The 283,375-nt window shown below is 50.8% G+C and overlaps 4 protein-coding genes across 10 annotated transcripts; 2 read left to right on the forward strand and 2 right to left on the reverse strand.

Moving 5' to 3' along the window:
* The first annotated feature begins 7,329 nt into the window (after nt 1-7,329).
* PLCG1 (phospholipase C gamma 1) lies at nt 7,330-95,164 on the forward strand. Of its 4 annotated transcripts, none has more exons than XM_075011479.1 (32): nt 7,330-7,962; nt 42,967-43,119; nt 44,274-44,367; nt 44,801-44,848; nt 55,334-55,418; nt 55,619-55,702; nt 57,256-57,278; nt 58,411-58,483; nt 59,940-60,041; nt 60,646-60,764; nt 61,231-61,316; nt 66,495-66,615; nt 69,432-69,600; nt 71,212-71,331; nt 72,385-72,486; nt 73,673-73,860; nt 74,292-74,492; nt 74,783-74,902; nt 76,729-76,909; nt 77,275-77,352; nt 79,502-79,605; nt 80,296-80,392; nt 80,783-80,855; nt 81,322-81,479; nt 82,174-82,270; nt 83,220-83,444; nt 84,355-84,503; nt 87,315-87,429; nt 89,363-89,524; nt 90,957-91,045; nt 92,740-92,933; nt 94,551-95,164. In XM_075011479.1, the coding sequence occupies exons 1-32, from the start codon at nt 7,761-7,763 to the stop codon at nt 94,591-94,593; spliced, it is 3,855 nt and encodes a 1,284-aa protein (XP_074867580.1). In that variant the 5' UTR covers nt 7,330-7,760; the 3' UTR covers nt 94,594-95,164. The 4 variants fall into 4 exon arrangements, with proteins under 4 accessions (XP_074867580.1, XP_074867582.1, XP_074867581.1 ...); XM_075011481.1 differs by having other exon boundaries at nt 92,743-92,933; XM_075011480.1 differs by having other exon boundaries at nt 80,786-80,855.
* A 5,922-nt stretch (nt 95,165-101,086) lies between these two features.
* ZHX3 (zinc fingers and homeoboxes 3) lies at nt 101,087-166,475 on the reverse strand. Of its 2 annotated transcripts, none has more exons than XM_075012227.1 (4): nt 166,342-166,475; nt 131,208-131,316; nt 105,377-108,327; nt 101,087-102,238 (listed from the first exon to the last, which is right to left on the reverse strand). In XM_075012227.1, exons 3-4 carry the CDS (start codon nt 108,180-108,182, stop codon nt 102,228-102,230), a joined length of 2,817 nt encoding a protein of 938 aa, XP_074868328.1. In that variant the 5' UTR covers nt 108,183-108,327; nt 131,208-131,316; nt 166,342-166,475; the 3' UTR covers nt 101,087-102,227. The 2 variants fall into 2 exon arrangements, with proteins under 2 accessions (XP_074868328.1, XP_074868329.1); XM_075012228.1 differs by lacking the exon at nt 166,342-166,475 and adding an exon at nt 131,417-131,620.
* On the forward strand, nt 165,384-212,738 carry LPIN3 (lipin 3). Of its 3 annotated transcripts, none has more exons than XM_075012229.1 (20): nt 165,384-165,401; nt 191,651-191,851; nt 192,654-192,749; nt 194,341-194,603; nt 195,949-196,056; nt 196,821-196,938; nt 199,456-199,942; nt 201,150-201,249; nt 202,544-202,725; nt 203,189-203,282; nt 204,442-204,511; nt 205,193-205,285; nt 206,118-206,164; nt 206,541-206,661; nt 208,208-208,356; nt 208,532-208,618; nt 210,043-210,195; nt 211,095-211,209; nt 211,299-211,402; nt 212,093-212,738. In XM_075012229.1, the coding sequence occupies exons 1-20, from the start codon at nt 165,387-165,389 to the stop codon at nt 212,235-212,237; spliced, it is 2,748 nt and encodes a 915-aa protein (XP_074868330.1). In that variant the 5' UTR covers nt 165,384-165,386; the 3' UTR covers nt 212,238-212,738. The 3 variants fall into 3 exon arrangements, with proteins under 3 accessions (XP_074868330.1, XP_074868331.1, XP_074868332.1); XM_075012230.1 differs by having other exon boundaries at nt 199,456-199,933; XM_075012231.1 differs by lacking the exon at nt 165,384-165,401 and adding an exon at nt 181,419-181,542.
* Nucleotides 212,739-215,361: 2,623 nt separating this feature from the next.
* EMILIN3 (elastin microfibril interfacer 3) lies at nt 215,362-231,438 on the reverse strand. Its single transcript, XM_075011764.1, has 4 exons — nt 231,203-231,438; nt 227,097-227,219; nt 219,546-219,793; nt 215,362-218,009 (listed from the first exon to the last, which is right to left on the reverse strand). The coding sequence occupies exons 1-4, from the start codon at nt 231,379-231,381 to the stop codon at nt 216,115-216,117; spliced, it is 2,445 nt and encodes an 814-aa protein (XP_074867865.1). The 5' UTR covers nt 231,382-231,438; the 3' UTR covers nt 215,362-216,114.
* Between the last annotated feature and the right edge of the window lie 51,937 nt (nt 231,439-283,375).

Genomic DNA, 283,375 nt, shown 5'->3' on the forward strand with positions numbered 1-283,375 from the left:
GGATTTACACAGTGATCAAGCACATGGATTCATTTTGTCATACTTGTCAGACAAGATAAAATTGCAAATGCAGATGAGGCAAAGCCAGTGTAGAACGGCGAAAGGGAACCACAGAGCACCACAGACGTAAAGAGCTCCAGTCTGCACCGATGGCATTTTCCACATATTTGGGAAGCTGGCCTGGTACCAAGTGTCAGAGGGGTAGCTGTGTTAGTCTGTATCCGCAAAAACAATGAGAAGTCCTGTGGCACCTTGTAGACTAACAGCTATTTTGGAGCATAAGCTTTCGTGGGCAAAGACCCGCTTTGTCAGATGCATCGTCTGTAGTGTATAGATGCATCTGAAGAAGTGGGTGTTTACACATGAAAGTTTATGGTCCAAAAAATCAATTTGTCTATGATGTGCCCCAGGACTTCTCATAGTTCTGGCTTGGTCCAACGCTGCCAAAAGTTTTCTGTGGCTCTTGTTTCTAAGGCGTCATGCGTGTCCTGATGATCTTTAAATCGAGCAGGAAGGTGAGCATCGAGATTGCTCTTAGCTAAGAGTGCGCGGGAGGAATTTCCAGCGTCTTTCTCTCTCAGCCGGACCATTCCTCTGCAGCTGAAACTTTTTTTTCCCCCCCAAGTGACGGCAGCAGCGTGCCCCAGAAATGTCCCAGATTTTGTGGAGTGAGCTCATTGGTTGTCATGGGAGGCACCTCCAGCCTCCTTTGTGTTGGGCGTCTATTTTCCATTGAAGCTGTTCTGTTGTCCTCCCCAGGTACAGTCCTTTCTGCTAGTTAGTTATCCCTACTGCCTTTGGCTGAACAGCTCAGCCCCTGAGTGCCCAGCTCCCTTGCAGGAGGCGGGGTCAGGGCTTGATCAGTGAGGAAAACCCCAAGAGAGGGACATCTCAGAGCTGTTTCTAACAGTGGCCAGGTGGAGGCTTAATTGTAGCTCTGCAGCTCACGTCTGCCTAAGCTGTGAGCCTGAGGAGAGGAGATGTTGGTCGAGCATGCTCATACATACGACGCGTGCACACGCTTCTTACCATGGAAAGCACAAGTCAACCTTAACACAGCCCCCTGCACCTGTAGTGTGCACCCAGCTGGCTGACTTGCACGACAGGGCCCATTTCCACTTCTCTGGGTGTATCCAGCCACAGACAGCCCAGTCTGTTAGCAGTGTGCATGGGGAGAGCCTGCCAGAAGGGCCTCTTGCCACTGGAGGGCAGTGTTCGCCCCGCAGCTGAGCCCAGGACAGAGGTTCTGCAAGCATCACACAGCTGCTGGCCAGAGCTGGGTGCATCCCTGGCCCTCCTGCCCTTCCCAGGCCACAAGGTCTCTCTACATGTGAAAATGGCCCCAGGTAGCCCTAGTTCCCCGTCTATGCAACGGCACTGTTAACACTGCCCCGCAGTGCAGGAGGGCTGTGAGATATGCAGTCAGGATTCTGATGGAGGTAAATGAAACAACCACCAGCCCCCAACATGTCCTCCACCTTACCACAGCCTCTGTGCAATGCTCGCTTTTGACATGTGCGGCAATAACTGTGAGCTCCCCCATCACCTCTGGGGGCCATCTCGTCTTGTGTGCTCACAGCTGGGCAGGAGCAGCATGGAGTGTGAGGTACTAGAGGTGATACAGCAATGGCTGGAGACATTTGAACTTTAGTTACATACCCTGCCGGCCTCCACAAGGTGAAATTAGTATAACTCAACTTCTGCCCTGCAATGATGCCTGTTTCACAAGTGCAGTATGTCATCGTAAGAGAGGGGTCTTTCCTCTTTTAAGTCAGTGATAGCAATAGCCACCATGGGTCCGTGGGCAAGGTGGGAGTGTGGCTGGCTCCCTGGGGTGGGGCCAAGGTCAGGGCTTAGGGCAGTCAGCCCTGTCATAGAATCCTAGGGCTGGAAGGGATCTCAGGAGGTCGTCCAGTCCAGCCCCCTATTTCAGGCAGGATCAACCCCCACTAAGTCATCCCAACCAGGACTTTGTCAAGCCAGGGCTTAAAAACTCTCGGGATGGAGCTTCCGCCACTTCTCTAGGTAACACATTCCAGTGCTTCACCACCCTCCTGGTAAATAGTTTTTCCTAATATCCAATCTACGCTCTCCCTCTGTAACTTCAGACCATCGCTCCTTGTTCTGCCCTCTGTCACCACTGAGAACAATTTCTCTCCATCCTCTTTAGAGCTCCCCTTCAGGAAGCTGAAGGCTGCTATTAAATCACCCCTCAGTCTTGATTTCTGTAAAATAAACAAGCCCAAATCCCTCAGCCTCTCCTCATAGGTCATGTGCTCCAGCCCCTTCATCATTTTCGTTGCCCTCCGCTGAACCTGCTCCCGCAAATCCACATCCTTTTTATACTGGGGGCCCCAAAACTGGACATAGTACTCCAGATGTGGCCTCACCTATTGCCCCCCCTTCCCCCATTACCACCACACACTCCCTCAGAGCTGGAGCTCTGGGCCCTTTTGAAGGGTCGGGCCCTTTTGAAGTGTCAGGCCCAGGGGCAACTTCCTCCTTTGCACCCCCCCACCTCCTCCATCAGCAGGTCTGTTAGAAATACTGGAAACATTCATGTCCCTCCAATTTGGCTCCCCTTACCACTTGGTGCCCCAGGCCCGGGGGAGCAAACTTTTTAGGTTGGGCCCTACTTTTTGTCCCTGCAATTAGAACCCCACCGCCACCTGTCTAATGTAACCCGAAATGACAGAAAGGTGGGCTGTGTTCATATGAGGATAAAACCCCTTTCAGTGCATGTAAGAAAACCTGTGTAGAATGTAAAGTCTTCAGTGTATCAGTGTGAATACACATCCCTAAAACCAGCAACATTTCAACATTTTAAATGAGGTGGATTAACCTCAGACCCATCTCCACTTCTGCTGTGCCCTCATTAAATTTCTCACCCCACTGCTTGGTCACCCCGTCCTAGGCGACCACTTAGTTTGCCCATATGGACTGAGCCAATGTAAATACAAAGCATGCAAAGAACCCCTGGAGAGCACTTTGGATTTCTTTTATACCTATGGAGGCAGCAAAAGCAATGGCTGCCGTTTGCAGAGGGCTCTCTGCTGCTGCTCTTCTCAGGCTGGGTATTGCCCTCTGACCACTACAGGGCCCAGTCTTGCAGTACGGATGTAAGTAGCATCATTGCAGACACATCTCCTCTGAGCCCTGCCTGCTTGTGGAGTTGCAGGTTTAGGGCCCTAAGAGAGGAGATAAGCGCATTTATCATTTCTGCTGCAAGTGAGCTGAGATCTCAAAGTGCATTACAAACTGTCATTACCCCTCCGGGACCCCGGTGTGGTAGAGAAGGAGGGTTTACTAAGCGCACACTGGGCAGTCTGCAAGGAGTCAGCCCAGAGCAAAGGGAGGAGACAAGTAGTGTTCCCTCTTTTTTTTTTCTGTCCATATGTGGAAAAGAAAGTTATGTGCACCAAGGCATGTATGGCCATGCACCACCAGTGGAAACAGAGGCTGTGGGGGATCTGCTGATCAGCTGGGTGGCACCGGAATCTCTCCTGGGTGCCACCCAAGCACTCAGCATAGAGGGAACAGTGGGGACTAGGGTCTCTCTGCCGCAAGAAGCTGTCTGATCTCTCTTTGATTTTGCTGCTTGTGTTCAGGTTCTGGAATTTGAGAACTAAAGTTTGTTCAGTTGCAACCACCCAGAAAGAGTGATTGAGGTTTTTGATCGAGCTTCGCTGTCTTGATGTTGTGATGGTAACTGGCCAAATAAGATCAGAATGAGTCAATTACTGCTGCCAGCTGAAGGGATTTTTGTCATTTAATACAAGAACTAGCAGGCTGTGCTTTGAGTGGATAAAGTCATGGGGCCAAACCCTGCCTGTGACCCTTCTGGGGCCAGTTACACAAGCATCCATCTGGCCTGAACTCCAAATGGTGTCCTGTAAGACCACTTTCAAGAGCTGTACAAAGCACCTCTGTTTTACTGGACAGCTTGCTCATTTTCTGGGTTGATCCCCTTACCCCCACCAGTGCAGGTAATTTCCTGTCACTTCTGACTTTGGGATTGTAAATAGCAGCTCTTTGCTTTGCCATGGACAGCTCGTATGTTTAAAGAATGCAGACTACCTGACAGCTGTGTGAGCAAAGTAGATTCCTAACTGCATGTGAAAATACCTCACTCGCCCATGGAAACAGGGTCCTTTTATGCATGCAGATGTTCTATATAATGCAAGTTCGGCTGCCTTTCGTTCACCTGCTCTGCTATCCCAGCTAGAAGAAGGAGTAATGCATGTGGGCTGGTAGGGAAAAGGATCTGCCCTTAGGGCATGGAGTAGCAGTACTGCTGTTCCGCAGTCACCTCTGCAGTTCCAGGGCTGTGGTAGCTCAAGCACATGCTGCTGGCATAGCGGAGCAGTTGTGGTTCGTAGTCAGTTTCTGTGGCATTGTGCTTCACAACCACAGGCAGCTGGGACTTGGTGCACAAACGGGTGCTTGCTCTGCCCCAGCAGAGCCACACCTGTTCTACTGGGCCAGGACCGTCCTGACCCACCAAAATGGGAAAGGCAGAATTTGCCCCAATTGTGCTAGAGAAGGGTTGGGAGAGAGCCAGGAAGGACAAGCTCCAGAGTCCAGTACTGAAACTATTCTCTCCCCCATTAGAGTGCTGGGCACAGGTGTGCGCCAGGGAGCCCAGGAGTTTTAAACCTGGAATGGGAAGGAATCCCTCCCTCATCTCGGGCACATCATAACGAGCCTTAATTTTATTTGCAGTGCAACAAAAGGCAACATTTCTGACTCACTTTGAGTAGTGGCAGGACCTTAACCTCATTGGCCTTTTCTTCCCTGTGGCTGTCATGCAGAGGAACTGGATGCCATCTGATAGTCCCCTCGGTTTGGGTTCTGGGTTTCCCACAGTCGCAACAGCCACATGTACATAGCTAGGCTTGGCCTTTGGCATCTGTTGAGTTGACAGGGTGGTGTGCCCATTCTGTCCATTTTCATGTGCAAGGAGCAAAGGACAGACCAGCCTTTAAAACAGGGCCCTGGTTCTTAAGTGTGATTTATTATTGGTTTTCCCTGTTCTGGACAAGCACATGCTGTTAGGAATCAATACGAGGGTCTAGAACCTCTTGGGGCCTGCGGTGTGTTTGCACCACTGTGAGGGACTATTGGCCACTTTAGTAAGAGCAAAAAGCTGAATATATACTTAACAGCCCCTCCCCCCCATGTCCCCCAAGGCTGATGAGAACTCAGCCCACCCCGCCCCAGTGTCACTGTTGTGTCCTGCTGCTGTGGAGGTGGGGAAGAGAAGGGAAGTCAGGGCCTTCCAAAGAAGGAAAAGCAGCAAACAGCCCTTCAATACTCTCCAGTGCAACTGCTTATCCCCCACTAAGCCTCTCTTTGTTTAATTTCCTGCCGCTGGCCTGAATGAGGATGTAGCGCTGCACAATTGGCCTGGCGTGCTGGGCTGTGAACAGAAACCTGGCACGAAGAGGCCAGCTGCTCGCCGCCTCGGCACAAACTGTTAGCAGCGTGGAGCAGTCCAGCCACGTAGGCTCCGGCTGGGTTGGAGTTCGTGGCTGCACTGCAGGGAGAGAGCAGACAGGTAGGATGCGCTCTTGGGGAAGAGACCTGCCTGGGCTTCAGAAGAGCTGTGTTCAAGCCCTGCTCTGCCACAAGCTCTCTGTGCCTGAGGCCCCATCACTGAGACCCAGTGCTCACAGCTGTGTAGGTGCCTCCCTCCTGCTGAATCAATGGGAGTCAGGCACCTAACTAGCGTGGTGTGTGCAGGCCTCGTTTTCTGTCTCTCTGCCCTATGGGTCAAATGGGGCTGGTATCCACCTTCCTCCCACCTTATGTCTTGCTTTGGGAGCTCCTCAGGGCAGAGACTGCCCCTTACCATGGGTTTGTGCAGCTCCTACCACAGGGGGCTCCCAGGCTGGGGTAGGACGACATCTAAGTGCTACTGTAAACCAAACAGTGTCACCTCAGGTCTCCTGACTCCTTGGTTAGTCCCCTCCCAAGGGCCCAGGGGAGGCAGTGCAGTTGGATCTATTCCTGCCCCGGTCCCACAAGCTGGGTGAGGTCAGGCCTTTCCCTTCTCTGCCCATCCACCCTCTGTCTGCCTGACTCCTGGGGCCCCTGCCTCAAAACTTGTCAGAACCGCACATCTTACCTCCGCCCTGCTCGCAGCCTCGTGCAAAAGTGGCCCCTTGTTCAGCCCAGAGGGATTACTTGGTGATGACATCATCGCCTTCCCCAAGAGCGGAAGAACACAGGGGTGTGAGCAGTGTGAATGTCACAATATAGGGAGAAGCCCTGGCAGGGGACATTCTGGTGCACCAGCCCTAGAAGCTGCTGCTTGTGTGGGTATCTTGCAGGGGTGTGGGGGGACTGTGCTTGGGTATCCCTGCCCAGGGCCCTGGCAGTGTGTCCTGAGCTAAATTGTGCCCTTCTAAACTCCTGGTCCTCCTCCAGAGCTGGCGGGTGAGTGGTGGAGACGAGCGAGATGACTTCGCCGGAGGAGATGGCCTTGTTCCGCAGCTGGTGGCACAGAGCCGGCCTAAGAGCCTAGCCATGGGGCTGGCCTGAGCAGAGAAGGAAGGATGCACCAGCTGGGCCAGACTGCCACTTGCCTTAAGCAGCACGGCCGGCTGGAAACCACCTCGGCTGGCTGTGTATGTGGCTGGAGGGGGCACTGGGGGGGCTTTTCCTAGCACCCATTTGCACTGGGGGAGGAAGAAGGCTGCCCCCTCTCCCTTTCTAGCAAACAACCAACAGTCCTGGGGCATGGCCCAGACTACCACTTTAATTAGGTCATGAGCTGCCCTGGGTCAGGGGCTCTTAGCTGGCGCCGTAGTCTCTAAGGTGCTACCAAGCTGCCTGTTGTCTGCGAAGCTGCAGGCTGCCAGGGCTCCCGCTCCGAGGCCCAGTCCCACTGGGGGTTCCTGTCTCCCTTGCAGGCCCCCTTGTGCCCCCTCCCCAAACAGCAAGCAGTCCCCTGCCACCTCGGAGACCGACAAATGTATTGGGTCGGGTGCTCGCATGGGTAAAAGCCCTTCTGCAGCTGAGAAGCGGAGAGGAGGGTGCCCCCTGCCCCCCATGTCTGCCCTGCGCCCCTTGCGTCCCTTGCCCCTCCATGCACCCCCCTCTCCCCAGGGCGCGGCGCGTGCTCGCTGGTACCCCCAGGCCGGGCCTGCCAGGAGAGCAGCCCCGCTGGGCCCGGGGGCAGGGACGCTCCAGCGGGTCTGGGGTCCCTTTAAGAGGCGGCTCGGCTCGGCTCGGCTCGGCTTTGTTTCACACGAAGGCGAGGAGGGGCCGGGCCGGGCCCAGGCGGGGGAGTGGCCGCAGCCTCCGCCAGCTGGCCCGTCCCCGCGGGGAGCAGCACTCGCCGGCGCCGCCGAGACAGGGGGAGCCCCGGCCAGGCAGGGGGAGGGGGGTTCCGCGTGCACGTGCCGGGCGGTCGGGCCCCGCGGGCGAAACTGAGGCAGCCCCGGCGGGGCGGGGCGCGGCGCTGCGGGGGCCCGGCCAGCGGAGGAGCCGGGCCCCGCGGGAAGGCGGCGGCGGCGGCGGGGGAGCCGCCATGGGGCCTGACTCCCGCCGGCAGCGGGGCGGGTGGCGGCGGCCGCGGCGGGCGGCCTGAGGCGCGCATGGCCGGCGGGGCGAGCGATCGGCTGGCGCCGCGGCCCTGCTAGCGCGCCGCGCCCGGGGCCATGCGCTGAGCCGCCGCCCGGGCCGGGGGTGTGTTGCAGCCGGGCCCCGCGCCCCCCGCCGCCTTTGTCTGCCGCCGCGGGGAAGGAGGCGGCGCGATGGCGTCCGGCTTGTGCAACGGGCCGTGCGCGCCCAGCGAGGCGGAGGTGGTGCAGCTCTGCCGCAGCCTGGAGGTCGGCACCGTCATGACCCTCTTCTACGGCAAGAAGTCGCAGCGGCCGGAGCGGAAAACCTTCCAGGTGAAGCTGGAGACGCGGCAGGTCACCTGGAGCCGGGGCTCGGAGAAGACCGAAGGCGCCGGTAAGTGCCCGGGCGGGGGCCCGGGGAGCCGCTCTGGCGCGGGACGGCCCGAGCTGAAGCGCGCCAGGGCGGTTCCGCCCGGGGGCAGCCCGGCCTGGGCAGCGCCCGCCGGCCGCCGCGCTGTGGGGCCGCGTTAGGGGGCGCGCAGACCAGACCTCCCCCGGGACGCCCGGCCCGGCGCAGCGCCGGGTCTCCGGAGTGCTCCGCGCCTGCCAGCCCGTCTGCGGCCAGAGCAGCCCGCGGCCGCCGCCTCCGCCTTACTCCTGCCCCCCAGCCCGGACCCCCGGGGCGCGCCCAGCCCAGCCCCGCGCGGCCCCTCGCCCGTCCGGCATCGCCGCGCTCCACTGGAGGAGGGACTCGCCGTTCGCTCGGACCGGGTTTGGCCCCGTTTTATTTGCCTCCCCCCTCCCTGAAACTTCAACAGAATTGCGGGAGAAGAGCCGCTTTGCTGTTTCCCTGGGGTTTCAGGCCGAGGGTTCTGCATCCCTGCTTGCTGCTGTGCGGTGGTGTGGTTGGAGGACCCGGGAAGGTGTGTGAGGGGAGGAAGGGCAGGAGGGAAATTAAAGTGAAGTTTAGATTAGTTGTGTTTTACTTGCCAGAGCGGGTGATCCAGAGAGACTGAATCTCTAGCACTTAGTGGGCTTTTTACACTCCTGCCCCCCTTTTAGCCAGTTGGATTCTCTCTCCTTCCCCACACTCCGTAAGCCCCTGATTTGTGTGTGAGTTGTGCGGGAACAGCACCACTGGTAGATACAAACTCCTTTTGTTACCACTGCCTGCTGAAGGGGACCGCAGTCTAGCCAGTTAAATGGAAGTTCTTAACTGTCTGCAGACCTCATTTTTATCTTCAAGCCATTAAGTGGTTGGCTGCTTTTTTTTCTCTGGCATTTAACGTTATGGACAGGGTTTGAAAGGTCCACTCCTGGTTTTGATCATTGCGGTGAGGTCATACCTGAAGCAGTGAATGGCTGGAGAGGTGGATTTTAGGCCAAATACAGCTGAACCATTAACATTGTGGGTAGTCACTCTGCTGCTTTTCCATTTGCCTTGAGCTTGATGAGAATCTGCAAAACAAAAAAGCGTGTCTGTCGGTTAAGCTATTAGTGCCTAATTTCTCACTCTTGCAGGTACATAAGCAGATGTTGTCATAGCTGGGTGATGGATTGATGAGTTATAATCCTCTCATAAGCCACACTGGCTAAACTGTAACGTACCAATGTAATTATATGGCTGGCACTCTGATGTGCATTAGCTACTAGGCACTGTCCTCTGGTATGATGTCTGTTCCAGTAGGACTGGTGCCTGTAGGTTAGCTCTAAATCTGAGGTCCAGGGAGCCTCCTTTGTATCTTTATCCTGGAGTAGTTTGACCTGATGGTCAGTATTGAATTCTAAAGCAGAGCAGGTCTCACCTAGCTCCTTTGTGAAACAGAGCATGATAATGGATAAGGTATCTCACATTTGCTTCCATTACACATTTCTGTCAATAAGCTAACAAACCGTTATGTGATCAGTTTGCATGGGTGGTAACTGAAGCATGATGGTGAGGGGGTGTGCTGATGTTCTTACACAGCGCTCCAGAGAGCTGGATATTATTTAACTTCCATCGTGGTGACTGCAAGAAGTTAGGATAAGATTGAAACCATGATTTCACCCACCCCGATATTTTTGCCACAGAATCTCTGTATCAGCTCTGCAAAAACCTTTATGGAATACAATCTAAGAATTTGAACTCCTCTTCTGTTTTTACACGTAGCACCTGAGGCAGAACACTTGGGTTTTTTTTCCATTTGCTTCCTTTGTGTATAGTGTGTGTCAGGGTTTCCAGCATAGTCAGGCCATGATCCTGTAAGCTGCTCTGTGTAAGCAGACCCATAAGACCGTTTGACACAGATGCTTATACTGCCCTCATCGCCATATCTGTGCACATCTTGCAATTGCAGGTTCAGTGTCATGACTAAGGCGTGCAATGAGTCTGTGACAGAGCCTGGAATTGTCCCTTTCCTACATTGCCCCAGTAGGGCACAGCTTCTCCTCACAGTACAGCGGGATTCTGGCTTGACGCCCAAAACGCAGAAGTTCGAAACACTTCACATTGCCAAGGGAGACTTCAGTCGAGCTGCAGGACCAATGGAGGCCAAGGGGAGCCTATTTCCATTTGTTAGGGTTCAGGACAGCCTCCTTGCATCAGAACCATTAGCAGTGTAGGTGAAATTTAAGCAAAACATTAGCTCTGTGGTGGGGAGAGCCGCATTTTACTATTCCCTTGCGCCAGTGCTGCCTCTTTTTTCCATCCTGTGCAGAATAAATAGTATGTGTATCGCGGCCTGTGCGGACGTGCACTACCAGCGGAAACCCACTGTGTGCACTCTGCTAATCCACTGGGCGGCCTTTGACGCTCTCCGGGGTGGTCACTCGAGGCCTTAGCTTACAGCGTGGTGCTGTAAAGGGAGTTGGGCAATAGGTATGTCCCCGTCTCCTCTGTCACATCCAACGTGAGCTGCTGCTCTTCACTTTCAAGGCCCTTTGCAGCGTATCCCTGCCCTACTCCTCATTGCTCATTAGCTTTCTGGCTGTTGGTGCTTGGTGCTAGTTGGCCCAGGATGCCAGCCTCTAGTTACACTTGCAGACAGATGCATCTGTGCTTTCTCCTTCACTGCCCCATGCACTTGGGAGGTGAATCCCAGTAAATGGCACAAAGTTCTCTCGTTATCCACCATCACAACCTTCCTCAAAACTCCCCTTCGACATGATACCACCCACCAGAACTCATTAGCCTGTCATGCTGACTGGTATTGCCTCCTCATTTCCTTGTACCCCCCAGCTGGTGGTACCCAACTGTCTCTTGTCTTGCACTGAGACTGTGACCTCTTTGGGGCAGGGCCTTCTGTGATTGTACAGCCTCCATCACTGGGATCCCATGGCCGGTGCTCCCCCTGCAATACACATAATAAATGTTTGGGGGGTCAGGTTGGTTGATAGAGGTGGTGGAAGGCTGATGGTGGCAGGCAACTTCCCACTTCAGGGAGAAGATTAGAAAGGGAGGTGATTTGACTTAAGCCTTTGTACTCTGGGGTGGGGTATAGGTCATCAACAAGCCTCCTCCACTTCACTCTCTCTTGAGACAAAACTTTAGCTGGCTTCAGGAGGACCCCATTTGTTGTCCTTTGATCTCAGTAGATCTTACCCATGTTGTCGGAGGTTTTCCTGTTTTGTGTGTTCGTTGCGGGTTCCATGTGAGAGCCTGACGGACTATGTTGGATGATGGTTTTCTGAGCGTGTGGCCTAACCACCCCGACTTTCTTCTCTTGATTTGAACATCAAGTGGTTCTTGTCCTGCTGTGTTCCAAAGGTCCTCATTTGTGACAGTCTTGTCATTTGATGTGAAGGATGTACCTCAGGCATCTGTTTGTAGCTTGTTATTTCAAGACTTTTTAAGTACGGCCAAGTCTCACATCCATACAAGAGCATGCTCTTCACATTTGTGTTGAAGATCCACGGTTTTGTCTTCACAGATATTTGTGAACTCCGTATGGGATGGAGAGTCTTGAATACAGCTGTTACGTTGATATCCTTGTCTGTTTCTCTGTCTCTGCCCATAGTTAAGTTAGCTAAACCTGTGAACCCCAAGTGGGGCATAGGTCATCCACAAGGCTCCTCCACCTGGCTCTATCGTGGGCAATGGCTTCAATCTGGCCCCATGAATATCCCAGTTCTTATTCGGGGTCTTTGTAGCTCTGGGTGAGAGAAGGGTCATCTGCGATGCAGCCTCCTCTCGGCTTTTGCTGCCCTGCTTCACAATCGTTCCGGCTGGATTTCCTGCTCTTCCCCAGACATGACAAGTTAAGGTTTTCCTTGTGGATGTTTCTTTTTATGGGCAGGGTTGTTAGCCCTGCGCCAACCCCTTATCCTCGAGGAGAGGTTGGATCACTCTCTTTGTCTGGTCTCTACCCGTTGACCTGCCTGACAAGGGAGACCCTACCAGGAGTGCAAAGCTCCAGGTCATTGAGACACACAAGCCCCCCAGCCACAACAAGGTGATGATCCATCTGAAGGGCGCTCTGCCCATACTGCTCCACATCTTCCAGGTCATCCCCTCCCAGTGGGATGGTGGTCGTGTTGAGCTGGTTGATCGTCATTGTCTTGGTCTTTCCCTTGTTAATGCTCAGTCCAGTGACTGAGGCAGTTTTGTCTAGTGTTGACCTTTCTCTTCCATGCTTTCATGTCGGTGTGAAAGGAGGGCGACATCGTCCACAAAATCGATGTCCTCTAGCTGTTTGGAAAATGTCCACTGATTGCCCCATTGATGGCCACCTGTTGTGCTGCTGATAATCCAGTACATTGTGATCAAGAACAGGAAAGGTGATTATAGGCACCCTTGTCACACTCCTGAGAGTACGCTGAAGGATTCTCTCAAGATACCATTGTGAGCAACTTGATGTGTTGGGGGTTCATATGTTGAAATAATTAAGTTAATAGTTTTGGATGGTATGCGACAGTGTTGCAGCATTTTCTACAAAGAGAGATATTGGGTGGCAGTAGACCTGAGTTTCCCCTGTCATGGCAGGACTGAGTTGTTGCGTGTGTGCATGCCAGGACGCTGCAGAGACAGTCCAGATGGCTGATACAACTTGTAAATGAGAGCTGGATGGCATCTTGTTTTTGTCAGGTGCACCACAGAAAGATGTCTGGACTCTGCACATCCAGGGATCTCTGCAGTCACCCCAGACATGCAGCTTTGTCTGGGATAGAGTATGCCAGCCTTTCTGTCGCAAACAGTCAGGGCACTTTAGGGGTTCATTGATATAGTTTGGTGCTGGGGATCCTTACCCAATCTTAGGCGGGAATTTGAAAAGGGGCCCAAGGATGTCCAAATGCACAGCTCCTCTTGACTATAAATTTATTACTTTTTCTTAACTGTAGCAGATGAATTTTTAGTTCATTGTCTTAGTCCAGGTGGCAGGTTTGTTTGCTATGAACAAGTAAGAGTGACTGATGAGATTTCTTCCCCTTCTAATGACATGTTTGAAGAACAAACTATTTAAGTTAAAGTTTCCTTGATTTTTCAGAGGTCCCAGTCTTGCAAAGACCCAGGCTGGGTCTGCACTGGCTGTGGAAGATTGAATGCTTAGGTTCGATCTTCCAGGATGCTGTTTCGCACGTGCGTGAACATAAGAACATAAGAATGGCCATACTGGGTCAGACCAAAGGTCCATCCAGCCCAGCATCCCATCTGCCGACGGTGGCCAATGCCAGGTGCCCCAGAGAAGGAGAACAGAAGACAATGATCAAGTGATTTATCTCCTGCCATCCATCTCCTGCCCTTGTTCTGAAGGCTAGGGCACCATACTTTATCCCTGGCTAATAGCCATTTATGGACCTAACCTGCAAAAATTTATCAAGCTCTTTTTTAAACCCTAATAGAGTCCTGGCCTTCACAGCCTCCTCGGGCAAGGAGTTCCACAGGTTGACTGTGCGCTGTGTGAAGAAAAATTTCCTTTTATTAGTTTTGAACCTACTACCCATCAATTTCATTTGGTGTCCCCTAGTTCTTGTATTATGGGAAAAGGTAAATAATTTTTCTATATTCACTTTCTCCACACCATTCATGATTTTATATACCTCTATCATATCGCCCCTCAATCGCCTCTTTTCCAAACTGAATAGTCCCAGTCTCTCTAGCCTCTCCCCGTATGGGACCTGTTCCAAGCCCCTAATCATCTTAGTCGCCCTTTTCTGAACCTTTTCTAATGCCAATATATCTTTTTTGAGGTGAGGAGACCACATCTGCACGCAGTACTCAAGATGTGGGCGTACCATAGTTTTATATAGGGGAAGTATGATATCTTTTGTCTTATTATCGATCCCTTTTTTAATAATTCCTGACATCCTATTTGCCTTACTAACTGCCGCTGCACACTGCGTGGATGTCTTCAGAGAACTATCCACTATAACTCCAAGATCCCTTTCCTGATCTGTCGTAGCTAAATTTGACCACATCATGTAGTACGTGTAATTTGGGTTATTTTTTCCAACATGCATTACCTTACACTTACCCACATTAAATTTCATTTGCCATTTTGCTGCCCAATCACTCAGTTTGCTGAGATCTTTTTGTAGTTCTTCACAATCCCTTTTGGTTTTGACTGTCCTGAACAACTTGGTGTCATCTGCAAGTGAAATGGCACTTTCTGGGATCAGTGTCAACTCTGGAACTCCTTGCAAGCTGCAAGTATTAAGGAATGTCAGCAGGAGGAGAGCTCCCATCGATCCACGTTCTGCAGTGAGGTCAGGGACAAAAGTTGATGGCTGTGTAAGATTGATTTTTGGTACGCAATTGGCATACCTAAAGTTCCCGTAGCAGCTGTCGACATTCCTGCTATGTACAGATGTAGCCTTAGGCACCTACTTAAATGTCTACAGAGAAGTAATGCCACAGACTTTGAAGTGACCATTCCAATATGAATTTAACTGAGGGTACAATACATCGCTGCAGGATCAGGGTTGCTGTTTGACAGCGAGCTTCCTTCAGCTTCTTTGGGAAATCAAGAATTTTTGATGGGTTAGGCACTTAAATAAGAGCACCTTGATATTTTTTTCAGAGTGGCTAAGCACCTGCAGCTCCCACTGTGCTCAGTGGCCTCTGAGATTTAAGGCACTTATATTGGGGTACCTAACTATGGAATTAGGTGCCTGCCTTTACAAACCCCGTCTCCTGCTCCCACCCTAAGAAAAGAGACCTGTCTGCTTAAAAGTATTTCCTCTCAGATTCTGTTTGCTGCTTTTCCGTCATGTCCTCCTCCTGCTGCTGTTGTCCTCCATAGAGTCTACCTGGAAGAACAGGCTAGATAAGCCTTGTTTTCCAATAGTAAATACCCTTCAAAACCACCATCCTTCTCCCTCCCACCCATCTTTCAGGGTTTCTCTAGATACCGCTGAGAGGCCAAGACAGGCCCCAGGCTTGCTTTCAGTGGATTGCCTTTCAGTGGTGAACCAGTGGGAAGAGAGACCTTTCCTACATGTGCCACCAGGCTGGTGACTCTCCTCACTGCATGCTTGTCCTCCAAGTCTTCTCACTTGCTCTTGTCTGATTGAGTGGGAACGTAGCACTTTTCATGTTTGTGGTTTGCTGGGTGAGGAGTGTTCCAGTGGGCCCCTTGCAGCTGGGATTGAAGAGTGCTGACTGGTGGCTGTCACTTTCCTCTCAGGTTTCAGGGGCAGATCCATTTGTCCGAGTCTGCCTTGGACACTTGCCTGCCAGATGTGGGACGTTTGTAGGGCGTAGCCTAAGTGACCTGGTTTTGAAGGGCTGATTTGCTGGTCTTTCTCTTCTGCCCTAAGTGTTTGGGTAGCTTCTGTCTCGCTCTGGATTTTTGCAATAGATTTAGTTTTTACCTACTTCTGAGCTCTTCACCAGTCATCTGAGTCGCTGTGTGACATCTTCACTGCTTTGTGCCTTAACTTCTTCATGTGGGATGTGAACAGGAACTCTCTAGCTATACCAACAGGCCGGCATGGTTACCAAATAACTCTGAAGTGCTTTGAGAACTACAGAGTGAAGGACCGAGTATTCTAATGCCAGGTACTTGGTGGTGGTGTTTCTTAGCCTTCGTCTGAAGCCTGACTGGTATTTTCCAGCTGGGAGATGGATGTAGAGAGAGGGGTGACTGGTCGTCCCCCAGTCTGTGGCCTGGGTCAGTCTGGAACCCAGAGTAATGAGTTGGAGAGCAAAACCTTGACCAATGGGCTGTTCTCAGAGTGGCATGGAATTGATGGAATGCCCAGAATTCTGATTCTGTGAGCTTGGAGATGAACGTCCAGCATTCCCTGTCAGCTGAGTGCTTGGGCAGCCACCCAGGAGACACAGATGCTGGCCAGTTGATTAGCAGCATGCCCGCAACTGGCAGCCTGTGTTTCTGTTGGTAGTGCACATAACAAAATTTATTCTGATCACAGTTGTGTGGAAAATGAGAGGGAACACTGCCTGGAGCTCCACAGAAGTTTTCCAGTCCATGCAGATCATGTAGCCAGTCCTTTGCCTTGTCCATGTCTCTCACTGTGATAGCTTTGTGCAATGAAATTAACTGGTGGGCAGGGAGATGAGGTGGGAAGGGGACATCCTTTGTGTGGGTGCTGTAGCCTTTGGGCTCTCCTGAAACTGCCGGCAAGCGAGACCTTAATTCTTTTCTGTACACCAGAGAGAAACTGTATCGGCAGTCGTAAAATGGAGTGTTTATTAAAAAAAAAAAAAAAAGAAAAGAAAGAAAAAGAAAAAAAGCTCTGGTTTGGCCACATTTTGGTTGTGTTCACAGTTGTGTTGGTTTGTGCTATGGTCGTGTCTGTCCGTGCTAAGCAGGATCTGGATAGATGAGCATCTGGAAGGGAGACCACTAATTCTCAGCTCGGAGCAAATAGCAGTCTTGTCTCTGATCCACAGCCCCCACACCCTGCTGCTGTGGCAGTGCTGCTGCAGGCACCATCTTGTAGCTGAGATGGAGAACTTGAAATCCTGACCACTTGCGGGTGTGTCAGATCACCTGGCAGAACAGGTACGTTGTTAGGGTGCTGGCTTTCCAGTATCCAGGGGATGCGCTTGTGCTTTTCCATTGGCATTTCTCTTTCTCTCTGAACAGGTGCCGTGTGTTTTCCCCTCCTCCCCAAGCTGCTCCGTGCCCCCAGCACTCATGCCCAAGCAGCACTGATCACCCACTGCGGGGTGATTGCAGTTGGCCACATGGGATTTTCTTTGAGTACACTGAAAAAGTTTGTAACAATGTGGGGCACAGGTGATTGATGTGAGCATGTAACTGAAGCTCCCTGCAGCCAAGGAAGACAGCACTATGGCTCACACTGGGGCATTGTAAATCCTGGGTGATCACATCATCCGGTCCATAAAACGCTGCTGAAGAGAGCCAGGAAACCTGCCTGCCAGATGAACGATCTATTGCCATTCCCCAGACTGCATGGTAACAAGCTCAGGATGTAGCATAGCCTCTCAGTCCAAGGGAGCATCACAAACCATCCGCTAGCAGAAGGCTGGATTTAATTACAGGTCACGCAAAGCTGCACTGGGGACGTGAGGGACACAATAAAGTGCTCACTTGAGACTGTGGGTTTGCCTGTAGGACATAAGCTTAATGCACTTGTCGCAGTGCATTTTCATATCTTGGCTCTTTAGAGAATCGGGCAGGAGCAACTGCACAGCTCAGAGTGGGGAGGGGCCCATGGGAGCATGTCACATCTGTTAGAGAAAGTGTCTGTGTGTCCTGCTGCTGCTGTCAGTGAGCCGACCAAGCCCCCACACGGGTTGTGAAAGAGAAGGGAAGCTTTATGTGGGGAATGTGCTGCAGTTTAATATCGAATATGTCCTTTATCTAGTAACTGCATCCTGCCCTGCACACAGAGGAAGCAAATAGCTCGTAAGTTTTCCTCTGCTGCTTCCTAACTTCTGCTCCATGAACGTGTTTCCCACAGCCAAATTGGCAAGCGGAGCAGGTGCATTGTTGTAACTGGTTGTTACCAAGTTGTGCAGACTAGCTCACTTGCTCTGCAAAGTGCAGGATAGAGGGCCTCAGAGATGTGCAGTGGGTTTGGCCAGTCTTTTTTTAAAAAAAGAAAAAAAAAAAGTGCATAAGTAGGATTGGTCAATAACTTTCCATCCTATGTTTTTGATGGAAAAAAATAGGTTTTTGAGTGAACATCTTGTTCTGAGACAAGCGTCTGCTTTCTGGAGAAAGCCTTAGGTTTTTTGTGGCAAATGTCTTTAGATTGTCAACAAAAATTAGAAATTTTCTGCCGGGGAAAAAACGGTCTTCTGGCCAGTTCTAAGTAGGATCTCAGTCTTTCTGCACTGGATGCCAATAGCTGAGCTTCATCTGTATGTCTCTTCTCTCTCCTCTTCTGCCCTTCCACGTGGCTCTTCAGCTTTGGAGTGCCAACTTGGCACCCTTTTATCTTGCTGTAGTTCATACTGTATGTCAAAATAGGGGCGTTCCATTGCCTGAATTTCGGTGGAATGAACTGGTCAGTCCACAGTGTAAGGTGGCTTTGAAAGAGAGATCCACTTCTAAAACAGTTGTAGGGTCAGTTGAGGTAAACTGGAACCGCACTGCTGAGGTCAAGAGAGCTGTGCAAAGAATAGGGCCATTATGTTAATATAAATAGTCTTATCTGTGAACAAGAGAAGTCTACTGTGAGTATAAATTACCTCTCATATCTGCAGAATTTGTGGTTGGCTAACCTTTGGATGGACCAGGATGAGTCTTCCAAGTGGACAGAGGTTTGTGTAGAACTTCCCCCCCTCCCTTGCCTAAGTTTCCTTAGGCTTGTTGACAAGGTTTTTGAGGGTGCCATTATCCCTTCATTAAGTGCAGCCTTCCCCTGAAATGTGGTTGGCACGATACAGGTGAAAAGGCACACCTGTGACCCACAGGGCTTATTATCCAAGCCTGCAACGGAGCTTATGTTCAGATAGATCTGACTGGTGGAACTGGGGCCTTGGTGGACAACCCATCCATGGAGGAGAGGGTGGCGCGGGAAATAGCTTGTATGTGGTTTGCTGAGACCTTCCCCTCCCCTGCACTCCAGGCACTTCTGTTTACAAATAGGTGTGTGGTTTGTTTTTTTTTTAAAAGTGATTTTGATGTTGTATGGGCACGTTGGGGGACCCTTGTTAACAAAGAGCTCCGGCAATGCCTGGACCCAAAGCTGTCCAGACCAGCACTGGTCTAGTTATCCACAGAACAGACAAATACATCTTCCTTGCTGGGTTGATCCTCCTTAAGTATGTCACCCTCATCTTCCTATCCCTCCTCTGGCTCCCAGCCCATGAGTGTTCCAGATCAAGGTCTTGGTCCCAAGCTTCAAAGCTATTAGCAGGTTGAGGAGCTGGTTACAGTTGTGACCACATCTTCATCCACTGCCTCTTGCAACGGCTGTGCTTATCCTGGGCAATCCAGCACACAGCCCCTGGGATGGGAGCCCAAGGAAGGTGCACATAAAAGTGTTCTCAGGCAAGGAGAATCAGTTGTGGGTGAAGCACAACTGACCATTGCACCAAGGTCCTGTCCTGACCTACTGCTTCCTGTTTAGTGCCCTGTTTCCAGCTCTATCAGTGGCTTTTGCAGTCCTGATCTGTGTCATCATCCAGTCCTGGGCGTCTCCTGGTAGCTGTGCCAGAATCTGTGGTGACTTTTGTGTCCTGTATCTTTGTCCACTAGGGGCTCGACTCACTTGAGAGAGAGAGAGATCCTCAGTTGAGGTCTGAGCAGGGTTGGAGTTCTGGCTGTGGGGGCTGGAGAGGGGTCACTTGGGCCCTGCTCACAGGAATTTGGGGGAGAAGCCCCTTTACGTTCAGTTTCGGCACAGCAGCTGTTTGTGTAAGGGCAGAAAGAAACAAAAGTCTTTCATGACTTTAAAATCTACGCCGACCAGCATCTTACAGTGCACCCTTCAGATTAGTGGCTGCTTCAGTTCCATTTCAAGAAATCAGTACTCTTCCACTGGGAGGGATAAAACGTTACACACACTGCTGTGGCACCTACCTCCCACTCTTTGTGCCCACGCTGCACAGAGACCAACCGCCAGTCCACTCCCCTGCTCTCTACTCGTCCATGTGCCCTGATTTCCAAGCTGGGGCTGGAAGGTTTGGTTCCTGTTAATGGCTTTTTAACTTCCCTGCATTTCTCCTCCCTGAAAGGATTTCTCTTGCACTGGGATTGGCAAGACGTTAAGGAAGATTCCTGGGTCAGTCTGATCTCAGTGGGAAGGTACTGGATAGGGGCTGTAGTCTGAGAGGCTTTTTCCTGTTTACATTCTGAGAGAGATGCCGTATGATGACCAGTTGCCCTGCATGTGGTTGTCATGTTCTTTCTCTTCCACCCACTTCGGTGCCCTGGTCCTTTGGTTTTCTTGGGCAATATCTAGTAAGGGTTCAGTTCATCAGTGATCCTGTTTGGGTTGTGCCTGCTAATTTCTGCTCCTCTTCTGTCTCCTGTGAATACTCTCTCTGCTCTGCTTCTGATCTGACCTCTGCCACGATCTTTGACCTGGAGCAAGTCACGCAACTTTTTGTGTCTTGTCTCCCTCCCAGTACAAATGGATAGGATGCTGTGAGCTTACAAGAATGAGGGGAAGGCTTTGTTTGCGAGGCCGGGGCTACAGTATCTAGGACAAGCTTCAGTTGCTCTAGGATGCCGTGGATCAACCCTTCGTGGTCTGCCCTTGGAGCTTGGTGGCTACTGTGCAGGCACGTTTGAGAGAAGAAATAGTCTCTAAATTAGTTTTTTTGGGACCAGTTTCTGTTTCACAGGGTTGCTTTGAAATTTCAGGACCATTCCATGTATTGGCTGCCATGGGGTCAACATGGGGCCAGGCCATCTCCAAACTCCTGGAAGGGACGGGGCCGTGGGTGGAAGGGGAGGAGCCAGGGCTGAGGCAGCCAGCCCTCAGTGGCACTCTGGTGGCTATTCAAGCCAAGAGTGCTGGGCCCCTTTCAATCACCATGCTCTGGGGCAGATGCCCTCTCCTTCTTGCCCTCTTGCTGGGCGTCTGATTGATTGACTCCCATGCTGGTGCAGGCTAGGCTAGGGGCTCTCAAACCTAGTCTGCCTGGGACTTGGAAAACACCCATGGGTTCTTGTTAACCGCCACCTCAATTCCACAAGCCTCTGTGGCTGCAAAGGACGGTGGAATTGGGGGTGACAAGGAAGCAGGAAGCAGCGGTTTGGTGTTGGCATGTTGCCTGGGCTTCTCAGCAGCACATAGTCCCTCCCACCCCACCCTGCCCTGCTCTGCCCCTGACTCTGGGGACACGGCTACATCCAGGGGTTGCCCAGCCTCTTGGAGTGCTGCTTCCCTCCCTTTGTCCACTGCTGAGTACTCCACAGGCCCAGGGGCAGTGACATGCCTAAGAGCTGGGCTCACATTGGGGCGGATGGTGAGGGATGGGGCGTCAGCAGAAAGACCGGGGGGTTTGGGGGAAGCCCATTGGCTCCTGTTGGTGTAGCCTGGCATCTCAAGAAGCCCTGGCCAGCAGGCAGGGGCTGGGAGTCTGTCCCCAGCTCTGCCCTGCTTTGCTGCGTGACCTGGGAGAGTCAAGGAGAGGGGCCCATCCGTCCCAAAACAAGTAGTATCAGATTCTACCCCTTTCCTGGCGCCTGTTCTGATTGCAAACCCGCAGTAGCATTGGGCTTGGCTCAGTTGCTTGATGTGGCTTGGCAAGAGGCCTGTTAAGTGTCAGTATGTATTGCTGTTATTGACTGACTTTCCTTCTTCCCTGCCCTCCTCGGAACCATCTTCCCTTTCCTAAAGGCGATATGATAAAGGGCTATGAAATCATGACTGGTGTGGAAAAAATGAGGAAAGAAGAGTTGTTCACCCCTTTTGTAACGCAAGAACTCAGGGTCGCCAGATGAAATCCCAGGGGCCGCAGGTGTAAAACAAACAAAAGAAGCATTTCTTCCCACGTTGCACAGTCAACCCGTGGGACTCCTCGCCGGAGGATGTTGTGAAGGCCAAGACTAGAACAGGGTTCACAAAAGAGCCAGGTAAATTTGGAGAGTGGGCAGGAATGGTGGCCCTAGCCTCTGTTTGCCAGAAGCTGGGGATGAGCAACAGGGAATGGACTGCTTGATGCTTACCTGTTCATTCCCTCTGGGGCACCTGTCCCTGGCAGACAGGAGACTGGGCTAGTTGGACCTCTGGTCTGACTCGGTGTGGCCGTTCTGATGGTTCTTGACCGCCTCACTTTTCTTTCTTGTGTAAGGCCGACAGGCCTGGGTTGTTAGCAGGAGGGATTACACCTGCAACCTTAAGGGCTGAAGGCCAGTTGGCGCTCAGCCAAGGCTGTAGAGCAAGACTTCACTCTCCCTAGTACGTGGCGTCTACACGTATCACTGATATTCCTGTGTTCAGAGATCTGACCTGCTTCTTCCCCTGCAATATCTGCCCTGGAAGCAGAGGGATTCATTTTCCAGGCCTGTCAAGCCACCATCTCTTCCCACGCTAAATTAGTCCCACCCTGAACCTCCAAAAGAAGCTAACCAAAATCCTGCCAACCTGCTTTCAAAGGCCCTGGTGCGCGAGCTGCTGTCACAGCTTCCTAGTTAGAATCACCAAGGTCCCAACATTGACTCCTTTCCCATGCTTTCCACTAGCCCTGAAGCATTTCTGCAGAGGTGTAGCTGGTACATGGCGGTCTCTCCTCCCAGCTGTCAGAGAGTGGCAGGGCCCCATCCCCTGCCACCTAACCCTGAGTGCTGTTAGTGGGTGGTGCCCCTGGAGCTGGCTGGTGGGGTTAAATCTGCACTCTGGTTTCCAGGTGACTGGGCAGAGCTTTGCTGCTCTTTGGCAATGGTCAGTGAATAGAACTGAATGGGGTAAGCGGGTTTCTTTTCCCTCCCTGCCCCTTGGATGCTGAGATGAAGAGCAGCGTCAGTTGCTCTATTGATCCGTCTTTGTCCTCTGCGGCACCTTTCAGGTCTTGTTACCACCACTCACTCCCCCCGGCGAGTGATACGGGCTGCGGGATTGTGCTACTCCCACAGCCCCCGCTGCTGCGCTCCCTGGGCTTATCTATCTCCCAGGTGGTGATAGTGTTTCTGGGAAAGGAGGAGGGGAGGGAACGAAGGCTTTGGGGACAGCCTGGAAGAGGTCACCTTGGCAGGTTCACCAACTCTTCTGCTGCCCCCAGGATTTACGCTGGGGCCCACTTCCATTTGAGTCAGTGACAGGGCTTGTGGCTGATGTGAGTGGCAGTCAGGTCAAACCTTTGCTGCTCACTTGGCGTGCCAGAGGGGCAGTCCCAGATGGCCGAGGTTCTCTGTGTTGCCACAGGACAGCGGGTCCCAGTGCCTTAAACCCAGCCTGGACGGCCCCCTCCAAGTCCATGTCTGTGCTGGTGAGATCCAGCCCCCTCTTTCACAACTGGGGCAGCTCCTCTCGTGGCAGGAGTGATGGCTGCCGGAGTATAGACAGGGCTGTGGCCCGGTGCTTTGACCAGCCCTGCAAATCTAGCTGCCATGGTGGCACGAATGGCCCCTCTGCACTAAGCTTCTGCCGTGGCTGAGCTCAGGAGAGCCGTACCAGGGGAGGACTGCGATGTGTTTCTTACGTTCTTAATGGATTTACTCACATTGCCATACAAGTACCAGAAACAAAAGAGTAACCATCAAGGATATGCCTGGAAGGGCTGGGAGGGGGACACACCCTTCCCGATAGCTGGCAGTGGCACACAACTCCCCAGGGAGCCGTGCACAGAATAGGGCCCTTCAGAAGCAGACAGAGTTAAATTCCTGTGCACACCTCTGGTGGCCACTATCTCCAGGAGCTTTTGAGCGTTGTACAGGAATGCTGCCATCGGGTGTTACCAGGATGTTAGCGTATTGTACCCATCCTGTTTGTAGTGACTTTATCAAAATGAGCAAAGTTATTGATTGCGTCTCTTAAATGGTCTTATTTAAAAAAAAAAAAAAAAAAAAAAAGGCAGGTGTGCCTTTTTCCCTCCTTGTTTCTGGATTCGCTCATTTCTAAGCACCAGCCCTTTGTGCTGACCCCTCCTCATGTTCACCTGCCGTGGCTCTTCTGGCTGGAACGGCTATGGCGATGTCAAATCTGAAGTGAGCACTGAAGAGTGTTTGTGGGAGACACATTCCTGCTTGCTCCAGAACCTTCCCTTGTACTAGCTCATGCAATCAGAGGACAGAGCCATGGCCTGTACCTTGTAAGGTGACCATGTCTAGAGCAGCATTTTTTCAGCTGTGTTCCATGGAACACTGGTGTTCTGTGAACAACACATAGGTGTGCCACAAGTGTTTGGAAAAAAATGCACAATATGCGTTTTCTGTTGTTAAAACCAGATACAATGTTACTTCGTATCTATGATACAAGATCAAATTACTTCATTTTGTTTTTGCTATATATGTTGCTGGGTTTTTTTGGTTTTTGGAGTTTGAATAAAAATTTTTATAGGCATTTCACATAAAAATATTACTTGTTTTGGTGTTCTGTGGTCTCAAAGTTTTTAAGAAACAAAGAAACACTGGTCTAGAGGACTCTCCATCATATGCCTCCAAGCAAGGCTGAGAACTGATCCCAGAGTAACTCAAAGGAACAAATCAGAGACAAGCACCATCACCACTGAATAAATTGTCACAAACTTCCTATAAGCTCAACTGTTCAGTCTGCCAATAAGCCACAATCCTGGTGGTGGGTTTTGTGTGGTCTCACTTCACACACGTGTCATGTAAATGGAAGAAAATACACCTGTTTGCAAGTACATTAATATTTCCTGTAGCTCTTCTGCAGCATTTCACCTTTTCAAAGTGCTTTTACCCATCTAATGCAGATAAGTGAGTGTTGTCCCGGATGGGAACGTGAGCCAGGGGAGTGTGTTCAGGTGATTAAGGGCACCAGGTTTCGGTGGAGAAGCCAGGCTTTAGAGCTCTGAGGTCCTGGCTCCCAGTCTGGATGTCTAGCGCAGCTGTATCAGACTTCAGCCTGTGAGAATCTGGGACCAAGCACTTGTTGCTTGTGTGTGTTTTTGTTTTTTTTTTTAAAGCAAGGGGTTTTAGGGCACTTAGAATCATAGAACACTAGGACCGGAAGGGGCCTCGAGAGGCCATCGAGTCCAGTCCCCTGCCCCGACGGCAGGACCGACCACTATCTGCACCATCCCTGATAGAGATCTATCTAATCTGTTCTTAAATACCTCCAGCGAGGAAGATTCCACAACCTCCCTTGGCATCTTATTCCAGTACTTGACCACCCTGACCGTTAGGAACTTTTTCCTAATGTCCAACCTAAACTTCCCTTGCTGCAGCTTAAGTCCATTGCCTCTTGTTCTCTCCTCAGAGGCCAAGAAGAACGAGTTTTCTCCCTCCTCCTTATGACACCCTTTAAGATATCTGAAAACCGCTATCATGTCCCCCCTCAATCTTCTTTTTTCCAAGCTAAACAAGCCCAATTCTTTCAGCATTTCTTTGTAAGTCATGTTCTCCAGACCTTTTATCATTCTAGTTGCTCTTCTCTGGACCTTCTCTAATTTCTCCACATCTTTCTTGAATTGGGGTGCCCAGAACTGGACACAATATTCCAGCTGAGGCCTAACCAGCGCAGAGTAGAGCGGTAGAATGATTTCTCGTGTCTTGTTCACAACACACCTGCTAATGCATCCCAGAATCATGTTTGCTTTTTTTGCAACAGCATCACACTGTTGACTCATACTTAACTTGTGATCTACTAGAACCCCTAGATCCCTTTCTGCTGTACTCTTTCCTAGACAGTCTTTTCCCAAACTTCCTGGTTTGCTGCTTTTTGGTGACATTTTTCTATTCCATTAGTACTTAAATGCTCCAGCAGAGACTGAGGCACATTGTGCTTGGTGCTGTACGTACACAATCCCCACTTGCTAGGGCTGCCATTGTAAAATAGACAGGACAGCTGGAGGCAGGCAGGGGATAGTTATGCAGCACGTTAGTGGCAGAGCCAGGACTTCAAGCCCAGGTCTACTGATTCCACTGCTGGCACCATGTCCACCAGCTCATAGTGTCTCCCAGCCATTTGGCCCTGCTCTCTGAATCTGCGCTGAAGAGCTACAGCAGCCAGGACCTGGAGACAGTTACGCACAGATATTTCTGCTTTGCCACTGCTGCCCGGGTGGATCTGCCAGCTGGTCTCTCCTGAGCTTTGTGAAGGCATGCATCAGGGAAAGCTGATCTCTATGTAAAACAGGTCCAGTCAGGGCTCATCTGCAGCTGTGCCCCTGTAATGCTGCTCTGGAGACAGCGCCCACCCCGGCAGGGGGGCTTTTCCCATCTGCCTTCCTGGGAGGTCAGTGGAAGAATTCTTCGGCCTGCCTAGCACAGTTGGCATGGGGACGGATGTCCATCAACTTATCTTCTCTGCTCAGGGCTATGGCTTTTGATGCTGGCTTTATTTCCTAGCCCAGACCAGGTCACAGTTTGGGCCCTCTGAGCCTGCAGCCGGTGTGGGGAAATCCCCCAGCTCTCCTCAGAGTAGCTGCCTGTGTGCACAGCCCCTATGGCTTTACTGCTTTGTTTGGGGCATCGCCTGGGCTCACAGAAAGCTTGTCAGCGATGAGGTCCTTGATCAGCTCGTTGTCAAGAGCAGCCCGAGGAGCTGTGCCCATTCACCCAGCAGAAAGAGCAGCTCGTTAGGAAATGAGTGGTGCAGATTTCCCTGCAGGAAAGGAGTGATCACTGTGCTGCCTCCCACCTGCTCCTGGGCGCTTGGCACACGTGGGCTGCTCAAGCCAGTTCATAGGGGAATGCGTGGAACTTGGCTGTGAGACGTTCCTGTCTCCCGAGTGGCCTGTGCCCCTTTCTCTCCCTTTGCACCATGTTGTAAACTGGAATAAAAAAAGGTCCCTCTGCACTGAGGTCCTGGGGTTTGGAATGAGTGGCTAGCGCAATCAGACCTTTCCTGGTCTGTGCAGCTAACTGGGAACGTTGTCTCCAGAGCGGGCTGTACGCTGGGGAAGGCAGGGTGGGGATGGGGGGAAATGGGAAGGGGAGCATAGGGTGCCTGGAGGAAACGCTCCTGCCAAGCCAGAGAGGAAGACCCTTTTCTGAGCACTGTCTGCTCCCACTCAGGGCCTGCTCTAGATGCCTGTTGAGATGTGAGCCTGCCGCCTGGCTTTGGTTAGCAGGGGTCGCCATCAGTCAATCCTTGCATCGTGTGTGTCATTGTGATAATGAGGGAGGAACCAGGTGCTGGAGTGAACAAGACACAGAGCATGTGAGCTGGAGATAAAGCTGAGGCAGCAACATCTAGAGATTAAGGCAGGAAATAGCAGCGCCCACAGTGAAACCACGCGGAGCATCATAAGCGCTTGCAGGCCCAGGGAGCATACCCTACATGCTGCCTACATGGCTCTTCTCACAGCTGGCCTGCACCGCACTTGGCAGAGGTTGGCAACAGAGGGCTGGTTCCCAGGCGCAGCGTCTCTGCTAAGTGACGCTGCCACCTCCTGGGCCAACAAAACTGTAGGAGATGGAAAGTCAAGACCCTGCCCTTGTAGACTTCTTTTGGCAGACACTGATCAGTGAGGTGCTCGCACCTCTGTGTTCTCCTGCAGATCCAGACTGGGGTGGTCCCCGAGCTCAGGAGAACTTGGATGTTCCAGGCTAGTTCCTGCTCTCGTATTTTATGATAGTTGCATAGCAGCGTCCATCCCTTATGGGTATACAAGCGCACACAGTACGTGCACATGCAGGTGGGAATACAACGGCCCTCTAACCTCCAGGCATCTGCCAAATATGCTGATTTGTTTTCTGTGGGCTCCATTAATAGGACTTCCGTTGAGTACAAATCTGCCAGCTTTGTTCATGTTGCTATGCAAGAATTCCAGGTAATCTATTTCTGTCCATAGCATCCATCACAGTAGACTCTCTGAGGATTAATGTATTCATCTTCACAATACCCATGTGAGCTAGGGCAGGGGTTTCCAACCTTTTTCATTTTCAGACCCCTGAAACATTTCCGGCAGAGGTGCAGACTCCTTTGGCAATCTGAGACACTTGTTGGGAGTTCCTGGAAGCCTCAGGACTGCAGGTGGAAAACTACAAAGCTAGAGAAATATTGTTATCCCCATTTTTACAGTCTGAGAACGGAGGCCCAGAGAGATTACAACCTGCCCACGATCATACAGGAATCCTGGGACAGAGGTAGCAATTGAACGTGGGTTTCCGGAGTCCCAAAGCAAATGTCTTAATCTTCATCTGTGCTGCTACTTGTCCGTTCAGTTAGAGTGGCAGAATCTTGCCTTACGTTTGAGAGCACTGGCGTTATTGGGAACTGTGCTGGGCTGGTTATTCAGCTGCAGATCCCAAGGGGTAGCTTGTCTGTTGCATTGCAGTAAAATAGCAGCTTTCCTATGCTGATCTTTATTCCTCCTGGAAGAAGGAAGGGCTTCTGGGTTTGGGGCTTTGCGGGCACTAGAATCCAAAGGTAGTTTCCCCTTAGCAGCATCTCTCACCTGGGAAGAACAATGCAGGTCAAATTTGGGGTCTTGTCTGAATTACTGCTCCCCCTCTTTAATAAATCGAACAGCTAATACCAGCGGTGCTGGAATAATTTGTATAGCAGGGCTGCTGAGAGCCATGGAGCCATGCTGTTAAACCCCATATGTAATGGACACCCATTAAGCCGGAGGGACGCCTCTGGCTAACAGCATGGGCATGCATTTCCTCAAGACACCCCAGGTTACTGGCGCACCAAAGTGCTGAAGATTGGTACAGGATTAGGCGTGGTGGTGAGGAAGCAGAGGCAGTAAGCCTAGTGCTATCTAATCCTCCATCTGCAGGCTGGGGCTGGCTTGTTTTTTGAATTAGATCTCCGTTATCCGGGCACCATCTGACATACGGTGGAGGAACGTGTGCAGAGTTGGGAGGTGGAGCTGTTTTAGCTTTTCAAACCATGCAAATGCTAGCGGAAGAGATGCAATCCCGATCTGTAAGACCCTGCCTGACTGAAACCGGCCCCACTCTGGTTTATCTGTGCTGAGGAGGTTATCTTGTTCGTTGTTTTGAGTGAGATGGAACAGGTCTGTCCTGGTGCCTCATGCAGCACTTTTCTGAAGAGCACCGATGTAGGGGGTCAAACTTGCTGAGCCCCTGGGCCAGTTGGGGTGTGGGAGAGGAGGAGCTGGCTCTGTGCTCCCAGACGGGGCAGGGCCTTGATCAGAAGGGGTGAAGCTTCCCCTGCCAGTCCTTCAATACCGCCCCATGCCATGTCCTTTGATGGCCCCCTCCCTGTCAGCATGCCTGGCATTAATCACCGCATTCTAGCCAAAGTCAGAAGCATGTCCCCGCCTACCTAAATCGCCCGTTCAGTTGGCTGCGGTATTCTTTACTTCCTGTCATGAGCTGCTGGTCAGTGGTGCTGTGCACTGTTTAACACCTGCTTCTGAGGTGGCTTCATTTCAGGGGTGATGTCCTTGTGCACTGGCAGCACAAGGGCTGCAAAGCTCCTGGGGACCTTTGCAGAGGGAAGGGGAGGTGGTAGTGTAGGGCTCTGTACCGCCAGGTGCTCAGCATTGTCAGTCAGTCTAGCAAAACACGTAAGCGCATGCGTGACTTCATGTAAGTGGTTCCACAGAAATAACGTGTGGGGTTGTTTTCCAGGAGGTGAGCGGTTTATGTCTAATGTACTTACCAGCATAAGCTAACTTCTTACAGGAACAGAAATGATCTATTGTGTCTCCATACAGAGCTTTGCTCCTTTACCATGGTGCTCTCTGAGTTCAGCTTTTTAAGGTCACATGTCTGACATGTCAGACTTCTAATGAGCGAGCACAAAGAACATTGCAACATTCCCTTTTCCACGCAGACCCATGTTATGCTAACGGAGGAGAAACTTACCACTCGGTCATTAATTTAATTTTTTTCCAAAATCTATTTAAAACCTGACCACATTTTTATCATCTTTCTAACTTCATGGTCCTTCCCAGAGGATTGTCTGTCTTTCAAATCAACTCCTCACGCTATGGAGAAACTTTCAAATGTACATGCAGTCAGCAGTTGGTTGAATGTAGGATGTCCTAAAAGGTTCAGATGTTGTGTACATGGAAAGTTTTGTATCAAGGGTGATTTATGTGCTGGTTGGGTAAGTGTTTTTTATTTGAAGCAAGTTTATGAACTGGTATAGTTTTCTTGCAACCAGAGATGGTCTTTATAAGGGGTACAGGAAAAAGCTTTTGCTAAACTTCTAACTAAACTGCTTATTTTATTTAATATTTCCTGGGAATTTGTCAGGGTTTATTACAGGTTGAACCTCTCTAATCCAGAACACTCTCATCTGGCAACATCCATAATTCAGCGTGATTCTAGTTAGCCAGATGATCACTTATCGTGGATGTGGCCAAGTTTCCTGCGGTCCCATAATGTTAGTTGACAGCCACCAGTCCTGGGTCTCAGTATTCTGTGCTGTTATTTAGCTGTAATTTGCCCCTAAGTGTCTTCTCAGAGCCTAGTAAGCAGTGGAAGTGTTGGTAATGTGCTGGAGAATATTGACCTCCGTGATCAGCAAATTCTCTCATCTGGCACCGGTCAGGTCCTGAGGATGCTGGACAAAAGAGGTTGAACTTGTACTACAACAACAACAAAAGGTGAAAATTGGTATAAGAATCTATTTTTCTAGGTAAACATTGGGGTTCCTTTTGGTGGATGGAAAGATAGGGAGGAAAAGCATACAGCAGATTAATGCTTCAATGAATGTAATTCAGTGTGGTTTACTGAAGAACTCAAAGTAGAGTTCAAAACATAAGGCCACCTCTGATTTTAAAAATAAATAAACAAATAAATCTCTAGTCCCCAAAAAACTTTTATTTTAATAAACCATTTACTACTGCACACTTAGAACTTTAGCCCATAAATGTTTGCATTTAATTGAGCCATGGCATTTGCAGTGCATACACTCAACTTCATCCTCTTCTCCTGTTTGTTTTGTTTTCATACTTTTGACTGCTTGTGTGCTGAGAGCTATTCTGAGACAGATTTTGGTTTTCTTCCTGGCATAGTGTGTCAAATATGCTAATAGTTTGAAATATGTCAGTGGCGGGTGTGAGATTCATCAGTACTTTCGGATGTGTACACACTTCAAAGCGTGTGTGCTTCTCTGTATCCTTACTTCAACAGGCATCTTTCCGTGTACTCCCAGAGTAGTGTATTATCATGACGTAACACATATGCCTCACATAATGTGTTGTAGTTTCCTAATAAAACAAGTTATTTCTCATAACTAGAATGATGCAAAAGTAGGGTGAAAATTGGGAGGGTGTGGGAGAATAATACTTTTTTTTTTTTTTTTTTTTTTTTTTTTTTAAGATTTTTGACTGAAAATAATCCCAGGTAAACTAAAAACAAGGGGTTCATTCATGGGTGATGAACTTTTGGTTGGGGGCGGGGGGCGGTTAAGCCAGCTCACAATGATGTAACGAGCTTGGCTGGGTAGTCCAACCATTCAGTTTTGATTTGGGGCTTGTGACTGGACTGTAAGAATCTTTTAATTACTTTTTAAAATGTCTTAAAAGTAGAGTAATGGCCTATTGTAAATGACCCAAAAACGATCCTAAACCTGTGTCATTTGGGCTAAGGATTCGTGTCTAAATGTTTGACCATGTAATGGGCTTAGGCAAAGCTCATTTCTCTGGGAGGTCAAAGGTTGATTACTTTATCCAGTACTTGCCTGCCTCTGAAAAGTCAGTCAGTGTAATTGCATTTGTGGTTTAAAGGTTAACATCATCCGGCTCTTATGACTTAGCGGCAGGAAATCAGTAATTGTGCTCTCAGGAGCTGCCCTTGTGGGGAGGGCAACCACAGTGCGCACAGCACAAATTGCACACAAGACTAAGGCTGTAGGAAAGTCCAGGAGACTGGCAGAGGCTGACATTAAGCATCCTTGTGTCTTGATGTAACCTGACGACTTCAAAGAAACCTTCTTCACCAGTACACAGACCCCAAATCTGGCCTTTCCTCAGGTGAGATTCTGCCCTGTGAGGTGGCAGCACAAAATGGTATTGTGGGACTCCCTGCATGTTGGATTGGCTCAGGAGACAAAGTGTCTGTTTTCATATCAAGCAGGACTCTTTCCCTCTCACAAGTGCCAGGAAGATGATCTGAGCAGGGTCACACCTGTGCAGCTCCCGGAGTGCTAATGGTGTTGAGCTGAGGCACAGATTGCAAGGCAGTGGACGGCACGCAGAGATGAACGCTATGGTTACGTCTACACTACCAGATAAAGTTGATTTTGTAAGGCTGGGTTTTGTAAATTGGATTTCAAGTATCCTCGCTTCCCACAAAGGCGAGTTAGTGCTGCCACAGTGAGTGGCCAAACATCGACTGTTGCAGCAGTGCATTGTGGGAACTTATCCCACAGTTCCCTCAGCCACGCATTCTACGCCCTCCCACTGGGCCCTGCAGCACTCCCACTGCTGGCAGTGCTCAGCCTGCTGCTGGTTCCTAAGTCCCTGCGGCTTGGGGGAGCCGGGAAGCTTACCTGCGCTGCTGCACCTGGCTCACAGGAGCAAGGTGCAGCAGGGCGCCAGGTGCTGTGCTAGTCAGTTTCCCAGCTCCTGTGCGTGACAAGCAGCTGGAGCCAGGTGCCACAGCACCAGTTAGCCTCTGGAGGCTAATGAATGCGATTTAAAGACATACATGGCACTTCCACACTAGCTTTTATTTGAACTTGACACTACGCTCGCCCACTTCCGACGATGTTATGCTGTCGCTATTAATGCTCCCTAAATTGAGCTAATAGTATTTACCATGAAGAGGGTCACTTGGTACAATCGCGTGAGCTACCTTTGATTAGTATTTATCTCGTAGTCTAAACGTAGCTGATATGTTGGGGAAGAACTTGCCTGTTAAACTGAATGTAGGAAGGCCCAGACTGGGCCAGACCAGTGGTCTGTCTAGTACAGCCGTCCGTCTTCTAACAGGCCACTGCGAGGTGCTTCAGTGGCATGAACTGTATTGGGCAGTTATCAAGTGATCCAGTCCCAGCACCCAACCACCAAAGGTTATGGGACCCCCAGAGCCTGTGGTTGCATCCCTGACTCTCTGGGCCATCAATGGACCGAGCCACTGTGAACGTACCTAGCTCCTTTTGGAATCCAGTTAAACTTTTGGCCGCAGGCTGACAGGGCATTATGTAAAGAATGTTCCTTTTAAATCTTCTGCCTGCTACTGTGATTGGGTGGCCTTTGGTTCAGGTGGTCTGTGGAAAAAGTGAAGAATGCTTTCCTGTGCACCTTGTCCACACCATTCCTGGTTTTATAGACTGCTCTCGTGTCCCCGCTTCGCCAGATCTTTTCTAAGATAAACTGTCCCAGTCTTGTTTTTCGTGCCTTGCTGTGTGGTTTTTTTTGACTAATAGTCTTTTCTGAGATGAGGGGCCCAGTGCTGCATGAAGCATTCGAGGTATGGACAGACCATGGATTCCTTTAGTGACATTCTGACATTTCTAGTCTGTCTTTTTCCTAATGGTTCCTAAAGTTCTGCTTGCTTTTTCAGTTGACTCTGTGCACAGAGCAGCTGTTTTGAGGACACTGGCCATGGTGGCACCGTGATCTTTCTTGAGTGGTAACAGCTAAATTAGACCCTCTCATTTTCTGTGGATAGTTGGGATTATATTTTCCAGTGTTCATTGCTTTGCATATGTCAGGGTTGTATGCCATCAGCCATTTGTTGCCCGGTCACCCAGTTTTGCATCTGACAAAGTGGGTCTTAGCCCATGGAAATTTATGCTCCAATATGTCTGTTAATCTGTTAGGTTCCCCAGGATTTCTTGTTGTTTTTGTGGGTGCAGGCTAACACAGCTACCCCTCTGATACCAGTTTTGTCAGAGCTCTTTGTACGGATCACTCAGCTATGGACTTTGTTATTTTGAATAACTTGTATCATCTGCAAATTTTACCACCTCACTGTTTGCTCTCTTTCCACATAATTTATGACGATGTTGAATATCTCTCATCCCAGTACAGATTCCCAGGACCCCGCAAGTTACCTCTCTCCGTTGTGAAAACTGACCCTTCATTTGTACACAGTAACCAGTTACTGAGTCAGGAGAAGACCCAAGGCTACTTAGTTTAAGTGCCTTTGCTGTGGGACCTTGTCCGAGGCTTTCTGAATGTCCAGTGGATCCCCCTTGCCCATGTGTTTCCTGACCCCGCCTTCAAAGAATTCTTACAGGTGGCTGAAGCCTGATTTTTTCCTTCCCAAAGCCATGTTGGCCCTTCCCTGGTATGGAGTGTTCATCTCTGTGCGCACAATCGTTCAGTTCTTTCCCGCAGTTCGAGCCATAAGGAAGGTGCCAGTGAGCTGGGAATAGGCTTGTCATTTGGACGCAGCACCAGAGAGGCTAAGCAGAGTAGTTGGTGGATTAACGTTAGGCTTTCCATCCTGGAGTGGGCTCCCGTGGGTTGGTGCCCGTTCCGGAATCGCCTGTCTACCTTCTCTTTTCTGTAGTCTCCCCCGCTAGCAGTCCAACTCTGTGCTGCTGCAAGGGGCACAATCCCCCAACCCAGCTGCCATCTTCCCGTGCATAGCACTTCTGGACTCACGCTGCCCATCCCAAGAAGGCAGGGGCTCACCGGGCTTATTGAAAGTGTAAACAAACCCAAGAGTGAAGGGTTCATAACCTCTGGCCCTGCCTGGGGCGCCCCTTGTGGAGAGCAAGGCCAGGTGTAATCGTAGAGGCCGTGGTGACTGCAGGGGGAGGTGGGGCACCTGTTCCCCTGCGGGGCCAGGGCTGCTGTGCTGAGTTGTCCGTGTTTGTTTTGTAGCTCTTGTGAGCCAAGGTGGTGGGAGCGTTTTGGCCTTTTGTTTTAGAGACCAGAGGGTAGAGGGGCGGGAGGGGCAGAGAGGGGGACAAAACCCAGCCGCTGGAGGAGTCTCCTGGACACACGGTTTGGGGGGAGAACCAAGCCATGAAACAAGGGGGCCTGGGGAAGCACTCAGCCTTCTTGTACTCTCTGTTGCCACGCTCGGCAGCTGAGGCTTGGATACGAACAGGGAAGTAACCCCTGAGGCACGTTGGATCTCCCTGCAATGGGAGGGTACAGTAGTTTTGGGGGACGGGTGCTCACCGAATCAAAAACGGGACCGAACCGTTCAGGAAAGCATCTTGGCTGTTCCCGTGTCTGATCAGGGCCTTGGCATGTGCTGGGGCTCTCTGAGGGGTCTCTTCCTCGCAGCGTGGGAAGGGGCTGTGGAGCTCCTTGAGGTGTGAGGAGAGCGCTAAATAACGGCTGTGCTGCTGCAGCGTGGTACAAAAGAAGCTGCTGGGAAGGGAGGAAGCGTGTGCAACTTCTCAAACCCCAGCAGCTCCTATCACATCCTCTCCCAGATGCACGTACAGCTGTCTGCACTGCTGAGAGGGGGCAGAGCAGGCAGCGGGAACCTGCCACATGCGCTGTGGGCAAGCACTGGGCACGCTGCTCCCTTGTGTGCGCCGTCTCCAGGGAGAGGCGCTCGTGCTGTGAAATCACTTGCTCTCGGAGGGGGCTTGGAGGTTTCTGTTTGGGTTTGGCATATCTGCAAAAGCGAGATATTTGCATGAATGCGAGTGTAACTGCTCACAGGTAACTCGAACTTTCAGGCAAACCGTATCTGCGCTGCTGCTCTTCAAGGCAGGGAGGCCCTCTTGTGTGCAGGCAGAGGCCAGACAGGAATTCCCCTTGTATCTCTGACAGGGGGGTGGTAACGACATTGCTAGGTAGATGCATGGAAACTGTTCAGAAGAATTATTTTTGGATCTGTTAGTCCCTCTTATTTATAAAACAAAAGCCGTAAAATTGATGCGCTTTGCTGACTCAGCTGACAGTGCTGTCAGGATCCTTGTGAGATGTTGGATGTACTCGGGCTGTGGTGGCGATGGGAAGAGATGGATTACAAAGAGTTGTACGATCCTGAAGGGGAGAACTGGAGCTGGTCTCTTTGCCCAGGTCTACTCTAGACCTAAAAGTCCATTTCAGATACGGAACTCCACATAATGCCACTTGCGTCGCTAGAACTGACATATCAAATCGGTTTTTGTGACCGTCTTCACCACTAAGGAAGGTCGATGGGAGCGTTTCTCCCATTGGCCTCCCTCACTCCTTGTGATAGCCAGGAGTACAGGAGTCAGCTGCCGACCCCAGACAGATCAATTTCACGTGTCTTTACCAGACCGGGTCCATCTTCACAGAAGCGTAGACAAGCCCTTGTCCCCACCTGGTGATGACTGGCCAGGGATTGAAGGCTGTGCTTGGGGAGTCATTAGTGGTTCTTCCTTGTTAGAGCTGATGGGTGGAGGGCTTGTCCATTTCAGAAATAAATGTAGTTATGGCACTACAGGAGACTTGGCAAGTGGTGTTGGATGGGTTGTCTCAGGAAGGTTGCCTCATACATGCTTGTATAATTATATTCTGTGTTGGACCACAGACTATAGTAGCCTTACCCTATTGAGGACTGACAATGCGGGCTGGCATAGATGTGGGCTCCCAGCCCAGCAGCAGCCCCAGATAAGGCTTCTGCTTCTGCTTCATCCCCCTCTCCTCGCTGCTTGTGGGACCAGGAAACTCAGATGAGATGGGGGAACTGGGAACCAAGTGGCAGCCTGGTTCTCAGCTCGTCTGCGCTGGCAGGACCCAGGAACCTGACATGAGGGGCTCAGTTTCCCAGTCCCAGCAAGGGTCAAGGAGACTGGAACCACTTTGGGAGCCAGGAAACTGATCAGCCCTGATTCCCATCTCCCCTCGACTTGCGCAAAATTTTGAGTTATGTCGCGGTTGCAGGAACGCAACCCCCGCATAACAAGTGTTTGACTGTGAAGGGGTTCTTCCGAGACATCCATGCAGGTGGCAACTTGACATAGTTAGAACAGTATTTGGGGGATCAGCTGCACGCTTGTACCTTGGAGTACTACAGCGAAGTTTATTTGCGTGAATATGTCTCTGCATGCCATGCCAAATGGATCCAAGCGACGGCGGCTGTTTTCAGGGCTGTTCCAACAGTGTTTGTAATCCACCCGCAGGTAACAGTTGACAAGGTGCTCCAGCAGCAAGTCCCAGGTGACTTGAGTTGCAGTTCGCAATGTGTTCTCCGCCATGGTTTGATACGTGGTCAGGAGAGAACATGCTTGTTTGCTGTCCTGCCTAGAGTCTTCTGCCTGCGCTGCTGTGGCTGGCATGTCGGATTTCCTCCCAGCCAAACAAGAGGAAAATGAAAGGCCATGTTTCTTCCTAGTGTGTGCAGCTAGTGGAGCTACACCGAGGTTGGATTACAGCTCACGTTTGCTGTAAGCGGTGTTTTAAGTAGCATGGAAACATCGGGTGTCCAGAAAATGTGACTCACAAATGTGATTATTCGGTTCCCCGGAGGATTAAAGAAACTCTTTTCCAGGAAGCAAGTGGTTCTTGTTTTCTGAGAGCAATCAAAATCCTTTCCCAGAATCTGCTCTGGGGAGGGCTGACAGTCAGGTGCTCCCTTGCCCTCCTGCGTTTTCAGACCCATCCAGTCTAGCTCCATTTACAGGGAGCCCATCGTGCTCCTGTCTTGGACAACTTATAAGAGGTCCCGTTGTATTCAAAACCTCGCCAGCCTGTCCCTTGTTCTAGATGCTGCTGTAAAGCAAGATCATTTGGCTGGGTGTGTCCAGAGGACCTGAGCTGGGATGTTCTTGAGCTTCATTCTGCCTGGCACTGTGTCCCAGCAGCATGATGCTGGAGGAGCCGGCTCTGAGATGGTGAGGATTTCCACAGCTGTAAGCCTGTTCCTGTGCTACAGTTCATCAGATCCTGCAGGCTGTTGTCATGCATCATAGCTGTATGCTGCCTTCCAGCTGGTACAGTGTGAGCACTCAGTTTCCGACTGGGTCTGCCTGAAGTTTCACTTGCCCCATTCAGCCACTGGTGAACCCGCTGTTCTTAATGTCTCCTGAATCACGAGTGTAAAATCTGCACCTGCGGTTCCTGGTGTAAGCCCTGACCTGGGTATAGCACACAAAGCCCACCTCCCATCTCCACTCCAGCTACAGCCAGGGGGATTCCACTACATTACCCAAGGCGGGTAGGAATGAGTTCCCAGTTGGCAGAAATAGCTGCTATTAGTCATGCTGGTGACTGATGATGATGTGGGAATCCGTCACCTTGTCAACAGGCAGTAAGAGGGATGGGATTTTTTTTTTTTTTTTTCAGATCACTGCCACCTAGATCGAGGGTTGTTGCTTCCTTCTTAGAATTGTCCTGTTGTGCAGTCGTCTCCCTGTCTCATAGTGATACTCTTGTGTCTGTCCCAGAGTAAAGCTGGGATTCTCTGTATGTGCCGGATCCAAAGCCTGTTGAACTCACGGAGCAAGCGAAGGTTATTCCCTATAAACGTTGGGGCAGGTGGCCACCAGTTTTTCCTGTAAGCTGAGTGCTTGTGCAGCCACCCAGCAGACATTCAGATGCTGCCCAGCTGATTAGCTGAGTGCCCACAGCCAGCAGCATGTGTTCTAATGGTGGTGTTCGTTTATATATGCCTCAATTCACATAAAATTTATTCCACACATGGATGGAAGAAATTAGAGGGAACTCTGTATCCTTCTTCCATGTCTTTCCCCACGTATCCCATCCCAATTCTACCCAGGAGATTGTACTTTAAATACTTCCAAGGATTCCAGTTAGGGGTTTGCTTTTTGTAGTGGAAACAATCCCTTGAGATTTTCCCTTTCATACCTTTTAAAAATATTTGCTCTCCGGTAGCAGGGGAGCAGAAACATACAAGAGACTTCCTGTTGGGTTCTGGGGAGGGTTCCTTTCTGGAAGCAGGGCAGGCCTTGGATTCAGTGAAACCTCTCTGCTCCTGCAGGGAATAAGCCACAATTAGAATGCGGAAGGGTTTGTTTTGTTGGTTCCCGCGTGGTGCTTTTCCTGTGGCCTGTTGAGCACTGCTCAGATGTGTTTGGGAGTCACCCCTGTCTGGCTGCAGGCAGCCCAAGGATGTTACATCAACGTAGACAGTGGCTCCAGCAGGCCAGGCTAGCAGCTCTGTTGATGTATACAAGCATGGAGCCTGGACTTCAGGGAGCAGTGTTTCCTCTAACTTTTTTTCATCTGATGTGGAATACATTTTGTAATCTGCACCAAAACATGTGATGATGTGAACCACCAGTAGAAACCACATGATGCCAGCTGTGGGTGCTCTGCTAATCAGCTGAGCAGCACCTGAATCTCTCCTGGGAAGCCATCCAACCACTCAGCTGATGGGGAATGCTGTCAGGGAGGCAGAGGCCAATGTAATGCCTACTCATAACTGGACTTGGTAGGAATCTGTGTTAGGTATGTAAACATGTAAGCATGATGCTGATTGGGATGCTTACCACTAAACTTCAGCTTTGGGTGTGGTGGAACCTAGTGTACAGCAGTTAACCTGTCAGGCGCAGATAAGAGAGGCTTACAATCAGGATGGCAATTTGACTAGACTTTGCATTGTTTGTGGATTGGACACAAACAGTGTTGTCTTTCACCGAGGGAAACGCCAGGCATTGTGGGCCACGTTCATTTGTCTCTCTCGGGAAGAGGCAAGGTGCTTGTGTGTCCCGTGTGGCTTGTTTAATAAGATGCTTGCAGTTAGGGTTGTGGTTAGTGTTGGTAGAGTGGATGGGATCAAAGTGGTTGCCTAAGGAAGCTGGGCTATATGATTTACGGTGTTAATTACCCTCGCCACCTGTCACGTGTGGATTCTCAAATGGCAGGGTGGGGGTCGGTCACATTATGAGCACGCTCCCCTTTCTTGTGGCCAGGCTAAAGGAGGAGGGTTCCCCAACACTTTTCTGTTGTAACTGAAGGTAATTTTTCTGAGATCTTTGTATAAAAAGGTTAAGAAGTGTGCAGACTAGCAATACTGAGAGTTGATGGAGATGGCAAGAAATGTGGCTTTTCAGCTTCCGTCGAATTGATGGAGGGCACTGGTATGTGCATTATTGTGATGAGATCTTGTGATAAGATCTTGACTCTATATGGCAGGCTTTTGGGGTGGATGTGCGGGGTAAGTGTTGAATTATTAACAGAGCGATCCTGGGAAGGGACTTTGACCCAGTAGGAATTGCATGTAGCAATCAATGAGTGCATAGTATGGGAAGTCAGGTACCCAGATGGTGTAGCACAGTGTTTCTCAATCTTCATTTTTATAAAGCACCCCTTCCCCACCCCCACCCCCCAAAAAAAGTACCCCCAGACTTCTCTCCCATACCCCTAAGGGTATGCATACCACCGGTTGAGAAATGTGACCCTAAAGTACTTTAAGGTGTTGAAACAAGTGCCATTCAACCTTTCCAGATCACTGTACCCTTTTCAGGAGTCAGATCTGTTTTGCAGGCCACCAATTTACATCTCACTCAAAAACTACTTACTTACAAAAAGATGCAAACATGTCTCAGAAGATGACTACTGAATACTTGCTGACTTTCTACCATCTTATTATCAAATACATGAATTGCAATAGAAATATTGTATTTACATTTCAGCGTAAGGCATAGGAAGCAGTAGAAACAAGTCATTGTCTGAATGAACTTGTAGATTGTTCTGGCTTTACAAGTGTTTTTTTTCTTTTCTTTTTCTTTTTACTGCAGCTTGTTGTAAAACTAGGCAAGTATCTAGATGAGTTGATGTACCCCCAGAAGACCTTGGAGTACACCCAATGGTACTTCTACTCCTGGTTGAAAAACACTGTTGGAGCAGAAAGGTGTAGCTTTCACCATCGTGGCAGGGCGTGTACAGTGTACCAGGGTGGACTGCCATACATTTTAGTCAGGGATTAAGGCTCAGTTGCAGTAATCTGCCCTTGCATTTCCCTCCAAATATAACTTTAAAAATAAACTTCAGCCTTGCTTTCAAAAAGGAGTCTAAAAAGTTCCCACTCACTGTTAATTGTAGATTTAAACTTTAAAACTGCAGCTTAACTCAGTTGGGAGGGGTGGGATGGGAGTTTCCTGAGAATTTTGTCCATGTGGTGAGTGTAATCTGTGGTCATGACAGTTTGGTTATGTGTTTTGATCTGCCCGGATTTGGATGGTAGTATTATAGTATAGTATTATACTATGTCCAGTTTCTACCTTTTCTGAGCCTCTTGTACACTGTTGGCAGGCAGGCAGGCTGGCTTGTTAAAGTTCGCAGGTGTGTGATAAGCTCTAACAGCCGGGGTGGATAGACTTGGTGGCTGTTAGAAAGTGTTGTCCTAACTGTCCAAAGCTAACTCCACAGAAACAGCCAAAGGCCCCTGTCCTGGTAGATGTCCATGCAGTAAGCACAGTTCAGGGATTCTAGGCCAAATCATATTTGAAGGATGCTCTTGATGATGGGCGAGGCTGTGAGGGTACGGGAGTGGGGAAAATATTAAAATGTGCACCCTTGAGCAGGTCCTGTAGGAATGGAATTGGTAGATTTCAATCCAGTAAAACAGGATCTCACCACAGAAATTTCTACTGCAAGAGCTTCACATCCAGTGTCTCCCAGCTGAGAAACCAAGGACTGAGCAAGTCCTGGAGCCAGACATGCCCTCCTTGCTTGGGTGAGAGGAAGCTTGCATTCACACATGGGGGACTGGCTGTGCCAGGGGCTTTGAAGCCTGCATCAGTAATAAGGAGGGGAGAGGCAGGCCAGGATAAGAACAGCGAAGGGGTCGAAACAACTAGGGGCTGAAGGCTCCCCGTGTGATGCAGGCTTGGAGCAGGAGTTAATGCAGCAGTTGTTGAGAGAAGTCGGGCCAGTCCCTTCCTGTCCCTCCCCCGAGCCCTCTGGGCTGTGGAGCAGCAGTGGAGTTGCTCTGTTGCTCCTGACAGTGGTGATACTGCCCTGGGGCCAGCTGCTGCTGCCCCTGGCTCTGCAGGGAGCTGTGCTGGTGGAGTCCCCGATTCCCCACCTCACCCTGTCGAGATGTGGGAGAAAACGAGTTCCTGTGCGTGTGGGGGAAAAAAAAAAACCTGCTGCTGCAGCTGCACAAAGTCCCTGACTTGTCTCCATAGCATCCTTCCTGGGTTCCCTGTCCTTCTCCAGCAGGGAGCAGGATTGACTGCTGGGGAAGCAATGCTGAATGGAACCTTCCCCTCCCTGCCCCCCACCTTAGCCAAGCAAATGCATTGTCCAGCACCAGGCACATGTAATGGCTGCTCACATCATCTGTATCCCTGGACCCTTGGATAATGGCAGTCACTTTGGCTGGGCCCTTGACTGTGTCTTCTCTAGTGATTAGAGCTGCCTAAGTGGTGTCCAGCATCCATTAAGCCAATGAAAGGTCAAGCCGCAAGGTGCCCTAGCTGCACAGGCCTAGGGGAGCGTGTGTCTGTAGAGCACTTGTAGAAGGTTGAGCGACCGTTTACTAATGAATGCTACAAATCTCCTACAACACGGGTCAGCAGCCAAAATAGCAAGAAAAGCCACTTTTTGTTTTCAAATTAGGTAAAAAGCTGAATAATTCCAGAGCTGCAATGCGTGTGAATGCGAGATGGTCCTTAGTAAATAACGGCAAACCATCCTTTTGGTAACCTCTATTTTAAGAACAGTGCGCACACAATGATTTGTGATGCGATGCGTTTACTACAGGATGTTCACAAACTTTTTACGGAGTCTATTTCTTCACACTTCATGTGTGTTCATACCACTGTCTTCCTGACTTTCATGCCTGAACCCACTTTAATTCTGCCAGTTTTGCTTCACATTTAATTTTTCTTTCGTAAAATGCATGTTGCCCTTCCCAGTAGGAATGCTGCAAGCTTCCTTTTTTTCTGTTTCAAAATCAAGACTTTATTAGCAACACAATCAAAACACAGAGGCAGTATCTTATCCCAGAATGCACTGCAACATTAAAGGGGGCGTTATCCAACATTTCAAGATTGCATATTGTTTGCTATTTAGACAAAAAGCAGTCAAGTAGCACTTTAAAGACTAGCAAAATAGTTTATTAGGTGAGCTTTCGTGGGACAGACCCACTTCTGTGGGTCTGTCCCACGAAAGCTCACCTAATAAACTATTTTGCTAGTCTTTAAAGTGCTACTTGACTGCTTTTTGTTTTGATAGTGTGTAGACTAGCATGGCTTCCTCTCTGTTACTATTTGCTATTTAGGTATGAGTTGGGCTCTTTGGGCTTTTAGATGTTCACCATTAACTGAAAATAATCAGGAAGGTTTGTTTTTAAATTTTTTTAGTTTGCAGTTATAGTGGTGGGGTCCTCAAAGAGCCACGTGCAGCTCCAGAGCCACAGGTTGCAGACCCCTGGCCTAAGACAAATCACGGCTGGTTTTGCCAAAGGGAAAGCTGAGGTGAAGTGATTTGGCTGAGGCCATGCGGGAACCTGGAAGTGCAGAGAAGTCACCCTCTCAAGTCCTAGGCTAGTGACTAACCGCTGGGTCCTGTTCTCCTCTCCCCCGGTCTCTCCTGCATCGGTGTGTTTGAGAACTCAGATACCCTCCAGCTGTTCTGCCGCGCGTTCAGTCCTCTCATTTCTATTGCTGTCCCTTTTTCCTGCAGTTGATATTCGTGAAATTCAAGAGATTCGTCCAGGAAATAATTCCCGGGACTTTGACCGCTACCAGGAGGATCCGTCTTTCCGACCAGACCCGAAACATTGCTTCGTCGTCCTCTATGGAATGGAGTTCAGGCTGAAAACGCTCAGCTTGCAAGGTGGGCAGCCCTCTCCAGAAGCAATGTTCCCTGTAAGCCGAGCGGTTGGGTGGTCACTCTGGAGAGGTTCAGGTGCCACTCAGCTCCTTGGCAGAACACCCACAGCCGGCTGCATTTGTTTCTGCTGGTGGTGCACATCACACATGACTCAATGTAAATAACATTTATGCTGCATGTGGATGGAAAACTAGAGGAAAGGTTGTGTGTTCGCGTTGGATTTGCGTAGTTATTAAAATAGTCCATGTCCTGAGGCACATCCAGTGCTTACCTTTGTGTCTTAGCAGGACCAGTTCTGCCCATCTGTCAGCACAGTATTCAAGCCTTGATCATACTTAAATGTTAAATGAGGATGATGAGGGTGCTTGAATGCTGCTAACTTGAAGTATTCTTTGCCCCTTTCCTTTGCTTGTTTACTGGAGGTGGTTGCACAAGTTTAACTTCAGCTCAGTGCCAGGGGCTGTGTAGACATTCCCATTTCAGTTTAAGGGTGGGTTGTTTCAGTTTAGGTGTGGTCAGGAACAGATTTAAACTGGAACTGAGACAAGCTGCTCTAAACAGCCTTTGGCCCGGATTTCCCTATCACAGTTTGCAAACCAATTTAAGTAAAAGTCAGTGCTTCTTTCAGCCTTGCTGGCTTGTAAATATGCAGGGCAAGTGTGTATTCTGCACTAAGATTGCCAGGACACAGAGAGAGAGAGAGAGAGAGAGAGAGAGAGAGAGAGGTTATTTTCTCGCTTCCAAGAGGATACAGCAAACAATGGGCAGGTTCAAAAGAAGTCCACACACTCTCTAAAAATAGCCGTCACGTGTGTCTCCAGAGCAGCTTGCGTGTCTCTCCTTCCAAACAGGCCTGAAAAGCCCCAGGGCCTCTACCGCAAGGTGGCCTAGAACTCTGGGTATGGAGGTGAATAGGGGCTGACTTGTCAGGAGGATTGAGAGGGGTGTGGGTTGGAGCGTAGCAGGGAGGGCTCTGTTAGGCAGTGCCGGATGAAGGAGGGGGTGACGCGGCTCCACCGTGTGCTGGTGTTTAGGCCCCTGGCCCTGCTGGATCCACTTTCTCCTCCCATGCTGCCACTGTGCTGAGGTTCCTCTGCAGATGGCAGGGTCAGTGCGTCCATCTTGTTCCTTCATCAGCCTGTCCTTTGTTTTCCCAGCCACGTCTGAAGACGAAGTCAACATGTGGATCAAAGGGTTAAACTGGCTGGTGGCGGATACGCTCAACGCTCCCACTCCCCTGCAGATCGAAAGGTAAAGCTAGCCTGGGGTGTGTCTGAGGCTGAGCACACCAAGGCGAGCCCAGGGCGAGCAGCCGCTTGGCTTGGGTTGAGAGAGTCCACCTCATTGACTTGTGAACCACGTGGGGTGTGAGCTGAAGGCGCTCTCATTGAAAGAGTTCATTGTCTTGAGTTGCTCTGATAGCTAATCCTCCTCTCGCTCCATGGTCAGGATGTGCCTGATTCCAGCTGCCAGCAAGTGTTCTCAGGGGTATAAAATATGTGAGTACACAAGTCTGCAGCGAGATACTAAGCTGCTTGATGGCCAGGCATTCGTCTGGAAGCGGGGGGCTGACCCCAACAGATGCCGAGTTCAGTCCCTGGCAGAGTTAGGCCTGGAGGGAATACATTTGATAGTGAGCAGCCAAGAATTATGTGGTAAAACTGCCGTGTGTGTTTCCTTTCAGGTGGCTCCGGAAACAGTTCTACTCACTGGATCGCAACCGAGAAGACAGGTAAAGAGGGAGGTGCGCTCGTTCACGTAGACGGAGGTTTTTGGAAAAGTTGGGTCCATTTTATGCAGTGCTGAGGTCTCAGAATTCTAGACATCTCGGGCACAACCCACAAAACCTATTTAAAAACCAAATATGCAAAAATGGCATTTGCGCACCTCCGGCTGGTGCTGCCCCTCCTCCGAAAGATCAGAAGCAGGGGCGGGGCTGCACAAATGCGTCGTTCATGTCGGGCTGGGGTGTAAATCTGCCTTGTACTAACTTGCTGTGCATTAACTGTCTGGGTGGATCCTTTCGTGAGCTTTCTTCCACCTGCTTTGGCCTGGGACTAGACTAGAGCTCGCTAAGGAATGTACAGCCATCAGCAGGGTCCACCAGGACCATCAGTTACAAATCAAGCTAGTGTGTGGTGGAGTCACAGCCCCCCCCCGCCCCCCAGCCCATTGCATTGTACGGACGTGCCCTAAGACGCCATCTGGCAGCTCTTACCTGGGTGAGTGCTTCTGCTCAAGTTCACGAGGCTTGCAAATCTGAATGATGCTTGCTCATCTGAGCTCTGCCTGTAGAATCGGACCTCTGCTGTGTGACACTGATAGCATGGCAGCATAGTCCATTGGGGTTTCCCTCTGACTTTTAAAGAGCTTTGTCCGTTTTAGCTCAAATCCGCAGCATGGGTTGTGGTGGAGGTGTTTAGAAGCTTCTGTAGACACTGCCCAGAATCTCTCCTCCTGGCTATTCAAAATACTCCTTGTGTGCAGTTTTGGTTTTCTGTTGACCATTCCCAGCAGTTAGGAATGCAGAACACCAGGGCATTGGGGTCTCCTGGTGACCAGCAAGGGAAACTAACACATGGAGCCCTAATTGTCCGTGCTCAGGTAACTGCACCATGCAAATCAGTATACAGCAGCAACAACCCAACTGGTGCTGAAACGCTTTGTTTTTGTTACTCTGCCCCTGCCCCACTGGCCCCCTTGCTTCTCACTCACCAGTGTTGTCTTTGGGGCCTGGGCTTCCCCCATTGTGCATTTGTGCTCGTCTCCCCATGGGTCTCCCTTCCTGTGAGGTGTGCTGGTATGAGGTCAGGGTCCCATGCAAACCCTGTTGGGATTTCGGTGGTGTGGGATGTTTGCATGAAGGGGGAGTTCACCCAGCCAGAAAAGCTTTGCCCTCTGAACCGCCACTACTGAAGTGGGCCTGGCTTTCTCTCTCATCTGCCCTCTACACCAGAGTCAGCTGCCTTTCTCTTAGTTCCCTGTCTCCTTGCATCTTCCGTGGCATGGCTCTCCTCAGTGGTGTTAGCAGAGCACGTTAACCTTCGAGTATTGATTCTTTTAAGCGCCTTTCCCCTAGGGATGTGAAACTTTCAGCCACTACTGCTGAACAGTGAGAAAGGGGGGGCCCCGAGGCGCGGCATTGCTCATCCCGATATGTGGGCATCACCTGCAATGAGAAACCTGATGGACTCCATCTGCCAAAGGGCTGTATCCACCCTGTTTGTGTATCTAGCCGTTAATGCCATTCTGATTGCCATGGGGATGGAGCACCTGATGGGATTAAATATTCCAAAGGCTCTTCTGCTCGTCCTTGTGCTGTTCTGCTGAGGGTGCTGTGTTGAGGGAAGGCTACTGAGTCCCACCTTCCCTCCTGGGGCTTGATAGGCTCATCTCTGTGGGAAGCCCCTTTTACCTTTATGGCACAACAGCCCCGGAGCATCTCTCCCTGTCCTTCGTGTTGTGCTTCTCGTGGCCTGGAGCGACCCTGAAGATGTCACCGGTGAAGCATCATTGGCCGTTTTCATGGAGGACATCGAATACCACACCAAACCCTTGCCGCAACTTAGCAGGCAACCAGGGGTCCAAATAGGTCCCTGGGGGCATCCTCTGCGTTGCACCCCCTGCTGTCCTGGGCCGTGCCGCAGGAGTTTCTGCCAGTGCTGTCTGCTCTCCGTTCAGCAAGTTGTGCGCCTCTTTTGCAGCAGTAGCTTGCTCTGGGCAGAACCTGGCCTCCCAGCTCGTGTAGCACAGGCGTCATTGAAGCCAGCTGAAATTCGGGGCAGAGCATGATGGGGGTGCGCTGGGGGAGTGTTTCATGCTGCTGGGATCCAGGCGGACATGTCTGTGTCGTGGTGGCAGGGGGAGAGTATTGTCTTGTGTGTGTGCTGAACGTGCTGCTCGGAGGAGAGAAGAGGAGACTAAGGGCTTGTGCAGCAGAGAGGAACAGGAGTGTCATCTTCAACGTATTCCAGCAGTCTTAATGCATTTAACGGGTCTCTGTAATGACTTGCTTTTTCGATATTTACAAACTGGCTTCCTGCTTCCTCTGTGTGTGTGTGTGTGTGTGTGTGTGTGTGTGTGTGTGTGTGTGTGTGTGTGTGTGTGTGTGTGTGTGTGTGTGTGTGTGTGTGTGTGTGTGTGTGTGTGTGTGTGTGTGTGTGAGAGATGAGGGAGGGGCAGTCATGCTACTGATTGGCTCATTTAAACAGAATCCTTGTCAAAGTGGGGGCTCGTTGCGTTTCTCCTTGTAGAAGACAATAAGAGCCAAATTATTAGCTGGCTCGAAGTCTGCACGCCAGCAATATCATTTGCATGTGCAGTTGGCCCCCTGAGTAGGATAATGATGTGCTTGGGTGCTCAGTTCAATCTGTAGATGCAAAGCAGGTGCAGAAATGGAGACCCAGATTTGGAGGTCAGATTAGAGAGATGAAAAGGTGGCCCTAGTCAGCAGAATCAGTCCTTCACGCAGCTGCTTTAAAGAGACCATGGGAGCACGTCGCCTAAAATTTAGATCTTGTGGTTGTGCGCACACCCTCTTGACCCTTCCCTCCAATGAGAAAGCACCTAAATTGCACATGAATTCTTTTCTGTCTTTCTAAACATCTGTCGTCTGTGGCCTGTGAAATGAAGGGTAGAAAAGAAACTTTATCCTGCCATGTTTGCCATCAATATCAGGCAAGTCAATAGAGCTTTCGAGTGAAATTGACTGAAAGCAAAATGTGAAAGTGACTCCTCTTTTTGCTGGACAAGTGGCGAGAGGTGCTAAATGTTAAGCCAAGAGCACAAAGAGGGGAAGTCAATGAGATTTTAGTTCCTTCTGTTTTAGAACAATCTCAAGTGTCTGTGGTGAAATAGTTGCAGAGGTTGTGGGGAGTTGAGGTGACATCCTGGCGCCAGTGGAGAACTGTAGCATTGGTTTTGGTGGAGCCGGGTTTTATCTATGGTTTTGCATCCAGAAATGGCTTTTAGAGAGGGAGCTGTGAGCTGTGGTTTTAAAATAATCTTCTTTAAAGATCAGCAACAACTAACCGTCCATGGTTGCACGTTCTTGGAATTGGGATAACAATACCCTTGTCACCCCCACCTTCTCCAGCCCTCATGTGTCAGTCAGGTTTGTAGTTACCCACATACACATGGGTAGGCCTGTCAGCTTCAGAGGGGCTACTGTTCGGCAGGTGTGCTACCAGCTGCACATGCAGGACCGGGTTTTACACGGACAGTTTCAAAACCAATTGTGTGTGTCTGTGATTCTCTCCCCCTCCCTCAGCCCTCTGATGCAGGTGCTGTAGGGCAGACTCCTGAGTCTTGCCCGTGGGAGGGCTTTTGTGCATCCCGCAAATATGCATATACGCAATGGCTCTTCAGCGGTTGATGGGTTACTGGTTTGGGGGAATGTTTTTTAGGGGTTTTTTCCCTTTCCCTAAATATAGGTTGAACCTCTCATCTGGCAACATCCCTAATCTGGCGTGATTTTAGTTAGCTGGATGACCATGTATTATGGGTGTGGCAGTGTTTCCCATAGCCCTATAAGGTTTATTTACATTCACCAGTCCTGGCTCTGTTTTCTGTGCTGTTGTTTAGCTGTAATTTACCCTGACTGTTGTCTCAGAGCCTAGTAACACTGGAAATGTTGGCAGTGTGCTAGACAATATTAACCTCCTGTAGTCTAGCAAATTCTCTTGTTCAGCGCTGGTTGGATCCCCAGGTGGCATGTTTAGAGAGCGTCAACCTGTCTACTCCTCAAAACATCACTCCACCTGTGGTTATGAGAAATTGTTCACCCTTTCGGGTGAAATTACAGCCTCAGGAACTCTGGTTCCAGGGGAGTTTGGGTTGGGAGTTGAAAGCTTTGCTCCGATTGCACCTCAGTAAATACCACAAAATCTAAAATCCCTGGTTGCGTTATTCTCTGTGCATGGAGATTTAAAACAATAAAAAGACCCCCATCCACGGCGTTGGGCATCTTCAGGTTATTCATAGTGCCGTAGGTAAAAGGTATAGCTAAGCTGTTTCCTCCTGCTGGAAGGACTGAGGAGAAAGCCAGGCCCCTCCTCCATCATTGTAGTTTGGTTTGGGCCTTTGTTAGCATCACAGCTGGGCTGAAGACCTTCGGGCTACGCACTCCCACCCCAGGTCTGTGCTGCAATCCCCTTCCTCTCTTCTTGTCTGCTTCTGCCAATGCTCCGTTGGAACGCTGTCGTCTCAATGCTCGACAAGGGAGCAGAACACTGCACCGAACTGGTGGAACAGAAGCCCAGTGTGGAACTCGCCTCTCTTGGTGGTACCCAGGCAGGCATCCCTCCGCCCAGCAGTCGTGTCCTTCCTCTTGTTTTCCCTCCATGCGGCAGAGCAGTAACCTGGCAGACACGGGGCTCTTGGCTCATCGACTCAGGCCTGAAAATAATAAATGGATAATGACTGGGTTCCATTTCCTGGCCTAATCACTGGAGCTTGAGGACCCACACCGTAGGCCCTTAAAACTGGCCGTGAAATCCGTCCTTTCCTGGTACCCTGTCGAGGGACTCAGCGGGGCCCCTCCCTGGTGAGGGGACCAGCGCCTGTCTGGAGACTACAGTTTCTCTGCCGGCAAGTCGTCATCTGAACCTGACTTGCTTGGGCTTTGTGAGTCAGCGCTGGGGTGATCATACATCTGAGAGAAGTATTAGACGGGGCTTTCCCTCGGACTGTCAGTCGATGGCGGTGGCTGCGCATGGAGACTGTGTGGGCCTCGCAGCTAATTAGCAGGGTGGCTGAACTCGGTGAGCGGGGCAGGCTGCGTATCACATGCCTGTCTCCGGAGTCTTGTGCTTTGTGTGCCTCGACTAGCTATCACCCGCTCCACAGACCTGCCGAAGAAACTGTGCGTGATACACGGGCGGGCCAGGCACCTCTGGGTGGCTGCTTCCTCCTGACTCTGAAATCGCAGTGCCCTGGGCTGCTCCAGCTGCAGTCACTGCAGCCCTAGTCATTGCCTTTGTGAGTAGGAGGGTGCTGCAGATCCCCAGCTCTGAGGAGCCAGGGCGGGCCGGTCCTGTCCTGTGGCATCACTTCCGCCTTTCCCTCGGACCTTCTGCGAGGCTGCTGGGGTGTGAGGAGGTCCTGAGTCAGTATGAAGTTTGGGGCACCCCCTGCCGTGCTCTGACAGCTCTTCCCCTTCCCGTCCCTTTCAGGGCAGAGTGCTGGGAATGTACCGTGCCTTGGAGCGGGTGGGGGTCGGGGAGTGGGAAGGGGCTGCCCGGGAGCAGGTGAGGAAGCAGGGACTGCGCAAGGCTGGCTGTCTGGGCGGTGTGGTTTTGTCCTCTCTGCATGCAGGGGAGTAACGCAAATGAAACCTCCTGACGTTCCCCACCCCTGCCCGGGCTGTTCCCAGCAGTGGGCGTGATCTGGGCCACCAAGAGTCATGTGAGAGCTGTGAGTCCAGGCCCTGTGTGAGGAGTCCCTGCCAAGTCCCCGGGGTTGCAGGAGGTGGGTGGGCAGGCAGGGGCCAGACATGGCTTCCAAACCCTTGAGTTAAAGGGGAGCCAGTCTGACTGTCTGCAGGTGGGCTCAGGCTTTTGGCTTCTTACCCAGACCTGGCAGCCTTTGCTGCCAAGGACCCCACAGAGACTGGTGTGCACGGGGTTCTGTGAGTGATGCCTGTGTCAGAACACCAAGACCGCCTGTGATGCAGTGACTCAAGCTAGTGGGAGTGAGGTGGATGTAAGTATCTTGTGACACGGTCTTTGCCCTCCCTGTTTGCTGTCTCTGTCTGGTGGGTCAACACAGTGGGGGGCTTTCCCGAGCTCCTAGACCGGCCGGCTCGCAGACGTGGTGTGTGCTGCCATGGGTTGGAACAGGCTGGGATTCATGCTGCGTGCGCAGTGTCTCTTGTCCTTCCCCTCTTCCTGAGCGCTCTGCGAGCCTCTGGCTAGGCAGAGGGCCCTTGTGGCAGGGCGGGATTTCTGCCAAGTTCTTCATTGACGGAGTTCCCGGCGGAGGTGTGTGAAATGGCTGTATGTCTCCGGTGGGGAGGCAATGGAAAGCAACGTATACAACCATCATCTGTTTCTCATGCATGCCTCACGGGAACGGAGAGCGGCCGGGGCGGTCTGGAAAATGGCAGACTGTGCCAGGAAGAGCAAATATTTGAAGCTAAATGACAAGCTTGTTTCTGCCTCTGACTGGTGGGTTTCAGATCTTCTCTCTCTCCACGTAGGAGAGCTGCTTGGCCCAGTGCCAGTGGTACAGTAATTGGGTAACCTTTAGTCTTTCCCACGTGGGTGTATTTATTGCATGTGAAAGCGAAGATGTAAGAGCCCCAGCCAGAGTCCCATGGTAGGGGCTGGAGCTCTGAAAACTTCCCCAGAACAGCTCTGCCAATGTACCCTCCAGTCCCAGAACACCACCTGCTCGCTCCAGCCCCCCAGTGCTCCACCAACGCATCTCCCTTCTGGCCACAGCACTGCCAGGTGCTCCAGCCCAGGAGGCCTCTTCTCTTGTTTCTACCCCTGAAACTTCATCCTCAATTTCTGTGTCCCTTTCTGGTCCAGTCCTGGGTCTCTCAAGCCCAGATCTGCCCCTTGTTCCTGACCCATTAAATCCCAGGCTGTTCTATACCTTTGCCATGTCTTAGAGAGGAGGTGGTGGCTTGATGGAAGATAGACCCCCACCCCTCTCCGCTTCCACCTCCCATAAGCGAGAACCAGATTCATGGCCCCTTGTGAGCTGGGCCTAGACATGAAGGCTAATGCCATAGTCTGGTGTGCCACTGCTACCTAGAGGAGGAGTGAGCAAAGTGGGAGGCATGCCTGGGTGTGAAATTTTCATGGGCGGGGGGGGCGCAGCGATTGGCTCCCATTGCCAAGGGAGTGCAGTGCATCTCTTGGCACAGGGCCGCCGCATTAGTAGCAGCGCAGGTGTCAGAGGGGGAGACGTCACCAGGGTCCGGCGACGTGTCGCTTCTGGGAGACTGCCCTCGCCTCCAGACCCATTTGGTGGGGCTCCGTGCTAATTGCAAGGGTGAAAAGTGGGGCCCAGCATGAAAAGCTTGGTTCCCCGCCCCCCCCAGCCTCGGGATCAATTTTCTCTTACAGCTTCCCCGTCCCCTGCCCACCGCTCGCCGCCAGCTGCAGGGCGCAGGCGTGAGTACTGAATGCAGGCAGTGCCCAAGCGAGTGTTGACGCTAGTGAGGAGTGTCCGGCTGGGGCCCACCTTCCTGGTAGCCTGTGATTTGACGGCTTCCGGCCAGGACTTTCATGTGTGACACCTGCTTCCGGTCACCTTCACCCTCAGGCGTCCTGCTAGCTGCACGTGGTGGACCAGTTCTTCCTCTTGCTGTCCTGAGCCAGCGGATTGAACCTGTGCTGTCGGGGGGTGGGCAGGGCGTCCCCGGCGAGGGGCTGTGTTGCTTGTGCAGGAAGCCGTGCAGGGAAAGTCACTCCCCGGCTGTGGCAAGGTGGTTCTCCCCTTGTACCAGCTGTGCCCGGCGCTGCACAGGGCAGGCAGACCAGGAGGGTGGCCTCGTCTTGCTCAACAGTGACCCCTTCTGGGCACTTGAAGGATCTACGTCACCAGGTTCTCCTGACTAGCCCTCGCCACAATGCAGGGCCTGGACGCGCGGGGGTTCCCCAGGTGGGACCAGAGGAGCCACTGCTTCCTGGAGAAGGCAGGGAAGGTAAAAGCAGCTGACAGATGAGGTGATGTTCCTGTGTTGTCATCTCCCTGCCCTCCCCACCCCCTGCACCCTGCCCTGTGGCTCCTCTATTGTGATTCATTTCCTGTGGCCGATACTAAAATAGGAGTCCCACGTGGCATTGTTCCAGCCACTGTACGTGCTCTGTCCTCCAGCATTTGGCATTGCAGTCCCTTGGAACCCTTCAACATCCGCCCTCCTGGTTACCCTGTCGGCTGTGTGCTGAATCCAGTGCTCCTGAGGCCCGGGTGGCTGTGTGGGGTGTGTGCACTCCTTCCTCTAGGTCGCACAAGAGCCCACTTTCTTTCCCCAGCTTTGCTGTGTCCTCTTCCCAGAGGAAGCTGTTTGTGCCATTGCTAGTGCTTAATTTGTGGCGGGAGTTGCCAGGTCTCTGTCTGGATATATGGTGCTTAGATGGGATTAAAATTCTTTGAAAGGAAAAATTTCATTCTTTGCAGACAGGCCAAAGATACAAATAAATGGTTTACGTCCTTGAAACTACGTGCATACATCATGGAAAAGGTGACGTTTTGATTCCTTGGGCTCTGCTTTGTTTAATTGGTGGGGATTTGCAGGCCCTAGGCAGGAGAAGAGCTGGCAGTGGTGCTGCGAGAATGAGGCCCTAGCTACTGGTTGCACATTCTGCTCCTTTTGCTGCTGCTGTTCAGCAGGTATCGGTTTCTATCAGGGCATGCCCCCATCCCGGGTATAAAATTGTGTGAGCGCCAGGCTGTGATCAAGGAACATTATTTGGGGGGCCAGGGAGAGGGGGGTTGGTACCGTGGCATCTACGTGTACCAGTGGTGTAGCCTAGTACCCTGTCTTCAGACAGTAGCCTGTTCTGGGTGTCCCAGAGGGAATGAACAGAACAGGTCGTCACTGAGGGACCCCTCCCTGGTCGTCTGTTTCCAGTCTGTGACAGACAGGCTAGGGACACCATCCATCCCTACCATCCTGGCCAATAACCATTCACAGACCTAACCTGCATGAATTTACATAACCCTTTTTGAACCCTGTTATGAAGTCTCAGCCTTCACAACGTCCTCTGGCAAGGAGTTCCACGATTTGACTGTGCGCTCTGTGAAGAAATACTTGGTTTTGTTTGTTTTAAATCCGCTACATAAACCACTTCATCTGGTGAGCTCTAGTTCTTGTGTTATAAGAGGAGCAAATAACCGTTCCTTATTTACATTCTCCATACCAGTCATGATTTTATACATCTCTGTCATCTCCCCTTTAGTTGTCTCTCTTTTACAAGCTGAAAAGTGCCAGTTGTATTCATCTTTCCTTGTATGGAAGCTCTTCCATATGTCTGATTGTTTTTTGTTTTCTTTTTCGGAACCATGTCCAATACCAAGATGTCTTTTTGAGGTGAGGAGACCATGTCTGTATGCAGTATTCAAGATGGGGGCAGGGGAGGGGCATACCATGGATCTAGATAGAGGCAATACAACATTTTCTGTCTTCTCTCTCCCTTTCTTAATGAATCCCAATATTCTGTTAGCTTTTCTGAGAGCTGCTGTGCCCTGAAAGGATGCGTTCAGAGATCTGTCCATGATGACTCCATAATCTCTTTCGTGACTGGTTAATAGCCGATTTAGACCCCATCATTTATATATGTAAACTTGTTTTGAGAGTAAATGGAGGAGATGGTGCGATGAGATTGTGCACAGTGGTCTATCCATGACTGCTGTAAGCAAAACTCTCCGAGGGCCAGAGGTGAGACGCTGTTCAAGGAGGCCTTTGAGGTACGAGAGAGAATTCTTTGCCAGGTGTCTGGCTGTTGGGTCTCGCCAGCTGCTCTAGGACTGTGTGGGGTTGGGAGTGAAATCCCCTGCAGGTCAGATGGACAGAGACTCTGGGGGGATCATTTGCCCTATTTTGCAGTCTGGGGCCTGAGTCACTTGCTGGTTTAAATTTGAGTAACTGGCCAATTCTCTGCAACTAGCAGCCTTTAAAATAAGGTGTGAGGATTTCAGTGTAATGGCCAGAAAGAGATCCTGGGCCCATAGCAGTAAGCCCCCGCTATGCGCAATTTCGATTTGCGCTTAACTCGCAGTAACACAAGTTAAGTGCAAATTGAAAGCGTTCTATCCCCTGGCTCCCCCAGCTGGGGGGGCCCAGTGAGCAGAGAGCTGCTGTGACAGCTGGGAGAAACCGCGATGCCGTGTCTGTCTGCCTGCCTGGCTGTCCCGTGTTACATGGGAAATTGGACTTACGCGGTGGGTTGTGAGACCACAACCCCCGTGTCAGCCAGGGCTCTACTGTACAGTGTTAGGTGCTCGCTGCGCAGGCATGAAAGCTCGTTCTGGCTGAGGAACACCTCATTAATCTACCCTGAGAATTGTCCCCGGCGCGCAAGGCGAGGTGCTCGTCTGTTCTGTGCTCCAGGCCAGCTTGGGGTGCTCTGGCTGAGGACTTCTTGCCTCCCAGTGGAGATGTGCTGCTTTCTGGGCGGAGCACTGAGGTTTGGGGGAAAGGCTCTTCAGGCTGTTAAAGGTGAGTTTCTAACGACATTTGTTGTCCCTTCCTCTGCTGAGCTAGGATTTCGCCGAAGGACTTGAAAAACATGCTGTCCCAGGTCAACTACCGAGTGCCCAACATGCGGTTCCTGCGGGAGAGACTGACGGTGAGTGCCGCTGGCCACAGTGCATGTGCATTGAGGGGGGGAGCACTGGCATTGCTCTCCTCTTCTGCCCCCCGCCTTCCCTACTGGGGCCATGTGCCTCTGCCCCAAGCCCTGGAGAGGGGAGGGCTTTCCAGGCCTGGACTGTGTGGTCTCTTGGGCCATGCCAGCGGCTGTCATGTCTTTGCTCCCCTTGGCTACAGGATATGGAGCAGCGGAATGGGGACATAACGTACAGCCAGTTCGTCCAGCTTTACCGCAGCCTCATGTACGACGCCCAGAAAACGGTGAGGTGGCTCCAGCGCTCTGCAGGCGCATCCCTTTGCTTACCTTCCTGCAGCCCCTGGCCACAGCTACAAAGAGGAACTGGTTCTGTTCCCATGGTTACCTGCCCCAGGGGTGTTCCCATCACACCTTTGCCCAGCTGCACTCTCCTCTCTACTGTGTATAATGGGATTATCCCTCTGGCCCTGCCTGCCGATGTTCCTTTGTGTCCACCAGCCACAGTGACGTGGCTGCGACCCACAGAGAGCCCTGGGGGTTCTGGCTGTGCCAGCGTGCGGAGGTAGTGCAGAGGGGAGCTTGCATGTTTGGAGGTTAGCTTTCAGTGACCCCACTCCCTCCCACTTTGAGTGCTGGTTGAGGGGTTGCCCTGGATTGCCAGCCCATTGGTCAGTCTGGGATTTCACTATGTAGCTTGCACCTGCTGCACATCCAGGTTATTCCCTAGAGTGCAGTTAACCAACGTGATGTGCCCAGAGCTCTGGGCTTTGCCCATTTTGGAGGTTCTGCCCTTCTCCCAGCATCTTTTTTCTTCCTGCGGTTCCATTCAAATGTGAACAGGATGATCAGATCCGTGCCTGGCCCTTCCAGAGCTTAGAGGTTGAGAACTTGTCACTCAAGTGTGATTAGCATGTAGGTTCCTAGTCATTCTCCTGTCAATGAGCGCTAAGCGTTGGGGATTCATCTGCGTGCCGTGGCTGTGTCAGAAGTAACAAGCAGTCACATAGCACCTTAGATACAAATAAATCGATTAGGTAACGAGCTTTCATGGGTAAAACCTGCTGCTTCAGATGATGGAAGTGGGAAAAAATAGAATCCAGGATTTATATAGCAAGGTGGGAAGAGAAGAGAAGGGGGAAGGGTTACCTGTCACTAGTAGGACCTGTTCATGAAGCAAATCAAGTGTATGACGACCCAGGTCCATGAGTTTTCAAAGGTGGGGAAATTGCCTTGTAATGCATAAGGAAGTTGAAATCCCTATTGAGGCTGAGGTTAAAGGTGTCAGATTTGCAAATGACTTTCAGTTCAGGTGGGTCCCTGAATTCTGGCTACTTTTAAATCCATTATCCAATCTTCAGGGAGGTTAGTGTTCCCCCACAGGTTTGTGTGTTCCCATTCCTGATGTCTGATCTGGGTCCATTCATCCTTTGGTGTAGGGACTATGCGGTTTGCCCCATGTACATATATCACATGAGTGGATGTGCAGGTGGATGAGCCGCTGATGGAGTGACAGATGTGTTTAGGTCCAGTGATGGTGTTGTTTGTGATGGAGATGATGGTTTGTCCAATGATACTGCTGGAAAGAGGTTAAATGAAGCTGGGCAGAAGTTAGTGAAAGATCAGACCCAGCAGCCCCACCTAAACATTGTGCTTGGTTCCAATGGTAGGGTGGAGCAAGGAAGGCCATTTTTTTTGCCTGCCATCTCCTAAGATGGGAGTCAATATAGAGAGCAGAGGACCCCAGTTTCCCACAGTATTACCCCTGCTGCAGTTAGGGTCTAGACTTGTAAAGAAGGTCTGTCCAGGGAAAGGCTGACGTGTGTTTCTTCTGTTGCAGATGGAGCTCCCGTTCCTGGACAGGTAAGTGCCTCTTTCGCTTTGGGGCATGGAGGGGTAGATATCTGTGACCTTACACTGAAGTGCACCAGAGCGTTGGTAGCTGTGTGTGGGACCATGTGCTTTCTTGGGTGCACCTTATTCAGCAGAGAGGATTCTGCTTGGATGTTTAGATCACTGGGCTTAGGCAGGGTTCCCTGTAAGGCAAGTGCGTGGGCAGCCACCCAGGAGAGAATCAAATTTGACTGATACAAAAGTAGGGTGAAAATCCAACAACAACAAAAGAAAAGAATAATATTTTTTGTTTTGTAAAGCCAAGGATTTTCTTCCCAATAAAAATCGGTTTAAACAGAATATGAGGGGGCCCAACTATTGATACTGATGCCCTCCTGTCCAGGTGAATGTCCAGGTACATTGGCAAACCGTGCCTTCACTTGTCCTTGTGCAGGGGCTGACCAGAAGTTCCATGGAATTGTGCAAGTTGGAGCTGGAGAGACCTGCTTGCTTGGCCAGCCGGTCTCCTAGGAGCCAGTGCAGGGTGTCTCATGTCTTGTCTAGTCTAGTTCTGCTAGTCCCACGTACTCTTCTGACGGCTGTCGTGTGTTTCACTCATAGGAAGTTTTTGATAGTTAGCCAACTCTCTTTTCTTGACTTCATCATGTCACCCCTTGTTCTGCCCCTTACCTCTCCCTCCTCAATGTTTATAGTCTTCATCTACTTGTAGGCTTTCACCAGGCTTTGTCCTTTAGTTATTCTCTTGGCCAGGCTCTTCAAATCTTTTCTTACAAGCCCATCCCTCTAGCTCCCTGATGCTTTCTGCCACTCTTCCCTGGACTGTCTCTCTCTGGATATGCTGCATTTCTGGAAGCCTGGGGCTCCAGGCAAACGCAGTATCTGGGTGCAGGTAGCACAGGCTGTGGCAAGAAGCACTTGCCTCTTTTGCTCCCTGGCTTTGGTGTATGTGCCACCAAACGTTTGTTTCTCTCTCTCTCTCACCTTGGTGCTGGGGCAGGACATTGCTGTGTTGCACTTTAAGGGATCTTGTGTGTAACTTGCATCCTCATCTATAATGGCTTCCTGTCTCCTGCAGACCCCAGAAACCATCTGGTGACATGATGGGACCACTGATTGTGGATTCTCTGTGTCTTCCCCCCAGGTGTGGTGAGAGTTTTGAGCACTCCAAGGTCTCTCTGCTGGAGTTCCAGAAGTTCCTGCTGGAGTATCAGATGGTGAGCGCCCCAAAGGGCAGTGGGGAGAGGAGAAGGGGGACCCCACTGTTCTCTGAGCTGGGCTATAGGGAGGGAGCCTGTGTCCAAAGGGTGACTCAGATCTGATGGGCCTGAGTGCATGGGTAATAAGTGCTCTTTGCCACTGACGTAGCCCTGGGAGTACAGTGCGTCCTGTTGGGAACAGGCAGCTGAGTAAGGCAGAGCACTGACCATCTCAGGAAGGTGCTTTTATCCTAGATACATTCATGGAGGTCCGGCTGATCAATGGCTCTTAACCAGGATGGGCAGGAATGGTGTCTCTAGCCTGTTTGTTAGAGATGGAAATGGATGACGGGAGAAGGGTCACTCAGTGATGACCTGTTCGGTTCACTGCCTCTGAGGCACCTGGTGTTGGCCAGTGTCAGAAGACAGGATGGGCCTTTGGTCTGACCCAGTGCAGCTGTTCTTCTGGTCTCATCTGGCTGTCCTAATCTGGGAGCAGGGAGAACCCATGAGAGGAGATCCCAGTCAAAACCCACAGTTGTACAAAGGCTGCGTGGAGGAGGGAGACGGGGTGGGAAGAAGAGGTTTTGCTCCAGGCCCATAGGTCATGACTACAAGCTAAGTCAAAAGGGCCAAGGTAGCAGGAGCACACCTTGTCTCCACCTGTCTGCTCAGGAGAGCCGTGGGTGGTGCCAGCCAACCAAGTCTGCCAGGCAACTGACTGACTGACTTTTTTTTCATCGCTCACTTTTCCTTTCAAGTGCAGCTTCTCCAGCATTATGGGAGCACACGTGCCGCATTCCTTACAGACTGCACAAACTCCAGCAAGGCTCAGAAATGGCACTACTGGTGTGCCATTGCCCTTGTGCAAATTGAAGTCCCTGCTTAGGGGCCCTGGCAGTCGGAGCGCATCCTGGAGAGCCTGGCAGGCTGCAGTAACCATGTGCCTGCATGGTTGAGACAGGTTGTAACTACAGCAAAACTACTTTAGTTCATAGCACAGAGCTCCCACCTTGCAGTGACCCATGTGTGCCTGTCTGGCTGCTGCTCTGCAGCCAGCAGCTAGCTAACCAGGGGAGGCCTGATCTCCCCAGCTGGCCTAATGGAAGGTGCTGATGTGCTGGGAGCGAAAAGGGCAACAAGGAACCAGGTTGGCCTCTGTTGCCTTAGGCCCGGGGCATGGCAGGAGGTGAGTCTGGCTGGGCAGAGTTTTTCAGTAGCAGAGGAGAGCACGAGCAGGGAAATAGACCTGAAATCACAAAAACGGAAAGATCTTATTAACAAGGAGGGTGGGGGGCAGCTCTTAGGTTGAGCTCACTGTTGGCTTACTGCTCGTTCACTTGATTTGTGCTCACAGTTAATTTCCCGGTCCCAAGTCCTCTTCCGATGAGCACCTCCCATTTTTTTTTTAAATGGAGGCTTCTGAACACGTTCATCTCACACAAAGCACAACTTTGCCTCCCTGTGTTTGCAGGAGCACTGGGCTACAGACCTCCTCCAGGTTCAGGAGTTCATGTTTAACTTCCTGAGAGACCCTCTGAGGGAGATCGAAGAGCCTTACTTCACCCTGGACGAGGTGAGCCTCGGAGGGTGCCACAGGTGCCACAGTGGGCTGAAAAGGGGCGCAGGGCTCAGCAGACAGTACAGCAGGGTCAGGCTCTTGGTCTCCTGCTCTTTGTAGCATGGGAGCCCCTTCGGTGAGGTCTTTAGTTCTACCATGGGGTAGTGCTGCGGGAAGGGGCCAAGCCCCTCTCACATGGCATTGCCGCAGGTGAATAGCCAGCGTCACCGCAATGCACGAGAGAAATTACACTCCTCCTGGTTGGGACAAGACATTTGGCATTTGCTCTCCCTAGCAGAATACTCTAGGCTGATCTCGTGGGTTAGGGAGAATCATGTCAAGTAATGTAGTGGGTTAGCTGGGTGCCATATCCCTTGCTGCATGTCCGCAGCGCTAAGGCGTAAACAACCAGCGCCCTTCCCAGTGTCCCCCTGACATCACTGGGGTTGGTCACTTCGCTGCCATTGGAGTCACTGTGCAGACTGCCTCAGGCCGCACTGGGCTGAGTGTGGTGTGTGGCACTCAGGGCCGTCCTGCCCCTCGTGACGGCAGGTGTCCGTTACACCCCACCCAGTGAACCCCTGATTGTCACTGGTGCTGTTTTGTTCCTTCTGGGCAGATTCTCACCTTCCTCTTCTCGAAAGAGAACAGCATCTGGAACTCGCAGCTGGACACGGTGTGTGCGGAGAACATGAACAGCCCCCTCTCCCATTATTGGATCTCCTCCTCGCATAACACGTAAGGCCGGCCGAGTGGGGTCCAGCTCCTGCCCTCGCAGGCCTCTGGCTCTATTTATTGCAACACTCCCTTTTGGGTCAGCTCCTGTGGCACAGCGATTCCCCAGGCCTCATCAACCTCCCCAGCTCTGCCAACTGAGTTTGCAGCCCAGCCAGGGCTGGGAGCAGTGCTCCCTCAAATTTACTTTCCTTCCATGTGCGGAATAAAAGTTGCTATGCACATGGAGCGCGGCTGTGCACCAGCCATAGAAACACAGGCTGCTGGCCTGGGGAGCTCTGCTTATCAGTTGGGCCACATTTGAACCTCTCCTGGGTGGTTGCCCAAGCTGTCAGCTTGGGGAGATCCCTGGCTGGAAGGGGGTGGATCTGCTGGAAGAGGAGGCAGGTAGCGGCTTGCCCCAGACGTGCGCAGAGCTCTCTGGCTTCCCTGCCGTAGCTTTTGATAGCGTTTTTCTTTTGCCTGGAAGGTACCTGACAGGGGATCAGTTCTCCAGCGAGTCCTCCTTGGAAGCCTACGCGCGCTGCTTGCGCATGGGGTGCCGCTGCATTGAGTGTGAGTACCTGGCAGGGCTGACTCCTGTTCATTAGCAATGGCCATGTATTGTGTGCTGCCCTTTGCATTACTTTCCTGGTGTGGGGGGCCTACAATGCCATCCCCTTTAGCAAGAGAGTGCCCAGGGGGCTGTCCCCTGGGCTGTGTTCAGAGGCACTGTTCCAACTTTCCATGCTGCACCATGCCGTGCCTGGCCTGCGGCTCTCAGCCCAGTCATCTCCTTCCTGGGACCAAACAGTGCTGGGATAGAGCTGCCAACCATTTCAGCCTTGTCTCAATGCCATGGAACTACAGCCTGGCACTCTCGGACAGATTTTTTTTAAAGATATATGGGTTCCTAACTCCCTTCAGCAATCAGTGGGAGTTAGGCACCTTCTTGCTTTTCATCGCCTTAAGTGTTTATGTTGCATGGCAGGAGGCAGCCTCCTACAGTGGTGAGAACAAGGGAGTGGGATCCCTGGGGGGCAGAGTTCATTTTAAAGAAGCCAATTGTATTTCCACAACAAATGTTACTGAAACTGTTTCATTGGGAGTTTTTCCCAGAAAATTCTGATTTTGTTTTTCTAAACTGGGTGGGGGGGTGGCGAAAAAAATTCTAAATGCAACCATTTTCATTTAAAACAAAGAGCAGTCAAGTAGCACTTTAAAGACTAGCAAAATAGTTTATTAGGTGAGCTTTTGTGGGACAGACCCACTTCTTCAGACCATAGCCAGACCAGAACAGACTCAATATTTAAGACACAGAGAACCAAAAACAGTAAGCAAGGAGGACAAATCAGAACAACATAATCAAGGTGAGCAAATCAGAGAGTGGAGGGGTGGGGGGGAAGGTCAAGAATTAGATTGAGCCAAATATGCGGACGAGCCCCTATAGTGACTCAGAAAGTTCCCATCACGATTTAAACCATGTGTTAATGTGCCGAATTTGAATATAAAAGCCAGCTCAGATGTTTCTCTTTCCAAAACAGAGCAATAATTCCTTTTCTGTAACACACATACCTTTAGGTCACTGACAGAATGCCCCATTCCATTAAAATGTTGACTATCTGGTTTGTGGATCTGGAGTGTTTTGATGTCTGTTTTGTGCCCGTTGACCCTTTGTCTAAGGGAGTTAGAAGTCTGTCCAATATACAAAGCATCTGGACATTGTTGGCACATGATGGCATATATGATGTTAGTAGAGGAGCATGAGAAAGTGCCCGTGATTCTGTGAGTAACCTGGTTGGGTCCAGTGATGGTATTTCCAGAGAAGATATGTGGACAAAGCTGGCAGCAGGCTTTGTTGCAGGGAAAGGTTCCAGGACTGGTATTCCTGGGGTATAGACTGTGGCTGTTAGTAAGGATCCTCATGAGGCTGGGAGGTTGTCTGTAGGAGAGAACAGGCATGTCACCCAGGGCCTTCTGGAGTGTAGCATCCTGATTAAGAATAGGTTGTAGGTCTTTAATAATTCGTTGCAGTGGTCTGAGTTGGGGGCTGTAGGTGATGACCAGTGGTGTTCTGTTCTTGGCTTTTTTGGGCCGATCTTGGAGTAGCTGGTCTCTGGGTATTCGTCTGGCCCTGTCGATTTGTTTTTTTACTTCTCCTGGTGGGTAATTCAGGTTTATGAATATTTGGTAAATTCTTCTAGTTTTTGGTCTCTGTCAGTAGGATCAGAGCAAATGTGATTGTACCTAAGAGCTTGACTGTAAACAATGGCTCTAGTCACGTGTGCATGATGGAAGCTAGAAGGGTGTAGATAAGTATAGCGATCTGTAGGTTTTCAGTACAGTGTGGTACCGATCAGGCCATCCTTGATTAGTACTGTAGTGTCCAGGAAATGTATCTCCTGCATGTTGTAATCGAGGCATAAGTTGATGGTGGGGTGTAGATTGTTAAAGTCTCTGTGGAATTCCTCTAGAGCCTCTGTACCATGGGTCCAAATCATAAAGATGTCATCAATGTATCTTAAGTAGAGGAGTGGTAATAGGGGACGAGAGCTGAGGAATCGTTGTTCCAGGTCAGCCATAAATATATTAGCATATTGTGGGGCCATGCGGGTGCCCATAGCAGTTCCACTAATCTGGAGGTATAAATTGTCCCCAAAACGGAAATAATTGTGTGTGAGAACAAAGTTACAGAGGTCAGACACCAGATTGGCCGTGGTGGCATCAGGGATGGTATTCCTGATTGCTTGTAATCCGTCTTTATGTGGAATATTAGTGTACAGAGCCTCTACATCCATTGTGGCAAGGATGGCGTTATCAGGAATTTTTCCGATGTTTTGTAATTTCCTCAGGAAGTTAGTGGTATCTCCGATATAGCTGGGAGCGTTGATGGCATAGGGTTTGAGGAGGGAGTCCACGTAACTGGATAGTCCGGTGGTAAGGGTGCCAATATCTGAAATGATAGGGCGTCCAGGGTTTCCAGGTTTGTGGATTTTGGCGAGTAAATAGAATAATCCAGGCTGCGGCACAGATGGTGTGTCTGAGTTAATGAGGTCCTGAGTAGCAGCAGGGAGTTCCTTCAGTAGTTGTTGTAATTTCCTTTGGAATTCCAAAGTGGGATCAGCTGAGAGACAGCCCAGACAGGTAGCCAGACAACTCTCCAACACCACATTTTACAGACCTCTCTCTGCTGATCCCACTTTGGAATTCCAAAGGAAATTACAACAACTACTGAAGGAACTCCCTGCTGCTACTCAGGACCTCATTAACTCAGACACACCATCTGTGCCGCAGCCTGGATTATTCTATTTACTCGCCAAAATCCACAAACCTGGAAACCCTGGACGCCCTATCATTTCAGATATTGGCACCCTTACCACCGGACTATCCAGTTACGTGGACTCCCTCCTCAAACCCTATGCCATCAACGCTCCCAGCTATATCGGAGATACCACTAACTTCCTGAGGAAATTACAAAACATCGGAAAAATTCCTGATAACGCCATCCTTGCCACAATGGATGTAGAGGCTCTGTACACTAATATTCCACATAAAGACGGATTACAAGCAATCAGGAATACCATCCCTGATGCCACCACGGCCAATCTGGTGTCTGACCTCTGTAACTTTGTTCTCACACACAATTATTTCCGTTTTGGGGACAATTTATACCTCCAGATTAGTGGAACTGCTATGGGCACCCACATGGCCCCACAATATGCTAATATATTTATGGCTGACCTGGAACAACGATTCCTCAGCTCTCGTCCCCTATTACCACTCCTCTACTTAAGATACATTGATGACATCTTTATGATTTGGACCCATGGTACAGAGGCTCTAGAGGAATTCCACAGAGACTTTAACAATCTACACCCCACCATCAACTTATGCCTCGATTACAACATGCAGGAGATACATTTCCTGGACACTACAGTACTAATCAAGGATGGCCTGATCGGTACCACACTGTACTGAAAACCTACAGATCGCTATACTTATCTACACCCTTCTAGCTTCCATCATGCACACGTGACTAGAGCCATTGTTTACAGTCAAGCTCTTAGGTACAATCACATTTGCTCTGATCCTACTGACAGAGACCAAAAACTAGAAGAACTTTACCAAATATTCATAAACCTGAATTACCCACCAGGAGAAGTAAAAAAACAAATCGACAGGGCCAGACGAATACCCAGAGACCAGCTACTCCAAGATCGGCCCAAAAAAGCCAAGAACAGAACACCATTGGTCATCACCTACAGCCCCCAACTCAGACCACTGCAACGAATTATTAAAGACCTACAACCTATTCTTAATCAGGATGCTACACTCCAGAAGGCCCTGGGTGACATGCCTGTTCTCTCCTACAGACAACCTCCCAACCTCATGGGGATCCTTACTAACAGCCACAGTCTATACCCCAGGAATACCAGTCCTGGAATCTTTCCCTGCAACAAAGCCCGCTGCCAGCTTTGTCCACATATCTTCTCTGGAAATACCATCACTGGACCTAACCAGGTTACTCACAGAATCACGGGCACTTTCTCATGCTCCTCTACTAACATCATATATGCCATCATGTGCCAACAATGTCCAGATGCTTTGTATATTGGACAGACTTCTAACTCCCTTAGACAAAGGGTCAACGGGCACAAAACAGACATCAAAACACTCCAGATCCACAAACCAGTTAGTCAACATTTTAATGGAATGGGGCATTCTGTCAATGGCCTAAAGGTATGTGTGTTACAGAAAAGGAATTATTGCTCTGTTTTGGAAAGAGAAACATCTGAGCTGGCTTTTATATTCAAATTCGGCACATTAACACATGGTTTAAATCGTGATGGGAACTTTCTGAGTCACTATAGGGGCTCGTCCGCATATTTGGCTCAATCTAATTCTTGACCTTCCCCCCCACCCCTCCACTCTCTGATTTGCTCACCTTGATTATGTTGTTCTGATTTGTCCTCCTTGCTTACTGTTTTTGGTTCTCTGTGCCTTAAATATTGAGTCTGTTCTGGTCTGGCTATGGTCTGAAGAAGTGGGTCTGTCCCACGAAAGTTCACCTAATAAACCATTTTGCTAGTCTTTAAAGTGCTACTTGGCTGCTTTTTGTTTTGATAGTGTATAGACTAGCACGGCTTACTCTTTGTTACTATTTTCATTTAAGATCTTGTTTGTCAACATTTAGTGAAAATTTAGTTGTTTTTGTGGAATATATTTTCATTTCAATCAAATCATTTTTTAACTGAAAGATCGCCAGTCACAAAATTTCAACCAGTTCCATCAGGACACCTGAAGTCTAATCTCTCTCTGACACTGACTGTGTGACCTGGATCTCCATGCCTTGGTTTTCTCATCTGTAAAATGAAAGATTCACTTTGATGGTTGTTCTGAGACTGAGTCCTTTAACGTAGCTAGAGGTCCATGAGATCCTTGCATGGAAGATGGCCTGAATCTTTGTTAGCACTGTTATTTGTCTCCTCATGCTGCATTTTGACATTTTGGAGTACCCAGTATAATGCTGTGGTTGCATGAGCCCTTGCACTGAAATGGTTAAGGAGACTGTTTGTTTGTTGAACCATTAAAGTAATTGTTTGTTCAGAAAGATCCTTGATTTTTTTCACTTCTCCCTTTTTCCCCATCTAACATGGATTCCCATGCAGAGCTAGCTCAGTTTGACCCATTTTGTGTTGACGTCCTGTTTGCAGTGCTGAGTTTGGTTACGTTTCTCACTGGGTTTTGTTGTAGTGGATTGCTGGGATGGCCCTGATGGCATGCCTGTGATTTACCATGGACACACCTTAACCACCAAGATCAAATTCTTTGACGTTTTGACCACCATCAAGGAACATGCCTTTGTGACGTCTGAGTAAGTAGGCCAAGTGTACAAAAGGCAGGATCCTCCTGGGTCTGATCCTCCTTCAGCTAGGGTGAAAATCCTGTTTGTGCAAAGGACACACCCAAAGCCCCCAGGGCTAGCTGAAGAGGAAGGAAAGTGGCCCGTCCAGGCCTTTTGCTTGCCCCCTAGTGTTCAGTTTGTTAGATGCTCGGGGTCAAGCAATTTATTTTTTCACTGTCATAATTGATGCAGCAAACCTGGGGGTGTCTGGGCGCTGAACTGCCAAACCTGGAGGTCTGTGGGGCTCAGCTGAGCAAACCCTTGCACAGATGGAATACTGTTCTCATTGTTGCACAAGGATGATTTAACCTGTGAAGACTGTCTTCATTCAGTCATGAGCTCAGTTCCTTCCCTGGCTCTTCCATGGGTTCACTTTGCAGTGCAGAGCCTGCTGTTTATGCCTATGTATTCAAATAGCCCTTAATTTGGGGGCCCAACTGAAGATGTTTTTGATCCAGATGTTCACAGGAGCTGCATGTCCCCAGCTCTGGGCAGAGTCCCTAGGCTAGTAAGTGCTTGGCACACTCTAAATCTGGCTGGGCGTGTCCATGCTGTACCCAGAATTAGTAATGTTTTTGAAAGTTCATGGACGAACCTCTCTCTAGGTTTAAACTTGATGATGACGACGTGATAAGTCTGACTTGGGGCCTTGAAAATGAACAGGGATCGTGGAAATCCCTTTGCTGCAGAAAAACATGGAATTTGCGTGTTTTACAAAGATGCTTTCTTTTTTATGTTTTGTGAAACAATTAAAACAGTAACTAGTAACTAAATGGTCCTGACAGTACCAGCATCACTTATTCAATGCACGGAGCCCACCCGTTGGTGGTTGATTTTTTTTTTTAATGCACTTTAAATTTACATAACTAAACCTATGCCGATAAAGTCCTTCCAGCTTACAGGGATTTGCCTAGAAATTAAGGTTATGGAAAGATGTCAAAAACATATCGTGTTGGTTGTAATGTGCTGTTTGTACTGTGTGCAGCAAGGCTGCAGATTACATTTGAAGGTGAACTATTGTAGAACACCTGGAAAGCACTAAATGTAAACTGTATGAAAAGAAACAAAAAAAGCGGCTGAAGAAGCAGGGCCATAGGAAATGGCAAGGAAATGATGCATTGCAACGGTCATTCTGTTAATTTTATTATATGGATTTGATGATACTGGTAGGTTTCACACTGGCTTAAAAATTGTAAATGTGGCAAGAAAACATATGCAACTGGTACGTGTACATATTGTGTCTAGAGAAACTTAAAGTTCAGTGTTCCATTTTAATCATGGAAAAATGGATTTTTGTGGGTTTTTTATCTGAGAATTTTTTTTAACCCAATGAAAAGTAGGATTCCTGCTGATAAATGTATCTGTCTTGGATTTTCTGGGACAAATGATGCTTCTAGCCTGCATGTCCTCTGATATTGCAACTAAGGGCTTGTTCTCCTCTTGAAACTTGCATACAACTTTGTGCCATGGTAGGTTGTAGGGTACCGCCCAGGTGTGCATGAGGGTCCCATGATATCCAAGCTCCTCTTCTCAAACTGGTATGGCAACAAAGAGATAACACGTGACTGTGTGTTCCTGTCCTGTCCAAGGTGCAGATGAGAGTGCTTCTCCACAACAGGGTCATGGTCAACAGGGCCTATTTTGTGGTGTTCCTGTTAGTGCTGTATTATAAATACATATGCCACATGTGTAGCCTGTTTGGGTCTACCTGGAAGTGGTCCTTTTCTGTGGTGATGGAGAGACAAATTTTTTTTCGGCTAAATGAGTGTTTGTCAGTATTATTTGGCCATGGGAATTTTTAAATTGGAAAGAATTTTGTGAAACCCCATTCCCAGGCTTCACCCCTCTGGGCCACCAAACCCACCTTCCGTTCCCAAACTTTATCCCTCCATCCTGCAAACGCCACCCCCAATCCCCAGGATTAAATCACCTCAGCCCCAGACCAGTCCCAGGGACTAACCTGTGTGTGGCGCTGGCTGGGGAGCCTATGCTGAGTGGCCAGGTGCGCCCAGCGGAAGGAAGGCTGGTGTGCAGGTGTTCTGCTGGCAGAGGTGAGCCGAGCCACGCCCACCGGAGGGGTGTGACTGCTCAGGTAGCTGGGCAAGTGAGCAGCTTTCTGCAGCTCCTTGCCCTGCAGCTGCTAAAATAATGGAACTAAATTCAGTTGGTTTAACAGCAGGATCCCTCCTGCCGCCCGGCTGACCATTAAACCAGTTATTTTTAGTTCTACTGTTTCAGTGGTGGCAGGACAGGGAGCCGCAGAGGAATCAGCTATTTAATGGAATTTTCTCACAGAACCGTTATTCTCACTTCATGGAAGCCTGGGTTCTGCGGAACATCATTTGTGAAACACTGGGCTAAACTCCAGTGGACAGCACCAGCTGTTTTTCAATAGGTGCATCTGTTCCCCCTCTAGGCCGTTTGTGCATGGGAAGGTACAGATGGATTCTTCTGATCCATGGTAGAAAACGTGTTCACGTTGGTGGGGTTGAGCATGAAATCTGAAATGCCTGGGGCTTGCAAAGTACTCTGTGTAGAGTAACTTGTCGAGTTCTCTGGTTGGCGGCTGTGCAATTCCTGCCAGCTGGTGCTAGTAATTAATGCCTTCAAGATTTTTGTGGGGCACTCGGACATGATGGTAATGTAGTCGCTTTAATACTGCAGATCGACTAACAGGAGGGACGATAATTGCAAACTAGTGTGGCAGGGCCATGTCACATCCAGTTACAGAAATGTTGACGCTCTCGCAGTCACCCTTCATTCCCTCTGACGTCTCCATCTCCCAGGTACCCTGTCATCCTGTCCATTGAAGATCATTGTAGTATTGCCCAGCAGAGGAGCATGGCTCAGAATTTTAAGAAGGTTTTTGGGGAGATGCTCTTGACCAAGCCGGTGGATACATCCACTGATGGGCTCCCCGCACCAAGCCAGCTGAAAAAGAAGATTCTTATTAAGGTAAGTTTCTCTTGAGTCTTGCGTCTGATGCAAAAGAAAGTTAGTTCACCTACTCGTTGGAAGGGCTCATCAGTGGATTTGAACCTTAAAGGGACATTGCATGTTGATTTTACTTGGGCCCATTGCTCAGAAAGGTTGGATTAGGTTAGTTTTTCCTAGAGGTGCTAGAAAAGGTCAGGTAGAGGTTGAATCTCTGTAATCCAACTTTCTCTTATCCAACAACATACGTAGTCTGGCATGATTTTAGTTAGCCGGATGTCCGCTTATGATGGGTGTGGCCAAGTTTCTCACAGTCCCATAAAGTTTGTTTCCAGCCACTGGTCCTGGCTCTGTGTTCTGGGCTGTTATTTAGCTGTAATTTACCCCTAAATGTCTTCTAAGAGCCCAGTAAGCAGTGAAAGTGTTGGTAATGTGCTAGACAATACAGACGCCCTGTAGTTCGTCACCAGTCGGGTCCTGAGGGCGCGTGACCTAGAGAGTTCCCAACCAGTACTAATTTCCCCAAAGTTCCGGGTGCTTTGGATCCGGGATCCATCTTTTGGTTTTTTTTTTCCTTTGTCTCCAAAGATCCGGTATTTGTATTGTGGGTTTCTTTGATCTGCTTTGCTGTCTGTACACTTGCACCCTCTGGTTACCATGGCTCCTTGCCCTGGCAGAGAATACTTTCTACGCTGCTGGAAATGCAGGACGCCTGGAGGGAAGGGGAGGATGGAACCTCAGCAGCCCTGAGGAGAGCCTCCAAGTCTTGTGTCTTCTTGCCCCTTGGAGGATCCCCGGGGAAGCATATAGAGACTGATTGCTGGTGTTTTTAAGTATCCGGTGGGACTGAATTGGGGAGTTCAAGTCCCTGCTCTGAAATTCAAGCAGTCTCCATGAACAGCTCACAGGTGTGCTGTGAGTGTTTGGAAAAATAATTCAAAGTTTTACAATAAATAACCATTTTACAATGATAACGGCAATGGAAGACACTGAAACATCATTTTATTTCTGCATCTTGTGGGAGTAGTTTGGAAACACAGCAAGCTTGACTAACGTTGTCCCAGCCTGTCCTCTCCACTAATCTTCTTCACCAGTCTATATGGTGGCATAACAGTTATCAACGACGTGCGGCACCTGTGTATATTTTGCGTGATTAAAACCAGAGACAATGTTACTTCTGGAGAAGGTCCAGAGAAGAGCAACAAGAATGAGTACAGATCTACAGAATGTGAGCTGTGAGGGAAGACTGAAAGAATTGGGCTTGTTTAGTTTATAAAAGAGAAGACGGAGAGAGGACATGATAGTGGTTTGCAGGTGCCTAAAAGAGGGTTACAAGGAGGAGGGAGAAAAATTGTTCTCCTGGGCCTCTGAGGACAGGACAAGGAGCAATGGGCTTCAACTGCAGCAAGGGCGGTTTAGGTTGGACATTAGGAAAAACTTCCTGTCAGGGTGATTAAACATTAGAATAACCTGCCTAGGGAGGTTGTGGAATCTCCATCACTGGAGATATTTAAGAGGAGGATGGATAAACATCTACCAGGGATGGTGTAGATGGTGCTTGTTGTTCTGGGGTCTCACAAAGTTTCAGAAACCCCGCTGTAGGGTTTTTGATCTGGGCGTTTCATTCTGCAGCACAAGAAGCTGGCAGAGGGCAGTGCTTATGAAGAGTTGCCGACGTCAGGAATGTCAGAGAACGATATCAGCAACTCCATCAAGAATGGGATCCTCTACCTGGAAGATCCCATCAATCATGTATGTTTCCTTCTGCTACTGCTTCCCCCTCCGCTTCCTTCAGGTTACCTAGAGATCATTCCTCCAGTCTGATCTTGCAAACTAATATTAACTTTGCTAGGCAAATAACTAATGTGCATGGTAAGGAGGCAGCAATGTAAACTACCTAGGGGCCTTCTCACTCCTTTGTGTACGTGACACCAAGTGGGCCTTGTTTCCTAGCTCTGCCTCTGTTAGTGCAGCAAGCTATAACTTTAAGTCCATAGTTTTCAGAGCTAGGTGCTTCTAAATCCATATTTGGGCACCTGACTAAGCAGCTTGATTTTTGTAGGTGTGAATGCTTCTGGGTTTGTTTCAGTTTTCCCAGGTGCTTTTAATGGAATTTCATCCACAATCAGGTTCCTTGGTTATTCCTTAAGGACCTTTCACATGCATGTTTTGGGAGGAAGAAAAGTGCAAGACTAAAATAACAAATTGCCTGAGCAATGCCACTGAGTCTAGTGTATTTTTAACTAGATTTCAAGTTGATAGTATCCCTTTAAAGTGTGTTGGAGAATTCTCAGGCTAATTCCATATATAAGTGTCAGTTTGCATCATGTAGCTGCCCCATGTTTTGATGCTCTTGAAAGTCTCTGCTCAAGCGTATCTGTAGAGATGAATTAGCAGTGTCTTACTGAGCTGATGGCATCTTGGAAGCTTGCCTGGCTTGTGGCTCTTATCAGTGCCATTCAGTGTTCCCTCTCTAATTTTAACCATGCCTGGGTAGAATAAACTTTTTGTGCTCCAAGGCATGTGCAGATGTGTACCATGAATAGAAATGCACGCTGCCAGCTGTGAGTGCTCTGTTAATCAGCTGGGCTGCCCCTTTGTCTCTCCTGGGTGGCCGCCCAAACGCTCAGCTTACAGGGAACACTGGTGCCATTGACCGTTGTCTTACATGACCCTAAAAATGCACTAGTCAACTTCCCTCGCTGCCCCCAAACACAGAGCTGAAAAGGCACCCGCAGGTACAAGGTCTGCTGGGTGGTGTTTGGATGAGTTCCCTTTTACAGCTGGTTTGGTTTCTCCTTACAGGAATGGAACCCACATTACTTTGTCCTGACCAGCAGCAAAATCTATTACTCTGAGGAGACGACCAGCCACCAGGGAAATGAGGACGAGGAGGAGCAAAAGGAGGTGAGAGCAGCGCTTTCCAAGGGGGCCACCTATTGTCGGGGCCCCTTGAAAACCTCGATTTCATGGACTGCCCGGAAGCCATGAAATTTAGCCCATTACTGTGACTCTTCTCCAGCAACAGCAGGAAGTGGAAGCAGGCAGCCATGCACGCTGGCCTTGCGCTCGGTGTGGCTGGGGCGGCACAGCCGCATTGTGTCAGAGCAGCTGTGTGAGGAAGGGCTGGTGGTGTGAGGAGCACGGTTGCCAATGCCAGCGCTGCTTGGAACATGAAGCGCCTTTGGTCTCCGCTGGCACTTGCACATGTCAGTCCCGTGCTTGGTGCAGCACGTAGCTTGTGTTCCCCGCCCCAGCTAGGACCAGCCGCAGAGTCCCCCAGCCTCGAAACCACTACTCTGACGTAACACGGCCACGCGCTCTGAGCGACCCCAAGAGATCGGTGTGTCTAGCCCGGGGTCAGCATCCTTTCCAAGGCGCAGTGACAGATGTGACCTGTTGACCTTCGTGGACAGTCCGAGCGCCAGAGATGGTCACTAATAGTCCAACTTACAACAGCGTCATTAATAAATAAATTAAGCTGTGGAGCTCTACCGTTTCGGTCATTAAATCTCCATCTGGCCGGGTGTTTAGATATTTACAGTGTCTGGGATTTTAATTCAGGTTGAACTTCTCTCACCCCAGATTCTCTGGTCTGGTAAAATCTGTGGTCTGGCACCAGGGTTGGCACCAACTCAGTGGGTGCTTTGGGACTGGAGCACCCACAGGGAAAACTTAGTAGGGGTTCAGCAGCCAAGCTCCTCCCCACTCGCCTTCCCCCCCTGCTCCCCACAGCACCTCTAACCTGCTAGAAGCCCCGCTGAAAACTGAGACAAAGGGGGGGTAAAGCAACAGCTCAGCACCTCTGAAAATCCGGCCCTGACTTTACCCGATTGGGCCTCAGTTTCCCTATCCATAAAACGTGGGTAATGACACTTACGCCGTCCTACGGTTGGTCTGGGCCTTGGGACGTTCTGTGCCTAACACTAAGGGGTGTGCTTCTTCTGGAGTCCTGTGGGATTCTGCATTAGTGGGGAGGAGAATGGAATTCAGGCCCTTGTGATCTGTAGCTAGAGGCCCTCTGAGAGGAGCAGGCCCCTTCCACCTGCAGCTCACTCAGTGATGTGGGAGATATGTCTGTGTCCCTTGCCAGGTGAGCAACAGCACTGAGCTCCACTCCACTGAGAAGTGGTTCCATGGCAAGCTGGGAGCTGGGCGTGATGGGCGCCATATAGCAGAGAGGCTGCTGACGGAGTACTGCATAGAGACGGGTGCTCCCGACGGGTCTTTCCTAGTACGTGAGAGTGAAACCTTCGTGGGAGACTACACCCTCTCTTTCTGGTAAGGACTGCAGGCCCTGTCACCAGCTCAGAACCTCCTTATCAATTCCTTCTTCCACGTGTGGATGATAAAAGGGAGAGGGAATGTCGGTTACCAGGTGGGAATGACATGGCCTGGAAGATGCCTCTTCCAAAGTCAGGTGGAAGGTCGGCGGTGTGTCTTAAGCATGTTGGGTTTGTTCCACCACGGAGCGCTGCTGTGAGCGTACACTGGTCCCGCTTTCTTCCCGCTTAACGCGCTCCCGAGGGGCGCCATGCATCCCACGTTTCTTCACTGCTGGTGCCCAGTGTAGCTGGGCCATAGTCCTTCCGAGAGAGCCAGCTGGCAGTGACCTTGAGCAAGTCCTGCGGTGGCACCTTGTCCAACCATCTGCATGAGGCAGTGGCTCTCACCATGAGCATTTCTCCATCTCTCTCTTTGCTCTGACCCAGGCGCAATGGGAAGGTGCAGCACTGCCGCATCCATTCCCGGCAGGACGCCGGCAGCCCCAAGTTCTTCCTCACTGACAACCTGGTGTTCGACAGCCTCTATGACCTCATCACCCATTACCAGCAGGTGCCCCTGCGGTGCAATGAGTTTGAGATGAAGCTGACTGAGCCCGTGCCGCAGACCAACGCCCACGAGAGCAAAGAGTAAGTGTGGGCTGGGGCGTCTGTAATCCCCTGGCTCACGCTGCTCTGTCCCACGTGGGCACGCTGTTCGCCGAGGCGGGGAGATGACTGGGAACTGCTGCCGTCCCTTCCTCTGCCTCCCGGCCAGGTCACACACACTCCTCTGGCTCTAGAAATGCAGAGAAACTGCCACCGCGGGTTGGGTTACATTGTGTCATGAGAGGGACTTGACCCCGAACTGAGTCTGGGGCTGGGCTGGGCCGGGCCTGTCTCGGATAGGCTTGCTCATCTCGTGGTGTCTTTACCCACAGGTGGTACCATGCCAACTTGACCCGACCCCAGGCCGAGCACATGCTGATGCGGGTGTCACGGGACGGAGCCTTCCTGGTGCGCAAGAGAAGCGAGGCCAACTCCTACGCCATCTCCTTCCGGTAATCTGCTGGGCACTGTGTGCGGATCCTGCCACGCGTGCCCGTGTCTGTACCGCAGGGAGGGGTTGGTTTACGCACTAGCCTTCAGCACTGAGGGCTGATGCTGCGACTAAGGGGTCAGGTTGCTTTGGGATTGCTTTGTGGATCTCTGCCAGGAGCCACCATTTGCTCTCTGAAGTACCTTCACTGTTCCTCTGAGTGGCCCTTCCTTGCGCCACTCCCGCTGCATGTACCAGGGGCAGGCAGGTTCTCACCTGCTCATGCTCAGCACGTGAGTTTGCCAGGCAGGTGCGGTGCGTCTGGTCGAGGATGTCTTCATGCTGAAGCTAAGCCCAGGCAGATCCTCCAAGGCAGTCGGTGGATTTCAGTGGAGACAGGCGCCCTTTGAGGTGCTGCACCTTTGTCTCCCTGTGTTACATGACGTGGGGGTGTGCTGGAAGGCCTTTCAGAGCTGTGCTGGGTCAGAGGGACGGGGCCTGCTGGATTCAGCCATGACAAGAAGGGGAGGCCGGATCCCTCCCCTCATGCCAACAGCCATGCATGTTCAGTCTGGCCTTGTGGGGAAGGAGCTGGCAGCTGGGCCAGAGAGGGTCTGACCTGTCAGGAGCGCTGTCTCCTCCCACCCCATAGACAGGAGCCCTGGCACTGCACTTCATTCCTGGCCCCTCCGATGCTTTTGCAGAGAGTTCGGAGGGAGAGGGAGCGGGGACGTGATGGAAGTCTATAAAATTCTAAGCGGTGTAAAGAGGGTGAATAAGAAAAGTTATTTACTTGTTCCCATAGTACCAGAACTAGAGGACACCAAATGAAGTTAATGGGCGGCAGGTTTAAAACTAAAAGGTTTTTCACACAGTGCACAGTCAGCCTGTGGAGCTCCTGGCCAGAGGAGGCTGTGAAAGCCAGGACTATAAGAGTTCAGAGAAGAGCTAGAGAAGTTCCGGGAGGTTGGGTCCATAAAAAGTTATTAGCCAGGGAGTGGGAACGGTGTCCCTGGCCTCTGTCAGAGGCTGGAGATGGACGGCAGGCGACAAGTCACTTGATCACTGTCTTTGGTCCATCCCCTCTGGGGCACCTGGCACTGGCCACTGTCAGCAGACGGGAGGCTGAGCTAGATGGACCTTTGGTCTGACCCAGTCATGGCTGTTCTTATGAGAACGTGCCTGCTGGGACAGCATTAGGCTTGGGTGGCTCGTGAAGCTGCCCTGCTGCGTCCCAGTTGCCTGCCGTGCTGGGGGTCTCCCCAGCTCTTGTCCCTGATACAGCCTTCAGGAGCCGAGGGCCCCTGCTTTCATAGCAGCTCGGCTTCGTGGCAACCTTCGGCCCCTCCCTGAGTTTGTGTTGCCTTCTTCTGACCTGTGCTGCCACAGCGCGATCCCTCCCACTGCTTCGCTCACAGCTTGGCCGGCGCTCAGGGCGTTGGGCTCTGGCGATGGGCCTCTGGCGCCACAGAGACTAGAACTGGCAGGGACCTTGAGAGGTCATCGAGTCCAGTCCCTTGCCCTCACAGCAGGCCCAAGCACCTTCTGTATCATCCCGGTGGGAGGTGTATCCAGCCTGCTCTTAGATGTCTCCAGTGATGGAGACTCTGCAGCGTCCCCAGGTGATTCATCCCAGTGCTTAACCACCCTGAGAGGAAACTTTTCCTGATGTCCAACCTAAACCTCCCTTGCTGCAGTTTAAGCCTGTTGCTCCTTGGCCTGCCCTCCGAGGCTAGCACCATGTGCGCTTTGGGGTGGCTGCAGATAGAGTGGGAAGGCGCCCGGGGCAGGGAGAGGGTTTCTCTGGCCGTTTGCCAAGCAGCGTTTCTGGTTGTCCTGGCCTGGCAGGGCGGAAGGGAAGATCAAGCACTGCCGAGTGCAGCAGGAGGGCCAGACCGTGCTCCTGGGCAACTCCGAGTTTGACAGCCTGGTGGATCTGATCAGCTACTACGAGAAGCACCCGCTCTACCGCAAGATGAAGCTGAGGTACCCCATCAACGAGGAGACGCTGGAGAAGATTGGGACCGCGGTGAGTGCAGGGCAGGGAGCTGTCGGGAGGAGGGGGAGTCTGCCCGCTTGGAGCAAGGGCGCGGCTGAGCTGGCCTTGTCTGAAGGCCCTTCCCTGCCCCCACCATGTGGAGGTGGCGGGAGTGCGTGGTACCTGCACAGCTAGGTTTGCAAGAGGGCCTGGGAGCCCCAGCAGAGTTTGTGGGTGCTCTGTACTGCAGAGGCCCAGGCCAGCAGTGAACCTAGCCGGCAGGGTCTGTGTCCTACGTGATAAAGCCCTCTGCACCACTAGCTTCAGTGGCTCTTCCCCACCGGCAGCAGCAGTGAGGAAAAGGGACCAGTTCTCCTGGCCAGAAATACGACCGTGGATGGGCTTTTGTTTTGCAGGAGCCAGACTATGGAGCCCTTTATGAAGGACGCCACCCGGGGTTCTACGTGGAGGCCAATCCCATGCCAACGCTGAAGGTATTCTCCTGCTCTCTGCCTAACACAGGCTGATTTTTAATGGCCTGCTTGTCCAGTTTGTTGCCCCCTGGGCTTCCCCCACCATCCCACTATGCTTTGGGGCTCCCCTTCCACCCTGCCATCCAGGTCTGCCCTCCATCTGCCGCTACCTCACTCCACTTGCCCCAGGGCTGGCCCCACCACCACGGGCCGGACCCCTGCAGAGGAGAAAAGGGGGGCGTCTAGTAGTTGGCAGCTGGGCCAGAGAGGGTCTGACCTGTCAGAAACACCATCTGCTCCCACCCCAATGCCTGCTGGCTGCACAGGAGCCCTGGCCCCTCTGTTGCTCTTGCAGAGTTCAGAGGGGGAGAGAAGGTTTCTGGCTTCACCCCTGCCCAGCACTAGGGTGTGAGTGCGTTCGTTCGGTTCGAGGTAGGGTCTGCCGCGGTATCCCGGGGCTGAGAAAGTCGCCCAAGCGCGGTTCCTCAGCTCGCGTCCCCGCAGCGGTTCGTGGGTCGGGTCGTGCGTTCCGCAGCCTTGGTACAATAGCGCAGGGTGTTCCCACGGCGCCGGCAGAACAGCACAGCGGGGGCTGTCTGAGATCCCCAGGAGTTCGCAGGCCAGGGAGCAATCTGCCCTCCCCCTGAGGATCAGAACAAGGTGCTGGGGCTCCACTGGTGTCTTCTGACTGCCCTGCTGGCAGGCTGCCCGGGGGCGTGACCTCCCGCTCGCTGCCCCCGGAAGTTGGTGTGTACAGGAGATGCTGCTTCGTTACGATCCTGATGTTAGCAACTCCCGCTTAAGGGGGGGCGGGGGGGGGGGCGTGTTGCTGGGCAGCCAACCCACCCTGCTGACGTCAGCGTTCATGGGGTGCGGATGCTGGCAGCTGGCGTGCCACTGATTAGCAGCTGTGTTTATTTTCAGAGGAGCCTGGGCTGCAGCTGGGCACCAGTCCTGGGATGCACCTGCCCTGGCTGTGGCCCAGCTGAGCTGCCCAGGAAGCGAGGGGCTGCAGCAGGAAGGGCGGGTGCAGTCCAGGGGCTGGGACTGCGCAGTCTCTCTGCACCCCGGGGTGCATCTTGTGGGGGGAAAGCACCGGAGTGAGCAGAGCCTCAGCCTGGGAGAGCTCGGGAATTGACATGGCGCAGGCCAGGGAGCCCTGGCAGCCCCCCCTTCCTGCTGCTGGCCAGGGAGTTCGCAGGGCTGCAGCCAAGAAAGATGCTTCCCGGCACTTCCTTCCCCGGCTGGCGCTCACGCTCCTGCCTTCCGCCACTTAGCAGCGGTCAGGTAGTGAGTGCCGGGGGCAGCCATCTCTGTTAGTCTGTACGGTGCCACAGGACTTCCTTGTTTTTGTGAGGTAGTGACAGCTTTGTGCCGGCAGCCCAGGGGTTGCTAAGAAACAGCCTTTCCTCTCTGCCTTTCCTGGGTTCCCAGGGGTTGGAGACCGGAAACACCTCACACTGGGGTCCTGATTTGTTTTTCTTTTGGTAGCATCTGCCTGTCAGTTTTTCACTTGTGTCTCCTCTGCAAAGCCCAGCCTGAGCACCTGACAGGGTAAAGGCCCATTTGTACAGGATGCTCCTGGTCAGACTCTGCTGGGAGACAGAGCGCCCGATTGCAAACCAGCTGTTAGGGAAAGCCAGGCCGAGCTATGACCCTTCTGGCCTGGCCTGTCCTAGAGTCCACTCAAGCCAGGCACAGCAGCGCATTTCCTGTGTTCATCTCTCCAGCGGCCAGGGCCAGGACAGAGAAGGAAAATGCAACAGGGATCCAGGAGGAGACACGCTAGGAAAAGTCAATGGCTCTTGCCTGAGTGATGGCTGCCACTTTGGTCAGCACACCGGGGCGGCGCAGTCAAGGTTCTCCCCAGCCAACAACTGCTCCAGGGTGTGCTAATGAGCCCAGATTGCCTGGCAGACTTGCAGCCTCACTAGACAAGCCACACTGGGTACCCGGGAGATGCTCAGCAGTGGGCCACACCTTGTCCTGTGATGGTTTGTAGGTTGTGGCTCTGGGTGGAAGCCCTGCCCTGGGGAGTGATGGCGCGTAGGTTCTGTGCTGGGGTCATGCTGGTGGAAGGGGAGCTCCTGTTCGGTGGCCTCCTCTCATTCACACTGGTGACGTGCCCCCCGGCTGCCTTGCGCCTCTCAGCCCTCTGTTGCTTTTGCAGTGTGCCGTCAAGGCCCTCTTTGACTACAAGGCGCAGCGGGAAGACGAGCTGACTTTTCTGAAGAACGCCGTCATCCAGAATGTGGAGAAGCAGGAAGGAGGCTGGTGAGCGACACCCCCCCCGCAACTGCCTCCCAGGCTTCTCCCACACCGGCCTCCATGAATGGCGAATGCCAGAGAACGTGCTTGGTGACCTGGCACGTGCCCTAGCGGATGGATCCGAGAAGCCAGGGCTCCCCAGGGTCACAGAGACCAAGCTGCCATTGAGTGGGAGGGGACATTCCTGCTGCCTTGTCTGTCCTGTAGATGACCAGAGGACACTGGCCTCTAGGACTGTCTATTTGACACCAGCTCACAACCCTTCCTGCCTTGGAGGGGCTTGTGGGGCCAGAGAGAGAGTGAGTGAAATGGAGCATCAAGGCCCCACTAAACGTGGTGGTGGGAGGGATGGACCCAGGAGCCTGGAAAAGCACCTTTCGATGCAGGGAGCTGATGGGCAGCGGTTTGTAATGAGACACGTGCAATAGTCAGCAGAAGCTGGTTCCCACTTGTCCCCCAGGTTCTGCAGCCGGTGGTGCGGGGACCCAGGGGTGTCCCTCCTCCTAATGCCAGCAGGGCTCACGCGGGAGTGTGGTAAGAGGAGCCAGGTTGTGCCCTGACCATGCAGAACCTCCAGGAGCTGGGCCCTTCCGTACTTGGTGCTTCCTTTCCCGTGTGCACGCATGAGGCCCCAGGAACTCCCGGGCAGCTGCTGGGATCTGTTCTGACGGGGGCTGCACCTTTTGTTTCTCCCAGGTGGAGAGGGGATTACGGGGGCAAGAAGCAGCTGTGGTTTCCTTCGAACTATGTGGAGGAACTAGCCAGCTCCAGTGACCAGGATCCCGACAGGGAGGTTAGTGTCGGGGGTGGGGAGTAGCCGTGTCCCAGCCAGAGGGCCACGCTTCTCTCCTGGGTGCTTGGACACGTGTTCCCCGCTCAGGCTAGGGCGGCTCTGGGGTGGGGGCGCGCTCATGGCAGGGGTGTAAAATCCTGTTTCGTTAACTTCTAGCTGGTGAACCAATTAAAGGGGCCGGGCAGGGCCAGAGCAGCCCCCTCCCGCAGATGGGGGCTGCTCAGGTTGGGCTCCCGGGAGGGCCCATTGTGGCCAGTGTCTGCTCAGCCCCACCACTTAACTGTAGCTGGAAAGCCTCCTGCGTTGAGGGTGCAACTAGCCAGTTACCTGGTGAACGGGTCACAGTCCTAGCTCACGGCTCTGACGTGCTCGTCTGCGGTCTGTTCCCAGCAGCTGCTGGACGAGAACAGCCCCCTGGGAGCCATGCTGCGAGGCACCCTTGACGTGCCGTCGTGCCAGATCGGTAAGCGCGGACGGGTGGGGTCGGCTGCTAGCCATGCACGAGTGCCATCAGGGTCATGCTGGTGTGACGGGGCCTGCCCCTGTCTCTTGACCGGCAGCGTTTCCGGTGTCTTGAGCCCAGTCTTGCCCTCCTCCCCCAGCTGGCCATGCTCTGCCTGCCCAGCTTCTCCATGGGCTTGGAGATTGCCAGCAGCAGGCGCTCAGCGATGGACGCGGGAGCACTGTGGACCTGCCCCCCCCCGCGCTGGGCAGTGAGGGTTGGAATCTAGACCCCAGGCCCATTTCCGTTCCCCCAGCCTCTTCTCGGGCTGTCAGAAACCCGGAGGCCAGTGACTTGGATGTCGCTTGTGGCCCTTGTCCCGTCCCGTCCCGTCCCTTCCCTACCCCTCAGAACTGCCATCCGCAGCGGGGAGGAGTTGGCTGCGTGAGCGGTTTTGACCTTTCCCTTCCTGCCTCTGCCCTCACAGCCATCCGGCCCGAGGGGAAGAACAACCGCGCGTTCGTCTTCTCCATCAGCAAGGCCTCCATGTCGCGCCCCTCCATGGACGTGGCAGCCGACACGCACGAGGACCTGCTGGACTGGGTGAAGAAGATCCGGGAGGTGGCCCAGACGGCTGATGCCAGGGTGAGTGTAGAGAGCCTCCTCGCAGGCCTCTTGCATCCCTGGGGGCGGACAGCCGGCTGTGCCAGAGCTGCCTGTCCTGGGGACCGCGGAGAGCGTTCCCTTTGCCCGCAGGCCAGGCTGGTGACAGAGCGGCTCAGTGGCCATGTCGCTAACATGTCTGCGCAGGGGTCAGAGCTGGCTGCTCAACCCAGACGTCTGTCCCAGCCAGGCCTGGTAAAGGGCATTCTGCTTCCAGCTCGTGGGCTGGGGGAGGGTCCTGGAAGAGGCTGGAACAAGCAGCCGAATGAGCCAAAGGACTCCTTGCCTTGAGGAGAGGGGGATGGGGGTGCAGAGCTGGGCTGGGAAGAGGCTCCGGTACCTCTGTGCTAAAGGGGAAGTCGGCACCTGTGGCAGTGGGAGCTGCGACTCGTGGATTTCCAGGGCTTGAGGGGCACACGCTGCACTGAAGCTGAGGCAGACTTGTGCTCCGAAGTCACGTCAGGCGCTTTGGAAACCCCTGCACACCCCACAGGCTGTGAGGACCCACGTTAAAGGCCAGCGCTGCTGTGGCTATTCACTAGGGCAGAGCCCAGCAGCTTCCAGGCAGGGAGACAGGAGCCGGAGACCCAGACTAGCTCTGCAGCCCAGGTCGCCAGGGTGGGAGAGCTGCTGTGGAGCGTGGCCAGTGAGCGACTCTGGTTTTGCCTCCTGGCAGCTCTCTGAAGGGAAGATGATGGAGAGGAGGAAGAAGATCGCCCTGGAGCTGTCGGAGCTCGTCGTCTATTGCCGGCCCATCCCCTTCGACGAGGAGAGTAAGTGCAGGTCCTTGGGTGCCGGTACCCAGCTGACAGGCTTCAGGTCCATTGCAAACCCTGCAACGCCCCTGAGCAAACCTGGCCTGGCTGCCTGTCCCACACTGGATGCTGCCCCCCTCAGTTTTAAGCAGGGGTTTGGGGTCCAGGCCTGAGTGGACATCATTTGAGTTCAGGCTCCTAAGATGCCAAGCCCCGGGTGGTGGAAATCTGGCCCATCCAGCCAGTCTCCAGAGATTTCTGCTGCCTGCTGAAGGGATCTGGCCTAGAAGCAAAGCAGCCCCGGTGGTTTGGAGCCAGGGATTCAGGCCAGGCTGTCAATGCTGCCTGGGGATACTGCGACACAGAGCTCCCCTCAGCGTTAGCCATGGCTCTGGCAGTCGCAGCCGTCTGCCCCGACGACCCTGCTCCTGCATGCCTGGAGGGGTGGCGGGGAGGCCTCCAGAAACATCTCAGAGCTAGATCCCGGCTGGTGGGGAGGAGGAAGAGCTGTATGGCCACAGATAGCCCCAGGGCAAGCCAGGGGACCAGGCCAGCATCTGGAGGTCCTGTTTGGGCCGGGGGTGGGCTTGGATTCGGACAGTTCCCGGGTGTTTGCTATTCGCACCCGGGAGAGACCTGTGCTGGAGAGGTAGCGAGAAGCCCAGAAGGGGACGCGCGCCCTGGTGCTCTTCGAGGGCTTGCTCATATCTGTTGGAGTTAGGTTTGCGCCCCTGGAGCGGCACCAGTTCAGAGCCCTAGATATGACCCCGACAGCGCCTCAGGTCCTTCTTGACAGCTCCTCCGACAGCGGGGCAGGAGGGAGGGTGTCCAGTGGGTATGAGCCACACATCTCGAAGAAGTTACCGGTCTTCTGGTGGGAGCCAGCTGGGGGTGGGAGCAGCCCCCAGCTTTGTTCCAGGCCATGGCACTTCTGCGCAGGGAGTGACGGCTCCATGTCTCCTGTCAGAGATTGGCACAGAAAGGGCCTGTTACAGGGACATGTCGTCCTTCCCTGAGACCAAGGCGGAGAAGTACGTCAACAAGATCAAAGGCAAGAAGTTCCTGCAGTACAACCGGCTGCAGCTCTCCCGCATCTACCCCAAGGGCCAGCGCCTCGACTCCTCCAACTACGACCCGCTGCCCATGTGGATCTGTGGCAGCCAGCTGGTGGCGCTCAACTTCCAGACCCCAGGTGAGAGCTGGCTGCTGGGCAGATGGCACCCAGAGCTCCCACTTGTAGGTGAGGAGTGGCAGCCCGATCCCTGTGTGGCTCAGGCCTACCCAGCCACCTGCCCCTCCCGGACGTTCTGGACACCAGCATCACTAGAACCCACCTGTGATTGCTGATGCCCGAGCAGAAGAGGGCAGGAGGTGGGACTCTACTTGCAGCCCGTCTGGTGCATTCCCCCTGCAGGCAGAGGGGCCCTGCTCCTGCCGGGGGCAGAGAAGCCTCCGGGGCGATCACCTCACTCTCTAGGTCAGTGTGCGATCCTGGCATTTGGGCCCAGCCCCACGTTACTGAGGGGACACAGACCCCACCGCGTAGGGGTCAGCAGCAGACACTGGGAGGCTGGAAGGACGGATCGCTCGGGAGGGATGGAGTGAGCGAGAGCGTGTGGTGCAGTGTGTGCAGGAGAGGTGGAAGCCGACGGGGCCTTACGGGCAGGGGTGGTGAGGGACCCTCTAGGGCAATGGTTCCTGACGTCTTTTCATTTGTGGGCCCCAAAAACATCCCAAATGATGGGGCAGCCTCCCTGTGCAGGGTCCACCGATGGACAGCCACTGTTCAGTGGTGGGAGCCACCTTTCATGGACTCGCTGGACGTGGCCTGCAGAGCACAGGTTGGGAACCACTGCTCCAGGGTGCTGCCAGAGGAGACGCCGGGGTGGAGTTAACAGGGGAGCCTGGGCATCGGGGCAAACAGTGCGTGGCCTAGCACATGGAGGAACAGCCCGGGGGCTTGGGGCATTGATACCTGGGCTGGGCGACGTGCTGTACAGTCCCTTGGAGGGCCAGGGCCCATCCTGGTGCTGGGGTGATTGCCCTCAGAGCTGTCTTCTCTGAGCGCTACTGCCAGCCATGGCTCCCTGCCTGTCTTTCAGACAAGCCCATGCAGATGAACCAGGCCCTGTTCATGTCCAATGGGCAGTGTGGCTACGTGCTGCAGCCGGCCAACATGCGGGATGAGCTTTTCGACCCCTTTGACAAGAGCACGCTGCGCGGGGTGGAGCTGCTCTCCATCACCATCGAGGTTAGTCCTGGCCTGCGGTCTGCTGGTACCGGGGTACCTTTCCCCATGCCAAGGGATTGGCTGTCTCTGCTGCACTGCCCACCTCCCACTGTTGCGCGCTGGGAGCAGAGAGCATCTGCAAACAGCTCAGTTCCCGGCTCGGCTGAGCAACGTGCCCTCTGATGTTTCCAGCCGTGGGTGGAATAAATTTTATGTGCACCCAGGCACCTACAGCTGTGCACCACCAAAAGAAACGTGCTGTCGGCTGCAGGCACTCGGCCAATCAGCTGGGCGGCACCTGAATCTCTCCAGGAAGCTGCCCGCCTGCTCAGCTTACAGGGAACGCTGTGGCTGAGCCCTTGCTGGAGGTGAGGGGCCTGGCTGGCTGCCCTACCGGAGGACACTGGCTGAGAATTACAGTCCTCCCTCCAGCCTGCCCCACTCTGGTACTTTCCCGTCAGATGATCGGGTGCTCTGTGGGGCAGGCTGCGTCCTGCCTGCGTGGGTCGGGTTTGGGCAGTGACGCCGAGGCAGAAAGGAGCGAAGCTGCAGGGGAGGGAAACACCCGTCTTCTGCCAGCAGCAGGGGGCGCTGTGCCCCTGCAGCACCTGGGAAATACTCCGACCCACGGCTAGGACAGCTGCTGTCCGCTCCTCAGTGGGGCCGGCTGCAACGCTCCAGGTGCGTGAGGGAGGGAGGCTGCACCCCGCCTGCCCAAAGCAATGCACTCCCGGGGCCGCTCGTCATGGCTGACTAAACACAATGGCCCCTTGCTCCAGGCCTGGGAAAACTGTAGGGCAAGATGTGAGGCGATTCCGCCCCCCGTTGACAGGTCTCTCTCTGGCGCCCAGGAGCAGACTGGCTTCGCGGTGTGGCCTGGCGGTTAGTGAAGGTCCAGGGAGGGAAAGCAGGGCCTGCCCGGCCAGGGAGAGAGGGACTCCGGGGGTTTGGGGTTCAATCCCAGCTGCCTTCCGGCAAAGCGCCACAGTCTCACGCCCCAGGGGTTTTAACGGCGGGGGTGAAGTCCATCAATGGGGTTTTGTGATTGCCCTCCAGGGTCTGGGATTTCACCCAGCTTTCCTAATGGCAGCCTGGTGCCGGCAGTGCAGTGACCCCCTGCTGTCTCCCCCACATAGTGCTCATCTTCTGTGCCCCTCCAAGCCCTGTGTGAAGGAGGTCGGCATTGTTCTCCCCCTTTAGGTGGGGAAACTGAGGCACGGAGCAGCACCTTGACTCTGGGGTGAGTCAGAGGCTCCCCAGGGTTCAGAGCTGTGGTGGGTGATGTCGTTTCTTCAGAGCTGGCACCAAGTGCACTTTCTCAGCTGCTTTGTGGTCGTGAGGCGATTCCCCTGGGGCTGGAGAAGAGCTCTTGTTGCCCACAGGCAGGACCTGGCCGACGCAGTCCCTCAGAGCCAGCGAGAGGTGTGCCAGCAGCCTCAGGCAACACAGGGTCAACCTCCCTCATGTCTTCCCCTCTGGTGTCAAGCAAAGACGCTGACGCTTCCTGGGCCTGAAAGGAATTCCCTTCCCTGTGGGCTGCTGCACTGCCGGCCAGGCGCACCTGCTCTGCTGGCCTCCCCAGTGAGAGGTGGTGTGGTGCCTCTGCATGGGCTAGTAAAGGACAGAAGCAGTGGAAATGTGGGTTCAGCCAGTGGCACTGGAGGCAGATGCTTGGGTTGCACCCCTGGCTCTCTGCATGCCTTTAGACTCGCTGGGGAGGGCGTGTCTCAGGGGCTAAAGGGGGATAGTGCAGCCCCGTGCTCAGTGAAGTCTGCTGGGCTCCTGAGCGAGACGTGCAAGAGAACAGCGTTGTTCTCGCCCCTTCCTGGGCAGAGTCGATTAATCCCTTGTCAGTCTGCCCTGTGCCCTCTCCCTCGGCGGTGGAGGTAGAGCTGCGGTGGGCAGCCAGCCCCAGCCACTCTGCTGAACAACCCCCCAAGTTTCGCCCCAGCTGCTGTCATCCGGCCCTAACCCTGGCATCCCCAGGAGGTGGAATGGCACCTACCGGATTTGGGGAACACTCACAATTTTCCCCAAGCCCATGGAGCCCTGGCAGGCCCACAGCACTTCTCAGCTCGCGTCGCTGCCAAAGGGGAGAAGGCCTGGAACCCCTCCCTTACAAAAAGCAGCAAGGGGTGGATTGCCAAAGCCAATGGAGGGAGCCCACCTGACGGCAGCCGAGCCCGTCCCTGAGGGGGCTGTGGCCTCAGTAGTCCTTCGCATAACGAAATCTGTCAGGCGGCGACCTGGCGCTCCACCCTCGCTGACCACAAGGGAGCTGTCTGCCTGCCCCGTCTTCAGAAGCAGCTGCCGGAGATGGGAGCCTCTGACTGTGCATCCCCAGCAGTCTCCCAGGCTCAGTGTCGCTTTAACCCTCCCTGCAGCCCAGGGTGGAGAACTCCGGAGCACATCCCCCACCACCCGGTCTCAGATGGGGCAGGGCAGCAAGGAAAAATTCCTTCTGACCCATGAATTTTCCTTCAGAAATCTCCCCTCTCTGACAGCCTGGCCCGCCGCCAGATGGGTTCATTTCTCAGGACCGAAGCCCCTGGTTCTCGCCTCTCTCTTCCCACCTTAGTACGGAATATGCATAAATGAGTATCTGGCTGCTCCCAAGGGCTCTGCTACAGATTCCCATGCTAGGCGGCAGATTGGTCTGGGCAGTAGTGACGGCCCACTTCAGAAGCTGCCGTTCTGGGCGGGCTGTCGGTCTTGGTCTGCTTCCACCTTGCGGTACAGACGGTCGGTCAGGGAGGCCATTAGAAAATTCCATGGTCAGAAAACCGGTTTCCATTCTCACCGGTCCCACGTGTGCCTGCTTTCTCTTTCTAGGTCCTTGGGGCACGGCACCTTCCCAAAAACGGGAGGGGGATCGTTTGCCCCTTTGTGGAGGTCGAGGTGTCCGGAGCAGAGTATGACAATGCAAAACAGAAGACCGAGATTGTGGGTGAGTACCCGGCGTGGCTCTCATAGTCTCACCACAGGGACGCACTGTGTGCCTGCAGAAGGGGAGCCCCTGGCTGATGTGCGCTTCACCCTGTTTATAAACTGTGTTTCTTCCCATTGATCCTGCCTTGCGGCATACCTCTTCACTGGGGAGGAGTAGTGTGCTCATAACTTGAGTGACCAAACAGAAGGTAAATGCCTCGTGAACACCCGGCAGTTGGCCGCTTTAGCATGGGGTCGGGCTAGGTTTCCCCACTCGGTGTTCTTCGACCTGCTAACTTGCCACCAGCGGTCCCTGTAAGCTGTGCGCGTGGGTGGTCACCCACAAGAGATCCAGGCACCACTCAGCTGATTAGCAGAGCACCCACAGCCAGCAGCGTGTTTCTACTGGTGGTACACATCCCGTCATGCCTTGGTGCATGTAATAAAATTTATTCTGCACATGTATGGACACAAACTAGAGGGAACATTGACTGCCAGTCTTCACCGGGGTCCTAGCCTTGCGTCAGCTGGCCCAAGTTGGCGTGTGCCTTTTTTCCTGGTGAAGGGAAGGCTTGGAGTCTTCCTCTTTGTCCCCTCCCCCTCCGTCCACGCACCTTGAACCTGCAGTGGTGGGGCCAGAGGGAGCTCGACGTTAGTCCGGAATGTGTTGTGGGCGCCGTTTTATGTGGTGAGAGTGTTGCATGCCCTGCAGACACCTCAGAGCTTCGCTGAGCAAAGCCGTGGCTCTTTTCCGTTGCTGGTGGTGCGAGCTCAGTGCGGAGGGGGACATGTCAACATGAGAAGCGTGTTTTCCCCTGCGAACGCCAGAGTTCCTGTAGAGGCCGAGACTGTAAATGAAAGAAGCTACCAAGCCCTCCCCTCATACATACTACTGCTCTGTCATTTGTGTGTTTCCTGTGTGCCTGGGGCAGCACTTTGGGGATAGTTGTTTTTCATGGTTTTCCCCTTTATCGAGACCTGGGGTAAAATTCTCCCCTAGTTTCTTTCCCCTCTTGCTGAAAAGATGCGAAGAAACCTCCCTCGGGAGAGCAGAGCCCCTTCTCGGAGCTTCCTTTGTATCGATACATTTCATTCCTGTACTTGCTGATCAAGGGGAGGGGACCCTGTGGGAAAACTGAGATCTCTTGGTAGGAGTGTAAGCATGCCACGTTGTAGGCACTTGCCCTCGTGGGGGAAGAATAACGAGATTTCTCCCTTGCCTCAGGGCATGCTTTTAACGATTTGCCGTTTTGAACAGCCAGCCCACGTAGAACATGAGTGAATGGTACATTGGCTGGTGCGTGCTGCACGGCTCAGTAGCCAGCTTTTGGAGTTGGTGCCATATGCAAGGCTGAGTTTGTTCACCAGTTCCACTGGGTGTCCACTGTCCTGGGTTCACTTCCTGTTGTGTCTTGGACATGAGGCATGAAATGGAGTGAGTCACTTGAGCCGTCCATGCCTCAGTTTCCCCAGCTGAGCTGCCTAACCAAGAGGGCTGAGCAGACTGATTATGGATAGCTTGGAGAATGTCTCAGCTGCTGCTGGCTACTGTTTTATGAGGGCTCTGCAGAAGCACAGGTGACTCTGGCTTTTGCTCCTTACGTTTTGCTTTTGTGTCCTGCATACCCAGTTAGGTGTTAACTGCACGGCCAGCCAGGAAGAAAAGCTGTATTACGGTAGCCCCTAGAAGTCTCCGTTCTGGGCTTGGTGCTGTAGAACGACAGCTCAAAGCCCAGAAGTCCTGGGCACGGGCAGTGCGATGGGCGTGGACACGTGGTTTCTGGAAGGTGGCAGTTTCCAGCTTTCACTGCCCAGACTAATGAGCCAAACTTGACGTGTGTTGTTCTGAGCGCTCGAACTGGGAGAAGCCGGGCGGGGGGAAGTTCCTTCCGTACTGCAGCAAAGGGACTGTGGGGGCTGGTTTCTGATTGACGGCTTGTGGCTTGAAACAGCGGACAATGGCCTGAACCCCTTCTGGCCCCAGAAGCTCTTCAGTTTCCAGATCAGCAACCCCGACTTCGCCTTCCTGCGTTTTGTGGTGTACGAGGAGGACATGTTCAGTGACGAGAACTTCCTGGCTCAGGCCACGTTCCCGGTGAAAGGCCTGAAGACAGGTAAAGCCGTGTGTCTGTGCGCATGTGGGTGTCCTTCCCTCTGCCACGCGGCCTTAGGAGGACCTATCTCGGAGAGGGGAGGATGGGGTCGGCAGCACGGCAGAAAACAGTGCTCACATCTCCTCTTCTCTGCCCATCTGTTCCTAAATCCCCTAGTCCCCTTCTGGGGATGGCACAGGCCAGCAGGCTTGGCTCTGGGTTCATCACCTCCGCCTTTTCCGCAATTGCATCCAAACCCTCCTACGTAGGAAACCACCAGGATGCTGCTGTAAGTGGGGTTGCAACCAGCAGACTGAGCTTTGCTGTTCTTGTGTCCTAGCTGCAGGGCCATGCACACAGTGTGGCGGGCTCTGTGGGCACCCTGCTCCCCTTATGCACATGGACATTGGGGTGCTTCCACAGTTACTTGGTGGCTGGGTTCAGGAGGTCTCTGGGGGAAGGATGAAGAGCATATGCCTTCTGAGTGCATGGTCTTGGTGCAACAAGCAACCCTCATTGCCTTGGGTCATACTCCCTGGAGCTGAAAGCAGGAAGAGTTTTTCAGATAATAGGCAGCTTCACCCAGCAGAAAAGTGTCTCGTGAGGAACCTGGAGCTCTGTGTGTTTAGCCTAGAAATAAAGTGGATAATTGACACTGTTCCAATGAGTAACTATCCCCGTGAAGCCAGGGAGGCAGTTGAGCCTCCATCCCTTGCACACTTTACATCCGGGTGGGATGCCTGTCTGTCAGGTGCCGTAGCTCAGGTTCTATCTACACAGTGGCTTTATTTCCAAATAAGCTATTCTGGAAGAGCTGTTTTGAAATAACACAGCTACGTGCACAAATAGCACTGAGCTATTTCAAAATACTGCACCTACGCCCCCAGAGCCTGTGTCGAAACAGAGCCATTGGAAGCACTAATCACCACCTGCACAGCCCCGATTGCTGAAGCAGCTGCTTTCGAAATCGGCGCTGTTGCTCCTGCAGTGAGGTTGGCCAATTTGGACATAAGCCGACTGCTGTTTGGGAATTATTTGGAAACAGCGGTTGTGCTGGGCAGAGGCTAGGGCAGCCATTTTGAAATGACTTTGCTATGTAGACCTCCCCTCAGACAGCAGTTACAAGCGTGGGGCAGGATGTACTGGGTAAGGGCCTCTGAACTGTGCTATGCAGGTCTCACGGGAAGGTCAGAACAGTCCCTGCTGCCCCTAAAATCAGTGAATTTCACCTCCTGAACGGACGGCCCAGCATGAAGTCTTCAGCCACAGCCCAAGGCCAAGGGCTGTGTGGCCACAGACGTAGTGCTGGCCCCTCTGCGCTGGCCTGTGTGAGAAATACCCCCTTCTGCTTTGTGGTGATTAGAGCAAGCCGGTGTGCGCATGGCAGGGCGTGGCCCTGTTAGCCGGCTGCTCCCGGGGTTTCCCTCACTAACCGTTGGGCTCCTTCTGTCAGGGTACAGAGCTGTGCCACTGAAGAACAACTACAGTGAGAACCTGGAGCTCGCCTCCCTGCTCGTTAAAATAGAGATCTTCCCTGGCAAGGTAAGGCTGGCGCACGTGGAGATTGTCCTACTCTGCAGCACAGGAGAGCAGATACATGGGTGGGCTTCGGAACCCAGCAATGGCTGGTGCCAAGGGCTCCGAGTCCCTCTGGGTGTGTCCAGCGAGAGGTGTGCCTGCAGCACAAGGAGACGTGCCAGAGCTAGCTTTTAGCTAGCAGCAACCGCAGCAGCACACATGTGCAAGACCCCCCGGCCTTCCTTCTGTACTAGCCTGTGCTGCTGTTGGCTCTGGGGCTGGCTACAGCAGAGCCGGCTAGGCAGTCTGCACAAGCTGCGCTCGCTGCCTGCAGGGAGGACACACCCTCAGCCAGACAGTCGTTTGTTTCCTAACCTCCAGTACCTGTCTTGCTTCACATCTGCAGTTGTGCAACCTGGGGCCCCGTCTCCTCCGATCCACTGGCTGAGCGGGGTCAGTCTGGTCCACAGTTCTGTGCTCCAGGACATGGGCCGGCACCTCCTTCCGAGAGTCAGTTCTGACCCAGTGCTTAGGACCCTGTGTGCAGGAGGTGCTGGTTTCTGGGTGGCTCTTAAGAATGAGGTCCCACCCCCTTGCCCATGGCTAGACCCCGCTACTTTCCCCCCCGCCCGTGCTGCGCAGTGGCACGCAGGGTTGGAATAGGGATGCCAGTGTTTGAGTGGTTAATGGGAAAGCCTCACCCTCAACAGTTGAGGTTTATGGTTAACTGGTAGGAGTCCCCAGCCTGTGACAGCCTCTGGGAGGGTGTCTGGAGAGGTTGCTCCAGCCCAGCTGGGCGGTAATGGCCTCCCTGCTGCGGACAGGCTCTGCTCCAGCCAGGCTGGAGTGGCCCCACCAGTGGCGTACTGGGGACCAGGCCTGCTCCTGCCCAGCTGGAATGCCCCTGCTCTGGGGCTGCCCAGGACAGGGGCTGCTCCAGCCACAATGGAGCACCCCGCCCCCCGTAGGAGTTCCGGTCTCCCCAGCCCTACCCCCCAGCCCCCACTTAATCTGATGTTTAACCGGTCAGCTAACTACGCGGGATTTCACATCCCTAGTGTTGAAAGGCCTCCTCTGTCCTAAATGCTCGAGTGGTGTTTGTTCACCTGGAACCTCCCCCTCGTCTCTCACAACAAACTGCACCATTGGGAGTAACTGGCAGGCCCTGCCCTGCTCAGGAGACACGCAAAGTCCAGGGTAGGGCTCTCTGGCCTGAGGGGCATCGCCTGAGATGACCTCAGCCCCATGGGGTGAGCAGAACTCTTGGAAAGATGCTTGAATTTGCCTGCCCCCTGCTCCACTTGTTTTTCATGGGATCCCCACTCCTAAGACAAGCCTCCCCTCTGCGCTGGTGGAAATCCAGCTTCCAGGCCCACTGGACTCTATACTAATTCCCCTGTGGGGAGGGAGGAGGGCTGGGCCCAATCTCTCCTCTCAGGTGGGCGGGTTCCTGCCACGCCCAAGTTCTGCCCAAAGGGTTGGTAACTCCCTGTGCAGCAGAAGGTCTTTTAAACACAAAATCTTGCCCCAAAGTGGCGACAGACGTCCGACCAACATCAGCACACGTGTGCACTGGCGCATCTGACTTGTTCACATCGCCTTCGTGTTTGCAGAGCGACACCCGTCCTGGGTCCGTGCAGCCGGTGGCCTGGTAGAGCGCGTGCCTGCGGTCCCAGTGCTGGGTTTTAACACTCGCTTTCCCTTCTTTCTGATTCAAGCAGGAAAATGGAGAAATTAACTTCTTCGGTGCCTCCTCGGCCCTCCGCGACCGGACAGGAGACCCTTCAAGCCAGCAGCTCCTGACGAACCGAGCTCGGGAGGGGTCCTTCGACGCCCGCTACCAACAGCCCTTTGAGGATTTCCGCATCTCGCAGGAGCAGCTAGCAGACCATTTTGACATCCGAGAGCGAAGGTAGCAGTGGAGTTTTGGGGTGGGACGTACAGCTCCTGTGATGCCAACCAAGCATGGCCTTGCATCCCGGCTGCCCTTGATTTTAATCAGTGCAGCTTCTGTAGGCTCGTCTCTCTTCCTTATTGTTCCCTTGTGACCCATGTGCTCTCACTCTTCCCCTCTGAGTGCAGAATCAATCTCGTTCTCTGCATCTGTCTGGAGATGGCGAGCTTGGGGATTTGGTTTGGGGGAGGGGACTCAAGGTCAGGGTGCAGGGGCGGGGGGCTGGGGATGAGGGGTTTGTGGTGCAGGAGGGGCTGAGGCACAGGTGTGTGAGGACTGGGCTGGGGCTGGGTCTCCCAGTGACAAGCTTTTCCCCACTTCAGCCCCACAGGAGTAGCTGCAGACCAGGTGAGAGATGCCTCTGCTGGCCGTGGCCGCTCTGGTGGAGCTGGGTTGTGGGAGGAGCCCCTCTCCCCATTCCCGGCAGCCCAGTGCTGGGGCCAGAGAATCGTGCCTCTTCCCCACCCGTGACAGCTGGGTTCTCTTGGGCTGGCACCCTGAGCCTCTGTGTGGGGCTTGTTAGGCAGCCACACAGCTGAGAGGAAACAACTGGTGACAGTGTTGGTGCGCGAGCCCCGTCCTTGACCAGCCCCGGGGGTTTGGTTAGTGGCAGCGCTGACACAGGGGAGTGGCTCTGATCCAAAGGAGCCGGAGCCTGTTGGCACTGTGGCTGCCCTGTGGGGCCAGGGCTGGCTGAGCACGCTCCCAGCATGCCCTGCGACGTCTCCATCCACTGGCGCGTCAGCAAAGCTCCCGTTTCTCATATTTTCCACTGACTGAAGTGCGAATGAGGGAAGTTGAGCTGCAAGGGCCAGGCCTGCAGGGCAGATGTGTTTCTCGCAGGCTGCCTTTCGCATTGCAGGCAGGCAGGAAGTCCTTACCCAGTTTTACAGTAGAGCCAGGAGGAGCTGGTGTGGAGCTGAGACCCTGAAAGAGCTGAGAGCCCCGGCTTAAGCTGAGAACGGAGCACTTGGGCGCCTGCCCAGGAGAGACTCAGGGGCCGTCCAGCAGACTGGCAGCGCCTCCAGCCAGTGGTGTGTGTTTCTGTGGGTGGTGGACATCTGCACATGCCTTGGTGCACAGAACAAAATTTTTCCAGCCGTAGACAGAAGAGATCAGCAGGAACCCTGTGCTGACGCGCCTTTTCCGTAAAGCCACAAGCCTGGAGTTCCTAGGCCTAGCTTCCAGCGTTTGGGGAAGCCTAGCCGCGCACTCCACGCTGGGGCTGAGCATGTCGGGCTCTGGTGGCTCCCGGAGCTGCCCCACTCAGGAGTCACACAGCCCACTGAGCCTCCTGGCGCAGGAGTCCGGCACCCCTGAGGTCTTGGCCAGTCTGCAGAGTGACAGCCCCTGGAGCCCATGCAGCGGCTGCATGCAATGGCTGGTGCTTGGCTAGCACGTCTCCCAAAGCCACCCCCGTGGGTTCCAGCGACTCTGAGAAGGTCCCAGAGGGCTCAGGGGCCCCAGGCTGGAGCTAGGCCTTGCGGCGACTGCGATTGGTGAGCCGTGCACAGTTGCTTCCTTGAGGTGGCTACGGCAGCATCCATCTCAAGCCCCCTCCTCTCTCCCCCACAGGATGCTGCGAAGGACCAGGGTGAATGGAGACAACCGCCTCTAGTCCAACTCTGCCTGCTGAAAAGCACCTCCCGTGCTTGTGATTATCACGAACGCTGTGAACTGGTTTCTATGGAAACGTCACTGCTTTGGCCTACTTTCAGGCAGCTTTTCCAGTTTCTCTGCTGGTGTGCGTGTGCGCGCGCGTGTGAAGGGAGAAATTAAAAACCACAACAAACCACCACCCAGCCGCCACCTCCAAGAGAGCCTATTGATGTGTATAGCCTGTCAGCTGGTCAGGCTGGCACAAAACTGTGTCTGTAATCACGCCACCCCCCCTTTGAGCCTGTGTCCTGAGAAATCCAGGCCCCGGCCCTGCTCAGAAGGTGGCGGGGAAGCTTTTTACAGCATGAAGTCAATGTAAATGTTTCCCACTCCCTCCCTGAGTGCCTGCATCTTCTCCCTCCTCCTACGTGCCCTCCTAGGGTGGTACTTTGTAAGAACTGGGCCCGATGCACCTCAGTCCTCCTTGTTGTATCAAAGTACCTGTATAGCCTCTGCCTCTGGGTCCAGAAGTGAAACTCAAAGTTTACAAGGCCCCTCTCGCTTTGTTAGAATAAAGAAGTCAGTGTGAAGTGCGTAACGTCTCCCCTTCCTCGAGGTTGGCCCTGGCTGCCGTGCTTCTGGGCTAGCGGACACGCTGAGCGTGTCTTACGCCAGCCACTTGCTGTGGCTTTGTGTGCAGTCTTTGACACCCGCCGGCGGATCCTGGAGCGTGTGCTCTCTTGCTGACTTCCTGCGCTGGGCGAGCAGTTCAGGCAAGACCTGACCACACCATTCTCTCGCTGCGTGGGCTGGTGGCAGTTGAGGCTCACCAGAGAAGTGACACAAGCTGCTGAGCCACATTCAGCCCTGCCAGCAGTAGGTGCAGCCCTACAGAAGTTTCTTCCTACTTGGCCTCTAGCCACTGCTCTGGTGGTTCATGGCAGCGCTGACTCCCAGCTGCTGAAACGCATGTGATGGAGTCACTCTGTTAGGTTAGCCAGTGGCAGATTCTGCTTTGACTGGTGGCCTCTCCAGCTGAGATTGACAAGTGGTGGTCACTTTATTTTGGAGGGCTGGGGGCGGAGAGGGAGGAGGGCAGTGAACGAGGCCCAAGCTTTACCTTTCGCTTTCAGAGCAAGAGAACAACTCTGGCTGAGCATTTTCCTGCTCTGCAGCGTGATTGTCCTTTGGCCGGCAGAGCAGCTATAGGGCAAACTCATATGTGCTTTCTAGGCAGGTCCCTAAAAGATGGGCTACGCCAGTCTTCTAACAGGGGTGGGAAGAGAAGGAAGGATAACAGACCACTCAGCAGCCCTTGAGACAGGCAGTATGCGGCAGCATTGTGGGCCGTGCTGTGTTGGGCTTTGTCTGGTGTTCCTCTACTGTTGGCGGGACTACCATCTGAAGACCAAAATGCCCAACAGAAGTCTCCAGTAGTGTTGCCTGTAAGCAGAGCGCTTGGGCGCCCCACAGCTCATTAACAGGATGCCAGCTGTGGGCATGTATTTCTACGGCTGGTGCACAGCTGACCAGGGATGCAAAGAATTAGAGGGCATCCTGTACTTTTTCTTCTTTGTGTTTTGAGTAGAGGGGGCTGGGTAGGAAGAAAGGGCAAAGCTGCTGCTACCTCTGCCCTTAGCATATTCTTGTAACAAGGAGCACATCTGCAGACAAATAGCTGAAGCGGCAGTAAATGTGCAGGGCGAGCCTATGGCTAGGCCTCCAGGAAGGCTGCAGAGGACTATGGATCCTGCACAGCGTTGGCCGTGGTGTTTGCCCGGGGGACAGGCGAGTGCATGCGAAGTGAATCATTGCGGTGGCCCAATGTGGTAGGTAAAAGCCCAACCAGCCCTTGAGCATTTCCAACCCTCCTCTGCACCTGAGGAGCCGTCGCTTTACATCTGGGTGGGGGAGCTGCTGGGGGTGGGGCACTGCCACCATGCACCTTCATGCTCTTTCAGCCTGCTGGGGTGGGGGTGAACTGGAGCTGCCAGGGGTGCAGACCCTGGTCTCTCACTGAATGCTTGTTAATGTGGGAGAAAAGGAGGAGGAGATTGCGATCGAACACGGCTTCCCCTGCAGCCCCACTGCATAGCCCTGGCCTGTACTGCTGTAACCCCCCTCTGAGGAACAGGCAGGTGCAATGGGGTTAGCTGGGAAGGAGGCTAACATGAAGGGGTGATCCTACACCAGCGTGACCCAAAACCCAGCACCCTCCCCCTTGGAGGGCTGCCTCTACAGCTACTCCCTAGAAGTGGATGCACATGAGCCATGGAGTCTCTGGGGTGGCTGGCACAGGGGGCAGCGGAGCTGCTGCTTTTCAATTCAAGAGGAGGCTTTTACTGATTTAAACCTGGGCATGGCTGTGCCAGAGGAAGAGCATGCAGGGGCTCTTTCAGAGCGAGGGGCTGCTGGAGTCCTGGAGTCCACGGAGGGGCCGCTACTTCCCTTTCAGAAGTGGCCCAGCTGCCACCCCACCAGGTCTGCTCTGCCTGCCAGACGCCATATGCTGAAAACCAGTGCGTCTGTCTCACCACATGAACCGCCTTTGAGCTGCGTTATAGCAACAAGCTGCTGTGTGGCAGCACTGGTTGAGCCCAAGGGCCCAGGCCTGACCCTTTAATCCAATGGTTCCAACTGTGCCAGCCAGCCCCAAGCCGCTGCTGTTCAACTTTAATTCTCTTTATTTAGGGATAACTGCAGTGGTCTCATTTCTCCAAACAGTACACCCCAGCTCCCCTCAGGGCAGCAACAAGGGAAACTGGGGCTTCGCAGCTCAGACGTGGCATCCTTACGAGACGCAGCTCTTGCTCTTACCCTTACAACAAGAGCATGGAAAAAGCCACTACTGGGATAAGTAACCTTAGCGGTAGTGCTAATACTAGGCAATAGCCACAGGCAGCTTTGGTTTTCCTCTTTTAAAAGTCTTCCTGAAAAAGTAAAACGCCCAGCAGAGCTCCCCCTTTCCTTCCCTAAGGACCCTGACAGCTGTTTGTCCCCTCTATGACTGCAGCACCAGGTCTTGTCTCCTGTGGATAAACCCCCACAGAATCCCAGGTAACTCAGCACCAGGGTGATTTAAAACAAAAAGTACCAGCTGTTGATGTGGCATCTCCTCAAACCCCCCTTCTAGCCCCCCCCCCCCCCCCCCCCCAGTCTGACTTAGTGCTGGTGTGCCTGGGTGGGGTGAAGTGTTCCTCCTAAACCACATAATCAGGGAGTGGGGGGAGACTGAGTAAAGTGAAACTTTATCAAGATTTGAATCACAGTGTCCTCCCTGGAGAGCCAATACATGATACAAGCCAGCTAGTAGGAAGGAGGGATCTGCATTAAGACCAGCCTTCCAACAAATGGAGCATGGCGTGTTCTGTGCTGCAGTGAGGGACAAGCAGATGAGTGTTCTGCTAACTCAAGGGGTGTTTGGTTCACTTGTTTTTATGTTCACTGTGCCCTCGCTGCAAAGGCAGGCCGCGCACACAGACCTTCAGAGCTCCTTGCCAGTAGCTGACACTGCAGGACCCACCCTTGCAAAGAGAGAACCTGAATCCCCTTTCATACTGGCTGCTTCAGCTGAGGCTTTCATGTTTGTTTTGTAATCAGCTGAGAAATTAAAACAGCTGCTGGGTTCTCTGGCTTAGGGATGGGTTTCAAAACTTTACCTCTTGCTGCACCGTCATGCCATAGTATAAGCTGCCTGTGTTGACTGATTCTCACGCTGTGCGAACGTTTGTCTTGGCGCACAATACACACAAGCCGCTGGAGAAGGGATGGACAATTCTGCATTAAATAGCTGAAACAGGTGCAAGTTCTCTGCAGATCCCTGCATGAGAGCAAGCACAGAATGTCTTTTTGATTGGCCATCTTGCTGCCACGCTTGGAGCTCAGCTTAATTTAGGGGCCTGATTTTGTTTTGTTATGTACATCACTAGTAGACACATGCTGCTGCCCAGAAGTGGCCATGGGCCCTCTGCTCATCAGCTGGATGGCAGGGGAGCTGCCAGCCACAGGCTCAGCTTACAGGGAACACCACTCCAGCATTAAATTGTCAATCACATACCAAAAATTGTGGTTAACCCAATCACCTGTTAGCCTGGATGCCTGCAGGTAAATGTCAAACAACAGCTGTGTGCAGTACTGCTGTCATGCAAGGGACAGCTAATGAAATCTCTGCAGAGGTTAATCTTGCCACATGAGCTGCTAATCAACAACTCCCTTGTGAAACTGGAACTAGGATCCAAGTTGAGGAACCAGGGATAATTAAATGTCTCTTTTTTAAAAACATGCAGGCTGCCAGCCAAAAATCAGAGCCTTGTCTTGCAGATCACTTCTTTTAACTACAGCACCTATTCCATTCCTAGACGCAGGAAAACCCAGGTTTCTTTTTTAAAATAAGAGAGAAGTGACTATTAAACTGGACAGCAGCTCACTAAGCACTCCAATTCCTGGTTTTAAGCTACACCACTTCCTAGACAGAAATCTAACATTAGTAAGATGGAAGCAACCACCTAAGATATGCAGATAAAAGGCTTTTTAAGGCTGTGCCAACATCACCACGTGGACATAGGCCCCCTTTCGGCTGAAGGAGTGGAGAGATTAGTTTTTTAAGATTTCCCTTTCACAAGTACATCCTAAATCACCACCTCCCCCCTACCCCGTTCTCTTTTTATTCAGCCCAAGTGACAATGAGCATTGAGTGGAGGATGAGAAAAGTTATTACTGTTGAGGTGCAAAATTGTAGTGGCGTTTCCTGCAGCCCCAGCTGCTGAACTGCTGGTGATGGGACTCTCAAACCACTTCAGAGTGACCAATAGGTTACCCACAACTGTTTCAGATGCAAGCACATTTCAAAACCTATTTGTTCCAGTATCAGAGCCTACTTAATTTCAACGTGTGTAAGGGGGTGTTAGATAAAGCATGGAGGACAGTCACGCTCCCTTCTTTAGACCAAACCTTTTGGGAAATACCAACTAAAAGGGTAGGGGAGATTTAAAAATGGAAACCAGTTGTCTTTCACTGGCTGGTTCAGAAGCTTTATCCCAGATCCATTCTATTACACCCACCTTCTGGCTGTGCAACTCCATTCACTAGAATGCCTGCCTTTCGGGAAGTCAGGCTGCATGGATGCACATCTGAAAGCTCCTCTCATAAAACACAGCCTTGTGTCTTCACACGGCCACAAACAAGCACTGAGCCGCTTTAACCCTTCAAGGCTGGATTCTTCTGGGTACACCAAAATGCTGTCAGCTCTCTAGACCTACCCTTTGGGTTTCCTGGCTGACTAAAAGCCAGCTGCAAAAAATTTCTGCCAGTGCATGGAATGAAAGAGTCAAGAGACCCATTCAGAGGCTAATGCTGGACCCAGACTTTGTGTATTTACCAAAAAAGTCACCTTGGAGGGGATAAGTACGTTTCCAACACATTTACACAGCACTCAGTAAAGCGTGCCTCTTCATTGTGTACTTGAAAATGCACATATGTAGACAGCAGAAAGTAAATGACTCACCTGTATTAGTTCTCTTTAGTTGTCACTGGACTCCCAGCAGCAGACACAAGAGTAATTGTCAGTTCTACACATTTCTAGATTCCCCTCCGCCCGCCACTGTTTCAGGGTACACAGGATGACAGGTGGAAGGACTGGGCAGCTTGAGGCTCCAGCAGCCCCTGTGGAATAGATTTGCTGGCTCAGGAGAGCAAGAACACAGGGATTCAGCCATTGAGCTACACCATGCAAATGTGAGATCGCATCATGGGGGAGAACCAAGCAGCTGACATCGATAAGCTTCCAGCACCTTAAAGACTAACCATTTTATGTATTAGGCAGTGAGCTTTCTGGAGCAGAAATGAGCACTCAAGGTGTACCCAGGGTATTTACATTGTTAGTCTGTAAGGTGCCACAGGACTGCTGGTGGTGGTTTGTTTGTTTTTTTGGTTGGTGAAGCTATAGACTAAACACAGTTGCCCCTCACACATCTTGGTGAGTCTGGTCACTATTGCTGGAATGCTTCTACCAAAGGTTTGCTGGGACCTCTGCAGTCTTCTGCATCAAGAGAAATGCTGCTATGGTGTCAGTACGGTTCTCTAACAGGCACAGGAGTCCCACTGGTGTCCTTCCATTCCCAAACAATGCTATGACTAAGGAGAGCTACTCATCTTCATTACTGACTCATGAGGCCTTTAAAATGAGGGCATGAGGAAAGGGGAATGCTACTCCAGAAGGTGATGTAAGGTCAAAATCAAGCACTACCTTTGGAAGAGACGCTGGAAGAGATTTAAAAATACCAGCCTCTCTGTGTAAACTTACACTGGATCCGATCACTCAGAGCTTGCAACTCACCCATTTAATAAGTATCTCCTGCCACTGAGAGTAAATCCTTCCAAATTAAGCTAAACCATAACAGAATCAAAAATAAGAAGCTGATTTAAAACAGTAACAGGCCAAGACAGTGTAGACACATATATATTAAAAAGATATACGATTAAGTGAGCACTTAATATACCAGGTAACTAAAAACTATTTTGTAACTTATTTATTGTCTAGTTCACAAAAAGACAGGACTACAGGTGGCGGACTAAGGAAGGTGACCTGGACCAATAAGTACAGGTTAATAGCAATAGCACAGTAGGACAACAGAAGGAATCTAACTCAACTAGTGTTGTAACAGGCAAGTTTCCTGTCTATGAATTGGTTGCCTGCCTAATGGAGTCCTACTAGCCAATGAGGACTTGAAACATGAGTAAAAATCCAAAGTTTTGTCTGTACTTGTTCTCTGAAGAACAGTTTGTTCTCTATGGACAATGAAAGGGATTCCAGGACAGAATGGAAAAATGAAGTGCTCGTTCTCTGTAATTAATGAGAGACGTGGAAACTAATGGGCTGCTCTACAATCCATCTCCTAGAGTAAAAGACATTAAATTACTTCAGCCAAGAGAGGGACAAATCACATCCCACTCCACCTTTGCTGGCTCCTGACCCCACATGATACTGGAGGATGCACAACAGCTAATTGCTCCCCAGTTACCAGGGAAGGAAATCTACATCCACTCCACCAAACTCACCCTGCTCTTGATTCCAAAACTACCACGTTGCTTCTCAGGTCTCCGCTCTCACTCAAACACACATACTCACCACTCGTGATGGTGTGTACCATTTCCTGATCTACGGACCCAAAGTCGGGGACATACGCAATGCTACTAACACTTAGAGAACAAATACATTACAAATAGATGAAGATAAAAATGTATTGTGCCATGATAGTCCATTTCTTTGCCCAAAAAAAAAAGCATTTACACAGTGTCCAAAATTCTGCTTGTCGAGGTGGCTGGCTGCATGTCAAATGTTGGTTCCATTCTCTAGAAGAATATGAAATCTGAAAGCGTAGCCACTGGAAAGGAAACAGTAGCATCCTCCATCCCAGGCGTGAGATCTTACTGACATCCTACTCAGGACAGCTCGTAAGATTCTTGATTGGGCTGCAGATGGCACTGCTCGGAGAGCCCAGTTCTCTTGCTCTCCCTCCCTGGTGGGCTGTTCGGAGAGGGCTCATGACAGGAATGCTTTTACACCATTCCCTGCTGCTGAGATCTGTATCAGGCCCATGGATTTAAAATCTTCTCCCATGTTATCGCAGATCCTTCATAGCAGGCAGTTTCAGGTCAGTCGGTTTCTGAAAGAGACAGCATAGAGGAGCCTCAGACTACATGACACACACTGGGGAAATCCGTACCTGCTGGAAGATCTTTCTTTGGGCAACAACTGGCTGGATCTTCAAATGAAGCTAGCGAACGGGAGCCGAGCTGGGGGGAGGGGGCGAGGCCTGCGTGTGTTCGGGAAGGAAGCAGTAGCGACACCTCGGCAGCTGTGGCTGTTGGCATGAGGCCACCTCCTGTGGCAGAGAGTCTATTGCAGCTAAGTGAGTCCTCTTCTAGACCACCCTGTTCTAGGGCTCGTAACAAGGTGGCCCGACCCAAGTCCCAGAGGCTTGCGGAAAGGAAGCCCATGTGAGTTCTTCCAGGAAGTAGCAGGGCTCACATATACTCAGCTGGGGAAAAGACATTGTCCCCACGCCCCTCCCTCAGCAGCTGGGGTGGGGCAGGTACCAGGCTGGCCTCTGTGAGAAAGTCCACGGGGCCAAGGGAGGCTGGGTTATGCCTTGTACCAGCTGAGCCAGTAGCAAGGGAGCCACCTTTTCTCCCTTCCCTCACTGCCCCACGGTGAGGGAGCCATACGGCCTCTCCTAGAGGCAGGGGGAGAAGTCTGTTAGCCCCACCCTGGAGTGGATCCGAGACCGACTAGAGGCCAAGCCTGAAGTAGGGCAGAGGGCCATGTTCAGGGCATGCCGATGGAGACAGCAGTCCCTCCTTGCCCTGCTGCACAGGATGGTCCATCTTCCCGGCCCTGTTCCTATCAGTGGGGGGAGGAGAATTTCTAAACTCTTCCTGGCAGATGTCTCCTTTAACAGGTGCCCAGCCTAGCCAGACGGAGTCTTGGAACAGGGAGAGTTGAGCCAAAAAGAGCAGCAGTGGTGGCTTTCATCTCTTACCCATATTCCCAGTCCACCTCTCAACCAGCACAAGAGCAGGGTCCCTTTCAAAGCCATCCCTCCTCTAGAAACTGCACTTAAAGAAAAACTGGAGGCAGGAAGCCACTGAAGATTGGAACTTAATTCGAGACTGGCCTCCAAACCTAGCCCTGGGAGTGGGACAGGGGAAAGAGCCTGGCTTCCGCCACATCTCCTTGAGTTAGGTTTTGCTAGCAAGGGTTGTTAGAGAACTGTCCAGCTGCTGAGCATCCTCAAGGACAGGGCAAGGACTCTGCATGGGGGGAAGGGCTGGGTGAGTAGGGAGACTGCACCATTACCCACAGGATAGCGCTCAACCAAAATCCCCCCCACATGCACCTGTATTATTTTTCCCAAAGAATCTACTTTGGGCTCAGAAGCAACCCTGCTTTCCAGGTGGAGGTGGGGGTAGAGCAGCCTATGCCATCTCCTATGCCAGGTGTTCCTCAACATCTTTATTAATGACCTGGATGAGGGGTTGGATTGCACCCTCAGCAAGTTTGTGGATGACACCAAGCTAGGGAGAGAGGCAGATATGTTGGCAGGTGCAGATAAGATCCAGCGTGACCTGGATAAATTGGAGGACTGGGCCAAAAGAAATCTGATGCGGTTCAACAAGGAGAGGCGTAGAGCTCTGCACCTGGGGCAGAAGAATCCCAACCACTGTTATAGGCTGGGGACCGACTGGTTAAGCAGCAGTACAGCGGAAAGGGACCTAGGGGTTACAGTGGATGAAAGGCTGGATATGAGTAAACAGTGTGCCCTTGTAGCCAGGAAGACCAATGGCATACTGGGGTGCATTAGGAGGAGCATTTTGAGCAGATCTAGAGAGATTCTTGCTCCCCTCTGTTCTGCACTGGTGATGGCACATCTGAACTATTGCATCCAGTTTTGGGCCCCCCGGTAGAGAAAGGATGTGGATGTGCTGGAGCAGGTTCAGCAGAGGACAATGAAATGATTAAATGGCTGGAGCACATGACCTGTGAGGAGAGGCTGAGGGATTTGGGCTTATTTAGCTTGCACAAGACTGAGGGATGATTTAATAGCAGCCTTCAGCTTCCTGAAGGGGAGCTCTAAAAGGGATGGAGAGAGACTGTTCTCAGTGGTGACCGACAGCAGAACAAGAGATAATGGTCTGAAGTTACAGAGGGAAAGGAGTAGGTTGGATATTAGAAAAAACTAGTTCCCCAGGTGGGAGGTGAAGCACTGGAATGCGTTGCCTAGAGAAGTTGTGGAGTCTCCATCCCTGGAGGTTTTTAAGCCCTGGCTTGACATAGTCCTGGCTGGAATGACAGTTGGGGCTGATCCTGCTTTGGGCAGGGGACTGGACTCACTGACCTCCTGAGGTCTCTTCCAGCTCTGGGATTCTATGATCCTCAGCAGAGCGCCACTGGAATGGACCCCTTTGTGCTCTTTGCTCAGGGAAGCATTAGCACACGTACATCTGGCAGTGCTCCCTGTGCTTTGTGCTCACAGTGTTCTCCAGACGTAGGGCTAAACGCACTGTACAAAGTGTGTGTGTGGACTGGATGTGCCCCAGGTTGCACAGCTGGGAAACAAAGGGATGCCAGGCCTCCTGCCTCAGTCAGTAGTATAATATCGGAGAGTAAGCAAGGACAATGGAGTGGCTCCGCTGCTTGGGTTTAGCCGTGCCTCACTCCTGTGTGCCAGCAGCACCCATCTGTGAACTCTGGGAGCTAAGTAAAGCACAAGCATGTCTGGAGGGGTGGCAGGCACTGCACCCTTTGCCTCATGTCCCCGGACTCTCCCTTCTCCATTGATTTAACCATACCCATGCCCTGGACTTCTTTGCCTCCACCAGCCCAGCTTTGCCACTAACTAAACCTGAACACTAAATCTTGGGTGTTAAACTCCAGAAGTGTCAAGTGCTTGTCAATGCTCAGCATAAACTGCAGCAAGGGAGGCTTAAGTTGGACATTAGGAAAAACTTCCTGCCTGTCAGGGTGGTTAAGCACTGGGATAAATTGCCTGGGGAGGTTGTGGAATCCCCACGGTTGGAGATATTTAAGAGCAGGTTAGAAGAACACCAGTTAGCGATGGTCTAGATAGTACTTTGTCCTGCCATGAGGACAGGGGACTGGACTTGATGACCTCTCGAGGTCCCTGCCAGTTCTAGTATTGTATGACTACGATTCATTCAGACTTTGATTCTTGGTGCTAGGATGAGCCTATTTACAAATCACGAGCTAATCAAAGCAGCCAAACACTCAATCCATCGCTTACCGAGCTGAGCTGCTGGCTGCTGGCTAACTGTCTCCGAAGGTTCCGCATGGCCTTCCTGGCCAGTGGGCTCACAAGAGTCGCTATTTTCAGACACCTCGGAAAAGGTATCGTGCGTCCCTTTTTGGCTTCCTGCTTGTTCGCCCATGCTCGAGAATCGGTCCTCGCTTCCCGTGTCAGACACAGCCCTAGCCTCTTCGTCCGCCTTTTCAGCAAACCACACCCTAACCTGCTGCAAAGTCAATTGAGTTCTCTCACACAAGCTCTGAAGGTCATCTTCGTACAGCATCTTGTGCTTTTTGTAATAGTCCGCTAGGATCTCTTTGCTGGCTGGGCTGATTACCGCTAACCCCGGAGGGAAGATACCACGTCGGTAGTTCTCATACCATTTCAGCTGGCCATTTTTATAACCGTACCGGGTATCCCCAAACCAGCGAATTAGCTCAGCCCGGGGCAGGCCTGTCTGAGCAACCATAGCGTCGTACTCTTGATTTGTGGGTCGCTGTGTCTTTACGAACATTTGTTTCAGCAAATGCCGTTGTTGGGCTGTTTTTCTGAAGCTGTATTTGGGTTTGGCGGGGGGAGGCGATGGGCCAGAACAGCTGTCCCCTGCATGATTTGCAACTACATCTGGCAATTCATTTTTGCCATTTGACTCCGTCACTCTGAGCTTCTTCAGATTGATTTTAATAGGACTAACTTTCCGCTCCGCTGAAGTCGGGTTGCTGCTCAGTGTATCTAATGAACCGTTTTCACTGGAGACCCTCAGTTCGTCTGAGGAGTCTTCCTCTTCTCCACAGTTATTTTCAGCATCTTCCTCCTCTGGCTGGGCCATTTCTTCTGCTTTTTGACTTTCCTCCATCACCCTCTTTCTCCTCCTCTCTGAAAACCAGCTATCAATTTCTCTCCTGGTCATTTTTGTTTCACTCCTCAAACGGTCCACTTCTTCCTCTGGAGGAAAAGGGTTTTGTGCAAAACTGCCTTCCAAAGCCTTGAGCTGCTCGGGTGCTCTCTCTTTGTATTTCGTGGGGGTGAAGTCAGGCGTTTGATGCCAAGTCTGTCGCCTCGTGTGGGGATGAGCCATGGTCATCGCTGCTGCTGGAGAGGTTAACTCAGTCTCTTTGGGAGACACAGCGAAAGTAATGTCTGGCAGGGAGTCAATAACTATTGTATTGTCTCCAGCAAACATGGCTCTACTGCCTTTCACGTTCCTGTAGTGGTATCTCCTATCACTAAACCACTTTCGAATTTCCCGAGTACTAAGGCCTGTAATTTTGGTCAGACGCTCGACTTCAGCGTGGCCTGGGAACTGATTCCTTAAGAAGCTGCCTTTCAGGGCAGAGAGCTGCTCATGGGACTTCTTATTTTTGTAGCTGTTGGGATCCAGGAAAGCTTGTGAAGATATGCTTGGACACGCGCTCAGCAGCGTCTGAGCCGTACTGACCACCTTCACGCCTGATGTGCTGCTCGAACACACATTGTTGTGCTGTGTAACAGGTTGGGGCTTGGGAATCGAGGTCCCTGCTAGTGTGAGAGGTGAGCTGTTTCCTTTTAGTCCATTTGTCATTATTGGCTGTGTAACGAGTAGCCCTCCTGTTCCTTCTGGTTGCCCAACCACATGACCGGGTAGAGTCGCCTGAATGAGATGCTGGACATTGCTGGCACTTGCAACTAGAGGCGTATTTAAAACAGCGATAGTCGGCTGGGGTACAGGCTGAATAACAGTGTTGAACATTTCTTTCCGAGCATCTTCTATTTCCTCTGGTGACCAGCTGATGCCTTGTTTCAACCTTTGGGCAGTAAACCAAATCTTAAGCTGCTCTTCAGGGTACTTGGTCACAACAGTCAAATAGCAGAGTTCAGCTTTGGTAGGGTAGGGAAACTTGTGGAAAGAGTTTTTCAAGAAGCTGTTGGAGTCCATGGCTGCACTGTACGTGGGAATGCTGCTCAAAGGGATCATCACTTTCGGAAGGGACTTGGACGTGGGTAGCTCCTGGGGCATCTGTGGCGGTGCCTGCTGCTGTTGCAAGGACACGAGCTGTGTAACGCCCGCCTGCAAAACAGGCACGTTTCCTAATATGGAGCCATTGACAACGTGAGAGGATTTTGCTGAGCTGGTTGTTGACTGGCTGGCTGGCAAAGACCCGTTGGTGAACGACTGGTCGCTATCTTTCATTGCCAATTCATTACCTGGCTGATGTGGTACATTCTCTTTCAGCATGTGAATTTTTTTCGCCTCAGATTTACCTTTCATTATCTTCATAATGGGGGTTTTGGTGATGATAATTTCAGCTTGACCATCCACCCCCTCCTCACAGAATTCTCCTGAAAGGTCTTGGCTGCTGGCGGCATCCGAAATACTTTGCTCCACTGTTGTGTGATTATCCTGTTTAGCCACACTCCAGAGGAAGCCTGCTTCACCCCTGTGGCACTCCGCATTGTGATGCAAAAGCCCTTGGTGACTTTGTGCCAGAAAACTGCACTCAACACAAACAAACAAGGGGTCTTTGCTGAAGTCTAAGTGCTCAGAATTCATGTGTCCAAAGAATTTGTTAACGTCTTGTGATCCAAAATCACAATACTTACACATGTAAGTATCACCATCTATAATACTGCGATGCCCATTAAATAATGTTGCATTATTCCCGCTATTGTTAATAACAGTGTCACTAGCTGCTGGTAGTTCAGACGGCATGTGCTGTTGAGTTCCTTCATGATCATCTTCAACTGCATCTGATACCATCTCCCGCAGCACCATTGTTTTTACTGGTATCATGCAAGGAGTTGTGGATTTTCTTTTGCTAGCCATTGCTGCAACCACTCCAAGCAATTAATGCTTTAAAAAATAAAGCGCTGTTCTTTGCAAGTGTTCTGTGCTCTAGATTCCAGCACATCCATGCTGTCCAAAGGAATTTTTATCGAGTGTTCACAAATGTTTACATTTGCCGTTGAATCTGAAGAAGAGAAGAGAGAGGCATTACTAAGCTTTGCATAAGAAGTAACACATATGCTTTACATTCTGATTGTAACTGTTATGGTACTTTAATTGCTTCTCAAGATAAATTGGTATTTAACTGAATAGGTTTGGAAGCTGGTGATAATGAGGCTGATTGTTTAGCTTTTGGTCCAGATGATTGAATAGGGAGAATTGAAGGGAGAAGGGAGAATTAATATGTGAGCCATAAGCAGTCGTCATATTAAGATTCTGGACTGCACTTTGGTGACTTCTGCTTTGTCATTGGCCTGTGTCTGGCCACATATTATTTGCTAGCCCACCCAGTGATGAGCCATCTTCCACCATGGCCCAAATCGCTCCACTATTTCTTCACACAGGCTCCTCTTCAGCCCCTGCTCTATCAATCTCTAGCAAGAGCAGGAGCCTGTGAAAGCAGGCAATTGTAAACAGGGAGCTACCCTGTGCACTGAGCCTGGAGGGGTCCTGGCATGTGGCAATGTCAGAGGCAGTGCTAAGCAGAGGGGAAGGGCCACAGTAGTTCACAAAACCAATACAGGATTTTTTTTAGTGTTGCCTGTCGCTTTTTTTTCTCAGGCATGATTTGCCAGGGTCTGTTTAGCCTTCAGCTAGAGTTACAAGGGAAGATGGTTCACTTAGAGTGTTCCTACAAAGCAAAGTTATTTTGAAATAACTTTGTGTCTATACCATGCAACTGCTCTTTTGAAATAATTTTGAAACAGCCGATGCTTTTTTTGGACAAAGATTAGCACCTGTTCTGAAATAGGGATTTCAGAATAGGGGCTGTGTAGACAGGGAATGGGGACTACTTCGAAATAAGCTATTCCAGAATAGTTTACTTTGAAACAACGCTGTTGTGTAGACACAGTATTTCCGCAGTGCTTCCAGGGACTCTAATCCAAAATCGGCTCTATCGTTTGTGGACACCCTATTTTGGAACAAGTTTTGCTTATTTTGGCTCTTCCCTGTAGTGTAGATGTGTTATTCTGGAATATCTTATTTTGGAATAACAACTCTGGAACAAGCTATTCCGGAATAACTCTGTGAGATAGACATATCCCAAGAGAGCAACTGAAGTGTACACCTTCATCTGAGATTGCATCTCCTACTGCAACCACAAATTCAGCACGGATACAGCTTTAAAGGTTCAGACAACTCTAGTTAATGGTATTCAGGTGTTCTCTAGGGAAGAGTAAGGCTGTTATCCTGGGGGCAGGGGATCAAAAAGAGGAAAGATGCTGCCTCAGCATTTTAAACAAATTTTACTGTGTGTCTCTTTCCTTCACAAGTTATAGAAATTCCAGATCAAGATAATATTCTGCTGCAGGCTAGGGCTAGACAGGCTCTCAGGCACAATCTCATCGCTGGCCTGGTGCAGTCTGCAAAATGCACACAGGATGCCCCAGGCCTGAGCTCGCCAGCCAAGAGCAGTAAAGTGGTCTGCTCTAGCAGGCATCCTGGATAATTTGCCAGAAGGGATCCAAGTGGAAATCTGTGGCAGCCCATTACTGCCCTACCCCCTCTCCAATCTGCTACCTACAGGACTTTTCTCACCAGCAGCACTTAGGCCACTTATCTGAACTGCACAAAGGCATGGAGGTTGTATTCTCCATTCTGTCCAAGGGAACATGCAGCCTGTATGCAAGAACAAAACAGTATGTTTCCAGCTTCCACGGTCACTTGCAACTATTCGGTCACCCAGAGTACATATGACACAGAGAGTTTGTGCCATATTTTATCAAGATTTACAAGAACACAGATCTGTATAAAAACATGAATTAAAGCAGATCCTGAAAACTGCCATAGGCTATTAGAAGATCCAGGTAAGTGATTACTGTCAGTTATAAGAAGCGTGATGCTGGCAGTCTACCAGCTTTCTTATCAGATTCTCACTGCCCCAAATCTTCTGAGAGTCATGTACTGAAGCATGGGGATCATATGAACCATTTTGTTAGTGTTTAACCAAAACCTGCTTTTACCTTTTTCTTTTTTCCCTATTAATTGTTTCATCTCTAGATAAGAAGGGTCCTGACTTACAGTTCAGCTGATGAATTCGAATTTGACCTCTAAGTTCATCAAAATATGTTTTCACAAAAACTAAATCAAAACAAAAAACAAACAACACGCTATAGAAAAAGTAAGCTAGCTATGGGGGAAAAGATAGTCTGGATGTACAGCCCTATGCTGAACAACACTTACGCACAATTTAAAATACTCAGATGAGAAACTCCAGCGTAGGGGCTATTTGTCCTGAAATGCCATTGTGATTACTGAACTTGGCCCCAAAACAGACCATTTGGTTTGCTACCACTGGGAAAAGCTGTAAATCCAGAAGGCATGAGAGATGCTGTGATTTTCTGGAGTGGGAATTTCATGTTCTGAGGACCCGTTTTTGGAAGGTTTCCACCTCTCTTTTTGGGGATGCCCTTTCCTGTGCAAAGGACCAGCACCTGATTTCTTAGCGCTACTGGGAAGAATACTTAGGTAGCCAAGAGTTTGCTATTCAGCAAAGAACTGCATCTAATTGCCACAGCCTCCTGTCTGATATCGTGTTATTAAATGCCATGTATGAGGTTGGGCTGAGCTTTCCAAGTCAGCTCAACTGAGAATGACAACTAGAACAGCCACAAAACTATAAAAAGATCATTTTTACAGCCACAAGAAGTTTGTAGAGTGAAAATGAACCTTCTTACTTCACAGATCTGCTCTTTGTCTTTCTATTCTACGCACTTTGCTGAATGAAGTTTTCATTATTTCTCACTCCAGTTTGGTTCTGCATGGCCAGCTCAGCTGTGGGAGACAGATCTGGATTCTCTGCAACTTCATGCACTTCCAACAGAATTATTAACAGAGTTTTAGTTACAGAATCTCTAAGACTGGGGATTATGCAAGGAGAGAAAGACTCCAGGCTGTGCTTGAAGAGTTGGCAGATAATTAAAAATCATCTTTTTAATTATCAGCTGAGTAAACTTGACGCAGAGCGACTGAGCTTATAACGAGCTTCATTGTGACATTTTAGAGCCACGTTTCAGGGCACGTAATCAACACCATTTTACTTAAAATGAATAATTTATCCTACCTGCAAAGGAACCAAGAGTGCTGCTTGGTGCTGGCTATGTTTTCATTTCTAAAGTGCCTATAATCTTTCAGTGTTTTTCCGAAGCAAACTTTGCTAGGAACACAGGGGAGGACATAACTAGATTTGGGGTGTCATAACAGTCGTGCTGAGTCAGAAAAATACAATAGAAGACTACAGAGTGTACATTTAGCCTGACATTAATGACAATGGTAATTTACTAGACAAATGTAATGAAGTGCACTGCAAGTCCCTCTCTTTTCCGTAGAGCAATTACATCAAATTCAATAAAGACAAATGCAAAGCACTACAATGATGAAAAAAAAAATCAAATGCACAACTACCCAATGGGGAATAATTGGCTGGGTGCTAGTACAGGAAACGTTCATATCCAGCAGCCCTGGGACAGGGAGGTTGCCAGATATTCAAATATTCTGGATAATACAGAGGTGTACCTAGCAATGTATAACACTAACGAAAAACAAGGCTAGATATTAAGAAACAAACAAAAATGTATGCAGAGCACTTTATGTACTAACCACAGTAGTATTGTACACTCTAAACATACTGTATTTGCTGGGTTCATTTGTATTTACTTTCACTGTACTGTGCTTAATGGAAAACGTAACTAAAATTTACTTATGGTTAAAATGCCAGTTATTTGAGAGCTCTGGATAATACAATGCTGGATATGAAAGAGTTTACTGTACTGCAGAAAATGATAGGGGTTACAGTGGATCATAATTTAAATGTGACTCAATATGTGATACTGTTGCAAAAGAGACTATTATCATTCTGGGCTGCGTTAACAGGAGAGTCGCATGGATGGCCGACATAATGGGAAGTAACCGTCCCCCTCCACTCGGCAATGTGAGGGCAAAGTGGCCCATTCTGGGTGCCTTGCTTTAGGAAAGGTGTGGCTAACCTGGAAAGAATCCAGGAGAGAGCAACAAAAAGGAGAAAAGATTTAGAAAACCTGATTCACAAGGAAAGGTTGAAAAAAGTGGACCTGTTTAGTCTGGAGAAAAGCAGCCAGAGCAGGGAGCTGATGAATCTTAACGCATGTTTAAGGGCGGTTAAAAAGACTGATCACCACCTTCTTTCTCCCACACCCACGGAAGCTAAGCAAAAAGTAATCAGCTCAACCTGCAGCAAAGGTGCTTGGGGTTGGACATTCAGAAAAACCTGCTAACTCGGATTACTAAACTCTCAAACAGGCTTCCAGGGATGGGTGCGGAATCCCCGTCCCTGTAGGTCTGTAAGAACGGGTTAAACCAGGGGTGGGAAGCACTCAGCCTGGATCCGGACCACGGCTTCTCTGGATCCAGCCTGAGGCTCAGGGCTCCCTCCACAGCAGCCGGCCCATGGCAGGCTGGAGGGTTTGGAGCTATGAGATCCATGGGCCGGATCAGGCGAGCCGGAGCCAGATCCAGACTGTGGGCTCTGCCGGGGGCAGGAAGTGGCTCCAGGCACTACCGCCACTGACTGCTGTTCCCCAGCCGGGCAAAGGGGAGCGGGAGCGGGAGCGGCAGTGGCCTCGGGAGCACTGCCTGGCGGCTTCCCCCCGACTGCGCGCTTGGTAGGCATTCCAGGGCAGAGGAGGGAGGGGGAGCAGAGCCATGTGTGTCCAGGCGGGCACGGGCAAGCATGCCCCCGTCACCCAGGCCCCACACTCCTCGACCGCCCCTCTGCGCCCGTCCCATCCAGACCCCCCACCTGCCCAGACTCCACACCCCCTCTAGTGCCCCCTCCCTCCCAGACCCCCACCCCAAAGCCTCTGCCCCCTCCATTCCAGACCCTGCATCCCAAACTGACCTGCACCCTTCTTCCCACCCAGCCCCACAACCCAGCCTGCTCCAGCCCCCCGCCCAGCCCCCCACCCCCTCCTACACCCGCCTCCCCCACAGACCCCAGGCCTCCCTAGAGTCACTGAGGGTTTGGGCTTTTTTGCTTCTCACTTGTGTGGCCACCCAACTGATTTGTCTATGGGTCAGTGGCCTCTGACCTGAAAAAGGTTCCCCACCCCTGGGTTAGACAAACATGTCCCAGGGACAGCCTTGGTTTACTTTGTCCTGACTCAGCACAAGCAGCTGGACTGGCTGATCTCTCCAGCCCTGCATTTCTGCACTAACCACCCCTTAAATGTACTGCAGATTCTCTGATGCAGCTAAGGTGCGTACTGACTAAATCACAATGCGACAAGCACAGGTGTGGTTGCTGTGCATTTTACAGAATCTACTAACAATCTTGTACGCATTTCCAGGGCCATGGAATCTGTATGATACCCTGTTTACCATCCATTAGGAAAGACAAGCTTTATTTCTGAAGTGTGTTGGTTACTGCAACAGGGAATGAGCAACTGTTAAAAATCAGTATCAAACCAGAACTTACTACCACTTTGGATACTTCAGACTGAGTTGCACATTCAACTGGGATCTTGGTTTCCCATAAACTACCCTACAACAGATTGGCCTGTTGATGGAAAGTAGCAATCAAACATTAGGGGTGCGTCTACACTAGGAACTAACTTTGCAGTTAACTGTGAAGCTAGGCACTACTTTGAAGTAGCCAGCAGAAAGTCTACACACATTTTCCCTTACTTTGAAGTTAACTTTTAAGAACAGCTTAGACCAGGGGTGGGAAGCACTCAGCCTGGATCCGGACCGCGGCTTCTCTGGATCCAACCTGAGGCTCAGGGCTCCCTCCACAGCAGCTGATCCCTGGGGGGATGGTGGGTTGGGAGCTACGAGCTTCACGGGCCAGATCACGCAAGCCGGAGCCAGATACAGGCCGTGGGTTCTGCCAGGGGCAGGAAGCAGCTCCAGGCACTACAACTCCCCATTCTCCTCCCCCTCCTCTCCCCAACCCACTCACTCCCCTTTGCAGGAGGCAGCTAGCTCCATATGGGTCTTCACTGGCTGCCCGCTTTTTATAGCGGCTACACCAGGTCATCCACGTAAAACGGCAGGGGGCTAAGAGCTGGAAATAAAGGCCCGCTTTTACTTTGGGTGGGGGGAATAGCAGGCAGTCTGCGTCGCCTTGTGCCCCCCCCCCGGAATTTGTTCACACTCCCACAGAGGGGCACGCCCCCCCAGTTTGGGTAACCATGGTCTGGATGAATGAAATACCAGTGCCAAAGTTACACAGGTAAAGAGACAGTGATGTCTATTTCCATCTGTAAAGGCAGACACTTCACATTTAATCTGTGTCTATGTAATATGTATGTAAGAGAGCACAAATCACTGCTTAACATTCCCAAGTACATTTCCTTTGAACATTTTAAATTACTTTTCCTTTAAAACAACTCTCCAGAGTGAAACTGGCCCCCAAAGAGTCAAATTCACTCCAAATTACTTATTCTCGTGCCAAAGCTGATGATACAGTAGGACAATCATTGCTTGCCTGCACGGAGTGTTTGAATTAATTCAACTACAGCATAACTTCAGAGTTACAACCACTTCAGAAATGGAGGTAGTTTCGTAACTCTGAATATTTAGAATTTGAACAAAACCTTATGTTTGTCCTTTCAAGAGTTTACATCTGAAAATTAACTTCATACAGCTTTGGAACTTTTCTATGCAGAAGAAAAATGTGCCTTTCCCTTTCCCTTTTTGCTAGTAGTTCAACACAATATTGTACTGTATTTGCCTATTTTTTTTTTAAAGTTTGTGTTGCTCCCTGATTGCGTACTTTCAGTTCCAAATGAGGTGTGTGGTTGGCCTGCAAGTTCCTAACTCAGGGTCTGTCTACACGGGAGCCTTATTTCAAAATAAACTATTCTGGAAGAGCTTATTTCGAAGTAACACTGCTACCCACAAAAAAAGCAGTCTGAAACAGCACTTAACTATTTTGAAACACAGCCATTGGATACACTATGGCGTTACTCCTCGCAGAATGAGGGTTACCAATTTTGAAATAAGCCAACTGCTATTGTTGTGTAGATGCTAGGGTAGTTCCTTTGACATAACGGCTGTTATTTTGAAGTGACTTTGCTGTGTAGACATACCCTTAGAAATTTTACTGTATATCCATTCCAAAAATTGGCACCACCCCTGCAGTACGGAGGTGCTTCTATTGGTAACGTTTGCTACATCTGTACAAGCACTTTTGTGCTGGTATAACTGCATCCACACGAGGGGACTGCACAGACTTTTCGCTGTCCTGGTTTCTAAACGCACAGAGAAATTGATAGCAACTCTTTGCGCTGACTGCGAATGGATGAAAATCTGCTTGCTTCATTTTGGCCTTTAAGCCCCCTCATTCTGATGGCAGTGATTCCCGCTGGGAATGTACTGTCAGCTCAGGCTTAGGCAGACTGAACAAAGTAAGTTGTTCAGGCACCTGGCATCATGGCAGCTAACCAATTCTCAGGTTTGGGTCCAAAAGGTGGTATGATAAGATGACTGCATTTCGAAGTTCTTAAACCCTACGATCTAACCAATTGTAATTATGTAAATATCTGTGTTAACGCTAACGATTGCTCGAAAAAACAACACTGCTGCTTTAAGCCCAACCCCCTTTCTTCCATTCTCCCTGGCGCACACAAGCAAGCCACAATGTTGTTTTATTAGTTTGCTGGCTTTTTGCAGGTCTGTGTTCTCCTTTACAAGGAAAGCAATATCGAAAGCCTAAACATAAACGCCGTTTTACAATTTCAAAGAGTTTGCTCTTCATACTGATCAACAAACGAAGATTGAAAAGGTTTCAAAACACGCCCTTGCTGGGTCTATATGCTCTGCTTTTTTCAGCTCTGCAGGGTTTAGCTGGTTTGGTTTCAAATGTTTCAGCGAATTAATGAGTTCGGCTGTTAATGCAAACCATTCATCCAGCACGATGCCAAGGTCCTCAGTTAGATTAATTTGTGACCTTTTGCAAACCTTACACAGAAACAAAATATTTAATGCACCCCATAATTAAATGGGGGTGCTACTACCCTACTGCGGGAATCCAGAAGGTAAGACCACTATTCAATTCCCAGCACTAGGGTTACAGACCTCCCAGCAGTTCTGGCTCTCACGGAACTGTCCAGCCTTGACCCCAAAACCTCATGTCCTAGCTGAAGGGCACATTTCCCTCAACCAAAGCCACCTGTGAAAGAGCCCCCTCCCAAAACTGAGGGGCATTGCAACCCGGCATAAGGGTTGCATCCTCAGTCAGGCTTGCCTGGCCAACCTCTGTCTTTGTACTCTACAGAGAGACAGATGGATCAAAGCCAAGCAAGGCTGCGTCCTGCTTTAGCCATTTGAAATGCTGGGAATGGTGGAGTTAAAGTCGTGGCCATGTTTACCTTTTTTTTTTTTTTTTTAAAAAAGGACAGCAGAGGGAGGCCTGGCCATTGACGGGAGTTACGTTCCAGAGAATGGTGAAAAAGCAAATGGCAAAAAGTGCGAATACTGTTTGAAACACAGAAACAACATATCCTCTGCAAAGAATGTTTCGTGGCTTGCTGTATAACAGTCAACAAGCAACCTTTCTGTGCCTGCTTGGGCTTTTGGGTGAAGCCACTGACTGCCAAGGCTACCCCTCCGAGTCAACAAGCAAGCGGAACTGCAAAGCAGTGAATTAACAGTCGAACTGGAACAGAAAAAATAACACAATCACCTTCAACCTTAATCACCCAAAGCAGGTCTCTGAACTCCTGCCTGGGGGTGGTATTGTTCCTCTAGGTGGGGAGGGGAGGGGAGGGTTACCAGGAGTGGGTTCCCAAAGGAACACTGCCATGGGAAGCAGCTTAGTCTTTCTCTAAACCCTTTAAAGTGTCCTGGTGTGGCAGCAACACTGGCCCTTCCGGGTTGCTCCCCTTTATTTTTTTGAATACACCACACAGCAGAATAATTAATGCCATGTAGTCTAGCTACTGAGGCCATCGGGTGAACACTTGCCAGCTTACCCAGTAATTCTACTATCAGACAATGTCATTGCCTCTTTTCCCTTCTTAACCCATTGCCCATGGTCTGCACCACTCACTTTTCTTTTTAGTGCCGTAATCAAGGCTGGGTGTTCCTTTCGCGGCCTTAAGCTGCTTGTGGGGGAGCTGGGAGAAAGGGTGAGCACGCCGAATCATGCCCAGGGCAGTGCTGCGCAGCACGGCAGGGAGCAATGGACCGCGGCGTGCGAATAAGTGAAACCGGGAAGTGCAATTCACCCGTGGCAAGGCCTTCCCGTACACACAGGTATCTTCTCCTCACAGTGCTGCAATCTGGGCGCAGAAACATGCCTTGAAACGTCACACAGCTCAGCCAGAGCCCAGATCTTCCATGGAAAGGGGCCGTTAGCCATGCTGGCTCTGTGTTGTTTAGAACACACTACTGGTGCTTTTCACAACAGTGATTTATTTTGAGACTAAATGCAACGAATGGGTCCCTGGCTCAGGTAGCAGGAGGAAGGCAGGAAGTTTACAGTTAAGGAGTGTTTTATTTACCATGTTTCCTCAACAAGTGTTTTATTCACAGATTGGTATTGTACTTTGGAGTAAGCCACAGGGGCCTCTCTTTAGCACGTGCCCAGGTGTACATCAGGAATTCACAACCTAGAACACAACAAATAAACAACTGGTGGGATCTGCCAAACAGTCCGACACCGGTGTGTATTAAGACCTGACAGGCGGGCTACCGCCAGGTTTATTAAAATGGAATGTTTGAGGAACTAAGGACTACTTTAAGAAGCAAGTTTATCCAGGCCCACCCAGAGCTGTCAAGGCCCAGCCGTTGGTCTCACACCTTACTCCGGGGTGTGCAAGAACCGGGAATGACAGCTCAGTGGGAGCGTCATGGCTATTTCAGTCCACCAAATAGAGACTGACCTTGTTCAGTTAGACAGTCTGGAGCGACAGAAGACAGACGTGTGTGTGACCCAGGGAATGCAATGCACATCCACCCCAAAGCAGCACGCCCCAGGGCTGACAGCGAGCAGGTTCCAGGATGGGTACTCTACAGTTAGTCATTAACATTACACTTGGTTCGCATTTGGAGTCAGCCCACGACAATCACAGAGGAGGTCATCAGTCAGCTCGACTCTCGTCCTTGCTGCAGGCGCACAAGCCCGTTCAGCCAAGCAGGAGAAGGGCCGGTGAAGACTACCAAACTCCCCGTCAGACAACTGAGGGGCAGACAGCAAGGAACCCGTCTGAACACAACGAGCTGCCCCAGCGTAACTCCCTGCGGAGCAGGCCTCGAGCAGACACATCAAAGGTAGCACAGAATGAGGTGAGCGGTGACAGACAGGGAGCCGTGTTAGTCTGTGTTCTAGCAAAACAAACCAGCCGTCACGTAGCACTTCAAAGACAAACAAAACAATTTATTAGGTGATGAGCTTTGGTGGGACAGAGCCACTTCAGCTCATAGCCACACCAGAACAGACTCAATATGTACACCACAGAGGTCCAAAAATTTCTGATTTGTCAACCTTGATGATAACTTTTGACCGCTGTGCTCCATATATTGAGTCTGTTCTGAGGCTACGAGCTGCAGAAATGGGTCTGTCCCACTAAGCTCATAATCTAATAAATGATTGTGTTAGTCTTTCAAGTGCTACAGGACTGCTGGTTTGTTCTGAGTGAGGCGAGTGGAAGCATCTACACCGCACCAGGGAGCTCAGACCTCCCCCTCCTCTGGTCTGTAGCCACAGGTAGGGGCCTCTAGCTGAGCCTGCAGGGTTCTCTAGCACAGACAGGATTTGGTGAGAATGCCAAGTAGGCACCCCTCCCCGCCACCACAGGCACTTGGGCACCCCTGGGGAAAATTAACAGGTGCTTAGCGCCCACTGGCAGCCAAACTTCCACGTCTGCCTCCTCCCTCCAGAGCTGCTGACCAACTCCTCCCGCTTCCAGTGCCTCTTGCGGCACAAACGGCAGATTTGTGGTGTTCAGAGGCTCCAGGGGAAAGGGAGAGGAGTGAAGATGGGGCACACTCGGGGGGGTGGAGCAGGGAGATGTGGTGTGGTGGTGCTCCCAGGGTGAAAAAGCACCCCCTGGTTAGAGCAGAACTGGGCACCTCTGCCCCCTCCCTTGAATTTCCCAGAGCCCAGCTTCCTGCAGACCAAGTGGAAGTCACCTACGCTTACACGCTGGGCTATTGTGCCTGCACAGTGGGTGACAGAACTCTTCCTTCCAGCCAAAGGCCCCGAGCTACAGCGCAGCCAGACTCAGGGCTTTCAGCAGCGCCTGGGCCCTGGAAGGTCATCTTCCCAACCAACAGCACTACAGACACTGCTACTTCCCACCAAAAGGTCTGCAGAGACTGTGAGGCAAGAGCCCGTGCACTGGGGTACCTCCCACTTTAGCGCACAGGCCAAGGGCGTGGCACGTCAAGCCCCATTTGCAACTCAGGAGTCTCCTTACCTAGGGCCTGTACCTGTTGGGCATCCTCTGGTAAGAGAGAAGGAAAAGGAGGTGGAGGGAGAAACAGGTCAAGGCTCACACCGTTCTGCACCTCGGAGTCTGTCCCCGAGCACAGAGTCCTGGAACATAAAGAGGTCTGAGAACATTTAATTCAAGATCTGTCCAACCTTCTTAGGGACATGACTGACCTGTAACACTTCCTCCAACAAAGCCTCTGTCGTTGGCTAACATCCCAGCCACTTAAAATCAGGGTACTGACAAAATAAATCATCCACCCAAAACAAGCCATCAAGCCAGGGCAAGAAGACCTAGTTTGTATCCCCTTACCTTGCACGATAAGCACACCCTAGGTTCTGAGCTGTTGCAGGCAACATCACGCAAGTCAACATTTGTGCTGAGGACCGAACAAACAATTTTTCTTTATGCCCAGTGTTCAGGGCACTTTGTAGAGTAAGCCTGGCTTTGAAAATGCATGTTCAGTTTGCAGGCAGTGAAAAGCGACGGACTGAATCATTGTATTTGTTCACTAGGAGTTTGCAGAACAGAGTAGAACAGCGCTACGTGAATTTGCCCAGGTTGAACAAAGCCACTCGTTTACATGTCAGTCCTTCTCAGAGCAAATGCGTCTGACCACGTAAAATGTGTTAAGAGGAATCCTGTTACCTTACAATCTTTTCAGTTTACTCATTTCAAGATGCTTTTTTTTTTTCCCAATTACACCATCATCAGCTCATGAACTGCACTGTGAGACTGTGACAAGCTCTCTGCAAAAAAGTCAACAACTTGCCAATGTCTTGATTATTTGTGAAAAAATTTAACCCCTGGTGTTAATGGAGAACATTATATTCTGCTTTTCACAGCAGCATGCAATCAAGGTAGATTATGGGCTAGAAAGCAGTAGCTGTAACAGAATGCAATTACAGTATAAAAATAGGTCACTGGGATAATATAACCTTTAGATTTCCTGACAACACGCTACTGCTGGAGCCAGCTTGCCTGCCACATTTTAACAAAATGTCACTGTCAACAAAACAAACATCCTCCATGGAGTTTTAAGCATCTGTTTGAACATTAATTCATTTATTCTTTTTGTTTCTTCCTTGTCTGCATGACTAAGCAGACAAACAAGCTAAATGTTACATCCACCTCGTCCCACTGGCCCTCTTCAAAGAAGGTCTTCTGCACACGGGCTTCATTACAAGTTATCTCAAAATTGTTCTCTCTTTGTCAGGCATGAGGAAGTCTGACAAGGCAGTGACACTGTCTACTTAGAGTGGAACCAGCACTCCTGCAAGTGTTTGCTGGCATGCCTGTCAGCGCCCCAGAAGTTGATGAATATACCCAGACACTTTTGACAAAAAACGGTTGACTCCTAATGGGATGGAAATGTGGCTTGTTCCCAACAATCCCCGTATGGGAATCATTAAGTGTACTAAGCTTAAAGACAACAAAGTTTGACGGTAAAACAAAGGAGCAGAAATGTAGCACTTCAAAGACTAATGAAAGGATTTATACGGTGATGAGCTTTCATGGGACAGACCCAGTGGGGTGTATTCATCAACTGGGTCTGCCCCACAAAAGCTTATCACCAAAAAAATCATTTTTTTAGTCTTTGAAGTGCTACATTTCGGCTGCTTTGTTTTGCTGGAGTACAGACTGACATGGCTACCTCTCTGTTACTATCCAAATTTGATGGTAATACCACTGGTTCCTCAACCTTTTCATTCTAGAAACCACTTCAACTCCCACCCTCCCGCTGCTTGGTTTGCACAACTTTTCATTCTCAGGAGCACCAGGAAGTTCCTAGAGACAACAACTAGCGAAGAATTACAAACTGACAACCAATGCCACCAGTATAAAGCATTAGACAGCGTTTCTCACCTTTTTTGAAGGGACCTGGTCAAAATTTCTAAGTGCAGTTCATAAGCTGATGATGGCGTAATTTAAAAAAAAATGCTGCTTGAAATGAATAAACAAAAAAGGTTTGCAAGACAACAGAGGATTCCTCTTAAAACACATTACTTGATGGGTGTAGTTCATGTATCAAGAAATACCTCAGTCCATCTACCTCCAAGACACCCTCTATGGCTGCACAATGGTTGTGAATTCTATTACATGGGGAGGTGCTATACGAAATGGTATTTGAATACTGCAAGATTTATAAATTCACCAAGACACTGATTTCCATCACTTGAACTTAGTGCACACTGCTTATTTTTGTCTGTATGCCATAGCACTATATTAGGATAACACTAGATATGATTGTGTTCACCACTTGCATACTGGACAGCAATTTGTAGCTCCAGCTGCTCAGAACTTAAAATAAGGTATCAGAGATAAGTGGGTCACACACAATTCAGGAAGCAGGGCAATTCCAGCTCAGCACAGTCAGCTCTCTCTGTAGTATCCTGGTAGTTTAATATCACTGGCCAGTCCTATCAGTGAAAGAACACCCATTAGGTTCAATGCTCCCACTCACATTTTCGCTCACAGAGTGGTATGCCACACTCAACATTAGAACAGCCACTACCTAGGCCAAGAGATGGCCTCTGAACTTTATTACTTCCTTGTCGATGGCAAGGCGCTCAGCAAGGATTTTCTTCAGCTCTCAAAGAAGGATGATGAGGTCAGATTTATCCTGGCTGTTCTCTGGATTATTCGTAACACCACGTGGCTCCTTTAACAGGCAGAGAAAGGCGCCAGGCTGGCTGACCATTCACACATGTAAGTGAGGGAACTGCATGCAGGGCATTGATTTTGCTTTAGGGCTGTACCATGCACTGTACAACCTAGCCAAAGCCTTCAGGCACTACACTCGGATTTATGTCAGACAATACTGGCCCCAACTTTTACACCAGCCTGGAATGACCTTCAAGAAATAGGCGTCTGAAGCCATGCTAGGACTTAAAGAGCCCTCCCACTGAGCTCCCAACTCTGCTAAAGGCACATGTTGATCACAAGCTGCCAAGCGGCTGCATAAGGCCCAGAGGAGAGTTAATTCCCAGGAAATCATTGAGCCAAACAGTCAAAGAATTATAAGGTTCAAATTTTTAAAGGGAAAGTCCCAGGCTGCTACATTTGGTACTTTGGCACGCTACTGAGAAACTGTGATGAGTTTGCTCTCTGCACTTTATACTGCTCCCTGACACAGTACAGTCCACGTTCTGTGTACCCTTCCTGAAAGCGTTGATGGATTATTTTCTTTATCTTGCTCTTCTGCCATATGCCAGCACGAGTTTAGCATCCAACAGCATTTCCCAATTTAATGTTACCGTCGCTGAAAAGCCAACTGCAAACATTTACGATCAAAATCATGATTTCCCCACTACCTTTCACTCTTCTGTAGCTTCAATATGGCTGATCTCTTTTTCAGCCCCCCCCCCTTTTTTGGGGGGGGATATGCTCGTTTGTGGCAATGCTTTTTCTGCTCACTGAACTGGCTCTTTCTTTCAGTAGAACAAACTGTTCCATGTTGAGGCAAGCGTTGGCTGGGTTTTAACAAAGGATTTTTTCCCTTCTGACAGTGTATTGCAAAAGACCCAAAGTCAGTTTGGAGCCAAGTTACAAAAGGTCAGAAGAGGATAGTCCAGCAAAGGGTGTAGTTCCTGTGTGTCATAAGCCAGTAAAGGAAATGAGGTAGGGAAAAAAAATGCATGAAATTTTGACCTGAAAAAATACACGTAATTAGTTACCAACACAGCCTGGGCTTTTAATCAGAAATACACCTGTGGCCCTAACCGGGCAGGTTTCTTTTTTGGAAGACTGGGTTTGTTCGGAGATTACAAATTAACTTCCATAGCTTTGCAGTCACTTGTCATTGTAAAGCTGTGTCTACACGTGCACGCTACTTCGAAGTAGCGGCACTAACTTCGAAATAGCGCCCGTCGCGGCTACACGCGTCGGGCGCTATTTCGAAGTTAACTTCGACATTAGGCGGCGAGACGTCGAAGTCGCTAACCTCATGAGGGGATGGGAATAGCGCCCTACTTTGACGTTCAACGTCGAAGTAGGGACCGTGTAGACGATCCGCGTCCCGCAACGTCGAAATTGCCGGGTCCTCCATGGCGGCCATCAGCTGGGGGGTTGAGAGATGCTCTCTCTCCAGCCCCTGCGGGGCTCTATGGTCACCATGGGCAGCAGCCCTTAGCCCAGGGCTTCTGGCTGCTTCTGCGGCAGCTGGGGATCCATGCTGCAGGCACAGGGTCTGCAACCAGTTGTCAGCTCTGTGTATCTTGTGTTGTTTAGTGCAACTGTGTCTGGGAGGGGCCCTTTAAGGGAGCGGCTTGCTCTTGAGTCCGCCCTGTGACCCTGTCTGCAGCTGTGCCTGGCACCCTTATTTCGATGTGTGCTACTTTGGCGTGTAGACGTACCCTCGCAGCGCCTATTTCGATGTGGTGCTGCGCAACGTCGAAGTTGAACATCGACGTTGCCAGCCCTGGAGGACGTGTAGACGCTATTCATCGAAATAGCCTATTTCGATGTTGCTACATCGAAATAAGCTATTTCGATGTTCGCTTCACGTGTAGACGTAGCCTAAAAGAGACAGGCCGACTTGTGAGTTCTACTGGCAAAAGCAAAGGCAACCCTATTCCCTTTCCTGGAGCTATTTTAAAGCATGGCTGCTTTCAGTTCTCAGTCAGCCAAAGGAACCTTCACAAGGCAAAACAGTCTCATTAGTTGCTGAGCAAAGGTCCGAGCCCGAGGAAATGGCTGTTCCCCTGGGAAGCCCGTGGAAGTTGTGTTGTGCTGAAGCTACCACCGTGCCCACAACGCATGGGCAGTTTGTGGAGATGCAGAGGTCTTGCAATGCACCCAGAGGCCAGACTTCCCAAAGGGCCTGGCCTCTAGCAGTTCCTCTGCAACCCTCGCAGCCACAGGGTGAAAGAGCTCATGGCCAGGGTCAGCAATTTTCTCAGTCTGGCCATTTGCTGAGGTGCCTAAATGGGAGCTGAGCATTTTTTTAAACCTTGTCTACAATGCATCAGAGAGGTAGCTGTGTGGCTCTGTAGCTTCAAAAACAACAAGAAGTCCTGTGGCACCTTACAGACCAACAGATATTTTGGAGCATAAGCATCATGCAGCTGACAAAGCAGGTCTTTGCCCACGAAAGCTTATGCTCCAAAATATCTGTTAGTCTGTAAGGTGCCACAGGACTTCTTGCTGTTTTTGTCTACAATGTGTAACACCGGGTTGTTGCACTGACTCGCTGTTGCTGTTCCTCACTGACTCGCCGAAGAGCGCCAGGTTCTGAATCACTCACCCCACTTCCTGCAGCACCCTCCTGAACCTTTGAGATCTCCCTTTCATGACTGAATTGGCCAGACCCTGCTTCTTGTGAGTGTGGTCCTAACAGATCTTACAAGAACATACGATGCGCTGGCCAAAAAGCAATGACTAATTACTCTGAGTTTACACTATAATTAACTAACAGTGGATCTTGTGATTGGGACAGCATTCAAGAGAAACCAGACAGTGAATGTTTTCTACCTCTTTAACAGTGAGACTTTCTTTCTCCAAGATTGGTATTAAGCAGATGGATCTGGATTTTCATGTGAAATTCCAACAAGTGAAACCTTGGATCCAGCATCACTGGAGCCAAGAGGACTCATTTTCTCTTTCTTCTTCTTTTTTTTTTTAAAACTTACTCGTTTTAAACATTTGCAATTTAGAGAGTTCACTGTGAACCTTGCTTGACAGAGCTCCTCTCTTTCTCTGGCAATTTAGAAGGGTACGTTGAGTGTATTAACCTTACATAGGAGATTCAAGTACTTTTAAAAAGACCTCTCTCTTTTCTAGGGGTCAGCTGTGAGCTAAAAGCTGCTCTTTATTTGCAATTTGAAGAGAAAAGATGTTCCTTCAGAGCGAGACATTTCAGTTAGTTGAAAGTAGTAGACACCACCCATCAGGCTCAAGAAACCACGTGCCCCGAGAGGTAAAGAATTTAACACAGTTGGTTTAATGTGAAGGTGACTGAAGAGGCCATCTCTGCCGTATCAGTCACATTTAAAGGTGATGTTCTGACCCTTTGGGCTCTGCCTTTTCTGAGTTTTTCTCCTCTGCTCCACTCATAACTCTTTGTTAAGCTCTTGTTTCCAAAGCCTGCAGGCTTGGCTGTGATCTGCACATCAGTTCTCATCTATATTCATTGCTATGAGGTCTTGCTTGCAATTGTGGGCATTGGGGTGACCTGAGCGGGGGAACCTGCACAAGGAATCATGTGTCCTCCCTCCATGCCCTGCACTCACCGGCAGTGCTGCATCAGCGAAGGGATGGCTTTTGAAAATTAAAGTACAAACAATATTATATTATCTAATTTTCCTATATCCTGAAATATATTTGCAATATTAGATGGAGTTAATATTGCAACTTTTCTTTCCATTGCTAACACATATTTAAAGCTCCAAATCTTAATATGACCTGGCAAAACCAAACATTTAGAAAAGAGTAAAAAAGGAAATGACTATAATTATGCAAGTCAAAATTCACAGAATTTCTATGAAGTTACACATTACTGACTGGGTTCATCATGTTAAAATAACTCCTGCAGAGGAATTAACTACTACTCAATTGTAGTCAAATTTTATAGAACACAGCTGCCTGGCGGGGTAGGAGGGGAGTGTATGTCAATAAGTTTCAGAACTAATGTACAAAATGCTACCAATGTAATATCATGGTGTGGGGTTTTTTTCCTTTGTTTGTTTTTGTTGTTGTTTCGCATTTACCTGAGTGTAAAGGTAAATCTACGAAGTTTTGGCTGCAGTAAGTCTATCCAGTGAGTCATCTTTTGGAAAGCCAGAGGAATTATTCTAAAATGGAATCAAGAGATTGTTTGGGTTCACAATGTGCCTGGTATCCTCACCCTCCAGAGAGAACCGACTAGGTTGTAATATATGTGTTATGGACCCAGTCGGTTGTCCTGAAAATTTACTTGCCAAGACACATGGGAGGATAAAACTAGAGAATGGGCTTATGCCAATTTTGGTTTTTTATGATGCCTAAAGGCGGCCTGACTTCACCATTTTACTGAAAGTCTATTTCCTTGAGTCAGTAGCAGTGTTGTGGGTCACAGGATAGGTCAGGGAATATCTTTTACTGACCAACCACCGCTGGGGGAAGGGACAAGCTCTGGAGCAGATTATTTTATAAATTAGGCCAGGGCAAGTAGACCTAAGATGTGCAATTCCAGCTACGTGAGCAGAGTGGCCAAACTCAACATACCTTAGGTTGATTTTCTGTGGCAGCCCTACCGCAGGAGGTCCATGGGAGAAATTCACCCACCAACTTCCCTTCGTCAGTGGAGTACCAGGGTCACCATCAGCGGTCGATGTAGCAGGTTCTTACTAGGCCCCACCAAATCAAACCCTAGGAGATCAATCTCAGAGCACTGATCTCTGGAGAAGTAAAGACAAGCCCTCAGACTAGACTGACTGGAAAACTAGTTGGTCAAAGATGTCACCAGTAGCAAGGAAGTGAACCTCAAGTGAGAGAGGAATGGATTTTACTGACCATTTAAACCTTTGATTTGTTTCGGGGGTCTTGTTAATAACCTATTTAACTTAAATCCTTGGGAAAAACCTCTGTTAAGAGTTGTACATTCCCTCCCTTTCAAATAAGGGTTCCAAAAGGAATTTATACCACTACAAGCAAGTACCCAGTCTGGCCATGTTACTTCTCATTTGATATTACCACGGCATTAGCTCATCCCTCCTCAGTTCAGATTCTCTCTTCAGCTTACGGCACATCGTAAGACTTATTGTTCCAGAATGCAGTGAGACTGCCCTAGATGTAGCCAGTCTCAACCACTCTGTGTTATCACTAGTCTGCATATTGTGGGGCAGAACAGTGATTTGTTTTGTTTAGCTCTTGGATGTCATTTATCTAAGTATGACTGACTAACCCGAGGAAGGGTTCCACACAGATCGTATTGGAAAAGCACGTGTGTGTTCCCAGCGCACAGCCCGTAAAATAAAGGAATTCAGAAAACTGGTAATAGACTTATGGAGCTTTTTTTTGCCTCCACCAGTTCAAATCCCACCCAGGTCAGCCAAAATCAAGAGAGGCATCTAAGGGAAGGCAGTTGGTGGTCCGATCCCTAGTACGCATTTGTCCACTACGTCACATAACTCCTCAGAGTTGTCAGTCTTAGGCTATGTCTATACAGCTGGGCCGTTGTAAGCTCTGCCGCTCTCCCGGTGACAACATAAAAGCATCACCAATGAGGGACGGGTGGTAGCTTTGGCACTGGGAGCACAGGGCCTGCGGCTGAAGTACTCCCTACACCAGAGCTGCTGTTCAAACTTTACCATTCAGGAGGGAGTTTTTTCACAGCCCCGAGGGACAAAAGTTTTACCAAGGAAAGCGCCATCGTAAACATAGCTTTCGAAAGAGCCCAAGGACAGAGAGGAGGTGATTTGGGATTAACTAGCCTGACAGCACAGGGGAAGCTTGCTGCTGCCCATGCTGTGAGTAAGGAACAAAAACAGTCTCCCTGGCTAACAATCTACCACCGTTAAACTTGCACAAAATGAACACTGAGGGAGAGATGGTAACAACGTAAGTAACTCAGGCAGGTTTCTAAGGCCAGGTTAGACTCACAGTTACGCTGCCACCACCCAACTACACGACTATTTTATTCCAACTCTGCTTTAAGTCTGAAACCCTGAAGCATAAAATCGTTTAGCTACTGGCAGAATTGCTGAGCTGGCAAAATCCACTGAGCGTCTGGGGCTGAGGGAGGAAGAAACAATTTGTATGTTTTTCCCAGCAATTCTTTTCTTCTCATGCGCAGAGGCAAAACGAGCACACGGAAGCATCTGAATGAAACAGCTCCACAGCGACAGCGTGTCCAGTGGGGTAAAGCGCAGAATGGCAAGAATTCCCCTCTGCACCGTACTCTGCAATGGTTGCTATAATCACCTGCAGGGAAAAGATTAAGCAGATGGATGTCTACACTATCAGGTGAGCAAGAGGGGAGAAATAACAACAGTCTGTGGGGCTCATCTCTGATGAACTCAGACGCTCATGATAGCTGCAATTCACAGCAAAGACCCTTCAGGGTAATACTTATAACATCAACCAAGCAAATCCGAAATCTAGCCGATCCCTAAAGTGGCGAACACAAGGCATCACAGAAGAGAGAAGCTTCCAGCAAGATATCGCTGCTTAAGGTATAATCTTGTAAACACCATGCAGGTAATTGGAAAATAGTTCAGAATATTCTGTCTGCCCAAGCAAACCACTAAACCTGGGGTAATGCACAGGGCCCTTAAGCAATCCGCTTCAACACTGAAAGGATTTGAGAGTCATTAGCCATACCTTTCTATTCTGTGAGAAGGGCTACATGGCAAAGTTACTGCGACGTAACTACCCTAGCGTCCACCCAACACAACCACTATTTCAAAATAATTTCAAAATAGTGTCTGGCTTATTCCCAAATTGGTAAACTTCATTGCACGAGGAATAGCACGTATTTCAAAATGGCTATTTCAATATGGGAGCTGTGTAGACAGGGACTAGAGTTGATTTCAACACAAGCATCATGCAGCCAAGGGCTCTATTTCGAAATAAGATCAATGTGTGGACGCCGTATTTCGAGAGAGCTGAGCACTATTTCAAAATGCATTTTGTGCATAGCAGCACTATTTCAAAAGAAGCTATTCTGGAAAATACAAGTGCCGGGGGGGATGAGGGGGACGCCAGCCACTGAGGACCTTGGGAGTCAAAAGCCAGCACCTTCTTTCAAAAGCAGATTCTAAAGACCCTCTTTGGAGGTGAATGTGGCAGCACTGAGGGAGCACCCAGAAGAAGGCACCAGGGATGATCACTGACAGCCAAGAGTGCAGAGGTTTTGCATGTGCATGGGATGACTAATCAGCATCAATTTGCAGGAGAGAAAGAGAGAGATAGAGAGAGAGAGAAAGGGGCTACTATGCACCGATGGTGGCTTGCAGGATAACCCCGGATTTTTCATCCTGTCAACATTGGAGCATCAATCCAGATCAGTAGAACCCAGCTCCACCCCTCCCCATTCTAACTCACCTGATCAGTGAAGTTAGAAGGAGCAACTGGCTGGTAACAACAATAAGGTGGAGTGTGTTTGTGTATGAGTGCATGAGCATAGTATATCATATGCAGATGATAAAGTAGTGATTGAGGTCTGCATTACCAATAAATGTGGCATTTTGCCTTATTCCACTGCAAAAGATTCTGCATAATTCTTTTAAGTACAACACAACCTGCACCTAAATGCCAACACCAACACAGCTCATTAACCAGGCAGCCTGAGGTCCAAGAGTCTGAGTCAATTGACCGAGGTGGCCGGTGCTGCAAATTTCGTAACTGCAGTTTGGACATATCCAAATATTTCAGCGGCTCGGCTACAGTAGCCTCCAAAGGAGCATCTCCACTAGCATGGGACAAGAAAGCAGCTCTACGGCCTGGGTGTAGGACTCATGCTTCCTTGGCCTTTTTTGCACTTCCTTCCAGACCCTCAGGGTGGTGGCGCAGGCCAGTGGCTGGGCTCTATATTTTATCTTCAGTTATGAACTAAATTGGTATTTTATTCATTCAGTTTCATATTTGGAATGTAGAAGCTCCCTCCAAAATCAACACTGAGCTACTTAATTTCACTGCACTGAAAGAAGAGAGATGCAAGTCGAAATATACCATCTTTCTTTCTCAGACGAACCGTATGCCAGGGTTCAGAATTTCCAGATCCAAAGAAGTGGGTCCGTCCCATGAAAGGTCATTGCCTAATAAATCATTTTGCTAGTCTTTAAACTGCTACATGACTGCTTTCTTGTCCCATGCCAGTGGTTTTCAACCGGTATCCCACGACACACTGGTGTGCCATGAAAACTGTCCAAGTGTGCCATGAAATTTCATCAGTTTCCCCTCAGTGCAGCTCTTTGCAGAGCCACCACAGGGAGAAATGCCAACCCCGCAGGAGCCTGTTCATGCCAGGAGGCAGCTGAAATGCTGCTTCAGGACCCAAATAGGCTGCGAGATGGGGAGTCTGTCCCCTCCCCATCTCGCAGTGGCAAGGGGGCAGGGAGGGAGGAAGAGAATCTGCTGGAGCGGGACTCCAACAGCGAGGTGGGGAGGGGAGCCTGCTCTCTGGAGCTGTTTTCCTCCCCCCATGAGTAATCAAATTTTCAGCAGTTACACAATTACTCAACATCCCATATGATCTTTGTTTTGCTGGATGTTTGCGCTCCTATGTTGCAAACCTCTCCAGTAAGACCGTCACCATAGTAAACGTAAGTAAATGTGACATTCATGAGCAACTGATTCAGCTAAAAAAAGCGAGTGCACTGTGGAATTGTCTGTCTCATTGAAGTGTGCTGTGTTACTGAAAAGGCTGGGAACCACCGCCACGTGCATTCAGACATGTTCTTATGTTACATGTAAGTCCCACAAACTATAAAATACTCAAACTGACACTTACCTGTAAAACAGAACATTTCCATAATGTAGTTATTTCCAGCCCTTCCTCCTTACTTGCATGCATCCTTAAAGTGGCATAGTCCCTTCAGCTGCCGTCAAGACTCAGGGCTCTAAGAAAAGAGAGAAAATATCATCCCCAAATTTACTACTGTGGTTCCAAAGGAAAATACAACTTTCTTCCTATAAATAAGAATGCACAAGTCACCACACCTTCACAAGGCCTTCTGCCCACATAGACACTGTAGAAAATCCTCAGCAAAGTGCCCAATAATTTCTCCTTCAATTTCTGACGTAATGAGAAAGGAGATCTATTTATCAGAAGTTACTTTAATCAGACAGATTGGTTCCTGAACACTCAGGTAGGCACCAAATGCACAAATCTGCATACAGCAAGGGGACTATACACTAAACTTAAAATGCAGCAGCTCCAACTACACTAGTTATCCATAGCTGTTCAGTGGGCTTCCTAAAGTAGCAGAGAACCACAAAGATCAAACAGCCAGGACCATGGTTAAAGTACAGAACACAGCAACCTAACCAACCCGGCTGCAGCCTGCAGCTAAATATAAACCGGCAGTTTTACTTTTAGATGTGTGCTCTCTCTCCCACCTCCATTTTCCTCGGCTGCTGTCCTGTCCCATACACTCCCTGCCATAAACACAAAGTCAGCCCAAGATAGTTCATAATTTACAAACATAGCCTTCTGCAGGGATAAATGATCAAGTACAGATTTGGCATGAAATTCAGAGACAGATAAAATTACATGTAAAAGCTGCCGTGGAAAAAGGTGCGCAGAAAGTCATAGCAGGGTAGGCAATCAAAACCACACTAGAATTTGCCAGGAAGGAAAATTCACACTTGGTAATTGCTTTTTGCTAAAACTTGGGGGTGGGAAAAAATGTCACTAGTTTCCTAGCACTTAACACATCTGTTGCAACCTCCCAGAGAAAGCCCCAGCAAAGAGGTGTCATTGCAATCCAAAGCACCTCTGTCTTTTGAGGCTGGCATCTGCTGCCAGTCATGAGTCCTCCTCTAAATCTCTGCTGCTTACTAGGTGAGGATTTTCCGAAAATAAGCTCTCTGGATTACTTTGTTTTCATCAGCAAAATGTATCTGAGGAAATATGACCATCATTTTTCCATCCAGACAATTGGTGCAGAAATGTTTGTAAAGAGGTGATGGAGGGGATTTCCCTTTTATTGCTTTTTAGAAACCTCTGCTAGCACCTCCACATTTCCAAACCTTACACAGGTGGAAATTAAACAGGGGCCAAAATTATCTACATAGATCTGGGAAGAGTTCAGAAAGGTGAGGTCCTGTGAGTGCTCTATCTTAAACATGGTTATGTGAACGGTGGATTTCTAAGCCTATTCATGTTCCATACTATTCAGGAAACAACCCTGGATGGAATCTGACCTTTCTTTAAATAGCTTTGAGTCACTGACTGTGTATCAGTCATTTGATAGAGTATCAATGGCATTTTTTGAAGTAAATACAGGAAGACGTATCACGGAATAAAAAAAAGCTTACCACTTCGTCAAAGAGCACACAAACATATTCTACACCTTTTCCCCTTTATCTACAGCAGCTTATGTTCCTGCTCTTAAAAATGTTCTCTGCTGTAGTTATTTCTCTCTAATGTTTGCTTGAGACCGCTATTCCTGTGATCACAGGTCTCCAGCTTAGACCTGGAAGTTAATTTCACAGTAGCTAAGGCATTTGCATTCTCCCCCCCAGCCACCAAACCCCAAAGTGCAAATAACCATTTGGTAACTATAACAGCAAAGCGCAGTTTGTGATGTCACAGAAACCTTCATATGCAGGCACATCAGTTTCCTGGGCTGTATATCATGGGCAAGATTTTTCAAAAGCATGTGTGCACAGGCCTTCAGAGGTTCTCAGCCAGGCAGGTACACACACCATTGGGTATATGATGACGAAGTTATTTAAGTATTTGCCAAAGTTTGCATAAAACTCAGTACATACCAAAATTTCATACAGACTGACTTGTCTATACTGCTCTACATATTACACACTGAAACATAACTACAGTATTTATACTCCAATCAATCTTTTTTACGATGATATGGTAAAGATGAAAAAGGGGTTCAGTAATAATTTGCTGTGACATTTCTGCATTCTTACACCTGATTTTGTAAGCAAGTTGTTTTTAAGTGAGCTGGAACTTACTTGGGGATTATGCCAGACAAACCAGACTTCTGAAAAGGATGCAGGAGTATGGAAGGGTTGAGACACTGTGTTACAACATAGATCACAGCCTGTGTGCGCAAAACTAGACCTCTGGCAGGTTACAAGAACAACAGAACAAGGGGGAGAGAAGACCTGCTTTAAACTCTTGCCAAATGCTTTTCCTGAATGCTTATTCTTATAAATTGTTTAACAAGTTAGATATCAACACGCTTTGGGAAAGAGTCAATTCTGAATGTCAGAACCTTGACATAACAGAGGACAAAGTTTTATAAGCCCGGAAAAGTTCCATGAATAACAAGAGACAAATTTTAGACTGCTGCTCTTGTGCTTTTTATTCTCGTAGCCTCCACAAAGATCCTGTAACAAGCAGCGTTGAAAGCTGTAGAGGCAGCTTATCTGTAATTCTTTCTGTGATAGCAGCAGTTAGAAAATATCCAGTTTTCACAGATCCAAGCTTGCCTTTATAATTATTTCACTGCCTGTTTTATTGCACACATTACCAATACAAGTGCTGGTCCAATTCACCTATAAACAAGAGCCATATGGCCAAGATTTCAAGAAGCATCTAGCGTCTAGTCTGAGAGTTAGCGCTTAGCACTTGTTGCAGATAAGATATCTTGTATGGTGTCTCAAGTTGGGGGCCCTGAAAATATGAAGCACCTGTGTTACAAAACCATCATGCCATTTCCAGTACAGCGCTATCTCCAGATCTGAAGAAGAGGATCTGTCCCGTGAAAGCTCATCACCCCGTAAATTATTTTGTTATTCTTCAAAGTACTACACGGCTGCTTTTTTGTTTTGCAATGTATTAGGTGATGAGCTTTCATGGGACAGACCCACTTCTTCAGATCTGGAAATTCTGATGAAAGGAAACTGGCACAACAAAAACACGAGAGAGAGATGGGGAGGGGGAAGAAAGGAAAACTGACATGGCAGCTACATAGGACAGAAAGAGGCAGCAAAGGGCGGGGAAGAAAATTACTTACTGCAAGTGTCTATTAAGTTAACTGACTTGTATGAGATCACTACAAACAGCAAAGATGGGGAAGCTGTCTTTGTAATGCGTAAGGTAATTCCTAGCTCTCTTAAGACCAAGCTGCAATCACCACCAAAGACTAACCCCCAAACACTTTTGTAATGCTTGGGCCCTGATACTCAGATACGGTAGCACAAACCCTTATTCAACAGGCATATAAAAAAACACTACAGGAGAGGTCTGGACAGGAACACAGAGGGAACTCAAGTTAAAAAAAAAGACTGAGCTACAACCCCAAAAACCATGTGTGAGGCCCAACAGTGAAACTGTCTACACAATGTACTGCCAAATGGGCAAAGATGACTCAACTCTTTCACAGAGACACATCTCAGGAGTTCCTTTTAATAATACAAGTTCAAAATTCCCAGTTTCAGATGCATTTTATATTAGTGATTTCCAGAGAAGCCCTATTACAACTAAGGATATTCTCTGAACTGCCAGCACCACCTACCTTTGCTGCTCTTCCAACTAACCACAACTTCCTCAAAAAAGCAGCAAAGCTGATCAGATATTTGACACATGAAAACTAAGTAATTATATGTGATATGTTTTCATGAACAGGGGGAGGGGAATTTCAGCCTAAGCTTCAGCCACCCACTCTAATGCCATCAGACACCAAAAAGTCAATCTGCCTCCAAGCAACAGTTTGGTTTCACATTTTTGGAGAGCTTCCCGGAAACCACGTTTCCTTATGGAAGGACCCACTGAGGGCACAGCACAAAGCCTGCTCCGAAGGGGAATGTTCAGGCTGAGCTGAGACTTTCTATGCAGGCCACGGAAGGTACCACAAGAAGAACTTCTCCAAGTCTCTCTCCACAGGAGGTCGGGCCATGAAGGAGGGAGATGCCACTTATACAAGGATACAATTTAACTGTGTGATGACCTCCAATCAAAAGGGGTTCTCAAAACGTGTTATTTTCTTCAACAGTTCCAGGGCTGTGCAGAAGCTGCCGTGCCAAGCACTCTGGCAAGAACAGCCCTACTTCAGAAAGGGGAAGGGATGAACGCTTGCCATGGAGCCTGCTAGTCAGGAGGGGAATGCACCTAAATGCACCAGCTCCCTCCTACGCTTCCTAATGCCCACAATGACATGGGGGCAGATGGGAGACAGGAGCATTATTCAAAAGCTCTTCTGAATTCACTAGTCACTGCATCAGCCTACTCCATGGCAGGGTCATTTGCAGTGGCTCCTGGGAGGACTGATTTAAATCATTGATTCAAACCAAGTTTCCCACTGATACACATATTTCTTCAAACAATGGTCACCGGTGACTAAAACATGTTCATTTACAGCTCAGTACAGCACCTTACAGCATCTAAGAGGGTATTTTTATTAATTTGTGTAATGTATTACTAAATTAGGAAATAGTAAATAATTCTCATTACCTGTGTCAAGCTGCAGATGCAGCAGCAGTAAATTAGGAAACAATAGCCCTTATTAAATCACAAACAAACAATAGCATTTTTTTAAAAGTTAAATCTTAACTGTTACATAAATGTTTCACATTTGCAATGGAAGCAGGCTCCCAAGATGTCAGTTGATGGCTGGCAAACGTTTTTTAAAAAAATTTCAGATCGCATTGACTCTAACAGAATCACAGGGCGGGAAGGGACCTCAGGAGGTCATCTAGTCCAGCCCCCTGGTTCAAGCAGGATCAACCCCTGCTAAGTCATCCCAGCCAGGACCTTGTCCAGCTGGGACTTAAAAACCTCAAGGGATGGAGAATCCACCACCTCTCTAGGCAACGCGTTCCAATGCTTCACCACCCGCCTGGTGAAGTAGTTTTTCCTAATATCTAACCTACATCTCTCCCTCCTCAACTTCTGACCATTGCTCCTTGTTCCGCCATCCGACACCACTGAGAGCAGTTTCTCACCCTCCTTTTTAGAGCTCCCCTTCAGGAGGTTGAAGGCTGCTATTAAATCACCTCTAAGTCTTCTCTTCTGTAAACTAACAAAGCCCAAATCCCTCAGCCTGTCCTCATAGGTCTTGTGCTCCAGACCCTTAATCATTTTTGTTGCCCTTCGCTTAACCTGCTCCAGCAAATCCACATCCTTTTTATACTAGGGGGCCCAAAACTGGACACAATGTTCCAGGTGTGGGCTCACCAGTGCTGAATAAAGAGGAATAACCACTTCCCTAGATCTGCTCAAAATGCTCCTCCTAATGCACCCCAATATGCCATTAGCCTTCTTGGCTACAAGGGCACAGTGTTTACTCATATCCAGCCTTTCATCCATCATAAACGCAAGGTCCCTTTCCATCGTACTGCTGCTGAGCCAGTCGGTCCCCAGCCTGTAACAATGTTTGGGATTCTTCCGCCCCAGGTGCAGGACTCTGCACTTCTCCTTGCTGAACCGCATCAGATTTCTTTTGGCCCAGTCCTCCAATTTATCGAGGTCCCTCTGGATTCTCTCTCTACCCTCCAACATATCTACCTCTCCCCCTAGTTTTGTGTCATCTGCAAACTTGCTGATGGTACAATCCAGTCCCTCATCCAGGTCATTAATAAAGATGAGACAAGTCCTCAGAAAAATAAATAGATGGTGTCCTTAAAACTTCTATAACTAGCTCTCAGATTCCCCACTCCCACTGTCATTTTGATACAGATCTGATTTCAACTTCCAAAAAAAGCTGAGACTGACTGTGCTTAGAGGGCACTTAATTTTGGAGTAAGTCCTACTGAAAATGAGTATAGGATAAGGTTCCTTTGGGACAGCTGAGTCATTCCAAAGTAAAACAGTGAATTGACTTATAGCACCACCATTATAGTCTGGGGCCACAATGTTCCAAAATAAGGGGCACATATTATGTGATATAAACCAAGAAAGCAATGTTCAGTGGCCACTGGCAACTCTACATTTCTCTTACGGTAACTTTCTTTGCTGTATACAATAAACTCTTTCATATCCGGCAGCCCTGGGACCGGCAGTCTGCTGGACATTCAAATATTCTGGATAATAGAGAGATATTCATAGCAATGCCTAACGCTAACGGAAAACAGGATTAGATATTAAGAAACAAACAAAAATGTATGCAGAGTATTTTATGTACCAACAACTGTGGTATTGTACATTGTAAACTTGCACTGTATTTGCTGTATTTATTTGTATTTACTTTACTTTATTTATGGAAAATGTGACCAAAATTTACTTATAGTTAAAATGCAGGTTATTTGAGAGTTCCGGATGGCAGAATGCCGGATATGAAAGAGTTTACTGTTCTTGGGTGATAGCGTCTATGCCCAGTTAACTAATTAAACAAGCCATATGGATTAGCTAAGCAGAATTTTTTTTCTCTAGCAACACAGCAAACAGCTTTAGAATTTACTTGTCAAATCACACTTATTTTAACAGGCGTTGCAAAGTTGATCCACATTGTTCTTCAGACATAGCCACATCTTCATCCACATTGTTTGTTTCCCAATAAGCAGTCTTCCTGATGTTTCATTCTGCAGTCAGGCCCTGCATCTTCTTGTTGCACTGCTTACACTTACCAGGTTTTATTTTTTACCCAGGGAACAAATTTCTTTGAAATATTCCCACATAAGGTCTCTTTTACATGCAGAAGTCATGACAGCTTAACCATGGCAAAAGTGTGGGGGAATATAGGAAGCTGTGCATCTGCTGAATGTCTTCCCTTCTTCTTTCTATGCTGCCTCTGCCTTTTCCTATACATTGTCTCTCTGTCTTTAGACAATGTCTTAACTAACTGCCGTGCTTGGCCCAAGTCCACCACCACATAAGCACAGAAGAAAAACAACCCTATCCAGCCTGCCTGTCTTTGCAAGTGTTAGCCTGGGGCAGAGACTGAAACAGAAATTGAAAGCCCAAAACTTTCAAGAAGCTAGAGTTGGCTTTTAGGCTGGACAGAGTGGACCCACTTATTCATTTTTATGAGACTGTATGAGAAGGTGGAGTATATTTGTGATGAGATTTAACAGTAACTATTAATTTTAATTTAGCATTTTATTGATAATTTCCCACCCCCACATTAATGGGATCTGTTTGGAAAAATCAAACCACTTACACAAATTTAGGTCCCAAACTTTAGATAACCATGCTGGAAAATGGTAGTCCAAGTGCTTAGTCCTTGTATGTATGTATGCATGCATGCATGTATGTATCCCAGCTATGTTTTCAAAGGGCCAATTGTAGCCAGCTAGCAAAAGCTCCCACTGAAATATTGAGCATTATGTTTTTAATGCTCTCAAAAGAACAGTGAGCAGGAACATTACTGCAAATGCTTTAAAAAAAAACTTTGTACTGTTTCTCCTTTTCCGTTTTGTTTGTGTGGACTTAATGGTGAGGAGGGGAGTGGCCAGGGACAAGGAACTCCTCCCTACACCATTTTAATCCTGGTGATAGTTGTAATCTGTGCTCTAACACTGGCGAGCCCTGCTCAGGTGCCCGCAGGCTGCACTAAGACAGGGATACAGCTACGGAGAGGTCTCTTAAGTGATGAGGAATTATGCGGCTTTTCCACCTTGTTCTGCAATAAGTAGGGGTTATCTGGTCTGCGCTTGTCTGGAAGGTACAGTGTGTCCAGCTGAATTTTAAAAGCTGCTTTCTTGCTGGCATTACTCTCAACAGCTTTCCTGCAAACCCAAAGAATACGTAGGGAGCACAGATGTAGTACACACCCCATGCTAGAACTAAAGGAGCTGGCTGGAGCTAGGGAGCTCAATTAAGGCACCTGGTTGGTGGACCATGCCCAGAACAAGAAGATGCCTAGATGGGGCCGCTGGGACTCAGGAGAAGTATTTGGCAGTCGCAGAGGAGGAAAGTATCAGAGGGGTAGTCTTGTTAGTCTGTATCTGCAAAAACAATGAGAAGTCCTGTAGTACCTTATAAACTAAAAGATATTTTGGAGCATGAGCTTTTATGAGCAAAGACCCAGATGCATCTGACAAACTGGGTCTTTGTCCATGAAAGCTTATGGTCCAAATATCTGTTAGTGTGTAAGGTACCACAAGAGTACTTCTGGTTTTAGAGAGGAGGAAAGGCCTGGAGAGAGGCAGGCACAGGTAAAAGCCTGTCGGAAAGGACTTGATGGAGGACTCAAAGGAGACAACAGATGGTAGATGAATTACTCCAGGGTGTCTGGACCGGAACCCAGCAGGAGAGTGTGTGCTCTCCTCCCTGCACTGGGAAAGGTAGGTACAAATGGGACGACAACTACTGAGTGTGCAGACGAGCCTCTGGGGGAAATCCTGGGAAATGCTGCTCTGCTAGGGTTGCCAGACTTGCAGGACAGTCCCAAATTTCCACAAGTCCTGTGTTCTGCATTGACGCAAAAATGTCCCGTGGGACTGCCGAGGTCTCCCTGGGCCCCACGTATCTCAGCAGTCCTGGAGGATATGTTTGCATAAATGCGGGACACAGGACTTGCCAAAGAAATTCTCCAGCCAGGGTTCCCACCAGTGGGGCTCATGTCCCACATACGTACTCTGAAAATCTGGCAGCTCTATGCAAGAGTAGGACAACCCCGCAGAGCCAGGACTGTGGGGGGCAAGCCTACAGAGCAGAGAGCCACTGGGGAGACAGCATTAACATTTATCTGAGTTTAGCAGATGTCAATTACCCTGGAAGGGGTTGGAATAAACACAACATGCCTGGAGGCCTGCTGGAGCAGCGGTCGGCAGAGGAAAAAGCACTAAGAAGCCGCACCCCACCACAAGAGGGCACACCCGCGGTGAAGCAACTCTTCCACAGAGGCACTGTTTTAAATTCTGGTCCCCGACACTTTGGAGGCTTTTTCGATAACAACGTATTTCTGAGCCACTCTGCACAAAGACCCAACTCCACAGAGGCACGCTGCAAACAGGTCTCTCTAGCCGATCTCAGGAGACCACTCTGAGTGAAAGTCTAGTGCAGATCTTCCACGGAGCTGGGAATTCACCCTCTTTAGTACTTGTTAGGAAAGGCAGCTACTCTAGAAGGAACATTCTCAGCTTTCTCACTGCTAACCCAAGGCTCCATATGACAGTGTTCGGAACAGACTGTTCCAGCAAGGCATATTGGAACAGAATCATTCAACTTCACAGGCATTAAATTGCATTTTGGAACCCAGGGACATGAAACAGTTCCAGGCAGCACCAGTTTCTGCAGGAATGAGACTGGAGCCTTGCATACGATTTTAGCGACTGCATATACTGACTCACCGCAAGGGAGGGACTGAGAAATAGCCCTCCTGTGCAGCACAACCCCAGGTTTTCTGTGGACACAACTCTAGAGGGGCTCTTTGCTTGGCTTCCACTAGATGCTGATCCAAATTCATTTTCTCTCCATCACCTGATGGAGCCAGACATATAGTTTATTTTCAGGGGCTATCCCCAACTCTGAGGGACTTCAGATAAATACGCTGTTTGCCCCAGAGGGACCAAATCATGCTCATTCACTTGCAGGACTATTCACAGAAGGCAAAGGGTGCTGGTGCAATATTTTCTACCCAAACACTCCCGACCGACAGAAGCATGCAGCTCCTACTGAGAGTCAATAGAATTTGTGCTCCCAGGTCACGCGGAGGCTTTGGAAGGTCTTATCCAGAGAGGAGCGCTCACGACTGCAGGAATTTTGCGACAAAAATTAAAAATTCTGCACCCGCACTCTAAAAATGCTGCAAGTTCGGCTTGTCGATAAACAATGTCGAGAGAATGCGGGTCACTGGCTGCATGATGGTGGGGAATGACCCTTCAGCCCTCTCCTCCCCAGGACATGGACTTAGCAGTGAGCCTGCCCCCAAACATGTCTCAGCACAAGGGCTGGACTCACCCCAGAAATACCCTGGGGCCCTGCCCTGCTACACCAGGTGTGCAGCAGGCAGATTCAGCCAGGCAGGGTCCAAGTGTGGAGGGATGGGAGCCAGGTGTCGGGGAGAGTATTCTGCATGCAGGCTCCTTGGTAGGGGTATGGATGCATAGAGGCCCACTGAGGAGGAGAGTTCCTGATGCAGGGCCAACGGAACCTACCGGGGCGTCGGCTCTGGGTATGGAGGTTTAGGGGGGTTCTGGCTGGACAGGGTGGATTTGGTGGAGAGGTCTAGGTAGGGAGGTCTTACTGCATGGGTGCTTGGCAAATGGGGGAGCAGCTCTTCAAACAGTGACCCCTCCCTCCATGGTGGAGGAGCAACAGGGGCAGGAAGCAGGGGAGGATGTTAAGCATCCTGCAGTCATGGGGAGGTTTCTGGGGATGGGTCTGACCTTGCAACCACTCCTTGCAGGGGAAGAGGAAACCCTGATCTCGCCTGCTTCCAGCCTAGCCAGGACTCAGCTGATTATGGTACAGGATAACAGCTACCAGCTGGGGTGTCCCAAACCCCGTGGGGATTTACCTGTCTCCAGCTGCTCTGGGTACATGAATAGACCTGCCCTGCTAGGGAGGGATACGTGACCACGCTTGCAGCTTCCTTTTGCTTCCCTATTGGAAAGTAATTTTTCTGCGGGGAAGCAAAGAAATCTGTAGAGGACATGGATTCTGCACACACCCAGGCATATACAGTTCAGATCCTGCCTACTAATTTTCGCCCGGGGTGACTCTATGATGCAGAAAACCTACTCAATGCAGCCAGGAACTTGTGAAGAGGGGAGCTAAGCTTCCATCACTCCTCTTTCCTGTGCCTGCTAGGTATATTCAGCATGTTTGGGGCTCTGAAAGCTTTTAGATCTGTGTAGGGGACCTCCTACCCAGGCAAACATGCAGGAATATATTTGCACTTAGTGCTGTCCCTAGCTGCATAATCCTTGAGCCATAAAATCAGAGCTCCTTAGGGGAAGGGGCTGCATGGGGAGAGGGGGATAACTCTGCAGACCTTTCTGCGAAAGCAAGGCAGCTCTAGAAGGAACAAAGACTCCAAGGTAAATAAGAAGTCACTAATCAACCAGAAACATAACGCTCCTCACAGTTATGCAGCAGCAGCCAGGAGCGGAGGTGGCCCATGTTGTCCCATAACAGCAACGACTCCCCAGCTAGCGCATTTTGGACAGGTTTCCATCTGGAAAGTTCTCGGCTGGGAAAAACATACTGCAAGTTCTGACCCTGACTGAGAGCTTGTCTATAACTGGGGACGGGGTCAGAAAAAAACCTCTTTTGGGGGAAAAACAAAAAAAAACAAAAAAACAAAAAACAAAATCACAAAGCATTCACACAGCCGAGCAGGATGATTCGTGGCAAGAGGGTTTTCCCAGCAAAATAATTACTCCAGCTCTGCAAACCACTTTTGCCAACCCCCTCCCTTTTCAAGGTCGAAAACGAACGTGTGTGAACTCAGTACAGCTATTATCAGCTCATGTGATGGGTTCTTTTGCAATGCTGTGGCTGTAAATAAGAGCTCTCCATTCGCAAGGCTGTGACTGTGTGAATGTGATTTTCCAACATTACTAATTTAGACATTAGAACATCTAAATAAGTAATGTCCAGGGAAACAACCAAACGAACCCTGCAGTGTAGACAAAGCCTTAGCTTTAATCTTCCTTCCAGTAATGAGCATAGGTATGCTGAAGAACAAATCAGGCAGTGTTTGCTCCAGAAAGAAGCTGAACCAGAGAGTTAATCATGTATTTCCCATAGAATAGCCACCACTCCTACCCATTCACTTGCCTGATGAAAACAACTGGGAATATTTATTGTGAACACTGTGGAAAAAGTGGGAATCTGAAAATAAACCATTCCTGAGAGCCATGCACTCTGGCAATTTAACACCTTCTGCTTACAAGACCGCATGTTGTGGACCTGGCTTCAGCTTGCAGTTAAATTTCTAAGAGTGCTTCAAGTCATGTGTGCACTGCATGCACTCGTTTAGCAAACTCCTTTACACGTAAAACACCACTACATGCTGAACCTCTCTAGTTCAGCTCTATGGTCCAGCAATATCTACAGTCCAGCATGCTTTCTAGTTGGCTGGATGATCACTTCTGGCTGTGGCCAAATTTCCTGTGGTCCCATAAAGCTTGTTTAAAGCCACCAGTCCTGGCTCTCAGTGCTCTGGGCTGTTATTTAGCTCTAACTTACCCTTAAATGTCTTCTAAGAGCCCAGTCAACAGTGGAAGTGTTGGTAATGTGCTAGATAATATTGACCTCCCGCGGTCTGACACATTCTCTTATTTGGCACCAGTCAGGTCCCAGGCATACTGAACTAGAGAGGTTCAACCTGTAACACCAAAAGCTCAAAGTCCTACAGCGAATTCCCTCCTTTCCCTGAGAAAAGTTTGTTTTAAAAAAACAGCACCCTAGTATGCTCCCCATACTTCAACTCCAGTGGAAGAAGCTAAGTTACCACGTGGAAGAGTGCTGCTAGAAAACAGGCAGAAGCTCTGACTGCACTGTAGCAGATAGGAATAATAAGAACATAAAAGATCCCCTTACAAGATCTTCTTCCCCGGAGTTAGGAAGATCCTTTCCTATCTTTACTTAAGACTCCAAGCTCTTTCGGACAGGGAGAACTCTGATAGATTATGAACAGTGAGTGCTTAACTCAACAAGGCTCTGGCCAGCGACTCCAGGTGCTTCTGCAGTAAAGATAATATTTTTCTAACATCGAACTCTCTCTCCAGTCTCACTGACATCAGCTTTGAAACTGTGCTTAGTTAAAGCTAATATTTCTGTAGATCGTGTTTGCTGACTTTATGGTTAAAAAAAAACAAGCCACATTTACAATTTTCACACTGTTCGCACTCAAAGCTTATTAACAAAGGATCTCGTCAACTTGAAATCAGATCAATTTCAAAATGAGCTAAGTTTTATGTGACACACCGGATGGCAAATTCTTACAGTGTTACCATCATATGTATTAGCGTTGTGTGAAAAAAAAAGAGAATGTGGGAAACTGACTAATTATACATCTCTCCTAGACCTGGCAGGGACCTCAAGAGGTCATCTAGTCCAGTCCCCTGCCCTCACAGCAGGATCTATCACCACCCCGACAGATTTTTTTTTTTAAATCTACTCTGCCCCAGACCTTGGGCAGTGCTAAGTGACTGCACAGTGCAAAATGCTACTGATTGCACAAAAACGACACAGAAAAGCATTTTGCTCTTTCAGTTACAGTAAAATTAGGTTTAATAACATAGGTAACGAATTCCAGCTGGAAGTGCAACTTTTAAGCAGTGTCTGAATGTTGTCATCAGAGATGCTTTCTGAAAACAAAGCACTTTAAATTGCGCGTATGTGGGCAGGGGGTTTCTAGTCCCACGTTTCTGTTCTTTAGAAGCACCCTGCTTCCCAAGTTAAAAGCAGCTCAACCAAACGTTTGGCTTCAAACCACAAAATAAGACAGACCTATCTACCTCATAAGCTGTGCTCCACAGATTACATACCCTTTGTTGTTACAACAAACCCTCCACACTTGGAAATTCAATCACCTCCTTTTTAAAGTGAAGTGTAACTGACAAATTCACCTGCCTTTGATGTGGAAAACTCAGAGCAAGCCAGTTTTCTCTCAACATTAAAACAAGCTCTGTATTAGTTGCTGCTCTCTTACCCACTCAACAAATTATTAGTTCTGTCCTGATCCGGCCTTTTAAAGGGACACTGGCTGACAGCTGATAGTTCAGATTTACGTTCAGCAGAGAAGGTACATATTTCAGGATTACTTTGTGCAAATTTATGCTTTCCCCCATTGCAAAACTTGCAACATTGTCCCATTGGGCTAGCGCATGGGACCCTAAAGACAAAACAGGTTAGAAGCCAAAGTTAAACTGAGCTAACTTCATGGTAGTAGCACAGTAAAATATATTTGCAAAATATATCTCCAGAGGACAGAATTCCTTCATAAAAGGGACTTCTTTCGTGACGCTTCCTTTCTTAAATGAATATTGTTATATGTGATAAAAGACTTATTCAGCAGGCTCGATACTCCAGTGACACTCCTTTTCAAAGCTTTTGCATAATTTAAATCATGGCTTCCCAAACCGGGGGGTGGGGGAGGGTGCACCCCGGGGGGAGTGTGAAGAAATTTCAGGGGGAGGCATGAGGTGACCCAGCCCCCCCATCGCACACACACACCCCCAGCTGAAGAAAGAGCCGGCCTTTGCTTCTGGCTTTCAGCCCTGCCATTTTATGTGGGTGACCCAGCACAACCACTACAAAAATCAGGCAGCAGACGAAGACCCACCTGAAGCTGGCTGCCTCCTGCAAAGGTGTGTGAGTGTGGGTTGGGAGGAAGGAGGAGGATGGGGTTAGATGTGGGGCTGGAGGTGCCTGGCTCAGGTGAGAGGGATGGGGTAAGAGCTGGGGGCTGGTGGTGCCTAGCTTTGTGAGAGGAGAGGAGAGGGGCTCAGGTGGGCAGGTCATAGGGCTTGCGGGGCTCAGGCAGCTGGCTGGCTTGCAGGACTCATGGGGCTTGGGCAGTTGGCCCCAGCATCACAGGGCTCAGGTGGCTCGGGCTGGCAGCTGGCCCTGGCAGTGCGGGGCTCTGGCGGCTGGCCCCAGCAGCGCGGGGCTTGGGCGGCTCAGGCTGGCAAGCGGGCAGCTGGCCCCAGCAGCATGGGGCTCAGGCGGCTCGGGATGGCAGGCAGGAGGCTGGCCCTGGCATTGTGGGGCTTGGGCGGGTGGCTCAGGTGGTTGGCTCGTGGCTGGGGCGGGCAACTGGCATGTGGGTGGCTGGTCCCAGTAGCACGGCTGACCCCCAGCGGCTGGCAGGTGGGCATGTGGCTGGGCCCTGTGGCGTGGGGTTCGGGAGGCTGGCTGGCCCCCAGCGGCGTGGCGTTTGGGTGGGTGGCTCTGGCAGCGCAAGTTTCAGGCGGCCAGGTGGCTGGTGCAGGCAGTTCTGGTGGCTGGCAAGGGGCTCAGGCACCCGGCCCTCTGGGGCTGCACCAGGCACCCACAAGGGGCCAAGAAAAACTATTTATGCTTATTTTTAATTTTTAAACAACATTTTATCATCAAGTTCTTGTGTTTACTTTAAGTAACAAATTGAATTTTTGGTTAAAAGGGGGGTTGGATGATGGTAAAGAAGAGGTGGGGGGCGAGGGTTTCTCAAAAATCAAAAGGGGGGTGTGATGCCGACAAGTTTGGAAACAACTGATTTAAATCCAGTTCAATTACAGCCTCCTCCAAAGCCTGTGTCCATTGGAGTCTTTCCACTGACGTCAATAGCTTTTGGATCAAGCCCTTTATTTCTGTTAAAGGCCTGGCTAAAGCTTAGCATAGTGGGAGGAGGGGAATAAAAACACCAAGAGGCTCTATGAACTGCATATATATGCTGCTCCTTACCCCTGTGGCTACCTTCGATTCTCAATCTGCTTCATTGAGTCCACACAAATAAACATTAAACATTCTCTCTGCTCTTACAGCTGGTTTCATACCTGACCGAGGCACCCAAAGACTATCACTGGAGGCCTATTGTTACAAAAGATTTATGAGGTGCGTATCTACAGACGTGCAGAACGTAGAGGAGACCTTTGTACAAGTTACCTGTAGCATACAGAAAACAAACCAGCACTTTAAAGACTAACAAAATAATGCATTAGGTGATGAGCTACTTAAAAGGAGAAGGCCTAATAGGAGAAGACCTACTTCTTCTGATCTGGAAATAAAATGAAAAAGCAGTCCTATAGCACTGTGAAGTTTAACAAAATAATGTATTAGGTTGTTATCGGTAGTCTTTAAAGTGCTACAGGACAGCTTCTTTGTTTTGTTAAGATACGGACTAACACGGCCAACTCTGTCACTATTCACCGGATCTGGAAATAGCGTACATGCAGGGACAGCAGCTTGTGTTTGGGCTTTCTTGCTTGTTTGTTTATAAAAGCCAATTTGTTCACTCACCTCAACTGCCCTTTCTCGTTCTCTCTCACTGGAAAGCATTTTGAGCTTTCGAGTTACCCAGTTGTTATTTTTTAATGATGTGAGTTAGTTTTTAAAAATCATCAAAACCACATCTCGTTAGTTGCAATCTATAACAAGTTAACAACTAAATCTTTTCCTTTGCTGGACTTGTGTCCGTGTAGGACGGGTACCTTTGTTTGCTGCTGTAGGGCTTTCGACAATTTTTTTTTTTAAACAAAGTATTCACACACCCCGGGGAAGGGAATCAAACAACGCATAGGATTCTTTGAGTCAACTACTGCCTTAACTAAGAGCACTGAAAACGGTGACCTAATCACAAATCTCATTTTGATCATTTGAATAAAAATTCCAGCCCAGAATTTTCAATCTTTTTTTTTTAAAAAAAAGAAAAAGCAAACAAACAAAAAAGATACTGCAAAGCATAAAGACAGGCCAGACATTTTGTTTTGGTTTTTGGTTTTTCATTTGTTTGTTTGCTTGTTTACTAAGATTGATAATATCAGCAACTCACAGTGCCCATTGGGCGGCAGTGTGGCCTAGAGAGTATGGCACTGGACTGGGCACTTTGGAAAGTTGGATTCTATTCCCAGCTCTGCCACAGGCCCCTGGATGACCGTGGGCAAGCCACAGCACTTCTGTGCCCCCGTTTCTTGAGCCATAAAAATAAACTCACCAACACTTCTGTACAGTGCTCAGAGATTAACAGATGAAAAGCTCAGTGCAAGAGCCATATTACTGCTATTAAAATATTTCATATTGTGAAATTTCCCCTTTTCATCACCCCCAAACATGCATAGCTTTGTTTATGTAAGTAGTTTCACTGATTTCAATGGGACTAGCCATCTGCCTGAAGTTCCATACATCGTTAAACACCTGCGGGATCAAGGCCTAACTACATGCCCCAATGCCCTCCTTCTGCCTCTCCCCAAATGAAAAGCTCTTTAAGGCCTCAGTCTGTGATCCATTACAGCTCAGCAAACCTTACTTTTTAAACTGAACAAAGTGTCACATAATCAGCCCCACAACTCAGCATTCAGTGTTTGTGTCTAAGCTACTATTTATGCTTTGCCGGTTATTTCCATAGTTGGAAGACAACTCATGAGAGTCTGACTGTTACTAAGCTTGTTCAGGTAGCGACTAGGATACGATCAAGAGGTGAAAAAATTCTAATTCTCTGGGAGCACTTATTGTGCAGCAAGGCAGGAGTCCAAAGTCAGTCAGGTTTTGAACTGCTATATTTTGGGCACATCACCATAACTAGGACCACAGACTGGAGAGACAATCCTTATGATCTGCAACCTGGAAGAGCGAGATTTTCAGAAGCCCCCAAAAGAGTGCCTGAAAACGCTCACTGATATCAATAGGAGGAAACACCATTTGAAAATGGCTCCCTAAAGCACTGATTTACCAAAACAGGGGCGAAAAAAACCCCAGCATTAAGTTTGATTGACCAAAGTTTTAGACTTCTGCTTATTCACATCTGCTTAAACACACCACCCCAAAATGACCTAAGTTTTACCGTGGGAAGTACAAGTGAAAGCTCTGCCCAAAAAGCACATTCCTGCCAACAAAGCAAATGATGCTCATGGAGGATACAGCTGTTTTGCTAGCAAAAGCACCAAGACACAGCTTTTATACTGCCCGACTTTTAGCAGGAGAGCTGTGTTGACAGCTAAAAGCCGCATAGCACAGATATAGCCTAAATCCTATTGGAAAGTTTGAATGTAAGGTAAAATGGAGACCGCGTCAAATAACCTCTAATGCTCCCCCATGACCGTGATGAATTTGCATACTGTACTAATGGGACATTAAATTAAGTGTACCTTTGTTGTATTTAAACCCAATTACCTCGATAGCAGCTATAGCAAAAAAGGAAATACAGGAGAAAACAGATATTGAAGCTAAAACAGGTCTTCATACTTTAGAGTACTGTTTGGTAGTCAGTCAGTGACCCATTATGTGCAGTCTCACTAGTAACAGAGAGATAACAGCCATCTTACCTAAAACTTTGGTCAATCAAACTTAATGCTGGTTTTCTTTCACCCCCTTTTTGGAAATCAGTGCTGTAGGGAGCCATTTTCAAATGGTGTTTCCTCCTGTTGATATCAGTGAGCGTTTTCAGGCACTCTTTTGGGGGCTTTTGAAAAATCTCACTCTTCCAGGTTGCAGATCATAAGAATATATGCAGAAGATAACAGCTGTATTCTATCAAAACAAAAAGGCAGCCCAGTAGCACTTTAAAGACTAAGATAATAATTTATTAGGTGGTGAGCTTTTGTGGGACAGACCCACTTCTTCAGACCATCTCCTACCTGTTCCTTTTAACTTACTCCCTCTGTCTAAGCTTGGGCAGCTAAGAATGCAGTTCTTTAGCTACAAAGTTTCAGTAGTCATTAAGCAGAAGTCTAAATTCCAGTTTAAAATCATTTACCTTTCCTGGAAATACTGATATGCTAAACATGCCATTTTTCACTATGCTGCCTCACTAAATTCCTCAGGACAGCTTCAAACAAAGACTGAATATATGCCACTTGTACCTGTGTTTACTTTTTCCCATTTCAATCAGGTCTATACTTTTGTTTTTATTTCTAGGAAGTTAATACATAAATTAGTGCAGCAGACTTTTTGGGGGGCTGGAGGTCCCCAGTAATGCAGGGAAACATTTTAACTAAATGAAATCTCCACTTCTATCCCAACATCCCCCATCTCCTGAAGGTAAAAAAAGGGCACTAAAATTTTTCAAAGCCACGCAATATTTTTATATTTTCTTCCCAAGTTTTGCAACCACAGCTCATTGCCAACTGGAGAAGCATCAAAAATCATGTACAAGCAGCACTTCTTGGTGACAAGAGAAGAACAATAGAAAGTATTTTGAAAAGAGCGCAAGCGATCTTATTATAACATGGAGACATACCTATCTCACAGAACTGGAAGGACCTTGAGAAGCCTTTGAGTCCAGTCCCCTGCACTCACAGACGGACCTATCACCATCCCTGACAGTTTTTTTTTTTTAATCAAACCTGCCCCAGTCCCTTGACAGGCCCTCACTCATAGCCCTGGCTTTACCAGACCAATGCTCTAATCACCAAGCTATCCACATCCTGTTTATATTTCCAGTGTGTGAAGATCCTCTTGACCAAGGATGGGCAACACCCAGCCCACAGGCCAGATTCAATGCACACAGGCATTTAATGCGGCCGGCGACTCAGGAGAGATCTTCGCGCATTGCCCCTGCCCCCAGCAAAATCTCATTGGTCTTAGTGGCCAGAAACCAGCCAATGGACCTGAGAGCATTTCCTTGAGGGGGGATGGGGAGGGGAGAGCTGCACAGCCTAGTTTCTCAGCTCCCGTTGGCTGGAAACCGTCAAATAAGAGGCGAGAGATTTTCCTGGGAGCGAGTGCAGCGCATGAAGATTTGGCATTGGAAAAGGTTCAGAAAAGGGCAACAAAAATGAGGAGAGATTTGGCACAGACACTATATGAAGAGAGATTAATAGGACTTGGGACTTTTAATCTTAGAAAAGAGGAGACTAACGTGGGAGGCGTGACAGAGATCTATAAAGTCAGGACAGGTGTGTAAAACGTGAATAAGGAAAAGTTATTTACTTGTTCCCAGAACATAAGATCTAGGGGGTCAAAAATGAAACTGATAGGCGACAGATTGAAAACAAACAAGAGAAAGTATTTCTTCGTGCAGCACAGTCAACCTGTGGAACTCCAGTTACCTATCCTGAGCTCCCATCTGCACCCAACCTCCATCTCAGACCCCGCACTTCCACCACAGAAAAGTGTGGTCATTGACCACTTACCAGAATTTTGGAGTGCCCCCCCAAAAAAAATTGTCTCCCCCAATCTTGACTCTGATATTAATTTTGCCTTTTTCCATTTGGCAAAGACTTACTATTTCTTTCTTAAAGGCAAATAAGCAACCATTTTCAAAACAAGGGCTTCGACTCCCATAAAATCACAGCTACCAATCTAGGAACGCTCCCTTTTTTGGGGAGCATGTGCATGCAAATCACAAAAGCAAATACTACTTGTCCTGTTTTGAGTTAGAAAGGCATTAAACCTAAGTAAGTTTGCCGTTTCAATATCCTACTGCAGGAAGAGATGAAGTGACAATAAAACACCCAGTGCTACCAACAGCAGTATCCAGAGGTTTTTTTGCTCAAGACATTGTTGAGTAAGGTTTTGCAAAGCGTAATGAATGCATGAGGCATCCCAGAGTAAGTTAAAGGAACATACAAAGGAAAGAAGGTACAAGTTGAACCTCTCTCCTCTGGCCTCCTGAGGACCTGACTGGTGCAGAACAAGAGAATTTGCAGAACCATGGGAAGGCAATATTGTCTAGCAGCATTACCAACACTTCCACTGCTGACTAAGCTAAGTAACAGCTCAGAACCCTGAGAGCCAGGATTGGTGGCTGTAAACAAACTTTATGGGACCACAAGAAAGTTGGCCACACCCAGGATAACTGGTTGTCTGGCTAACTAAAATCATACCAGACCATGGATGTTGCAGGACAAGAGAGGTTCACTGTGTATTGGCACACAAGCCTCAGCACGTATTGCACAATTTCTAATTCCACAGAGCTTTGCCTTGCCAAAATATGTGTCTATTTACCAGCACTGATGACAACAGGTTTCTAAGCATACAATAGAATTGAATGCTTCCTCTGCAGCATTAATTTACTACTTTATGGTCATTAATTTGGTGGGGTCTAATACCCACCCCCTTCCACCAGCAGTTTTAAACAGACGTCAAACTTCACAAACCCTCCAATTCCAAGGATAATCAAATAGGAGGCAGAAAAATTTTACCCATTCCCTTTTAACAACTCTTTCTGGAGAACACAAGCTAACACCAAGAAGCATAAATATGAAGTAAACCCAGTGACAGTTTTAGGCTCTTCCTCACCTGAAGTTTATCTAACTAGTTTACTAAGTCTCTTGTACCTGCCAACCTCTCATTTACAGTACTAGTTGGGTCAATGCATCACATTTAAGTAACTCCTTAGGGTTGGGACATAAAAATGTTCTGAACAAAGCAGCTAGGTAAACTACAAGCCTTACACCTATGCAAAAACAAGTCCTACCTGACACGCCACCATAACAATCAGGTTCTTTTAACTCATTCATCATGCAGAAGTTTAGCCCTCAAAACACGTAACACATAAGCGCAGCTTGTTTCAATTCCCAGCACCCACTGACGAGAGAGAAAAGCAAATTTCTTGAGTAAAAATCCTGTAGTATGGGACAGACTAACAGATTTATAGAGGCAAATGCTTTTGTGGGTAAAACCCACTTCATCAGATGAACTGGAGTGAAAATACAAAGGCAGGAATATATGTAAGACAATTACTGAAAAAGAAAGAAGTCACCATCCTTTGTAAATTAGGGTGATCAGTTAGGGTGACTGTGACCATTCAGTGTGGCTGATGGGGAGATATGGATGTCCATAAGAGGGGGAGTTGCCTCTGTAGAGCTTTAACAAATTTAGATCCTTAATGAGGCCTAATGGTATAGTTTGGAATTTGCAAATGAGCTCCAAGTCGGCTACCTGCCTTAGTATTTCCACACCACAAAAACTAATGCCCTAATAAATCTGTTAGGCTATGTCTACACGGCAGCATTATTCCTAAATAAACTATTTCGGAATAACTTATTCTGAAATGGTGCACCTACACAGAAACAGGTGCTCTATGTTGAAATTGCTGACCGCTACACACAATGGAGCTTATTTCAAAATACAGCCATTGGATGCACTATGGTTTTTTTCAAAATAGGCTCTACTCCCTGTCTACGCAGACTGTATTTCAAAATGGAATGAGGTTTACTTATTTCAAATTGGAAATTTTTGGCTATTGGTAAATTATTTTAAAATAGCACTTCCGTTGTGTAGACGCTCACATAGTTATTTCAAAATATTGTCTGATATTTCAAAATACAGTAAACCATTTTTGCGCAAGTCAGGTGGCGGGGGGGAGAGACAGGAACCAGGCTGCTGCCTGGTTTCTAACTTCCCTGGTCTTGCAGGAGCTGGGAAAATGACCAGCCCACCAGGGCTGTTCAGTTTCCTGGCTCAGGAACCAGGGGGAAGCCTGGTTCCCCTCCCCCTGCTGCTTGCAGGACCTGGGAAACTCATATGAAACCGCTCATAGCTGGTCAGTTTCCCAATTTCCACCAGCCCAGGGTAGCTGGGAACCAGGCTGCTGCTTGGTTGCCAGCTCCCCACTGGCTTGAGGAACCTGGGAAACTGGCCAGCCATGAGCTGGTCAGTTTCCTGGGTCCCACAAGAGAGGGAGCTGGAAGCAGGCAGCAGTCTGGCTCCTGGCTCCCCTCCCTTGTGGAGCCAGGAAACTGACCAGGCTTGATCAATTTCCTGGTTCCAGTTTCTTGGCAGCTTCTCCCTGCCTTCTCCCAGGCGCAGGGCTGTCAACCGCATGGCTGGGGGAAGGCAGGGAGAAGGGGCTTTTAGCCTGCCTAGCTGCAGAGCAGCTTCAAGTTTTGCTCAATTCACGTTAAAGCGAGTTACTTGCAACCTGAAGCCACATATTTCGAGATTTAACAGACCCCAGTATAAGGACTTCAGAAATAACAGACGCTGTCTGCTGGCCCCTCGGCCCCAAGTAAATGCTGAAGACTCACCAGAGCCGCCGCGGGAGCTGGAGGAGCTGTCGGACCCGCTGGGGCCGCCAGAGCTGGAGGTGCCACTGGGGCCAGAGGAGCCAGGTTGAGGCAGGGCCCAGGAGCTCTCCTCCCCCAGCCCCGGGTGTGTGGAGCATGTCGGCATCCGGCCACCTCTGCCTGCAGCGGTGCCGAGCAGCAGCCATGGTGTCTGCGGCTGGTGCCCATTGGCAGGCTGGGGGCGGCCACGCTCTCCCTTCACGCAGGCGGCTCGGAGCCGGGGGCTGGGGGAGCCGCAGCGCTGAGAGCTGCAGGAGGTGGAAGGAGCCAGGCCGGCATTCAGCTCCTCCCCTGGTAATTGGGAGAGGGAGATGGAGGTTTGAAAGGAAGAATGGGGCAGGAGGGGGGAAGGGAAGCGGGGGCAGAGGACAGGAGTGAGTGATGGGCTGGGAAGGTCAGTAGAACCGTTCAGATATAACAGACTTTCGGCATTAACGGACACCCCCCCACTACCAGTCCGTCAAATCGAGGTTTCCTGTAACTTTGCTGGGTAGACATACCCTTAGGCTGTGTCTACAGTAAGACAAACCTTCGAAATGGCCATGCTAATGGCCATATCGAAGAATACTAATGAGGCACTGAATTGAATATTCAGTGTCTCATTAGCATTAGGACGCTTCCAGCTGCGGCGCTTCGAAAGCACTGCTTTCGAACACATGTGGCTTGGCACAGCTGCATGGGGGTCCTTTTCGAACGGACCCCACACATTTCGAAATCCCCTTATCAGGCTTTCGAAGCACTGCGGCCGGAAGCATCCTAATGCTAATGAGACGCTGAATATTCAATTCAGCGCCTCATTAGTATTCTTCGATATGGCCATTAGCATGGCCATTTCCAAGGTTTGTCTTAGTGTAGACATAGCCTTAGTCTCTAAGGCGCTACAGGACTCCTTGTGTTACACGCACAGATGATGAACACAGCTATCCCTCCGAGGCCAAGCTCCGCAAGTGTCATTTTCAAGCCATTTCCCTGAAAATATCCGTGTGGAATTTAGGAACAAACCTACTAGGGCAAGTGATGAATCACAAAGAGGGTCTAGACAGGAGCACGAAGCACTGACAGTTCAGCACAAAAGCAGAGGTCTTGGCCTCAGGGACCTTCCAGTCCAATAAAGACGAGACAAGATGTGCTGAGGAGACCAGAACGTGTGTCTGTGAGGCTGACAATATCCCTTCCAGGGGTTTAAGGCTAGCTGCATGTGCTAAGATGAGATTGTCCTATGAAGTCCTACATAACCACGTAGTTCCATTGACTTCAGCAGGAGCACTCACACACACAGTGAGTCACACATGCCCATCTTTGCGGGGTCAGGGCCTAGATTACCAGGGGGGCTGACAGACTTGCTGGATCCCTGGACAAGTGAGGAGGGTGGGGGGCAGTTCCACACTCCCAGTAGGGGCAGAACATCAGGTGGAAGGGGTTGGGGCTGGGACACCCTGTCCTAGCAGCTCCCGGAGCATGCTACACCACAGCCCCACCTCCCACCTGCAGGAGCCCTGGTGTCTTTACCCCACTTCACCTGGTCAGTAGATTGAGCCTTGTAACTCCCCTACCAGTGAAACACAGCAGTCGCTCAACAGCATACCCGCAGAAGTCTACCACTTCCCTCTGCCATCCCCACAGACGTTTGTATCAGGCAAAATACAACGGCAAAAATTGGAACCTTCTGAGTGTTCTGGGGACAACAGCCCTACTTGAAAGTGTCATGAGGAACTCACTGGCTTGATGTGCTCGCAGCCTTGGTGGTTTTACATCACAGCTACGAGACAGTCCTTTCAGCAGCAGTGCAATGAGTCCTCACATTGTGCTGGGACATCTGAGTCAATACTGACTCAGATAGAAGAATGCTGCTGAATCCTGCGTACATCCCACGACACGTAGGTTTTCCTAGGAATTCTTGCCCTCTAATAGCGGCCACACCTGCCCTTGGCTGAGCTGGCAGCTCAAGGTGGCACAGACACACACAAGGTAATTCTGTTTCCCAGAGTAGGTCTGAACACAAAATGAGTCAGTGTTACCATAAAACTGCAAGTTGATTCACTCTGATTTCTACACAGGAATATGTGAGGTTTCTACGAAGCAGGGCAAACACTTTTAAATGCAGTTCCTGTTTCATATCGGTGACCGATCAGAAAAGCAGAGTGGTGAAGCCTCAGGAAAGAATTTGAGCTCACAATGAAACAAACAAAATCTTAAAGGGAAAGAGCCTCCCATGTGTGACAGCTCCCATATTACACTGAATGTCCTCCTTCCTGCTGTCAGAAAGACGTAAAAATGCTCAATACCATTAGCACTGAGTGCGGCCTGTTACTGAAACCCTCCCACACATTTCGAGGGTACATCAAGAGGAAGAGCATGGGAACAAGGGGGTTTTGGTTTTGATGCACATGCATTTACTTACACTGATCCCAGCCCAGATGATTGTTCCTTCTGCACCAGTGTGACTGACATTTTCAACAGATCTACCTCAGATTTACTAAACAGCCCAGACTAACATTTGCCTACGTGGAAATAATTCTTAAAAGGCAAACATTTCCAAAGGGGATCCTGGGTTTAAGTTTTGACCAAAATGGCACAACTACATGCTGCATGTGCCTCAGGGAACATGATTCCACACAAATACTCCTGCATCCAGAGACATGTTTGAGATCTAATTAACCCTACTGTGAAGAGGGAACAAACTCACCTTGCTAGTGGTCCTGGAAACTCCATTCCAAGAGGCTTTATAACACACATCAGAATTTTCACCAGAATCTCCAGCACCATTAAAGGTATCAAGTGCAAGTAGTTAAAAGACTAAAGTGGTAGAAAGATGATAATGGAAACCAACCACACTAGTTTATTGTAATGAGAGCAAGCAAATGTCTGTTTAAATCACACACACACACACACACACACGGCACAAAGGGCTCATTTGCAGTTAACAACATAGCAACTGGATCAATATGGGAGGTCCCTTACCAATTTCAAAATAAGTGTTGTGTTGTGTAGACACCAAGATAGTTATTTCAAAATAACTTTTCTGTGTATTCATACGCTAAGAGTGGATTTGGGAACTTATTCTTACGATGCTGGGCCAAAAACTCTGCTTTAATTAATACAACTATGTGAAAAAGCATCCAAGGTAAACAAGTTATAAATGATACAATTTTGATCCCCATACTCAAAATACACTGCAAAAACCGTTAGTAGAGCGATTTGGAGATCCCCACTACAGATATCCTTAAACTGAATGAAGTCTGAGATTGAAATATATCCACTAGACTTAATCCTTAAATGCTCTTTGTGCTGCCTCAACACCTTTGTCAAAATTTAAACTGCCAAAAGATTCAAAGTCCTCTTCACAGAGACTTAGACTGACTGACTCTTTACCAAAAAAAAAAAAAAAATCAAGACAAGAATTAACTTCCTTGGACCATATGTTTCACTTCTGCTTTCACACTAAAAGAGTCAATAGATTTGGGTGTTAACCATCCGTTTCACGTTTTGACATGAGCGACTCAGAAATGTACATCCCTCAAAAGCTGCTATGAATTGGCTTCCTGCTCCCACTGTCATACATGACACTACAGCTAAATAGGCAACATGAAAAGAGAGCAACTGACACACATCTGCATATGGGCACCTACACACAGAGGTGAAAGCAAGTGAGTGCGCCCTCATGTGCAGCTCCAACAGGAGCCAGCTGAGCTGTGGCAAAAGCCAGAGGGAAGCTATTTACAGAGCTGGCAGGGACCTAGGTTGCAATAGGGCAGTAACCGTAAGAAACCTGGCATACACACCCACACCCACTTTGTTCTTTTGCACCAGCATCTGGTAGGACACTCTTTCTCAGGACAATCGGATTTTGTTTGGGAATGGCCTGCACTCCCATTGAAACTTTGCCCGACAAAAATCCATTCAGGACTCTGCTACAAAGACGATATTCCTAGCCTGTTACCCTGACCACACACACTAGGCCTCTCTTTGCACCCTTCCACTGCTGTGCCTATATCGTCCCCTCATTCACTCTTCACACAAGCACAGCATGCTCTCTCCCAGACCATGCTTGGCACATAGGAGAAGCTCCTCACACACATCTTCAAAGTTATCACAAAATCCTGCTTTAAACTCCCCTATGATGTGATGCCTTCAAAAATACTTGAAAAGATTAACAAAATAGTTTATTAGGTGGTGAGCTTCCGTGAGACAGACCCATTTAAGAAGTGAATCAAAGTAAGAAGTGGGTCTGTCTCACGAAAGTTCCCCACTTACTAAATTATTTTGTTAGTCTTTAAAGTGCTACTTAAAAAGATGAGGCTGCTGGTGTGGAGACCACTACGCACAACACTAACCAGTATCATCCCATTGTTTTTGCATATACCCATTCCTGCCCACCTCTGTCTGTCTGCATCCAGTCACTGTCTAATTTTACACTTAGAAGTTATGCTTTTGACACCGCTTTAGTCTTTTTGCTCAGCATTTGTACGGCAGCTAACACAATGGGGTCCTGCCCTGTGAGCATCATGCCACACCTAGGTGCTACTGCTATACACATACAGCAACAAATTGAACCGACTCCTATAATACTTGGATTACACAGAAAAGGTTTTGGCAGAAGATAAGGGGGAAACATCAAATCAGTTGCAATGTGCAGCATTAAAAACTCAGGCTGTGTCTAGACTAGCCCCCAACGTCTAAGGGGCATGGTAATTAGAGTGTTGGGAGATTACTAATGAGGTGCTGCGGTGCATATGTAGCACTTCATTAGGCTAAATCTCCCCCGCGGCAACTTCAAAGCATGAAACTTCGAAGTACCGGCTCGCGCATAGCCGCGGGTCAGCCTCGACATTTTGAGGAGTAAAGGGACTTCAAAGTACTTGCAGCTGACCCGCAGCTACATGCAAGCCGGCGCTTCAAAGTTTCACACTTCGAAGTTGCCGGGGGTGAGATTTAGCCTAATGAAGTGCTGTATATGCACCACAGCACCTCATTAGTAATCTCCCGACACCCTAATTACCATGCCCCTTCCACGCTGGGAGCTAGTCTAGACACAGCCTTAGAGAGTTTTTGGAGAGGGCAGTGTCCCCTGCAAGCTGAACACTTGGATAGCCACCCAGGAGAGATTCAAATGCTGCCCAGCTGATTAGCACACAGCTGCCACAGCCATGAGCACCTGTTTCCACTGGTGGTGACATCTGCACATAACATTTATTCCGCACCTGGATGGAAAAAGCCCACTGGCTGGAGATATGCCTCTCCAGACAGCAAAGGGGCAGGCAGGGGGTCCTCTATGTGAGGTCCTGTTCCAATGGTTACTTTAATGCTGCTAAATTTTATTTATTGTGTTGTGAGGTCAGGAAGGGCACCACCAGCCTCGGACAGGGTGTTATTGTTATCCACTCCTACATGAATAAAAGCAGGGAGAATATGAAAAATAAAATGGGGAAGTGGGAAAAGGTATTGGGAACACCAGGGAGTTTGTCTATAACTAAGGTTTCTCATTTGCAGTATTTAATTTTGATCCCAATTTACTTGCTGTGTAAATCAATGACTTGATTCCAATAACACCAGCTAAGCTCTTAGCGTGTTTGGCCAGCGCTCTTTCTAGAAATACTGAACAAAACCTGGCACCTGCCCAACAGCCACTGTTCCTGGGGTTCAGTCCTGAAAACCACTGAGCACCCTCCCTCCCCAGAGCCTTCAATTAGTCAAAAGCATGTAAGTGAACTCAGCATCATGAGGGACTGGAACACAGACCCACACTGACCACGCAGTTAATGACAGCCTGTTGCCCCACTCAGCCTCATGGCATTGCACCTGTACAAGGTGTTGACCCTGGAGAGAGGCACTAAAAGTGGCAAAGCCCAGCTCACTGTTCGCTGTCTGGGAGAGACAGCAGGCCCCTGGAGCTGGCCATATGGAAGAAGGCACAGCTGTGGCCAGCCTCACCAATTCATAAGAACAATTCTGGATCAAGTTACAGACCCACATTTTAATTGCTTCTTTGTACGATACAAATAAATGTGCAAATACTGTGTTCAGGCAACTTTAAAGTTATTCAATTAAAACAAGAGATCAGCAATGCGAGAGTTATGGTTCCTACAGCATTAAGAATTCATTTACATTGCACAAACTGTATATTTGATATAAAAATTAGCATTCTATAATATGTATACCTGCAAACATTACTAAGCTATATGTTTGACAAGAAAAAGAGTAGGAGAAAATGCTACATAGTTTACTATTCAATCTTTAGCCCAATACTCAGGTTGCAAACACAGCACTGTTTGGTCAAAGCACTTTCTACATGAGATGATTTCAAGTTTCCTGGAAGTATTTCTATTGATCTGAAAGCATTATAGAGAAGAATATGTATGTGCCTGTCTATAAATTAACCCAGATGTGACCCCCCGGTGTCCCTTTAAGGGTATGTTTATTTCAAAACAATGCTGCTACACACAAAATGCATTTCAAAATAGCACATCGCTATTTCAAAACACAACACTTACACACACAGAGCCTATTTCGAAACAGAGCCATTGGCCGCACTATGGCTTATTTCAAAATAGGCTCTGTCTTAACAGCCCCTGCTTCACAGCAGCTCTTTTGAAACAGGTGCAATTCCTTGTAGAATGAGCTTTACTAGTTTTGAAATAAACCAACCGCTATTTTGAAACTATTTTGAACTAGCGGCTGCATTGTGCAGATGCGAGTACAGTTATTTCAAAATAACTTTGCTGTGTAGACCTACCCTAGCAGAACACTGACAACATCATTCACATAAACTTTGAAATCAGCTGGAAGTAAATTGGGCCCTTATACCAAACAGAGGGCAAGTTAGTCACGGACTAACCTGAATGTTTCTCAATCAGAAAGGAGAGAGCTGAGCGATAAACGGGTACATACTCACTTCCCAGCTGCAACCTCCTTTTCCAATTGAAAAGCAAGCCCACTTTATATGACTTCTGCCCTCAATGAATGTTGAAATGCTCATTACTAAACACAGCTATCCTCCCTCAGACACTGCTCCATATTAAGGACTATTTATAAGCCATATTTCGCCAGTTCAACTTCAGCCATTTCCCTATCCAAAACTACAGTAATTAGGATTTCATCAAATGACCCCTTCACTCAAAGACAGCTGCTAGGCCTTATGTCAAAATTTCCCAATAATATCCATCTTTCAGAGAGCTCAAACACTGAAAATTTTCATTCCCAAGGCTGAAACTTTAGGGAAGTTGAGTGCAAGTACATGGATGAAGCAATAATGGAAACATCTGCAAACTTAAGGAGTGCTTTCAAACAAAGGCTAAAACGCATCAGAGGCCTGTATGCAGGTTGTTGACTACTGTTCGAAAAGGAGGCAATTAGGAGACGTCAGGAATGTATTTTACATCCTCAAACAGTTTTTAAAATGAAACGTAAGAATCTGGGGGGAGCATGGTGCAGAGAGCAGCAAGGCAGTCAGGCAACCAGGAATACATTTGTACCTGAGATTTTTATACTAGGGCACAAGGTCTAAAAATAAAGAACAGACTTTTTCTTAAATACAAAAATCAGCATTCCGGCCCCTCCCCACCCGCACAACCTGAAATACTCCCCCAGGCCACCCCGCAGCCTGGCAAAAGAAGAGTATACTGCAGAGCTTACACCAGGCCAGAAGAAAGCTGTCAGACCAGCAAGGGAAGCCCAAGGGACCTCTGACAATGCCCAGCCACCAGCCCTCACACTACTGCTAGCCCAAGCATCCCATAATGGCACACTGTGGGAGCAAGAGAAGGAAGGTAACATGTTACAGACACATTAAGGTCTTGCTCCTGCACCCCTTATTCTCATGAATAATCCTCTCTGTAATTTTCTCTGCGTAAGGGTTGCAAAATCAGATCCTACAGACAGGGTAAAAGGGGTTTGGGGGAAAATGCACAGAGATGCAAAACAAGTGGAAGGGTGACATGCTGAAGGAAACTGAGCTTTTAAAAAACCATAAAAATATATGTTTGCATGTATGATCATAAACAGAAAAATTAGATTAATACCGTGTCGGGGGGGGCACTTACTCCATCTCACGCCTATTGTTTGCATAGGCCCCACAGATTCTGCATGTTCGGTTGTTTCTTTATCCCACCCAGGCTGCATCTAACCTTTAAATGCAACATTTACAGTCCATTTACATTAGAATAATGGCCTGATCCTCAGAGGAGGCAAACATCCACAACTCTCATTCAATACAGTAGGCGTTACAGGTGTTCATGCAGTCTCAGGATCTGGCCTCTTGTTTGGAAACAACATCACCAGTGCAGACGAGACTCAGAACTGAAGAGGTACATGTCAATTTATGTTCACAACAGCAACAGAATAAAGAGAGATGAAAAAAACACAACAGGTAGATCAGGACGTCAAAGCAGCATGGTTGTCTATATGTTAGTATAATGATAAAACTAAGAGACACCACGCATTCTGACACGCTCTGCCTTCCCCTCCCCAGCCACCTAACAAATGTTGCACAACACAGCCATGTCACAGACCCAGTCTAGTTAACATAGTTATTATTAAACTGCAGTTCTTGTTTACGAGAAATACAGAGCCTTCTCTGCCTCTCTATGTGGTGGTTCTCAATTTTTCCTCCTGATTTCTTTTAAAAACAAATTAAATGAGACTAAGTTGTTCCAGCAAGTGAGGCAAATGTTTGGCTCCTTTATATCCACAGAGACTAGCCCATCAACATTTCTTAGGACACTATGATCTTTGGTTTAGCATTCTGTGGAAATAGGAAGTTATCTGAGAGTTTACTTGATATCCTAACAACCCTGAACTGCTAGACTAATCCTGCAGTGACAGAAATGGAACAGAGAGAAAACTGAGCTAAAACACAGGCATCTTTTCCAGTGGGGAGTAGAAATGGAAAAAGGGCTTGTTGAAAAACTTAAGCAAATTACAAAATTGTAATCTGAAAGCAGAGACTCAAATGCTCAAAACTGGAAAATATTTTTAAAAGGCAGGCATAAATCTGTTCAGTCCTGTCACAGAAACGTTAACCAGCCAAGGGACTGTGATGCAAGACCCCAATCACTTTCAAGGATCTACACCCCTTTCTCAAATGCCTCAGATACCCAGATCCTGTACAGCCAGATGGCTGGAGTGAGAAGGCCTCAAGCCCCCCAGCACCTCCTTAGGCACCTGACCACATTACAAATGTGAAACTCAGAGGCTCACAATTACAAGTTGGCTCCAGTTTGTAGCATAGACAGGACTTTAACCTAACAACCAGGAATTAGGTTGGCTAGGGAACACCCTTCCAAGAAAGAAATGGTTTCATGATCAGGACTCAGGAGGGGGTTCCTCTGTTCCTGCCTCTGACACAGATATCCTGCGTGACCTTAGACAAGTCACTTAGGGCCAGATTGCAAAGGTACTAAGATACCTACAGATTGATTTGTAAGGGGAGGTGGAAACGTCTGACTAGAAGGCCACTGGTTTGTTTTAAAAATCTGGCTAAGCGTCTCAGTTTTCCTGCCTGTAAAAGGGGGATAACATCTCTCTCAATGAGAGGCATTCCAACCATCACTGCATGAACATCACTTATATCACAGCAACGGATAGCTGCCTAGAACCTACACATCAATAAATGTCACCCGCACTATAAACGGCAATCATGCCATCGCCAGATCAGGAAGGGCCATGTTCTAATTTGCTCCCCAGATTGCTACAGGGCCTACAAACAGATCCAATCTCAGACTGGACATAAACAGACCCTGGAATAAACACACACGCGCGCGCACACACCCAGACGCTGGTACAGGGCTTGTGGATGTACCACTAGGGTATTCTATCAACTGATATATGACGACGACAGCCTGTGATCTGATTAAAGCCAACACCAGTTTACAAATCCGGTTTTCTGAACTGCCGCTGCGCTGAGACAGGCGGGGTGGAGAGAGAATACCTCATGGGTACATGCCCTGTGGCATGCATGCTTCACAGCCTATCTGACCAGTGTCGCTGCACACTACCCTCCCCACACACACGCTCAAGCCAGCATGCAACTCCTACCCCCTACGTGGGCCTCAGCCATGCAAACTGCCTGACAACGTCAAGCCAATACACACTCGGGCTGCTTCTACACTCAAATGAGGCAGTTCGAAGCAGGTTAATGAGGCGCTGACATGCATATTCAGCACCTCATTAGCATAGTGGCAGGGAAGTGCAGACTGGCAGCTTTGAAATAAGTGCCCCACTTGGACACTCCCTGACTCCCAGCTGGTTTTGTGGGAGTAAGAGGATGTCGGAGTGGGGTGCGCATTTTGAACTTTGCCCCCACCATCACTGTCAGTCTGCATTTCGAAGCCTGCCCTTAGAAATCCGAGCGGCAGCCATAATGCCAATGAGGTGCTGAATATGCATGTCAGTGCCTCATTAGCCTGCTTTGAACTGCCTCATTATCTACCCCGTCTGACAGGAGGGGTGAGCGTAGAAGCAACCTTGTTTTTCTCTGTCCAAAACCTCTTTTATTGCTCTCCACCACCACACTGTCACCAACACCACCTGGGAGTCAAGCACAGAACAGGGGAGCAACACGGAGGTGCCTGGGCCGGGAGAGTATCTCCACAAACTGCCTCCTTCCTTTGCTCCCTCACCCACCCCCCACCGCAGGCCCTCCCCCCAAGCGCCCAGGGCTGTCCCCAGAGGAGAGTGAAAGAAAAGGGAAGGAGCCAGCAGAGGCAGGACAGGGAAGTGAGCTGGTGGCAAAGAGGAGCGGAGAGCCGGAGAAGTGGGCGTGGGAAACTGGGGTTTCCAAAGGGTGTCTACACAGCAGCTGTATTTTGAAATAAGATATCCAGGGAGAGCTTATTTCAAAACAATGCTGTTACGCAAAATGCATTTCAAAATAGCACAGTGCTGCGTCGAAATACAGGCTCCAGGTGCAGAGAGGCCATTTCGAAATAAGCCATTGGACGCAGTAGGGCTTATTTCAAAATACACTCTATTCCCTGTCTGCACAGCTCCTACTTCGAAATAGGCACTATCCCTCCTGCAGCCAGGTTTACCAATTCGGAAATAAGCCAGCCACTGCTTAGAAACTGTTTCAAAATAGCGGGTGCGTTGGGCTGACCTTAGGATGGTTATTTCGAAATAATTTCACTGTGTACGTCTACCCAAAGGGGTGGGGGGATACAAGCAAAAACCGAGGGCAAAAGGGATGGGGCCATCCCCAGGTGATGGGGAGCAGTTGAGAACTGGGACACGAGGAGCTGGGGATGGGAGGATGAGCGGGGGGGCGGGGGCGTGGAGGAGGCAGAAGCAGGGGTGGCTTGGTAAGAACCACAGGCAAAGAAGAGCTATGGGCAGGGGTTGGATCGCGGTGCGGGGCAGGAGCTGGGAGAGGGCAGTTGGGGGAGCGGGGGTGGGGGCGATCAAGGGGACAGAGAACAGAGGGAGGAAGAGCCAGATACCAGAACCATGAGAGGGCAGCAGCATAGGGATGGGATGGAGCAGGGTGAGTCAGAAACCGGGAGGGGGGCAGGGGCACCCGGGGAGGGGGGAGGAGCCGGAAGGGGGATCGCGGCACCGGCGGGGGGGGGGCAGGAGCCGGGAGGGGGGGATCGCGGCACCGGCGGGGGGGGTCAGGAGCCGGGAGGGGGGCGGGGCACAGGCGGGGGGGCAGGAGCCGGGAGGGGGATCGCGGCACCGGGGAGGAGCAGGAGCCGGGAGGGGGGCGGGGCACCGGGGAGGAGCAGGAGCCGGGAGGGGGATCGCGGCACAGGCGGGGGGGGCAGGAGCCGGGGGGGGGGGGCGGGGCACCGGGGGGGCAGGACCCGGGAGGGGGGCGGGGCACAGGCGGGGGGGCAGGACCCGGGAGGGGGATCGCGGCACAGGCGGGGGGGGGCAGGAGCCGGGAGGGGGATCGCGGCACAGGCGGGGGGGGGCAGGAGCCGGGAGGGGGATCGCGGCACAGGCGGGGGGGGCAGGAGCCGGGGGGGGGGGCGGGGCACCGGGGAGGGGCAGGAGCCGGGAGGGGGATCGCGGCACAGGCGGGGGGGGGCAGGAGCCGGGGGGGGCGGGGCACCGGGGGGGCAGGAGCCGGGAGGGGGATCGCGGCACCGGGGAGGGGCAGGAGCCGGGAGGGGGATCGCGGCACAGGCGGGGGGGGGCAGGAGCCGGGAGGGGGATCGCGGCACAGGCGGGGGGGCAGGAGCCGGGAGGGGGGGCAGGAGCCGGGAGGGGGGGCGGGGCACCGGGGGGCGCAGGAGCCGGGAGGGGGATCGCGGCACCGGGGGCGGGGGCAGGAGCCGGGAGGGGGATCGCGGCACAGGCGAGGGGGGGCAGGACCCGGGAGGGGGGCGGGGCACAGGGGGCAGGAACCGGGAGGGGGATCGCGGCACCGGGCACCCCGCTGTGCCCGCCCCCACGGACGGGCTGGGCCTCTCAGGACTCACCTCCGCGGCTCCCCGGGCGGCAGGCGCGATGCGTGCGGCAGCGGCGGGCGCGCAGCGCTCCGGCGGCCGAGGCCCGGGCTGTGCCCGCGCGCAGGCGGGGCGGGGTGGGGAGGAGCTGCCGGGCCGACGCTCCAGAACCAGGCTGCGGGGGGAGGAGAAGGGGCGGGCCCAGCAACATCAATACGCGGGGGGAGCTCGGGCGGGCAGCGCGGGGCGGGCGGGCGCAGCACACACGAGGATCAGCAAGAATGAGCAACATTGGGGGAAAGGGGTGACGTAACCGCAGCCGGGCCTGCCACGGGCGCATGCGCAGTGGGTAGCTCAGCTGCCAGCCCCCGTGGCGCCGGGGCAGCGTCCCTGGGTCGTTGCGTCCGCCCGGTTCTTCCACCGTGCCCCGCCGCGCCCCCCAGGCAGTGCTGCCCCCTGTGCCCCCCTCCGCGCCCCCCAGGCACTGCTCCCCTGTGCCCCCACCGTCCCCCGCCGCGCCCCATAGGCACTGCTCCCCCCGTGCCCCCCTCCGCGCCCCCCAGGCACTGCTCCCCTGTGCCCCCACCGTCCCCCGCCGCGCCCCATAGGCAGTGCTGCCCCTGTGCCCCCTTCCGCGCTCCCCAGGCACTGCTGATCCTGCAGACATCCACCCCAGCCGTCCTCCTATCAGACTGTGAAAGTGAACAAAGTGTGTGCATGGTCGGGCCTCTTGTGATCTCTTCTCTCCTGAAAAGCTACCAACTCACTGCAACAACAGGGACATGTCTTGAAGGAGTGAATGTCACTTTTATTTGGCACCTAGCCATGAGCCCTACTCAACTTTGGATCAAAATAACATAACTTGCTTCATGTATGTGGCTGTGCCTCAAACAAAAATTACACCTATGGCCTTCCCGCACCTACGTCGTTCCACTTCAGGGTGGCTTCCCAGCCAGAGTTAACATTCACCCAACCATGCAGATGAAGAGCTTGTTTACATGGTACCCTATAGTGTCCAGGGCTTTAACAGAGATATAAAAATGCAAGTCCCTGTCCTGAAAAGCTGAGCATCTTAAAAGCCCCAGTCCTGCTTCCCTTGAAATCAATAGCACTGACCTCAGTGAAGCAGAGTCCGACCTCCACAAAACCTGACCAGACAATTAACAGGCACGGGAACGAAGAAAGGGTTCCAATATGTTCAAACTTGTATGGGATTCAGCATCTAATTCTCACTTTTTATGTGTTCCTGTCTCCACATCAAACAGCCCTAGATTTATCGCTTCTACATTTAATCCTAGTTTCTTGTTTAGGAAGGGGGCCATATTTAACCCTTGCTTCTTTTCTATTTGATTGTATTTTTTTTTAAATACACATGCATTTGTTTACAGCTCAGTTACCGGGAGGTCCAAGCACAGATCACTCACAGCAAAGACTTTCCTGACTCTGTAAATCTCCAAGATGAGGACTATATTATCTCTTCACTGTCTGTATGATGCTGGATGCACCCTACTACATTTGAAATAATAATTGTACAACCCGAGCCTGCACTCATATCTGTGTGGGTGAGCTGTGGACCTTATGCAAAGCCCAGTGGGAGTTGATGGGTTTCCACAAGGATACATGTGTCTGCCTGTACAGACTTCACTGCAGGATTCAGGCATTAGGATGAATCCCAGTCTCATTCAAGGCAATGGCAAAATTCTCCATCCTTCAGTGGGACTAGGGTTTCATCCTGGCCTAGGACTGTGGCTCTCAGTTCTGACAGTGCCACTGGCTAACTTTACTGATAAGAGGAGCCTCATTGGTCGAGTAGCACTGACTATCCTTGTGAGTACAACAAGAAGTCTTGTGGCACCTTATAGACTAACAGATATTTTGTAGTGTAAGCTTTTGTGGGCAAAGACCAGCTTCATCAGACGCATGGGGGGGTGGTTTCAGAGGGGTATTTAAAGAGTGGGGTCCCAGTAAAAAGGAGGGCCAGAGCTGCCAATGTTTTGATAGTATATAGACTAGCTCATCAGAGACATGCTGTTCACAGACAATGCTGCTGTAGCGTCTCACACAGAAGACCAGCTTCAAAAACTGCTGGATCAGTTCTCCAAAGCGTGCAAGGACTTTGGGCTTACCATCAGCCTAAAGAAGACAAACGTACTTGGTCAGGATGTTGCTGAATCCCCATCAATCAGCATTGACAACTATACGTTAGAGGTCGTCCACGAGTTCATTTACCTCGGGTCCACCATCACTGACACCCTGTCGTTGGACACTGAGCTAAATAGGAGGATCGGAAAAGCGGCCACAACTCTGTCCAGACTCAGCAAAAGAGTGTGGAATAACAACAAGCTGTACACTCACACCAAAATGCAAGTCTACAGAGCCTGCATCCTCAGCACCCTCCTTTATGGCAGCGAGACTTGGACCCTGTATGCCCGCCAGGAAAAGAGGCTGAACATCTTCCACTTGCGCTGCCTCAGGCGCATCCTTGGACTATCATGGAAGGACAGAGTGACCAACACTGCCGTCCTTGAGCAAGCTGGAATCCCAGCCATGCACACCCTCCTCAGGCAGCATTGGCTCCGCTGGCTTGGCCATGTCCACAGGCCAGTCAGCTTAACTTCTGTGGCAGGAAAGGTAATGGAGCAGGTAGTTAAGGAAGTCATCTGCAAGCACTTGGAAGGTAGTAAAGTGATAGGGAACAGCCAGCATGGTTTTGTAAAAAACAAATCATGTCACACCAACCTGATAGCTTTTTTTGACACGATAACGAGACTCGTAGATAAGGGAGAAGCAGTGGATGTGGTATACCTAGACTTTAGTAAAGCATTTGATACGGTCTCGCATAATATTCTTATTGACAAACTAGGCAAGTCCAACTTAAATGGGGCTGCAATAAGGTGGGTGCATAACTGGCTGGCTAATCGTACCCAGAGAGTAGTTGTTAATGGTGCTCAATCCTGCTGGAAAAGCATAACAAGTGGGGTTCCGCAGGGGTCTGTTTTGGGACCAGTTCTGTTCAATATCTTCATTCATGATTTGGATATTGGCATAGAAAGTACGCTTATTAAGTTTGCAGATGATACCAAGCTGGGAGGGATTGCAACTACCTTGGAGGATAGGGTCATAATTCAGAATGATCTAGATAAATTGGAGAAATGGTCTGAAGTAAACAGGATGAAGTTTAATAAAGATAAATGTAAGGTGCTGCACTTAGGAAGGAATAATCTGTTTCACACATACAGAATGGGAAAAGACTGTCTAGGAAGGAGTACAGCAGAAAGGGATCTAGGGGTTCTCGTAGATCACAAGTGAAATATGAGTCAACAGTGTGATGCTGTTGCAAAAAAAGCAAACATGATTCTGGGATGCATTAGCAGGTGTGTTGTGAACAAGACACGAGAAATCATTCTACCGCTCTACTCTGCGCTGGTTAGGCCTCAGCTGGAATATTGTGTCCAGTTCTGGGCACCCCAATTCAAGAAAGATGTGGAGAAATTAGAGAAGGTCCAGAGAAGAGCAACTAGAATGATAAAAGGTCTGGAGAACATGACTTATGAAGAAAGGCTGAAAGAATTGGGCTTGTTTAGCTTGGAAAAAAGAAGATTGAGGGGGGACATGATAGCGGTTTTCAGATATCTTAAAGGGTGTCATAAGGAGGAGGGAGAAAACTTGTTCTTCGTGGCCTCTGAGGAGAGAACAAGAGGCAATGGACTTAAGCTGCAGCAAGGGAAGTTTAGGCTGGACATTAGGAAAAAGTTCCTAACTGTCAGGGTGGTCAAGTACTGGAATAAGTTGCCAAGGGAGGTTGTGGAATCTCCCTCGCTGGAGATATTTAAGAACAGATTAGATAGATGTCAATCAGAGATGGTGTAGATAGTGGTCGGTCCTGCTGTCGAGGCAGGGGACTGGACTCGATGGCCTCTTGAGGCCCCTTCCAGTCCTCGTGTTCTATGATTCTATGATTCTATGAATGATGGAAGGATTCCAAAAGACATCCTGTATGGTGAGCTAGCCTCTGGCAAAAGACCTCCCGGACGCCCCCAGTTGCACTACAAAGATGTCTGCAAGAGAGACCTCAAAGAGGTAGACATCGAGCTGGACAACTGGGAAGAACTAGCAGACGACCGCAGCAGATGGAGGCAGGGGTTACACAAGGGCCTTCACAAGGGCAAGATGAGGATCAGACAGCTAGCAGAGGAGAAGCGAGCGCACAGAAAGCACAATAAGGACTTGCCAGACACCCACCACATCTGCAAGAGATGCAGCAAGGACTGTCACTCTCATGTGGGTCTTCATAGTCACAATAGACGCTGTAAATGAAGTCCTCAATTGAAACTATAGAGGGCGCGATCCATAGTCTATGCAGACTGAAGGATGCCTATTACTACTACTACTACTAGACAAGCATGGCTTTTTCTCTGTTACCTCTCTGATACCTATCCCTGTGAGTGTTGTTATTCGTGAATATAGCTTTGCAGAATCAGGACACTAGCAAGCTGCTCTGTGTGCAACAGGGAAACTCACTACAGTCCAAGAGGCTCTGGTGTATTAATTCAGATGGAATAAATGGGTGCAAGGAATGAAAGGTGTTAACATGACCCTGGGACAGTTGGGGACTCAGTATTTGCTATATAGTGGACCTTATCTTGCTTTGCCACCTCGGCAAACACACCATTTGCAATCCTTTTAGCCCTTCATTAAAGATACAAGGGTGAAAACAGGCGAACTAGTGAGAGCATTTTAACCATTAACATTTTAAAAAGCTTTTATTTTAAAAACACCTCTTTAGTGGTTAGTAACAGAGAGGGAGCCATGCTAGTTTATATATTATCAACACAGAAAAGCAGTCAAGTAGCACTATAAAGACTAACAAAATAATTTATTAGGTGAGCTTTCATGGGACAGACCCACTTCTTCAGATCATAGCCATACCAGTCAACCTTGATTACTCCTTTTTGGTTCTCTGTGCCTTAAATATTGAGTCTGGTCTGTTCTGGTCTGGCTATGGTCTGAAGAAGTGGGTCTGTCCCATGAAAGCTCACCTAATAAATTATTTTGTTAGTCTTTGAAGTGCTACTTGACTGCTTTTTTTCTTTAGTGGTAGGTAGGTTTTAGAAGGAAAACTCTCTCTGCTTACCACCCTTAATACCAACTAAAACGCTTAACTGGTGTTTTGGGGAGGTAGAAGTTGGTTCAGATGGGCTGGAGACATCTCGGTGCTGTTGTTTTTAAAGTCTAAGCCAGTTTCCTAGAAGACAAAATGAGACATACACACAAAAGAGGAAAGAACAACAGCAAAGGTAGAAAATGCAGCTCCTGTCTCAGGGTTTGGGTTTCACTTGCAGCTTCATTGCTGGAAAACAGAGGCCTGTTTGCCTGCTTCTCTGCCCCGGGGAATGGGTTTGTGTGCAGGGGGATGCTGCCATGGGACGATTTGTGGGTTGTTTCCAAAGACTGTAAGATCTTTGGAGCAGGGACCCATCGTGAAGCAGCTCCCATATACTTAGTTATAAATAATACTATGTGCGCTTTAAAATGTAAATTAAAAAGTATAACATTTTAGTACCTGCTTTTTATAACAATTTGTTTGTTTTAAGTTATAATCAAACATTCCTAGAACTACTAACAGAGAGGAAGCCGTGCTAGTCTATACACTATCAAAACAAAAAGCAGTCAAGTAGCACTTTAAAGACTAGCAAAATAGTTTATTAGGTGAGCTTTCGTGGGACAGACCCACTTCTTCAGACCATAGCCAGACCAGAACAGACTCAATATTTAAGGCACAGAGAACCAAAAACAGTAAGCAAGGAGGACAAATCAGAACAACATAATCAAGGTGAGCAAATCAGAGAGTGGAGGGGTGGGGGGGAAGGTCAAGAATTAGATTGAGCCAAATATGCGGACGAGCCCCTATAGTGACTCAGAAAGTTCCCATCACGATTTAAACCATGTGTTAATGTGCCGAATTTGAATATAAAAGTCAGCTCGTCCACTTCTCTTTCTAAAATGGTGCGATAATTTCTCTTCAGTAACACACATACCTTGAGGTCATTGACAGAATGCCCCATTCCATTAAAATGTTGACTAACTGGTTTGTCGATCTGGAGTGTTTTGATGTCTGTTTTGTGCCCGTTGACCCTTTGTCTAAGGGAGTTAGAAGTCTGTCCAATATACAAAGCATCTGGACATTGTTGGCACATGATGGCATGTATGATGTTAGTAGAGGAGCATGAGAAAGTGCCCATGATTCTGTGAGTAACCTGGTTAGGTCCAGTGATGGTATTTCCAGAGAAGATATGTGGACAAAGCTGGCAGCGGGCTTTGTTGGAGGGAAAGGTTCCAGGACTGGTGTTCCTGGGGTATAGACTGTGGCTGTTAGTGAGGATCCTCATGAGGTTGGGAGGTTGTCTGTAGGAGAGAACAGGCATGTCACCCAGGGCCTTCTGGAGTGTAGCATCCTGATTAAGAATAGGTTGTAGGTCTTTAATAATTCATGGCAATGGTCTGAGTTGGGGGCTGTAGGTGATGACCAGTGGTGTTCTGTTCTTGGCTTTTTTGGGCTGATCTTGGAGTAGCTGGTCTCTGGGTATTCGTCTGGCCCTGTCGATTTGTTTTTTTACTTCTCCTGGTGGGTAATTCAGGTTTATGAATATTTGGTAAAGTTCTTGTAGTTTTTGGTCTCTGTCAGTTGGATCAGAGCAAATGCGATTGTACCTAAGAGCTTGACTGTAAACAATGGATCTAGTCACGTGTGCAGGATGGAAACTAGAAGGGTGTAGATAAGTATAGCGATCAGTAGGTTTTCGGTACAGTGTGGTACTGATCAGGCCATCCTTGATTAGTACTGTAGCATCCAGGAAATGTATCTCTTGCATGTTGTAATCGAGGCATAAGTTGATGGTGGGGTGTAGCTTGTTAAAGTCTCTGAGGAATTCTTCTAGAGCCTCTGTACCATGGGTCCAAATCATAAAGATGTCATCAATGTATCTTAAGTAGAGGAGTGGTAATAGGGGACGAGAGCTGAGGAATCGTTGTTCCAGGTCAGCTATAAATATATTAGCATATTGTGGGGCCATGCGGGTGCCCATAGCAGTTCCACTAATCTGGAGGTATAAATTTGTCCCCAAAACAGAAATGATTGTGTGTGAGAACAAAGTTACAGAGGTCAGACACCAGATTGGCTGTGGTGGCATTCCTAGAACTAGATGTCAGCTAAGCGGTAAGATTCAGGGGTTCTGTAGCCAAATAGAGATCAAAGGGACCCCTGTGTTTCTAGTCACATTCTGTTCTCAGTTACATTGCGTACATGTAGCAGAACTGTTTAAACAAGTGGAGTTCCCACCAGCAGTTCCTGTAAGCAGGAGAAATTCCAAGGCCACCCCACTGATTAGCAGAGCGCCCATGGCTAGGTTATGTGTTTCTGTCAGTGGTGCACATTCGCATCTGCCTCAGTGCACATAAAAAGCTGTTCCACATCTGGATGGAAAACACCTGCCCCAGACGGAAAAGATTAGAGGGAACCGTGGTTCTGACAGATGTGCGTCAGTGTAACTGAGACTAGAGCTTGATTTTTGCAGGGGGGTGGCCATAGGCAAACAAGGAAAGTATTATGAACACACTGCAGTTGCAGCCACTTTGGTCTCTGGCACATCTGCATTGCTGCCAATATTCATGAGTTTCTTGCGCTTCTTAGTGATGCAGGTTGTTTTTAAATTTGGTTTGGTTTGGGAGTGTTTTTATTTGCATTTAAGCCCTGGCTCCCAGAGTCAAGTGATTTACACCTTTTATGTCTTAAAAAAAAGGTTAATTTCTAGTTTCCCTGTTTACAAAGGACAGCCTGGCCCATAGCACTGGAAAACCCAATGGCAAAAAAAGAACCCAAATTATTTGTTTTTAAATAATCATGCATTTGGGGGGCCTGATTCATGGTTTTTCAGCCATTGGAGTCAGCAATACAGGGTCCTGTTTTTATTTGTACATCGCTTAACTACAAACTTCCTCGGCCAAGCCTCTCACTCTTTCAGCAGGCTTTGACCTTTTCCAGGAACAGAAAATAATAATGCTACCTGTATTGATAAAACCACCGCTGTGCCGAGCCCGGCAGGTTTGCTGATCCAGAGTAAGTGAGCAATGAAGGTCATGGCATGGCAAAGCAGTCAGAAGTTACAACCACTTTTGAGCCAACCACCTGAGCTCTGCTTGGTTTCATTTTCCTTTTGCTGCCTGGGAATCTCACACTACTGAGGCCATTCCCTCTTTCCCCGCTCCTATTAGGTGCGATGACAGAGAGGTGGCCGAGTCAGTCTGTATTCTATCAAACCAAACCAGCAGTCCTGGAGCACTTTAAAGACTAATGAAATAATGTATTAGGTGATGAGCTTTCGTGTGCCAGACCCACTTCTTCAGATCCTGTTTGCATTATGTGCTGAATCACCTCTTTCAAAAGCCGCTGGAAGTCTTTGTTGCTCCAGTGAAGGAAATCAGAGCCCCTGTGAAGCCAGCTGGCCAGAGGCAGGAAACACAGTGCTTTGCCAGGCTTCCCCTGCTGCCTCTCTCTGTGGTTTTAAATGCCTGCTTATCTGTCCTAGGAGGGAGCCCCTTGATAAAGTGCTTGGGAAATCCCCTCCACATCCAAACCCTCCTACCCCAGCTGGGGATTCCCTGTGACTGGCCACAGCCTGGGGGAGGGTGTCACTCACTCACTATATAGCTTTGCGTTTGCTTTCCGCTCACTTCAGATAGCAGCAATGGGGAAGGAAGCCGCAGCCACTTGGCCCTGAGACTAATCCAGGTCTCTGGCTCAGTCACCCAGCAGCCTCTCCTGAAATGAGCTTGATCACGGGATTTCTTACAGGTGCACAGCTGTGTCTACGCAGCCGCACTATTCTGAAAGAGCGCCACCAGATACGTACAAAACGCATTTCACAACAGCGCTCAGCTCTTTCGAACTAGAGTGTCTGCACACAACGGAGCCTGTTTCGAACTAGAGCGTGTGCACACAACGGAGCCTGTTTCAAACCAGAGCGTGTGCACACAACGGAGCCTGTTTCGAACTAGAGCGTGTGCACACAACGGAGCCTGTTTCGAACTAGAGCCATTGGGCTGAAGTGACCATCTGTCCCATATTAGGCAGGACAGTCCTGAATTTGGGATGCCAGAATGGCTATTAGAGTGCAGGATGCCTACCCCGGGCAGAACACATCTCTTCATTCTGCATCTCTGCCCAATTCTGCACAGCACACAGGGCAGGGGCAGGGCCAGGGCCAGGCCAGGGCCTGGCAGGCTCTTCTGCTTTGGCACCGGGCCGTGTTTTCCAAGGAGAAAAACACCAGAGAGACCTTTAAAGCCAGGGACATCCTGGGAACTGAACAGCACTTACAGCCTCTGGGTCTCGAAATGCATTGAAATGTGCTGCTTTCTGTGTGCAAACCTGGGTTCATTGAGGCAAAGGCCAGAAGAGACCACTGGGATCAGCTAGTCTGACCTGTCCAGCGCAAGCCTGGAGCTTCCCTGGGACGAGGGCAGATCTTTCAGAAACATCCAACCTTCATTCTGAACATTGCCGGCAATGGAGGCTCCACCCCCAATCCTGCGTTAACTCCCCTCACAGCTCAGAACGATTGCTCCTTAATGTCAAATCAGAGGAGAGAACACACCGTAGCAGAGGATCTCTGCTCACTGCCTGAAGAGTGGGGCAGATTCTGCCCGGTCACTAAGCAGGGGTAACACTGCCCCTCTCCAGTAATGCATTCAATACCCCCGAGAAGGAAGGAATCGCTTATCCTTTAGCCTCCCCCTATGGATTGTGCAGCCTGGGCTTTTCTCTAGCACACGTGCCCGTCTTTACCTCTGCACCAGGGAGTCCTCTGCCTGGCAGCTCAAGCAGCATGCCAGCAAAGTGCAGTGCCATCCAGTGGATAGAGCAGCAGCTCAGCTCTGGAGTTCTCCTCCTTGCAGGCTTGGACAAGCTCCTTGGCTGCTCTCGCCAGGCTTTGCCCATTTGCAGAACGGTTCTAACAGCCTCTGGCTCAATGTCTCTGACTCACTTGCCACCATCATGTGCCGGGTGCGGGGTATGGGGTGCTGCCAGGCTTCAATGCACTGGCAGGCACATTGCGTTCTCTAGAAAGGCCGGGCAACAGCTGTGCAGGAATGAGCCACTCCCTTCTGTGGGACTCATGCTGCAAGGTGCTGAGCACCTCTTGCTCCCATGGCCACCAATGGTGACCAAGGGGCCCTCACCCTCTTCCAGCGTCAGCTCCCTGCGCTGCCCTTGCAAGCATGGCCTTTGTTCCCTGTGGTCAAACCCAGCAGGTGCAGGGATGCAGGACGACAGCCAGGAGTCGCTAACACTTTCCCATCTGAGTCCCCCCCAGACCTACATGGCAACGTCGTGTGGAAATAAAAGGCTCCAGCCCAGAGGAGAAGGGCCACCGTGTCTGCCTGGCTGGGGCTGCACACTCGAACTCGCCCAGTGGCTGAGCGCATGAGGGTCATTCAGCTCAATCACTCGCACTCAGGTTTCATTGCAGACAGGAGGCCAGACCCTGCTTCTCCCACTCACAGGCATAGCTCCGTGGAGTTCAACAGGCGTCGGCAGCCAGGGAGGCTTAAGAAAGTTCTCTCTAAAGACTCATCAGCTTTTGAGCAAACTCAGCCTCAGTTTTCACAGGTTGGGCCTGGGTATTGTTTGGCCTTAAACTACTGTGTTGTGTCACAAACCTAGGGGAGTTCACCTGGGTTTCCTTTGGACTGTGAGCATCAGGGGCTCTGCAGAGGGGCTGCAGGCTCACATAGGCCAAGTCGAAGGACATGTGCACAGCTGACCCCTGCGAACTGAAGCGGCCGAGTGTTGGAACGGTTCTCACACACATCCTGCAGTTCACCACAGGCCAGGCTCAAAGCAGGACGGTTGTGGTCTGAGGCCTGCAAGGCTGCTACGTGACTCTCCCCCTGCACTTTGCTAGCCCGAGCAGCAGGAGTGCGGCTCTGCACTGCTCTGCTCTAACCTGGAAGCCGCTTTGAACTCTCTTTCAGGGGTTTAGTGAGTGGTACGGAAATGGCTGAGGAAGGCACTTAATGCTGTCCAAAGCATTTAGCCTGTACCAGCTAAGGCCATGCAGGCTCCCACCCCGATGGGTAGAAGATCATTACCAGTCCTGTTACTGCGTTTTTAACTCCTCTTTTCTTTCAAGCGGGAAGCCCTGTGTTTGGAGAGGGTGGACTGTGGGTTCTATCCCTGACAGCGCATGGCTGGGGTAGAGCTGATTCCTGTGCGCTCTGTCTCTAGAGCACATGGACTCATGCAAGCCTGGCTGAGGGTGGTCTTGTGACTGCTTTGTTCCGAAAAAGCACCTTGTGTATCACATCTCTGGGAGGAAACTGTTCCCTTTCGCAGTTTGTTCAGACCCCTTCTCTCTGCACAGGAGCTGCTACCCTCTCAGCTCCCTCTGGGGTGCGGTTCTGGGAGGGGGGCACAACATCAGGCTCCTGATCTGGAAAGGGTGCAAGGCAGCAGATCTCACGCAAGAGAGGGTGCAATAAACAATCGGCCTTTTCTTTTCTTTGAAAGCTGTGCCCTGCATTTTCAGACATTCGGCCGAGTCCTGCTCAGCCCCCAAGCTCCTCGAGAGAAGGTGGGGTGGGTAGGGAAGGTCACGTGGGCTGAGACAAATTTTGTTTTCCTACTGACGTGCTGGGGGACTTACTGCCACCTGTTGTTTATCGTGCTGCTGGACAGGGTGTGCGTGGTTGGACAGTTGACACTTACTGAGGTATATCGTCAACCAAGAGGCGGAGAGCCAAGGAAATCAGCTGCCTGGGTGTGCTGTTGTTGTACAGTTGCCATTACATGGAGAGATGTGTCACTTACTTGGGTTACAGCTGAATATGTACGTGGCAGCACTTTCCTGTCGGAAACCCCTCTCTTCTGGACAGGTGTTTGAAACCTGGAGCAAGAATTTTTAAGGCTGCCCAATGACGCAACTAGAAGACCAAGTCAAGGGCTGGGACCCCATTGTGCTAGGCGTGTCTATGTACATGGGCCTCATGAGCATGGTATCCAAGCCCCTCCCTAATATGAACAATGCTGAGATTTGATTTAGTGCTGTTCATCAAAATGCTTTACAACGGAGGTCAGTGTCATTATCCCCCTTTCACAGATGGGTTCATTGAGGCACAGGGCAGTGCAGCAGCTTGCCCAAAGGTTACCCAACAATAGAATCAAGGTCTCCAGAGTCACAGTTCCAGTGCATAAAGGAGAAATTGCAGACAACACTAACCCTCTCCCATTATAAAAGGGGCCAGCAGTCTTTAATGTCTACGTAGAGCGGACAGGAGATCTGTTTCTAAGGTCTCATGCAAAAGGCTCACAGCGCGTAAATTGCAGGCCAGGGATTTTTCATGCCTCAGGCAGGTGCCTGAATTGTGGGGCAGCATGCCGGCCTGCCAGCCCCCCTGGACCTGGTAGCACGGCCATGCCCACAATTTCAGCTCAGAATCTCTCTGTGTTCCTCAGCCCCAGGGCCTATCTGCTACCTGAGCCTGCGGCAGCTCTGATGGATGCAGTCTGTTTGGCCCGTTGTTAATCCTGGCAAATATACAACCACCGCCCTGGCTATTTTGCACTACTGTTTCCTCACATGCAAAGTGCAGTATCCTGCCTGAGCATTTGGTTTCCTCATTTCTCTGTCATCTCGACTCTTGCTGCCTCCTCCTTTCATCACTGATCTGTGTCCCCCTCCAGCTACATCCCACCCTGCTCAGTGCCCCTCTTTGGTCCCTTCCCTGCTTTTCGGACTCTACTCTGCCAGGGTCCAGTTGCGAGGCTCCCATTCAGGGCTCTGCCCCATTGGAACTCAGCTCTCATGTCCGTCTCATACCTGGACCAACCTATCTACTCTTCTCTTTGTAGTCTCCCTGTTTCTTTGCCCTGCTGCCAGCTTCATGTCCTTTCTCTGGTGTCCTGTCTTCCTGAACACCTTCCTTCACCCTGAGCCAAACCCTTCCCTTTCCCCATCAGACCCAGTGGACCGGGCACCCAACGCAAAACCAGCAGACCTGGTCGCGAGCACTCACTCCATGGCTTTGGCCAAATCACTTAGCCAGCCTGAGCCTCAGTTTCTCCATCTGCCCCACGAGGATCACAATACTTCCACTCATAAATGCTAAGTCATATTAATCTTTCATTTGTTTAGCCTTCCACCGCTGCTTGCATGTCCGGAGCCGTCTGCTACCACCTCTGCTGCATGGGCCAAAGGCATTTAGGCACCTAGATCCCATTGCTTTCTGTGGGAACTAGGCACCTAAATACCTTTAGGGCTCTGCCTCTGTGTGCGTGTGTGTCCATTGATAACAAGTGCCTCTCCTGTGAGCTGTGGAGGAAGATGCAGGGGTCTGCCATCAGAACTGGGCAGTAGCTGAAGGTGAGGAACAGGCAGAGATGAACCATCGCCACCTGGCGGTGATACCCGGGTTACAGCCGCAGAGCATCAGAGCTCACACAGGGCTGGATGCTGCTTGCTGGGTTTCTGCCACCCAGGTTTTAACAAGTCACTTAGGAGTGGATTTCAGTTCATGTGGTTTCTCCAGTCTTCAACGGGACTTCTTTGGTGCTTAGCTGCCATGGCAAGGGGTACAGCCTATGAACCCAGAAACGAAGAGACTGTTAAATTCATTGCTAGGCGTTCCATTCCAGACTGTCTGTGTAGATCGTAAAACCCTAATCTCTAGCTCTTTTACCAGTAGGTATCCAAGTGTTTTACCAAAGAGGTCAGATTCAGAACTCCCCTCCCCCACAAATGGGGTTACCGAGGCACAAAGAGACACAACAGTTTGCCCAAGGTTACCCAGCGTGCCAGTGACCAAGCAGGGAATAGAAGCTAGGGATCTAGGGATCCTGAGTGCCCGTGCAGTGCTCTACCCACTAGGTAGCACTGCCTCCCTTTCTAAATCCAGGGCTTTGGGTGGATAATTCAAGTGGTTTTGACTTCCCATTCCACCACCCAGGTTACAAGGGTTTAAGTCAAGTAAGTCACCTTCAGGGCTCTGAGCCCAGGGCCTGCTGGACCAGGACCTTGGGAGCTGTATGAGAGCTGGCTGTATATTAACCCAGTGCAGCTGTGGGCAGTGATTGTCACATCTGGGTGCTGTGCTTTAAGGAGCTCCCAGCAGCGGGGATAACACTATCTCAGCTTGAGCCTATGCTCAGTCTCCAAAGGACAGAGGTGAACGGCTGGTACAACATCATATGGTATTATCAGCTGTATCCTGGTTTCAGTTGATGGGCTGCTATTAAGGATTGAAGAAGAGTTAAGCAAAGTGATTTGGTCCTGAAGCCTGGCCCAAACCACAACCATTCCCCCAAATTTGCAGGGAAAAAAGGAGCCTAGGTCCACATGATGCTTGCAAAAACAAAAGTCCAACAAAGCTTTGTAAACTGAAAGTACAGTACCAATTGGATTCCGATCTCTGCAGGCCTTTCACTCAGCAGGAAGGGTTTTAGCAATCACAACACTAGCCCAGCCTGGCAGAGGCTCCCTAGCAGCCAGCATTTGAAGTGGGGAGATTTCAAACCATTATGAGAGAGGGATTAAGGGCTAGAGCTTCCAGAAATCTGAGCACTCACACTTAGGTGGGATTCTTCCAAACCGCTGAGCTCCCAGAACCTTTTGTTGTGACCCTGACTTCTGGGATCCTCAAGAGTTCAACATCCAGCTCTCTGCAAAATCTGCCTACTAATTGAGGTACCTAAACGGGAGCTGGCTTGTTTGGAAAGTCTAGCCCCAAGTGTATCATTGCAATGAGCCTGCAAAATCCTTCAGAGAAGGCACTGCCCCTGTCTGCAAATTAATAAAACAGGATGAAGAAAGCTTCCTACAAATCACTGATGTCTGACAGTCTGGAGCTGCACCCGGAGGATGAGAGGAGGAAAGTGGGCAGGGCTGAAGTGACTCATAGCTGCAGCCACTCATGTTGGCTGTCAGCTGTCTGGTGCAATGAGGTCCTGTCTCTGGTACTCCTGAAGTTGTGATAGGCAGACCAGTAGGAATCTGGCATTGTTTGTGGGCAGGCTCTGGCCTGGCTCAAGTAAGAGGGAAGTAGGAAGCTTGAGGCAAGGAGGTGGGGTCAGAAGCAGGAAGAAAATGCTCCCATGCAGGTAGCAGCAGCCAGGTGGAATTTTAAGAGTGTGTCTATCAAAGTCCAGGAGCAGACCATTGTGGTTTAGCAGCTGTCCAGGTATGGGGGAGTGGTAAACAAGTGATCACACCAAGCAGCAGGAATGTGTAATTTGGGGAGGTGATGCCCTGCCTGCTCCTGTTGTTAGGGTGTAAACAGCTGGTCCTAGGTTAGCAGTCTAACCTTGGCTGGGGGTAATGGAGGAGGCAGAAGAAATCTTGCTGTGAAAGGTATGTGCAGAATGGTAGTGGGAGAAACAGCTTTCACAGTTGTACTTGTGCAAAATGTTAGTCCCCTGTGTCACCAATTTCACTGATATCCAAGGAAAATGCTAATTTGTCCCTCCCCCCTGATTATACCCCCTTTCCAGTTCCCTCTTACGGGTGGGCAGTCAGAGGTGACGTTGTGCTGAGCTGTGGGCATTTGCTTGTCGTGGAAGATCCTTCTGGCTAGAAAGCTGGCTGCTTAGCACTCAGTGTGGCAAGTGCCATGTGGCCTGTCTCCTGGGCTTTGGAAAGGAGAACTTAGTTACAGCCCACACCCTGCTTGCTGTGGAGTTGTTCTCTTTTGTTCTTAAGGGTGGGGTTACAAGAGAGCCAGGTCTTGGGCCCCTGAACACCTCCTCTGCAGAGATCTCTCCTGTTTGCTTTGGCAATGCCACTACTGGAGTGGAACTGAGAAGGCTTTTTTTCTTCCCCTCCCGCTTGCCAGTGGTGCTGGGACTTCCCTGGCCTCTGGGGAGAAGAGGGTTAATTGCTCCTTCTCCAGACTTCAGCATGAAGCCTGTGCAGGAAATAGTGGGGTGGATTAGGTCTAGTTGTGTGCAGTTTGCTACATTCTCCCATCCCACTGCCTGTGAGCGTGGGAGTCCCAGGGGTTTCTGAGCAGGGTGTGGCATTCCCTGCTGTACCAAGAGGTCCTCCTGGCCCCCGTTCAGAGTTTTACCTATGTAATGGGCAGCTCCAAACCCCTGGTGCTGGGCAATCAGACCTGGGCATTTGCAGTGTGACTCTGGAATCAGTGGTCAGAGCCATGGCGCTGCCTGGGAGAAGCTTCGGCAGCAAGCTCCCCTCTGGGGCTGCCCCTCTGGGAGCGTGCTGGGCCATGTTCCCTCTAAGTGTTTCTATCCACGTGTGGAATAATTTAAAGTGCACTGAGGCATGTGCAAATGTGCACCCCCATTAGGTACAAAGACGAGCTGTGGGCGCTCTGCTAATCTGCTGGTGGCACTTGACTCTGTGCTGAGCAGCACCACGAATGCACAGCTGGTGGTGGGGTGAGCTTAGGTGGCAGTGCCAGAGTTAGGGCCAGCGGAAGTAGGGGGCCAGTGCTTCCTGCTTCAGTGTGTGTTTCTTCTTCTCCTTCCCTCTCCCACACACTCCTGACCTGCTTGTCTGACACCCCCAGGTAAGCCCGTCCCCGCTGAATGGCTACTGCAGCTACAGCCCTCAGGAGCAAAAGGGTTGATGATCTTGACCTCTGAGTGCTTTCCCACCCAGCTAATGTCTGTCAACAGAGTGGGCTTTCTGTGATGCTGTAGGACTGGCTTGTTGCTTGTAGAACTTGTTACAGACCAGTAATCCCCTGAGTGGTAGCTACCTAGACTCTCTCCTTGCTTGTATACCCTCTCCCTGGGGAGCCAAGGGATTCAGCTATTGCTTCTGCAGCTGCTTCCCTAGCTCAGATCTCCCTCTGGGGCAGGGTCTGCTGGGCGAAGGGACAGGGAAAAGGTCTGGGATTGAAAGGGAAGTTGTCTTCTTCCCCCTGCCCCCTTCCCCCACACAGCCACAGGTGAGAGATCTGCTGTAACTGCCAGCTAGTAAACATTGGACTTAAGCCCCTAGGCAGCTTGTGCCGATGAGCTGGCTGGAGAGGTCCAAAGCTCAGTCTCCAGCGAGAGCCATTCATGGCCCATGCTTTCAGATCTCCTGAGACCAATTCTGCCCTGGATCTTCTCACTGCGGGTGCTGTGAGCTTCGCCAGTAGAATCTGCAGCCTGTGGGGTCCTTCTCTCTTGGCAGCCAGGCTCTCAGCAGGTTGGACTTGTTCAAAATGCCTCACCGTAGCAGTTAGGATCCTTGAGTGAAATCAGAGCCCCATCCACAGTGTGAGATAGTCCTGGCCGAGCACAGCATCTAACCTACATAGACTGGAGACCCAGGAGGAGAAGGGAACCCGAAAGATGTGTAACTTCTGCTACGTCCCTGCAGTGCCTCATTAGTCGATCTGGGATTAGAACCCAAGTCTCCTCAGAGGAGCCGGGTGAAATGTTTCAGGTCAGTGTCCTCAGCCTGTGGTCCAATCAGAAGACAGCTTGGGCCCATGTGATATTCCCAGGGCCACAGCTGGGGTGGGAGTGCACCTGCCCCACACACAGATGCAAAAAGGGGGCAGTGCAAGATCAGGCCCATCAGCACTTCCCCCTGGAAGGATGGGGCCCACTGGCATCTGCAGGAGGCTAGGGTATTCAGTGCCTACCCTGCAGGATCACGAGTGCTGTGACCATGGTAGGAGACCAGCAGGCAGTGCAAGGGGCTGGGCCGCAAGGAGGGAGATGGCTGGGGAGTAGGTGGTAGTCTTGGATAAGGGGGCCCATGCAGGGCACTCTTCCTTTTGTGGGCAGAATTCACAACTGTGCTTTCCAGGTGCTCAGCCCAGCTGTGCTGCCAGCAGCAGCAAAGGGTGCAAGGTGCCAAGCTGTCCTTTTAGTCAATTAATTTCTAACAGTTAATGTTCTGGTTTATTTTGCTAATATAATGTGTTCTTGGTAGGCATTTGCCAGTGTTGACGTGAAAAGTACTAGACCAATTTTTTTGTAATTGTACTGCTGTCATATAACAAGTAGCAACCCTTATGTTTTGTAGTAGATGTACAGGCAGTGTGCACGTGGGCTTCGTAGAGCATAAAATCCACGTTGCACATGTGACCACAAAGTTCAAAAGGTCAAACCCTACTATTTCGGACACAGTGTGTTCACCAAAACCAGATTGGACCAAACACAACTACGAAAGGGAGGTGGGATTTGGCAAAATCATTTTGTCCAAACAAAAAAACCCCTTGAAATATCTTACATGGGAAGTCTCAATTTCATAATTTTGTTTAGATTTGGTTGTAAAAAAGCCTTCAAAAACTTAACTTTTCTGGTGCTGTTTTGTTCCTTTAACTTCTTGAGTCAATGCTTTTTCCCAATCTTTTTCAGCAGTGAAGTGAAAAATTATTTGCTGTGCCCTGGAGTCTGCCCCATGCAGCTCCCATAGTGGGTCTGGCAGCTACTTCTGAGTATTTCCAAAATTCATTTTCCTCCTAGTTTAAGGTGCTACTCCAAGCTCCTGTCCTGTCCTGCTTTGAAAGCTGCAATCGCTTCCCTCATGCCTGTTCTCTGAGTCCCATTCTTCGCCTAATCTGCATGCCTCACCCAGCTGTCCCTACCTAACACTTATCTGTGCTCTATCCATGCTTCTGTTTTTAACCAGCCCATGCCTGTGCTGTGAAGAAGAAAAACAGCATATCCATGGGCTTGTTCATCCATCTGTCTGTCCTTCACCTTGGCCGGAGTGGCATCTTTTTATGCTGTGCTTTTGCCTGCAATAACTTCACAATTTTTCTTCATCGTGTGCCACCTTGTTTACTGTAAGATTTAGCACCAGTAGAGTGGAGTTTTACTAGACCCTAGAAATTGTATCCAGAGTACTCCATCCTGGCAAGAAAACAGTGCCCGTATTTAGAGCGTGCTTTAGATGTGCCACTAGCCTCGAGAGAGAACACGAACACTCCCCCACAGGAGAGAGGCAAACCTAGAGAAAGATCGTGTAGAACAACAGAGGAATAAACTAAATTTGTCAGTGCGATGCTTGGAAGCCTAAACAGGTTAGCACAAGACCAAAATAAATGATGCAAGCTGGTGAACGTCCTATGTCTCTGAGGGTATAGGGTGAGAGAATGAAACAAGTAGGCCGTGTCTATGTGAGCCCCTTTCTTTGAAGGGGACATGGTAATCAGCCTGAGCGGCGAATACTAATGAAGTGCAGCAATGAATATGCAACACCTCATTAGGCTAATTCTCCCTGTGGCAACTTTGAAGTGTCAGACTTCAAAGCGCCAGCATGCCATGTAGCCGGGAGCACTTCGAAGTACCCGTGCAACTTCAAAGTTGCCATGGGGAGAATTAGCCTAATGAGGTGCTACATATTCATTGCAGCATGTCATTAGTATTCTCCGCTCAGGCTGATTACCATGCCCCTTTTGAAGAAAGGGGCTAGTGTAGACATAGCCGTAGGGAGGTATGTTGGCTCCTTCAAAAGCCAGCTGATAATCTGCATAATTCCACCTACCATGGGGTAGAACTTGTGTGGCTTTTGTTTTAATACCTTCTGCAGAAAACCGCTCCCTCCCACTTCATCGGAAGGAAGATAATTGGAGATGCTGCCACTTTGCATTATGGAGTTTGTAGTTTGGCTCAAGCTCCCATTTTCCTTTTTTATGCCCAGCTCCTTGGTTGGACAACATGTCCTGTGATGCAACACAGTTGAGCTGGGAAGTCCAGCCTGTGGAGGAGAATGGGGGTGTGAGGCAAACTAACGACCAGCTGCCTCCTTACCTGCCAGTTTTCAGTGGAAAGCTCAGGTTTAAAAAAAAAAAAAAAAAATGAAGAGCTTGTGTCACTGACTGTATTGCCCTACACCCAGTTCATGCACTTGGCCTGACAGCCATCTGGAACATGGCCCCTGGCCGCAATTTGCCAGTAACTGTTGATGTTGGGAGCCCTGCCTGAGACCCCTTCATGGAGCCTGATTGTTATCAGAGCACGGGGGCTCTTTCTGAAACCTGGGTCTCTAAAACCATTCCACGTGGGGCGGTCAAGTCAGTTAGTTGCTTTGCAAAAACCCACTCTGCATACAAGTGCCATGTGACCTTTAATGTGTCTGCCCTGGCGACAGCTCAGGGTAGACGAGCAGCCGCGTGGTGAAATGGTGAGGCTGTTGCAGGCCTGGTGGGGTGAAGGGAGGTGCTAAGTTAGGTGTGCGTGGAGAAGACGAGCACCTAGCTAAGTATATCTGTGTGTCCCAGGCGGGATTGTGTTAATGCAGCTCCTCCTGCCATGGAGGCTATGCTATTTTTAGTGAGTTAGCTCAGCTCGGGCTAGCTTCAGGGTGCTGACTGGGCCAGTTTTTCCCCTTTGTGTCCAGCCCAGGAACTATCCCCGGACCTGCAAATTATGATGCAGATCCTCGTGCAGTAATCGTCAAAATGCGGCTCTCCTCAGAAGCCAGCAGCTGAAGGAAGGTGTGCTCCCCCGGGCTGCTGCTTGGGCTGGGCGTGGTGTGGGATGGGCAGGGCAGGGTGCGGGCCCCCTGTTGGTATGTGGGGTGCTGGGCCCGGTGGCTGCATGCAAGTACTTTTTGCCTCCCGCAGAAGCGCTGAGGGAGTAGCAGGGTTAGTTCTGGGCAGTCTCTGGAGGGGGCAGAAGTTTGTGTTGCTTCTCTCTGCGGCTCCCAGGGCACAGCTCGGGGCCGACTAACCGCCGGCCTTGTCGCAGGAAGGACTGAGCTGCCGGGCGGACCCAGGCTCTGTTGTGAGGTCTGCACCGTCCCCTGGCTCTCCTGTCCCCTCTGGCCGCTCCTCCAGGCAGGAGCTGGCCCCTGGGACCGACAAGCAGGGCCCGTTGCTGGGGCTTGCTGGCCCCGGAGATGGAACTGCAGCGTGGTGTTACAAGTGACCCAGGTGTGCTGTGGGGCTGGGCTGGGGGTGCCAGAGATCTCCTGCCCAGCCCCCACTCTTGGCTTGGAAAGCAGGGGGAGGCTCACCCTCCCGTGTGTGGCCCCCCTCCCGCCCCAGCCACGGCCCTGGCGGCGTGCGAGTGGGTTTGGAGCAAGGTGAGTGTGGCGGAGGTGGTGCAGGGCTCTGGCCCTGGGGGCACCTCGGAGCGGTCCTGGGCATGCCGTACACTGGACGCGCTCAGGAACAAAGGCCTGGGTGTGTCCTTTCCTTAGCGCCTGGCTAGCCCTAGGCGGGAGCCTGCTGAGGGGAGTTTCTGGCCACCTTCAACTGGTGTCCCTTCATTAAATTCAGTCGCCACCAGACCTCCTTGGGCCTCCTGGAAGTGCCCCGGGCTAACCCCACGGGGCTGCATTTGTCCCTCCGCTGGCCCCTTCCCAGGACCACGCAGAGAAGAGTTTTGTCTCCTGCAGTGTGAGCTGTGGGTGTGCCCAGGCCAGCTGTGCAGAGCGCTCCTGGCTGCGCCCTGCGCCGCCGTGCTGGGGAGGAAGGAGGCTGGCTGGGTGTAAACAGAGGCCCTGGGGAAGGTCAGGTGTGCCCTGCCTGCTGGCTGCCCGGCTGCCAATTGAACAGCACTGGAGAAGGCTGGGCTTAGCAGGCTGCCGCAGCCAGGGGACAGCCTGTGGCCCTCTCCCGGCTCAGCACAGGGAGCACCGAGCTGACAGGCACTGAAACTTCTGGACCCAGCCAGGACGGCCCCTGGGATGCACAGCAGCAGAACAAAGCCCTTTGCGCTGCTCGCTGTGCAGGGAGAGCATGGGGCTGGGTCTCTGGGAACCAGAGCGATATGACCCCGTGTGAGGCATACAGGGAAGGCCAGGCCTGCTCTGGGGAAGAGGCAGCTCCTGACGGTGTCCGGCTCTCCCCTTCCATCTGGGTAAGGAATCGTTCTCTTTGCCCTCAGGGCCCGCTGGGAGCCCCACTCTTGGCTGGGGCTGTGCTGGATGAATGCAGGGGGGCTTTCCCTTGCTCATCGGCAGGGTTTGTGAGCTCCCTCCTGTGACGCAAACCCCTGAGTGGGGTTGGGAGGGGTGGCTGGATCCAGGCCCGCTTGGCAGCAGGAGCGAATGAACTGAAATCTCGCTGTTGGGCTGGATGCAGAGTTGGCTGGAGTCTCTTCTCTTGGAGCCAGTTGAGCTGCGAGTGCCAAAGCCTGTCATGCTGCCCCCTTCTTTCTAGCTAGCGGATTAAGTGGGATTTGAGCCTGGGGGTCTTCAAGCTGCCTGTCTGGCTCATGGCAGGAGCAGCCATTTGACTGTCTCGCTCCAGGCCAGCAGAGGAAGACTGTGTGCCTGTGTTTTCAAGAGGCAGGGTGGCCTAGTAGCTAGAGCAGAGGGCTGGAAGCCAGGGCTCCTTGGTTCCAGTCAGGCCTCTGCCCCCTGCTCAGTTGACCAGAGGCAGCGCATAACCTCTGAGCGCTTGTCTGCGCAGCACTGCCAGCAGGCCCCAGCCATCTACCCACCTGCTTTCCTCTCTGACGTGGGCTTGGTGAAAAGGTTTGGGAAATTGTCCCTTCCCGCACCCCCTGCATCTCAGCTTGTTAGTTTCCCAACAGCTGAGTAGTGGGAGGGATCATGCGAGACCCTGAGCCTGTGGGGAGGGGAGAGACACCCCAGCCCTTAGTCTCTTCTGGCTTCAGCAAACGGGGCAGGAATCTCTCCTGGCAGATGGGGTTCCGAGAACTAACGTGTTGTAGCCGCCATCGCAAGCCCTTGTAAGCGGCCCAAGAAGGGCAGCTGTGGTGCTGGTCTCAGGGCCGTGGCTGGATCAGCAGCACGCACTGAGCTGGTGAGATAGCACAGGCACTGGTAACCCCACTGCAGTGTCGCCTGCACTGGCCAGCCTGCTTTGCTTGCAGTTTTGTGCCGTATGGACTCGTGGGGCTGCCCTAGGCCCATGCAGCCTTGTTGCTGCAGGGCACGTGTCCAGCAGGCCCCGGCACAGCTCCCTGAAGTGGGGTCTTGTGGGAGGCTTCATCAGGCGTTCAGGGAGCCCAGGGAAGAAACCAAACCCCTGTCACGCCCTGGGCCCTGACTGCCCTCTGCTACTTTCCCAATGGAGGCCAGGCTGAAAGGCCAGCTCTAATGTCTTGCTCAGCAAGAAGCCTCTGCTGGGACTCCATAGGCGACCCCGGAGGGGACTGGCTGCCGATTCCCTGGACGTATTACTCTTTCCTATGGGACGCTGCATACCCTGTACCTCAGAACCCTGGCACGCCTGTGCATCACGCTTGTATCCTCACGGTGTCCCCGCACGTGATACAGAACCACAGTGCGTGCCATGTGCTGCGAGGGGCTGTGCCTGGGGGTCAGGGTGTGTGGCAAAAGGAGGATTAATCTCCATTTGGGGAAGTTCAGCTGGAGCCGGGGAACTAGAGGCAGGGAGGTCACCCGCCATGGAGGGTTTCCTCACTAATGGCAAACAGAAGCGGCGAGACCGGAGTGCACTAGTGCCCAATGAAAGTGGCTGGCTGTCCTCAGCCAACCTGCAGCTAAATAGACCTTAACAGCTCGTTACTTACAGCCCCGTCTGCTCCACTTTGGGGGAATGGCTATTGCTTAATTGGGAAGTATTAACAATTTCTCCTCTCTGATGGAGACCCACCTCCAGCTGTCCAGAGCGACTGTGGAATGGTACCAGATCAGAGTGGGGAGGACAGAGCTGTCAATGACGGAAGTGCAGGAGCTTCTGTTAGGTATACTGCCGCTCTGGGGATCTGCTGACTCTCCTGACTTGCTCAGCCACGTGCTTGGTGCTGAGGGCCCTCCGCCAGGGGGTCCCAGCCAGTAAGATCATGCTGTGAAGTGCACACGGTGCTTGCTGCTGACTTGCCTCTGGGATGGCAAACGTTTATTGGCGTAAAAGTGAAGTGGCTCGTACTGAGCAACGTTCAGTACAAAATAACGCCTTACGTTGGCTTTGGGAGCAAGATGGTGGTGATGGTGTGATAACGGTAACCTTTTTGAAGATGACGAGCAAGACTTCTGCAGGGGTGTCCCATGACTGATTTGCTGGGTCAGAGATGCTCCGGGAGTAGGGCTAATGCCTGCACAGGCTGTGCAGAGTTGCCAGTGCTCTCTATTTTATTCCCAGCCTCGTGACATCTGTTGCCTTTGTTAAAGTTCTGACTCCTGGATTTACATCAGAATCTCAGAAGGTTTTTTAAATCAAGTTTCCAGCCCTCATAGGTGCAGGGCAAGCTGGAAAATATAACCCCCTAATGACTCAAACCAGAAGGTAAACAGGAACCCGTCTTAATTTTGTGTTAACCCCTTTTTCATGATTTTGGAGGTGGCTCGTGAGTTGTGGCTACGTAATGAGCAGTATGTTGCTTTCCCAAAGAGGCTTGGCCACACGTGCTGCGTCCATCAGGAGTACAGCTCGCCTTGCACTGAAATCAGTGAAAAGACTCCAGTTAACCTCGGTGGCAACCCGATCGAACCTGAATGCGGCCGGTGCAGATCGGCGTGTGAAGCCGGGTTACAAACCAACAACTGTTAGTCACCCCAGTGGGGAGGGCCCAGGCCCAAGGAGCTGGTGGGAGGGAGCCAGGGCTGGTGAGCAGCTTTGCTTGCTGCCCCCTGTGGTCATTCTGGGGTATAAAGGTCCTTGGTACCAGACTCCTTCCTTTCATTCTGATGAGAGACTATTGCATTCCACACCCTTCCCATTGTCTTGGCACAACCAACTTTGCTATAAGTTCGGATCAGAGGAGGCTGCAGACCACGTTCGGTGCTCCTAGCTCTTACTGCTTAGGAGCAGTTCTTGAACAAATGGACTCATGGCCGGCTGGATGCAGGGACGGACCCACAGGCAGGCATGAACTCTATGGGAGGTAGCGGGAGAGGAAGAGAATCGGGGACCCATGGCTCACTTTCCAGGTGGTAAAGATTTAGCCAGGGCTATTGTCATTGGTGTTCTATCTGTGGTGTGGCGTGGTCTGGTCAGGCTGCCCAGGACAGTGCAGGACCAACAGTGTTATGGGGAATCCCAGGTTGCAGTAGGGATGGCAGCCACGATGGTGAATCTCAGCCCTTGTTCCCACCTCCGTGTCATCCCCCCACCATAACTCTCTTCTGCGAAATCTAAAAAATGGTGTTGGCATATGGTGGCATAGCCCACCCCCTCTGTCAGCCCCCTAGATCTAGTGTCCAACCCAGCAGTGCTGCTCCATTAGCTTGTCTCCGCTTGTCTTTTATTTACCTGTCACAACTTGAACTTTGCTCTTGGGTGGTCTCAGAAGACCTCGACTACTCCAGTCTCGTGGCTTGAATGCTTGCTGACTCTGATATCACATGGGCTCGTGGGGCCTGTTCTGCCTTGGGCAGCTTGGAGTACGGGCCTCTCTGTGACAGGCCCTTCCCAGCTGCCTGAATCTCTCCCTTGGTTGCAGTCTCAGACCATGAACTACGTGGGGCAGCTGGCTGAGACTGTGCTGATCACCGTGAAGGAGCTGTACAAAGGCCTGAACCCAGCCACCCTGACAGGATGCATTGACGTCATTGTGGTGAGGCAGCCCGATGGTGCCTTGCAGTGCTCGCCTTTCCATGTTCGCTTTGGGAAGCTGGGAGTCCTGCGCTCCAAGGAGAAGGTGGTATGTGAGCTTGCTGGGGAACACCGGTATTTACTTGCTTAGGTCCCCTCCTTTTCCCTCCATTCTAGTTCTTCGTGAAACCCAGTTCAGAGAGGTGGGTGGGAGTGGACAGCCGGGCCCTTTGCCTGGGGTGTCACGCAGTCCTAGTGCACTGTGAGATACTTCCTCCTCCCCCCTCCCCCCCGGCTCCGCGACAGGTATTTGTGGGGTAGCCATATTAGTCTGCACTCACAAAAACAACGAGGAGTCCTGTGGCACCTTAAGGACTAACAGAGCCCTCTGACAAAGTGGGTCTTTGTCCATGAGAGCTTATGGCCATTAGATCTGTTAAAGACCTACTCTGTCAGCACCATCAGTTAGTCTTTAAGGTGCTGCAGGACTCCTCGTTGTTGTTGCTGAGGTGAGAACATCTTCCCTGGGCAGTGGTGGGGAGAGAATGTCCCTCGCTTACTTGGTGGTAGGTGAGTGAAACAGGCCTGGAGTTGGGAAGGGGTAGTGGTGGGGTGTGTGGGGCGGGGCTGGGTATCCCCATAAGAAAGGACTCTCTCCCTCTCTCCCCACTTGTTGGAGCCTCACCAAGGACATCTTTGCCAAGCAGAATTCTACTTTGCTCCAAACACACTGCAGCCCTCCTTGTTTCTGGGGGTCACTGTGGTGCCCTGGAAAGGGGTCCCTGGGTAAGACGTGGTTTGGGTGAATCCACCCCCCTTGTGTGTGACTTCATTGCCAGGGGGCTGCTGAGTGAGTAGACACGTTTGGACTCAGTCCTACCTCCTCTCCTCCTCTCCCCCAACCCTGGCAGGTTGACATTGAAATCAATGGGGAGCCAGTGGACCTTCATATGAAGCTGGGAGACAATGGAGAGGCCTTCTTTGTCCAGGAGTCGGAGGAGAGTGAGGTAAATCATGTGGTGTTCAATAGCTGGGTCGAGGTGAATGTTCTGCTTTCAGTGGCCCTGAAATGGTCTTGGTACCTTTTCTCAACGGGCTCATTCTTCCTGCATGTTGCTGACTTTGTCCCTGCTGTGGGAGAGGTGGGGAGGGGCAGAAGAAAGGACGAATACACCTGGACAGCTGTTCTCCATTGGGGCTGTACCCCTCCTCTCTAGCTGTCCTGCTCTGTGTTCTGGCTGTGCCACTCTGCGCAGGGGTGGGGGAACTATGGCCTACGGGTTGCTTTGGTCCAGCCTGGGCTCCCAGCGCTGGGGAGGGTGCCACAGCTACAGTGCTAGTGTTGGCTCCCTGCTGCAGGAGGGGAGCCCTGAGCCTGGTGGATCTGACCAAGGTGAGCCAGGGACTCGATCCAGCCTGCCAGCCCTGCCTCGCAGGGGGAAGAAATGAGGCACCCCCCCATCTCTCCCATTGGCTGGAATTCCAGCCAATGGGAGCAGTGTATGTGTGAGCATGGGGGTGGGGGACGGGTAGTGCCCCAGGAAGCCTTTACCTGCAGCACACAGAGCTGGGTGGAACCAGCCCCCTTCCAGGAACTGTGCCAGGTAGGTGCCCCCTACCCCCTGCTTCTGCTCCTCAAGCCCACTCTGGCAGCCCCCTCCTGCACACAGTACCCCGCCGTTTTGGCCCAGCTTCAAAGCCCGGGGGCGGGGGTGCGCAATAGTCTTCTAGCACAGGGTCCCCAAAAGAATACAAGACGTCCTGGGGGGAAGCCCAGAGGGCTTCAGTGCTGCCTCCTCGTCTTCCCTCCCCAAGGCTGGAGCATCGGGGGAGTATTTGTTTTGTTGTGTTTTTTCTTACCAGTTGGGGTCACATCTGAGCTCCCTCCCTGAGCGTGGGGGTGGGGGGCCCTCACATTTGTGTGTGATTCCTGACTGCTTCCCACTCCTCTTCTACGGGCGTAACACCTGGACGGGTTCCAGTGCCAAGGATGTGAGATGTAGTGTGCCTGAGGTCAGGGCCAGAGCATCTCATGGGCCCCGCTGAACGGCACAGCGATGAGCCAGCCACCTTCAGGGGCTTATCAGTGGTCGGACCAGAGAGGTGGTCTTGATGCCTCTGCTGTGACTGACAGCGCCTGGGGTCTTGTGAGGGGACATGTGTCCTGCTCCAGCAACCTCCTCCTGCTGCCTTTGGGCTCCTGCTGCATTAAAAGGACAGACCTGGAAATGGAAAGGCTGCATATCCCATTACCAATCCCCTGAGCCATTCTAGCGGGGGTGAGCCGAGCTGTTGGGAAGCTCCTTCTCAAGTTAGTCTGGTGAGGGGAGCTCTAGGGGGGAAACTGGCAGGAACAGCCCACCTCCCTTCAGGCTGGCCATCTGGCTGCTGGCTGGCCCTTCCCACCTCCTGCACCCCCCATGGGTCGCTCCTGTCTGCAGGTCCTAAAGGGGTCCTGGTGTCTTTTCTGCACAGGTGTCCAACATGAAGGGCTCTTCGTTCAAGGACAGGACCATTTTATGATGACGTGGTGTAGGCCCACTCCACGGGGCTGGGCTCAAAGGTTAACAATTGTGCCTCTTCCCCCACTCTTTCCAGGAGGTGATCCCTTCCTGTCTGTGTACCTCCCCCATCCCTCTGGAAGAGAGCCCGGATCTCCTGGCCAGACCACCCACAGAGTCTCAGCTCAGCCTGCTCGGAGAGCCAGAAGCATCGGGCTCTGATGTAACGGCCTTCCGTAAGAAAAGGCGGCGCAGGAAGAAGCCAAAGCAGAAGGAGGCGGCGGACTCCACTTCGGAAGAGCTGGAAGGGACGGACAGCGAAAGGACTCTGGAGGAGAAGCACAAGCTGCTGACGGCTTGGTGAGCCCAGCCAGGAGGCTGAGCAGGGCTTCTGGGGGGCAGTGGGCCCTGGTAGGCTGAGGCGAGGACACCAGTGTCTGTCTCTCTGTGGGTGGCACTGAATGCCCACTGGTGGGGATTGCTGGTACCTGATTCCCAGCAGTGAGGTGTGGTTTGTTAATAGCTAACCAGTCTCAGAGGAGCGTCAGTCGTGAAAGTGCCACAGGACTCCTTGTTTATGTTTAAGTAGCTCATGTTACTGCCACGCTGTGGAGAAGTGATGCCTGGGTAAAACCTAAATCTCTCTTCCTTTCCTTGTGGACACCGACAGCCACCACAGGCAGGGGCACGGTCGGGAAGAGGGGTGTCTGCCTGCCCCTGGAGGGTGCGGGGCCAAGGGCTGAATGGGCAGGGTTTAGGGCAGTCAGCTCTGGCCCCCCCCCCCCCCCCCCCGCCTCCGCATGCTCCCTTGGAGCCATGTGCAGAGCTGTGGCACAGTGCTCTGTGGCTTTTCAAAGGGGCCTCAAGTTCCAGCTGCTGCCACGGCTGCATGGCACAGTAAGTGCTTGAGTTACATGGGGAGTGCATTTGAGCAACTCCCACGTAACTTGAATTTTCATGCAAGTTGAGGGGAGACAGGAACCAGGCTGCAGCCTCCCCTGGGCTTGCAGGAGCCAGGAAACTGGTCCAGCCCACCAGATGGGTCAGCTTCCTGGCTCCCAGAGTGGTAGGGAGCCAAGAACTAGGGGGCAGCCTGGTTCCCATCTCCCCACTGCTTGCTGTTTGTGGGACCTGGGAAACTGACCAGCTAGCCAGTTTACTGGGTGGGGCAAACTGGGGGGCTGGGAACTAGACAGCAGCAGCTGGGCTCCCAACTCCCCTCTGCTTGCAGAGGTGGGAAACTAACTGGGGCAGCAGCCTTGGTCAGTTTCCCACCACCAGCCAGTGGAGGGGAGCCTGGTACCAGGGGCAGCCTGGTTCCCGGCTCCCCTCCACTGGTTGGAACCAGGAAACTAACCAGGCCTGCTGCGTGGGTCGGTTTCCCCTCTCTGCAAGCAGAGGGGAGCCTGGAGCCAGGCTGCCACCTGGTTCCCAATTCCCCACAGCTATGGAGACCAGGAAACTGCTCCTGTCAGGGGCGGCAGTCGTGTTTGTGCATATCTCGAGGATTTACTGTAGCCCCTTTGAAATGCTGGGCCTGGGGGCAACTATCCCCTTGGCTCCTCCCCCAGTTGACAGGACTGGGTACTGACAGTGTTGGAGTAATGCCCTGACTCGTTCCTTTCTCTGCATAGGGAGGGGCATTTCACAGCAGGTCCCAGTATTAGTACCGTATTCGGCTTTACCCGATTCCCTCTCCTCACAGCAATTCAATTTACTTCTCATTCACTGATCTCCCGAGTGAGGAGCCTGGAGTTACGAAAGCTAAAGAGACCTGCCATTTTTCCGACGGGGAGCTGGCTCCGCCACAGAGGTAATAAAGCCATTTTAATGTTCCAGGAAACCCTGGGGTGTATCTGAGGAAGGGGTGTCTAGAAAGCTGAGCGGAACTTGGAACAATAAACTTCCCTTGCCCAATCAAGTGTGGATGGAACGTGAAAGAGCTAGAAGCTCTTTGCAGGCCTGGATCCTGTGGCTGGAACTGAGAATCAGCAAGTACAGCTCTATGGGAGGGGCAGGGGCGTGAACTGCGACACAGTCACTAGAGGTGTGTGCATTTTAGTGCAGGCCATACCCATGTACACTTGAAACCATCTAGTATGCACTAGTGTAGGAATGGTTAAAACTGGCCTATATCCGTGCGCCCTTGGGAGCTTTTACCATGTGCCAGTCGTGTCCATGCTGGCCATTTGGTGTGTGACATCCTGGTGCAAACCAGAATTTGCACCACTCTGGCATGAACTAACACATGGTGATGAGTCCCCAGAAGCAGTCTGGGCCAATGTCTCGGGCACCGAACGGGGGTTTGATCCCTGGGGATCTGTTGCTTACTGCACTATTGACCTGCTGTGCAGTTTCTAGCAAATCATTTCAGATTTCTTTGCCTCTTCCCTCATCGGTCTTGGCTAGTTAGAAGGTAAGTTCTCCAGGGCAGAGACCAGATCTGTTTGTACAGCGTCTGGCATGGCGGGGCCCGATCCCAGTTGAGGACTCTGGTGCTACTGTAATACAAACAATATGTATGGGTGCTGCGGACGTGGAAAAGATTCTGCTTAATGTCCTTGTTCTTCTCTGTAGCCTTGCCCCAAGCTGTGCATCCCCTAAAAGCGACTCGGAGCTGGAGATCAAACTCTCTGAGCCATCCCCTCTTGCAGCAGAACCTCGCATGCAGTGGACTTGGGGCAGGCTCCCTCAGGTAGGTAAGGGACGGGGAATGAGGTAAGCATTCCTCAAAAAGCTTATAGAGGAGGTATCTGAGCCACTCACTAGTGTCTTTGAAAAGTTACGAAAGTCAGGAGAGATTGGAGAAGGCTGGAAAAGGGGCGAATATAGAGGACAACCCAGGAAATTCCAGACCAGTCAGCTTAACTTCAATGCCAGGAAGATAATGGAGCAAATAACTAAAGAATCCATCTACAAACATCTGGAAGATAACAAGGTGATAGGTAACTGCCAGCATGGATTTATCAGGAACAAATCACGTCAAACCAACCTGATAGCTTGTTTTTGTTTTGTTTTTTTAAAGAGGATGACAAGCCCTGTGGGTCAAGGGAAGGAGGTGGATGCAGTGTGGCATAGCTCAACTTTAGAAAAGCATTTGATACAGTAAACAGGGCAATGCAACCTAGATGGGGCCTACTATTAGGTGGGTGCGTAACTGTTTGGATAGCCATTCAGAGAATAGTTTATTAATGTTTCAGAGTCAGGCTGGAAGGAAATAACAAGTGGGGCGCCAGAGGGTTCAGTTTTGGGGGTCAGTTCTGTTCAGTGTCTTTGTAAATGATTTAGGTAATGGCATACAGAATATGCTTCTCAAGTGTGCAGATGATACCAAGCTGGGAGGGGTTGTGACTGCTTTGGAGGAGAGGGTCAGAATTCAAAAAGGTGGACAAACTGGAGAAATGGTCTGGGGCAAATAGGATGAAGTTCTATAGGACAAATGTGAAGTACTCCCCCTTGTGTAAATCTGTTCTCTCTTACAAAAAGGGAAGGGACTCTGCAGGGAGTACTGCAGAAAGGGATCTAGGGGTGACAGTGGACCACAAGCTGAGTAGGAGTCAGCAGTGTGATACTGCTGCAGAAAAAGCAAACATGATTCTGGGATGCATCAACAGGAATGTTATGAGCAAGACACAAGAAGTCATTCTTCTGCTTTACTCAGCATGGATTAGGCCTCAGTTAGAGGACTGTGCCCAGTTCTGGGCACTACATTTTAGAAAAGATGTGGAGAAATTGAGAGGGTCCAGAGAAGAGCAACTAAAATGATTAAAGGTCGAGAAAATATGGCCTAGGAGAGAAGATTAAAAGAATTGGGTTTGTTTAGCTTGGAACAGAGAATGCTGTGAGGAGACATGATCACAGCTTTCATGTACCTAAAAGGGTGTTACAAGGAGGAGGGAGAACAGTTATTCTCCTTAGCCTCTGAAAATAGGATAAGAAGCAATGGACTTAAATTGCAGCAAGGGAGGCTTTAGATTTTGACATTGGGGAATTTTTACCTAAAGCGCAAACTCTCCGGGTGGTTAAGCCCTGGAATAAATTGCCTCGGGTGGCTGCAGAATCTCCATTGCTGGAGATATTTAAGAGCAGGTTGGATAGATATTAAATAAGGATGATATAGCTAGTGCTTGTTCCTGCCGTGAGGGCAGGAGATGGGACTTGCTGACCTCTTGAGGTCCCTGCCAGTTCTATGGTTCTGTGCCTGTCCCAGGAATAAAGCTGCAGCTTGATTCTGTCGACTAAGTGGAAGAGGCTTGTTGCTGCAATTGTCAGAGGGCTTTGCTGTCTTCTGTGTGGACTACACTGGAGCCATGGGTGGGGGCGTCCTTCTCCCCTCTCCCTCTGAAATTTCTCATCTGTAATATGTCTGACTTGCTTGGGCCTAATGCGTAATCCCAGCCTTGCCTTAATAGAAAACAACTCTCAGGCTGAGGCATCGGTTCAGACTCCATGGGCGTGCCAATGTTCGATGGAATGTGGTCCTGGCAGCGTGAGCTCTAGGTCAGGTTCTACAGAAGAGCTCTTGCCTGGTGCTTCCTTCTCCTGAGTGCCCACCGTGGCCATGTCCCCTGGTTAGCTTTTTATTGGTGGGCCAGAAGAGAACAGTCTCATGGGGCTGGAGGGTATTTACACTTCTGTGTACAGATGGGTGGTCCATCAAGCCCATGGAGAGGGAGGAATGTTTGCAGGCAACCTTACTTCTGGCATCTTTGAGCACTTAACTTTGCAACCTTTAATGTTCTCGACTGTAGCCGGAGGGGGGCCCTTGGTCTTATAACCAGTGAGACTGAGGTCTATCTGTCTTTGATTATCTGTAAACGTGCCATGGAGCCATCAGCCGAGTGGTGGTATAAGGTCTGATCTATGTACCTTACAGTGCTCCACCTCGCCCATGGGTGTGCACACAGGCACTACTGGGTTGACAGTGCTTGCACCAGTATAGCTAAGTGTACAGCTGATGCAGCAACTTTCCTTTGCTTTTCCAAGTGCCAGAATCCTGGTGGAGCAGGAGTGGTGGGTTAGAGCACTGGGGCAGCCTCCATCCGCTAGGTATTGACACTCTCCTGCATGAGGCACGCTTCCAGCTTAGAAACCCACACAGGAGAAGGGAAGGAGGCCAGTTGGAAGAGGGTTTCTGCCTTTTGGAGGGTGGCCTTTTGTCTCGCCCCCGCCCCTCCACACACCCAAGCCTCTCTTCTTTCCCCTTCTTAAGGTGAGTATATCGGAGCGAGCTGAACCAGTCAAGTCTGCTATGACCGTCACCACGATAACGAGCATCCCGGTGAGCCAAACGACCCACTTCCAAGCCATCGCAGCAGGTTTGAAAGGCGACTTGAGAACAGCAGACTCCTGGGATCCATCCTCTTCCTCCTCCAGGCCTATTATTAGGCCAACACCCTTCTTCCAAAATGGGAACAGCCCCCCTGTGCCAAAAGACCTCCCCTTGGCAGAGTCCGGAGCTGCGGTGGGGAGTGTGCCAGAGACCTTCCCGCCCCGGCTAAGAGAACAGGCAGCACAGGAACTGCCAGTGGGAAGGGCTGCGGAAGAGGAAGGAGGAGAGAACATGGTGAAAAAGCAGCAAGTCCTCGAGCTGAAGCCTGTCTGCACACAGGCAGCCTCTGTCCCAAAGCAGGCTAGCTCGGAGAGCCTGGAATCCACTGATCACCCAGAAACCAAACTGGAGAGCGCAGGTAGACAGGGTGAGCAGCAGGTTGGACTGGAGACTGGTATAGTTCTGGAAAGGGGGTTAGGCCACCTGGTTTAGAGCTGTGTCTCTGTGATCCATGGCTTCTTGCCAGCCCAACCCCAGGTGTATCTTCTGAGCATGTGGTGCGGGGAGCCTTTGTGTGCTGAGTTGGCAGCTTCCCCGCCCAGTGGTGCACCATGTGCCAGATGGCCTTAGCAGGAAGGTGAGCATGCTTTCCGGCTCCCCAATGGCAAGCACTCTAAGTCAACTCCTCCCCGTCTGCTCTGGAAATCCCAGACAATATGCACCTCCAATTTCCCCCTTTTAGTCAGGAACCCCATCCTGCATCCCAAATACCAGTCCCTTCCCTTCCTGTTTGCATCTCAAAGCCTCCCTTGTCCCTCAGACATGCCAAAGTAGGCCTGGCCTTCGCACCTCACTTAGTGCAAGTCCCAGCAGCTGTCTTCTCTTTGCACTTAAATCCCTGCTCCGGGGCATGCCTTACTCTGTCCTTTCCGGTATTTAAAGATATTGGGCTTCTAGCATTTAAATGACTCTCAGCCACACCTTGCTCTTTCTGTGGGGTAAATCCAGAGCACTATGGACTGAGATTAATGGAGCTACTTGGCTTTCCACTAGCATAGCGAGGCAGAAAGATCAAAATGTTAAATACACTAACAGACGCTCATATTGTTGCAAACACTACAGAGCAATGTTCTGACTTTTTTTTTTTTCAGCCACGTGCAGAATAAATTTTTATATGCACCAAGGCAGGTGTGGATGTGCACTACCAGTGGAAGCTCAGGCTGCCCACTGTGGAAGGTTATGGGCACTTTGCTAATCAGTTGGGCAGCATTTGAATCCCTCCTGCATGGTTGCCCAAGTGTGCAGTTTACAGGGAACACAGCCATGCTAATTAATAGCCGGGGGAGCTGTTTGACATTTTCTTTGTGACTGAACTTGGAAAGCGCTGCTCTCCTCTTTGTGTGTCTCGACCCCACCCCACCTCTCTTGCTTTGTAGCTGGCCTCACTTCTATGTTCTCCTGCACTAGCACAACTGGGTGCCCTTCGGGGTCTGCTGCACAATGTTGGTCTAGCTGAAGTATCTGCTTCAAAGGGAAGCTTTATGTCCTCATGGGAGAACTGTCTAGGCGCTTCTGTAGGAGTCTGAGGTCTTGGGGGAAATGCTGGTCTCACTGTATTTCTCTTGTGTGTCGAGGCTCCACAAAAAGAAGTCCTCACCTGGGTCCCAGCGACGTTTACTTGGATGACCTCACTAATCTGGATGAGGAACAGGCAGCCCTTTATTTCCCCAGAAGGTATGGCCTGTGTTAGGCTGGCTTCAGAGCAGGATCTGGGCGCTCAAGGCTGAGCCATGCTGAGCACCATTCCATCCTGCAGTGCAGATGGCACTGGAGAGCGTTTAATGGTCTCTGAGTGGCACAGCCTAGCTTCTACTTCATGGCAGAAGATCAGGTGGTGTCCCCACTGCACTTGTATCACAACACTTCTCCAGTGGAGACTGGTCACTAGCCCATCTCCCTCTTTTCTGGGCTTTGCCTTTAACTCTTAAGGATGTGCTATTTTAAGACAGGTGTATTGCTGCTCTATGAATCTGTGGTATGCCCACATCTTGACTACTGCGTGCAGACACAGTCACCTTATCTGAAAATTATCTTGGCACTGGGGGAAAAGAATTCAGAAAAGGGGTCAATAAAATGCCTTAGGGGTATGGAACAGCTGCCATATGTTGAGAGATTAATAAGACTGGGACTTTTCCTCTTAGAAAAAGATGAGTAAGGGGAGATCTGATTAGAGGGTATAAAAACCTGACTGGTGTTGAGAAAGTAAATAAGGAAAAGTTATTTACTGGTTCCCATAACACAAGAGTTAGGGGTCACTGAATGAAATTAATAGGTAACAGCTTTAAAACAAACAAAAGGCAGTATTTGTTCACACAACGCACAGTGAACCTCTGGAACTCCTTGCCAGAGGATGTTGTGAAGGCGTAGTATAGTTCTTTTTTGAACGCTGATCTAGATAAATACATGGAGTACAGGTCCATCAATATCTATTAGCCAGGTTGGGTAGGAATGATATCCCTTGCCTCTGATTGTCTGAAGCTGGGAATGGGCAACAGGGGCTGTATCACTTGATTGCCTGCTCTTCTTATGGACACCTGGCACTGGGCTCTGTCAGACGACAGGATACTAGGCTAGATGGACCTTTGGTCTGACCCATTGTGGCCAGTCTTGTATTGGGCTTAAGGCATATGTCTGCAAGTACAAGTCACTTCCTGAGAGGGCTGCTTGGGATTTCTCCCAGCAGTAGCTCCTGTTCACTTTTGAGTTCATCCACGGTGACCCGTTCTCCTGGGCAGGCTGGTAGAGAGCATCAGCAGAAGGTGTTCAAGGCCTGAGGCCATCGGAAGGATCTCCTGTTGCCTATTCATAGGAGCAAAACCTGCACTCCAATGAAACTTGGTCTCGTGGTTTTTTGGTTCAGAAATGTGCCTTGGGATTGGATTAGTTCAGCTTCCTCAGGCTGGTGGTGGGGATGTATCTGACTTGGTGACCCACACAGAATTGTCATTGTTGCTTCTGTTATTGACAGTGATGGGGAACCAGATTCTAAGCCCGTACCTGATCCCAGCAGTTCCGACCCCACCCAGCTGCTGACTGGCCCTGCAGCTGATGGAAGCACCGATAACTTATCCGACTCCACTCAGGACCTGATGCTCCCCATCACGCTGTCCCTCTGTGGTGGTCTTGGAGGCAGCAGAGAAATCTTGCACAGTAGGTCTCGGAGAGAAGGAAGAACCTACTATTAATCTTCAGACCATGCCACTGGGGTGTCCTCTTCCTCCTCCTCCTCTGGGCAGAGCTTATTGCACTGGGACAGCAGCTGGCTCTGCAACAACCAACCCCTGCTCCTCAATCCCATCCTGCTCTCATTGGGAGGAAAGGTGCCTAAGCAGAGGTGCAGTACAGAGAGGGAGCGGAGCTGCTGCAGCACTGTGGAAGTGGCTGGTGGGGGAGCTGTCTGTAGGACCCATTCAAGGGACTAGGGAGAGAAGGTGCAGAGCAATGCACAAATGTCTGAGGATTCCCAGGCTGCCTCCTATGAGTCATCGTGACAGCCATTGGAGAGCTGCTAGTGTCCCTCTCTGATTCACATAAGCTTAACTTTCTAGAGTGGGATCGCTCAGGAACTGGTGGGCTGGCGTTTCACCTCTTCCCATCCTCTTGTTCCTGCTAGAGAAGTTCATGGAGAACATCATCTCCTACCAGCAGTTTGCTGAGAATCCAGAAGTCCTCGATGACCCAAACCTGGTGATAAAGATCCACAAAAAGTGAGTCATCGCCGCTTCTGGCTCAGCTTCTCCTACCTTCCCCTGAAGCCAAAGAAATCACCCTCTGAACACCCAGGATGTCAGTGGCTGCTGTTTGCGTTGTATTGTCTAGGCTGGGATGTTGTGGCACTTGCTGGCTGTCCTGTGGGACATAGACACAACTGTGGCCTGGTAGTTGAGAGGTTTAAAATGGTTGGGGGTGGGGGGAGGAGCTCTCCACAACCAATAAGACCTGGAATGTGGCTCTTTGGTGCCCTTGCACCAAATATAAACTTCAGCCGTTTCCAGGACTTGCTCTGTTCTTTCTCTAACCTCCTAGCTTGTAAATGGCTGTTGGTGTCCCCTTCGCAAGCAAGTGCTCTGCTGGCCTCCTGCAGTTTAGCCAGCATGCCCTGGTCACTTGGGGGGTGTGTGAGAGCTGGCGTGGCTTCATCCCTGTGTCCCAAGTCATTCCCTCCCAGACAGCTGCCACGTCTCCTGACCTCTGCTGGCCTCTGCCGAAGTCCGGTCCAGTGTAGGTGCCTAAAGTGCAGCCGAGTCTCCCCTTCAGCCTTCCCCGCCCGCCCTGAGTTAGGGCCCTGCCAAATTCTTGGTCCCGTTTTGGCCCAGTTCAGGGTTGTTGGGATTTAGAGAGTGCACAATTTTAAATCTGTCACGTCCTCGCCGCTAGAGATGCTGACCCAGACGGGAACCGGGGGGCGGCGGCAAGGTTATCGTGCTGCTACCCTACTTCTGTGCTGTCTCTGGGCCAGGCCGTTGGAGAGCAGTGGGTGTGAGGGCCCCTGCTGCTGCGGTGCGGGGTGCCCCACAAAGAGCTGCTGCTCGTCAGCTGCCCAGCTCTGAAGTGTGCTGGCAACATCACGCGCCCCTAGAGTAACAGTGACCCCTCACAGCTCCCTTGTGGGGTCCGTGGCCCCAGTCTGAGAGACGCTGCTCTTTGGGAAAGATGTGCTGTGCTGGGTAAAAGCCCACGTGAGATCGGATTTCACAGGGGAACCCACGTTTCAGTCCCTGAGGTGTTTTTTCACAACGGTGGATTTGTAGGGCCCTACGCCGCACTGCTGCTACTTAACTTGCCGTATCTGCTTGTCCTGGGCAGCCTCCTGAGGCGTTAGCACTTCCTGGGCAATCGCCTTCCGCTGCTTCTTGTGTCTTTCAGGTACTATAACTGGGCGGTGGCTGCCCCCATGATCCTCTCCTTGCAGGCGTTTCAGAAGAACATCCCCAAGGTAAATAACAGGCTGTGGCCCTGCAGAGTCCCTTGCCCTGAGGGGAGTTCTCTTCCTGCACTGCTAGACTTTCTCATCCAGGGTCACAGGTGCTCTGCCAAGACTCTTGACCTCAGTGTAGTGAGCAGCTGTAAATGCCCATCTCTATAGACGGGGGTCAAGGAGGGACAGAGGCATAGAGAGGGCAGATAAGTCAGGGGTGTGAGCTAAGAGCCCTGGGTCCTGGTCCCTCATCGCGCACAGTGCTGATCCGCCCTCTGCTGTAGAAGGGTCCATGCCTACGTGCTGCTGTCAGTGCCCAAGCAGGGCAGCTGGGAAAGTGGAGAGGGCAAGGAAAGCTCCGAGATGCAGGTTGGTAACATCAGCCTGTGGACAGGGCTGAGCCACATACCCCTGACCTGTGGAGGAATTCAGTCTGCTCTGGCCTTTCCAGTTGGCCTCTGCTTCTCAGGGACGGGTTGTGGGGCTGACGAGGGGTTAGGGAGGAAGATGAGGTAAATACTATGAATTTTTCCCCCTCAGCACATGTTCAGAGCTTGGACAGTGGCTTGGCTGTTGCCATCCTGAGGTAATCCAGTGAGTCTGCCCTGTGACCATTCTCCAGGCTAGGGCTCCCTTGGGCACAGACGGCACTGCCTGTGCAGCAGGGCTTGTGCCCCTCAAATTCTCCCATCTTCACAGAGCACCACTGACCGTCTAGTGAAGGAGAAGATGCCCAAAAAGAGTGGCAGGTGGTGGTTTTCCTGGCGGAGGAAAGACTTGACGGCTGAGGAGGTAGGTGTGGTGGCCGTGACTGAGTAACTCCCTCCTCCCCTCTCTGCATTCACCTGCCTGCAGGCCAAACCAGAGCAGGGCCTTGCAGCTGAGCTGAGGTGGAGACTGTTGACAGTAACATCTGAAAATGGGGATTAAGCCACGGCTAAGTATCTGCAACCCCCAGTGCTACTGGAAGATAGCGCTTCTAGCTTGGACTGGCCGCGGTGTCGGTGCATCTGGTGAAGCCGACAGGAGAGCTCTCCCCTCATCATAGTAAATCTGCTGGATTCTTCGGCAAGGGGCAGAAGCTATGTTGGCTTTCTTGCTGATCTGGCGCTTAGGCTGCCATTGCTCAGAGGGTGGCTTACGTTGAGACACAAGTTATACAAAGTAAGTGGTGACGTAGCTCTAGCCCTAGTACCTGAGCTCTTGGTGTGGAACTAACTGTTGTGACTCCACATGTAAGAGTCTTAACCCTAAACCTGGATGACATGCCTAGAATTACTCCTGTAAGAGCCTGGGGGTCAAAGAAAAAGGAAATGTGCACAGAAGTGGGGAGCTTTTCAGGCGAAGACCACAAAGTACTGGACTGAACTCGCGGTAGACACCGGCTCCTTAGGGGAGGAGAGATGGCCCCCATGGTGCCAGGGGTGACTCCTCATCTCTTGTGCTGGAGCTGGGGTTGGGTAAGACTTCCCCTTCCACCCGCCACCCTAGGTGCTGGTGGGTTTCATTGTGAGTCAGTGCCCAGCACCACCCTGACAGCCAAGCAGGCAGCCTTTTCTCTTGGCCTTTGAGCTCTCAATGGGAAGATCTCCAGGAGTAATGGTAGAAATGCCTATGTCCACAGCAGGAGCCCAGCACTGGAGAACTGCAGCCAAGTCCCACCTCAGAGAGGTAAGCGGCTCTCTTGTGGTCGTTCTTGGTCTGTGGTGGAGGCTGGGCTGGAAGTAAAAGACAAATTGCTCTTCCTGATGGCTACCCCCTGGCGTGCCATTACATCCTCACCCCAAATGCTGGAAGCTCTGGAAACCCTAGTGAAGCACCCTGTCCCTCCCCTCCCCTCCCCATCCCCTCTGACCCTACCACACCCCATTGCCAGCCAGTCTACCTGCGCAAGGCCGACCATTCTTCCAGGGCCCTGTCACACTTCTGTCCAAAGCCTGGTCTCTCGGTGGTGCATGGAATAGTTCTCATGTCATGGCTTGAGCTGGGGCTCCTGGTATTGCTGCGGTGAAGCTGCGTCATTTCTCTCTCCCTCCTTCCTGTGTAGGAGGAAGATGGAGCCCTCATCCAGCTACGATGGCACATCCCCAGTGCTGAGACCTGATGCCACCATCCAGAAGTTTCTTCCCACCTACAAGAAATCCCTGCGGCTCTCATCGGATCAGATTGTATGTGTGTGGTGTGTGTGGTCAGTGCTGAAGGGAGAACTTCCTCTCTGAAACTGAAGAGAGGGCCCTTCGGATAGGTCTGCCACTACTTCAGTGTGTGCTAAAGAAACGATCTGCTTCGGGGGGGCAAGATGTTTAAGGCCTTCAGGAGCCTTAACATCTTGGTTTAGGCCCATGATTCCCCGCTCGGAGCTTGCTAGTGTCAGCATCAGGTATGGCCCCTGGTTGGGTGGGAGACATTCAAGAAGGAGGCAAGTCGTATCAATTGGTAGCCTCACCCGATCCGTGGATCCCCCTCCCCAGAATCCATGTTCTCTGGGGTTCTGAGCTGCAGGAGCTCTCTGGGCTGAGAGGTGAGAAAGAGGGCCCTGCTCGCTGGTGGGTAGAAAGATCCCATAGAGGTGTCTTGAGCAAAATCCAACCCAAGTAGTTTTATCTTCATGTCTGAAATTCCCCTGTGGCTTCAGCTGGATACCACTGTCATCTTGCAGAAATGGTTATGCTGCTGCGTAAGAGGTGCGGTTAAACCACTACTATACCGTTCTTAAAACGCTACTATGACATTGTAGGAACAAAGTCTGGACCCCGTGTAGAATCGAGCAGGAGGGTTTATTATGCACAGCGCTGGTGGAGTACCACCTGGCCTATCAGGCTAGATCAGTGAAGCACTGTCAAGCAGTAGGTTACAAGTGATTATATAGGATATCAGTGGGCGGTGAGAGGTCCTAGGGCCCTGGATAGGTGCTGGCAGCAAGAGAAGATGAGCACAATAAGCCAATAACATGAAACGTTACACAATGGCTCCGCCTGTAACTTACATGCAGCATTTTAGACAATACAGAGGTGTGTTGCTTTCTTTTTTTCCTTTAGTCATCTGTTTAAACAACATATACATTGATTCTAGTCCCGCTTATGTATCCATGGGAGTAAGGATGCCTTTGTTCGATTGGCTATAATCTGTGGGTCCATATCTGAAGGAGTTAAAATAAAACAGTGAGAGTACATAACGAGCATCACATATTTGTAACACACTGTTCTTGTATCCGGGGCCTTGGGTTAGTGACCTAGGGAAATGTCTTGTAGAGAATACTGAAAGGTTGGAGGGTATCTCATCCCTGGCAGCTCAGGTTTGTTTTGCAGCCTCTGGACTTGGCCTTGGAGCCCAGTTGCTGTGGTTATCATCTTTCTCCAGACGATGAGAAAACTAAGGCCTTGCTTGTAAGTTTCTTCTCACACTAGCTGTATTTGTGAACCATGACACATGTTATGAGTGAGTTAGGTCTGTACCAGACTATGAAATTTGAGCATAAAAGTGAGGGTTCTTAACAGAAGCCATAATACGCATCAGGAACTTGGGATTTTCACCCTACAGTCGTGCCCTGGGAACAGCTGCATTCCAGAAGGGTTTGACGTGGGGCGTGCATGCAGGTAGAACTTTGTGCCATTCTCTTGCACTGAAATGTGTTGAAACACATACTCACATAGGCACTTCCACTGGGAGAGGCATTGTGTGACTATCGAGGCCTCTTTTCCCTTCTTGCTGTAGAAGAGACTGAACCTTCAGGATGGCCCCAACAAGGTGGTGTTCAGTGTGACCACTCAGTACCAGGGAACATGTCGCTGTGAGGCCACCATCTACCTATGGAAATGGGACGACAAGGTGGTGATCTCTGATATCGATGGGACCATCACCAAGTAAGGGCCCCTCTTCTGTTGTCTGCAGGCAGAGCATCCTTAAAAGCTGATGTACATGGCCATGGGCCTGTCTCTGAGGTGCCATAAGCCTGCCAATGCCTGGAGGTCTGGTGCGATTCCCAGTTTGTTTGTAACTTTTTCAACTGCTGTATTTAACTCCTTCCTCTCCTCCTAGGTCTGATGCTTTGGGCCACATTTTGCCGCATCTGGGAAAAGACTGGACCCATCAGGGCATTGCCAAACTCTTCCATAAAATCCATCTGTAGGTATCTAATAAGTTAGAGGTTTTTTTGGTCAGGTGTGTGTGAGGCTGTCTAGAAGGTCAGAGTCATCCAATGACCTCTTTGGTTTTCCATATGTGGATGGCACCAGCAAGGGGCAGGGCTTGGAGTTACTTGATGTTCAGCCGAACTGGTCAGTTGCAGCCATAGAAACCAACTTCCCCTCTAGCTGGGGGTGCTTGGCAGGCCCTGTCCCTGCTCCATCTCTTCCCCATATCATCCCTGAATGTGCCTGTTTCTGCTCCTCTGCCTTGCTCCTGGAGCTTCCAGGCCACCTTGAGTGGGCTGTTTGTGACATTCTGGGATAGCTGGGGGAAGCTGGTCAGCAGGGCCACCTGTAGGCATGGTCATGGGCGGGACGGGGGGTAAAGGCAGACAAGGTCTTCCTCTGCCTCCCGGTGGGTGCTCAGCACCCACTAACTTTTCTCTCCATGGGTGCTGCAGCCCTGGAGCATTTGTGGAGTTGGTGCTTGCAGTAGCTGGTTTCAGGCCTCTTGAGTTGGGGCCCACAAAGGAACTGCATTCAAAACCACCTGGACTCTGTGTGCGTGCATGTGTGTTAAGTGAGCTAAATGTGTTGGAAGGTTGTCCTTTGCAGCCTGGCAGTTAGACCCGCACTCTTGTTGCATTCCAGCCCCAGTTGCGCCCCTTGGGGGCGGGGGGAGGTGAGTTTCATTGGGCTGTGTCTGGTATTCCAGTTTGTTTTATGTGATCTCGGATCCACCACTAAGGGGTGCTGCCTGCCTGTTCTTGGGTATACTTGAAGCTGCAATGGGCCTGGCTGACTTCAGAGTGTTTCCTCTAGTGGTGAATGAGCAAGACACAGAGAGCAAGCCAGTCCCTGCCCATGGATCATGGGTGAGCCCCCAGCCTACTGCCCTCATGGAGGGCTGCTGGGATTAGTAGGAGAGGAACTGAACCATAGAGGGGAGAATTTGCACTTTGATCCTCTTGCCATTTTACACGATCTACTGAATGAGAGGAACTGACGGACCTGGGACTCTCCTGGTCTGTATTACCTCTAGTCTCGTCCCTCCACTGGCAGAACAAACAGTAACCTGCACCGAGGCATGTGCAATGTGTACCACCAGGAGAAACAGTGCTGGGTGTGGGCACTCTGCTAATCAGGGCTTGCACCCTTCCTCTGGGCCTGGAGCACAGTGCCCTGCCAGCCCCATGGCAGCTGAGCCCAGGGACAGCAGCGTCGCCAGATGTAATCAGCGGCCCTGGTGCATGGAGGGCTGGGTGGCTTTGCACACCTGCATGGTGGGGCCAGGCCTTGGAAGAGTCAGTCTCCCAACCCCAGCCCGGGGGTCCTACCTCTTTGTGGCAGTGGCAAGGGACGTAATGATGCTGCAGCTGGCCCAGAGTCAAGCCTCTGCCACTCCTGCCTTCTCTGTTCTAGGAATGGCTACAAGTTCCTGTACTGCTCAGCCAGGGCCATTGGCATGGCGCACATCACCAAAGGGTACCTGGACTGGGTCAAGGACCAGGGCTGTGCCCTCCCCAAGGGGCCTATCCTGCTGGCCCCCAGCAGCCTCTTCTCAGCCTTCCACAGGTAGCTCTTCCCTGGTGGGCTCTGGGTTGCCCCTCCAGAGCAGCTACGCTTGAGTTTGCACCCACCTTGCTCTATTTGCTGGCTCCTCCTTGGCCTGAGGGGCGCTGGCCTCCCCAGTGATGGGAGCAGAGCAAGCACTTGGGCAAAAGGCTTCGCGGGCAGAGGCTGGGAACCGTGCAAGCCCCTCTGCTGCATGGCAAAGGTCTCAAAGTCCTCGTACCCCCCCCGCCGAGCCAAACACCTCCCTGGTGGCGTTTAGCCTGTCTTCGCTTCAATGTCGCGCACACGTGTTCTCCCCGCTACCACGTGGGATGGGATTTAGATGCTGCTGCTCACCCATCTCCAGAGGCTGGTTCCTCAGAATCGGTTTCTGCAGCTGTAGCCCTCCCCCTAAACAAATAGGCTCTGTCCTCCGCAGGGCCTGTTCCCTGGGCTTGGGCGTCTCTTAGCATCCTGAGAGGAGTGGTCGGCACTGGCTGGACGACCAAGTAGCTCGTTAAACTCTGCTGCATGGGCCTGGCTTCAGAAAGCGCCTGCCCCCTGGTTCCTCTGGGCTGGTCCCCAGTGGCATTAGGTGGTGTTCTCCTAAGTGGAACTGCCCCTTGGTTCTGAGATCTGCCAGTCCCCTGTAACAGAAAGGGCCCAGCTCTGGCTGGCTGATGGCAGCCTTGCTCCGGAAGCAGGAGAGCGAGTGGGGGTTGGGCTTCTTTGTGTCTCATCACCTGCCCTAGTCACAGGGAGTGGCTGGGACTTCCCTTTTAGGATGGGCTGATGCTGCCCCTTGACTCTGTGCCCAGGGGGTCCTGGCACAAACAAGTGCAATGAAGTCCTGCTGTCCTACAGCCTGGCCCAGCCTGGCTCTGTCACCTCTGACCTGACGACCACCTCTCACGTTGCAGGGAAGTGATAGAGAAGAAGCCGGAGGTGTTCAAAATCGCCTGCTTGACCGACATCCGGAACCTGTTTGGCCCCATGAAGCAGCCCTTCCATGCCGCCTTTGGGAACAGAGACAATGTGAGCGTCTGTCTCCCTCCCGGGGGGTGGAGTACCAGTGCTCAGTGCTTCCATGGCTCTAACTGGTCTGATTGGCCTTTCTCCGGCAGGATGTCGACGCCTATAAGCAAGTGGGGGTGTCAGAGTCTCGTATATTCACGGTGAACCCAAAGGGGGAGCTGATTCAGGAGCTCATCAAGAACCAGAAATCCACGTAAACCTATCTGCCTCTTGTACTGCCTTTAAACCGGGAGCAGCCCCTGCCACCACCTTTCATGCCCATCCATAGCCCTCAGGGCTGCTGCTGACCCTCTTTCTGGCCCAGCATGGACTGTGGGGAAGCTGCTATGCTCTGGTTCCTACATGGCTCATACCAAAAACATCCTGTGGAGGGTCCAGGGGCCTTACCTGACCCCTGGTGAGCCAGGGATTAATGCCAGCTCCTCTTACACCAGGCAAGGGTAGAAGAGGAGGTGCTTGGGGTGTGGGACTGGGCAGTGCCTTTCAGAAGGTTGGGCTCCATAGTCAGTGACCTAGAAGTGGATTGAGCCTCAGCCAGGAAGTCTCCTCTTCCTTGCTGGTGCCTAAGTAAGGGGACTTGCTTCCTTCCTGTATGTGGCTTTCCCTGGGGGCACGGGCCTCTCCAGCTTCAACTGTCTCCTGCAGAACGAGCCCACCAGACTACGTGTGGCCACTGGCATTGTTGTGAGAGGCAGGCCACAGCTGGGTGCCTGGGCATGACCCTGCCCTTGTATGTGGCACGAGCAGCTGGTGGGCCTAGTCGTGGTGCGTTGTAGGCTGTGAAGCAGAGGTGCCATCGGCACCTTCGGGCTGCTCAAGTGCCTGGACTGGGAAGGAGAAATGGGGCCTTGTAATCCTTGCATGTTGATCCTTTTCCTTGCAGGTACGAACAGCTGACGGAGCTGGTGGAGCTAATCTTCCCCCCGCTGGGGCAGGGTGGTAGTGTCGCCTTGCTGTGTCCAGAGTACAGCCAGTTCTCCTACTGGAGGGCCCCAGTGCCACTCATTGACGTGGAAGATCTGGCCTGAGCCACTGCAGAACAGAGCTCTGGTGAAGGCCGCACAACCTGCCAGGCCTTGACATAGCAGCCAGTGTTGCCTCCTGCCTATTCTGCTGCTGGGGCGTTTCATTTCATAAACACTGGACTCGTCCCCTCCGGTTGGGGAGAGGTGGTTAATCCAGGTTTTGACTCAGAGAAAAGCTTGTTTACCCAGTAGGAATTGGATGTGTTTTCCCATAACCCCCATTCTGGCAGTTCAGAGTGACTTGTTGGTTTTTTGTGGTGGGGGGAGTTGGGTTGATCACCTTGGTGGGTCTCCACTGTGGCTGCTGCTACCTCCAGCTTCACTGCTGCTCCCTGGCTCAAGGTAGCTATTAAAACAATGTGGCTCTTGCAAGGTGAAGATCCCCTTCCTCATCCTACCCAACAACCACCAAGAGTTCAGAGCTTGGATCAGCTGAGCGGCAGTTGAACTGCTCAATAATGTTGTTCCCTGATGAGTGTCAGGATTAAAGTGGTTGGTCACAAATAGCAGCAGTGCTTCGTGCCTTTAAAGCCCTGGGTCTGTCTCAGGTTTTCGCTCCTGTAGCATGGGCTTTCTTGCACCTTTTTGAGTGGGGCTTAGTTGGGCATCTCTCTCCTCAGGGGTTTCTGTTCTGAGCCCCTGTCTCCCTCGCAGAGAGCAGAAGTGGCTTGTGCTAGGCAGTAGTGGTGAAACACATTTGATGGTGGGATGTGAGAGCCAGCTAATGAAGCCGTCAAGCAGTGGTCCCCAAACTGGTTCACATTCTCCCTTTTATGTCTCTGCCTCCCAGCACCGTGGCTCTGCGAGTGGGGGGCATGGAAGGGGTAAAGGCAGGGCTGGCGGGTGCTGTACCACCTCCACACCTCTAGTTTCTAGGCCTGTGGTTCCAGGTGCTCTCATCTAGTCAGTGCAAAAGGACCATATGTTTTAAATCCTCTATTGGCTCTTGTCCGTATAACTCTGAGAGGGAGGGGGACACTTCTGCTGTTTGCAGCTGCCAGGTAGGCCATGTATGTAGCATCCTGCCTCTGCCCCCAGCAAAGCTCGCGCCCAGTGGGGCTGGCAGCTGGGCCCCAAACATGTGCCCTAGTGTCGGTTCAGCCCTACCTGCAGACTGCTCTCCTCTAAGAAACTCGTGAGCCTGGTGGTCCCCAGGGAGCAGCCATGGCCTCGGAGCTCAGGTCTTAAAGCCAGACTTTGCACAAGGGCTCAGGGCCCATCTTCTCATCCAGACTTTCCAACGAGTCAGCCCACAGTGTGCTCAGCCCTCTGCCAACTCGGGTCGTAATTGAGTGTCATGCTGGAGACCTGGCTGAAGTTGGTTGAATGCCTTCTAGGAGCACTCCCTGCTCCATTCCTCAGCTTGACACTGTCCTTGCAGACTTCTACTTATGAAATAAATAGAACCAGGAGCGTGCCAACTGCTGCAAGCTCCTGTGAGCACAAGCACATTTGGCATGTAACCCCTGTTGTTGCATTTCCACCAGCAGGGCCCAAACAGGGCTGTGAAAGTGCCCTCTCCCTGCAAACTGCTTGATCTGGAAAATATCCCTTGTGAGCCAAGCCTGGCGGCCTCTCTGCAAGCCAGGCCCTCTGTGTGCACCTCTTTCTGTAATTCACAGGGAGCTGCTTGACACCAGAAACAGCAGCAAGAAGTTTTATTTCTTGTTCTTGGTACAAACCAACTTCAGCATCTGAATGACTGTACGAAGTTTTGTCAAAATAGACTTTAATAGGATTTCACAACTGCCCTGGTAACCCCCTCCTGCCCCTGCACTGTGGAGGAAAGATGCAGGCACATGCCAGCACCTTCTGCGGAGGTGACAAATGCCCATTACAGCCCCACGTTATTTAGCTTTTTAACTCGATTGTCCAAGAGCAGACATCCAAACTGTCAGAGCGTTTGAGTGCAGGGGTCAAGAAGGAGGTCAAATCTAGCACCATGTTTGAGGAGGCAACGTGCCTCCCCGATTTCTCCTACGGCCCTGTCAGAAACAATCACGCTCCCCCTGGTCTCTTGAACATCCTACATTGTCTCTGCCTGCCCTGGACCTGCTGGCCTCAGCTGCTTCCCGTTGGGAACCATAGACTATCCCCCCCACCCTGGCTCCAAAGAAATTTTGGTTTATCTTCCTCTTAATTGCTTGCTTTGGGGTCTCTGTCCCTCTTGAAGACATCATGGAAGCCAGTTGTGGCCAGAGCTCACCTGCTGCTGCAGCGGAGGGCTCTTTGGAAGCAAGTAGTACAGCTAGCACAAACTGTAAGGTAGCCGTCTCAGCCCAGAGAGGTAAAGGGTAGTCAGCCCGGGGATGGACCTTTCTCCCCTCCGTTTAGCCAGTTATCCTTGCTGCATCCAGGCAGAGATATACCCATCCCATGCACCACTGGAATCCCAGCAAGGAAAGGCTGGAGCAGCTAAAGGATGGTCTCCGAAGGCAGCCTTGGTCTCTGCTCCTAGCCCTACTGCAGTGCTGAGCTCTGCATCCCCAGCAAGTCAGGTTGGAAGGGCAATGCTCTTTCCTCCTGTGCAGGGGCTTGCGCTAAAGCTGCATTGCATGGGAAAGGACATTTCTGGCTGCCCTCTGGGGCAAGCAGCTGCCCTGTGCTTAATGGGGGACGCAGCGCGACGGGGAGCACCGCTTCAGCCTGTGTCTGACATGCTCTGGTGCGATGGGGCTCAGGGCAGAATTGTGGCTCTAGCAGGACAGGTGAAAATGATGGACTGGAAATGAGTAGGGGAGGAAAGTGGGGAGCATGATACAGGAAGTCCCTCCCCTGCTTTGGCTGTGATCCCGGTTGCACACTCCTGTCTGTGTGATAAAGGGGAAGCAGCCATGGACACGCAGTGCCTGGTGCAGCCTGGGAGCAGACAAACCCTATTTCTCCAGACCTACAGCTGGAGCAGCGGGGCAGTAGAGCCACTTATGGGTGGAAAGGGTCTACACGTATCCACCCCCCAGCTACTGCTTAAAGCGCTCCCCTGGGCTGCAGGCCCTCGTGGCTTAATGCCTTGGCTTTTCAGCTCCAGATTAGCCGACGAGCAAAGGGCTGTAGCCAATTTGCTTGGTCTGCAAACACACAGGACCCCTTCCCGCCCACCCGTTGTTTCTGTTAAATTCAGGCCTGGTTCAGCCCTGGAATGCCAGGCTTTAAAGAGCTGCCTGTACCCAGGCACAGGGTGTGCTCCAGAGCACCCCGGGTGAGGTGGTGGCAGTGAGTGAGGTTTGCAAGCTGGCATAGGGGGCAGACAGAGAGGTGTGTACAAACCTGTCATTTTAATGTGTCTCCCCTGTGGTAATTGGGCAATGGGGGAGACGCAGAAATCTGGGCTCATGTAACAAACTGGAAACCCTGGAGTGTAAGGGGGCACGTGCTCACAAGGCTTGTTACTGCCCATCCACATGTCCCTGGTGGGTGTTGCCAGGGAGAGCCCCTGACCGGCTCTTTGTCCCACTGGGGACATTCGTGTGACCCTTTCGGGGCAGTGTCTCCGGCCTGCCTCACAAACACAGAGCTTTATTCCTTGAGAAGCAGTCGCTCCCCCAAGAGGATTCTGCCTCGAGCTAGGTCCTGACTGGGCACTCTTGGGTCACAGCTCAGAACACCCACCCGGCTGAGGCCAGGCCCCTCGCTGCATTGGCAGGACAGCTGCTAAGTGTCAAGAAGGAAGTCCAGTCTGCTCCAGGCCAGTAATGGCAAAGGGACAACAGGGGCTGTAGGATTTCACGTTTTCTCAGGCAATACAAAAATTAAAACAGATGGGAGAAGGGATAGCAGCTTTCAGTTTCCATTTAAAAAGACCCCCCTTGTCACAGCTGAGCCTGTGTGCTATAAGTTAAGTCTGTTCTTCAAGGCGAGCGTGAGGTGGGTTTCAGTACCGCTAATGCTGCTTCCGTTCTGGAGCCCTTTCCAAGTGGGTGACCTGCTCGGCCAGCTCTGTCACTTTGGCCTGGCAATCCAGCAAGTTGTCCCTCAGTACAGTTATCTCCTGAGCGTGGGCAGTCAAGGTCCCATTCAGGTGGTCCAAGTAGCCCCACAGGCTGCCTGTGTGCTTCTCCAGCTCAGCCTGGAAGAGGTCCAGGCTCCCTGTCACGGTCCCGAGCCTGCGGCACACGTTTTCCACCTGGGCCACGCGGCTGTCAAACTGGGCCACCTCCTTCTGCAGGTCGTAGGCAGCGTTCTTGCAGTGGCCGAGGTCATTCACAATCCTGGCTTTGAGTCTTTCCAGGTCTCCCTTCAGGTTCAGGACACGCTTGTTGCTGAAGAGGAGTTGTGAGCCTTGGTCGCTGACCTGCTCCTGAAGGGAGTGGACCTCGTCCTCTATCTTGCGTTCGTGCTCATCCAGCGAGGAGTTCACGTGCAGAACGGTGTTGGAGTACTGGGAGACCGAGTCCTGGAGCCCTGTCAGGGACTTGCTCACTGTGTTCAGGTTGATCTTGAGCAGGGTGATCTCGCCTTGGAGGGAGCCAGCTGCCGCCTCCTCGATCCGCCGCTGGACCTCCAGGATGGTGGCATTCAGCTTGTGCAGGAGGTCGTTGTTACTGTCCATCCTGAGCAGCAGATCCTGGTTCTTGCTCTGGCAGTCCTCAATTTCTGTCCGGAAGGTCTCCACGTCCTTGGAAGCAGAGGTGCAGCCCAGCAAGCAGGTGCTCTCCAGGGTGGTGAGCCGGCTCTGCAGCCCCTCCAGCCTCTCATCAGTCTGCTTCCTCACATCGGCGAGCTGCCCCTCCAGGAAGGGCATCACAGCTCCATCCATGCTTGCTGGGGCACTGACGTTACTCAGCTCCCTGACAATGGTCACGAACCTGTCCTCCAACACCCTCATTTTGTCTTCAAAAGAGGTCCTCGTACCATCCAGCTCTGACCCCACTAGGCCCATCATGCTGTCCTCCAAGCTGGAGCAGCAACTGCCAGTATCCCTCTCTGTGGCATTGAGCCTGGCCTCCAGGTCCTCAAAGCGCCCTTCCAGGAGGCTCCCCGGTGGGATGGTGGAGAACTTGCCATTGAGCTGTGAATGCAGGTTCTTCTGGGACTCGGAGATGCTGTGCAGGCCTTTCTCCAGGATGTCCATGCGCTCAGTGAGGTAGTTTAGGTTGCTGCAGCAGCTCTCCACTACCGTCAGCCCTTGGATTTGGGTCTCCAGCTGAGAGATCTCCTTCTTGATTTCCAGTTCCTTACCATCCAGGGTCTGCTGCAGCCGCAAGTTGGCAGCTTTCTCCTCCTCGCATTGCTCCTGCACCTCTTTGATCCTGAAGTCACAGGTGCTCTGGATTTTCACCAGCTTCTTCTCAAAGCCATCCAGCAGCTCTGCTTGTAGGTTGCTCAGCCGGGTGTCCACGTACTCCTCCAGCATGTCAATGGAGGTGAGGGGTGACGGCCTGGCTGACTCCAGCAGGTGCTTGATCTGCCCGTCATGGTCCAGGACCAGCCCATGCACCTCATCCAGCAAATCTGTTTTGGTCTTCAGCACGTCGCTCACCTCACTCACCTTGGCCAGGATCTCGCCCACGGGGGGGTAGGTGCTGACATCTGCTTTGTCAGCCACATCCACGATCCCCTCAGGAATGACCCCGAAGCCCACTGTTGAGTCAGGCACACTTGGGCTGTTCATCAGGGACCCGATCATCTTGTTGGTGTCCTCCTGGATGGCCAGACGCAGGTGGTCCCCCAGTCCGCTCACCACATTGTGCAGACTGTCATAGGACTGCGAGAGGCGCCTGACCTCCTCTTCCAGCCGGTCCAGCCTGTCGCCAAAGATGCCAGGCATCTTTCTGCCTAGGTCAGAGAAGAAACATACGAGAAAGTGACTACTCAGGTTTTTTTTCAGCCTTAGTTCTGACTTCTCCCTGCCCTGCTGCTTGCATTCAGAGGGTTAGCATGATGCCTGGCCTCCCTGGGGATGTGTGCTCTGCCCTTAACTACCCAGGGCTGGCCCATGCCAGCTGGCTTGGGGTAAAGGGCTGCTTCACCACAGAGTAAATGGTCCAGCTTGGGCTGCAGCTCACCTTGTGCGTCCTGGAGACAATCTGCAGCAGCTACGCTTCAAATAAACTGTCCCTTTGCCTGAGCTGTATGAGCCTGAGTCAGCTGGCCTGGGGCAGTCAGAGTTCTTAACTGCATGGTAGATGTACCTCCTGTGTTCTTATGTTTCCATACAGCTGCAGCCACAGCTGTCTGACTTAAACTCTACTGTCATCTCGGCCACTTCAGTGGGCTTTGAGCCAGGCCCGAACTTCTCAGCTCTCCTCGTGTTCCCGGCGTGTGAGCCGGCCTGGCTGCTGCAAACCAAATCCGCCTCTACCCCGGCACTCTTCTCGCCCCTGCCCGCGAGAGAGCAGGGGCTGTTATTTGCCCTATGCTTAGCTGGCTGTGTACCTCAGTCAGCCATGAGCCCTCCCCTCCCAAGCTCACGTTTAGAGCCCAGATGAAGCCCCAGCCCTGGGGAAATTGGAGTGTTACTGGTACCAGTAGGAGCAGAGCTGTGTCAAAGCAGGGCAGCCTCTGTTCCGGCCTGGCCATCAGAGAGGAAAGGGGGGATGTCTCAGCCCTTCAGAGCTCCACCTACCCCGCAGGGAATTTCCTGCCTGCTGGGCGACCTCCATCATGCCACCCTCCAATAAAGAGGCTCCTTGGGTGAGCCGTGGGAGGAAATTTTGAAGGGGCCGGGATGGCCTGGTATGTTTGAAAACCCCTTCGTGCACTCCTGCTGCACTGGCTGGCCAGGCAGTGCAGAGCTGCTCTGCAGAGCAGGTAGCTCAGCTGGACTAGGCTGCTGGGACCTGCTGAATTAGCTGCTACGTAATTGGTCCTAAAGCCCAACTTACCCAATAAACATTTACGGGCAAATCCCACGGCACCTCTGCCTTTGTCTCCAAACGATCCACACCTCAGCGAGCGCCAGAAACCCAGCCCCACAAACTGCTGCAGGAGCCCAGTTACCACCACCACAGGTGGTGGCACAGGTACTGGTAGCAGCTGCTTGAGCAGCCTGGGTGAGGGAAGTCCTCTGACCCCAGGACCAGCACTGCTTGGGTAATTGGAATAATCCAAGTTTCCTCAAGATGCTCTGCTATTGTGCCTCCCGCTTGAGCTGGAGAGAACCTTCCTCATGAGTTTACGCTACAAAATTAGATTGACATAAGTCCTATCACCAGACAGTCACAGCAGTAATTGACTCACTTTGCGAGGGGAGAGCAGACCTCTGTCCTTGCAGGCTCCTCCAAGAGCACTAACAATATGGCGGACTGTGTGAGAAACCATAACCCAGGTGTGTATGTGAAATCAAAGGCTAGGGAGGGCTCCATCACTCACCGTAGTAGTTCTTCTTTGGACTTGGAAATGGGTCAGCATGGATTTGGGGATGAGGAGGAACCCTGGGGCCTGGGAACATCGTGTGACCTGGAAGAATCTTTGGGCTGGGTCGCTGGGGTAGCAGGCCTGGCTGATTGGTGGGGCTGGCATGGCACCCTTCTCCCAGGAGTCCTGGGCAGCACTTCCATGCCAGCTCCGTCACAGTCTTGTAGCCAATCTTGTACTTGGGCCTGTAGAAGGTGCGGTACCTTTTTGGAGATGCAGGAGGAAGGAAGAGAGAGCACAGTTACCAGCCAAAATCTAGATCTTGAGCATGCTGTAAGAGAGGCTAGCTGGAAGCAGCCACTTGTGGCTGATTTTTGAAGTCCTCTCTGTAGGCCTGTTAAAGATGATCAGTAGTAACTGTTTACTGGCATATCTCTCTCCAGCCCCCTCCCCGTCCCCACGGTCATAAGGGTGGAGGTAGGATCAGCTGTATCTGCCCACAGGCCCTAACCAAGCTTGCATCCTGCACTGCCCAGAATGAGACAGCCCTCCCCTGCTCCCAGTGCGATTGCAATCAGATTGACACGATGTGGATGGAGGGAAGGGGCAGACCACACAGGGGATGGTTTAGTGCCTTTCTCTTCCTTTGCTGTGATGCCCACTTTGCCCTTGTTACGCTCTCTTATTTTCAGTCACAACCGGGACTCATTCGGCTAGAGCCTGTACAAATGCATGCAAAGTGGCAGCCTCTGTCGTAAAGGGAAACCTTAAAGGAGTTGCTGGAAATGTCTCCACGTTACAGAGTTTGAAAGAGAAACTTCTTCCCAAGGCTGCTGGTAACAACTCCATCGAATTGCACAGGGAGCGGGATCTCTCCTGGGGGATGTCACAGGCCCGGTCCAACACGCAGCAGGGAGATGCCGTATATCACCGAACGCAGCTGGGCTGGAACATGGTTACCATAAACCATCCCCTGCTGCATCTGCTCTCAAATGCTGATCGTATTTAAGCAGCAGGGGGCGGCAATGCCCAGGACCTGTATTTCCCTCAGTAGGAAGCCTGGAGAACTAGGGGGATGCTGGTGTTGCTATAAACACTCTGCCCCTAATTCACACTGTGAACTACCCCTGCCCCCCGCCCCCGCTTCCTCCCTGGGCCTCGTCCCGGCCAGAGTTCCCGTGACCTTGTACGAACCGGGAGTGTGGGAACCAATGGGGACGAAACAAAAACGGACCCCGAGGTGAGCTGAACCTCGGTTAGAGCTGCTCTGCAGGAACTGTGGGGATATTGAAATTCCCTCTGGGCCGAGCTGGCGCACAATTTGAAATGTGCCATGGAATGAATATTTCATTTTGGATACATTAGAGTCACCACAAGCCTTTGCTACTGTTGAAACATAATACCAATTAAAGATCCCTTATCTGGCAGGCTCTCCTCCAGCAAAAGCTCCTCGTCTGGCAAAGCAGTGAATGTTGCTGGACCAGAGAGTAGCTGTGGATTAGCCCTGGCAGGAAGCCAGCTGAGGCACAGAGCCCTGATAGCAGCCCCAGGCACGGGGACCCCTGCAACTGTGTGGCAGAGAGCCAGCTGGGCACTGAGCCCCACCAGCAGCCCTGCAACCCCAGGAACCCCTTCTGCATAGGGGTGAGCCTGGCAGCCCTGCAGGAGTGGGGAGCCCCCTCTCCTCCAGCAAATCCCCGCATTCAGGACCACTCAGGCCCTGAGGGTGCCGGACGAGGGAGATACAACCTGTCTAGTGATGCAGGTCGCAACACAATCACAGTAATATAAATAGCCAAAAAATTAAGACACAACAAGAAAAACTCAGGAAGACCCAACAAAATACTCCATTTTTGCCTGACATTGTTTCTAATGTTTTTCTGTTAAATGGCGTTGAAATCGGCGTTTCTGTGAAACGGTTGGGTTTTGCTGACACAGCATTTTCAAGTAGAAAAACTGAAAAAAACTCTTTCAGACATTTCGAGGGCTGGGCCCCTCAGCTTTCCACTCCACCTTGCAGTATCTCTCCATGTGGTGCCAGGAATTGGCTATTCAGATGTCAAGCACAAAGAGAGATGGTTTTGCCCACTGTGGACCACCATGTGTTCTAGATCCACCACAGATCTAGAGAAGTGGTTGTTCCCCTCTATTTGGCACTGGTCAGGCCACATCTGGAATGCTGTGTCCAGTTCTGGGGCTCTCAGTATAAAAGGGAAGTGGATTTGCTGGAGCAGGTTCAGAGGAGGGCAACAAACATGATTAAGGGGCTGGAGCACAAGACCTATGAGGAGAGGAGGGATTTGGGCTTGTTTGGTTTGCAGAAGAGAAGAATGAGGGGTGATTTAATAGCAGCCTTCAACTTCCTGAAGGGGAGCTCTGAAGAGGATGGAGAGAAATTGTTCTCAGTGGTGACAGATGGCAGAACAAGGAGCAATGGTCTGAAGTTACAGAGGGAGAGGAGTAGGTTGGATATTAGGAAACACTACTTCCCCAGGCGGGTGGTGAAGCACTGGAATGCGTTGCCTAGAGAGGTGGTGGACTCTCCATCTCTAGAGCCTTTTAAATCCTGGCTTGACAAATTTCTAGCTGGGATGACTTAGCTGGGGTTGATCCTGCTTGAAGCAGGGGCCTGGACTAGATGACCTCCTGAGGTCCCTTCCAGCCCCAGGATTCTCTACGTTCTAATGCACACAAGGACAGACCCCCTCATGACTAAGTGAGGTGCAAGGCATGAGCTGAGATGGACAGCCATGGATGCATGGGCCCCTCTACAGCCCTTCCTGTAGTCATGGGGGACGTGGGGGTATAGGCTGCATACATGCCTGGTACCTACACGGGTGGATGAACACAGACATTGATTTGCATGCATGTGGCCTGCACCCTCCCCAAAGGGAGCGCATCACAGGACTGCTCCAGCTCTGCGGCACTCAGGCTTGTTCTGGCTGGTATTTTTTCTGACGAGTCCCTGGCCACAGGGAAGGGCTTGGCTCAGTGGCCGGTTCCTCCAGCCTCCTTTTGGCCCGTGGCCACAGAACACCACGCTGCTGGGAGCCTGCCGCGAGCGGCTGTTTGCTCAATTGGCAACGCAAGCAAAGGGCAGAAAGGGGGAGCAGGGGCTGGAAAAACCAGCTCGCTTTTTGTTATTCCTCCCTCCAGAAGCCTCCAAGTTACTATGGTATTTTTTACAGTGTTCAGGCTGCCCGGAAATACCGTGGTGCGCAGGGAAGGCTGCCGAGCTCAGCCACTGTCAATAACAACACTGGCACAAGCCACGGCCTCTGCGCGCTGCAGACGTTGGGGCTGCAGCCTGTCGCTTGGCAGAGACAGGGGTTGTAAGTGGAAGGAGGGATGAGGGAGCTGAGCGAGGCGTCTGGCACACGAGGTGCTCCTGTCCCTGCCGTGTGACCCCCCTGCCTCCCCGCTGCCGCTCGCAATGAGGAACGTACGGCCCTTCTGCAATTAAGCACCCTCCTTCCCCCAACACCCTGAATGTCAGCAACAGGAAGTATTTATTACAGCTGGATCAACAGTCCCTGGAAAAACTGCATCTCTGGTGTGCAGCATTCCAAGCCATGTAAAAGTGCAGCTGGCCAACACGGCCTCTTTCAGCGACTGCCGCGGGGTTCGGTGTGCGTTTGAAGGGCTGCAGTGAGCCAGGGAGCGGGGAATGTGAGCAGGGCAGTGTTCAGTGGGGCTGGTTACCAGCTGGCCAGTTAGTGCGTACTGTCTGTGCATTGCAGCCCCTCTAGTGGGGAGCATTGGAACAATGCAACTTTGTCATAGATCCTGCGTGGGGACGAACGGGACCCTATTAGCTCAAGAGGTGGAGGAAGGGATGAGCATTTGTAGCCAGGTTTTAGCCCCACCTTCGCAGTGGAGGTGTTAGCTTGGAGGCCCTAGACATTTTTACACCCATGTCCCAGTGTGGTGAACTCCTACCAACCCCAGATGCTTGAGAGTGAGTTTGGCTAACTATGGATGTATATAAAGAATAGGCTTTTATGTGTGCCCTACTGCTTTCCCCCAGGCAGACTCAAAGTGGTATGTCATAGGCCCTGTGGAGATTCTCCTCTAGCTTAAGTCATAAGAATGGCCTTAAGGAAGCAGGGCAGTCTGAGTTCTTCCCCTCCCTGATCTCAGAGAAAGTCCATGCAAGTTACAAATGCAGCCTAATGACAAGTGTGAGGTTCCTAGTGGCCATGATATTTTGGAGGGAGGGAGGGGGAAATGCAGGGATTTCCCTGCCTTTGCTGATGTTCATTTATTCCGCTTCTACTCAGCTGGATACTACCAACATCTCTCTGCCAGTGAGCAGAGCAAAAGCCAAGAGTCATGGCCCTTGGGACCTGCCCTTTGCCCTGCTGCTGAGCTGCCAGTCAGGTTTCCAAGAGGGCTCAGCAACCAATCTGCACCTGGGTTGCTGAGCTTGGTGAAAGACTTAGTTTTTAGGCTTGCTTTGGGGTGGTGCTGAGCACTCGCACCTCCCCCTGGCTTCAGTGTGAGATGGGGAGGCTCTGCACCTCTGACAATCCAATCCTTAACCTCCCTGTGGCAGCCATCAGTCAGAGAGGGGTGGCAGCACAGTCCAGCTCAGCCATCTCTCAGCAGGGTGAGCCGCATTAATGCCCATACAATTCCTCAGCTCCTTGGATGCAGCCGCTGGAGAAGCAGAAAGGAAAGAGTTTCATTCCAGCCCTAGGTTGGCTTAACAGTAGCATTTGCCTTTGACCATCACTGGATGGCAGAGAGTTTTCAAAAGCTTTCCTGGGACAGGAGACTGGCTGGCTCTCTTTCCATCGTCTGCATTTCTTTCCCGCTGCGTTTGAATGCTGAACTTTGGGCTGATCACATTTTTTTTTAACAAATTGGACTGCTGACAACATGAAAATGGTCTCCTTTCTACAGGAACATTGGACTTCTCATCAAAAAGCCCCCAGACCAGACACAAAGCCAACAATTAACTCCTGAGAGCCAAAATCTGCGGTTCCAGTACCTCAGCAGAGTTGTAGTCCAGTTGCAGCCTGTCCCCACCCTTCTCTAGGAAATTCCCCAACCAGACTGCAGCTCCCAGGATGCAGTATAGACAGGGAATCCCGGGATGCACTGCCTTTTCCTCATGGTGTATCATGGGAGTTGTAGGCTGATGAAGGACCCACCCACAGAAGGGAAGGCGAGCTGGAGACACCTGGGCAGACATTCCAGACTGAAATGTTTTAGTCAATTTTCATGAAAAATGTTGTCAAACCCAAAACTGTATTAATTGTAATAGGAATTTCCTGCTGTCCTCTCTGCTCTCAATTTCCAGGCAGCTCTCCCCGAGCCGTTAAAGTGGGGTTGGTTAGACTCTTTACCAGATGAATTCAGGCAGCTGTCCTTGGAAGAGGGACCCTAAAAGGCCACTTCCACAGAACGCACGAGTCCCACTTGACATTGTGGATGCAGCTGCATTGAGCTGCCTGGTTTCCGAAAGGGACAGAAACATCATTTCATTCCTGCTGGGCCTGGGTGGGATGAGGCTCCTGGATGAGGCTCTGTGAGTAGCATGAGTGTGCAATCCACTGGTGGGCCTCAGCCATTCATCTTCTCTGTGGGAGGGAGATGGGAGGAGAGGGCAGGTCGGCGGGAAAGAAGGTTGGGAGATGTGCTAGTGTCTGTGGGGGGTGTCTTCAAACGTCTAGGGCTGGGCAGGACTGTAGGCTGCCCTTCTGCTCCCTAACTGGGACAGCGGCCTTGAGCGATCGTCCCCCATGAAACTCTGCTCTCCTGCCCATTTGGGCCCAGTCGGAGCAAGCGTGCATGTAGGCCTGCGGCATCAGGGCCCCAGTCCATTCTGTCCCCAGCAGGAGCAACGTATTTGGGTTTAAATGGCACCTCCCGCTCCGCAACTAAAGCTGGAATAAAACACTAGGGGCTTCTGCCTTTGGGATAGTCAGTTTGCTCTTCAAAGCAGACAGCAGGGTCAGGAGACAGGGGTCTAGCCCTGAGCCCAGCTCCCTCCACGGTGGCCACACCACGGGGCAAGGAAAACACACAGGTCCCCTTTGTCTTGCCACATGGGTCTGGCTGGCCCAGGGACTTAGTGGTTAGGGCAGCAGGCTGGGTGCTGTTGTTGTGGAGATATGGGTTCGCCTCCAGGCCATAGTGCAGCCACCTTTAGGATTTCAAGGCCTCCGGCTGCTCAAGGAGTGTAAGTAAGAGGCTCCAGAGTGCATCGCACCTGGGCTGAAAAGGTGAGGTCTGTGTTGCTGCTGCCCCCGCCCCCACTGTCCTGGTGGCACAGCGGTGTGAAATGTGACCAGGCCACCTCAGTTGATGGCAGCAATGCCCAGCAGTGAGCTCAGGAGCAGTGGGGGCAGAGGAGCACAGTAGCTCAGCCCAATGGCTCCAACTAACAGCAGTCCACTCATCTGTCCCATCCAGCGACCAACAGCAGCTGCCTGCGAGGCAGGTGCAAACCCCACCCCACAGCTCGCGGTGGAGCATCACAGCAGAAGGTCCTGCAAGAGGAGGCTTCTTCCTATGCCAGGCAGCTGATGGTTGGCTCATGTCTCGGAGCAGGAAGGTTTGTATCCCTGAGAGGTTTGATTTGTCTAACACAGCTGTGATTGACTTGTTACTCTCTGTCCCGATGTCTCATCCCTTAGGGTTCGCTAGTTCCTGACTGTAGTGGTGTCTTGTGGCACTGAGTTCCGCAGATCTGGTGTGCATGGCAGAGACAAGCATTGGGCATGACTGGCTTTGGAGGCTTGGCCTTTGGGTTTGCTAGCTGCTCTCTGCGCCGTGAGAGAGCGAGTAGGATGCTCCTGGGAAAAGCAGCGTGGATTAGTGGTTAGTGTTCTGGCCTGGGACTGGGCAGAGCTGGCTGCTGTCCATAGCCAAGGATGTTCCTTCTCCGCCCTTCAGCTGTCTCATTTGTGAAATGAGGCTAATGACCCTGATGCCCTTTGCAGTGTTTTGAGACCGAAGGATGGAAAATGCTGCACACAAGCTGAGTGCTGAGATTTATTACTCTGTCTGTCTCCCTCAGCATTTTGTGCACCTCTAACATGCCGACCGCCCCTCACTGGCTACTCTAAGCCTTCCCTGCCCTGCCATCCCCCCCCTTCACACAGCTCTGCCTGCCTGCCCTTGGACCTCCTCTTCGCTGCTGGCTGGTTTGAGCTGGGCTGACCAGAACTCAGCTGTGGCTGACTGTGATTCTGGGCACACTGCTGACCTCCCTCAGCCTCTGTGTCCAATATGGGTGGTGTGAAGGTGCTGATCCTCAGCCTGAAAGTCATTGCTTGGAAGTCCCTGGGGAGAAGGAGCCCCATCCAGCCCCCCCATCCACAGGCCATCTTTTTCTGATGCCTTTTCCGCTACAGCCCCATTCGAGAGAAGCAAACCCAAATGGCCTCATCTTTAACATCTGCCGAAAGCCAGACCAACTCCAGCCAGGCAGGCTGCCCCGGGACAGTGGCATGAAAGCAGTGCACTCACACGTGCTCCACAAGGGCAAGCACTGAGTGTCAAGGACCTTGGGACCCCGCCATGCCATGCACGTGGCTGTGGCCAACAGGTACTCACAGGACTTTCCAAGGGCACTTGGGCCCCCAGCTGCACTTGTGATACTCTGCCTTCACGTAGCTCTCCACCCCATCCTGCAGGGTGCATGTCACGTTCCTCTGCACCACATAGGCACAGTAGCTCCTGCAGCGGAAACAAAGCAGCACACAGTCAAGCCACAGCCCAGACACAGCAGCAGGAATCCCACCAGGGGAGGAGAATGGGGCGTAACTACCAAAGCCCATTTCCAAGGGAGAGACAGAAAATCCTCCCGCCCAGAGCTTGCCTCAGCTGGCTGGCATTGGCTAAGAAGGTATCCACCAGAGTGAGGCTGGTAGAGGGCTCTTTCCACCCATTCACGCACTTGGAATAGTGAACTAGCTAATACCACAGACTTGAAAAAATCACAGCAGGAGAGCTTGGTGTGGAGGGGACCCCGTCCTGCCCCACGCCCAGCTGGGGTGTCTGGGGAAGGAGCGAGTGACCCTGGCTTCCAAGTGGTGCATGGCGTCTGCGTTTGGTAACCTGAAGCACCCTTGTGACATCACGTCATGCATGCCTGACGACAGAGGGTCCTGCCTCGTGGTGCACCAGGCCACGTCTGAACTGCTGTGGCTACAATGAGGAGCTGTGCCAGGAAACTAGTGGCAGACTTGCTGGGTCCCAACACAAGGAGCTCCTTCAGTGCGAGCCCTGAGTCTTGACAGCAATGTACATAACTCTGAGCTTTACGGCCCCTCCCCGCACTGGTCCCCTGTGGGGCAGGGGGTTAAATGTTTGCCTGGGGGCTCCCCCTGGGCAGAACTCGCCACAGTCTATGGGAGCTCCAGCTGCCCAGGGCTGGCAGGGTTGAGCTGCCAATGCTCATTTAAGTATAAATGTCTTTGCTCAGGGTTTATCAGGATCCCCACAGCTTCCTAATTGCCTATCTGGCTCAGTGAGACCACAAGATAAATCACTTCCCTTGAACTGCAGTGCTGCTGTTTCCCTGCCCTGCTGCGACAGGGCAGTGAGGACAGGCAGACAAGTCAGTCAAACACATTCGAATGGATGAGACGCCCCAGGGTTAGGCAGGCTCTCATGAGATCAGGGCTGGTTCTCTTGTTCCCGACACCCTTCTCGTGTGGGACCCGCATGCCGCAGGCTTTCCCAGTCCTTCCCTTGGAACAGTGACTGCAAAGAAAGGAAGCACGTTCCTCCTTGCTCATCACCCACGGGCTGCTGAGTGCAACTTGTGTGCTGTTCCAGAGCAACCCAAGGAGGTACAATGGCTGATGTAACTACACCACAGTAGGGGCTGACGTGGGCATGACGGCCGCCTGGCATCTCTTGTCAGGAACCACTCTGACAGGGTTGGAAGTGAGCCCCACAGGTCCTCATGTGGCTGTGCCAGATTTTTGCCAGCGTCTGCTCCAGGATAAGCATAGTTCAGGTTCCTGTGCTCTTGGTTTTAGCAGAGCTCTGAAACCTTGCCTGGTGCTGTGGCCAGGACTGAGCCATGTTCTCCAGAGCTCTGCAAATGTCCAAGGCGTTAGCCTGGCTTAAAACATGATTCAGCCACAGTTCATCCCCCATGCATTGCCAGGCTCACTTGCCTCCTAGCATTGCAGAGCAACAGCTGTATCGCAGGCTGATCCTCCATCATGGTGGAGACAGGGTTATGGGACACCTCAGGTGGGTTCTGCTTGGGTCCATGTCCAGTGAGAACAGGATCACAGGGTGGGGCAGGAGGTGAGGACCTGCCTTACATGTAGTGATGAGAACTGGGACTGGGCAGCTTGCTCCAGTGGGGTGTGGCATGGTTGCTGGCAGTAGTGAGAAGAGGGAGCATCCCAGACAACTCCTGCTAGGAGCTCTCACAACTGGGAGATTGAATGGCTGGTGACTGTGAGAAACCAGGTCCCTCAGCCTCTGACAGTAGGCACCGTGCATGCCCTGAGCAAACCGCAGGGCAAATCAGTTGGTACCCAGGTGGCATCCTCCTTGGATGCCCACTGGACAGTTCTGCTTTGACACGTTCCTCTTCTCATGGGGGGAATGTGCTGCCCAGTAATGGAACCGTTTGGGTGACAGGGCAGACGTCATCGAGTGCAGAGGGACCCGGGTGGCAAGACAGCGGGGGGGGGGCGGGGGGCAGCAAATGCGACTTCTTCCAGGTGGGTGTGGGAGAGTGGGAAGGAGTCTGCAGAGGGAGGCCCGGAGAGAAGGTGGTGAGAACAGATGGATGCGGCTGGGCATGTCCAGTGCAGTCCTGGGGGGTGAGAGAAGCAGGTGGGGAGGTGCTGAGCAGTTCAGCAGGGGGCGGAGCTAGCCAATCAGTACCCACAGGGAAGGGACTAAGGGCACTGGGGGTGCAGCAGATGGCATGGCAGGAGCAGGACAAAGCCAAAGGCTGGAATGTGTAAGGTGAGACCAGGGAAGGGGCAGGCAGCTGGGGAAGGGGGCGTTCATGGGCTGGATTGTGGGGCAAAGTGTTCTGTAAAGATGAAATGGTTCTCTTTTTGTTTGGCTGCTCAGCCCCAAGCAAGGAATTGGGCACTATTCCCCAGCCACCCCCTGCACCCGGGTCAAAGCCAGCCAGGGTCCGGGGAGTTGCTACCATGGGGCTTCGCTGTGAGGAGACAGTCCCTATTCAGTGACACTGGCAATGAGTTTGAGGGTCTCAGCCAGTGTTCCTTGTAAGCCAAGCACTCACGCGGCCCCTCAGGAGAGAGTCAGGTGCCGCCCAGCGGATTTACAGAGCACCCCCCCCGCCCCGGTTTGTCTCTGTGGATGGTGCACAGGCACACACACTGGCGCATATAAAATTATTCCGCACATGGATGGAAAAAATCTGCACATAGATGGAAAAGGTTAGAGGGAACTTTGGCCTCAGCCTCACTGATAAGGCTCTTGGCAGACACATTCCACAGCCTGCACTGGCCAGCAGGGGCCGCTGAGAGAAGGGTACCGGGGCAGGGGCTGGGCCCATGGCTGCCTACCCAGGGAAGCCGGGCGGGACCAGCACCCTGTGTGCAGGGAGGTGTAGCTGCCGCAGCCCTGCCCGTCTTAGGCCGGGCTGCAGCCTGTCCTCGGCCCCCGGGTCTCCCGCCCGTGCAGAGCTCGGCCCGTCCCCCGGGAAGGGACAGGGCAGAGAGCCGCCGAGGACTCCCCGGCTGGGCTGCGCGTTCGGCGGGGCGGCGGCCCGCACGGGAGCGCTGCTCTGCGGGATCCCCTCTGCGGGAGGCCTCACGCCGGGCGGGGAGCAGCTGAGTCCCGCCCTGCGCGGCACCCGGAGTCACCCGCCCCGGATGGGCCCCACACGCGACTGGGGCCTGAGGAGGCGCTGGGCGCGGGGGTCTCCGCCGGGCGCTCCCGCAGTGTCCGCCACCCCCCGACAGCAGCGCCGTGCCCAGAGGTGCGGCCGGAGCAGGGGTGGGCGCCCCAGGATCGGGACCCGGGGGCTGCCCGAGACCCCCAGCCGGCGGGGGGTGGGAGCCCCGACGGTGCCCAGCGCCGGACCCAGAGGTGCCAGCGGCCTCCTGCGCCCGCCCCCGGGAGCCACCTGCGCCTCGAGTCCGCCCCGGCGCCTGGCTCCCTTCGGCGGGAGCTCCGGCCGGACCAGCCCCCCAGCCCCCCCGGAGCAAACAAGGGGGTGTTGTGGGGCGTGGTCGGGCAGAGTCGTTGGGGGTGTTCGGGGCTTATTTTGGGGGTTCGAGAGTTATTGGAGGCCGGTTGGGGGTTATTGGGGGGCGGTTGGGGAGTTATTTTGGGGGGTGGTTGGGGGCCGTTTAGGGGTGATCGGGGCTATTTTGGGGGCTGGTTGTGGGGGTGCTCAGGGGCCGTTTGGGGGTTATTTTGGGGGTGGTTGGGGGCCGTTTGGGGAGTGCTCGGGGGGTTATTTTGGGGGTGCTCGGGAGCCGTTTTGGGGTTATTTTGGGGGTGCTCGGGAGCCGTTTTGGGGTTATTTTGGGGGTGCTCGGGAGCCGTTTGCCTTTCGAGCCGCTCCCCCGCCGGGCGCCGCGGGCCGGGCCGAGGCGGGGACCCTTCGCGGGAGGCGACCCCCGCTCCCCGCGGCGCGCCCAGCGCAGCCCGCGCCCCCACCCCGGTTCCGTCCCGCGCGCGGAGAGCCGTCCGGAGCCGCTTACTTGTGCCTGCCGGGGCCGGGGCCGGGGCCGGGGCCGGCGGCGTAGAGGCTGTAGCGGCCGGCGGGGGCGGCGGGCCGGTAGTAGCTCCCTTTGGCGGCCGCCAGCGACACCAGCGCGGCCAGGCAGAGGCAGAGGCAGGAGACGGCCCCGAGCCGGGGGTCCCCGCGCGTCCCGCCCATAGTCCCGGGCCAGCCCCGCGGCGGCAGGTCCGGTCCGGTCCGGTCCCGGCGCGGTGGGAGCCCCTGGACGGACCCGCCCGGCTGCCGCCCGCCTCTTTTGTACCCGCCGCCCTTCGCGCTGCCGCTGTCTCCGCACCAGCCCCGGCCCCGGCCCCGGCCCGGCTGCGGGGAAAGGCGGGTCCAGCTGCCTGGATTAGCATAGAGTCCGGCCGGGCGCGAAGGGGTTAAGGGGGGCGCCGAGCCACACGCGGGGTCCCCCCCGCCCCGCCCCGCCCCGCCCCGCCGGCCAGCGGGAAGGGCCCCCGTGCGAACCGCCTCCCTCCTCAGCGCCGCCCGCCGGGGCGGGAGAATCGCTCAGGCTGCCCCAGGGCCGCTCCCTCGCCCTCCCCACACCCCCTGGCGCCCCCCGGGGGGAACGTGCACCCAGGCCCCCGGGGGTGTGAACCACCGGCACGGGCGCGCCGCCCTCCCCGGGAGCCGCCAGCGCTCTGCTACCCAGGGCCAGCGGGGCGCCCCGACCCGCTCCGCCAGCGAGCGTCTGTGCGCCCGGAGAGGAGCTGCCGTGTCCCTGACTTGCACCGCGCTGCGGTCGGACATCCCGGGGCAGGAGCGAACCCGCCTCGCCCCGTGCGCGGCTGTGGCATAAATGTGGGGCTGAGCTTCTCACCGGGGCGGTGGCACCTTCGGTGCCGCTTGCTGGGCGCAGACCCAGGGCTGGTGTTTCTAGTCTCCTCACTTCCCAGAGGTGCTCGGACCCCCTGCGCCGGGCATGGCCTCGAGCCCGATTAGGTCAGAACCAGCTCTCCCGTTGGCGCCCCAGCGGAGATGGGGAAAATGTCCTAAATGCCTCTCGGCTGCTGAGCCTCGTGCAACCAAGAGCATCTCCCCTGTCCATTTCCCGAGTGCCCCTTTGGTCCCTCCTCTGCCCTTTGTAGTGCTCTGCAGAGAAATACCTTCACACCACCAAGCCCCTCTGCTTCCCAAACCCATTGTCCATCCTCACGGGAAGCTTCTCAGCCACCGTGAGCGACTCCCCCGAAATCCATTCTGCACCCTGAAGTCATTCTCCAAACCCTGAGCTGCTTCCTGCCCAGGAGCGCCATGTGTGAAAACCCGGGTGACCTGGAACTTCCCAGTTCCGCGTGCCATTGGCAGTGTGGTCAGAGTGACTTTCCAGGGGGGTGGCCGGGTACAGGATGGGGAGGGAGACCAGAGAAACTCCCTTTCATGCGCTCACTCCTCTTTCCTTTAATGTGTAGATCAAGGCTGGACCCTGACTGGAGCACAACGCCCCAGCTGTCCAGCAGAGGTCACTCCGCATTACTGGAAAGGCGAATCTGTGAAATTCCAAAAACCAGTGGTGACCTGGGATAGAGTCATGTAACAAACAGGCGGTAAGGCCAATGCCGCTGGGTGGAAAAGTGAGAAGCAGCTTGGAAACACCAACAGAGAAGAGGGGTCCAAAACCCTGGGCGACTTCCGAAGAAGAAGATGATAGGTAAAGCCTTTGGTTAGATCAGAGACTAATACAACACTAGCAGCAACAAAGGGTCCTGTGGCACCTTATAGACTAACAGAAAAGTTTAGAGCATGAGCTTTCGTGAGTTAACTCACTTCTTCAGATGCATCTGAAGAAGTGAGTTAACTCACGAAAGCTCATGCTCTAAACTTTTCTGTTAGTCTATAAGGTGCCACAGGACCCTTTGTTGCTGCTACAGATCCAGACTAACACGGCTACCCCTCTGATATATAATACAACACTGTGGGCAGCAGAATTAAATACTGTTGGGCTCGGAAAAACTCAAGGCAGGACAGTCATAGAGGAGGACATTCGTGTGACAAGTCAAGTGTTCTTTTGAACTGCCATATTTGCCTTCATTCATGCTGGTCGGTAGTGTTGCAGCAAGCTGTTAAGTGGTTGGCAGGTCCCACCCCTGAGGTGGCTGCCGTGTGATTCCTACACAATAACTTGGCAATAGCTGAGGTGATGACACCTACCTGTTGGCTACATTTCAAGTGCTCTTTGGTCACTTGTGGGATGGATGCTCTAGAGAAACGGCACAAAGTCAGAAATCTGTCACAATTGCATGGTTAAGTGCTCAAAAACCAAAATGAAGAGTTCAGTTTGCACACACGGGCCGCTTAGTCTCTGCCTCCTTGTGTGACTGACTGCATTATGGTGTAGCACATACTTATTTAAGGTGGTGGGTCTGATAAAGGTGTGTGCTGTGATTCAAGGCTCTACTGCAATGCATATCCAGGACAGGGGAGATTTAGCATTGCTTTTGTAACCTTAGCATTGCCATTTTGTGACTTGGGGGGGGTTAGCTGTGCAACCTTAAACTGCAATCCTGTACCTTGCTCAGCAGAGATCCGGGACTCTGCCTGTATGGTGTCAGGTTTAGGACCAAGTCCCCAGTTTGTTAAATCGAATTTCCCAGGCAGATAGAATAAAGAGATTTCTGAATGTGGAGCTAAGGTAGAACTGTGCAGCAATTGCCTTCTAGCAGATGCTGAGTCCAAACATGTTAAATGGAGGAAACGCTGAACTTTGCTATCCACTCCCAAGTCCAATATTTTCATCTAAAGTCACCAAGCATATGTGGTTAAAGTCAGGCACCTGGCTACAGCCCTGACGTAAAAGCAATCAGATTGACCCAGATGCCTTGGACTCACTAGTCCCACTGAAACCAAAGGGAATTACAGGTGCACTACGGGATCTGGGTACTTGTATTTAACTGCCTAAACTTTGGCACATGAGTTTGAGAATGTTGGCCCTAGTTTGCTCACAGGTGTTACTTTCTAACAAATTCTTTTCTTCTTTTGGTTAAGAATAGATAGGTTCATTATGAGGCCTTTTGATTCAGATCCAAACTCAAGGCCAGTGACAAGCTAGTAGTAACAGACAGCAGGTAGTATCCGTTTAACATCTGCAGTGTCTGCCTCCTGAGCCGGTGGAGGGTTGGAGTCGGTGATCTCACGGGGCTTTTCCCTCTCTACCCTAGAACAATTCTGCGTGTGGATATGATGGCTACTCTTCCATTTGGAGCACAGAAAAGCTTCTCTGTTTTCATGGCTAATTCCACTGACTGCAAAGACCCTTTTTCGTCTTTCAGGAAGCAGGTTACCTCAAGTTTCAGGGACTATTACCCAGTATTAGTTAAATGGAGTCACTTTTCAGAAGCATATAGCAGGTTAGGGGCTCTGATATATGTTAGGAATCACGTGTATAAGAACCCAGATATATTAGGGTCCTCATTAGATCTTCCCCTCTACTGAAGAGATGACCTAGGTGAAGGCATCCTACTTGCTTTACCCCAAAGGCTTTATATGCTTCTGGGGTGTGTGAAGTTGCTTCTGCTTTGCATCTGGTTCGCTGTCTCCAGAGTTTGGATACAGGCCTCAGCAGTGGTAACCTCTTTGATTTGTTCCATACATGGGACTGGCCATGCTGTGGGTAAGTAGCAGGGCTAGCTTTCCTTATTAACAGACCAGCTGAGGTTTGCTCAAAGGGAAATGAGAAGGAGCAGAGAATGGGAGAGGGAGAGAAGTGGAAATATGAACAAACGTATGCCAGGGATGCGGAAGGGTGAAATCATTAACCAAAGAGCAACTGGGGCAATGGCTCAGTGTAACTACAGATTTACAAGCTGCTCTTCTTCTCTCTTTCTCCATGTCAGGAGAGCTCGTTAACCTGCTGGCGAATTCCACAAGTGGCTGCCACCAAACAGTGACCAGTTCTGCCTTACATGGATTTTCATTAGCACCTACATGGCCTCATCCGTTGAATAATTGGTCCGTTCCTGAGTCAACAAGGCAACAGCCTCTGACCTCCCCGGCCCGCCTGGGTGAAGGGGTTTGTGTGCATGTGTAGTGGAAGAGACAGTCCCAGTGCAGTTAACTGACGTGCCTAGATAACACATTCTGCCTCAGACCAAGGCTGGGCCAGAACCAGTACAACGCTCCTCCAGTCCTAGGCCCCATGTGTTTCTTCCATTCTTCTCATTCCTGCCCGAAGCTGCCAGTGCCATCCAACCCCTGGGGCCTCAAGCAGCTCAGTAACATCCCTCCTGCCTCTCTGGCTGTGCCGAGCTGTCCCACGCCAGCTCAGGCAGCACTGGCCTTGTGCCCTGCACACCGATACTGACACAGCAGCCTTCGGAGTTGCTGTTTAGGGTTTTCGCACAGCTCCATCCAGGAAGCTTCTTGTTGGCCAACCAGCCCACTCAGGCTCCCGTGCAGCTCTGCCAGCGCTCCTCGCTCCTGGGCTATTCTGGGTTGAGGCTGCCCCTTAGCTCTGCCGATGTCTTTCTGTCCTTACCAGTTGCAGCCCCCTGCTGTGCTGTGCCTGACCCGCAACACTCCTTGGCATTCCAGGCATGGAGCACCCGGGAGGCTGTGCTGTTACTTGCAGCGCTGGCCTCCACTGCCTTGCGGTGCTCCAGATCTGGGTTTCTTTCTGTCCCCAGGTGATGTCGACAATGGCTGTGAGCTTTGGGTGGGTGATGCAGACAGCCGTTCCCTATGCCTCGGCGATACCAACAATGGCAGTGAGCTATGGGACATGGTGGTATGGTGATGTGGACAGCTGTTCTCTATACCAGTGTAGGTGAACACACCCTCGTGGGAGTCTCCCACTTGCCATTTGGGCACATAGCCTCCCATGCTTTTCTTTTGTTCCTATCTCCAGGGCGACTGTCTCTCACCTTTCCCTGTCCTCCCTTCCTGCATCCTATTGCACTGTGCTCTGTATCCTCCCTTCCCTCCTAAGCCTTAAGTGCCCTCAGGATTTTAAGTATCGGAGGGGTAGCCGTGTTAGCTAGTGCTGTCAGTTTGTTCTCTCCCATCCATCAGTCTCCTCTGCTCAGAGATTGACAGGAGAGGCTGTTTCCAGTGATGCCAAGACAGGGAGCCAGATGCTACTGGATGCAGCCTTAGGGCAGTGACAGACCTTGGAAGAACTGTTAGAAATATGACTGCCCTGCAATGTACATGTATAATGTTGCACCTAAAACTTGCTGTCTTACTGCCATTTGCTTTCCTGGGGGCTGAGGGTGCTCAGAGTGTCACTGTGGGAATTTGTGTGAGGCTGGGGGAAGATGTGAACTCCTGATGCAGGAGAAGGGAAGTTTTCCCTATGGCTCAGAGGGTAAGTTTGAGCTCAGGGAGGTGCAACAGATTTGAGTATCCACATCAGAGCTGCAATGGCTCTGGCACCAGGAGGTGAGGAAGCTGCAAGCTCTCAGTTGCCCAGGTGTGTCAGTATTTCGGATTTGTTTCTGGTAGCAGTCACAAAGCGTTCAGTGCTCTGTAAGAGAAACGAAGGCTCAGTGCCAAGGTCCCCTCTAATTCTTTCCATCCTTGGGCAGAATAAATTTTGTTATGTGCACCAACGCCTACGGAGATGTCACCACCAGCAGACACACATGCTGCCAGCTGTGGATGCTGTGGGCACTCTGCCAATCAGCTGGGTGGCACCTGAATCTCTCCTGGGCAGCTGCCCTCACACTCAGCTCACAGGGAACACAGCTTGGTGCCCCATGGTGCTGTTACCTAAGTGGGCCAGGGAGTAGGACTGATGGTTCCAAGATGCTCGGGGATGGTAAGACAGGATGGAAACGTGGTTTTGTGGTTGTGGTCCTCGTCTGGAACCCAGGACTGTTGGGTTCTCTTCCTGATTCTGCCCCAGCTTCCTTGGTCAAGTCCCTTGTTCTCTTGCTTCCCCATCTTTCTGTCTCCCATACTTTGCCTGGTCTATTTCAGTCAGTGGTAGACAACTTGTGGCCCACAGGTTGCACATGGCTCATCAGTATAAGCTGCTGTCAGGCAGCCAGAGAGGTTGTTTGCTTTCCATCTGCGGGTATAGCCACCCACAGCTCCCACTGGCTGCAATTCACCGTTCCTGACCAATGGAAGCTGTGGGAAGGAGCGACCAGCAAGTACCTGAGGTCTGCATTATTTCCCATAGCTTCCATTGGCTGGGGATGGTGAACCACAGCCAATGGGAGCTGCAGGCAGCCATATCTGGGTACGATCTCCCTGATGCTATTTCATCTCATGACCACGTGGTCGATGCTCTTGAACTCTCTCCACATGCATCTGCTCAGAGGCAGCTGTATTCTAAGTAAGCCTACTGGGGTGGCAGGGAAAGGGTAGAACTGAATTTATGGGCAGATTCTCCCCTAAGCAAGTTATTCTCACCAAAGCCAGGGAATTGCATGTGGTTGAGCTCACAGTTTCTTTGGTGTTCTCCCTCTGTTGGCAACGAGACTTGTTTGCTTCTGGCAGAAAGAGAGGGTGTGTGGGCTGAGTTTGTCCCCAGAACCACAGACCTTCCAACATCAGAGGTCAGGGTTATCAGTCCAGCACCGGCTCCTGGATCCCAACATCCTGGCACCTCCAGATTTTGTGCTCCTATGGGCTCCTTGACTGACTGCTGCGTGGGAGAAGTGCAGTGACGTATACGGCAGGAATTGATGCTGGCAGATTTAATGCCCCAAATATGCATTGGGTAGAAGGCTGGATAACATGGCGAGCAAAGTTCCCTCTTGTCTGTAACAGCCTCACTCACATGGTGGAGGTTTTACCCAAGGAAACAGGATGTGTGGTCCAGTATGCCCTCGAAAGAGCAGTGAAAGAGTTAAAACTGTGGGCACTAGGTGGGGACTTGCTGCTTTAGGCTCCTTTGAACAGACACCCAGCCCCACTGCCTGGAATGCCACTGTACTGTCACCCCCACAGGCTGGGCAGCTGCTCAGGGAGTGCCCAGCACAGAGTTTTTGCTTTGTGTCATTCTCCAAATCACTCCCAGGACGGTGTTTGAGTCTGTCCAGAAGTCCGGGTGCAGGAAGGCAGGGGCTCTGCAAGAGAAACAAGCCCTCTTTCTCTGAGGCTCCTTGAAGTTCCTGGACAGCCTTATCTCTGGCTTCCAAACCCGCTCTTTGTGATCGTTTGTCAAGATTAGTGGCAAATCCCAGCAGGGATGGAGCCCTTCCAAATCCATGTGAAAACCTCCTCTCTGTTCTCAAGGCCATCTGCAAAGCACCAGATCATCATTGGCGACAGCAGGCAACACACTGAATGAAGGGGATATAAAGGCGAAAAATCGCAGACCCCGAGATTGTGGGTTGGGGCTGGGATTCTGAAAGGGTCATTTGCTGGTTAAATTAGCTCTAAATTAGGGGTTTGGCGGAGGGGGGGAACACAGAACATTTCATCCATTAATATCCAAAGTACCACAAATGAAGACTTTAAGACAAGATTGGAAGAGGAAGTTACTCCTGGGCAAAAGGGTCATTTTCTGCACAGTGTCTGGGCAGCATGCTGGAAAGGGCATCCTTCCACTGCATAGAAATTTTTGGAAAGGCCAGAGAGGAACTCAGCTTGGAAGTACAACGGGGCAGGTAGCGGAAGCAGGCAGATCCAAGCCCTGAGAGACTGAATATAGCAAGTCTGTGAGGACAATTTTGAGATGGCTCCAGGGGCCTATTGGAAATGAAGATGGGAGTTCATAAAGAAGAACTCTCTGAGGATTGTGGTGTGTAGGACTTTCCTAGTCTGCTGCAGCCCTGTAAAATCTCTGGAGGTCAGGTCAGCTGTGCAAGAGAAAACACCAAGCATCCCTTGGGTAAGGCTGGTGAAAGGATTCAGAGGGAACCAACTGATGTGAAGGATGAATTTCTGGCCTTCTAGAAATTCCAGATTGTGACCACAAAGTGGTGGGAGGACAAAGAGTGGTCTACAAGAGTTGTATTGCTGGGCAGCAAAAACAAGGATTGGGTTAAGGAGTTAGTGACGATGGAGCCAGAGAACTTTGTACCCAGACAAAGAAATCTTGATGCATTAGTGAGTCACAAATTCTGGTTCCCAGGTGCAGACAGAGGCGAGAGAAGCAGGTGGATAAATATCAGAGAATCATTCCGAAAAGATGCAGAGCTGGTGGCATCTACAAAGAAGGTACTTTTGAATGGCAGCACAATCTATCAAGCCATTTCTCTCTCTCTCTCTCTCTCTCTCACACACACACACATGCTGAAGCTGACAGTGCTCTGACATCCCCTGCGTAAGGAAATGACACCTGGGCTGGGTACAAGTGAGAGTTAGTCCTCCAGCAGTCTAGATGGGCCAGGAAGTGATAGTGACCAATTGGGAGCGAGCAGACCAGTTAAGAAGGTTTCCCTGCCAACTTCTAGACTGGGGCCATGGCAGTGCTGGGCTGGATGCAGGGGTTCTTGGTGCTCGTACATGCAGCAGCACTGCAACTAAGCAGTCACTTTTTGGGGCTGTAGTTAGATTAGGGGCAGGGAACCAACTTGGTTGAGTTTGGTTATCATGAGCCATTTAGAGAGTGGTGCTGGACTCCTGGCATGGGCTGTTCAGCCCCAGGTAGTTTGGACACTTTCACTAAACTGAGCCATGCGTTATCCCAGAAAGAGAGGCGAGAAGGACGGAGCTCGGAGGCCAGAGTAGTGAGGGTGAGGAGAAGGGATGAGGCCTCCAACAAGCAGGAAGAAGGGGTGATGAGTGAGGTAGTTAGCAAGTGAAGAGGGCTCAGGAGGAGGTCATTCTTGGGAGTAAGCTGACGGCAGAAGTTCTGAGCCAGACACGGGAGAGTTCAGTGGAGATGGAGAGATTAGCGAGGTTGGAAAGGACCCGCTCAGGGCATTCTTTTGAGCAGTTGTTCAGAATGAGAGTTGCCCAGTGCTCCGCATCCATAGCTCTCCATGCACGTTACAAAGGAGGCCAGTCTCATTCTCCCCACTTAGCAATAGGCGCATGAGAGACTCAGCAACTTGCCTAAGGTCCCCAGCCAGCCAGTGGCAGAGCTAGGAATGGAACTCTGAGTGCCAGTCCAGCACACGGCCCCTTAGCCAGCGACAGCTTTCAGGGGAGGCGAGATGACAGAAGGCCAGGTGACTGTGGGCTTGCTGGGAGATTGGGTGAGAAGGAAATAGCTGGACTTATGGGAACAATGAAGTGAAGGGGTCTTTTAAATTTTCAGAAGGACTTTGCCGCAGCCAGGCCACATGGGTTTGGTAATCTCTGTCACATGCCAACTGAGGGGGTTGTGAGAGCAATTCTACAACTGCCTAGGGACAGGATTATCTGTGGCTCCTTAGCCAGGTGTTCCAAAAGTGGGACCACCCAAATGCCACCTATTTGTTGTGATCCCGTAGGGTGTCTTCTTCTTTAGCCAGGCTTGCAAATTTCAAGTCCTCATCTAACGTCCCCCTGCAGTATAAACCAGTTAGGAATATTGAATTCTGCTCTCCCAAAGGACATAGGTGAGAGGATCAGGAAATACGCACCTTGGCACCAAGACAGGGCAACAGGCGGCAAGTATTTCTGATCATGATCTTGCTCAGCTGGCCAGTAGGAGTGAGAACTGGGAACAAATTCCCTACAGGGAAGTGGCCATCTAGGCAGCATAACTCTCATCCTAACACTCAGAGAAAGGCAGCAAAGTTCTGATCTAGATCACCATCCGAACTCCCTCAGTGCTGGGCTGTGGCGAGCCGTGAGATCTGAGGATTTAGGCTAATATTAATATTAGGGCCAGCTGAGCTTCCTAAAATTTATGGGAATATTTGGACCCACATGTTTGGCTTGGATCCTCTTCCATTAAACAAATCTCTGCAGCACAGTGAGAGGACAGCCCTGCATTGTTCAGGCAATGGCACTACGAGATTCAAGACTGCAAGATGGATAGAAACTGTGATCTGTTCTGGGTCTGCCTAATTACCTGGCTCAAGCAAACACCAGTCTTCTCTGCAACCAGGTGCAATGCTGCTGGGGCCTGAGACAGACCCACTCTCTGTTCTGTATCCCCAGCCAGACTCTTACTGTATGAGCTGTGAAGGAGCTGCCCTCCAGCAGGAAATGATGTCACCGGCTGCAGAAATAATTCAATCATTTCCACATCATTTCAGTAGTTCAACCCCCTTCTCAGCACTTGCAGTTCAACTGCATCTGTTCAGTTCTCCTGTGTAAATGTTTTGGTCTAGGGATTGTATCACCAGAACAGGAAATGAGGTTTCAATGTTCATGGAGAAATTACCCACTGGCATTTGGTTAAAAACAACAACACAACCCTACTCACCTCCCCTTACCTCTCTCCTGCTCTCCCTCCCCAAGGACTGGGCACGTGCCCTGCAAAGAAAGGATGTAAACAGCTGGCTTCATGTTTCTGTGTTTCAGGATGCTCCACTTTTAATTGATTTATTTATTGCTGGTGCTTCATACGCAGGCAAATAACAAAAATAGTCATGAAGAAGGCCCGGCATGAAATGTTACCAACATTTCTCTATTTGGTATTCTAACACAAAGAGCCACATTCATCCCCAGCATCCGTGCACCAGCTTCAGTGGAGGTTTGTCCAAGCCTGGGGTTTGCATTTGACATGTTTATGTTATGTAACCCAGAGGCACTGAGATCACTGACGAGAGAGCGTGATGTCTGCAGTGCAGCCTTAGCTGAGAGCCTGCTAACTTTTACTCATGTGGTAGAGGCAAGTGGATTTAGCCCCTAAGGGTGCAGGTTGCCATTGGCTTTACCATGACAAAAGAGTAGCTTTTCAGGCACTCATGAGTCATGAGCAATTTGCCTTTTCATGTCAGGTATCTGTAGAGTCTGTGCCTGAACAGGAGAGAAATTCAGTTCTCCTCCTCCTAGGGAACAGCCACACCAGTTGTTTCAGGAGGACATGACTATTCCCTCCTCCTCCTCCATCTAGGGCTTTTTTCTGTGGTCCATTCCATGGCTGCACAGAGGTCCAATTCATAGGCTGCTCCCCATGATCCTTGCTGGGGCAAGCATTCCTACCCAGTGTCTGTTCTAAAGCTATGTCAACACTACCGGAACTATAGTAGCCAGAATGATGGAAATGTTCTGACCTGGAAATCAGTTTCAAGAATGGTGATGATGCCTCTTGCAGCTGATGATTTCATTTCTTGTGGACTCCCAAATCCCCTTCCAGTTTTTCTCAACTCAGGATTTGCCTCACATTGTACTTTTCTATAGCATAGGAAGTGGAGGGTCCTTTTCTCCTGTCCGGTGGAGTCCTTTGTCTGCTAGCTCTCCACTGTATCTCCACCCCCACTCATGCCTCCATACCGGTTTTGAGTTTGTCAAGTCCTGGTTGTGCCCCAGTCTCCTGTCTGGGTTATTAATCGTTTCTACCCCCTTCAGGATAATGGAAAGTCAGAAGTCCCGTGACTCTAGTAGAGGATAGGCAGCCCTAAATCTCCTGGGATTAGAGCTGACTTCTCCAGAATTCTTGGCTGAAGTGGGCAGGGGAACCAGGCCCAGCTGTTCCACTGGGTTCCAACCTTAATTGGACCAGCCAGAACCAATCCTCCTGAGTCCCTCAATACTGCATGAACTACTTGCTACCTCTTCACCTCTACAGCCTTCCCCAGCCTCCTGCCCTGATTCTCCCTCAATGGCATTTTGGCTTCTCTGGCAACTCTTCCCACTGTGCTGGAAGGATGTCTCCCTTCAATGTCTCTGCCTCTCTGGTAGCTCCTTCTCTCCTCAGGCATCCTCTTCTAACTAAGGGTCGTAGTCTTTTATCTTGCCCAATTGCTTCTCTTCCTAAACAAGTGTTGCCCAGTTACTGGGTGAGTTAACAGACTGCCAGGTGAACCTCAGCTTCCTCATTTCTCCTTGCAGAGTCCATCAGAGGTAGCTTGGGTCCTTGTCCCTTTCTGCGGCCCAGCTACCCTCTAATATCTCCCTGCATCTGAATAAAGTAACAGTTCCCGGGACTCATTTACTAGCCTGAGGTGAAGGATGAGTTCATTAGTTTACACCTTGCACTAGGGAGAGCCACAGGGAAATCCTGGATGAGGGTTTTATGCCCAGACGAAGTGTATTCTGGCTGAATCACCAACTGATGGCGGCAACCCAAAAGCTTAGCAATAAAAATTCCATTCAGTGACTTCATTACTGTGCAGTGTGGAAGAAAAAATGTTATGAGAGCAGAAAGAAAATAATTTTGCTTTGGTACTCTGGAAAGTTTTGCTGAAGGATGTTGGTATAATGGCCCTCTTAATAAGTTTTTTTTTTTTAAAAGAAAAATCTTGAATGCTGAGGCTGAGTTGATCTGCAGTCTAACCTTTGTTTTTATTCTTCCAGACTGCCTTGCACACCTGGGAGTAGTTCCCCTCAAACGTCTGAAAACCTAACTCGTTATCCTCCTTCGGAACGTTCATGTGGCATGATGCCTGCAAAAAACTCGGCAGGGGTTCTACGGATGCTTTGCTGCCTATCATGTTAACCATTATTGCCCCATTGTTTCCTTTCATTCATCTGCTTGTCTGTGTCCATCTAATAACTACTAGAGCAATAATGCCAACATATGCAGGGAAACCAGCCTCTGTGAAGTGAGCTCAATAGAAATGTAGGGCCAGAAGGGACCCCAGGAGCCACCTGCTCTAAGACAGGCTTAAGCATAACTAGCTCATCCCAGTGTTTATGGGTGATCAGACTGGGGGTCATGGATCACCCTAACAGCCAGCTGTGATGATCAGAATGAACAGGTGTGAAGGTTATTGTTATCTTTTTAGTTCCATTTCCACCACAACCTTCAGAGCACCAAGCACTTTGGAGGATGAGATTATTATTCAAAATGAACTTGACAAATTGAAGAGATGGTCTGAGGTAAACAGAATGAAATTCAATCAGGACAAATGCAAAGTACTCCACTTACGAAGGACTAATCCGCTGCACACATGAAAATGGGAAGTGACAGCCTAAGAAGGTGTGCTGTGCGGACAGATCGAGGGATCAGAGTGAACCACCAGCTACACGTGAGTCAGCAGTAGTGTACCTATGAACTGAGTGCATGGGCGGCCGTCCAAAAGAGATTCAAGCGCCACCCAGCTGATTAGTGGAGTGCTCACAGCTGGCAGCCTGTGTTCTACTGGTGGTACACATCCACACTTCCCTCAGTACACATAAAATTTACTACACATGGATGGAAAACATTCGGGAGAACATGGGTCAACAGTGCAACGTTGCAAAAAAAAAAGGCAAAAGTCATTCTGGGATTTATCTAGCAGGAATGTTGTAAGTCAGAAAAGAGAAGTAATTCTTCCCACTCTGCTCTGCTTTGACTAGGCCTCAACTGGAGTATTGCGTCCAGTTCCAGGGAACCACACTTAGGAAAGATATGAACAAATTGGAAAAAGTCCTGGGAAGGCAATAAAAATGATAAAAGGTCTAGGAAACATGACAGACGAGGGAAGATTGAAAGAATTAGATTTGTTTAGTCTGGAAAAGGGAAAACTGAGCAGGGACATGGTAACCGCTTTCAAATACATAAAGGCAGGAGAAAAATTATTCTCCTTCACCTCTGAGGGTAGGACAAGAAGCAATGGACTTAAATTGCAGCAAGGACGGTTTAAGCTGGGCTTTAGGAAAACTTCCTGGCTGTCAGGGTGGTTAAGCACTGGAGTAAATTGCCTAAGGAGGTTGTCGAATCTCCATCGCTGGAGATATTTAAGAGCAGGTTAGATAGGCATCTCTCCGGTCTGATCTAGAAGGCGTTTGGTCCTGCCATGAGGGCAGGGGACAGGACTTGATGGCGTCTTGAGATCCCTTCCAGTTCTATGATTCTATGATTCTGCTTTGCTTTGGCAGAAGGAGATACATGTCTTTTTAGCACCTCTTTGATGGTTGTTTGGTTTGTCTCTTTGCCTCCAGTAAGAGATCTCCTTCTGTCCCTAGCACTGATACCGCTACCATATTGACTTCACAGCTAGCACTTATGGCCACACATGATGGCTGCATGGACTTCCCAATCATAAACTCAGTATCTTTTGTTCAAAAGGTGCTGGCCCTTGGCACTTCAACTACAGGAGATTGTCCCCAAGGACAGTTATCCTAGTGGCATAAGCTCCTTGGTAAATCAGCCACCTGCAGGCACAGGTGAGCAGATCTGAGTTGCCACCTGGTTGTAGGCAGCCAAGCGTGCATTGGTCATCACTTGCAGCTTCCCTTGCATTTCACTCATTAGCAAGCAGCTGGGCAAACCTGCCCAACCTCAGAATGTTGACCTGAGACCTACAGGCTGGTGATGGATTTCTCCAGCCTCCACTCTCACTGGAATTTGGATGATGCCACATTACTGTTGAGAGCTGTGTGTAAAGAGATGCTCTCTCTCTCTCTCTCTCTCTCTCCCTCTCTCTCTCTCTCTCACCCACACACACACACACAGATATTTAAAAAAATGGAAGTATTACAAAAATATTTGCCTACAAAACGCAGAGATAATGCTGCAGATTCTCCAGCGCCATCTTACTAGCACCTTTTACAAGCATCCTTTGAAAGCACTTGTACAATATCATAAACGCTACCTCAGGAGACTCCTAAATCTCTCTTGGGAGGACAGGTGCACAGACACTAGCATCCTGGAAAAGTCCAGCGTGACCAGTATTGAAGCCATTATCATTCACCAGCAACTTCATTGGACTGGTCACAAGGTTCTGATCTCTCTCTCTCTCTCTCTCTCTCTCTCTCTCTCTCTCTCTCACCCCTTGTACTCCACATGGAGCACAGGTCATCCAAAAGTCTCCTCGACTTCACTCTGTCTTGGGACCCAACTTCTAGCTGACTCCAGGAGTAGCCCAGTTGTTGTCCTTCAATCTCAATAGACCTTCTCCACGTTGTCTGAGGTCTCCTTCTTTTGTGATTTCCTTGTGGGTTCTTCTTGACAGCTTGACAGACTATGCTGGACGATGGTTTTCTGACAGTGTGGCCCAGCCATCCCCACTTTCTTCTCTTGATTTGAACATCAAGTGGTTCTTGTCCTGCTCTGTTCCAAAGCTCCTCATTTGTGATGAAGTCTTGCCATTTGATATGAAGGATGTACCTCAGCCATCTGTTTATAAATGTCTGTAGCTTGTGATTTGAAGACATTTTAGTATGCCAGGTCTTGCATCAATACACGAGCACACTCTTCACAGCTGTGTTGAAGATCTGCAGTTTTGTCTTCACAGAAATTATTTGTGAATGCCATATGAAACAGAGAATCTTGAATGCAGTTGTTTCTTTCCCTACCCTGGCACTGACATCCTTATCTGTTCCTCCATCTCTGCCCATAATACTCCTCAAGTAGGTGAACTTCTCCATATCTTCCAGGCTATCCTCTCCCAGTGTGATGGTGTTTTTATTGGACTGGTTGATCCTCATTGTCTTGGTCTTTCCTTTGTTAAAGCTCAGTCCAGTCACTGAGGCAGTTTTGTCTAGTGTTGTGACTGAGATGTCTGATCGGCGCTTCTCAGAACAGATTCTGTTTTCGCAGTTGGTGAAAGGACAGAGGAGCACGGGAAGTGATATAAGAACATGCTGAAGGTGCCCATGAAAAAGCGCAGCATCGGTGTTGACACTTGGGAGAACCTTGCTCAGGAATGTCTCCAGTGGAGAGCGGTAATCCACGAGAGGGTGGCACAATTTGAGAGGCCCCACCGCACAGCAAATGAGGAGAGGTGGAGAAGGAGAAAAGAGCATCAAAAACTGTCCCACATCCCTCCAACAGCTGCCAACACTGTCCCCTTCTATGATAAGACCTCCAGCTCTAGAATTGGTCTGCTCAGCCATCAATGGACCCACAGATAGGAAGGTGACATGAAGATGTCCTGCTCATCAAGTGACCAGCAAGAGAAAGAGAGACTAGCACCTTTTATACTAACTATGTAGATAACAACTGACTGCTCTCCTATATGGAGCACTCCTGTAACTATGATTGTTACATCCAGCCCGTTATTAACCAGGTCACTTTCAGTACAGGTGAGTTCTTTTTAGGCAAGCCTCATTAATTAGTGCTTAATCCCTTAATTTATTTGCAGAATTACTTTTTTAAAGATAGCAAAGTGGAGTCCAGAGGAGCAGGGTAGCAGGGCTTGGCAAGCTCAGGTGTTCCCTCTACCGGCAGGTACGGCACTGCTGGTGTGAGCGCCCATAGCAGAGGTAATGCCCAAGGAGTGTGTGTAAATCTAGGCAAGGCTATGTGCTGGTCTAATATACGCACATGCTGAGGGGTGAGGAAGGAAGTGTCCATGACACTTACTTGGGCTCCTTCCAAGCATACTGAGACTCCCCTCTGAATCAGGCCCTCATGGTCGATTGTTGGCTCTTCCTTGCAAGCAGCTGTTCCTGTAGGTTCTGCATCTGCTTTCACAGCCTTTCTCTCATTCCTCTTCACGCTGATACATGCTCACTGAAGTCCTGTTGACCCACCAAAAAAAAAGAGAGAGAATTTGATATTTCCCTTTGAACAAAATAGCTTATGTTAAGACTTGGAGAATTTCCCAAACTTTCAAGGAATTTCCTGATCCCAGGAATCTGCCAAAATTTGGGATCTGCCTCAGTTTGACTGTGAATAATTTGCAGAACCTACAGTGTAGCATTTTTTCACCTGACCATTGCAGGGAGGACTCCATCTAAGGGCAGGGCTATCCTAGGGGGGAAAATCAATTTAAGTTACACAACTCCAGCTAGGAAAATTGTGTCCCTGGATTTGGCGTACCTTAAACTGATTTTTGCTGCCATCCCCACAGCAGGAGGTCAACAGGAGAAACTCCTGTTGACTTCCCTTAGTTCTTGTCACTGCCAGGAGTACTGGGGTCAACGGCGGTGCCCTGATAGTTCAATTTAGTGTGGCCCCACTAGGTGTGCTAAATGGAACCCAGGAAGATCAACTGCCAGCGTGTTGATCTCCCGATAAGTATAGATGTGCTCTGAGAGGATCAAGATGCCAGACAGGAAGGACCTCTTACTGGCTCTGATACAAGTGTCAGCACGCATCAGTAGACAACACTAGGGAATTACACTAGTTTTTTCATCCCTTTTAATTTAAGAACAACAAGACATTAGAAAGATTAAACAGCAAGTATTCAAATCTGAGCCCTCAGGTCTTCTCTGTTCCCATACTGCACATCAGTCATTGAGCTAATGGAGTGAGTTAGAACAGGCAGAGACTCAAAATTTCCTGGGACAGAATATCCCTCCATCAGCAGTGATGCTATGTTCAGGATCTTTCTCTGCTCTCTTAAAACTTAATTCCATTTTCTAGAGTCAGGCAGGCACAGTGCTCCAGGGCAAAACTGGGTGGTGAGTGGTTTTCCTGGCCCACAAGAGCTTTTAAAGTTTGATTTTTTCCCCCTTCCTGAATCAGGATAAAAAGTCAAAATCTCTTTGCAAATAGATAATCCAAATAATACTTCAGATCAGGTCAACAAACATTTCATTGTAATGTAAATCTTTTGTGTTTTCTTAGTATAAATTAACTACAATTACAAAATAAAGTCTTTTTGAATAAAAACAGTTAATCTTTTCATTGACAGAATGTGGAGATGGGATGTTTAGACAGTTCCTAAGACTTTTTTTAAAAAATGTTTTGTACCAGAGAAGTATCAAAGCCAACCCTTTCCTGCAAATCGTTTCCTTTTCAATGAGGCAGCATTTTTCAGTGCAAAGTTTTGCCAAGAAATTTCCAACCACCCTTAGTCCTACGGCCATTGATGGTCTTTCTGCTCAGGCCAGTAGGCTATGGCTCAGGCCTGAGGGTCAGATTTTTCAAACAGCTCAACTCTCAGAATGCTGAACTATTTTGTAAGTCCCAAATCTTGGCCCCACTGACATCAAGAGGAGCTTTGTCAGTTTGCTTCAGCATTTCATTCTTCATTTCTGGGCTCAGAATCTCAGTGGATAACTCCCAGCTCTGCCACTGACGTGTCATTTCATGGCAGAGAAGTCGCTTCACCCTTGCCTCAGTTTACCCACCTATAAAGTGGGGATTGTAATAACGCCCTGGTAGCGGTGCTGTGAGGCGTGGCTGATCAGTGTGTGCAAAGTACTTCAGAAAGCCTTTGGGGTGAGAGGTGCTTCATAAATTCAACCACTTAGCATCCTCTGCCAGCGATTTGGGCTTGACGGTCCTCTTCCAGGACACCAGGAATGCTTTGAAAGGGAGGGGAGAAAATCCAGCAAGAACACATGTGGCAGGCGGGGGGGAGGGGGGGGCAGAATTGCTGCTGTAAAGTAAGCACCGAGTTTTAAAGACGTGTCTGTCTGCAGTTTGTTTAGTTATCCTCTAGGTAATTTCACAGCTGAGGAGGCCAGGCCATTCAGGCAGCACACCAAACAATATCCCCAGTGTTCCAGCTGCTCTCAACTGGGCTGGGAGGGGAGGGAAGGGGAGGGGCATGGAAGTTTCTTTTATAAAGAAAGACAAACATTGCCAGAACGCCACAGAGGACGTCCTGCAATTAAGACATTGCTTCAAAGTGTCGCGTCACTTGGCTGTCAACTCAAATAAACGTCTCAGCTCAGCCCAGCGTGGGGGGAAGTTGCTGGAGAAGGCCCAGTGACATTAAGTCCCATTGCACTTTGGAAAAGCCTTTGGTTTCCATGAGCTGTACTGCACGGTGGGGTTAGGTGGCATTTCTACATCCCACACCGGCTAGGCAGAACCTGCTTTAGCTGTATTACCAGAAAGGAAGGTTTGGAAAGTACCGTGTCCTTCCAAAGGGCCCCTTGCTCCCTTCACGCCCCAGGCAGCAGTAGTTTGCTGCCGGGCCAGGCATATTGTGGGGCAGAAGCTAAAACAGCGCCCATTTCCCCCTACCCCAGCTCTGCTTGCTCTTCCCTCTGCGTTGAGTTCACTGCAGCTCTTCCCTCCTGCAGGTGCAGACCTGAGGCCTCCCTGACCAGCTCTGCCAATACCAAGCATTCACGTTGCTTGAGACAGGCCTCAAAATCATGAGTGTGGCTCAGAAATCATGAGATTTTCCACATTTGGTTTGGCTCCTCTCTGCAGAGCCGGTAGGCGATGCTTGGACGGAGCATTCCAGCTTTTCTCCACCACCCTGAGGGCTAAACCCTTTCTGTTTCAGATGAAAGCTGAAACTCTCCCCTGTTCACCTGACCCCCAGCAACAGCTGGGGATTTAGAAAAACCTCAGATACCTGCAAAGAGCCCCACGCAGCTTAAACCCACAAAAGCTCTTGACCTAATAAGCAGAGGTGACTGGTGCGCACCTGCCAACTCCCTCCCTGCCCCTGCTCCACCAATGTCCCCCCATCCCGCCCTTGCTGTGCCCCTCCCCAGCCCCTGCCCGGTGCACGCGGGGCAGTCCCCCTCTCCCCTGCAGCGGTGTGGCCTTGGAGTAGCGCAAATTAGGAAGGTCACTGGGCTCTGGGGGCGGCTGCCACACGCATCAGGAGTGGCATGGCGCTGATGAGGAGCGCAGGGGAGAGGACGCGGGGTGGGGGTCTGTGGCCCCTTGTGCACCTCCAAGAGTGCCCAAACCTCTATGTTAATAAACTTGTTAGTCTCTAAGTTTCCACGGGACCGCTTGTTTTTGAAGTGCCAGACTAGCACGGCCACCCCGCTGAGACCAAAATGCCTCAAGACTCACCTAGAATTGTGAGAGACAGTGACGCAGGGGAAGTCACGCAGCAGGTTTCACATCACCTCACCCGCCCACCTATTCAAATCACAGTCCAGACCCAGGGTTTCTTCTGCCTGTTTCCCTTCACCTTAGTAACCTCCCCTTTAGCAGAGGTGGGGTACTCTGTCTCCCATTGTCTATCACTTACCCAGAGGTTGTCTAGCTCAGTGTAGTTATAGGACTCCAGGGATGATGTCCGGGCCCCACTTCTGCCTTACCACGCACAAGAGGTTGGGATAGTGCAGACAGAGTTGTAATTCTTGGGGATTAATTTTTTTTCCTACTTCATGCAAGTAGCTTCCATTAGCCGCTAGAAGTCGTGTCTGATCCCTGCCCATGGCACTCCTTGGAGCTGGCTTGCAAAAGGGCAGCGATATACTACACAGACCTGGGGAGAAAACATTCTCACTCCCGGTGTACATTAAGCTGCTCCAATGTAACACAAAGATCTGTCACGTTATATGTGGCATCTGTGGAACTGGCCCCGTTTCCTAACAGCTTCCAAACACTGTATATTTATAAACTGTGAGATGTACCATTTTTCCTGTTTACTTTTCGCCTGAATTCCTTGCTCATGGAAATGGGAGCTGGATCGCAGTGGCGAGACACAAGCATTGTGTAGAGAGGCACTGTACAAACGGCCCCAGAAAGTTCTGCCAAGTGCCAAGTTGCATCAGCTCTGAACGGCAGCACCTCCCCCGGCTCCCCCACCCCTCTAATCAGGGGCTGTTTCAGCTGTGGCCTTCTCAGCTAAGCAGAAATGGAGACATATTCCAGCAGGAGGCAGAGCTTTGGGTGCACACGAATATCCAAACCGCGCACCGGAGACTAGGAGACCACAGCAGTCGTTTTTCCTGGTGAGGCCATGAGGATTTAACCCAGGTCAGCAAAAGGAAGAACAGTCCTTTCACACGAGGCCTGGTTCTCGTCACCAGACTGGCCAAAGTGACCTACCCCCCAGCTAAGAGAACTGATGGGCCTCCCCCGACTGGCGCGTGGGAAGACTTTCTCATGGCCCACTGTGACACCTCAGGCACGTGGTCTCTATGCTGGTGAATTCGGCGTCAGACGATGAACTCTCGGTATGTCTCTTGACCAAGCTGCCAGCTCCATGTGGAACGTGCCGCGTGTCTGGCGTCCCTCCGCAGTCTCTGGGCCGCCCTGCTGGAGTGGAATTCCCGCAGGGGCCAACAAGAATGAGTGGGTAAACTTAGAGGACCGGCCGTCGAGACAACAGTCGGGTCTATGACACCCCAGAGACTGACAAATTCGGAGGTGATGTGGGGGATGCATGGGGGGGGGGGTCACACATGCCCCAGCATTGGCCCCATCCCCCCCACTCATTGTCAGTGTCATGCTGCTTCCCAGCTAGCACTGCTCTCAGGCCAGGCCCCTTGGAGGGGGGGGCTGCCTCTGCCAGCCCTGATGGCGGAGTGGAGCTGGGGTAGGAGGGGGAGGGGCGTGGGCACAGGCGGGCTTGTCCAGGGAGGGGGAATTACGCAGGAGGACATGGCTGGGCAGGGGCATGCAGCTGGTCCCCCCGGCAATCCGTAAACTAATTGCTTCTGAACAAATTGGCAGCTCATGCTCTAGTGCACTTGTTAGTCTCTAAGACGCCACAGGACTGCTTGTTGTTTGTAAAGTTACAGACTAGCCCCACCTACGGCTAGTGGGTGTTCTCATGGTGCAACATGAGGGCTAGAATCCAGGGCTCCTCGGTGCTATTCCTTGCTCTGCTGCCACTCACCATATGGCCTTGGGCAAGTCACTTATGATGACAATCTCTTTGCTTTGCTTGCATTTCTCTCCCCGCGTGGCTCTGGTGAGGGCTCTTGGACTAAAGTCTGCAGGATCCTTGGTAACCCTCAGCTGCAGGTGCAGTGTGTGTGCAAACTGCTTCCGCTATCCTTGTCCTCTGGAGATATGCTGTTACAGGCCATCTGTGTCGAACAGGAATGGAGCCAATAGATGCCCAGACCCTGTTGTCAGAAACCTCACCAGCACCAGCAGGACATCAAGGTTAGTGCGCTTGTAGGGTCAGAACGAAAGAAGTGTTGAAAGACTTGATGGTGCAGCTTGAGACTGGTTTCCTTGCTCCCCAGAATGCCTGTGTGACGAGGTCCACTATCCATGGCCCAGAGAGGCAGGCAGGTAATGGAGTCACCCGGGATCTCCAGAGTCTGTCCCAGACCTTAGCTGGCAGCCAGTCACTTTGCGGGTTCAGGCTGAGGCTCCATGCTGGATACAGCTGTCAGTCATGGCTCACAGCACCAGCAGGTATTTCTGCTTTACAGAGCCCTGGGGGGCTAGTTTTTGCAGGGCTCTGCAGTGTCACCCCATCCAGGGAGCACAGCGATTTCTCATGTCCCTACGCCCAGAGACATAAAGCCTGGGTCTGGGTCATTCGACTGCACAAACCCACTTCTGCGCCCTCAGCAGGAGCACGCAAAGGGCACTGAACACACAGAAACCGCCAGGGCTCACACAGCCCCCTTGCCAGAAGGCACCAACACACACACCCACGCTGCCACACAAGGAAGCTGTGGACACACTCGTGATGAGCCAAACCAGTGGGCAGGCACTGACGCATAGTGGCTCCCCCGGGGCACCCACATATACAGGCACCTTTACGGACAGTTGGGACCATGCTGCAAGCACATGTATCTCCCCCCCAGGACACACAAAAACGGAGAAACAGGCCAACATGCCAAGGGCTGCGTCTACACGTGCACGCTACTTTGAAGTAGCAGCACCAACTTTGAAATAGCGCCCGTCACGGCTACACATGTTGGGCGCTATTTCGAAGTTGAAATCGACGTTAGGCGGCGAGACGTCAAAGTCGCTAACCCCATGAGGGGATGGGAATAGCGCCCTACTTCGAAGTTGAACGTCGAAGTAGGGCACGTGTAGACGATCCGCGTCCCTCAACATCGAAATAGCGGAGTCCGCCAAGGTGTCCATCAGCTGAGGGGTTGAGAGACGCTCTCTCTCCAGCCCCTGCGGGGCTCTATGGTCATCGTGTGCAGCAGCCCTTAGCCCAGGGCTTCTGGCTGCTGCTGCTGCAGCTGGGGATCCATGCTGCATGCACAGGGTCTGCAACCAGTTGTCGGCTCTGTGGATCTTGTGTTGTTTAGTGCAACTGTGTCTGGGAGGGGCCCTTTAAGGGAGCGGCTTGCTGTTGAGTCCGCCCTGTGACCCTGTCTGCAGCTGTTCCTGGCACCCTTATTTCGATGTGTGCTACTTTGGCATGTAGACGTTCCCTCGCTGCGCCTATTTCAATGTGGTGCTGCCCAACGTCAAAGTTGAACGTCGACATTGCCAGCCCTGGAGGACGTGTAGACGTTATTCATCGAAATGTCGCTACATCGAATTAAGCTATTTCGATGTAGTGTGCACGTGTAGACGTAGCCAAGGAGAGCAACCCCATTTGCACAGCCAGCCTAACGGGCACACTCAGCTACATATGGGTCCACCCAGGGACTCACACTGAGAGACACAACGGAGGTCGTGCGCACACACACGCTGACACAGGCCTATGCTTACATCAGCATATATACATTTGTACACAAGGGCACACAAACAGACCCCACAACAGAGACTCAGACCAGCAGCAGCACATGGGGGCACACACAGGAACATGCAAAGACACACCCACACACACAGACCGAGATTATTTTCACACAAAAAGCAACACAGGATTCAGTTCCCTTTCCACTGAAGTCAGTGGGAATGTTGCTGCTCACTTCAATGAGAGCAGGTCTGGGCCTCCAAAGAGAAAGTTCTCCTTCAGAGGCTATTTTATCTGTTTGTAAAACATTGCTCCAGCCCCTAAAGGCCAGGAGTTCTTTCATCCTCTCTCTCACTCCCTAACTGCAGTTATCTTTAATCAGAAGCCAAGCACTGCTATTCTTTATGGTGACCTCCTTTCCCACACAGCGCAAACACTAACTCTGTCATCGCACTTCTGATGTGGTTCTCTGCAGGATTAAAATCACTGGGAAATCTCTGGTAATGCTATAACCTCTTCTGTACCAGCCCCCGACCCAAACCAGCCTCAAAAGATGCCCCTTCCTAAATCTCACTGTGCTGAATATTACAAAAAATGTTTCCTGTTTAGGAGATTTCCTCAGGCTTGGAAGAATTTGATCTCAAATGGTCAGTGTCAGAAATAGTTGATTTGTCCCAGCAAAGGAAGAAGTGGCAAAACACATTTGCCACTGCTAAGAGCCAGAAATCCATAGTGCAGGTCCTTCAGAAGCACGTGTGTGAGCCAGGTTCTCAGCAGGTGTGAGTTGGCATAGATCTATTACCTTCAATGAATCAATGCAGCTCATACAAGCTGTAGACCGGGAACAATATATTTTGGTCCTGAAACTTCCATCAGTTTTGTTTTGGTCTATCTAAGGAGACAAGACCAGATAATCATATTGGCATTAAAATCTATTAAATCTGTGGATAGTCTGTTTACTGTCACTTCTGTTTATACTATCAGTTCTATTTGTATCTTATTGTGTCTTTGTGTCAATTGCAATTATGACATCAGTTCCATTTACAATTGACTGTCTATATACTGACAGTTAAGTAACTCTTCTGTTTTGCAATTGGTTAATAAGAAATGTTACTCAAACATGGGTTCTTTCTGAAGGTCTGTTTTTTTGTTCTGTTTTGTTTTGTGATGCAAGCAATTTAAACAATAACAAGTGTGAACAATGAACATAAATTTTGGCATTCTTTGAAAAAATTAATTTAAAACCAAGCAACCTCTTCCCCCAGCACTCAGTTGATCCTTCCGACCACAGATATCCATGCACCAGTGGGTCTCTGGTCTCTGTTTGTTCTGATAAGTGCAAATATGTAAGTACATAATAATGAGAACTGGTCAGAAATTTCCCATTAAAAGTATTTTTAATACCAAAAATGTCCTTTTGTCTACAGGCAAAATTTTCTGCAAATGTTATGCTTTGAAATTTTGGAACCAAAATATGTTCTCACAAAAAACAAAAGGAAACAAAAATGATTCAACCCCCAAACAGATTTAAAGAAAAACCGAGAGAAAGTGCATGAAAAATTTGAAATTTTCTTTTTGTTCTTTTGAGTTGTTTGCTAACGTATTATTTCTCTTACCTAGATAATAATAATAGTCTTGATAGTCTTGATTTTCCCATGGAAGCAAAATGTCCCCAGCCCCCCAGACCTCTTCCTAAGGAGTAGAATGGGAATATATGGCCGCGTCTACACGTGCACACTACTTTGGAGTAGCGGCGCCAACTTCGAAATAGCGCCCGTCACGGCTACACGTGTTGGGCGCTATTTCGAAGTTGAAATCGACGTTAGGCGGCGAGACGTCGAAGCCGCTAACCCCATGAGGGGATGGGAATAGCGCCCTACTTCGAAGTTGAACGTCGAAGTAGGGCACGTGTAGATGATCCGCGTCCCGCAACATAGAAATAGCGGGGTCCGCCATGGCAGCCATCAGCTGAGGGGTTGAGAGACGCTCTCTCTCCAGCCCCTGCGGGGCTCTATGGTCATCGTGTGCAGCAGCCCTTAGCCCAGGGCTTCTGGCTGCTGCTGCTGCAGCTGGGGATCCATGCTGCATGCACAGGGTCTGCAACCAGTTGTCGGCTCTGTGGATCTTGTGTTGTTTAGTGCAACTGTGTCTGGGAGGGGCCCTTTAAGGGAGCGGCTTGCTGTTGAGTCCGCCCTGTGACCCTGTCTGCAGCTGTTCCTGGCGCCCTTATTTCGATGTGTGCTACTTCGGCGTGTAGACGTTCCCTTGCAGCGCCTAGTTCGATGTGGTGCTGCCCAACGTCGAAGTTGAACGTCGACGTTGCCAGCCCTGGAGGACGTGTAGACGTTATTTGTCGAAATAGACTATTTCGATGTCGCTACATCGAAATAAGCTATTTCGATGTAGTGTGCATGTGTAGACGTAGCCTATGAGAAACATGAGGTTGGTTCTACACTTGGGCCAGTTATTCGTATCAATGCAAAGTGGGGGGTAACACCCCCTCGCCCATCCAGTTTTTGTCTGGCTCTGGAAGGGGCAAGGCACAGAGGAATCAGGCCTTATCTCCCCAAAGTGACACCCAAGTGGAGACCTAAATTTAAAAAGTGGCTGCAGGATGGACAGTGGTTTTGGTAACTCATTTTCTGTCTTCCCAGGGCAGGCGCTTGTGCACGTTAACTTCAGTGGCAATTTTGCCATTCATGTCAGCAGTGCAGGGTCAGGCCTAAAATACAGAAGGAGCTGCGGGACTCCTGGGAGCTTGCTCTAGCAGTGGTTACTCCAGGCTGGAACTGGAGCGCATTGGCTCCTGCAAATGCTAGGACTCCCTCACTATTTAGAGGTTGCAGTGCTGTCGTAGCCACGTTGGTTCCAGGATAGCAGTGAGACAAAGTAGGCGAGGTCATCTCTTTTACTGGAACGGCCGCCGTTGATGAAAGAGACAAGCTTTGGAGATCACACCAAGTCAGACCAGTACAAGGTCTGACCTCATCCACCTGATCTCACACGAGTGCAATAATAACACATGATATTTAGAGTTCACAGGGCATGTCTCATCTGAGAACCTCAAAACACGTGATGTCAGTGGGTGGGGCTTGTTAGTGTAACTGCCCACAGGCAGACTTGAACTGGGGCTGCTAGAGCTTAGTACAGATGGCATTACATTAGCACCATTTTTCAGAGGGGGAGTAGTGCTGGAGAAAGTTTAAGTGACAGGCCCAAGGTCAGACCAAGGCATCAACAGCAGAATTGGGAATGAAACCACTGCTCAGACCCGCAGGGCACAAGTTACCCCAGCAGGCTTCAAAGGGGCCTGCCCAGCAATGTTCCTTCTCATCTTGTTCATCCATGTGCAGATACTTTTCCATCCATGAGCAGAATAATTTTTATATGCACTGAGGCAGGTGCAAATGTGCACCACAGTTGAAACAACAAGGCCCAGCTGTGGGTGCTCTGCTAATCAGCAGGGTGTCAGGAGTCTCTGCTGAGTGGCTGCCTAAGAGCACAGCTTAGAGGGAAGCCTGGCGCCCAGGCTATCTTCCATTCTGGCTGGACGGGTGGGAGCTCTGCAGCTTTCTCCGGCTGTGACCTGGGGACCCTCCCAGCACAGAATAAGCAGAGGGCCCCTGCATTAGACAGTCTGCACCTTCGCACCTTAAGGCTGCCGGCAATGTGGGGCACCACAACCACTGGCAGGGGATATGGTGAGAAAGTTCAGTTTTTTCAAAGCCAGGCTATGCATTTTCCCAAGAAGCCTTTCAAACAACAGAGACCCCAGCAGCCCTTCTGAAGGTGCCCCACCCCTAACCTTCCAGAACACTGGCACCTGTGTGTCTGGCAGCTCCTTCTCCTATGTTTTCCAGGGAGTCCGTCCCTACTGTATTTTAATAAACAAAACGAAACCCACAGCAAATGCAAAAATCAATCACTCTGACTGCCTGTGAAACTGGATCTATTTCCAGGGATTACATGCAGCACCTTAAAGAAAATATTTACAGAATTTATATTCACCTCCCATTTGCCCTCTTCTCGTGGGATTCTCTCTTCCCCCTCCCGCTTCATCGCTCCCCCTCCCTCCAGTCTTTACCCCAAGTCCTGGTACAATACTCTCCTTTGTGAGAGAAGTAATGTTTACCTTGACCTAAGATGGCGATGAGGAAATGTAAATTAAAAAATCTGCCTCTCTCCTCCAACTCCTCTGTCTTTGCTGCACTTGGCACGACTCCTTGGAGGCGGAATAAGGAGGGATTCTATGAAGAATTCAGAATCCCAGAGGCGAGGGTATGCGCGCATTAGAATACGGAATAAATATTCATGCTGTAAAGTGAAGAAAGAAAACACATTTTTAGGGAGCACCCTACCCTAGGGCTCACCACTTGGATCCTGAACCTGTAGGATGTCGCAAATTGTTCACAAACCCCGACAGAGGTTTACAATTCAAGTGGGACATGCTGGGGCTAGGATGGAGACTGCTTCTCAGCTCTGGGCTGGCCTGGACAAGACAAGATCTGGGCATGGTGTGGAGGAGCAGGAACCAATCAGAAACCTCATGAGCAGAGAGGAGGATTTAGGATATCAATTTAGAGTTCGAGAGAACCAGTATGTGGCTGGATTTACTGGGGTCTTGGCAGTCACTCGATAACGAGTAGGGTGTCCTCGTGTCACCTCCTATTTGTGAGTCGGTTGATGGCTGACCAGCTTGTTTCTGGAGCTGTAGGTCCTATCACGGAAGGGGCAGGTGCTGGCAGCTATTGGAGGGGCGCAGGGTAGTTTTTGCTGCTGTTTTCTCTTTCTCCACCTCGCCTCATCTGTGCAGCATCAGGCCCTCTCAGACTGTGCCGTCGTCTCATGGATTACCGCTCTCCACTGGTGACAGTCTTGGGCAAGGTTCTCCCAGATGTTGACACCGATGCCACACTTGTTCATATGTGCCTTCAGCCTGTCTGTATATCGCTTCCGCTGGCCCCCAGCGCTTCTCTGTCCTTCCTTCAACTTGGGAAACAGAATCTGTTTTGGGAGGTGCTGATCAGAAATCCGGACCCCATGACCAGTCCAGTGAAGTTGTTGGTGAATGACAATGGCTTCAGTGCTGTTCCTGGGACATGTGCTCACACGCTGGTGCTTTAGCATTTAAATGCAGAACTTTCCCTCCCCAGCCCTTCCCATATTTTGGCTACAATTCCTCATCCAAAGCCAAGATTCCGCCTGCTGCTCCTAGATGGGAAAGCTTCCAGTAGGAAGAGCGAGAGACTCTGTCAGGTTCAGAGCTGGCCGCAGTGAGCGTTTGACAGTGGGGCATGATGCTGAAGGGGAATGAAATGGGCAAAGCTCGTCTGATCCCTCCTCCCAGCTCAGTTTATCTGAGCGTAGTTATAACCTTTTAAAAAATCTAAACTCTTTCTTTATTCCTCCCGGCCCCTGATAAATTGCAAGCAAAGCTGGAGAAGCTACTTCTGTGCTGCTCTGCTCCCTCTGCTGGTCCTGCAAGAGCAAACACTTTCCAAGCACTGCTGAGATCGATAGATCAAGGCAAAACATTAAGGTTGTGTCTACACTAGCAAGTTCTTTTGAAAGATTTTTCAAAAGAAGGGGGCTCGTTTGAAAGCTCTCACAGAGCGTCTACATGCAAAAAGTGTTCTTTCAAAAGTAAGTCGAATGAAACTGGTACTCTTCCACTCCCGTTTCTGGAAGAGCACCTTCTTTCAAAAGCTTCTTTCCAAAGAAAATGCGTGGAGATGCTCCCGGGGCCCTTTTTTTTGAAAGTGCAGTCCTCATGGTGCCCGATTTTTCGACCCCTGGCCCATTAGTTCAAAAGAGCAGGGGCTGTGTGGATGCTCTCTTTTGAATGAAGTTCTTTCGGAGGAGATCTTCCAGAAGGGCTTCTTTTGAAAGATCTCTGTAGTGTAGATGTAACCTAAGTGACTGAGGACGTCAGGTTCTACCACTCCTTTCCATTGAAACTCTTGAGTCTGAGCCTTGCCTTTTCTTTGCATTACTCGTGGGAAAACAGCAAGCAGAACTGTCAGGGCTGATCCCCACTCTGACACTCTGAGTGTGGAAGGTGGGGGCATGCAACAACCTTAAAAATACCTTGTCTCTATAGGCTCTGCTTAAAAAAGCTCCCCAAGGTCACAGATTCCCTTACCTGGGGGGTAATCACCAACACCATCAAGTGAAAAAGATGCTCTTAAATCTCAGGAAGACACACTTGGATAGCTCCATAAGGGGTAACCGCAAGCTTCACCCTTTCCTTAGGAGATAGCTTGGCAACAAAGAGCTGTAATCTGATAGCTGAACCTTTGGTCTAGGCATGAAAAAAAACCCAAAAAAATGCACAGATACTCCTCTAGGACACAGGAATCAAAACATTGCCTTAAAAAAAAGAAGTAATGTATTAACTAAACAAAAGATGAAAAAAAACCCAGCAAAGTAAATAGACACACTCAGGTGCTGGACGTAATAAAAGTTACTCAAAACATACAGGTTAGAACAGAGAGAATTACTTCCCTAGGATTCAGTTTAGAGGTTACAGAGTACAGGGGAAAAACCAACCAGCCTGAGAAGTTCCACACCAAACCCAAAATAAAAATAACCTGATTGCCTCTAATCAAACATTTTCTTTCTACTCACATATCTATGTTCTGATTATGAGGTGGCTTGGATACTGACTGGATTCATCCTGCTTACGGTTAAGTGTCATGTCTATGTCTTTCTGCTCCAGCCCAGAACAAAGACACTGCGCCAGGCAGCTATTTCCATTCAAATAAAGGATCCTTCTCTCCCCATTGGCTCACCTAGCTGCCCCCCGTGAGAACCCTCTCTCTGGGTTTAACCCTTTACAGGCATTCATTCATGACATGAGCTCTCAAGAGAGGTGCCTAGCAGCAAGAATTCCCTAAGCCCATATAACCGAGAACCAGACATCCGACACAGCAAAGGGTATCAAAACAAAAAAGCAGTCAAGTAGCACTTTAAAGACTAACAAAATAATTTATTAGGTGAGCTTTCGTGGGACAGACCCACTTCTTCAGACTGTAGCCAGACCAGAACAGACTCAATATTTAAGGCACAGAGAACCAAAAACAGTAATCAAGGGGGACAAATCAGAAAAAAATGATCAAGGTGAGCAAATCAGAGAGTAGAGGGGTAGAAGGGGGGAGAAGGTCAAGAATTAGATTAAGCCAAGTATGCAAATGAGCCCCTATAGTGACTCAGAAAATGCCCATCCCGGTTCAAACCACGTGTTAATGTGCCAAATCTGAATATAAAAGACAGCTCAGCTGTCTCCCTTTGAATAGTGGTGCGAAAATTTTTCTTCAGTAATACACACAGTCTTAAGTCATTAACAGAATGGCCCACTCCATTAAAATATAGACTAACTGGTTTGTGGATCAGGAGTATTTTGATGTCTGTTTTGTGCCCATTCACTCTGTCTAAGAAAGTTTGAAGTCTGTCCAATATACAAAGCATCTGGGCATTGTTGGCACACGATGGCATATATGATGTTAGTTGAGGAACATGAGAATGTGCCCGTGATTCTGTGAATAACCTGGATAGGTCCAGTGATGGTATTTCCAGAGAAGATGTGTGGACAAAGCTGGCAGCGGGTTTTGCTTCAAGGAAAGGTTCCAGGACTGGTATTCCTGGGGTATAGACTGTAGCTGTTGGTGAGGATCACTACTAACACCTATTAAAAAGCCCATTAAAGTCAACAGAAATCTGTGAATTGATGGCAAGGGGCATAGATCAGACCTCTAGGAAGGGCAGATGAGCACACCCAGGTTTTTAGATACTGTGGTGGTGAGCTCAGGATAAAGAGAGAGATAAAGATGGAGAAAGAATTTCATACAGATCTCATGATATTTCCTATCATTCTCATCTCCTGAAGTCCCCAACCTCCAAACATAGCAAACACACTGGTATCTTACTCCTAGAGAGGAAATGAGACAGTATTAACCCCTGCTACCAAAATAACGCCTCTTTTGTTTACACAGAGTCATGTCCTGGCCCTTATTCCTCTGGGCATTGTAGTGGTGCATATGGACAGAGGGCGGGAGAGGTTGTTCCTTCCCTCCTCAGTGATAAATCAAACAGTGGTTTCAAGTTGATTGAACACAATAAAGTCACATTTGTTCTTAATTCTCATTTGTAGACACACACACACAGGCTAAACCAGGGTGTTGTGGAATGGCTGAGGTGTGTACACATTCATAAATACTTTGTGTAGGAAGACAACGACTTTACAAGAAGCTATACGAGAACAAAAAAGCATTCAATGGAGCTGTTATTAAAGCAAATTTGCTCAGAGGTCCTTAGCTGAAAGGAAGCTGTCTGCACGGCCATCTCTGCCCCTGCTGTGTCAGACACACATTCAAACACCTTGCGGGAAACCATTTAGTTTAAAAATTGACAGTGGGAATCTAACCAGGTGTCCGCCCCACATCAAGGCCTGAATGGATAAACAAGGCTAATTACTTCTCAGGCTGCACCTGGAGGGGAGCCAAGGCCTGATAAGGCCTAATGGCTGATAAGACTCAGCTGAAGGGGTGCTTGCCTAGGCTTATAAAGAGGACAGTGAGGCTAGGAGAGGAACTACTGGGAAGAGTGTAAGGGGTGTGTTTGTGTGGCTAGTGCTGAGGAGCGACTCCAGGGGAAGAGCAGGCCTGAGAAGTCTGTATTGGGCTACAGTGTGGTGAGAAGCTGAGAGGGGGAATTAACTATGGGGAGCAGTGAAAGTTCTAGTTGGAACCTGGAGATGGGCCAGAAGATAAGGAAGAAAAGTAGTAAAGAGCCAAGACAAACAGCAGTGAGCGTGGTGCTTGAGCAGATGTGGCTGCTCAGAGTGGGTTCCCTGGGCTGGAACCCAGAGTAATGCATGGGCCTATGTTCCCCTACTGGCAGAGTGGTACAGGTTGGTCAGGGGCCTCCAAAGACTGCTTGAGAGAGGTTGCCTGGGGAGACTGAAGGGCAAGCCACAAAGATGTAATAAGCTGAGTCCAAAGAGAGATGGATGATCACAGGGTAAGCAAGAAAAGGAGAGGGTGGCAAGGAGCTAGTCCCCAGAGGAGCGGTATGAGGGTGTGCTAGCACTGAACAGAAAAGCCTGGGCGCAAGAGTGATAGCAGCAACCCATCTAAGCCTGATACTAACTCTTAACTCGGCCCTCTTCCCCCTCCCCAGGTCTGTTTTTCCCTCACACCCTCTCCAGGTAGAGAAATTGGAAAAGGGCAACGAAAGCAATTAAAGGTCAAGAAAACACGACCTGCGGAGGACAACTGAAGGGGCTGGAACAGAGAGGTGGCCGTGTTCGTCTGCACTCCAACAAAACAAAGCAGCAGGAATGTAGCACTTTAAAGACTAACAAAATGACGTATTCGGTGATGCCGTTTCGTGGGACAGAGCCACTTCTTTGTTCAGTTTGGAAAAGAGAAGGCTGAGAGGGAACATAATGACTCCCTTGTACCTGCAAGGGCAGGGGTGGGCAATAATTTTCAGGCAGGCCACTTGATGCATGTTGGCACAGGTGCAGACAAAGCTTTGGGCCCCCTGGAAAGGCTGGGGCCTCAGGCAGATGGGTTAGGGTTGCGGGCTCCAGAGAGAGACAGTGAGTATCGGGAGAGTCCTAGGAGCAGCTTGGCTGCAGAGGGAACGAGGTCGGGGAGGGGCAGCCAAACACAAGCTGTTGGCTGTGAGTTTGCATGCTCAGCTCATCAGCTGGGTGGGCTGACAGAAATGATTGGTGGGCTGAATCCAGTCCCCGGGGCTCACTTTTGCCCACCGCTGTACAAGGGTGTTAAGAGGAGGAGGGAGCAACGTTATTCTCTGTAACCACTAATAGCAGGACAAAGAAGAAGGGGCTTAAACTGCAGCAATGGAGGTTTAGGTTGGACATTAGGGAAAACTTCCTAACTGTCAGGGTGGTTAAGCACTGGGATAAATTGCCTGGGGAGGTTGTAGAATCTCCATCACTGGAGATATTTAGGAGCAGGTTAGACAGACACCTCTCAGGGATGATCTAGATGGTGCTTGGTCCTGCCGTGAGGGCAGGGGACTGGACTTGATGGCGTTCTGTGTTTGAGGGGAAATGAACCTTGCAGTATGTCCTGGTCTATGGCCACGTAGCCAGACTTACACCCGTTGCTAGTGGTATTAATATAGCAATAGAAGTAATGGCTGGAGCAGCAGTGGCCAAGGGGTGCAGACCTTTAATCACTCTTGTTGCTCGTCTCTGGACCTTGTCCACTTTCTCCACATCTTCTTGAAATGTGGTGCCCAGAACTAGACACAATGCTCCGGTCGAGGCCTAATCTGGTAGAGCAGAACTCGTCTTGCTCACAACACTCCTGTTTATGCCTCCCAGAATCACATTTGCTTTTTGTTTTGCAATAGTGTCACACTGTTGACTCATATTTAGCTTGTGGTCCCCTGGGACCCCTAGATCCCTTTCTGCAGGACTCCTTTCTTTATCACAATAACGGCTGGCACCAAAACCCCACTGAAATTCAGGGGGGAAGTCTTTGTGTAGGACCATGATATCACCAGAGCACTCTTCTGCACAGGTGTGATAGCAGCAAGCCTCCTGCATGAAAATGATCAGTTCCATCTCTGAACCTCCACAGACCTGGCCACCAGCGCCGCAGCTCTGCCACTTGCTTGCTGTGTGAACTGCATGCTGCTGCCCTCTGCCTCAGTTTCCCCACTTGTGCCATGGGGTTCATCACACCCCCGCTCTTTCCCAGGGATGTTGGAAGGGCTGTTTCCATTTGTAATGCGCAGTGAAAGTCATGAACCCTAAGTGCATTTTGATTCTCTGAGTTGCTTTAGCAAAGCTGTGCTGGCATCCAACTGTGGCAGCAGAAATATTGGTGAAACCCTCCTTGGGAAAGAGCAGATGGGAAAGCTCTGCAAGCAGGGGCTTTCCCCAGGAGAGTGGAAGGGAAGGGTGGTGGCAGGACTCCCCATTGATACACAAGAGTCCCGCCCAGGGCGCGCTCTAATTTTTTCTCTCCATGAGCAGGATAAATTTTGCTATATGCACCGAGGCATGTGTGGATGTCCACCACCTGCAGAAACACAGGCTGCCGCTGGCTGGAGGTGCTCCACTAATCAGCTGGGTGGCACCGGAATCTCTCCTGAGTGGCGTACAGAGAACATCACCCCTGCCTCAGCCCAGGTTGGGGTCTGGAGCTGAACTTCTCTCCCGTTTATGGGAGATTCAGTTTTGGGGGGGGGGGTGCTCCGACCCACCTGTTCATGCAGTGGGAGTTCTCCTGGGGCACCCCTCCACCATTCACAGCCCCCTGCACTCCTCCAAGGGCAACCAACCCTTTGGGACCTCAGCGCTCAAACCTCATAGAGCCCTGCAGCACCTTTGCACTGGCTCTCACAGGCAGGTCTTTGTCTTACACCCCTTTGTGGGAGGCCAGGGCAAACACAATGGGGCCAGCTGAGCTAACCAGATGTGAGAGCGCCAGCCAGCTGTGTCTCTGACTCTCATTTGTTTGACCTCCTTAGAAGATGTGACCAGGGGCCGGCCGGGGGTTGAGTCAGATCACAGCAGTTGGATAAACTGGATAATGAAGGTTGTACTGGCCGTTCGGATGGGCTACTTTACCGGGACTCTGGCAGAGCAACAGAGCCCACTGTCTGTCACTGAGTCAGCGTACAGAAATAAAGCACATAACACAGGCTGCCTTTCGCTGTCGCACTGCAGAGCCAACAAATGCACACGGAGCTCTTGATTTCATCGGGCCCCTGGAAGACAGGTGTGGACTTACTCATCACCGTTCTCCTGTGCAGGATGGCTATTTGATGACTCGCCTGGGGTTTTCAATGAGAAAATATGATACGCTGTACAGAAACAAGGCACCTTTCTGTCCCTCCACAGCCCGTTTGGGTGAGGGGGTCTCTTACTGTGGCCATCATGTTTAGGGCTTTAAATACCTGAGAGATCCAGAGGCTAAGCCAAACACTTGGGGGCATTTGGAAGGCTGGGCTACAGAACCACATGAAAGTCAGGCACCTGACCCTACTGTGGGTGAACCGGCCCCAGGGAGCAGATGCCCAACCTCAAACATTGGGAGGGCTCAGATCAGTCTCCGCATGTCAATTTTGTAGATCATCCCCATCTTTGTACTGGCCAGAAACCAAATCTGGAATCAGAATTCCTATCCAGGCTTGGAGAAGTCAGTCAGGGGCTATATAAAAGTGAGAAACAAAATAAAAAAAAACACCCAAACCCACCAAAATAAAAAAGCCCCCCCCACAGCCCTCCCTCCCCTCAAGCTCCAGCACTGCAGGCAGGAGGGTGGATGAGGAGGGACTGAGGCTCAGGGCTCCACTTTGTTGGGGCCTAGGGTGGGGTTCAGGATTCAGTGTGCAGATGCTGGGAGGGGAGCCCTGACCCTGGGGGCAGACCCAGACTGCAGCCTGGGGGTTCCCCACCCCTGGTTTAGACCACACAAAAAGGCGTTTGGACCTGACGCAGGGACTGTGAGATGACCGTGCTTGGTAAACGTGAGAAGTGGAATCAAACTGGTGTACTGGAGACCGGGCCCAGGTGGTGCACAACATGCGACCTTCTCACCTTCTGCGCTTCATGCCGTCCTTTCCTTCCCTGCCATCCGGGCCTGCTCCGTCAGCTGCTTCCCCACCCATTGGCCAAGTCTGTGTGGACGACAAGGCTTCGTGCTATGCCAGCAGGGTGGCTGCAACGTAGTTGACACCAGAGGCACAGAAGCTGCATTTTCTCTCTCCCCTAGTCTCTCCTCTCTGGCTGTGCGTTCTTCTTGCTCTGTCGCCTGGGAAACGAGACCAGACTTTCATGACAATGGCATCAACCCATCGTATGAAACTTATCTCCCCTGCTCCCCCCACGCCCCCAAAAAGACAGTTATTACCCTCTAGGGAACTGACAAACATCTTCCCCCTTTTAAAGGTTCTGTGCCGTGAGCCGGCCACGAGAGAACAGGAGACGCTGTTAAAAAGGGAGCCTGCCTTAGTACTCCGTTTTTCCTTCTTTCCCATATCTTTATGAGAGGCTACACAGACTTTTAATGGTGTATTCACCATGGTGCTCAGCAAACCGAGGTTTCTGTGTGCTAAGCCAGGAGCCTTGTTTAAAATAGTTTAATGTTGCACAGTTTAGGGGCCACGTTAACACCTGTGGCTCTCTGGTCCTCTTGTTCGTTTAAATAGCTAAAAGGCCAGGGATGAGCAGTGGGCAGCCCTGCTCTGGGTGGGATGGGAGCAGATGAGGCAGAGAAGGGACTGCAGCCTGAAAGCGTGCAATACGTCCCTCTAATTTCTCTCCCTCTGGCACATACCCTTACATGGGCTCAGAGTCAGCTGTCAGCACATGGCTTGAGGAGTTTGCCTTTCATTCTGCATGAGTCCGCAGCCTTGGGCTGTCCTCAGGCATACACAGCACACACGGCTGCATAGGGCACCCACCTGGCCACTGGGACAGCACGTAAGAGTGGCTCAGTTCCCATACACGCAGCTCGCACTGCAGTCTCCATATTCACAGAGCTGAGTGCGCTGGCATGAAGCATTCTGGGCAAGGGAGAGGGCACAGGGGTCTCTGTCGGGAGCTGTGGCACTCCACCACCATGAGGTAGGCCTGGCGGCTTGGTATCCTTTGCTGATTTCTCCCTCCCCATCCATGCTGCTGCAGCATCGGCTGTGTGCGAAGCTCAGTGTGTGTCAGCAATGTGGGTCTTCTGGGAGCACCTTTCTAACGCTATTACATAGAGCCCCGTACATTCTGAGGATGGCCCTGCTGTAGCCGAATGGAGGAACCGAAGATGTTCTCTGCCAGGAGATTCAGTGTGAGGTTTTTCTTCTGACCTGTGGTAGAGGAGAGGCAACGTGGCTGTTTGCAAGCAGGGGCCAGCCTAGTGCCTGGCAATGCTCCATACTGCCCATGGGAGCCCTGCATTCGACTCTCAGCAAGGAACGCCATCTGTTCACTGCACCTCACTAAAGATGGCTGCAAAACGGTGCGTCTGTCTGAGGGAATTCCTAGGAAAATATTTTACAAAGGGCTATGTCAGCATTTGCTCAGAGTTATTTTTCCTCATGAAGAGCTGAACCCTGGAAAACCCACATCCCAAACACAGTAGTTGGCTTTTGGGAGGAAATTCTTTGGGTTAGAGGTGTCAGGGTTTTTGACAAAAAGAAAAAGAAAAAGAAAAATCCACTGCAAGCAGGTTCCTGTGGGGGGATGGGAGGAGAGAATTTGCATAGTGGGAAACCTCATTTTCTGCGGGAAAAGCATTTTAATGCCCAGCCCGTCTCAGAGCTGACCTCTCTGGCTGGTGTAACTCCCAAATGGAGTCCAGCTCCCCGCAGCTGGGAGGATGAAGGCCATAGCATGACGAAGAGGGAAGGAGTTAAAGTATGCAAAGATCCCTGGCTCCTCCTGGCCTCCAGGATGGGGAGGAAGACAAAGATCTCTGGACTCTACATTGTTTTCTTCTGTTCCCTTTTTCGTGGTAATATTTGATGGCTGTAAAAGGGGATGGGATGGGGGAGGCCTGGAACCGTAACAGCGTCAAATGCTGTTATTCTGTCTGTCGCCTTGGAGCCTGGCTTTCGCCTCCAGTTCCCAAGTGGGCTCCCCAGGGGGACGAGTGACTGCCCTGGTTTTGCTGACCACACTGAATTTTGCTCCCTTCACACAGGCTCACTCTGAAAAGCAACCACACTTATTAAGGCAGGTAAGAGCCACGTGGGCTGCGCGGGCCCCAGCTCAGGGAAATGCTGATCCCTTATTTGCTTTGGCAAATGAAAGCCATCACCAGGCACTATTTCTGAAACAGTTGGGATACGTTGTTCAGCGCTGCTGGTAGCACAAAGCAGGCAATCATGGTGGGAGGGAATTAAAACAGCAGCACCTGCCTCCAGTACAGGGGATGTGTGTGAGCACAGAGGATGTGGACAGGACAGGCCTCCCCCCACCAATCTCATACTACTGGAATGGCATCTGGGGACCAAAGATAGTCAGGAACAAATTAGAGAAGCCATGAGGCTACTCTAACTTACGCTGTAGGCCCCTACTGTCCCAGCTGGCCCCAAGGCAGCTTGGGGACAGCCCAGAATCGGAGGCCTTGCTGCTCTGACTGGCTAAAGGATCGGCCGTGGGAAGGAGCTGACCACCCAAAAGGCATGGGGGTGGGTACTGTCGGCAAGGAAAGGCATTGCCTCCCCAGGACTGCCTATGTTCTACGGTCACGCTGGGAGGGCCACAGCATGGCTGCCCCGTTGCCCATAGAGAGCTGTGGCTGTGGCTGTGGCTGTGGTGTAGCTCTCCAGCCACCAGGGGAGGGGAGGGGCAAGGGCACGTCAGCCCAGCCCAGCTTGCTGGCCACCAGGCACTGTGGTGTCACCCCACCCCCTGGAATGAGGGGCACTAACAGGCCTGGTCAGGGGCTGGGGCAGTAACCTGGGGTGGGAGCTGAACTTGGCTCCACTTGAGAGGGGGGCGTGTGTGTGTGCAGCTAGGAGCGAGACCCTGTAGCAGGCACAGGCTGCTTCTGCCGCAGGGCACTGGTACCTGGGGGTAGCCCAAGTCCAGGGTGTCCCCACGAGTGCGCACCCCAGGGAAGAATAGAAGGTGCCTTCATCTGGCAGCCATGGGCCCAGGCTGGAGGGCCAGTGGAGACTGGTCTTAGTGGTGGAGTCAGAGCTCTGCTGGGGTGTGTGTTGTACTCCCATGGACTCTTCAATGGCACCCAGGCTGTGTCTGTGCTAATACGGGCCCTGGGCGGTGGTGTATGCACTGGAAGGATTCCTGGACGAATTCCTGCCTTGCTTAGAGCACACAGGAGTCTGGAATAACCCAGCAGACAGGAGCAAGGTGGGAAGGTGCAAATTATAAGGATCCCTCATTCTCCTTCCACTCTGTCTCCTTCCACTGCACTCTGGCCTCCCTGCACACTACACAGAGCCCTATCGACTCCCTCAGACACTGGCTGGAGCTGGGGCGGGGCGTGTTAGTGGGTCAGAGGGATCCAAATTCATCCACAGTGTGTGACTTTACATCTCCCAGATACAGCAACATGCACATATGTACCCACACACCCACAGAGCGACAGACACACCCACACGGGGGTGCAGGTACGAACACTCACAGCGCAGCACGTACTGTATATACAACATGCACGTATGTACCCGCACACCCACAGAGCGACAGACACACCCACACGGGGGTGCAGGTACGAACACTCACAGCGCAGCACGTACTGTATATACAACATGCATGTATGTACCCGCACACCCACAGTGTCACACAGACACAGCCACACGGGGGTGCAGGTACGAACACTCACAGCGCAGCACGTACTGTATATACAACATGCACGTATGTACCCGCACACCCACAGTGTCACACAGACACACCCACACAGGGGTGCAGGTACGAACACTCACAGCGCAGCACGTACTATATATACAACATGAATGGCACCAGATGTTTTTTTTAAAAAACCCACATGCCTTGTAAGAGCTGGCTGTTGTAAAGGCTGTCTTTAGTCAGAGGTAAGATTGCAGTTTCTGTCTGTGCACATTTAGATACAGCAGGGCTGACGGCCACTGTGAGACTTGGGGCCAGGTGTGGGTGGGCGACAAGGTGTGCGTGAACCACATTGACCCACAGCATGACTCCATTGATTTCAGGGCTATTACAGCACTGATGAAATTGGCCCGGAGAGTCTCAGTGAAAAGGAGTCCGAGTTAACCTCACTGACATTATGGTGCACATCACCTCTACCTTTAACCCTATGAGTCTAAGGAAACCTGAGTTGCCCAGGTGACTGGGGAGCTACACCAGGAAACTCAGCCTTTTCGGTTTCTCTCAGGACATGGCCATCTGGCTGGTTGCTGCCTAGACTCAAACCCCTTTGGAATTACTTTCCACAACAACATTTCAGTCCCCTTTCTAAGCTAATGACCAAGCCAGTCAATTCATGACATGATTCGCTTTGTCCCCGGTTGATGGTGCGCTGTTAATCAGTCACAATGCGCTTCCTTCTGAGGAAACGAGAGTGGAAAAATACACCCCATTTGCTGAGAGCCAGTGATGCCTGCACCTTTGTGAAGAAGGGGAAAAGTCCCCTGGATGACGCCGCCTGCTGTAAGTCCTAGAAAGAGATTTTGTGCATGTACCAGCCCAACGCAGACCTGTTTCCCACAGGTGTACAGGGTGGGCAGAATGCATTGGATGGGGAGCTGACATAGTGTCCTACCTTGCGGAGTGGCTTAGAGACTGCCCTTGAGAGGACATCCAGACATTCCCGTCACTAAGACAGCAAGCTTTGCATGGCACTGAGGACATGTTCAGAAGAGTGAGACGTTAAGCAGTGATAGGCCCAAGCCAAATATACATGCCAAAATTTTAATCATCCTGAAGGTTAGGAGCGGCCAGATTCGGGGGCTGGTGGGGGGCCTAGCCCAGCTCTTATGCATCCAAATGGTGAACCCTCCTTTAGTAAGGTAGGAATTGAAAACCATTGTCCAGAGGCTCTTGTCATCTCTGGCAGAATCTGCAGAAGAAACGTGCAGAGAAACATTCTGCTGCCGCGCACAGCCTAGGCACACTCAGCTCCAAAGAGCCCTCACTCTAGAAATTAAAAGGGCATTGCAGAAGTCCTGTTCTGGCTGGCCCCAGCCTCCTCTACATCCCACCTCCACTGTACTTCCCTCCACCGCTGCCATGAGCTACTGGGAGTTCATGGAAAGACACAGCCCAGAGGGAGAACTGCTGCATGCAGGGCCATATACGAGAAAAATATGTCCCATCCATGTGCACAAGAGAGCAGCCTTGAATCTTCAGTGCTGCAGTAATCAATCAATCACTGTTTGGATAATATTCTTCACTGCCACTGCATAAATCAAGTCCCTCTTTCCCTCTTTGGCTACAGTTTTATGGGCAGTTCCAATACTCCCGAAGGTTATAAAACTTTATCCTCTTACTGAAGGGCCTCCCAGATGATTTGTTATCTGGAATTTTCTTTCTTTTTGCCCCTCCCCGCTCCATAATTAGCTGGTCCCAAAACCTGGGAAGTGGCGACTCAAGTAACCCTCGAGCTTTCAAGCTATCTTTGCTTGTGCTCACAGGGTCATTGATATTTCCGAGGCTGAAATATGGGAGGTGGAACTTTCCATAATAGTCAGACGGGATTTAATCAGCTCTGGAGGAGGCAAAGGGCCATCAAAAATATTCTTCTGGAGGCCTTAGACACAAACGCCCTGAACCTCTTCCTTTCCCGTTCCTTCTTCCTCTTCCTCATGTTTTGCAGTATCTCCTTTTCCTGTGGTCACTTCTTCTCTCGAGCCGCCAGCAATGTGATTTTCTCCCCAGCCACAGAAGGCAAGCCAGAGTCATGCCACGGACCCTTTCTCACAGGTGTAAACGGAGCCCTGTTAAAAGGGGATAATTATTTGGCTCTAACTAATCCTGGTGTAAAAGCAAAGGGAATGGAGCACCCCCAGCCACAAAACTTTCAGCTGTGTTGACCATGAAGCCTCTGCTGTGTGCTAAATAACTGTAGCTCTGGTGCTCGTCAATTCACTGCATTCAGTAGATAGTTAACTCCTCCTTGAAACTGAAATATTGTTTTTGGGTTGATTTCAATCTCCCACCATCTGCAGAGGTTGTTTCCCCCCTCCCTTTTCTTTCCACAGGCAGAATTTTCGTGGCTCCTCTCTGGCTGTCAGCCTGTTATGTCAGGAATGGAGGAGATTCATGATGCTTGCAGGGGGATGCCTTGTAATGACAGTAGTAGCATTTTGCAAGTGGAGAACAGCAGTTTTCCAGCCATAGGTCTCCCACAGCTTTGCAAGACCCCAGCCCCGCTTACCAGAGACAGCAAGCAGAGGAGTTGTTTGCTTTGGGTCACCCATGGAGTCCCAGGCTTCACCAGAAGCAGAGCCCAGCTGTGCCAGCAGACCTGTATGAAGGAAGTTGGCCCTATAATGTATCTGTCTCTGCTAGTGCTCCCAGTTTGTCTCAGGAGAGGTTGAGCGCTGGGCCATGCAGTTAAAGATGCTGAGCTGACTGTCTTGAGAGCATGCGGAGAATCCCTCTGCACAGATCTGGGCTCCGGCCTCATTTTTACCAGCATTTCTCTCCTAGTGACAGCCCTCCTGGGAAACAGAAGAATGAGTTTCACGGCGGCATTATATACACTTGTGTCATCTTTAGCAAAGGGACCACTTTTCTAATGACTCAATCCCATTTAATAGCAGGTGCCAGGGATCCCTCCAGTAAAATTCCCCCCTAATTGGATTAAGAGCTGTAACTGCTGAATTCAAACTCCAGGTGAGATTATCCAGCCTCGCCAGCTCCCAAGTGGCTACGGGAGGGTAAGTGGCTTCCATCCTTGTTTCCCTGTGCAGTCTCCTGTCCCTGCACATCCTTGCAGGATGGCAGTGTACGCACAGGCTGCCCCGCTGATCTACCTTGGTTTTGTCCCTGCCATCTTATAACCCCCATGCCACCACCAGCATAGCTGGGGGCGTAGAAATCCATCACGGGCAGTGTTCCCAGTAAGCTGAAAGCGTGGGTGACCACCCAGGTGACTCAGGTGCTCCCCGGCTGATCAGCACAGCACCCACAGCCGGCAGCATGTGTGTCTACTGGTGCACATCCATGCATGCCTTGGTGCACACAATAAAATTTATTCCACCTACAGATGGAAGCAATTAGAGGGAACACTGGCGAAGGTCTGGGTCAGGAGCAGAGGCTCATTCCCTGGGTGGAGCAAAGGAGGGCTCATACCTATCTAAGTCTCTTTGAGGCATGATTTCTTCCTTGATATGGTCCTGGTGAGCAGCACCACTCCCAGGGCTGGTTGTATAAACACCAGCTAGCTCGGAGTCGACAGAGATCCCTTCTGGCGCTGAAGTAAAGTCAGTGACAGCGCTGAAATGAAATATGGTAGCCGCTTAACAGCACCTAACAGGGGAGGACACAGGGAAGTGGGGAGGAGAGGGAAAGAAAAATACTGCATTCCATTTCAATTGCAGCAATACTCTAGGGAGCCAGGCTGCATGTTACCCACGTACGGGACGTCCCTATTTTGGGGAAAGAGCTGTAGGGTCTTTGGGCGTTGCAGTCTTACTCCTGCAGCTCACACGGTTGGTGGGTTGTGCACAGGATAAAAGAGGAGATGTCTTCCCTGGGGCCTTCTGGAAGGTGAGTCATGTTGGCCGACCATTGCTCGGAGCTCCATATTAGTAATGCATTGCCTCATCTGCTGGGCTCAGAGGCAAAGGGTAGCAGGCCAGGTTAGCCCTATGGGAGATTAGAGCCAAAAGCTGGAGAGACCCTTCTCCTAAACTTTATTCATAGTATGTGCATAAGGCTTATTAGCTCGCAAGCCACCTGCTGCCATTCCACTAGCCGACTAGTTTTAGCTTGTACCTTAACCCTTTCTGGTGTGACCACCGTCTCATTTGTCGTATGCACAACATGCTTTAGGTGACCGCAGGAGCTTGTGGACTCAACTCGGTCCTGTCATGGAACATCCTCTGTGCTTATTGTGAACAGCTGCCCCATGTTTGTTTGCAAAACAGGACCTTACCAATGCCAACAACTGGCAGACTTATAGGTGCAATACTTTGCCTTATTGTTGGTTGTGCTTTATGGGTCAATTGATACTCTTGCATACCTATCTTCGGTTTATCCAGGGTTATGTCTACACAGCAATCAGGAGGCTTGGCTGTAGCCTGTGTAACTACATCTGAGCCAGTGTTAGCTCGCTAAACAGTAGGGGTCAGTGACCCAGGTGCAGTCTTGCCCAGGACCTCTGTACACTGGCTTGTGTAGCCATAGTTACAGGGCTATTTGCAGTAAGCATATTCAGGTATGTGTGCATCATCTGTGCTTCCCAACTGCAGCATGTACCTCCCCTAGGTACTTTTATAGAACCATAGACATGGAGGGTTAGAAAGGACCTCAAGGCATCATCTAATCCAGCCCCTATGGTGAGGTAGGACCAAGCAGACCATCCTTGACAGAGATATGTTTAACTTGTTCTAATAAACCTTCAGTGGCAGAAATTCCATAGCCTGTCATGGATGCCTATTCCAGTGCTTAAATCCTTCTCGACTGAAGGTTTTTCCTGATACTGTATGTAACCTAAACCCTGTCCTTACCTCCAACATCCAAGGAGAGCTATTGATCCCCACCTTCTTTATAACAGTGTTTAGCATATTTGAAGGCTGTTTTGTGGTTCCTCAGTCATCTGCAGCAAGGGAGGTTTAGGATGGACATTAAGAAAAACTTCCTAACTGTCAGGGTGGTTAAACACTGCAATCAATTGCCTGGGGGGTTGTGGAGTCTCCATGGGCGGAAATATTTTAGAGTATGTTAGAAGAACACCAATCAGGGATGGTCTAGATGGTGCTTGCTCCTGCCATGAGTGTAGGGGACTGGCCTCAAGGACCTCTCGAAGTCCCTTCCAGTTCTAGTGCTCTATGATTGTATGATCTTTTCTTTGTCACTTCTAACCCTCTCTTCATATGTCAGGTTTTCTAAACCTTTTGCCATTTTTGTTTCTCTCCTTTGCACTCTCCAATTTGTTCCTATCGCTCTTGAAGTGTGGTACCTAGAGCTGAGCACAGGACTCCTCTTGAGATCCCACCAGGGTCAAGAAGAACAGGACACTTACCTCCCTTGTCTTATGTACAGCGCTCCTGTTAATAAACCTCAAACATTATATTAACCTTTTCTCAAGTGCCTTACAGTACTGACTTCAGTCAGCAGCCCTGCCTTGGCCCCCAGCCTCCACTGCCTTTTGGGGTGCGGGAAGCACATTTAACTCCTTGCCTGCTGACTTGAAGGTAGGTTTTCTGCATCCACCTGAGAGTCACTCGCTTGCACTCTGGGGAAGCTGCTGTGGTTTGTTCTGCACAGCCTGTCTGGAGGCTCAAAGCCACCTGAAGGATGAGCATAAGGGATGTGCTGAAATCCCAGGGCAGGCAGCAAAGAGAAACTGCTATTGCAATGGACTCCAAACACATTCCTCCAGGCATCCAACTGAGATGTTGTTACAAACGACCTCCCCCGTTACTTATTGTTCCCTTAAACATGAAGCCGTCTGGAGAGACACAGCCCAAATGAAGGCCCATGTGGCACCTCATGCCTGACCCTCCTTTATTCCAAGCCCTGAAATGGCTCAGCTTTGCTGATTAGCGGGGGACCTTTCCACTGCTTCTTCCACACTCGGCTTCATATTTCAAATTCCTTCTGCACTGTGTCTGGTTTTCATTTCAACATATTACATTTTAAAAGCAATCTGGGGAGAGGATTTTCAAGGTAATAAATGAAGCATGCAAGCCTAATTATTCAGGATGACCCAATGCAGTTTGGAAAGTGCAGAGAGTTGTTTATGTTGGCAAAACAAGAGTAAAATATCATTGGCTACGGTAATTATTCTTATAAGCTTGCGACATATATACAGTGTCAGGATCTGAAGGGAGTCCCTGAGTTATGAAGTCTTCCTTGCTCTAGGAATAAACACTCAGGACAGTAATCCTGGAAGCAATCAAAATGCCTTCAGCTCAGTGATTGCGACCCACTGTAGTGAGAGGAACCTAAAGTTGGTCCAGCACCCATAAGCTCAGATCAGAGCCATCAAACTGTGTATTTTACCAGGAAGCCATGGGCAGTTCTCAGTGAGTGATCCGGTAAAGTGCCATGATTGCTGGCATTCACACTGAATTATGGGAGCTGTTCAGGAGTGGCCAAATCAAAGGAGTCAGACTGCGGCACTTGGTTCATTCTCCACAAGGCTAGAAGAGAGTGAGGACGTGGCCAGGGTTATTAGATGCTTTATTATGGATGCAGGAATTAATTGCAGCTTTTCAGCTTGTCTGAGGTATTTGGTTCCCAGATCCCTCACTGCCCACTCCCCGCCACATGGAATATACTAAAACAGAAACAGCATCTTTGGTTAGCCACTGCTGAGAGCTGGTATTTCCCCAGGAGCAGGTTGGGAAGTATACTCTAGGGCAGAAATGAGCAAATGTTTTACATTGGGCTCCATTCTTCATCCCTTCAATTAGCAGGCCCTCCCGCCCCCAACCTGTTGAATGTAATCCAAACCGACAGAAATTTTGGTTATGTCCAGAGAAAAAAAACTTTTTGGCATGTATAAGAAAATAAGTTTGTAGAATGTAAAAACTTTATTAATTGGTATATAAATATGGAGGGGTGGTTATCCATAATATTCCATTTCAGCAGCATGGGCAGCTAATTTGGGTGTGCTCACAGCATGAGATATGGAGTGACTGGTCTCTGATAGGGTGAGGAGCCTGTCAGTCACTACAAAATGGGCTGGCTGATGAAGTTGAGAGGTTCCGTTCAGATTAACACCCCGAAGTTTAGGTGCTTCCTGGAGTTCCTTGTGTCAGTGAGTCTTCTGAGCACTGGGAGAGCGGAAAAATTGCCCACACATATTTGAATCTGGAAGTAAAAGGATGGTTTTGAGTTTTGGGTGAAAGTTGTGTGTGTGGTTTGTCCCAAGCTACCAGGAGCTCTTTAAATCAAGACCCTGAGACTAGACAGTGAGGTGCATGGCTCTGAGCTGTAGATCTTGGTGGATATTCCTTGTACAGCCAAAGAAGCACCTAACTTCTTGAAGGTGGGTGAAGAGCTGAAGGGGATTATGGTGTCAGCTACAGACCATTTGCAATTCTGCTCTTGCACTCTACTCCAGGAGCTTCACCTTACCCCTCAGCCTTTCTTTTTCAGTTTGCTTTCAGCTCCTTCGGAGAGGAGATGCCAAGACAAGCAAGGAGCACACCCCAAGAAAAGGAATTCCACGTTTCCCTTTAATGAACAGCTGGTTGTGGGTTCTTTTGCTAACTCTTATTAACTGAGAGTGACTGGGTGGGGAGACTGGGCACTGATCAGTCTAGTATGTATTGTGACATAGCAATCCCAGCTTTATTATTGCTGTTCTTCTCCTCCTCAGGTGTTGCTAGAGAAACTCCAAGCTTCAGCACAGCAGGGTCCAGGGAGACCCTGCTGCGTACTAGGAGAGGCCTAGCGGGCGCTAGAATCGCAGGGTTTCTTTCAGGTCAGGATTGCTGTAAACTGACAGCTCTGTGTGCACGCTCTATGCATGGGTGCTATGTGGCTTTTCATGAAGGCCTTTACAATTGGTAGAGCTGCCGCCACAGAGCTGTGTGAGAGGCCAGGGCTGGCACTGCGGGGGGTGACATTTTAGGTCAGATCTGAGGGCCCTTGGCAAAGCAGTGTGGGAAGCTTTGAGTGGTGGTTCTGGCTCGCCCCAGGGCTCTCCCCGATGCTATTAGCCTGTCACTTGCATGAAGACTGAAAGTAAAAGCAAATTGACATTCATTAGATGGTATAAGGTGTGTTCAGGCATGTAATCCCACTGGAACGAGGCAGCCATAATGAGTTACTGTAATTATTGATGGACACATCAGTTCCACTTTTCCCAGAATTAACTGCTGTCCAGTTCAAACCATGTGGGATGTTTCTGGGCCCAATTCTGCCCTTGGTGATACCAACCAAACTCCACAGGCCTCATTGGGGTTATCCCAAAGGAAGTGAGGGCTGTGAGTGGTTAAAGTCTCAGGCTGGTTCAGCAATATGGGAATGGCGCAGTGGGTCAGAGGAAGGGTCAGGCCCCAGCTGAAGCACTGCCATCAAGCCTCTGAACCTGAATTTCCTCCAGTTTGGATGTGGGGGTGTAAAATCCCAGGATGCTTTCCCCAGTGCTGCTCCCCTCTTTCTGTGGGAATAATCCTCCCCCACAGGAGGAAAGTGTTGCCCTTGGAAATCCCAAGGGCTTTAGGTGCATCTAACAGGTAAAGCAGGGCTGAGTCAATGGAAATTACGAGCAGGAGCTAATTCACAGCAGGGTTAGCTGAAACACTTGCCAATCCCTTGGGGACAGGTAGTGGAGAAATGTTGAGCAGCATCACTCTATGGTCCCTTTTGTCTCGAGAGATGGCAGTTAGCAGTGGCGGTGAGGATCTCAGGGCAGTGTTTGAGTTTGCAGCTTCTTTCATGGCTTATCAGTCCAATAGTGGATTTGCACAGTCGATTGCAATAGCCGCCTGTCAGTCTATTTCTGAATTCTTAAGTCTGAGAGTTTTTCCTTCTAAGACAAAGTTCTTTCATGTGGCTTCCGCATATACTATCAAAGGATGACGTGCCCTGTCATAGCAATCGTTGCCAGGTATTTTGATCTGATGTAGATTCCCAGGATTTTGGAACAATGTGGAATTTTTTCATGGCATTTTTGCATGCATCCTGGAATCTTAGTTTTGGTCTTCCTCTTGTTCTCAACCCACATGACAATTCACTGAAGAGGATTTCTTTGGGAAGATGTTCATCACCCATTCTTCTCACATGATCGTGCGATTGTAGTCTGCTGCTGCTGAGAATCGCTATGAGGCTGGGTATGCCAGATCTTGACAGGACATCTGCATTTGAAACTTTATCTTGCCAGTTGATACTCATAGTTCTGCGGAAGCAGCAAAGATGGAAGCTGTTCAGTTTTTTCTCCTGGTTCGAGTAGGTGGTCCATGCCTCAGAACCGTATAGCGGGATACTTAATATACATGCCTAGTAGATTAGTATCTTTGTTTTCACTGTCAGTTTAAGATTGTGCCATGCTGGCTTCGTAAGTCTGCCAAAAATAGTAGCTGACGTCCCAGTTCTGATGTTCATTTCTTTGTCCGTGGATAGGTTTGTGGTGACAGTAGATCCAAGGTTACAGAATTGCTGAACCACATCTAATGGACTGTTATCCAGAATGACATTGTGGTGCTGAGGTATACCTTGAGTGAATACAGCCGTTTTCTTCATGCTTATGTTGTGGGAGAACAACTTGCAGTCTCTGGACAGAGCATTCATCAGTGACTGTAGCGTGTCTTCATTATGAGTGACAAGAGCTGCATCATCCTCGAAGAGGAGTTCCCTAATGAGGACTTTTTTGACCTTAGTTTTGGCCTTGAGTCTTGCCAGGTTGTAGAGAGAACCATCTAATCTTGTGTGGAGAAATACATCGCTGTGTGAGTTTTGAAATGCGCAGTTTAGTAGAACTGAGAAGAATATACCACCTCCAGGTACCCAGCAGCATCACTAAAATCCCGACTATTTGTTATCCTGGTGCCTTGCAGCCCCTGCCACAGACTGGGACCCAATGTACAAATGCAGAACAAAGAGATGGCCCTTGCCCCACAGAGCTTACAATCTAAGCATAGGACAGGAGACAACCAATGAGAAGGAGAGACCAAGGAAACAGTGAGGTTCCAATGGTCAGTATGAAAGACTGTAGCCTTTGCTAGGGCTGAAGCTGGACCCAACCTCCCAGCTTGCAGGGAGCACTGGAGAGGACCCAGCACTTGGAGGTGCCCAAAGGCCTTCCAGGCTAGACTTGGAGGGAAGATGATAATTCCAACTGGGTGAGTGGCGGGAGGCCGATGCTAGGAAGATGGGTCCTGCCACCTAGAGCCTGAAGTTGTGTGGTCATTGCCAAGTGTCCGACCTGTAGCACAGCCAGGGCCTGAGACGGAAGCCCGGGAGTATGACCTGCCCTTACACTCCAGAGACACTGTTTGTGATGTCCCCAGCCACAGAGCAGGGTGCTGTGTTTGGCTTTCACCTTTCCCATGTTTCTTTATTCTTTGTTAAAAGCTGATTGCTGTTTAGTAAATTGTATTTGCACTGAAGTATATGTAATGATCAGTGGATCAGGGAAGCGTCCCATGTGAAAAGGGCACCCCAGAATGGGGATGTCCTAGCCCCTGCCATAACTGACCACAATGACACTGGGGAGTGAGCCCCCCAAGAATCGTGAGCCCAGTCTTGTTGGAGGTACTAGGGCTCTGCCACACAGGACAGTGGAAGGGGAGTCCTTGCAGCCAGAGAAACTTCTAGGTAAAGGAAGTGGGAGCAGGGACTGAGCCTTTCGCTGGCCCATTTCACCAGGGCAGTATAGAAGCCAGAAAAGTTAACCTGCAATAGAATCATAGAACACTAGAACTGGCAGGGACCTCGAGAGGTCATCCAGTCCAGTCCCCTGCCCTCATGGCAGGACCAAGCACCATCTAGACCATCCTTGATAGGTGTCTATCTAATCTACTCTTAAATATCTCCAGTGATGGAGAGTCCACAACCTCCCCAGGCAATTTAGTCCAGTGTTTAACCACCCTGACAGTTAGGAAGTTTTACTGATGTTCAACCAAAACCTCCACTGCTGCAGTTGAAGCCCATTGCTCCTTGTCCTGTCCTCAAAGGCCAGGGAGAACAATTTTTCTCCCTCCTCCTTGTAACACTATTTGAGGTACTTGAAAACCGCCATCATGTCCCCCTCAGTCTTCTCTTTTCTAAACTCAACAAGCCCAGGTCTTTCAGTCTTCACTCATAGCTCATGTTCTGCAGACCTTTAATCACTCTTGTTGCTGTTCTCTGGACATTCTCCAGTTTCTCCACATCTTTCTTGAAATGTGGTTCCCAGAACTGGACACAATACTCCAATAGTAGGAATGTTCCCCTGCTTGCATCTGCTGCAGGAGAAACTTCTGCAAAGCCTCGTTAATGAAGACAGAGCAAACTGCATGACAGTGGGTATGGACTTGCTTTTGGGTTATTAGCCCATGGTGCTCAGTTCAACAGGGGTATTCTGAGTCATGTTTGAAAACATGGCTTCTGCTCATGCCAACTTGGTTGTACAGATGCGGTCCATCTTTTGCATTGCCCCTTCCACATAAGGTTGTTGGCATTTATATGCATAAACTCAGTTTGCTTGTGCAAATCAAGCACCAGTGAGCATTGCAAAGATCTGTTCTATCCTCCACGTAGAAAGCATAACGCGCCAAGAGCAATGTGTGCAAGTAGCCCCCTGAACAGAGTTTTCAACCACCCAGATCGAAGCAGGGTTGAAAAATCTGGCCTTGCCTGTTGAGCTGATGGAGTCTGAATGGTCCCAGAGCTACACTAGCACAGGTGTCCCTGTCTGGTGGCTGCTGACAATCACTTCGGAGAACAGCTTCCAAGTGCAATCACAAACCACAAAATCAGTCCACTTCTTGCTTGCAATGTGTCGTGTTCTGTCTGCAGCGGCACTCTCGGGGGAGTGTGGCTACACCGTCAGAACAACGGCTGCCCTGGCTGTGGCCAAAGGCAAAAGAACACACTGTAGGTATACGTCCGTCGCACAATAACCCTGTTGTGTCCTTGCCTGCTAGCATACAACAGCTGGCAGGCCCTGGTGTACAGCCGGCTTGTCAAACTGAAAGGAACGCTTCCAGGCAGCTCTGACCTTCGGCACTGCTCTGCCCTGTTCCGACTCCGGCGCAGGGAATGCTGCAGGGCTGTTGGCATGCCAGGAGAAGCAGATGCCTTTCCTTTCCCCATCAGCTGGTGCAGGCTTGAGAAGTCCCAGCCCTGTGCTTCTCTGCCAGGCCTACAGTAGCTGGGCTTGGCCTCCAGCCACCGTCATCGGAACTGGGGCTTCTTAGTTTGCTCCTGTAGCCCGTGGCTAACATTGCTGTCCAGCTACTTTTCCTGTTCTGCCTGGATGTCCTGGCTGCATGTGCGTCCCCAGGAGCTGGCGGAAGCTTCAAGCACAAGAAGAGCAAACAAGCACCGCCTGCTGTGTGAGCGCTGCCATTCACACAGCCCGAACCTGCCATTGCGGTGCTGAGGCTGGAGAAACAACTCAGTGTTGCAGCCCCGTCTTCCTCACCAGCAAGAGACCTGTCAGCAGAAACAGCGTAAGGCCTGACTCGCACTCTCCCCTAGTGACAGCTGCTCGGTCCCCACCTTGGCAGGGATTCCACAAATCCCAAGGCCCTGCTTGCCTCGGGGATATTACCCCATGGCTGAATGGCAGTGTTTGGCGCAGAGGAGGGAAGGATTATGGCTCCACCTGGGACTGACTGAATCCCCAGATCAGCAGAGCTCCGTAAAGATGCTGGAACTTACCCCCATCCAGTCATAACCAGCAGCTGCCACTCGCAAAGGCTTCATCGGCACTATTGATGGGAGC

The sequence above is a fragment of the Carettochelys insculpta genome, chromosome 17, assembly GCF_033958435.1.
Source record: "Carettochelys insculpta isolate YL-2023 chromosome 17, ASM3395843v1, whole genome shotgun sequence".
Taxonomy (NCBI): domain Eukaryota; kingdom Metazoa; phylum Chordata; order Testudines; family Carettochelyidae; genus Carettochelys; species Carettochelys insculpta.

Bases quoted from the DNA above. Each gene is read 5' to 3' on its own strand.
- EMILIN3 (XM_075011764.1), bottom strand. From the start codon at position 231,381: ATGGGCGGGACGCGCGGGGACCCCCGGCTCGGGGCCGTCTCCTGCCTC. The intron at 227,220-231,202 runs GTAAGCGGCTCC...TTTCCGCTGCAG, and splicing joins CCCGGCCCCGGCAGGCACAA to GAGCTACTGTGCCTATGTGG. The intron at 218,010-219,545 runs GTGAGTGATGGA...TCTCTGACCTAG, and splicing joins TCCAAAGAAGAACTACTACG to GCAGAAAGATGCCTGGCATC.
- PLCG1 (XM_075011479.1), top strand. From the start codon at position 7,761: ATGGCGTCCGGCTTGTGCAACGGGCCGTGCGCGCCCAGCGAGGCGGAG. The intron at 7,963-42,966 runs GTAAGTGCCCGG...TTTTTCCTGCAG, and splicing joins GGAGAAGACCGAAGGCGCCG to TTGATATTCGTGAAATTCAA. The intron at 80,393-80,782 runs GTTAGTGTCGGG...GTCTGTTCCCAG, and splicing joins ACCAGGATCCCGACAGGGAG to CAGCTGCTGGACGAGAACAG.
- LPIN3 (XM_075012229.1), top strand. The intron at 191,852-192,653 runs GTATGTGAGCTT...CAACCCTGGCAG, and splicing joins TGCGCTCCAAGGAGAAGGTG to GTTGACATTGAAATCAATGG. The intron at 196,057-196,820 runs GTAATAAAGCCA...TCTTCTCTGTAG, and splicing joins GAGCTGGCTCCGCCACAGAG to CCTTGCCCCAAGCTGTGCAT.
- ZHX3 (XM_075012227.1), bottom strand. From the start codon at position 108,182: ATGGCTAGCAAAAGAAAATCCACAACTCCTTGCATGATACCAGTAAAA.